The sequence below is a fragment of the Pleuronectes platessa genome, chromosome 2 (genome assembly GCF_947347685.1).
Source record: "Pleuronectes platessa chromosome 2, fPlePla1.1, whole genome shotgun sequence".
NCBI lineage: Eukaryota > Metazoa > Chordata > Actinopteri > Pleuronectiformes > Pleuronectidae > Pleuronectes > Pleuronectes platessa.
The window spans coordinates 4,612,201-4,875,344 of NC_070627.1; the positions used below are offsets into that span (position 1 = coordinate 4,612,201).

Below are 263,144 nucleotides of genomic sequence, written 5' to 3' on the forward strand. Positions count from 1 at the left end.
GATGCAACCTCACGTCCACAGCAGGAGCATCTACCCGATCCGCCTCAGCATCGGACCCTGGACCCTGAGCAGCATCATCTCCAGTATCCAGGACGACCGGATCTTGAATGAGCGTCTGTTCTGATCCCGGAGCAGCGCTGGTTATAATTATGCAGCGGCAGCACATCGCTAAGACAATGATAGTAACACAAAACATGAACCAGTTATTTTATTCTGTGCATCCCACCCACAGTCAGTTTTTCATAATTATGAGATACTAATTCATAACAATGAGATACGAAATTATAATAATTAGACAGTAAGTCATAATTATGAGATACAAGGTTTTTATTTTCTTCCTGAGAGTGGCAAAAATGGGATTCCAGGAATCAGTTTACAAATTAAATGATGATCGTTTTCTCCGTCGTATGGGCCAAGAAAAAGAAAAAGTCTCTCTGAGTCGGTGCATGCGTCATGATCAGAAAAGAAACAGCTGGAGTTTCATTTTTCCTCCACCACTCTGCTCTCACAAAACTTTAAAACACTTTCCGTCGAGCCTTCACCCAAAATGTGCTCTTCAGAAAGAACCACATTGTGGGTTGCGATATGCACCACACACCTCTGCGAGTCTGTTCTACATTGACGGTATTGAAAACAAAGCACAGAGTATGTATGCAAGTGGAGAATGACCTTCGTCTGGCACTGAGAGCCATACATCCTAGAATAGATAAGCCACCAGCCCGCCCCTCCCACTAGTGAGGGACCAGGTACACACACAGACAAACATACTTGAATGACAAGCACTGTTTATAACGGAGCAGAGACACTGAATGTCATGAATAAATAACAAAATAGAAAAACTAGAATATATATATATATGTATGTACGGTTAATTTTACAGTACAAAAAATGGGGTCACTTCTTAATAAAGTTTTATACTTTTAGCAGTGTCATTTTCTCCATTCTGGATGGGTTAATTGGCCTGACAGGACGGCAACTCCTATAGGCTGCGGAGGAGTTTATTTAGGGACACCTTAGCTCTCCTCTCTCTCTCTCTCTCTCTCTCTCTCGGAGTGCATGTTGGAGGAGGTCGGTCTGGCTGTGGGTGAGGTTGTGGGGTATGACAGTGTGAAGTCGGCCTCACATATGAACAGTGCTGTGGTTGTGTTTGTGGATAGCATTGAAAAAGCTAACCAGCTACTTGAGAGGGGAGTGGTGATTCAGGGCTCCTTCACACCTGTGTTGTCCCTGGCTAATCCGGTCAAGAAGGTCCTCATTTCTAATGTCCCCCCATTCCTGAAGAATGAGCTAATAGAGAAAGAACTGGCCAGACATGGACAATTAATGTCCCCCATAAAAATGATCCCCATTTACAGTAGATCTCCACACCTCAAACATGTCGTGTCTTTTAGGAGACACGTGTTTATGGTGCTCAAGAAAAGTGAGGAAGAGTTGAACCTGGTTTTTAGTTTTAAAGTTGAGGATTTCAACTACACGGTGCATGTAACATCAGGGAACATGAAATGTTTTGGCTGTGGGAAGGAGGGACACCTGATCCGCTTGTGCCCGGACAGAGCCGGTGGTGGCCAGTCGGCTGCCTCTGCATCGGGCCCCCCGCCTGCCATGGCGGGTGGTGACTCGGCTGCTCCTGCACCGGGGCCACCTCCTGCCTTGGCCGTTGATGGTTCCGCTGCTCCTGCACCGGGGCCCCCGCCTGCCCTTGCTGGTGGTGTTTCCGGTGCTCCTGCACCGGGGCCCCCTCCTGATTTGGCGGATGGTGGTTCGTCTGCTCCTGCATCGGGGCCCCCGCCGGCCTTGGGGGGTGCTGGGGCCTCTGTCCTGATGGAGCCGCGGGGCGACACACCAGGTTCACGGGGGGAGGACATTGAGGACGTCCATCAGGAGAACGAGGTCAGAAACACTCAAACAGACACTAGAGGAGCAGAGGCAGAGCTCTCTGATGAGGAGGATTTTTTGATGGAGGAAGAGTTTAAAAAACTGTCAGCCAAAAGAAAAAACCCAGAAAACAAGACAAATAGTGACCAAGCTACAAAAGTTTCAAAGAAAAACCCACCGTGTTCTTCCTCTCAGTCAGAGGAACGTTTAACAGAAACACAGGAGAACAAGCAGGTGGATGAAGAAGGTTTTCACCTTCACCAGCATCCGGACCTTTTTACAACAGACTAAGGGCTCAAGACTGGTTAACGTAGAGGACTACTTCCCTGATTTGAAACTTTTCCTCCACTCAGTGAGACACTCCGTGTTGAAGGATGAGGATGACCCGTGGTTCACAAAACAGGAGTTTTACCGCCTGAAAAAAATAATGGCAAAAATCCGAGCCCAATTGGCCACTTGATGTTTAAACCATGTCTGTTTTTCCTCGGTCTGTTTTGACCCTTTATGTTTTGGTCTAAAGACACTCTCATCCAACCTGGTCTGGAGACCAGTAGCCTGTGCCATACTAGAGCGTATGAAGTTTGTCCTTAGAGCCCAGCGTGAAGCTGTGTCTGTGTGTGTGCAACAGTGTCGGCGTCGCCGTGGATGCACGCTGTCCCTGCCTTATTTTAATGAATTAAACGTACGAGATAAGGAGGTGTTTTATGTTTGTAAGTGTTTTTAAATATTATAAATGTGTTTAAAATTGTGTGACCTAACTATAACATGGTTGTTTTATAGGGCTGCCTCCAGCAAAATAGTTACGGTCACTGTTTTTTCCCACTTTAAATTTCATTTAGATTATTTGGTTTGATTATTTGTTTCTTTGTTTTATTTTATTTTTGTTTTGTTTTATGGCAAGGTGCAATATATATGGTTGACTGGGACCGTGCAATTCAGTGGTAGTGACTTGAATGGTGGCGAATTATTGGCTCCATAAAGTAGAGGCCCTCTTTTGTCATTTTGTTGTTGTATATCGTTTGCAGTGATTTTCTATATGTGGTGTTTGGTTTTTAATGCAGGATATTTTAGCATTGTACAATTGGTCTGGAGCCTCTAATTTCTCTCTGTTTTAAGCTGTCATTTATATCAAGGCCAGGACAGCCTTTCCAACCTTTGCACGTGTCGCTTTGCTGTTTGAGCAGTCTGTTTTAAATTATTTGCATCTATTAAATAAATTGTATTTTACGTGTTGAACTAAATTGACATTAACTGTCATCTCTGAACCATTTTAAATCACTACATTAATAAAAATAAAGGACATATATTACAGTTTTTCTCAGTTGTTAACACACAAAAAGCGAAAATTCGGCACAATTTGCACAACCTTCACTTCATGTACCAATCGCTCGACCCAATTTGGCACTACTTCACACTCCCTTATCTGCATTAGACTCTGACTTTCCTTGTTTACACTCTGATGTCAATTACACATCACCTTGTTGTCAAAACACTACACACAATGTTCAGTTGTTGCACACACTTCTCAAGTAAAATCTCAAAGCATCAACCTACAACACACAAATACTCAAATCTCTAAACATTCAGGTCTGTTGAGCAATTTCACAGGAGACTGAAACTGTAGATATGGTTCGTGAGAACAACTCTATCACACTCAAACAAATAAAAACTAGGATCCTGGCTGACCATGCTACATTTAGAAACGTCCAGACCGTCATTGGACTGTATTCTTCATAGGACTGCCATGCTGATGAAACAAGTGTTCAGGGTCCCATTTGAACGGAACACAGCCATCAAGGAGTTATGGTGAGAGTTTGTGCTTGTAAGTACCAACATTCAGCACTGACACATGCATGTATTGTACCTGTAATCCAATATTGTTCCTTTTCTACAGTGTCTCACTGTAGCCCACTGTGTTGACCTCTCTGTGTCCATACTGTAACTTGCATTCTCATGCTGATCCAGGAGCATGACACAGCTCATGTGTTGTACCAGTACATCTTTATTGATGAGGTGGGATTCAACCTGGTGAAGAGGAGGTGACGGGGCAGAAACGTCATTGGCCAGCGGGCCATTGTTGAGGTCCCCGGCCAGCGTGGTGGGAACATCACAATGTGTGCTGCAATGAATCACCATGGGGTCTTGCACCGTCATGCCCACCTAGGGGCCTATAACGCTGCCCGTCTCCTCGTCTTCCTGGATGGCCTGCATGACCTGCTGGTACCACCTGACCAGACAGATTCATATACATTCCACCTTATTCTCCTTTCCTGAATCCCATTGAGGAATTATTTTCAGCTGGGCGGTGGAAGGTATATGAACGGAACCCACAGGACCGGGTCCCACTGCTCCAGGCCATGGAGGAGGCCTGTGGCGACGTGAGTGTCGAGGCCTGTCAGCATTGTGTGTGTGTGAGGTTTTGAGAAAGCCGTTATTGTTTTGAAAAACGTGTGTTAACGATTGTGAAAAACTGTAATTTTTGTGAAGGGGGGGTTGAGTAGGTCGGTGTACAGTACTGTACTGTTCTCTGTGTGTACCGAAATAAACCTTTTTATGCTGCATATCTGTGTGCTGTTTTATGTTTGACTATGAAAAAAGTAGGCCTAAACTGAGACATGTTACAAAAGGAGAAATGGCTCCTTCATTCATATGGTGTGTTCCATTTTGATGATTGTGTTTTCAATTTTTCACTTCAGTGCGCTGTAAATGCTTGGTAGTGTGCAAGCAAATGCTTAGTTGTGTGTTACCAATGAATGGTATGTGTGTCATTTGAAAATATGGCTGTGTGTACCAAATGAAAACATGAGTTCCATTTTGTGAACAGGTAAGAGATTTGATGGCCAAGAGTCATCTTGCAAAGGGAGTGTCAGGTTTAGCATTTTGTTGGCCAAGAGTCATCTTGCAAAGGGAGTGTCAGGTTTAGCATTTTGTGTGTGAGGTTTTCAGTTGTCTGTGTGCGAGAGAGAGAGAGAGAGAGAGAGAGAGAGAGAGAGAGAGAGAGAGAGAGAGAGAGAGAGAGAGAGAGAGAGAGAGAGAGAGAGAGAGAGAGAGAGAGAGAGAGAGATCCTTTAAATACAAACACTCATAAATCTCAGTCCTTTAAATACAAATACTCACAGATCTCAGTCCTTTAAATACAAATACTCACAGATCTCAGTCCTTTAAATACAAACACTCATAAATCTCAGTCCTTTAAATACAAACACTCATAAATCTCAGTCCTTTAAATACAAATACTCACAGATCTCAGTCCTTTAAATACAAATACTCACAGATCTCAGTCCTTTAAATACAAATACTCACAGATCTGATTCCTTCAACACAAACGCTTCATCACGTGTGTGAATCGACCTCAACACAAAAAGAATCCGAGCGTCCCTCACGAGGTTGTTCCTGTTAAACGTAGAGAAGAGACTGAACCTGGTTGGTTTCTATCTTTCTTTCCTTCCCTCTTTCTTTGGTTCTTCTTTGTAACTATATCTCTGTGTTCCCGTGTGGACCAATCTCATGAGTCAGAACATGGTACATGAGTTCCATTTTGTGAACAGGTAAGAGATTTGATGGCCAAGAGTCATCTTGCAAAGGGAGTGTCAGGTTTAGCATTTTGTGTGTGAGGTTTTCAGTTGTCTGTGTGAGAGAGAGAGAGAGAGAGAGAGAGAGAGAGAGAGAGAGAGAGAGAGAGAGAGAGAGAGAGAGAGAGAGAGAGAGAGAGAGAGAGAGAGAGAGAGAGAGAGAGAGAGTGCGTGCTTGAGTGCGATGGGTGTGCTTGAGTGAGGGGTAGGGGTGTGCAGCGTATAAATAGAGATATCGCAGCCGTCACTCCCGGCAATGTTCAGAGCAGAGGGAGAATACAAGGCTGTCAGAGTTTGGTGAGTGTTTGAACAACATTAATATTATTTTACTGTGATCAGCTGAGTCTCAGGTGACCGAGACGAAAGGAAAACAATGTTGTTATATTTGAAGAAACACTGAATTTAATCGCAGGCTTCATTTAGCCGCCGCTGCTTCAGGACAGACGAACCTGAACTGTCCGCTCGTCCTCCTCACTCCTCCTCTGACCTGCGCTCACTTTACACTTCAACAGTAAACACTGATTACAAGTTATTAGGACACGTACAGGACTGACGTTTACTTTGTATTTGTTTGATTCGCTTTAGAGAGAGAGGCGGAGAACGGGAGAAGCGAGCAGAGCAGAGAGAGATATGAGACACAGGTATAAAAGGGCGACAGAACGTTCGTTTGGGATCTAACTTTCTCTGCCGGCAGTGTTCAGAGCAGAGGGAGCGAACGTGAAGTCAGAGGCTGGTGAGTGTTTCAACAACATTAATATTATTTTACTGTGATCGGCTGAGTCTCAGGTTACTGTGACGTGCCGAAAGGGAATCAATGTTGTTATATTTGAAGAAACACTGAATTTACGTATAGCTGCCTTCATTGGTAAATAACTCAATCTATGTTATTGTTAATATTGTTGAAGTGTGTTTCTGTTATTTTTTCTGTGAAATATTTGTTCGTTTTAAGGTCAGACAATCTCATTTTAATCTCAGGGAAATTTCACATAAACTTTAGTTTGAGCGCACATAGTCATGAGATGTCCAGAGGATCCGCGTCCCAAAATTTGAAACACACATGCGCATGTCCTCCCTCTGTGATTGGCATACTGCCGCGCTTCTATTTCTCCATATCATGACATCTGTTTGTGGAGTAGAGAGCTGAGCAGCTGAGGTGATGTGAAACGAACCCAAACCTGAAAAACAAAAGACTCTCACAACAGCAGAAATTGAAGTCGTCGGAGGTGGAAGACACAAAATAAACTCGTTTCTGTAGCGTGTCCTCCGGAGTGACGATGTTTAAATCCGGCGTCTTTCCAAATCCACTTGGCGACTTTTTTTGTCAGAAGTCTGGTGTTAATGGAGACTTTTATGGTGTTTTGGAGACTCACACGTGAAAGCAAGTATCGTTCTGCAGTTACTGTCATCAGCGAGAAGCGGGTTCGGTCCAGAAGTGGACGCACAGGCGGTCCGTCTGACAGCGGCGTACTCACAGTTAATAAATGAGGTTGTGTATGTGTGTGTTTCACCTCACGCTCAGTGAGCTAAACATGAGTTCAGTCCAGGTTCAGTCCTCCCCCACCTTCACCACTAGCCCCACATTTACATTATATAAGTTACACACATCACACATCTCTTATTAAAAACAGACTGTCCAGCATAGATCTGTCTGTCACACAGTAACATTGATCTGGGTTGATCAGCTGTTCAATGTAGGTCTTCAGGCTGTTTGATAAAACTTTAGAGATTATCTTGTAGTCTGTGCATTAAAGGGCCACTGGTCTAAAGTTCTTTAAAATTACAAGTTCTCCCTTCTTAGGCAGCAGAGAGACAGATTACTGCGCGCCCACAGAAAGTAGGAAGTGCCTAAGTGAGATTCTGGTTCTGTGGTTGTTTCTCCGTCCGGGAGCCGCAAAGACAACTCAGATTTGTGAGCTGTTTTGCATCCTGCCTGTTTTGTGTGACTGTGCGACACAGCCGTGGTCAGTTCCTCTAAGTCAGTTCCTGACCACAGCCACGGCTGTCATAAGTCAAAGTTGTCTCTGCGGCTCCCGGACGGAGTCTACGGCTTAAGTAGTGATGGCGAGATGAAGCTTCATGAAGCATTGAAGCTTTCCATCCAATTGGTTCGCTCAAGGGCCGAAGCTTCATGATGCTTAATTTGGTCTACTGCGCCATCAAGTGGACATTAAATGTAAATGTAATTATAATGAAACCATGGCTTTGTTGTGTGAAGCTTTGACTTTAATACATGAATGAATGATGTTTGTGATGCCAATGAATGAATTATGAAGTTATTAATATGGTGTCTGTCTTTATGATACAATGGCGGGGTCAAAAGGGAAATTGGAAATAAATTGGTGACAGGGTTGTGATGTGAATGTGCTTGTGTTACTTGGTTTGTGACTGTGCTTATGTGTGTGGGGACAAAATGTAACACGCACAATAGTTAGTAGATTTTATTTGGACATGGACATGACAATGTCATTGGACGAACCAGATGCATTGTTTACAGTGTATTAGCATAAATGCTAGTTTACAACACCTGTCCACAGGAGGCTTTTTGAAAACAACAAAAGAAACTGAACAAGACAGAAACAAGATCAAATACTGATAAAAAACTGATAGTGATAATTAAAAAGAGTAAAAATGCAGTATACAGTAGAGTACAGAGCAGCAATATAATGAGTTGAATATATATATATAGGCTACGTAGAGAACAAAGGCAGCATGATCAAACAATAACCAGTTGTAAATTATTTGTGTGAGCACTGTTGATTTGATTTGAGCCGTTGTTTTAGTTCTCTGTTAAAAGTGTTGCTGTTAGTCTCTAGTTTTAGACTAGTGGGCAAGAGGTTCCATAGTTTTGCCCCCTTTGCAGAGAAGACAGACTGACCGAAAGATGTCCTGTGCATGGGAACAAGACAATCACCATTGATGGAGGCTCGTGTATTTGCCCGACGAGAGCTCTGACATCTGATGGCCAATTCAGAAAACAGTGGTGACACATGGTTATTTACACACTTGAAAAACAATTGAAGATGACTAAAATTAATAAAGTTATCAAAGGTGAAAAGGTTGAATAGGGGAAACAGTTTAGTTATTTTTACAGCTTTTCAACAGTGCTGTGTTTTTTAAATAATTTCGCCTGCTTTAGAAAAGATCGTTTCTCAGGACACAGATGAAGCTGGGGTACAAAGAAAAGATACCGCAAGTTTGTACAAGTTAGCTTCTCTTTTAATAAAAAAAATCCTGCTTTGGAGCATTTCTCAAACTTGCTCTCATGTATATGATTTTAAATCAACTTCATCTCCTGCACATCACAGGAAGCATCACAACTGTTTCACACCAGCACAACCTGGTTTTTGGAGGAAACTTCGTTTGTATTTTTCTTTAACATATCAGAGCTTAACACGTTGGATTTAACTCTCACCAGGGAGGGATTTTGTGTTTATTTATTTATTATAGGTCATATATTCTGAAATTCTTACTTTTGAAGTGACTCATTTGTTTTAAGTCTTCCTCTCTGTTACTCGTGTTGTTGTAAATATTTGAAGATTCACTGTGCACACATGTAAGAATGTCTTTAGTTGCCCACATTGAGTTAAATGTAAGTGAACCACTGAGGTCACCAGTTAACGATTATGTTCAGATTTTCTCACCTTTTTCAGTCATGAGATCAATACATGTTAAAGTTGTTGCTTTGAATCAGTGTTTCCTTCACTTTAGTTTCCGGCTCAACCCCAGCAAATAGCTGACATGCGTAGGTGTTTAGGCTTTTCGTAAAATGAGATCCACCTGCGGTGAAGACCTCAGTTTCAGTTCTTTGAGGACCAAAAACATAATTTTTGCGTGACATAGTGCAGAAAGTTGTTAAATGGAGACAGAACGCTCGTTTGGGACCTCACTTTCTCCGCCGGCAGTGTTCAGAGCAGAGGGAGCAAACGTGAATTCAGAGACTGGTGAGTGTTTCAACAACATTCATATTATTTTACTGTGATCGGCTGAGTCTCAGGTTACCGTGAGAAACCTGCGACACAACACGAGACGTGACGTGACACGCACGGTCAGGACATCAGGGTCAAAGTGACCGGAAAGATCCAGAGTCATGATCCGACATCATCGATTAATACCTGAATACATGAGCTCATCTGTATCTACCCTGGTTAAAAACGCTATACGCCTCGTACTGATGTCCACAATCACTTTATTCTTTGAAGATATGGAACACCGTGAAAACTGCAACAACATAAAACACATTTCACATACATTATTTTCACGGACATTTCTAATTCAATACACAATACATACATACAATATTATGAATAAGTACCGTTTCGCCTGCTTAGCCAGTAGTAGATAGTCCTATCTCAACTCTTTCTGTCTCTTTCTCTCTCGACGTACTTGGGTAAACAAAGTGCGTCACTTCCAGCCTCAGACTTCACTGACTATTTCCGGTGGCGTTTGACTTTGACCATTAATCATTTAGATTGACAGCAGAACCATGAACTAGACTCAATTTACTTTCCATCATTAACTTATTTAACGTAATAAAATAAACATAATAAATAACAAATCAAATGACAATTGTACTTGTACTTCCGGTGTTGTCACAATAACACATTGCCGTAGCCATAGCGACAGCTACATCATCCGTTCGTGTGAAGAGGGACAGAGACGAACAGGCGCTCAGGCTCCTGCAGAGACAGAAGAGTTCCTCCCGCAGATTACGACTTAACGCGCTGTTTTAACTTCATTGTTGCAGAAGAAGCGACGCCCCGTTAATTGAAATAAATAGTTTTAATATACTATGCATTTAGTCAAAAGAGTATGTTAACATTTTCTAGGGCATCCGGGACTTCATCATTTGTGCGAACGCATGGTCTGAGGAAGTTCTAATTTGTTCTCAGAGTACGAACAAATTTAGGAACATATTGAGGAATCCTATATTTGTGCGTCACTGTAAGTAAATGCGGCCCATTGTGTGTGTGTGTGTGTGTGTGTGTGTGTGTGTGTGTGTGTGTGTGTGTGTGTGTGTGTGTGTGTGTGTGTGTGTGTGTGTGTGTGTGTGTGTGTGTGTGTGTGTGTGTGTGTGTGTGTGTGTGTGTGTGTGTGTGTGTGTTTCTGTTTCAGATCCCAGTCTCTGTCAGTGTTTTTCCTCTCAGACTGAAGATGAGTAGTTATAAGGAGGAAGAGGAGGACAGAGCAGAGTCTCCAGTGTTCAGCTGTGAGTCTCTGAAGAGTGACTGGTCCATGGAACCTCCTCTACTCTTCAGTAATGAACCTGGACCCTCACACACAAAGTAAGAGACCTGCTACAAACATGTGAACCTCCAAACTGAATCCTCAGAGAATGAATCAGTGAATGATGTTTACTGAATAAAAACATGTTTGTGTTTGCAGAGGTCAGGACCACAGACTGAGAGCAGGGTCTCCAGTGTTCAGCTGTGTGTCTCTGAAGAGTGACTGGTCCAGAAGAGAGAATCCAAACTTCAGTAATGAACCTGGACCCTCACACACAGAGTAAGATACTGATTCTACTTTGACCTGCTCTGAAGAGGATTTAGTTTCATCTGTGGCCCCTGCATTAGGACACAGCTTCATTGAAGTTGGTGACTGATCTCTCAGAATCACTCAAAGAGCTCAGACCTCCACCAAATACCAACATGCTCCTTATGAAACCACTTTGAAATTTACTAGATACTTGTATTTACTGAAACATCAGTCCTCTGAACATGTCTTTGGAAGTAGATACAAACCCTCCCCTCTAGGGGTGTGCGATAAGTAATTGATATCTTAATTGGGGTTTTAATGATGTGTGAGCTCACATAATGATCCATGCTCCACACATTCATACTCTGCATGTCAAAATATTTAGCCACTTTAGTTGATAAATGAAAGACAATAAGATCATTGATGAGTTTTTCCTCATACTGTCATTGCCGGGTCGTTTATCCTAAATATGAGAAGATGAGCCGAACCCGGTTTGTTCAATCAAGTATTTATTTAGAAAGCAATGAAAGGTATCGATCAGCAAAGCAATGGGCATTCAACACACTGTCCGACACTCTAGCAGTCCCGGACAGTCTCGAGTCGCATCAGAACACATCAAACAGCCGGCGCCTGTCTATTTTATAACAGTAGGTCCCTCCTCGAAGTGCACAGGCATAATCCTCTCCCTGATCTGGTTCACAGACCACATCCTTCCATCAAATTGACTGGTTATCTGTAGTTTTCTATCATCACTAACGAACAAACCAATCAACACACAAACATACAGGGTGAAAACAAAACCTCCTTGACAGAAGTAATGACAACCTGTGACTGTGACATTTGAGTGACCAGAAAATGTCTTCACAGAGCGAGGAAGAGGAGTCAAGTTTCTGAGGAGGAGCAGTCGTTCTGCTGTGCTTCGTGTCAAGACGTCCTGAAGGATCCAGTCTCCACCAGCTGTGGACACTGGTTCTGCAGACAGTGCATCACCCCATACTGGGACCAGTCTGGTTCTTCAGGAGATTCCTCCTGTCCCCAGTGTGGACAAAGATCAATAACAGGTGCTAGAACTCAGACAGCCGGTCAGAGCAGCACTGTACATGTGTCTGCTGATGTCTTCACTTCTGACATCAGCATATGTTTTACTTTGTTCCTTCATACAGCATCAACATTTTTCTGTATCTGATGAAAACAATCAGCAGATTCTCAGATTCTCTGTCTCTGACATTGTTTCTTGTCTTTCAGCAGATCGTGGTCTACAGGAGGTTTCAGATGAACATAAGCTCAGTGTGAGGAGGACATGTGAACATGTGACTGAAGGAGCTGATGAAACAGGAAGTAGAACCCTCCTCAACAGGATCTACACTGAGCTCTACATCACAGTGGGACAGAGTGAAGAGGTTAATACTCAACATGAGGTGAGGCAGCTTGAGACGGCTTCCAAGAGGAAGATCCTCCACGACACTCCCATCAATGTCCACGACATCTTTAAAGCCTCCACTGACCAGCAGAGCAGCATCAGAGTCGTCCTGACCAACGGAGTCGCTGGCGTTGGAAAAACCTTCTCGGTGCAGAAGTTCACTCTGGACTGGGCAGAGGGTTTAGAAAACCAGGATGTGGGTCTGCTGGCTGTGCTTTCGTTCAGGGAGCTGAACCTGGTGAAGGACCAGCAGCACAGTCTTCTCACGCTGCTCCATGTTTTCCATCCAACGTTACAGAAGCTCACAGCAGAGACGCTCGCTGTCTGTAAACCTTTGTTCATCTTTGACGGCCTGGATGAAAGCAGACTTTCTCTGGACTTCAACCACAGGGAGCTTGTGTCTGATGTCACACAGAGGTCATCAGTCAACGTGCTGCTGACAAACCTCATCCAGGGGAATCTGCTTCCCTCGGCTCTCGTCTGGATAACCTCCAGACCTGCGGCAGCCAATCAGATCCCTCCTTCATGTGTTGACAGGGTCACAGAAGTACGAGGCTTCACTGAGGCCCAGAAGGAGGAGTACTTCAGGAGGAGATTCAGTGATGAAGAGCTGTGCAGCAGAATCATCTCACACATCAAGATGTCAAGGAGCCTCCACATCATGTGTCAAATCCCAGTCTTCTGCTGGATCAGTGCAACAGTTCTGGAGCACATGTTGACCACAGACCAGAGAGGAGAGCTGCCCAAGACCCTGACTGACCTGTACTCACACTTCCTGCTGGTTCAGACAAAGAGGAAGAACAAGAAGTACGGTGAGGGACATGAGACGACTCCACAGCAGCTGACTGAGGCTGACAGGGACGTTCTTCTGAAGCTGGGGAGGCTGGCGTTTAAACATCTGAGGAAAGGAAACATCATGTTCTACCAAGAAGACCTGGAGCAGTGTGGTCTTAATGTCACAGAGGCCTCGGTGTACTCAGGAGTTTGTACTGAGATCTTCAGAAGAGAGTGTGTGATCTTCCAGAAATCAGTCTACTGCTTTGTTCATCTGAGCGTTCAGGAGTTTCTGGCTGCAGTCTACATGTTCCACTGTAACACACACACAGAAGAAGTCAACAACTTCATGGGAACAAATGGGAACACAGACAGTACCTCCTCCTTGGATGACCTCCTGAAGAGAACCATGGAGAAATCCCTCACCTGTACAAATGGTCATCTGGACCTGTTTGTTCGCTTCCTTCACGGCCTCAGTCTGGAGTCCAACCAGAGAGTCTTAGGAGGCCTGCTGGGTCAGACAGAGAACAATCCAAAGATCATCCAGAGAGTCATCAACAACCTGAAGGAGATGGAGAGTGATGACATTTCTCCTGACAGAAGCATCAACATCTTCCACTGTCTGACTGAGATGAACGACCACTCAGTTCATCAGCAGATGCAACAGTTCCTGACGTCAGAGAACAAATCAATGAAGAAACTCTCTGAGATCCACTGCTCAGCTCTGGCCTACATGCTGCAGATGTCAGAGGAGGTTCTGGATGAGTTGGACCTGAAGAAGTTCAACACATCAGAACAAGGTCGACTGAGACTGATCCCAGCTGTGAGGAACTGCAGGAAGGCTCTGTGAGTCCAGACATGATCAATAACATCATCAACAATCAGTGTAGATGAGTCGTTCTTCAAAGACATTGTGTTAAATGATTCTCATTGTTTTGGGCAGCATGGTGTTGCAGTGGTCAACACTGTTAGTGCAGCCTTAGTTAGGGTGATAAGTGGCTGGCTTCTGTGTGTGCGTGTGTGCGTGCGGGCCTGTGCACGTGTTTGTGCATGTCTGTGCGTGCTCGTGTTCGCGTGTGTGTGTGTCCGTCCTTGACCACCCAGATCTAATGAGTTCATCTGTAAGTCTACATTTTTCTCTAATTACAGACTCATTGGTTGTGGACTCTCAGAGACTCACTGTGAAGTCGTGGCCTCAGCTCTGAAGTCAGACCCCTCTCATCTGAGAGAACTGGATCTGAGAGGAAACAAGCTGCAGGATTCAGGAGTGAAGCTGCTGTGTTCTGGACTGGAGAGTCCAAACTGTCGACTGGAGACTCTGAGGTTCTTAAATCCTTGAATGGTCACTTTTCCAATATGGTATATTCTATTCAGCCGAGATGTGTTGTTGTTGTTGAAGTTGATTAAGGAATCTCAGCGGACTTCGTTCTTGTTGGTATAATATGTTTATTACACAGAAGTTCACAGGTCAGGACGGGCACCATGGTATACCCGAGAAATCACACGCCAATAGTGAAAGTCTTACTTGCAAGGGTCGATCACACAATATTATTTAGAAAGATTGGTTCTGCCCATAACTTCCGTTAAAATTACGTCAAACATAGGGCGTTCTGCCTAAATAAGGGTATGTTTCGTACCCATCCATTAACAGGTCAGAGATTATTCCAAATAGGGAGAGAACAGATAAGAAACGTCCGGGATACTATTTTAAAAGTCTGAGAATTTAAGAATCAGGATGCCTAAGATGTTAACATATCATTCTGGTTTATAACCATGTTAAAAAGATCTATTAGCTAAATATTCGACATCAACCTTTTTCTTATTAATTCATTATTTATTTTAATTGATCTAAATTTCACAGTTCTGCTCTACTCTGCTCACTGTCCCTCAGTCTTCTGTCACTCACCCAGCCTGTCAGTCACATCCACCTCATAAACTCCATTCACCTGCACTCACCTGCTCCTGATCACAAACAAAGTGTCAGTAAATAACATGTGGACTGAAGCCGAGCACTCGTCCCCTTTTCAAAATAAGACACATTCTTATTGAAACACGTTGGACAGTTGATAAGTATAGAAACAAACAGGAAGTGACTGTCAAGAGCCATCTCTACTTTCAACAGTGTTTAATTACACAAACCTGCTCAGTGACCAAACACAGAGAAGAAGGTGATAAATTAAACAATGGTCCAACATGTCTGATCTGATATTTATCTTCAGGTCACAGACTGAACTGAGGTCAGCAGCATGTTGAGAGTCTGTGTTGACATGATGACGATCCACAAGAACAGGAGGACATATTCAAATATTCATGTTTCTTTCTTCAGGTTGTGGGACTGCAGTCTGTCAGAGATCAGCTGTTCTTCTCTGGCTTCAGCTCTGATGTCAAACCCCTCTCATCTGAGAGAACTGGTTCTGAGTGACAACGACCTGCTGGACTCAGGAGTGAAGGTGCTTCTTGATCTAAAGCAGAGTCCAACCTGTCGACTGGAGACTCTGAGGTCAGTAGATGGTTGGAGTCAGTCCACGCTGCTTCCATCAGTATTTTACCATACACAGTCAGTATCACAGATCCAGGGTCTGTGCTACCAAGCAGGATTTGTAGTTATCAGGTTAACTTCAGGTTTAGTTTTTCAGTCCTACGAAGCTCATCCACTTCTTATCAGGGTGAATCACCATGGTAACTGGTAATGATGAATGGCTAACTAGCGCCAGAGCAGCATAAATTGGAGATCAACCCGTATAAAAGCTCCGCCCACTGACCACAGTTACTCTACACTGTTGTGTGGTGCACACTCTCCTTAAAGGGAAGGATAAGGGAAGTTTATATCAACGTCTGGTTGGTTCAGTTGATCTCTAACTCAACCGGTACATCTCAATCTCTCCAGACTCATCCTGTCACCAAAACACCAGATGCACTCAGTCAGCTTCCTGAAAATAGGTCCATGTGTTTTTATTGAGTAGTGATGTCAGAGGTTTCCACCACAGTGTGTGTCCTCAGAGACAGTGGGACAGTGTGTGTCCTCAGAGACATTGAGACAAGGTGTGTGTCCTCAGTCAGTGTGTGTCCTCAGAGTCAGTTTGTTCTCCTCTGATTTTTATTATAGAACAGTTTGATCCTCGTGGTGAAATATTAGGCTCTGCTGTCAGTCAAACCATCCATGTCTGTGATTGGTCATCCGCAGTAAACCCCGCCCCTTCTTCTCTGAACATGCTCAGATCTTGATGAGGAAAACCTGAGTTAACTTAACCAGTTGATAACCAGCGTCATGTGACCACTTAGCCTGACTGTGTTTGTCAGGTTCAGTTGAGTTGATCTCACAAAGATCTCCTGGACATGTTGAAGTGGCTTCGTAGTTCAGTCCTCAGTGTTTCCTCAGTGAAGCTGTGAGAGGAGAATGATGACAGACATCAGGATTGGACAGAAACACATAGAGACAACAGTCGACCAATCATACGAGCCAGAAGCTGCTCGTGATCATTTGATTGAGTTGATGTGAAGACGACAGTTGTTGTTGTTTTCATGTGAACAGGAAATGAAGCTGGACCACAGCTGACAGCCTCACACGAGGAACAGAGATGGTGTCGTCTTAATCTGATCTGAGACAGTTTGTTCTCTCTCTTCATCAGTGAAGAACTGATCATTTGTATCTTTGTCACTGCTCTGAGATCAGTGTGACTGAAGCCTGCACATCATCCGCTCTTATTCCAGATCATCAGCATCATCACCCTGGTAACCTTGAGATCTTTATACAGACCAGACCCTCTGCTGAGGTCCATCTGTCTCATCTGTTTTTTGACATTCAATCCACCTCTCAGGTGTCCACTCTGCACTTTGACATGCAGAGGACACACACTGAGCTCTTAGCGTGTTCTTTCCAACACGTGAACATGAAGCAGAGAGGAAGCTGCTCCACCTCTGATCAGGACTGAAGTCCCTGCTGCTCTTTCTACTGGATTTGCTGAATCACTGACTCACAGCTGATGGAGTAAGTCTCTGTAAACACTGATGTCTTCTTCTCTCAACAGATGGAGGGAGTGGTCTTTGTCCAGAGACTGAAGCAGCAGCAGCTTGTGTGTAGAGCGGCTCTGACTGGGCCTTGTTGCTGGGAGGCAGAGTGGAGACAGAGCTCCAGAGGAATCAGAGGATGTGCACTGCTCTGAGATCAGCTCCACCGTCACACTGTGTCCAGTCCACCATCCTATAACCACATTCTGTGTATCTGATTGTTTATGAGTTTAAAGTTCCTGGATTCACATCACAAATTGATTTTAGTTCTACACATTTAAATCCCTTTGAGTGTAGGAGCCGTTAATGAGTAACATTAATAAGTTAAAGAAAGATATTATTATTATTTGTTTGTTATGATTTAAGATGTAATGGGTTTGTATTTTGGGGATATTATTTGGTTAATTTGTTGTTTAATGTTTACTTCCTATCCTATTAATTTGGAAATTGGTCATAAGGATAGGGGCGGGAGTAATACTTGACTTAAGCACCATTTCACCTGTTCAGGAAGAAAACAGTGTGAGCGGGGACGCTGTATTATTTGTTGATGTGCTATTTTCCATTTGATCGATTTAATCCTTGAGTTTGAAAATCAAGTGGATCTTCTTTTTTCTTCAATAAAAGTTTAAACACATTTTTTACGGATTGCAGTGATTTTTGGATCAGCGCATCATTCAATTTATTAGACCCTACATCAGCCTCTCAGCGATGTTTGTGTTCACGAAGTCGCTACATTGAGTTTAAATATCAAAACTGGACTTAAAAATCTGGCTTTTTCATTTCTGCATCAGGTGCAGAGCAGTGGTGGCTTTTCTTCTTCTTGACACACAGGTGGCGCTGTAGTATAACAGCAGATCATCCCAGTCAAAGCCTTTATTTTCAGTCTATGAGTCAAACACATGGATAATTTCCTCTGGAACAAACCAGATGTAACAAAAAGTAAAAGAAAAGTTATGTGTTCACTTTTTATCTCTGCTTCAATGCACAATAAACATCTTTCCACCAACTTTGCTGGAAATACTTACAGGTGAAAACATCTCATCCTTGATGAAGGTAAATTAACAATTTACACAAGTGGACATAGTGAAAACAACCAGTAGAAACTGAACTGTCATATTTACAGTATGAAAAAGAGCCGATAAAGAGCAGAGCATTTTTAAGTCTCAGAGGAAACTGTTCAATAAATATTTACCAATATTTAATAGAAAACTGATCCAAGAACGTTTTATACAAACGTAGATGAAGATTCTTCGTTTGTCCAGTTTGTGAATAAGTAAATCTCGACCACTAACTCAGAACAACCACAAGGGGGAGACTCTCGCATCATCAATAACTGATTATGGGTGGTTCACAGCAGAGAAAAGTAGCAGCAGTGAAGTGATTTCATTAGTTTGATGTTTGATTTTGGAGTTTGGGGAGAGAACAGGGAACAATAGAATGTACGGTGGCCGAGATACGCAAACAGATGCAACATCTTGATCAATATTACGACACACGCGCTGCCAAAAGTGACATATTTGCAAATGTGTGTTTCTGTATATCAGCATGTGTTGTGTCTTTAATATATCGATTTAATATTGATAAACTATATCATCTGATTCAGGATAATGTCAGAAGGCTTTAAAAAAAAACGTATGCAACGATATGCATGAACAATTAATGAAACGTTATCAAAATATATTCATTGATGTGTTGCTTTGCTCAAATCTTTATAGCTAACAGCAGACAAGGAATGACTTAAATGGCTAAATGGCAGCGCGCTTCTTTGTTTGCACGTATCATCAAATCGATGAAGTCGTTTTTTCTTAACTTGCTCTTGGACTTTTTCTATTCGCGTGTGTTTTCTTAATTCGCGACGCGTTGGGCTCTCCCGGCCACCGTAGATTTGCCTGTGAGTCCTAATCCAGGGCAGAAGATCCTCCGACCTCTTGTCACCCAGGACCCTAAATAACATCGAGTCTGTGAACTTGTTAAACTTCACGTGTCCGACTGGGAACTCTCAGCATCTGGACGGCGTCTAACTTTGACTCTCGCGGCTCCAGCTACTGGTTTAAAGTTCGGTGACTGGTGTCGTTACTGGAGAATCATGCTCGTTACTGGACTCGAGTAACGTGAGTTTCATTATGTTTGTGTCCACGTGACCGCTGCGTTTAAACCTTCTTCAGTCGAGCAGCAGATTTTGCGCTAACATTGCCCAGCTAGCATCTTTTGCTATTCCACAGTGTTTGCTAACCACTTAGCTTAATGCTACTGTGTATGTGTGTCAGACGTGTGTTCAGTGTTAGCCGATACGTGCGTCCTGTGGTGTTTGTTATCCTCTCAGCAAGTTAACGTGGTAATCTGTGATATATGTCGCTCAGATTCGGTCAAACGCGTTAAATTGACTTGAGTTTTAAATGGAGTTTGGTTTGTTGATCAGGGAGGACAGCTGTAACATTCACTTTCACTTCCGCACTGAGATCAAGGGAGGATCTGGGTCCTGTGATGTTAGTCTGTCACAGAAAATCAGTGTTGTCTCTCCAGGAAGTCACATGAACACACTCCAAATCAACACAATTTATATTTGTCAGATTCTAACTCTGAATACATCCAATAATTTATTTATTTAAATGTTTTATTCCCTAACCCTCATATTTATATATTCTCAAAATTGAGAATGCTGTAGCCAACATTGATTTTAATTATCTATACATCTCATGATTCTTCATACTTATCTGACTGATAAACTAAAATCTAAATCCAGGCTTTTGTTTTTCAGCATTTTGACTTTGTATAATTTGTATGTTCTATTTGATCACATAAATTCAAATTATAAAGAATAATAAATGAATGAGAATAATTGTCTTTTTCATTCATGTTCTGTAGGAGAGAATGAAGCTCAGATGTTTATCACAGCAGTGTAATGTATATGTGTGTGTCAGTGTATATATCACTCTTTGTGTGTTGTGTACAGGGCAGATTGAACCAGCAACACACACACACACACACTCACTCGGTGGAGAGACAATGTGGTGGTTCCAGCAGGGTCTGTGTTTCCTGCCCGCCGCTCTGGTCGTCTGGACGTCGGCATCCTTCGTCTTTGCGTACATCACATCGGTGGTGCTGAGACATGTGGATCCTCTTGTGCCGTACATCAGGTGTGAGTCTGGACACACACACGTCACCTCTGTTATATCTCTGAAAAGACTATCAAAATATTGTATTGGTTTCCCCCTAAAGGGCCTTAGAAGAAATTAAAGAGTCGGAAATTTAGTTTGGAAAAGTTTCAGATCTTTTGTTTTGGCTTCTCTTTTTTTCTCTGTTTAACTCAATGAGTCAAACGTCTTTTGTGCGTTTGTTGTGTGTTTCAGCGACACAGGAACGATGGCACCAGAGAGGTGTGTGTTCGGCATCATGCTGGATGTGTCTGCCTTTTTAGGTAACAAATATATTCCCTTGTCTTGTCCATATTATCTATCAGCACCGATCAATAAGTACATATATTTTTTGGAGATGTATTTAAAGTGATGTGTTTGCAGGTATTGCCACGGTCTACGTGCGTTACAAACAGGTGGAGGCTCTGACGGGTGGAGACAAGCTCACGCTCCACAGACTGAACCGCTTCGCCCTGCTGCTCGGCTGGATCAGCTCCCTCGGGATGTGCGTGGTCGCCAACTTCCAGGTGAGGGTCCCTGATCCCGGATCAGTTCACAGCTGTGCAGGGCCGGCAGTAAATGTGTAACTCTGTGTGTGTGTGTCGGAGCAGAAGACCACGCTGTTCGCCATGCACCTGCTGGGTGCGGTGCTCACCTTCGGGGTCGGGGCTCTCTACATCCTGGTTCAGGCGCTGCTCTCGCTCAAGATGCAACCTCACGTGCACAGCAGGAGCATCTACCTGATCCGCCTCGGCATCGGAGTCTGGACCCTGGGCAGCATCATCTCCAGTATCCTTTAACACAGTGAGTCAGTAGGAGCACAGTCCTAGTGATCACAATCCCTGAGGAACGGTTGTGGTGAAGGTGTAGAGAGACACAATCCTCTCAGATCTTCTCTGAACACGTTACAGCTGCGATGGGAACAAAGAGTCTTGATCTTTAACAGTTTGTCAGTGTTTGTATCGTCAGTCATCTTGTACAGCAGTTTACCAGGAGTGGACTTACCTCACAAACTGCACTGGACTCCTGGAGAGAAGGTCAGTAGTCCTATGTGTGTCTGTGTGCTTGTGTGTGTTGTTAATTTTCAACATTGTGGTGCCAATATGACCACATTAGACCAGATACATCAAAGTCTGCAACTCCACTCAGGTGTAACTGAATTAAACTGCAATTTCTATATCTGGGAAACGTCATTATCTTATACGTGCAATCACTAACACTGTTTGTATAATGTTTATATTAGATTTAAATATTTTTATATTTCCCTGTGTTTATGCTTGTATAGATATTTTACTATCTATTAAGTGGGATTTATCATAACATGTCTAAACTTATCTTAGTTTACCTTAACTTGTCCTGTCCAATCTCTGACTTTCAGTAATTGTACTTGAGTTCCACTTTTGCTTTTAGAAACATTAACTTTTAATTTAGGATCTAAATCAGGAGAAGCAAGTGCTTACATTTAGCTTTCAGTGCTTAAGAGGGATACACAACTTTTAAATTGATGGTTTTCATTTTTTCCAGGGTTACACGGCTCACATGATCAGCACCGTGTCAGAATGGTCTCTGGCTTTCTCCTTCATCAGCTTCTTCCTCACCTACATCAGAGATTTCCAGGTATTTAGTCTCAGGAAGTGACAACTGTTGTTCACCGAGAAATAGTTTTCAATTGGACATTTCTGTTATAGTACGGATTACATAAAGATGAATGTGTTGAAAGATGCTGGTGTCTGTCAATCTCTCGTCCAACTGTGTGACACCAAGAAAATGAGATTGATCAAGTATCGACCTTTTTGATTAAAGACCTGGTTTGAGAGACTACTGACGAACATTTTCTTCTTTTTGTGTTAATGTAGAAAATAAACTTGCGAGCGGAGGTAGACTTGCAGAGCAGCCACCTGTACGACTCTCCCCATGGAAGCTTCGCGGATTCACATCCTCACAAACGTGAAGCCTCCGAGTCTTCTCCGCTGCTGGCCGGAGCAACGTGACCCACCAGAGGGCGTCTGAAGAAAAACAGCTTGTTCTAATCACGTTTAACAGTTTGTTCTAGAGAGTTTCTAAGAGCTGTGCTGGCTCTTAAAGGGTCAGTCCGCCCAAACATACCCGCTTGTCCTCCCTCTGCCTGTATCTATCATAGAGATGCCAAGCGGTGGAATTTTGTATATCTCTTTTTATATTTTAAATGTGAGCCAATGGTTCTATAAACTGTCAGGGGTGGGAAAACACTATGTATGGTTTCCAGTCCATCATGTTCAGCTTATAGCAGCTTAATGGTTTTTTAAAGTCTGTGATTTTAATGCCTTGTTCTGAGGGTTTTAATATTTACAGCTCTTTTATTGAAGCCGGGGACGTATCACTGACAACAGCTTAACATTTTACCTGCTGGGGAATCAGAAGCTTAATTAACGTGCGTTAGTGCTAACCTGTCAAATAATTACACATTTCTATGCTAATGTAACTGTTTTTCATCAATCAATACATTTTTATGTAAGTATTTGTATTCAAGTTTCACTAATAATGCAATATTAAAACAAATATCCCCCAAAAAATACATGTAACGTTTGATAAGTGTATTTCTGTATTTCTTTCATTGTGCAATCAATTACAGAATTTTAATATGGAATTTATTATCTTTAAAAAATATATATATTTAACAACTTCACATTTTCTTTGACTAATAGACTAAAGGTGCCATGTGTAAAAATGTAACTTTACACGTATGAATTGTTCCTTATTGTTGACGTGTTTACAGATTAACGTGAAGTCCGCTCGCCGGAAGCAACAACTGTGACACGAGATGAACTTAGCAGCACATCTTATTTTTATAATGCTGAAAATGTTGCTGTGGAATCGACTTAGTCTTTCAGTCAGAAGCTGAACTGATTGAACTATAAATTTGATCTGTTTTAAATTGTTTTATCTTAAACACCTTGAACCTGATCTAATGTTAACGAGATCGTTTCTTATTATGTAAATTCACTCAAATACAGAAAGTGAGTTTATGGCTTGATTTTTTTTCACGGAGGTTATGTTGTCATTGCATTGTCTGTTCAGTAAAACCACATTTTCAAACACGCATGTATCACACTTCAAAAAATCTCACACAGATGGAAGCAAATACAGCGACTTTTAATTTTTTCATAAAACTGTGACATTTCTATGCAAAGCGAACAATTTTTCAAATCTGAACACAGAAGTTTAGATTTGACAGGCTTTTACTTTGGCAAACTGATTTTATAACAGACTTCCTGTCCACACCGTGAAAAACCCTGATCATGCACAAAATATTTCTTCTGCTCCCTCGTAGATTGTTTTCCTCAGAATCTGCTGGAGATGATCTGTTAACCTCAAGTCCTGATAAACACAAGTATAATAATATTACGACACATTATTAATTAAAGTTAATGGCTTCAACATATATACAATCATAACAATAAATAATTACAGTGAAATTAGATAAGCAGCTTTGTCCATAAAATCTCAAAATTAAAAACACGTTGAGCAGATAAACATGTGAGGGGGAAATAAACTATAGAAGATGTCTCGGTTTGTGATGTGTTGTGAGTTTGAGCTGTAAGTTGTTAAAGGTTCAGTTCACCCACATAACTCCTCCAGTGATATTATCTGAGTCGGAATGTTGTAGTTTTATTTCTTGTTAGGAGACAAATTACTCCTTTAACGGCTAATTAATAAATTGATTAATAATCAACCTAGAATAGCCTAATAACAGATTTCTCTGTAGAAATAAAAGTTTAAAGAAAACCTCAAGATCGTCAGGAAGCAGCTTTTTCATTGCAGCAGGACTGGATAGTTTTAAGATGTCATTAAGAAATTCCTGATGCCAAAATCAATCAATTCCCAGAACGTTCAGAGTGAATGAACATGATGCTCAGATTTATTTAATTTAACTAGATTATTAGAGGCCAGGGACAAAGTGAGCTGTGGGTTCTTACTGACCTCCATGTGGTTCTTAACTTCCTGAATAAAGGTAATTAGAAAATACACGATGGAAACTTAACACCAGCTGCATTGACCATCAAACTGAACATGTTTCTTAAGTCTGACATGGTGCTCGTGATATTCTCTGTTTGGGCGAAGTGATTATTTTTGCATCCATCCAGTCGTCATTGTTATTTCCAACTACCTGTTCAGGTGCAGAGATCAACAGACAGAAAGATGACATCCACTTTCTCAATCCCACAACACTGTGATTGATGATGATTTTTTTTATCTGGAAACGGTTGTAAATGGACACGACAGCAGATCAGACGGATCAGTGATGTGCGTGGGGATTTAAAAGGTGATCCACGACCTTCTGAAAAAGAGAAGCACCTATTTTCTTGAGTTCTGCTTGAAGCTATGGCAAAAGCACATGCAGGACATCAGAGCTGCTGATGCAGAGAGTTCACTAACGTGTCGTTCACATGGATGAAAGTCAGACCTCCACTCTTTAAACAAGTAGGAAATGCAGTTTTTCCTGAATTAAGTCATGTGTGTGGTGGTTTCCAGTTCACTGAGGAGATCCCCCAGGTTTAGTAGACGGGTAGAAGACAGGAGGGTTATAAGGCATCAGTGGACGGGGCCACACAGAGGCTGAGGCGCTCCGAAACGCCTCGGCAGGAAGTCTCAAACATTCAGGGCTGATCTGCGTGTTCCGGGTCCTCCACTCTGTCCTCCTTCGCTGCGCTCCGCCCGGATGTTAAAAGGTCGATCCGTCACAGATGATGTTCTGGCCTCGGCCGGGGAAAAGCTCCATCTGCCAGTACCGAGGGTCAGCGTACACTGCACAGGTCAAAAGGTCAAAGGGAACAACTGTCAGAGCAGGCAGCTTCAGCAGCCACATGAGACAGTTACTGCAGATAACACACAACTCAAACTCTACGAGGGAGAGATTTAGAAAAGCTGCTTTGTTTGCAGATCAGATGCTTCGCTTTAGTTCACCTCTGATCTTTTCCATCATTTCTCTCCTGTTTGTCATGTGGACATATTGACCTGTTGTGATTCTGTGGGAAATACTTTCTTGACTTTGAAGTGGTGCATTTGATAAGGTTTGTGGTTTGAGCTGAAAGTCTCATGACTTAATCTGGAGTTTTTTCATGAGCAGATGAATGATTGTAAATTTTTCATGCACTAATTCTAATATCAGTGTTGTACATTGTCGTTCCCAGACGATCACAGGGTGCTGATTTGGTTGCTATTTTGTGTTAATATTTTTTGTTGTTCTCATTATCGCATTATTATGGTTAGTTTGGTTGGATTTGAGTAGTTATTGATGCCTTTAGATAAACATGTGGACAGGGATGGGACAGATATCCGATATCTGGAAAGTCAATTTATGTGTGTATCTAATTATTTATTGCACGGTCTTGTAAGTGAGTCGATGAATTGTAAAACCTCTCATCAGTTTAGTGTCACAATCTACTATTAACTACCTACATAATAATGTGTGTGCACAAGATTAAAAACAATCATTTCTACATAGCAACTTTTGAAAAACACATTTTTAAATGTTACATTTTAAAAGTTCTTATCAGTTTTGTTGTTGTAACTGTAAAAAAAATCCTCATCGGGCTGAATTCGTAATTTACTTAATAATTTGTTCAATAATAACAATGCATAGAAGATGTAATAATTTGTGACAACAAGATAAAAACTATATTGTATAAATTGAGGGGTTCCGATTAAATAATTAATTTATTGTGATAGAGACTAAATGTTGTGGCAGCCTGATGTGATTTGTTGTATTAAGTAGTTATTTCTTTCCCATGTCCACATGTTTGATGTGTTTGTGGATAGAAACAGAAGCAGCAGACGTTACCCATGTCTCCAGGTGTGAGCCACAGGTTGAAGGAGCTGCAGTGTTTCTGACAGCGATGAACAGGCAGAACTCGAACTGTGGGCAGCCCCTCACCCACCACCAGCCAGCCCAGCACCCTGACGCCCTGTAACACACGCAGCAGATAACCCACAACAAACACTGAATGATGATAGAACGCTGTGGACCACCACTGACGTCCCACAGTCTGATACCTAACAACTGCACATAAGCCCACTACTGTAGAAATACATCAAATTAAATATTTGAAAGTGGACGTAAAGCAATCAACAGCTTTCATGGAAGAAAACAAACATTTGTGTGCACTAGTCAATTTATCAAAAGCATTATTTAATATTTCATGTCCACAAATTAACAGAAAGCAGCACTAATCAAACTAAAACCTCTCCACCCTGTAAACTCGTTTTAAGGAACAGTGTGAGGCTGTCACAGTCTGTTCTTAGATAGAAACCTGTGGAGAAACAGGAATGTGGTGGGCAGTGATGTGTGTCTGACATCCTGTTGTGTCTGTAATATCAAACATCATGACAATGCGTTTCATTTGTCTCAGAGACTGGTTGTTATTTTGTCATTTGATTTTGGAAGGACACATCAAATTTATTAGGGATAGTTATTATTGTTTTAGTTTTCCTGTGAGTAACAATGACATTGTATTTAGTTCTTGTGTGTTTCTCATTGTGTGGACATCTGGACTCAGCTGGACTCACCTTGCTCTGGGAGTTCGTGCTGTGGGTGACCAGGCAGCGCTGCAGGATGGTGCCCGCACTGTCCAGCAGGGGACAGAGCTCCGCCTTGGGGAAGAGCCACCTCAACACCTTCTCCCTGGTTCCAGAGCTGAACCTCCTGCAGAGACAACACAACACACACCGTGGCGTCAATCATTACATACCACTGTGGGCAGCAGATTTATCAAACACACCTAAATATTACACATGAATCCAAATTATGTGAAGTTTTCTTTTCAGGCAACGTTTCATAATTGAACACAATTGTGCACCAGAGCAGGGTGAAGTTGGCGGGTCCCTGAGGGAGGCCGAAGTTGTGGTTCTGCAGGCCGTCCTCCTCCTCCAGCAGAATGGACATGGACCCTGAATGGGCCAAGTAGAGCTCCTCCAGCTGCTGCCGCTGGACGCTGAGAGACTCCCCACCCTGCAGGGACCGGCACGAACAAGAGGGTTGGGTTAGACGGGGGACATTTCAAGAGGGCTAACTGCGGTTGTGTTGACCTCTGACCTTCAGCAGGACGAGCTGTGGCCCCCGTCGCAGATTCACTGTCCCTCTAAGGCTTTCTGGGACCTCCAGCACGGAGGAGATCTCTGCACAGCCCGAGCAGTTCACCAGACTGTGCCTGAGCGAGCCGGCACTCCACCATTCATGGAAACCTGCAAAAAACACACATTTACTACAATCACACTACTTAAGTCTTAAATTGCCCATATTTGGCCATTTACAGGTAATTTGGTAAGTTTTAGCCCTTGAGCCCAAAATCCCCAGTCTGCTGTGATTGGTCAGCTTTCACACTTTTTGTGGTTGTTCAACCGCTTAATGTCAGAAATCAACAATTTGTGTTTGACTAAAAATAGACATTCAACTTTTCATGCAATACAAGCGACATTCTCATTAGTGAAAAAAAATGGAAGTGTGGTTTTATTTGTGCGTTTGTGAGAAACAGGAATATTGGGTGATCGTGCTCGGACCTTGCAGGTTGTACTTCTTGGCGATGGGCAGAGACAACAGGCGCACGTGGCTGAGGGGCGACGACCAGTTGTAGCAGCCCAGGTTGACCAGACCGAGCTGGGGGGAAGTCTGAGGGTAGGTGAAGGCCAGCGCCGCCACCAGCAGGAGGCCCACTACCACCACAAACTGCAAAGACAGCAGGGACATTAGCAACAGAGAGACGTGTCCTTCCTCAGAGCACAGACAAGTGGGAGTAAACCTTAAATTATCTGTATATACCATGATAAATAAATGATTTGTTTCAGAACAAGTGTATAATTTGTACTTGAGAAATAAATTCATCTCTTGCTTTCTAGGAAAAACTTAGGCCGAATATAAAGCTTCAGTTTTCTGCTTTTGCCGAGAGAAGTAAAGCTTCAGACATTATAGTGTGAAACTTCTGTGGCGTTTTATTGCTGCCGTGTTGCCGACTGAGAGAAAAACTTTGTACCAAAGCCTCACTTGGGTCTTTCAGTCATAAAATGTTTCTCCTGTCTGACACACTGACACAACTAAAAGAGAAATCAATTCAAAACAATAACAAGCTGAGAATTCTGAGCATTGCTATAAGAGAGCCTGTGACCCAAGCATTTCATTGCCAGCGACTGCTTAATGTTATTGTTGTGCATTTGACAAATAAAATCTTGAATCTTGAAAACCTCACAGTTAAGAGGCATTGACATGATAAGTGCTTTAAGGCTCTCCAGTGACTAATTGAGTTTCTGTGCAGTGTAATATGTGCACTGCCTGACCTTGATGGTGGCTCTCAGGATGGGGAACTGCGGGGGCTCTCTCCTGGGCTCGTTGGTCTCCAGGACCTGCTTGATGAACCTCTCGATCTCCCTCTCCGACATGCCGTAGCGGTAGCCCGACTGCCGGAGGATGTCGATGCTCTCGGACAGTTTGTCGTAGATGCATGGCTCGCTCGTCGTCGTACCCATGGCGGCAGCTTCTTGGTCCAACGCATCAATCTTCAGCCGCTCTGGGATCTGGGAGCCTGCTGTGCCCTGTGAAGTGGTCTGACAGGTTAGCTGACGCGTCATAGCCTTTCAACACCAGTTGATCATTATGGCCAGGACATTCTACTGTACTGATAAACTGCTCTGTGGTAACTGCTCTGTGGTAACTGCTCTGTCAACTCGTTCTCCTTTTGCACTGAGGGAAAGTTGTGTTTACTCCTCAACCTGTGATGAACCTGTACAAGTTACGTAAGATAGTTTTGCGTATCCTTGGCTTCGAAATAGAACCAAAGATCGAGGTTTCCTGTGATGTCATACAGACAGAGAGCAGATTGCATTGATTCAATATAAACATAACACACAACATAAAGTGCTCGAGTAAAAAAGTTTTTCGGAACTGAAATAAACCGAAGCAAACTGATGTAAGGAACTAGGCTAGAAGTTTAGTTAACTACGTAGCATGAACTAGTTTATTCACAGACGCGGGATGTCGTTAAGTGCGAAACTGTTTTCAAACGTCACTCGATCATTTCATTAACGAAGGTTTCGCCGTAATAACGCAGGTGATTACCGGAGGCGCAGAGAAGCACCGAGCAGCTGCGACTGACGTACCGACAGCAGTCCACTGACAGGTTAGCTTGTGATGCTAGCCTCGGCTAACGCGCTCACTTTCCACGCAGAAACAAGCTCCAGACACAAAGTGCGGGTCTGACCTCAGCGTGAGATCCGCCGCTGCTGAGGAGACGCTCATGTCTCTCGTCCCGGACTCGAATCAATGTGTTATACAGGAAATAAACTAACTACGGAGCATGGCTGCCACAAACCGACGGGGCTCTTCTTCTCCTTTTGTTTTTTTTGGTAGTTGTGACGCCCCCGCGCATGTTACTGCCCTCTACTGGATTAAGATATGGCCACAACAATCACAAACCGTGTTCTTTAATTCAATCAAAAGATACAAACTGTGGATACTTCTTATAAATGATGAGGAAAATTAACACACACAAAAATATAACTTTAGGACATTTATATGAATAATATGCTTTTTCTTTGTCATTTTTTCCTAATACTTTTTAAGAAATTGCTTAAATAGAGCCTGACACGCATAAACCGAGGTGATTTAGTCTTTACTCCTAATACAAGTGTCCACGTTAAAGTGACCTCTACCAGATAATCAAATTCAGGCAGAATGGTGTTTTTTGGCACAAATAACAATATTTGATCTCCATTCTTTCTGCTGGTGTGGTTAGAAAACATCTAAAGGAGTAAAGAAAGGTAGAATGTGTTGATATAATGCTAAATGGATTTGTATTTATACAGCACTTTACTAGTCTTGATGACCGCTCTTTACAGTACAGTTTCACATTCACCCATTCACACACACATTCATACCGTGCATCTATTAGCAGCACTTTCTTGATGCTGGAATAAGTCGTGGAACTTCAAATTGCATTAACACTGTTTCAGATAATGTGAGAAAATTATCTTTGGAACTGACAATAACTCCAGAGGAGATGAGCCAACGTTTCGTAAGCTCCTATTTGAAGCCAATCAGAGGACAGATAACAATATAAGCCCCGCCTCCGGTAGTTACAAAACAACTCAGACTGACCAATGAGAGCGCAGGATGTCAGGGCACCTGTTTCCGGTACTTGTGCAACAAAAACTGCACCGACTCAGAGATGCTTCAAGCTACCGTATGGATCATGACATGTTCCGGGAAATCCACAAAAATAAAAGGTTTTAATGGGGTTTAAAAAAAATATATAGCAACAGAAAATACAAACTGAGAGTAATTACTATGGAAAACAGCGATACACTCAAAAAAAAAATCACAAACAAAACAACAAGCATCAGATATGCACTAATGACAAAACAAATGATCAATTAAATGACAAAAGGGATAAAATAAGTAAAAAGTGAACCGTGGACAACAAAGTCAATTAAAAAGCCAAATATCTCCAAGTATCCAGTCTCCATAACAATCATCCAGGATTGATTGTTTTAAAAATAGAAAATATGTATTTAACCATGTTTATTCTAGTGAAGAATCCTGTCGTTTTACTGTTTTTATTGACAGTGTTTTACTTTGAAGGTGCAGGTCGGAAGTGTGTGTTGTTCTCCACCTTCACTTTGACCTGGATGTGACTGAGCAGCTTCTCAAACTCAATACAACTTCACCCACGTTGTTCTCTCTTGTTTGACTCTTCAATCGTCTTCTCCGTGTTTTTCCTCCTCTGCTACCGGCCGCTTCGACTGCTTCACCCCGGTCTACTCTCGGCTGCGGTCCGCTTGTTGTTGTCTCCGGAGGGTCAGCGGGTTTTCCACGTGAAACCAACCCGCCTCTGAAGATGCTTTCCTCGGCCAGGACCGTCTCCTCCCGGCTGCTCAGGCCGGCCACCTGGTTCCCTCTGCGGCTGGGCTCAGAGGGCAGAGCCGCTAGCTCCCTGCAGCAAGGTAACATCAAACTAACCCGTGTACAAGACTCCGAGCAGCGGCGGGAGCGGTTAGCATGAAGCTAATCCCGAAGTGACGCAGTTTAGCGAGGACACAAGAAACCAAACAGTAAACAAACCGAGGAATGAAGCGTTAGATAACAATCACTTGAGATATAAGAAAATACTATGAACTAACTTTAAACAATGAAACCGAGAACGAGTCACTGACTGAAAATTAAGTTTGATAATTCATAGGTTAATTAGTTTATCAAGCAAACGTGTTTTATTATATTAAACGGTACCAGCTCTGTTCTGAATTTCCAATATCTACTGCCTCAATTTAATTTTTTATTTATTTAGTTATGTTATGTATTGTTTTAAGTGTTTTGCCTGAATATTTTAGCGATTATTTGGGTTTATGCAGGTTTAATGGACGGGGCCTGACCACCGTGGATTGTTTTGGGAATAAAAACAATACAAATATCTGTTGGTATCGATCAATATATTTCAGCTGCGTCACAGACTAGAGAGCCATGAGGAACAAAACACTTAAATCAACATGCGAGTCTTATATCACAGACGATATGTTCCCATAAATCAATGTTGATTGGGGTTTATTCTTTACTCCAACGTGGTGTAGTGGTTTGTGTCAGTACTTGAAAGGATTCTAGACTCAGCGCCACATCCTGGTTTGATGAGGGACACCAGGGACTGCCCCTCCCCCCTCTGTCACAGAAGTCTCATTTCATTGTTTCTGCTCAGATTCATGTTGACCTTCTGCCTGTTGTTGTGCTGCAGAGATCATAAAGAAACAGGAACTGGAGATAGATGAGCTCCGCCCCCTCTACATGGATTTTCAGGCCACCACACCAATGGTAACAATTATGTTGTCATAGATGTAGCAAATGTTAGATTCAGTGGAAGAGTTGTTGAGTCCTGAACTCACTATTGTGTGTGTGCAGGACCCCCGGGTGTTGGACGCCATGTTGCCCTACCAGGTGAATTACTACGGTAACCCTCATTCCAGGACACATGCCTACGGCTGGGAGAGTGAGAGCGCCATGGAGGTGGCCAGAAAGGTAAACAGACAATCATTTCTATTTTGTTGTAAAGAACATTTGATTTCAATCATGTGCTTGATTCCATGAAGACTAAGTTTGATAGAGTGACATTAACTGTTTTCTCTCTCTCGCTCTCTCTGAGTAGCAGGTAGCTGACCTGATCGGTGCTGATCCCAGAGAGATCATCTTCACCAGTGGAGCCACAGAATCCAACAACATGGCGATCAAGGTCTTACTTTGCTCCTCCTCACACTTCCTTGTTCTCTTCTTCGTCACCTTGTCCTTCCTCTCCTCCCACCACTATCCCCTCCCTTTGTTTTGATTATCAATGAGACCTCAAAATAAAATGCAATAAGAATCAAACAAGAACGCTATGAGAATGCATTAAGATCAGAAGAACACTGTAAGAACAGTTCTGGAACCGAGCTGGAACCAGTTTTACGAAGTAATTAATGACCACTCTTCTTTGTCTCATGCAGGGTGTGGCCAGGTTCTACCAGGCCAAGAAGCGTCACGTGATCACCACACAGACAGAACACAAATGTGTCCTGGACTCGTGTCGAGTTCTGGAATCGGAAGGATTCAGCATCTCTTACCTGCCAGTCATGCAGAACGGACTGCTGGACCTGGAGGTACACACACCGAATTTACACACAGAACCTACACAAGAATCAACATCTACACATGGATGCACAGGGCATTCTTTAAAACGTACTGAAGTAATTATGTGTATTTAAAAATAAGTGTGTGCATCTTTTCAGCTGCTGGAGGCCACCATCCGTCCTGACACATGTCTGGTGTCAGTGATGACTGTCAACAACGAGATTGGAGTCCAGCAGCCTATCAAGGAAATCGGTAACAATGAAAACACGTTCATGTTATTTACTCCCCTTTTCAATTTGTCTAAATCAACCATGTTCCTGTGACCATGTGGAGCCTTCACCATGTTTACGATATGTTACTGATCTAAACTGTGGACTCATTGAATTTCCCCCTTCCTGTTCTCAGGTCAGATTTGTCGCTCTAGAGGAGTCTTCCTTCACACCGATGCTGCTCAGGCTGTTGGAAAGATTCCCATGGATGTCACGGACTGGAAGATTGACTTGCTGTCCATCAGTGGTCACAAGATCTACGGACCCAAAGGTTGGTCCAAACGTTAGCAGTTATTGGCTGTGGGTTGGGCAGATCCACCCATACCAGTAAGTTAGATTGAGACAGTGTTTGTGTGTATATGTGTACAGGTGTGGGGGCTTTGTATGTGCGTCGGCGGCCTCGGGTGCGTATGGAGCCGCTGCAGAACGGAGGCGGGCAGGAGAGGGGGCTGCGCTCCGGTACTGTCCCCACCCCACTGGCTGTCGGGCTGGGAGCTGCCTGCAGCATCGCCCAGCAGGAGATGGAGGTAAAACAAACACAGTCAAACACACAAACACTTAGCAAATGTACCCAAATATCCTTAATAAGTGTGTATATGTGTGTTTAGTATGATCATCACAGAGTGTCCATGTTGGCTAATCGTCTAGTCCAGAAGATCCAGGCTGCTACACCTGACGTTACAATGAACGGAGATCCAGTCCATCGCTATCCTGGTACACACACACACGCCACAGTCTTGCTTGAATTTCAACTAAACCTTTGTTATGTCCCACTTAAGGTTAGAGGTTTCGGTTTTATAGATGACACATGAACTTATCTGTGTGTTCGTGTGTTTGTTTCAGGCTGTGTCAACCTGTCCTTTGCCTACGTGGAGGGAGAGAGTCTGTTGATGGCACTGAAGGATATTGCTCTATCATCTGGCAGGTGAGAGTCACTCTAAATGAACTGGAGCGAAGTTTATGAAAGTTTATGTTGAGTTTTTCAAGATGAATTAATATTTGTTTCAATGGACAGTGCATGTACGTCAGCGTCCCTGGAGCCCTCATACGTCCTCAGAGCAATCGGAGCAGATGAAGAGTTGGCTCATTCTTCCATCAGGTATAAACACTGGTCATCCACGCTAGAATCAGATCATAATAATGGATCATAATCCTGATAATAAGGATGATTCATTCCAGACTCTAATCCTGAAAAGAACTCAAAGAACTTTATTTGTCATCTCATTGAAATAAAATATCTTTAGACACAGGGTATAAATTATGATCCTGCTGATCCTCAAGATTCTGAAGAAGTTTAAGTTAATTTGTTGTAAGAAAAAAGCTGTTAAAACCAAAATACATTTGTTAAGATCGTTTGTCACATTAAGGACTCGCACACAAGAAGAAGTCATTTTATTATTAAACGCGTTTCATCCTTATCTCATGTAGATTAATGTGAACCTGTGCTTGTGTGTCAGGTTTGGTATTGGCCGGTTCACCACAGAGGAAGAAGTCGACTACACGGCAGAGAAATGTATCCAACAGGTCAGCAGACTCCGAGAGATGAGGTGAGGTCACCTGGATTCCAGTGTTTCTCTTATTTTAGTATTTCTTTTCTACAATTCTTATTGTAAGTGATGTGATCTTCTAATTAGTGAACATACTGTTATTATTAATGATAGAAATTATGAGCATTGTACTTTGGACTCATTAACCTATACATACAGTACAGGTCTGTAAACCTAATACTTTAAAGAGTATTTTTTTAAATTGTGATATTGTGTTAAACAGCCATTAACTTTGTGTTGGTCTGTGTCTTCATGTCAGTCCGCTGTGGGAGATGGTGCAGGAAGGCATCGACCTGAAGAGCATCAAGTGGACCCAGCATTAGACTCCTCCCACTACTAGTTCACTTCCTAGCTGCTGACAAAGATGATAGTGGCAATTATAATGGTTTCCAGGGAATTCTGGGAACGGACCAGCTTTTTTTCTTCCCGTATACAAACACGCACAATCTTCCTGTCTGACTTGAAGTCTGTTTGTACCTGTTGCTCTGTTGATGCTCCTGTAGTTGCTGTCGAGAGACGTTGCTCAGAGAGTTGAGCGACAACCTCTTGTTGTTGTTTTCACTCTGTTGTAAAACAGTCGACCTCTGTCGCTCAACAAGTTGCTTCTGTGTGTTGACTGAGAAATTGTCGGAGGCCTGGATCACAAACTCCCTTCGTCCTCATCTGATTTCTTTGGGGTCACCTGGTTTCACTGAGTTTCACTTCAGTGATGATTTTAATGATGCCGTCATGAAGGTGTTTTTTATTTGGCACCGTTAGCTCAGAGTTTACTAAACCAGCTTTGATTCACAAATATTTACGTGCAAGAGAAGGAGTTCTTGGTGATGATATGACATGAAACTGTGATGCACTAAATGTAACTTATTATTTCTCAACACAGGATTTACATCCAGAGATTTTAAGTTGAGGCGTTAAAGCTAGGTTACATTGGTGTGGGATGTATTGAAACGGCATTTTAAATATGTTGAGTATGTTCAGTTCATAATTATGTGATAACACCTTTATTCAGACTGTTTTTACAGATACAAAACCTAAAGAAAAGTATTAAATCACTTCAGACTTGAGTCATGTTCTTTTTCTTCCTATTCCCACATCACATTTCTGTTTTGATCCGGATCAATTTACAACACTGAGGCAGTGATTTGGCCACAGCAGCTCGTCACATGCGAGTGTCTGACATGGATCCTGAAACTCTGAACATGAAAACAAACTGATGGAATCGCTTGATAAATGTGAAGCAGGATTTCAATTCTTGTGTTTGTGTGTTCCTGGATGTGTCAGCTGAGCCTCTCGCTTATATTCATAGACTCAAGTATTTACTGTTACTCTCATCATATATATTGTTATTCAATAAACTGCTGCTTCTTGGTTATGCAATAAACTGCTGTCTTATTTTTATTATCATACAAACAAGTACATTTAATGGAAAATGCTGCAAACAGTAGATCGTATAGTACAACCTGTGGTATTAGTTCAGCACTAATGTTAGGTGAGAATCTGAATAAAGGCTTCAATCAGATTTCCTGTGATATTGAAAATTAGTTTGACTTCATTTAATTACACTGGGCAGCTCCTTCAGTATCAGACTGACTGAAGTGTCGCAGGTCTTTGCTTCCCGCAGCAGTAAGGGATCTATTAGAAACTGAACACAAAATAATCCTTGTGATCTTTTCACCAGTAGTTAATCGTCTAAATTGCAAGAATTGTTTTCTTTACCCTAGAATGGGCCATTTATATTTAAACAGTAGTATTGCCAGTATTAGTATTATTCAAGAAAGACAACAACGATGATGTCAGTGCAATGCCCACGGACAGTTAAAAGTCACGGCAGTACACAAAAATTATAAAGTGAAGAGTTTTGTACATGGCGGTAATAGGAGATAAATACTGAATGTAATACAGACATAAATGATGTACAGTTAAGGTGAATGAAGAATATATGTACAGGACCAGGTAGCAGCAGATGAAGAAATATATATATATGCAGCAGATAAATATATAAGCAGTTACAGTTAAGTAGTGCATTTTACTTATTACTTACTGATGCCTGATTTTGACTCTCGCTGCTGTAATATTGAACATTTTATCTTAATTTAAGGATTATCTTACTTAAAGGATTATCGTATTTGAAGGATTATCTTATTTGATCTAATTTGATCTAATCTTAATTTAAGGACTATTTTATTTTATGAATTATTTAATTTTTTTCTTCTGGCCCATACCAGCCCTATATGTGCCTCTGACGTCACGGGGCCGCAGCTCGCCCACTCTCGCGTCACCACGTGAGTTCTCGCGGTGTTAGCTCCGACATTAGCATCGGTCGCAGGCTGCAGACAGAGGAGCAGCAGCCGCAGCAGCAGATACTGAGGCCTCAGGTTCCCCCGATTCACGAGCTCAACCTCAGGGTGTGTGTGCACAAAACTCTCGGTAAGAATCCGGTGCTCAGTCACGCACTCGCCCCGGGAGCTGAGCGTGAGAGGAGCCGTCAGCAGTGCGCACCCTGGCCGCCGCTCCGCTCCCACACACATACACACAAAGCGAGGCTCCGCAGCAGCAGCTAGGTGGCTAACAGGGAGCTAGCCCCGCTCAGGCAGCTAAGATGCGCTAAACGGGCGTCGTTCATCTAGCTAGCTACGAGTGCTAGGCTCCCACAGCCTGACGTGTGTTTTATAGAATAACTGCTTGGTGAGAAGAATCGGGCAGGTTCTGTTTAACGTGGTGTTTTTCTAAAAAAAGATGCTAGCTCCGGTTAGCTAGTCGACTCAGAGGTTTCATGTGATTTAAAAAAAATTCAGCGCAGATCAGTTTTCTCGATCTCACGTCACCGGAAATGGGCAGGAGGTGTTTGGCTTTGATCTCAGATCAAAGGGGTTTAGGTTTTTGTAGTTTTTAGCAGCACAACAGGAGACCAAAGGCCACGCCCCTGGGTCCTGACATCACACGTAGCTGAGCATATGGACTGTTGACAAATGTGAGTGACAGTTTTCATCGAGACAGTCTAGCTTGCTGCGAGTTGGTGGTTGAAGGTGATGTTGACATGAAGTCTGCAAAAACAATCTAAGCTAAGTTACCTCGAAGAAGAATGAACAGTTCATTCAAGTTTTCTATTTCACTGTAAAATGTTATTTTCTTAAATTATATATTGTGTAAACTGCTGCCAACTTCTTTGGACTAACCTAACTGATCTTTGTGTTTTACTTTTGTCTGAGTCTCATAGTTTGTTACAGGCTCTGACACTGTCACTGCCTACAATTTATAAAGTTATTTAATATGCAGTCACATAATAATTGCTATAATAATAATAACCGTTTAAGCTCAGATATTAGCTTGTTGCAGACGGCTACATTGTGCTGCGTGAAGGTGTTAGGCGCCATAAATTGAGCCGGAATGCCTTAAAAAAAAAAAAAATACCTTGACATTTTTTTATTAATTAATCTTATATTAAGAGAAGTTAAAAAAAAAAAAAAATGCATGTTAGCTGTGACCACGCAGGTGTCTTGTTTCACTGTTCTTTGGCGCATTTAGTTTTCTCATTGTCTTTGGTCTCTTCATTCATCCCAGACTGACTCCATGAAGATCAGGGCTCCATGGAGTCTGACCATCTGCTGCAGGACTTGTCTCTGAAGATTATTCTTAAGAACTTGCTATTTGATTGGGTTGCGCTGCAGAATACATACAGCCCCTAAACATTTAAAGTGTCTATAGCCTTGGTACAGTTCCGTATTTCACCTGGTAATTGACTAAGAATATAAATCAAAATGGACACTTTTGAAACACTCTCACCATTCTATAGTTGTGATCAACTTTGTAGATCTGTAAATGCATTTTAATATAAGATAATTAATTGATTGGACAGAACATACAATACACTTTCAGTCTGCTTATTGCTCGGCTATTATTTATTTAATATTTGCATTCGAACTATAAAGATTGAACAGGAATGAAAGCTGAAACTGATGGTTTGATTTTCTATATTATGTTTAAGCCTTGGGGGAAGTCATTTTAAAAGGAAAACACTTTTTACTTAAAAAATGTACAAACTCTTAAAAACATTCTCTCTGTTCAAACTCTCTTAATTCTTCTGATGTCTTTTTATTTATTTTTGAAGGTCCGACCACATCTAATTGTTGTGACGTTTGCATAAAAGCATCTGGAGGTTTTTAAGAAAATTGCAAATCTGAAAGGGGCTGTATTTGAGTCAGTGAATGATTCCTCGTATATTGAGTTGAAACTGTTCTGTGTCTGTTGTTTTTGTTCTCTTTTGGTCCTCAGTGCAGGTCAGTGGATCTCTGACATGTGTCGGGCTGTTTGCTCCAGGCCTCATCACTCCAGATTGTGTACCATTGTTCTGTTGGTTTGGCTCATCCTTGTTCTAAAAGCAGTTTTCTCTTTTTGTTTGAGTTGCAGGCCGTTGATGGCGTCCCACTTTTTCCTTCTGTTACACGTTTTGCTGTGTTTTTGAGGTTGAAGACAACATTTGGGAAATCAAGGTGGTCTTTTGCTTTATATATCTGGATTTTTTTTTGCACTGGATTTCTCTCTGGCTGTCAAGGAGGTTTCTCTGTCTCCTTTGTGAATCTTTGTTAATGTGAATGCAAGCTGCAGCTTCAGTGGAACCCTTGTCCCTCACTTTGGATACTCTGGCTCTCTCTGACATTTGCTGTTGCCGTTTCCTCTCTTGAGTTTTAACCTCTTGCTGCTGTTGATGCTTCACCCAGACTTGATGCAGGCTGACATTCAAAAGAGAGGAGTTGATGTCCCTTGAAAAATGATTTTTGAAGGAGCATTGGATTGTTTGCCAATCATATCTCCGCTTTGGGGGATTTGTCTGTGTTGTTGTTGACCTGACGATGATGACAATGTTGATCTTGTCTTTCTTTTTGTTTAAAGCATATACTGTAGGTAAAGATGGATGACACATCTCTAATTAAAACTGAACAAAACAGGAAAAAAAAATCTGCACTTGGACATACTTCGGTGTGATAAGCACAACCTAAATACACAACTATTTTTTTGTTTGGTCTATGTTCCACCCGCTTACATGCAGGAGGCAAGGTTTTATTTACCTATACCGCAGCCATACCCCTGGTGGCAGTAGAGTTCTTTTGGGGATCTGTCATGTTGACCGTCTTTATACAGTCTATGGTTGAAAGTTGTGAGCTCCAGGGAGCTGTCTGAAATAACCAGTTTTGTGTTTTAATTAACAAATTTCATGAGTTGAAGATTGGCTGAAATGTCAATGTTTGATATTCATCCAGTACTATAATCTATAGAGTGGCAGATGAGACAGAGGATTGTTCAGTGTTTTTCTCTTCTGTTGCTTTCTCTTCTGATCTGCTACTCACTTTGGTGCCGGGCATTAGTTGCTGATGTTGCTCTGGTTTACTTAATGCTAATGTTTCTATGGTTTATTACTGCTCATGTTGCTGTGGTTGATATTATGCTAACTTTGCTCTGGTTGACATTATGCTAATGTTGCTTTGGTTTACATGTACCCGACATTGCTTTTGTTAAAATGTTGGATGATGTTGCTTCTCCTTCTCTTGTTGACAAGTTCCTGCTGTTGCTCCTGTTGACATGTTGCTAATGTTGGTTGACAATGCATTGCAGATTTTGTGGTTTGACACTTTGCTCGTGTAGTGGTGTGCTACAACCAGTTGCTGAAATGCTTTCCGCTAATTTGGTGCTGCTTAAGGATTCAAGAAGAAGGTTGCCTGGTTCTTGTCTGGTGTTTGCAGGAGGTTGCCGGCTGTTTGCCATGTGGTTGCTGGCTGGTTGTTCAGATCATTGGAAGCATTATAGTGCTGCATGTCTTGTCCTATTTTTACTTTGCTTATTTGTGGTCAATTCGAGTCTAGTGTCAGGTGTGCCTGCAGTCTACTTGGAAAGCTGCAGCAGTCTGATTCTGAGATGTGGTTTTTTGAAGTCTTCTGTAGTTGTTAGAATTCTTGGATTAGGCAGTTTACGTCACACAACACCTAAATATTCAACCCATTGAGTTTTAATGAAAGCCAGTTATTCACACTGGAAGTTAATGTAAAAATGTACTGTCGTTCTGTTCTGTAAAAGGTTAAATCCATTCAAGATGTCTTGAACAGGAATGTTTGTTCTGACTTTTTCACCAGGTTTCAGTGTCCTACAGAAATCATCAGTCTGGTATACAGTGACACTATTCACACAGCTTAGTTGCATTGGTGAGTTACAAGTTGCATGAGATTGTTGAAGGTTTACTGTTGCACGAAATATTTAGGACTCAGCCAAACATACAAGCAAAATCTTTGTACTGCATGATAGAAACAATAAAGGTTACTTTTAAAAAAAAAATCTACAAAAAGTCTAACTTTTGGGCCAATAAAGAGAGCAACTTTTCTGAGATTGAAGGTCACTGTAATCTTCAAAAAAACTAAATATATATTAAATAAAAAATTTGCTTGTCTGTTAAAAGTTTTAAAATCTGTAGATTCCATCTTTTGATATAGGGTTTCAGATGATATTAGATCATCTGACAAGCACCTAGGTCGAAGCATACTGTAGACTCAAATTTCCAAAATGCAAATCTGACATTAGGCTGTGTAGATTCATTGAAAACGAGAAGGTAAAACCACAAGGTACTTCAAAGTCTACAGGAACCTACCATGACGTGTTGGATATAGTTGGAACTGTGTTGGTTTTTGTATTTAACAAACCAATCAGAATTCACTGGGATGAGTCATAAAATGTGACTTGACCCTGGTGCATGCTTGCTTCAGAAAAAGGAAATTGGCCTAGTTAGCTAGCTGGAAAACGTTTTTCCGGCTCAACAATGAAAGCTACCAGCAGTTGAGAATTTGTCTGTTTTGCCAACCCATTACCTTGTTTCAGCTGCTCATAATCTGCAATGCATAACATCAGATAGTTGAAGAAAATGTACCATGTATTAGAGCAGCTTGGTGTGGTTATCTGAGGTGTTTTATTCCCTTTTATATATAACTATTTGACTGTTAAAATCAGTGCTATTTATTCTTTCTCATGTATTTATTTTATAACATAAACAATTACGAACAGTGATGGTATTTTAATGCTTAAAATAGCTTCTGTTGGGGTTTTAGCTTGATCTAATGATTTTCAAAGAGTTAGAAAAGGTTAATCAATTGTATGAAAAGCTATAGGTGACTGGAGACTGTTTCAATTTAGGGTTGTTCAATTTTGCTAAGATTTTTGCCACAAACTCTGTCCAAAAACCACTGGTTTCCAAATGTCAGGATCTAAAAATGGTTGCTCAAAGATTGCTCTGTGGTCATTCGTTAGAAACTTAAATGTAAGCAATGTTGGCTAAGCTATTGTTAGCTCTCAATTTGAGTCTCATGCTAGCTTCCCCAGAAAACATCTGGAAACCACTGGTCTCCCCCTTTCTGCTCTTCATCTGACAGTAATGTTGCTTTCTCCCCAGGTTGTAGGGCTGTGGTTTAGCAGTCAGTATGGCGGTAGTCATCAGACTGCAGGGTCTGCCCATAATGGCTGGGACCATGGACATCAGACACTTCTTCTCTGGCCTCACCATCCCTGACGGGGGAGTGCACATCGTAGGTGGTGAGCATGGCGAGGCCTTCATCGTTTTTGCCACTGATGAGGATGCTCGGCTGGGGATGATGCGTACGGGCGGGTCCATTAAAGCCTCCAAAGTGTCGCTGTTGCTGAGCAGTAAGACAGAAATGCAGAATATGATTGAACTCAGTCGCCGCAGGTTTGAGGCTGGAGCAGGTGCTGTTGAAACAGCTGCACCTACAGCAGGAAATGCCAATCGGCAAGGGGGCACTGCCCATATACCCACAGTGCAGTCAGGGGCAGGGGGGAGAAGTGGTAGCCATGGAAACCAGGGTTTCAGTAACACCTCTGCCTTAGTGACAGCTGCAAGCTCAATACAGGAGCCACCAAGCCACAAAGTAATAGCCAGCTTGGCTAGCATAGTGCACTGCTTCCCCAACAGCTACAGCTCCACACCTACAATCACCACAGCTCTTGCATCACTCAATGCAGGCCCCCCGCCCATCCCTCCACTTCCCAGCATGCCATCCATGCCCCCAATGCCTACACTGCCCAACATTCCAGTTCCCCCTCAAGTGTCCTCGCTACCCCCTGTCCCTACTGTCTCCCCCATGTCACAAGGCCCTCCAATGCCTCCTATGTCTCACCTCTCCCACATGTCTTCCATGCCTCCCTTTAACCCCTCCCTACCTCCCCCAGCAGGATTAGGCCCAGGTCTTCCTCTTGGAACCCCCAACCCAATGCTGTTTAATCCTCTCTCCCCCCTGGCCTCTCTTGGCCTTCAGGCCCACATGAAGGCTGCAGCAGCTGCAGCCTCTGGGGTAGGAATAGCTAATCCGGATGAGTTGTTTGTCCTACTGCAGAATCTCCCATTCTCCTGCTCAGAGTTGGAGGTCAGGGAATTCTTCCGGGGTCTGAGTGTGGATGGGGCTCGTCTGCTGAGAGATGGGCAAGGTCGGCCAAGTGGCAGGGCTATTGTCAAGTTCTTCTCACCTCAGGACAGCTTTGAAGCAGTGAAGCGGGGAGGTGGCATGATGGGTCAAAGGTTCATTGAAATCACTCCATCCTCTGAGCGGCAGTGGGCCAGCCTCGGTGACGGTATGATGGGTCATGCTCCACACAATAGCAGCAAATCAGATCACATCAACGAATTTCATGACCACCAGCACCGTCGTGGAAATGCTGGTTCCGGGGGTAGGGATCAGCGAGGAAGGTCAAGATCTCCCCATCGCCAGGAATTCTGTGTCTACCTGAAGGGCCTCCCCTATGAGGCAGACAAGAAACAGATTAAGGAGTTCTTTAATAATTTGTCTATTGTGGAGGACAGTGTCTACATCGCCTATGGACCTAATGGACGAGCCACAGGAGAAGGCTTCCTTGAGTTCAAAGCAGAACAGGACCACAAGACTGCTCTGGGTTCTCACATGCAGTACATGGGCACCCGCTTTATCCAGGTCCAGCCAATCAGCCGGAAAGGAATGCTTGAAAAGATTGATTCCATCCGCAAACGTGAAGCAACACAGGGTGATGGAAAGAACCAGGATGGCCTGAAAGCTCCCAGGAACTGCGCCCACATTACCAACATTCCTTACAACATCTCCAAGAAGGATGTTCGTGCCTTCCTCGACGGTGTAGGGATTTATGAAGACACCCTGAAGGTTCTGGCAGATAGCCATGGCAATGGTTTAGGACAATCCATCTTCCAGCTGCGAACTGAGGAAGATGCCCGCAAGGCTGAAAGACTGCACCGTCAAAAACTCAATGGCCGCGATGCCTTTATCCACCTAGTGACCTTTGAGCAAATGAAGGAAATAGAGAGAAATCCTCCCCCACAGAACAAGAGGGGCCAACGCAACCAAAATCAGCAGGGCCAAAGTCAGAATCCGCACCAGCAAACCCAGTCCAGTCCCCAGCAGCCCCAGATCAACCCATTTGCTGGGATCAGTGGGGAAGAGTTTAACTTTCTCAGAAACACTATGGGGAACCTTAATAATGCCCAATTTGTAACTCCATTCTCAGCCCCAGGGAATGGGCTGGCAGGCCCTCCTCCTCTGCCTCCCCTGGCAGCAGGGCTGGGCGATGTGAATCTGGGTTTGGCTCCACCACTAGTTGCCGGTCTTCCTGGAGTACCAATCATGGAACCACCAGGCTTTCGAACTGGAGGAGGACTTTCATTCAGTCAAGATGGGCTTAGAGGCTTGGTGTCCTTTGAAAGTGCCAACAGAAAATCAAGTGGAGGAGGACAGAATAGAGGAGGAGGTGCTAACAACAACCAAGGACGTCCAGGTGGTGGGGCCACAGGTGGGCAGCAGGTGTTCACTCAAGGAGCTGACAGTCTCCGTAACCAGCCAGCCCCCGGCGGATCCAGCAATCCCAATAGTCAACGTGGTGGTGCTGGCCCAACAATTGTAAAACTTCAGAACATGCCATTCACTGTAACCGTGGATGAGATCATGGACTTCTTCTATGGCTACCAGGTGTTGCAAGGCTCCATTTGCCTGCAGTTCAGTGAGAAAGGCCTACCAACTGGCGAGGCCATGGTGGCCTTTCAGAACCACGAGGAGGCTGCTGCTGCTGTCTTGGACCTCAATGACCGACCTATTGGCGCTCGTAAGGTCAAAATAAGCCTTGGGTAAAGCCCTACCCAAAACAGACTAACTGTAGATACAAGATGTTACACCTACCTGGATCAAAAATCTAGGTAAAAGCAATTATACCAGATTAGATTTAAAACTCAATGTTTTTTCAGTTTAGACCTTGCCCTGTCTGCTCACTGTCAGTTATTACTGAAGCGCCTCCTCTCCTTGTGTGTAGATAATAGCAGGTAGGCCCCAGCCCCTGCAGTCTGTCCAATAGGAAGACTCTGATCCAGACTTTGTTCTTTCCTGCAGCTCCTCCACTGACTATCGTAACACAAACTGATGATGGTGATTTTGGTCTTATCTTGTCTTGTTTCCATGACAGCTTTGCAGCATTTTGTCCAATAATGTCAAGAGTTGATGCATTGATCATACTCTACACCTGTTGTGCTGCTATGGTACCATGATGGTTTAATGAGCAATTCTTGCTTTTTGCGTTTCAATATGCTGTGCTGGTGCAATGGTAAGATGATATCATGCGCTGTTGCCACAAAAAAATATATGATGAAAAGTCACAGTACAAATGCCATGATAACATGTCAATGCTCTGTTGCTGTTGTAACATCTTAAAATGCTCTGTTGCTTTGATAAACTCTGAAAATGCATTTTTTGCTGTGGTCTAATCTTCAAATGCCATGTTGCAGTGACAAGTTTAAGATGCTGTGTTGCGATGGTAAAACCTGCTGTAGATTACGTGTTGGTGCTCTGTCGCTACGGTAATGTCTTCTTTGCATTTCCTGTTGCTACGATAAAATCATAACGTAAAGCTATGTTGCTGTTATCTAATGTTAATGCTCTGTTGCTCTGGTGAAATGTTGACATGCCTTGTTGCATCGTTGTCACATGACTATACATTTCTGTTTTGCAGTGCTCTGTGGATGTGGGATGGACAGATTCCTTACTCATGTTTAATTTTGTAAATAATGCACTGGGGCTGCTGAATCCTTTCCCTCTTGTCTTATTTTTCTGATGTTGCTGTGTTTTGACAATGCGACTACCCCCAACCCCCAAGCCTATCCTTTGCACATGCTCAGTAGTTTTTTGGGGGATTGTACAACGTTGAGATTAGGTCTAGCATTTTTAGTTTGGTAGCTGTTTGTTGTATGTAGATTTGACAATGTTTTGGATGTTTCCACCTTGAAGCTCATTTTTTTGTTCCTATTGTCAGTGTAAACAAATGTGTATGATCATATAACCATACATGATGTGGAGTCGTCTTTGCTTTGGTTAATAAAAGGACATTCCTGATGCACTAATGCTCACCTGCAATCAGCTCTCTCTAATTGCCTGCTCTTTCCTGTCTGCTGATGGATGGATGATGGAAACTCATTCATCGAGTTTCTGGGTCAATTTTCTTTCATCTTGAATTGTAATCCGAGTTGGTTTTATTTGGAACACGGATGACTTTCATTCTGACATTTTCAGTGCAGTATGAGGTACTTAAATCTTAAACTTTTTAAATGCAATCTTTGCCTTTTTTTATATTGGAAATATAGCTTTATTTAGCAGAATAAGAAATTGAAACTATCCCTTCTGCTTGCAGCTCGGCCAATAATAACCTTTCCTTTCTGACAAACAGTGGCTGATAGATGCTAACTGCTGAGCACTGCTACAGTAGCAGGGAAGCAAATTTCTGACAGGCCATCATGGAGACGAAGCTACCACCTTTTTATTGGATTAATTTGGCATGATTTAATGTTGTGTATAATTATATATTGCCTGAAGAACTTCAAAGCTTTCATGACTAATGGTCTAAATCTTGTTTGTCACATCATCTGCTCTTAGCTTGTGTGGTGTAAAAATAAAGCCACTGAACCATTTATAGTTGGTTGCACAATTGCAGCTGTACTCAACTTCACTAGCAGAAAGTATCAGTAGAGGTTGTTCTGACAAAAGGAAATATCTGCTCAGGAAGTGGTTTATCTCTAAATGGCTACCCTGATCGCAATGCTCTACTAGCTGTGCACACTGTGTGTTTGTGTGCATGAGGTCTTAATAAAGTGAAATAAAACACTGACTTGGCAAATGATTGTTGGTATAAATGACTGTTTGTGCTGTGGACCTTGTGTGTGTGTGTGGGTGGAGAAAACGGACTTGGATGCAGTTCTGAAAAGGTTGTAGAGAGGTCATTGATGAATTACTGACACCGGCCTGTTAATCACCAGCTGAGGCCCCCCTCTTCCTGATCAGTAGACAGAAAGCAGGACCTAAAGGTGAGTGACAGACATAAAGATGGTCCATTTAAAAGATGAGGGAAACGATGCAGTCTATTGACTGTGGACAATCAACAATCTTAGATCCACCTTAAAGGGATTCAAACCTTCACAGTTATGAGTCGCTTTATGATACCTTGTAGATCGATGGAAACAGTAAACTTTAAATGTTAATTGAATCATCACCTTTAGACGTGGTAGTGCTCAGTTGATTGTCACTTGTAATGTTAAATGTAGATGGTGGTGATAAGTTGGATGACAGCATGAAGCTATTATAACATTGGTTAATGGTTAGGTGTACATTTTAAATAATGGCCAGTTGGTGGTTGTGTTTTATCAGTAGGTGTAGCCTGTGAGTATAGATGGTACGGTACATATTAGTTTGGATGGTAGTCTGGAGATGATGGTGGAGGCATTCATTTTCCACCTAGTTTGTAACACTAGATTATAGATGGCGCCATGCAAATGGTACGTATTAGTTTATTAGCATAGTGGATAGTGTAATTTTATTTTTAATCATCGAGGTAGTGGCAGATGGTCTAGGAGGTTAGTCTGTAGTTAGCAGCCTGTAGGAGCTTCATAGATGTCAGTGGTCTGTAGATAATGCATTTATAATGTTATGCTAAAGTTAGTGGCCTGTACATGGTACATCGATGTAAGCCTGTAGCTTGCATCCTGTAAAGAGTTTGTAGATGTGAGTGGTCTGTAGATAGTATACAAACGTAAGCTTGTAGTTAGTGGTCAGTTGTGTACATAAATGTTAGCAGGATGGATGTTGGCATGTAGATGGTACATACATGTTATCCTCTATCTTGCAGATGGTTCATTAATATTAGCCTGTAGTTAGCAGTCAGTAGATGGTACATACATATTAACCTGTAGTTAGCAGCCTGTAGATAGTACATATGTGTTCGCCTGTAATAATGTTACCTTTATTGTTTATAAGGTTGTTCTGGTTCTTCATCGAAGCTATATGATGTTATTAAGACCAAAGGCTGCATCATTCCCCCAAAATGCAGTCACATAGATTTGGGATCTTTGGAGTGTGTGTGTGTGTGTGTGTGTGTGTGTGTGTGTGTGTGTGTGTGTGTGTGTGTGTGTGTGTGTGTGTGTGTGTGTGTGTGTACAGGATTCCACATTCAATTAAAATTAATGTTTTTTCTATTGGCTGGCACTCAGCAGCTTTTTCTGACTCTTCTGCTGCAAAGGATGAATCAAATTAAACTTCATGGTTCTTTGTGAGGATTCTGGCTCTTGCTGTGTTCATTTTATTCTGTTTCTCCTCTGCCTGAACTTTTTTCAATTGAACTTCTGACTTTTATGTTTTCTCCCAGTGGATAAAGTTTATCAGGAACAGTTCTGCTGCAGTTGCCTTTTTAGTTTCTGCTTTTCAACATCACAGAATTGCACAATTTAAACAGTCTTGAAGAGCATCTGAAAATGTATTCTTAACTTTGAGAACAGTAGTTTGACAAGATTAGTGGCTGAAAGTTCATATTTTCTGGAGATTTCAACCCCATGTCAAAAAGTTTTTATCCAGCTGTTTGGTCAAAGTTTTGAAGTGGCAGTATGTGGTAATAACGAATTCCTTTTACCAAGAAATATATTAAAATCAGTCATATCAAGTAAAATAGATAATAATATATTATATTTAGTGAATGTGAAGGATTTACAGACAAGGCTGGCAAACACATAGCAAGTAGTTTTGCTTTGTAATGCACCAATTAAAATGTCAGAACCCTGCTGCTGGTCTCTGGTATGGACTCATCTATGGTATAGGTACTACTGTACCTTCTATGGCTGCAGTGGATATTAATAATTTGTCTGAATACACCCAGTTCTGGACAAGACTAAATCATATTATTCCTTGTGGCATGTCATTGAGCTGGAAATTAATAAAACCTGAAGACCTTGACTAAGAACAATTGCTTTCAGCCTTTTAGATGTTTTTAGTGTGTTTTACAGGATCAATATGATAGACCAGAAGGACCAATGTTTTGAGACTGAGCAGTCTGGTACACAGTACTTTCTTTGGGCCCTTTCTCTTCCTCTCATCTTTGATTTTGTGATCTCCTCTTTTAGTAATGGCCTTTCAGGCTTTATAGCTCCTTTTGCTTCGTAGGCAGCATTCTTAATACAGCAGGTAATTAAATAATTTGCAGCCTTATTGGTGTTAAAGCGTAAGATACACCAGTGGCCTTTGTTTTTGCAAATGTTGTTGCAGCCGTCCTACCTCTTAATAGAAAATAAAAATTTCTAGTCTGGCTTTTGTGATGCTAAATTGCAGCTCAGACTTGAAACGCATATATTGAGATTATAATAAAATCCTATGATATTAGAAATACCAAAAATGGCGTACATTTATCCATACACCTAAGTATTGCATTTTACCTATTACTTATTTGATGCCTATTTTTGACTCTTGCTGCTGTAGTATTGCCAATCTCCCCCCCCCCCCCCCCTTGTGGATTAAATAAAGGATTATTTTGTGTTTTATATATTGTTTATTAATGATAATCGACTTTGATAAACTGCCGTGTCTTTTTCTCAAGGTAGCAAACCACCTGGTACAGGATGATTCATCGCATTCCATTCTGCTGTTAGTAAATGCTTTGCTTTGCTTGGGTCGGTTTATTGTGACGCTGCTTTTAATTTGAAAGAGTCTGGTCGGGAAGCGCTACAGACGTCATCCGGTGGCTCTGAACACTGATCGACAGTCGTGTGGTCCAATCAGAACGCGCTATTGCAACCGCTTGACCAATCAGCGTGTGAGTGCCGCTCCCTGTTCGCTGAAGCTGCTGTAGAGCGACAGACGTCCGTTTTGTTCGTCGGTTCCAGAGAAACGAGACGTTTCCGCTGCTGTTGTTCTGTGTCTGTAGTTGAGCGGAGAATCCGGGAGTCGGTTCCCTCCTCCGCTGTGTTTACTGAGTGAAGAGGGGTCGGTGACTGTCCCGGTCGGTGACTGTGCTTGTTCCCCGCCCTGCTGCGCGCTCCTGCGGGTTGAAGAGATAAAACACCGCGAATCAGAAGAGGTGATCATAAAGTTTATATAGAGAGAGAGTGAGTGAGTGTGTTGGGGTGTGTGTGTGTTTGAAAGAGAGGAAGAGAGCAGTGTGTGGGTGTGGTTGAGTGAGTGTTTGTGTATGCGTTTGTGTGAGAGTGTGTGTTTTTTAGAGTGTGTGTTTAAGAGCGAGTGTTTTTGAGAGCGAGTGTATGTGTGTTTTTAAAAGACAGTAGACCTACAAACCAGAGAGAGAGAGAGAGAGAGGTGGTGGTGTTTGTGTTAAACTGACTGACTGGTTTAACAACTTCTTAACAATGCTGGTGTTGCCTTCAGGTGCTTCTCACTCAGTTCACTTCATAAACCAGCTGTCAGGTGATTGGTTACCTGACAGCAACACAACTTTCAGTAGGAAGTGTGATTTCCGGTGACAACTCTTATATGAAGAGGTGCTCTGAAAGCTTGTTTCCACTCAAACTAGTTTATTGCTCATGGACACAGGAAGAATTAATCATTAAATTGTGTGTCTGTTGAGCAGGGTTGTGCAAACACTACTAGACAGATGACCATAAATCTTGGTGGAAAAATGTGGTGTGGGTCAGAGAGGAATTTTAATGTAGATCCAAATATATATTTCTGTTGACTCCTCAGAGAATAATTAATGGATCTCGATAGAAAAAAATCTGTTTTGCGGTTTCATGTGTTGAATGTGGTGCAGATCGAAAAGTGAATTAATGTTACTGTTGGGCCTTAGTGGAGGTTTGAGATCTTTAAGAGCCTTTCTAGTTTTTATTGAAACATAAACACCAGTGACTCTATCATGTCTTCTTATGCTAGTTTTATTCACCACAACTTCCTACAGACACAGACCAGTCCTGGTTTACAGCAGATCTTGGACCAGCTGTGTTTCTGTCAGTTTCTTAGTGTGTGTGTTTTGAATATCTGTATCTTCCTTTGCACGTGGAGAAGATAAATCTAGTCCAACATTTATCTCAACAGACAGAGAGCAGAGTGTGTGTGACACAATATAATGTAAATTCAGTGTAAATTAACATGATAGATATGTTAATAGTTAAAAGAGCCTCTCAGCAGAACTCCTTTTGTGTGGATATGGATATTTTTCCCCTCAGTACAACTTATTTGAGCTTTTATTGCTGTTGTGCGTCAGAGAAGTAACAATGATGCTTAAAAATGATGCTGATAAAGCGGGAAGTAGAAGCACATTGTTTTATAGTAACTGTAAATATGGTTTACAACTCGTACTGTTAATTTATTATGTGTGAGTCATTTTGGACGTAGCTGATGTTTATATGCCTGAAACTCTGCAGAGATCAAAGGAGATAAAGCAATAGCCGGGACAGTCATTGCATTTTGTGTTCCTTCCTGTTGATAAGATTTGAAATAGTCTCCTCTGCTATGAGGTTGTGTTTTCACCCGGTTTACACTGCAAGCTAAGGTGTTTTTCAACATATTCACTGATTTCTCATGTAATAACTCATGGGTCTTGATGACAATAACCAGGCACGTTTGGAGGGCTGATATTTGAGTGTGTGTGTATTTTGCTGTTGCTTGTTTGGATTTAAGGACTGTTGGGCCTTGGCTCTACTCGCAGAATCTACTCGGTGGATATTTCATTTCTGTATTTTGATCGGTTAATCAACCAATGAAACTGTTTGCTTCTCCATCACAGAATGTTTCAGTACGAGCGACTGTTCCGTCTGTAGTGCGACCGAAGTTTCTCTCCTCATTCCTGATCCAAACATTTCTCTCTTCCTTCTCAGATGGCGAAGGACTGTATCTCGAAGGTGGAGCTGAGCATCTCCTGCTCGAACCTGCTGGATAAAGATGTCGGGTCGAAGTCTGACCCTCTGTGTGTGCTGCTGCAGAGCACAGGAGGAGACAAATGGACTGAGGTAACTCCACACTCATACGTGGGTCTTAATATTTCTGATTTAATATAAGATTTAATAAAAACCTCATCGCTCTGTTTCAGCTGGGTCGAACTGAGAGGTTGAACAACACCTCCAGTCCGTCCTTCAGTCAGCGTCTCAGGCTGGACTATGCCTTTGAGACGGTTCAGAATCTGAAGTTGGGCGTGTACGACATCGACAACTCCTCCTCTGACCTCAGCGACGATGACTACCTGGGTGGTGTCGAGCTGACACTGGGACAGGTATGCACCAGATCAGAATGTGTGTACAGCTTCTTTACACATGTTTTTCTTTGAACTGTCTGGATCTGGTTTGATGGCCATGACGGAAATGTGGTAAAACCTGTGGTCGTCAATGGCAAATGGTCTGAGATCCCTCTGTGGGACTGGGACACATCCACCCATGGGTGATTGGTAGCTTGGGCTAAATTAACAACAGATGCAAAATAATACATTTGATAAACCTAACTTCATCAAGTCTGGTACATCTAGGTTTCTGTAATGCACATGACCAGCGTCTACAATGCAGCCAATTAAAAATACAACATGTAACTCTACTAAATACATTTGCAGCCGTAACATGATGTACTTGTAATGTTGAGTCAAGGTTTTTTGTGTGAAGATGTCATGATGGAGCAGTTTGTGTAACGGTCTCTGCAGAAAACGCTGACGCTGCAGGTTTTACATGAGCTGGTTTGGCAGGTTTCCTTTAAAATTGGGAGATAAGTAACTTACACAAGGTTGATTCTGCTGATCAGGTTCTCTAAGTGTTATAAAGTCCACACTCCCCTCTGCTGGACTAACAGTGTTATCACGAAACTGTCAGTGTATTTCATGGGTCATGTTAATAACGTGGTGGCCTGTGTGTGTGTGTGTGTGTGTTTCAGATTGTTTCCAGTAAAAGTGTGAGTAGACCTCTGCAGCTGAAGAAAGGCAAACCGGCAGGGAAAGGAACCATCACGGTGTGTACCAATTAATCAAAATGGGCATAAATACAAATTTCCTGTGTAAACTGTGATGATCTCCACAGTACACAGATTAATGTAAATGTCATGTAATTGTGTGTGTGTGTGTGTGTAGGTCACAGCGGAGGAGATTAAAGACAACAGAGCCATTACGTTGGAGTTTGAGGCTAGAAACCTGGACAAGAAGGTAATTCAGCTCCTCTTCCTCATACTCTTCACCTTCTCTAGTAACCGTCATCTCCGTCACCTCCACCTCTTCAGGACTGTGTTACACCAGCTGTTCCCCCCCCCCCCCCCTCACTTCTTCAGTGTTTTTTCTTTTGTCTGTTCAGGACACGTTTGGGAAGTCTGATCCATTCCTGGAGTTTTTCAAAAAAGGAGACGATGGAAAGTGGCAGTTGGTCCACAGAACAGAGGTACACACACACACAGACACACAGACACACACACAGGATGATGTCATTGCGATGAAGTTCATTGTGAAGTTGATGATTTGTGTGTGTTTGTTTTCAGGTGGTGAAGAACAATCTAAATCCCAGCTGGAAGAAGTTCTGCATTCCTCTGCAAACGTTCTGCTGCAGCGACCTCGAGAGGCCGCTAAAGGTTCCACCAATCAGATTCCTCCATTCAAAACAACCAAATCAGAATGCACCTTCAATCACAACAGCCAATCAAAATCTTCAACGACAAATCTGCTCCTCCTGCAGGTGGATTGCTCCGATCACGACAGCGATGGAACTCACGATCTGATCGGTTCTTTCACCACCAAAGTCTCGGAGCTGCAGAAAGCAGGGCAGGGTTCACCGGTGAGATCACTGATTGTAAGAATGGCTTCAGTCGCCAGCCGGCTGATCAGACGTCATCAAACTGTGTGATGTGCTCTCCAGGTGGAATTTGACTGCATCCACCCGGACAAACAGAAGAAGAAGAAGAGCTATAAGAACTCTGGAGTCGTCTCTCTGAAGAACTGCAAGGTAGAGACTGCATTACCCAGAGTTCCCTGCAGGTTGCTGCTTGGCCTGAAGCCATGAAGCTCAGATTTTGATGCTGAACTGTGCCTGTGTGTGTGTGTGTGTGTGTGTGTGTGTGTTTACAGCTGGTAACCCAGTACACCTTCCTGGACTACGTGATGGGCGGCTGCCAGATCAATTTCACCGTACGTCTGCACCAGTGAACACACGCACATATCAAATTGTGTATTTTAATCCATGAATCACAGTCACTATAACTCACAATACGTTGGTTTCTTTAGATAAGAGATGTAGTCTTGGAATCCTTGTGAACTGTTGTATAATTAACCAGTTTATAAGTTGTCTTTCTACCACATTAATTTATTTAATATTATGTCCACTATGTAGTTTTAATAATAACAGAATGATTGTTGTTAGGTGGGAGTCGACTTCACCGGCTCTAATGGGGATCCTCGCTCGCCCAACTCTCTCCACTACCTGAGCCCAGACGGGCTGAACCAGTACCTGTCGGCCCTGTGGTCTGTGGGTCTGGTAGTCCAGGACTACGACACGTGAGTACATGATCACACATAACACTACAACTACACAGACCCTACACTATATCCTACAACCCACATCCTTTTTTTGTGTTTGCAACCTCAACTCTGTGACCTAGATCTCAATTCTTAAACCCTAATTCCTGAGCTCTACACCTGAAACCAAACATCCAACACTTAAGTCTGTAACCATGTTAATACAGGTTCTGCACACTAAACCCCTCACCTTTAAATGTATACACAAATACACCTAGACCTCAGTTCCTACAATCAAAACCTAAACTCTGCACCTCACAGCCTGAACCCTCCACACTGCATCTCAACCTTAAACTCCACATCTTAAATTCCCACATCTGAAACTCTCTTCATCGTAATTCTGAATCGTTTAATTTTCCTGCCTCAACCATAAACTCTGAACTGTGAACTTTCAGAACCAGTAGAAAAAGTGCTTTGATTTTTGTGATGGTAAATAACGGTGGTTATTTTGTGTTTCCTGTCTTAGTGATAAACTCTTCCCAGCATTTGGTTTCGGAGCCAAACTTCCTCCAGACTTCACGGTCAGCTCTCTAACCAACCAATCACAACGTTGCTCTCTGTGACTTAAATGGTTTTATTTGTTTAATTGTGCAATTTGTTTGAACTGAGCTTTAAGAAAAGAAAAATTGGAATAACCTAATTTTTTCGAAGAGCCAATCAGAGTAGAGCGTATATTGTCATGTCTAATGAATTGTTGTGTTGTTTTTCTTGCAGGCGGCCCACCACGAGTTTGCGCTCAACTTCAACCCCACTAACCCGTACTGCCAAGGTACACGCATCCGCCATTCAAAATCTTACTCTAGCTAAAATAATAGTTCTTGTTCTGTAGAAAAAGTAACCTTATTGGTTTAGGTAGTTGTAAACAAATCTTTGTCTTATGATACAGCCACTTTAATAAAGGCCTTTCAGTCTTGACTGCCATGTGTAGTTGGTTGTTTGACCAGCAGGTGGCGTATAAAGCACTGTTAATGGCCTGTTTCTCTATTTTCACATTTATCAGGATTATTTCAATCTCCCAATCAAATCTAAATCTGATCGTCTCTGTGTCTCAGGTGTCGAGGGGATCATTGACGCCTACAGGAAAGTTTTACCTCAGCTCAAACTGTCTGGTCCCACAAACTTTTCTCCCCTCATCAACCACGTCGCCTCCATCGCCACCAGCGGCGCACAGGCCAACAATGCCTCTGTGAGGAGACGCACAAGAACACACAATGAAATAAACCAGAAACACACACTCAGCCTCTAACTTAAGTCTGTGTCTCTCTGCAGCAATACTTTGTCCTCCTCATCCTCACTGACGGGGAGATCACCGACCTCGACCAGACCCGGGACGCCATCGTACGGGCGTCACGTCTGCCGCTGTCAATCATCATTGTGGGGGTGGGGCCAGCGGACTTCAAGGCCATGGAGCTCCTGGATGGAGACGACGGTGTTCTGAAGTCAACGGTGGGGGAGGCAGTCGCCAGGGACATCGTTCAGTTTGTCCCGTACAGACAGTTCAAAGACGTAAGGCTCTGTGTTTGTTAACAGGATCAAAGCAACACAAGAATAAATCTGCTTCATTAAAAAGAGTTTGATGGTTGAGTGGGCGTGAACATGGAGAATGTTTCCTCTTTCATTCTCACATCTCACCCTAAACGTCTGCTCTATGTGACTTTGGTGAGTGGGTTCGATCTCCTGAGAGAAGAACTGGACAAAATCCACCTTGACACTAACGTCTCATCTCTCTGTCTCTCTCCGTCTCCTCAGGCTCCCAAGGAGGCTCTGGCTAAGTCCGTCCTTGCTGAGGTCCCCAACCAGCTCGTGTCTTATTTCAAGATGAGGGGCCTTGATCCACCCAAACCTAAAGCTGCAGACAAAGCTTAAAACCCCAACACGCCCCCCCCAACCTTCACCTGCCTGTAATCCCCACATCGCCCAAGAAGCAGATTTCATTCCCGGCTCGGACCGATACCAACCCTCTGCTCTGCCCCCCCCAACTCATAAAGTCCAGCACTCTTAAGTCTTTGGAGTCTTAGCCAATCACCAGGCAGGATACAGCTGTCAGCCAATCAGGGTGCCCGGGGGAAAAAAACACTCCAGTTTCCTGTCTTATTTTGTATCAGCTTGATAATCATTAGATTCTCTTAGATAATAGTAGAGATTATAGATTTATTCCTTCTGCTGCTTCCACGCCAACTATGCAGATCACGTGTGCACTTACGTGTCAAAGATATCATGGAGCCGCACACACACACACATGCACACAGTTTCACCGTGTCACCAGATTTAATTATTGTTGCCATATTAACAGTAGAAAGACACTGATCTGCTTAGAGCTGAACAAGTCAAAACCATAAAGGAGAACTTGACTTCATACAATAATTGTTTTAATAACCACTCGTTGCATTGGTGACACTCTGCACTAACAGTGTGTGCGGCTCTGATTAGCCTTATTAATTAGGTATCAATACTTTGCACTTTGGGTGTTGAACTGAATTCTTGAAACTATCTTTATGAATGATATTCACTTTAACATAGCTTTACCAGCGTAGCCTTATTATAGACTTTACTAAAGACTCATAGACTAAGATGTCTATTTGCCGCTCAGCTGCTTCAGCCTGAACATATCTTTACTTCTGTATCTATTCTACTATCGACCAGTAACCTGTGTTTCCTAAAGCAGGAGTCTCCCTCGTTTGACCAGGAAAGAAAACTCATGTTTTGTATGTTACAAATTCATTTAGAAAATAGCAAAATTCTAACAATCTAACAAAAAGGCTTTGAATTAATGTTGTAGACCGTGCGTGTTCATTTTGACAATCGAAATGGAAATTTGAACAGCAAAAAAGAAATCAGAGGACGCACAAGAAGGGATTTGGATAATCCAAGAGGACCACTTTGTTGACCACATGTTGTTTTGATGCCAAATAGCAGCAGATTTCAAAGGTGAAAGTTTCTCTGCCCATGATGAACTTTGTTATTTGTTTATAGGTGCCAAAACCTTGTTTTACCTTCTGTTTTCATGTGTTTTTTATTTGTCAAAACAAAGTTTCACATCTGGCCCAAAAATTTGTACTTTTAATTTTACCAATGTTTCCAGAGTTTCCGCGCAATATTACAGAGCTAACGACCTCCCTTGCTTACAACTATCTGCTATTAACCAACCAGTATAATAAACCAGCATGAGCAGTGATATAATGTCTGTATGGCCGCTGACTGTGGGAATGCAACAATAAAACAACTTTGGTATAGAAAAACGTGTCTTTATTATGTTACAGCGGAAATAACAGCAGATTAAATACAGTTCACAATTCAGTGTGATAAGTATTATCTAAAATTACCACATTTTATGTATGTACTTATTTTGATTATTTTGATTTATTATTGGTTTGGTCAATGTCCCATCCACTAACATTGAGGAGGTTGGGTGTTTCAGCCATTTGAAAAGCAAAACATGAAAAGTTAATGAACTTAACACAAATATTAATTTAGGCTCATGGTGTGTAAAGAGACTTCTGCCTTTTTTTTTTAAACATGAGGATCAAGCAACAGCGGCCTGGTGAAAAGAAAGCTGCACCTTTGAAGAAATAAGACATCGATATACACACACAGACACACACATGTGTATATAAACACTGGTGGAGACTGTTCTTGCTGTCAGGTTGACTCAGACCAGAGGATGTCTACAGAAAACTTGTCCTCGTATTAGAATTTGCTGCAATTGACCCAGAGGACATGAATTAGACTATGTATACACATGTTTCTATCCAAAAGTGACACATTGTATTTTGCCAAATATACTGATTATGTATCAGAACTGAAATAAAAAAAGTCTAATGTTGAACCCCCTCCTTCATAAATTTGATCTACGAACCTTTATATTGATTCATGGTTGCTACTTTTCTTAATAACAACAGTAATAACCGCGATGATGGTTCCTTTTGAATTTAGTTGTTACACCTGTATACTTGACGAATTGTTTGTCAGCAGAATTTTACTCAAAGTACAGAAAAGAGTATGGAAGGGACACTGGCCAAGGCAGACGCCATTAGAGATCAAGACAAAGAAGCAGATCCAGGAACAGGTTTTAAACTACAAGTAGCTCAAAGTTGAGGTTAATAGAGCTCTTGGGTTCTATCTATGTTTCTGACACAGATGTGATGTCTTTCCTGGTTCTTGTTTTCATAATATGTTAAAACATTACTGCCTTCCAGCTTCAACACAAATACCAGACCTCATTCAAAAAAGAAGTAGATTTACAACTAACTTAGCTGATTTGAATTTTCAGTGCTTTTCTTGTTATTCAGCTCTTGTACTTTGTTTTATTGAATCTTAAGGAGCTGAGAACTGTTAATGTGTGTGTGTGTGTGTGTGCCTGGTGTGTGTTTTAAGGTGGAAACTAGTTGAGCAACTCCATTTGCTTTCTCAAACATTAGAGAGGACCTGCCCTAACAGACGCACACACACACACACACACACACACGTGCACCTCCCATCACACTGTCGGACAGCAAACACACACACAGCAGTTGGTTTCAAACCGCTGAGGAGAGGAGGCAGAAGAGATGAGACGACTTTAGAGCCACGAAATGTCCAAAGACAGCTGAACGGATTAAATCAGCATCATGTCCATCAGTGTGAATCTGGGGAGGATCTCCAACCTGCCGGGACGTTCAGACAGAAAGGTCGAACTGTGTTTCAGAGGTCAGTAACACACACTCTGTCTTTTAGATACGACTAACTGTATGACGTCCTGTCCGTCTACTTTTGATCTGGTGTGTTGATACTGGTTTGGGCCCCTTTGTGTTTAAATAAAAGTCATAATGCTACAGTATCAAATTAATGTTCTAACAGAAGTGAGCTTTCAGTTTTGTGTGGCCGCAGTATAAAAAGTATTCAGACATTTTACTCAAGTAAAAGTAATAGAACGAGTAATTGATTAACAGTTAAGTCCAGCAACAGAAAGTTAATTGAATGATTTGATCATTTAATTTTTCCAGCTCCACTTCTGGTTTTGGGCAGAAGGTAAAAAAAAATTGAAAAACCTCCTCATGAACAGAAGGATATTATCCAGATTGGGCACTTTATCATTTAATCAAAATTTATTTTATAAACCATTAATGATGACGCTGATAAATGATAATAGATAAGATACGAGTCTATACAGTACAATACAAAACAATGCAATGTGGTCTCTACGACAAAAAAATGATTTGTTAATGCCTTAAACGGGGAAACTGAACATCACCTTACACATAGAACAGACAACAGTGGGCACAATAATCAATGTGACCGATTTCGTAAATACCAACATTATCACGATTCTCAATAATCAACAACAGCATCAGGTCATCATCAGTCATCAATAGTATTCATTAAAAAGTTCACTGCAGAAGATAGAAACGACTTCCTGAATCTCTCTCTATAACATGTAGTGACGCACAACTACACACGAGTATAGAGAGTCCATAACGTGGATGGGTGTACTTATTAAACTGTACCATGATTTAACTTGTCATTCTTTATCATGTGTACTATACTTTAATCCACAAGTACTGGTCAGTTTACTGCTTTCTGATTGGGTGTCTGTTGCCGCTCATCCAAGGCTGAAGCGTCAGTACTGCAGTCATGGTCACTCGTCTGTGGGTCTTTCTGTCCTCCAGGTTTCATCCAAAAATCCAGAGTTCTTCAGAGTGAGAGCGTGGCCATCTTTGATGAGGTGAGTCTGTCTGTCACATTGGAACCAATCAGAACGCGTGGTTTTTGACACTGAAGGAGGTTTGACGGTTGATTGGTTGAAGCATCTTTGACGGTTACCGATAGCCCAACATAAAAAAACAGCCTTCAGTGCCAGTCCTTTTTTCTGCCTGCAGTTCTGGATCATATATCCTGTGTCCTCCACGTTAGCAGATGGGACATGGACAAATCTTACATACAAGTGAAAACCCAACTCCTCTTTACAAATATAAAGTCAAAACCTGCTCCTACACAACATGTTCACTTCTCAGGCGGCTGGTGAACTTCTCCTGATGTCGGTGTGAGGTCTGTTCAGGTGGGAACAGGACGAGACACTGAGATTTCAGATCATGCGACCGTCATTGTATTTGTCCAGTGTGTGTTTGTGCGTTTGTGTGTGTGTGTGCGTGTGTGTGAGGGATAGCAGGTAGCTTATTTGTCTGCTTCAGATTGAAAGTATTTTAATGGGGCTGATAAAACACTGTACCACTCCCACGGTACACACACACACACAAACACACACACACACACACACATGTAATGTAAAAACTCCTCCTTAAAAACAAACACACACACCTACACTTTTTCACTCTGTAGAGACAAAAAATGTGTGAAACAACGATTATAACAGCGTTTGTGCAGAAACCACTAGTGGAACGTCTCCATAGATAGTTTCAGCACTTTGATCCTGACTGAAATATCTCAACTACACAACGTATTCAGATCTAATTTTGTACAAACATTCATGGTTCTCAGAGGATAAATCCTTTTCACTTTGACTGTCCATGATTTTTCCTCTATCCCACGAGGAGCGTGAAGGTTTTGTTCTTTAGTGAAATGACTCAACAGATATTGGAAGGAAATCTGTGCAGGCATTTATATGTTCCCCAGAAGATCCATCCATCCATTTTCTTTCACCTATCCACAAGATCATTCCTACCTTATAATCTTTAACTATTTTTTGATCTATATAAACTTTAGGTTGTGTCCAGTCCTATATTGTGAAAAATGCTATTGTTTATTTTTTGTTGACCATATGTTTGTTGACCTCGACCTTTAATATTTGACCAATCAGCTCCAAACGTGAATCATCTGGAGATTCTCTCCCCAGAACTACTCTGAGCGAGTTTGGTGTAAATCTGTCCACGTGTTTCTGAGTGATTCTGTACACAAACACTTACAGACAGGCAAAAACAACTATTCCCATGCCTCTGGCTTTGTCAGCACAAAGGCTAAAAATGACAATGCTATACAACTGAAATGAAAATACATGAGTAAATACAGTTTGTAGGAAAATAATCGCGTTGGATCACATGCTGCTGGATACTCTTCTACTAAAAGAGCTGGATCTGTACTAATTGATGCAAATATTCAGGAACAGAATCCAGATTCACCAGTTTCCATCTGCTGAACTTACAGGTGGTTGAGTTTTGCATAAGACGGTGGATTCATATTTTTCACACATCCGAATGCAGGCATCTCCAAAGCAATCACCGCTGAGACTCATGGGTAATGTAGCTTTTGAAGCCAGTTGGAAAAACGTGACACATTTCAACCCGACGGCAATAACCAACCAGTTCCTCCTGAAAACAAACAAACAAACAAACGTTGTGTGATTGATACGAAAGGAGAACGTATATGTAGAAGCGACGCCACCGGCGGTTTCTTTACATCACCACATGTTTGTTTACATGAACACAGCACACATGTGAGATAAGGTAATAACAGTAACCTCTGCCTGACGTGAACAGGGAGTTCTGAGTTTCTGAGTTTCTACGTGCAGCTTCTGAGTCAGGCTCTGTTTGTTCTTCAGGCGTTACCAGGTGTGTGTGTGTGTGTGTGCAGAACCAACCACACAACACAGTGATTAATCGTTGGAGGAGGAAATAGACAGAACCAGTGGAAATTCATTCGATTGAGTAGCAAATGCTGCTGTCGTTCATTCACTTGAGAGATTCCCTCCTGAGTTACAACATGACGTCATCTCACAAGGCGACAAACATGCAAACATGGACGTGGCTCTGAGGAGAACCTCAGACCCCCCCGGTTCCTCTCTGACCAATCACAGTGTGAAGTGGGTTTGAATGTTGGATTGTTTTGGCTGCTCAGACAAACAGATCCTGTCCTGATGGCTGCAGCGTATGATATATATCATATAGTGAGAAAATGTGATACATGCAAAAAACTCTTTGAGTTAAAAATAACAATGAATTTCCATGTTGAAAACGTATCTGCGTTAAATTGAAAATTAACATAACATCTCTCTCTGTGTGTGTGTGTGTGTGTGTGTGTGTGTGTGTGTGTGCGTGTATCTGTGTGTCTGTGTCTGTGTGTGTGTGTGCGTGCACAGTATTTTCGTTGGCCTCACTATGGCAAAGTGGTCAAAGAAGAAGTTTTGACCGTCAGTGTTTACAATTGCAGTAAAGTCTTCTCCAACAGGTAACACAGACACACAAAACACACACAGAAACACACACAGAAACACAGACACACCCACCCACACACACACACACACAAACACACATTATCATTCAGTTTGACTAAAATTAATTTACTAATTTAATGTGTGTGTATTTGTGTTTGGTTGTGTAAAGACTGCTCGGGAAACTTGTGGTCAGTCTCCAGCATGTTGTTACCTCAGGGAGGCTGCTGCTACGGGAACCACTCAATGATGCCAACTACAGCTTGACTGATGTAAGGACACACACACACACACATATACACACACACACACACACACACACACACACACACACACACACACACACACACACACACGCACACACACACACAGACACACACACAATGCAACAAGTCCTTCAGACTGTTATTGACACAAAATAAAGGACCAAGTTTAATGTGGAACTTGCTGCCTCCAGGAAATAGCCATATGTCAGAGTTACGTAAATGTAACTACTGAATAGTTTTAAAGATTCACTTCAGTACTGTGTGAGAAAGTGTAGTGTACACGCGGTAGGTAGTGATTTACTGCGGGTAAAAAATATTCTATTGTACACGTCCATAAATGTTCAAATTTGAATTCCATTTTTTATGGAAGAAATTCTCACACACACTCACACTCTTGTATTTGAGAAAACTGACCCTGGTCAATATCACGTCTATCTCTTCTCTCTCTCTAGATCTATATCGAGCTGGATATCAACTATCATCCAGTTGAGGGATCTGCCGGAGGATGGGTGGGAATTGACTTCCTGGACGCTGAAGAGAAAGATGAGTAAGTTCATGTCCAAATATGACTGTGAACCTAACTTACCTTTTCACTTTTGATATTAAATCAAAACAGACTCTGGTTGTGCTGTGATCAGGGACACAAACCTTCCAGTTCTTACTTAAATCAACAGCAGTGTTAAAGGAGCACTTGCTCTCTGTTGTCTCTGGAGTCAGATGAGAAGATCTGTGTTCCAGTACAGAACCGGACTGGCAAATCATTTTGTTTTCTTGTCTCTCTCTCTTCATCATCAGATCAGGTATGACCATCAGGAATGAAGGATTTGACGACCCAGAGAGGTGAGAGCTGACACCACTCACACATGCATTTTCTCAGCTACAGCAAGCCAATCGGTGTGGGAGGTGGTTGCCAACATGCACGTCTTGGGATTGCGGGAGGAGCGTGGAATACCTGGAGGAGGTTGGGTCAAAGTGGGGTTCAAAGTGAGGCGACAGTGCTAACCACTGCACCAAAATGCCACATACGACCACGGAAAATAACTAGAATCACGGCCCTGCAGTTCTATGCCTCTGCCAAGCTTTACATTTGACCTTTGAGCACCAGAATCTAATCAGTTCACCCGTGAGCTCAAGTGAATGTTTGTACTAAATCTGGAAGGATTTTATGGAGGTGTCTCTAGGATATCACGTTCACAAGGCAAAACATGTGTTTGTAAAGGTCACAGAGACTTGGACGTTTGACCCCCAACCACCAAAATTGAATCGGTTCATCTTTGAATCCTCATGAAGGCAGAAAGATAAATAGATAAATAAAAGCACACCAAACCTCTCTCTCTCCTGTCAGTCAGAGGACTTATGTTCGACCGGATCCGCTGGAGCGGGAGGCCCGACGTCTGGGCCAAAGCCTGGTCATGACTGGAGATGATGACGACGACGACGATAACGGTTATGATGATGAGCTGGCAGACCTGGACTCTTCCAACATCAGTATCACTCCACTGCTGAGGTCTGCTCACTGGGCTGGATCTTTACCTGTGTGTTATCAACTCATCACAAACTCACCCTGGGGGGAGTTAACAATGTGTTTGTCTGTGTGTGTCTGTGTAGTCGGTGCAGGCCGCTGTCCAGAAGTGTCGTCGCAGGAACACAGAGAGTACAGAGCTTCCAGGTGAGGCCGTCTATCGGTCCATCCATCCATCCATCCATCCATCCATCAATACATCTTCATTCCAACATGAAGCATATACAGTATATGTATCAGATGTTCACTGCTCATCACCAAACAGAGAATAGACACAGTTACAAACATGCTGGTAAACATTTAACTTCCCCCGCCTGAAACACGACAAGACTGCTGAATGTGTAAATAACCAACTCTTTGACAACAAGTTCATTCAAGGTTATGCAAACACACGAGGGGAGGATATGTCAAGGCTCACAACTTGTATCTGCTGCCCCCTAGTGACCAAAAACTCACTTATTGCACCTTTAAGCATCAGAAAATCATAGTTTGAAGACTCAACCCTAGTGTAGTCCTACTCCCACTAAGTGTATGTGTGTGTGTGTGTGTGTGTGTGTGTGTGTGTGTGTGTGTGTGTGTGTGTGTTTGTTTGTGTGTGCAGGTAAATGTAAACATCCTGGAGGCTCAGAAGCTGGTTGGAGTAAACATCAGCCCTGCAGTTTTCATCAGAGTGGAAGATCAGAAAAGACATACTGCGACGCAGAAATCGACCAACTGCCCGTTCTACAACGAGGTACCGCAGAGTGGAGAGTACACTCGAATACTCTACAAAGCGATCCCATACAGTAGATCAGAAAAAGTACAGTGTAGTGAAATGAATACAGCTGTTTCCCTCACATCCTCTTTCAGAACTTCCAGTTTGAGTTTCAGGAGGCTCCACAGATCCTCTTTGATAAAGTGATAGAGATAAAGGTCGGTTGTTTTGTCCTTACTCATGTTTCTACTGCTGTTATCCATGATGACAGATCTGAGCATGATCAGACTGAACACTTGTGATGTCACCTCCTCTCAGGTGTTCCACAGAAGGACTCTGGCCTTCCTGATGACCCACATTGGAACATTTAAAATTGACATCTCCACCGTTTACAACCAACCAGGTACAAGTACCGCTCACATCCTGAGTACTCTGATGATTCAAATACTGCAGAACTCATTGACCTATGACATCTCTGCGTTTCCAGATCACCGCTTCTACAAGAAGTGGGCACCTCTCACTGACCCGGCAGACACCAGGTCAGGGATCAAGGGTTACGTTAAGGCTAGCATCAGTGTGTTTATGAAGGGAGATGCTCTGAACATGCCCAGTCTGCTGCCAAGCTCTACGTCAGGAGCCAGTGAGGATATTGAGAAGTAAGTAGTATTTGCATTGTACAGTACTGCATGTACAGTATTCAAATATTATATTAATCATCATCTTCACTCTGATCACAAATAATTCACTAAAACACAACTACACCACAAAAATCTAAAAACAGATATTATGATAAAAGTCAAGAACATAGTTCGGCCCTGACTGCTGTTGTTGTTCTTGCAGGAACCTGCTCCTCCCTCGGGGTATGGCTTCTGAGCGTCCGTGGGCTCGATTCTGTGTTCGTATTTACAGGGCCGAGGGGCTGCCCACCATGGATTCGGGTCTAATGGCCAAGATGTCGAAGGTCACTGACCGGACAGTCTTCATTGACCCTTATGTACAAGTAACCTTTTCAGGACAACAGGTACTGGGATATTTTTATACAAATGTTACATACGTTTTACTCCAAGAGGCCAAAATATGTATAACTCAAACAAACGATAACTCTGATTTGCATACATTTGTAACTTTCCCATTATGCATTGCTGGTCAATCTTGCCTTGGTTGGAATCCCACAAGGTCTTGTGAAGCCATTTGCTCATGCCCCATAGAACGTGAAAAGGACTAGTGCTTCCGCCCTCAGTGGGAGGAAGCACTAGTTGAGTGGTTGAGAAAGAACCTAAATGTTCAAATGGGACTGTTTGCTCTGAGGAAAGTTCCTGAGTTTAGCTTCTTTAGTTCCATAGTTCCTGAAATGTTAAAAAGGAGCTCTTTGTCTTTCCATGTGTATTCATGAATCCAGGGGGAGACATCAGTCGGCAGCGCCACCAGTAGTCCAGTTTGGAACGAGGAGATCAACTTTATCGAACAGTTTCCTCCTCTGGCGCAACGAATCAGAATCCAAGTCCTTGATGACGTCAAAATGGGAGACATCGCCCTGGCAACACACTTCCTGGATCTGCAGCAGATTTCTGACCCCACCAGGAACGGTATTATCAGCATTTTACATGGAGAGAGCAACCTTTACATGCGTATAGCCTGTCCTAACAGGGGAATGTCTGTCTTTCTTTTGTCTGCAGGGTTTAACCCCACGTTCGGGCCCAGTTGGATCAACTTGTATGGTTCTCCGCAGAACTCCACCCTTGGAGACGTCCACCAGGTAAACCAAACTCAACATTTAAAGAAATACACATCTTCACTTTCTTGTAGGGTTGGGTAAAAAAGTCTTGGTATTTTATTGCCAGGAATCCAACAAAGACTCCACGAAGTCAGTGCATATACAGAGATAGTCTGGCACATTGCCCCAACAAACCATAATTTGGCTAATACTTGTTTTTCCTCCAGGCTTTGAACCAGGGTCTTGGTGAAGGAATCTTTTATCGTGGTCGAATCCTCCTTGCCCTCAGTGTGGAGGTCTACTCCTCACCGGCCGCTGCCATAGCAGATACAGGCTCAATCTCCCTGGGAAAGGTGGCCACTTACTCATTTTCTTCTATAACAGTAAAGCTCTGTGTACACTTATTACACCTCAGAGTCAGGATGTTATTACCTATGTACAATATGTACAATAATATGTCACAATATCTGATGAAGTCCTGTGTGACCTTATCAAGACTCACCTGAACTCTTCTGATGTCTAACTTCATGGGCTCATATTCCTGTTTTCAAAAGGTGAAAGGAAAACTGGGGAAGCTTGGACTGAGGAGGAAGAGGAGCAGCAAGAAGAAGGAGAAGAATGAAGGTCAGTGATTCAAAGAGAACCTCTTTTCCAACATTTTTTTGGAGAAAAATAATTGATGATGAGACACATTTTCACTTGGGCCCTGGTCAGTACACAGACGGGTCCAGGACACTGCAAATGCCATTATATTTTCATATATGCAGAACTATAGCATTAAACAATGCTGTGAGCAGGAATACCATTTGCTTGTTTTTGCCGTAGCATCCACAGTTGCCAGTGGATTTCTCAGTGAGTCAGGAGATGCAGGAGTTGAGGTACCAGAGTCTGTTACGGTGGAGACTGAGGAGGTCCACCCTCTCCCTGAGGTCAGTGCCCTCATCACCGGCACCATTTGTGTTTATGAACATTCACTATCAAATATTTCTTCTATATGGCGTTCTTCCAGACTTTCAATATCAATTTGCTTTTCCTGCTTGTCTTTCTTTCTTTCTTTTTGGCTCATCTTTTTGAGAGTGTGACGCCCTGCATCTCTCAGATTTGTCTTTGTTTTTCATCCTCAGGGTTTCCTGGGGGAAAGGGAGGATTTTCTGCTGTTTGCATCTCTGTTTGAAGTCACAATGATAGACCCGTCTGTAGGAACCAAACCACTGACGTTTGAACTCTCCATAGGTAAAAATGTTATTCTATTACCCTGGTTGTGAGAACCATTTAATCACTGGCACATGGATAATACATCCACAATTAAGATGTGGAATTTTCTTGCCAACATCAAACCCCTGAGCTTCACCAGCTTTTCTGTTTCTCACAGGAAATTATGGGAAAGCGGTGGGGGTCGGGAGATCCAAGAAGAGCGAGAGCAGGGAGGAGCTTAGAAGGAGTAGAGAGGAGCTGAGAAGTAGCAGGGAGGATCTGAGTGAGGAAGCACAGGGTCTACTGGAGTCAGAGGAGGAGCTCGACAAGGAGGAGATGCTGAATCTGGAACCTGAGAACAGATCATTGTCCACTCCTATGAGACCCCAGGCTACTGAGTATGACAGGTAAATAACCTCTGCACTTTCATGAGGGCAGGATCACGAGACCAACTAATGTTGCTTGAATAAGCTCCTCAGCCACCTCCTTCAACTGCTCCTGGGTGATACCTTAAGACTTCTTGGCCAAATGGGAAAGAGTCTCTCATGGCCAGGATCCATGATGTAGCTGCAGAATCCCTTATCTGTGTACTTTATCTTGTAAACTTATTATCAATTCAAATTTGCCTGTATGCCCCCCTGTGCCTCGGTAGGTAGAACTAACATCACAATCCACCTTCCAATTTTCTGCCACTTGTTCAACGTAAGCCCAGGGACAGCATGCCTAATAAAGAAGCCTATTTATTCTTCTTCCCAACCACCGTCTGGTTATTCCCAGACCAGATGGGATAGTCTCTCCAGTATTTACCTTGGTTTGTCTGAGTCCTCAAACCCTGCCTCGTCCACAGGTGGCATGTCAGTAAGGTTTAAGAGTTTCTCAAAGCTTTCTGTTCCCCTCACCAACAGTATCTTCAGGCTAGGTCAGCAGTCTGCTTCCCACGTGTTAAACCCTGCCTCTCCTTCCTGCATAGTAATACAGTTTGCCAGGACTTCTGTGAGGCCAATTGAAGGCCTTCAAATGGTTGTTTGTGTGTTTGATCCCAATGGTTTGACCACTTTGTTGCCAATGCCATTTACCATAATATGGTAGCAATTCTTGAAGTGATAAATACTGCACAACAATACTGTCCACTACTTCTCTGTCTGTCTCTCAGGTCATACCAGTGTATTCCCCTCCACCCTTCCTCCATGAAACAGAAGCCCTGTCTGTTTGTCTGGAGTCAGTTTGAAGATCACAGCTTTCGTCTCAATCAGGCAAACTGGCTTAGCAAGATGGCTGACAGGCTGGTAAGGCACAAATTATTAATTTCTTTGACAAATATACGGAATATACGAAAATATAAAACTGTGGTCATGTCTTCTCCACTGCCCCGTAGGAGTATGGTCTTGATGAGGTGGAACGACTCCTGAGGAGGCCGAAGAGTAATGCGAAGGAACGTTTGGTGGCGGTGATCCTGGAACTCTTGGCCTCCTGCAAGTCAGTTCCCTTTCCTACAGAATAGTTTGATTTGTCCTGACAACTACGTAACTGGCTGTACCCCTGTCTATCCTGATCGCTGTCTGTCTTCCTTCCTTAATTCCTTTATATCCTGTGGTCGGTTTGTCTCCCTGCAGGCAGTTTACTGTCTTCGCAGAAAGGAAGTCTCAGTGTCGTCCAAACAACCTTGACAGATGCAGGAAGGAGTTCATCAAGAAGAATTTAGTGAGTATGCTCTCTCTCTCTCTCTCTCTCTCTCTCTCTCTCTCTCTCTCTCTCTCTCTCTCTCTCTCTCTCTGTGACTCTCTTTCTGTACCTGTCACTATACTGTATAACTACCTACTAACTGAATGGCTGACTGGCTACAGGTCCTGCTGGCCAGACTGGCAGTACGGGCCAGACGTAGGATAACCAGGCGGTTGGCCAAACAGCGGTTGATGGATACCAGGAAACTCCTGAAGAAACTCCGTCTTCTGGCTAAAGAGGTGAGAGAGAGATCACCATAGGTCACCATAAAGATAGCAAAGGTTGCAATATATATCTATATGTTTGAGGTCTGACGTCCCAACCCCAAACTACAAACTATACTCTTTCCAGCCCCAGAATACCATCCCGGATGTGTTTCTGTGGTTACTGAGTGGAAGCAAGCGATTGGCTTACATCAGGATCCCGGCCCACTCCATCTTTTTCTCATTGGTGGAGGAGCAGAGGGGACGAGACTGTGGCCGAGTCACCACCCTGTACATGAAGGTATCTAAAATGATCAAGGACTGTTGTTGTTCTGTCTCTAAATCATCCATGACACATAAAGTTGTTAAAGGTCTACTGCCTATCATCTTTTTTTTTCTAAAATCATACATTATGTTCATTGTTCATCATTAGTCTGTATTGCTGTTCATTCTTTCAGTCTCCAGGAAGTTCAGCGAGGGAGATCTTTGCTAAGCTTGAGGTCTACCTGTGGCTTGGTCCATCCAAGTACAGTAAAGAGGCAACCAGCAGCTTACCGGACGAGTTCCTGCCGGTCTATGAGGAGGAGGCGGAGGAGCAGAGGAGCCTTGTCACTGCGGGGAGGAGGAAACTTCCTGTTAGTTTGTCCTGCCAGGGTGAGACCGCTGACTCCAGCAGGAGGATTGATGACAGCATTTCTTGTGTTGTCTGTTTTTTTTTTTAAATACCAAGACTTGCGTTACGTCTTAATTCGACTCATCATAGGTGAAAGTAGATCTTATTCTTTGCAGATAGCAGGTACTTCCAACTACGTTGTCACCTGTACCAGGGGCGTGGCCTAATTGCAGCTGATGACAACGGCCTGTCAGATCCCTTTGCCAAGGTCCTTTTCTCTACCCAGTGCCAGGTCACCAGGGTAAGCACAAGGGTACAATCGTCCCAATCATAGAAAGGTTATTTTCTTCATTCTATTCAATAACATCGTGTCACTGATTTAAGCTTCTGAGCCTGATATGTAGAATTGGTGGAGTGCCCCTTTAACACAAAGATATTTTATACTTATTCTCTGTGTTTCTGTTTACTTGTGTGTGTCGTCAGATGTTGTCTGACACGCTCTCTCCAGCCTGGTGTGAGTGTTTGTTGTTCGACAGAGTCCTGCTGGAAGGAACGAGGGAGGAGCTCCAACGAGATCCGCCCCTCATCATCATCAACGTCTTTGACTATGACTCAATGGTGACATTGACCTTCTTCCTCTTCTTCTTAGTATTGTTACGAAACATTCATTTACGAAATACTGTTAAAACAGCCTCTGTGTTATTGTGTTTGTGTAGGGTGGTCCGAAGCCGCTGGGTCGGGCGTTTGCGGAGCCAGAGTTCAAACCTGCGGAGCAGTTCTACAAGAGGCCCAACCTCCGTTTCTTTGACATCAACTTGGGAAGGGCCCCTGCCGGCGAGCTGTTGGCTGCCTTCGAGCTCATCGAGCTGGACTACTCTGGGTTTGGAGAGGTGACACCTGTTAATCAATAAATCAATTGCTTATTGTCTCTCTCTTCCATAGGCTGTATATAAAAATTGAATAAGAAAAAGTGTCACGTTATTAACAAAAACCCAATATACTTGAATTAATTCCAGACAGTGAACTAAACTCTCATCTTGCCCCTGCAGCCCTGCCTCCCCAGCAGTACAGACCCTCAGGAATTGACCTACATTGAGGAGGAGAAATATTACATCATCCCAGAAGGAGTCCGACCTGTTCTGAAGACCTTCAGGATAGAGGTCTCACACATGCAAACTCACACTATTGTGTATTAGTGTTATGGGACAGCAGGCTTATGTGTGTGCATTTGTGCTCAGGTGTTGTTCTGGGGTCTGCGGGAGCTGAAGAGGGTGCAGCTCTTTGAGGTGGAGCGCCCCCTGGTGAGGGTGGAGTGTGCAGGACGACAGCTGGAGTCTGAAGAGGTCGAGAACTACAAGACTCACCCCAACTTTAAAGAGCTGGTCCGCTACATTGACGTGGTCAGTTTATGTCAATTCTGATGGTTATTGACATAATTTAGGTTGAAGACATACAGCTTCTTTCACTGAATACTTTGGGGGCACACTCTGTGTATCCATTGCAGGCATACAGCTCACGTCCTCCCTCTTGTTTGTCTGTCTGTCTGTTCCAATCAGGACCTGCCGGAACAGGCCTACCTCCATCCTCCTCTGACATTGTTTGTGGTTGAGCATCGAGCCTTCGGTCGACTTGCTCTAGTTGGTACCCACGTGGTCCAGAGTCTCATGTATTATGCCCCACCTGAGCTGGGAGGGAGGGAAGAAGAGGAAGATGATGAGCTTCAACCAAAGGGTAAGAACTATCCATTGACAGACTTAGATAAAAATGGACGTAGACTCTGGGTCCAGAAACTGAAGCATTATGTTCATTGTGGTTGACTTCTCTTCTGAAGTTTAAATGGACACTGTTTTCTTTACCAGTGGTGAGGCGGAACACAGGGACCGTCAACACTCTGTCCACAGTGAAGAAGATGGGACTCAGCACCCTGACAATCAAACAGTCGAAGATTCCCTTCAACCCCATGAGGCTGGTTCCCGTATGTTGATAAATCTCCTTCACATTCTCCTCTGGTTATAAAAATAAACCTGAACTGAAATTGAAACCAGATTTGAACCATGTGAGATGAAAGATTGTGTTGATGTTAATGTTTTTCCCGCTGTCTCAGTCTCCTCTGAAGAAATTTAGGAAAAATGAGGAGGTGCTGGAAGAGGAGCTACCAGAGAAGGAGGAGTTGGACTGGTGGTCAAAATATTATACTTCAGTGGACGAGCTAGAGAGACAGGTGAGACTCCATTTGGTCAATGTTTTTAATATGTAAATATAAAAAAAATATATATAATAAGAGCACAAAAAAGAAAACATGAAAAAAAATATATAAGAAGAACTAATAGGGAAATAAACAAAAAACAATGTATTCATTATTTATCTGGTTCATGTAGTGTAACGTATGAACATATTGTAGATTTTTGGTGATGTTGTGTATTTATTTTACTGTCGGGTAATATGTATTATATGTATTATTGTGACTTGATTACCAGATAATTCATTTTAGTAAAATCAGCAACAGGCTACATGTTAAGATGGAGTTCCTTTACAAAGAACAAATGTAAAAATACACATCACAATTTGAAGGAAGAGAAAAATTACACTAATCAATCAGATTTTTACTCAGAATGTCTATTGATTGTCTGCAGGCTGTTGAGGAACAGGAGATGGAGGATCAAGCAGATGGAGGTACAGTTCATCTGTGTTATTTCAGATAAAGAAATATGTATCTATTTTCAATATTTCGTGATGTTGCTTCCTTATAGGCTATAATCTTAACTTACAGATTTCTTTCAGATGGAGCGAATCTGACCATGGCGAACATCGAAGAGGAAGAGGAGGAAGTTGTAGTGATTGAGATCGAACCTCCCAAACGCAAGCCAATCGCCACACTGCAGGTGTGTGACATCACTGTGATTGACAGTTTACGGTTCAGGCTGCGATAATGTCAGCGGCAGAAAAACGCTAGATGTGAAATTTTGATTTAATACCAGTCTAATTCTCGTCCCAGGTCAGGTGAATGCATAAAGACAGAAATGTAATCTTTCAGTGTGTTTGTGTGTGTGTTTTTTTGTTTGTGTGTGTGTGTGTATGTGGGCTCAGCTGTATGGAGGTGATCTGGAGTCAGAGTTCAGTCAGTTCCAGGACTGGCTGCAGATCTTCCCGCTGTACAAAGGCAAAGCAAGCGCTGACGACGAGGCTGAGGACGAAGAAGAGCGGTTGATGGGAAAATACAAGGTACCGTGGACGGAGAGGTTCTAGTCTTTCTGTCTGTCCCTCTGATACCAGGTGGTCATTATTTGGTCCTCTCTGTCCTCAGGGCTCCTTCTTGGTTTATCCGATTGATTTGGAAGACAGAGACAACACCAAGTGTCAGATCACAGATGGAATCCCCAAAAATTCACCCATCAAAGTTTTAGTCCGAGTCTACATCGTCAAGGTATTTGTCCTTCTGCTTACCACCGCTTTTCTTTGCCTTGGTTAATTGTGCTTTCCACATGTTGCAGAGCACCCGCTCTATCCCCTAGGCCACGCTCTATCCACTATTGTTTCATTCAAGAAATTAAATGTGCAGAAATAGGAGATATGAGAGTTGCCTTCTACAAAGGAGCCCTTTACCCCTTTAACCCTGCTGGTGCTGTGTTTTTCACTGGGAGCTTTACTTTGTGTTCTACCGTCTCTGTTTGTTTCCAGGCCACCAGTCTGGCTCCCACAGACCCGAACGGTAAAGCTGACCCGTACGTGCTGATTCGAGTCGGACAGCAGAGTCTCGACACCAAAGATCGATACATTCCCAAACAGCTAAACCCCACGTTCGGAGAGTGAGTACCTGTTTGTACCACCTGTACCTGTCCAACCGCCTGTCACTGTCCAACTGTCTGTCTGACTTTGTCTTTCAGGGTGTTTGAACTCACCGTATCTTTCCCACTGGAGACCGAGCTGAGTATCATGGTGATGGACCACGACATCATTGGCTCCGATGACGTAATTGGCGAGACACGGCTGGACCTGGAGAACCGGTTCTACAGCCGCCACAGAGCCCTCTGTGGGCTGGCTCTTTACTATGACACGTCAGTACGACCACATCACATTAGTCTGTGACACGTTACAAAAATGGCCAAAGTAGAAAAGGCCACACACGAGGACTGTGACACCTGTGACACCTCAGTACTAGTAGTAAGACATGTTAATACCAATACTATGACAAATTAGTACTAGTAGTGCAACATAAAACTCTCAAAGCTACATGTTTCTCACAAAACTGTGACACATTAGTTCCAGAACTATGAATCTTAAAGTCCCAAACTAGGAAAACAATACAGAACTTTAATGTTGTTAGTATCAAACATGTGAAATAATAGTAGTCTTAATATAGAGGAAATTTAAAATCCAGATTACAAAATACTCCACATTTAAAAGACAATAGCTATAATAGAGGAGTGCCACTCTGATACATGTTTTTCTTAAGAGGAGACAGTCGACATGATTTCCTCAGGCAGATGGCTCCACAGCCTCAGGGCCCTGACTGCAGATGCTCTGTCCTCTTTAGTTCTCAGCCGGTTTCTGGGACAGATCTCAGGCCTCTGATCACGTCTCTTGTTTGTGATTAAAAGCCCGACAACTGAGTTTTGTACAGCTTGGAGTCGATCAATCGATTTTTGGTTTAGTTGGGAAAAAGGTTTCTAGATGAGATGAAGACATGAAGGATGGTCTCTGTGAGGTTTAAATATAAAATAGAACATATGTTTGGGATATTTCAAAGACTGACAACTATGGACTATTCATTCTGGTAATAGTTGTTGAAAAATGTATTACAACACTTTATTATCAGTATTTATCTACGTGTCTGTCTCCCGCTCTCTCTCTAGGGATGGCTACAATATTTGGCGGGATGCAAAGAAGCCATCCGCCATCTTGGCCGAGCTCTGCAGAGAGAACGGCATCCCGTCTCCGGAGTACAGAACCTCTCAGGTCAAAGTCCTCAACAAGATCTTCAAAATCCCACCAGACGCAGTACCTGAAGGTAGGACGGAAAGACAGAAAGACACACAGACAGACCTCTGTGGACCCACATTCAGAATATATCATGTACTGGTATTGCTACTACAACCGTGCTCTACTGCTGCTGCTAACACAACATCTGTATAAATGGCTCTAGCTCTTGACTGGTGTTTCTTTCAGCTCTGCTGAAGAAGAACGAGCTCTCTCCAGAGGAGCAGGCAGAGATGGAGGAGCACTCGGCCCTGAGTGTGCTGCAGCGCTGGGGGGAGATGAGCGAGTTCCTCCCTGGTGCCATCCGTCTGGTCCCAGAGCACGTGGAGGTCCGGTCCCTGCTGAACCCGGACAAACCAGGACTCCCACAGGTGATCCCAGCACAAACAAGCCCAGTCACGCTCAACCACAGTAATGACACCGTTGTGTTACTCAAGTGGTTTGTGTATATGCGTGTTGCAGGGTTACCTTCATATGTGGGTGGACATGTTCCCTACTGATGTCCCAGCCCCGCCCCCTGTTGACATCAAGCCACGCCTACCTGAACAGTGAGTCGGTCGTGTACAGTAGAATAGAACTGAAGGAGTGATAATATGAGACCTTTCGTTGATCCTGTTACAACAGGTACGAGCTGCGCGTCATCATCTGGAACACGGACGATGTGTTTCTGGAGGATGTCAACCCGTTCACTGGTGACCCGTCATCCGACATCTACGTTAAAGGGTCAGGCTCACAGACACACAACACTACCTAACCCTAACCCTAACCCACTTAGACACGCACACACGTAATTCAAGCTAACCTAGCTATGGTAACAAAGGTATCTATCTGGCGACTCAGGTAAATCTGTGACTGGCTCCGTGTTGTGGTGTCTTCTCTGTGCAGATGGATAAAGGGACTGGAGGGAGAGAAACAGGAAACTGACGTCCACTTCAACTCTCTGACCGGAGAAGGAAACTTCAACTGGAGATTCGTGTTCCGCTTCGACTACCTTCCAACTGAGGTGAACTCAGTTCAATTCAAGTGTTCCTGAGTTTTTCCTATCGTCATCTTTCCTGTAAACATTAATGTCCTTTTCATCCCCACCACTGTTGTACTTCTCAGAAAAGCTAAATCTTTATAATGGTGTTTGTTCATATTGTTGTTGTAGTTAACACTGCAGCCCCTAGGAGGCGTAAGAGGAACCGAAATACTGTGATTTACCGTCTGGTTGTGTGTTAGTGTAAATGCAGTAAATCTCTGGTCCCATAGAAAGAGGTGGTTTTTAAGAAGAAGGAGTCCTTCTTCTCTCTGGAGGAGTCGGAGTTTCGACAGCCGGCGGTTCTGACGCTGCAGGTGTGGGACTATGATCGCATCGGAGCCAACGACTTCCTGGGTGAGACACAAAATTCACTGAAACTGAATTGATGTACATGCTTTTGCTTTTTACTTACTTTATTTCCACTGGGTTTTTGGGTACGAGTCTTTGGATCATTTTTCACGTGACCTGCACAGGCTCAGAAGATGAAACAGAAAGTACAGTGACGCAAGTAATAATTACAGGTTTCGTTATTTAAACGTTTTTGTACTTTACTTACAGTTCAGTGCAGCGTAAGTGTTTGCCGTGATAATAAATGACCATTTCAAGTCATCCAAACTGTCATGATACATTATTTTAATGCAGGAATTTCATGCAGGAATTTCTTCCACATATTTTAGTAAAAAAAAAAAAATCTTTCATGATGATGTTCTCCTGATTTCTAGTCTCAAACAGAAATACTGTTTTCATTTTGTAACTCATTGTGAACTGTTCTTTGCTTTCAGTGAACGGAACAACTTCTAGAGACTCTGATATTTCCAATCTTGAACCAAAGAAATCAAAATTAGTTTTTTTAAACAAAGTAAAGTCTAACATAGAATATTGAGTTGCCTTAAAATGGCCCTGATTTGCTTTGAAGCAACTTTTTTTTATTCAAGGTTCAGGGGTGAAAACAGTTTGACCAAAATCTTCTTCCTCTCGCTCCTCATCCTCCTCATCGTCTTTGTTCGTCCCCCCCCCCCCCCCCCAGGCTCCATCGAGCTTCGTCTCAGCGACATGGTGCGAGCAGCCAAGTCGTCCGGTCAGTGCTCGGTCGATATGGCGAAGGATCGGGCCAGCCCCCGATTCTCCATCTTCCGTGCCAAGAAGATGAAGGGCTGGTGGCCACTGACCCGCCTGAAGACGGCCGAGGACTTCGAGAGGGAGGAGAAGGAGAAGGAGGAGGCCAAGAAGAAGGGAAAGAAGAAGAAGAGCAAGGACAGGAGGAACAAATTGAAACGGGATCATCTCCAGTACACCGACAGCAGCGGCAACACCTTCCTGCTAATGGTACCAAACATTTATTAATAATTTTTGCTCTGTGCATTTGAATTTGAGTGAGATGAGGAAGCGGATTTGGAGCCATTGCAGATTTTTAGATAACTTACTTTCCATGGTGTAGTTTTACTGTGTGAAACTTGGGCACAAAAAGCGTAAGGTCGAAGTAAAAGGACATTACATGGGATTGATGTTAGTCTTACATAGAAAAAGTGTTTTAAGCAGAGTGGAGTGTACAGTGGAAATGTGCATTATACAGAATTTACCATGTGAGACATTACAGCTCTGGTTATTCCACCCACCTCAGTGTTTTCTATGAGGAAAAGGCATTTATTTGAAAAACCTCTCTTTATTTAACAGTGTGCAGCGCTGAAGTAAATGTAGATGTAAAAAGTAAGTCTAATCCAAACTGCATTTTTATTACTCGTGTGAAGGGGAAGGTGGAGGCCGAGCTTCAGCTGGTGGCATTGGAGCAGGCGGAGGCCAATCCTGTGGGGCGGGCCCGCAAAGAACCGGAGCCTCTGGACAAACCAAAGTACGACACACACACACACACACATAACACACACACACATGTAGGCACCCATTTTTTACATGAATAGTTTCCTTTGCTGAAATTGATCAGTTTTAAATGCTAGTGTGACATGAAGCCTGCTTTAGTGTGACCAGTCTCCTTTCATCCCCCCCAGTCGTCCAACCACCAGCTTCAACTGGTTCGTCAACCCCATGAAGACCTTCATCTTCCTCATCTGGAAGAAGTTCAAGAAGTTCATCATCGCTCTCATTATCCTCGCCATCCTCGCGCTCTTCCTCGGCCTCATCTTCTACACGCTGCCACAGCAGATCTCCGCACTCATCATCAACGGATGAAGAAACGTGCAGAGTCTTCATCACCTCCAGCTCCAGCACAGGTTTCCCAGTTTACGACTAACTGGCGTCATATTCTCTCCTCCAGCTGATCACTGTGGAACTCAATCATGATTTAATACATTCAGCCTGGACTCCACTACATTACCCAGCGTCCCCACTGATCTGATGGTGATTGAAGTATTTAGGATTCTGTTTGACTGTCATTCACAACCAGAGAAAATTACTGGACACCCTTTACTTCATGCTTAGCTTATATACATATTATTATAATGCCATTTAAATATTATTACTGTGTAGCATCACTGGACAAACTTACATCCAACAAATAAGCACTTTTCCAAGACAAAAAGATTCACACTATTGTGTACAAGTTCAATTTTGTTGATTAAATGGTTGTTGTTGCGAGTTTCTTTTTAATGTTAAACGCAAATAAATAAGTGAAATAAAGATGCACTGACAGAGAGCTGAAGTTGATATTTTCATTCAGAAAGATCAATGTGAATGTTTGCTGCTATTTCTGAGTGAATAAATAAATAAATATGAATATCGGTAAGAATGATTCTGTCTGTTTGAAGGCAGTGAACAGAAAACCCCCAAATATTCAGTTATTATCTAAAGAAATTAGAACTCAGAACTGAGGTTTATCAATTCCCCAAATGCATTATGACAAATGAATGTAAAATTATTATAATTTCAAATTCATTTAAGATTAAATTATCTTTCATTGTAGTAACCAGGGGATGAACTGGATCCGTATCAGAACAGAATGGGATTAATGGGAAGGGGACAGGCTCACGTGTGTTTCATCCTTTGGAGTCCAAACCTTTGTACTCGGTAGATAATTCAGTGTAATAATGAGAAACACACAGTTTGACAGATGAAGCTGTGTTAAAGTCAGGACTCCAGACTCCAAACCTCCTCATCCTCGACTCCACTCTGAACCACAGGAAGTCTGAAGGGTTTGTTTACAGACGCCGGCTGTGATTGTTTCCTCTGAGACTCTGATGATGATGACGGATCATGTGGAGACGTATGCTGACTCGTGTCAGAGACCAGAAGGGAAGTTACATGTGAAAACCAGTTAACAGTTTGGGTCGTGCTGCTGGCAGAGGAGTACCTCTCTGTTTTCTGCCACGTTAGCTTCACAGATGGTTACGTCACTCTGTCAGTCAGAGATTTTCTGTCTCTGAGTTTTGTTTCTGTTTGTAGACAAACCAGTCTGAATAAAACCATATACACCAAAGTGATATTCACATTATGTTTAACAAGTTTCATTCTTTCTGTCTCTAAAACAAAACAACATTTTGTTATGTGCTCTAAATAAAAAAAAGGTGATATGTTTTTTTCTGTGTAAAGTGTTTTTTCTTTCTTTTCTCTCTCTTTCTTTCTGTTTCTCTTAAACCAAACAAAATGTCCTCACTGTGCTCTAAATTAAAGTAAACCCTGAGAGCAGGTTTGCCAATAATAAACCAGTCCTGTTTTAGATGGTAGTTTATTATAAGGATATTCATTCCTCTTCCCAGTTTACCCCTGTGCTCTAAATAAAACAATAGCATTAAAACAGTGATGGTATTATGGTATAACAATGTATAATAATATAATATATAATAATATATAATAATATTCTTTATTATAAGGACCTTAATGCCTCTTCCCAGTGCACCTCTGAGCTCGGTCAGCAGGGCGCGCCGCCGCGGCAGAGGGCTCCGCCGCCGTGCACCGTGAACGCGCCTGTCCATGCGGTGAGAATAAAGGAGGAAACGCGGAGAAAGCAGGTTGATGGAGGAGAAGAGATGAATCTGAGGAGGAGACACCGGACGCATCCTCTCATCTTTACCCGGCCCCGGCGCCCCGAGCTCCGGTTCCCCGCTCGGCTGCTCCGCTCTTTGTCAGCCGGCTCTCACGCGCAGACCCGGGCGGGTTAGTGAGGCTGCTCCTCCGGATGAAGACTCAATAACCGGAAAACCTTCATGAATTCTATTTTAAATACTTCATATTTGAGATACTCTGTTGTTTTTTTTTTACCGTGGAGGCTGCGCCCGTTCAGATTATTTCTCCTCCGGGGCTTTCTCACCTTTTGTTCGGAGGAAGACGCGACTGATGCTGCGGTGAAGTGACCGAGGAGGAGGCACCGGATCCGGTCATTAATCATCAGGTTAAGAACAAGAACTCAGAGCTGATGGGATTATTTCTCCTTCACACTGTGGATCTTTAAATCATTTTATTGATTAGCATCGTCACTGGCTGTGGTTCTTTTGTTCTGCTCTGTGAGACTTCCCCGGTTGGTCCCGGTTGGTCCCGGTTGGTCCCGGTTGGTCCCGGTTGGTCCCGGTGATTTGCAGCACCATGCCGGAGTGTGTGTCGGTGCCGGAGTTCGTGCATGAGGTGCAGGAGGACTGGAGCTCCCCCACCACCTCCTCCTTCACCTCCAGGATGATGAGCTGCAGGAACACGGTCTACCTGCTGGAGGAGGTCAGTACTAGAGGAGGAGGAGGAGGAGGAGGTGTGAGGAGGTGGTGTCACTCAGTCAGGAGCTTTCATGTTTCCTCATGAATGAAACACACAGGAAGTCACATGATTACTTTGTCTTCTATCTCATATTCAGGGCCGAACCAAACAGCTCGAGGGCCCTCAGGGCAAAAACGAGCTGCTGGGGCCCCCCGTGTTCTCGACATAGAAACTCTACGCCCACTAGCATTTTGCTGTACCAAACTTAATCATGTAATGTCCAGCAACACAGTTATGACCTTTAACCCGAGCATAGGTCTAATAACCCGGAATGTATGAAAGTACCTGGAGATTCACAATAAATACATTTCAATGTTTCCCACAGAATTCGATCAATCTGTGGTGGGAGCTGCTGGGAGGCATCGCTCTCATGCACAACAGAGCCAAACACACGAGGGACCTCTGGGATCTTAAATCTTATATGAGTGTGTAAAAATGTGGTTCATTATGAAACAGTGGTGGGACACATTAGACACGGCTGGCTGCCACTGTCTAAATAATGAATGGCAAACAAGATATCTCCGAATACAAGATCTGGGCGGCACGGTGGTGCAGTGGTTGGTACAGTCGCTCCGTACACTGATTCTGTGTCAGCCTTGTGACCAGTCCAGGGTTTACACTGAGTTAATACAATGTCTCGTGAAGTTTACCGATCAGCTGCTTTGGTAGCAGACGCCGAACGTTAGCAAACAACTCACAAGGCTTTAAGATGAAATATGTGAATATGTTTTATCTTTTCTTTAACTCTCCCGGTGGAGTTAATAAAACCCGGAGCTGTCCAAACCCAATGTCAGCAACTCTCCTAGTTAACATGCTGTTATGTGCATTGTTATTATTATTATATTCAATTTCTGCTGATAGATCCAGTTAAATCCTACTCGTTGCTTCTTTAAACCAGTAGGCCCCCAGCCCCCCAAAACACACACACACCCACACCAACACACACACCAACACACACACCAACACACACACACACTTGGAGTCATTGACCTGCAGACCCTCAGATCTCTGACTAACCTCAAAAACATGCTGTCAAGCCGTGCCCCCCTGACCCCCCCCCCCTGCTGCCGCCCCAGTTTTACCCCCAACAGAGTTGGCATATGTTACCAAGGGAGCAGATTACATCTCATTAGTATTCATTGTTATCGTGAATCTTAATGAGGAGGAGCCAGAGAGATTATTGGTAATGAGGATATGAGGTGAACTGCAGCTTGGACTCAGAAAGATGAAGATTACAACTTTCATTAGAATCTTAATTTTGTTAACATGAAAAGAAACCAGTGATCTGAGGCTCCGGTTTTCTTTTGAGGACTTTTTCTAAACCAACCAGCTTCATTTATCAGACGATGTGAAAAACCAGTTCAGAGAAAGAACTGGTTTATATATTTATATAAATAGGAAGTAAATAATAGGACATTGGAGGAGATATAGATAAACTCTTATCCCAGACATCGTGCTGTTGGTAGAAGAGGTTTGTCAGAGAAAGAAGAATGAATGAAGGTGGTGGTAGTAGAATACAGTGTCATCCTGACCAATGCAAACAATGATGTCACTGTGCAAACTCCTCCCCCTGATAGAGGCCACCAAAACAAATAGTAAAATCAAAGCACATATTCAAATTGTCAACATTTGATTAAACATATTAGTGCCTGTTTTGATGTATTATTATTATTTTTTATAATAACTAAATTAATGTATCAACTGTTTTGTGTGTGTGTGTGTGTGTCTGTGTTTGTGTGTGTGTGTGTGTGTGTGTGTGTTTGTGTGTGCGTGTATGTGTGTGTTTGTGTGTGTGTGTGTGTGTTTATTTAGGCTCTGGACAGTGACCGTCTGGTGTTGCAGAAAATGAAGAAAGCTTCTAAAGCCAAATATACTTCAGGACAAGGTACACACACACACAGACACACACACACACACACACACACACACACACACAGACACACACACACACACATGCACACAAAAAAACACACATGCACACAGATCTCTGCACTGACACTGTCTCTCTCTCTCTCAGAACACGTCTCTCACCTGGAGCAGTACATTCATTCGATGGAGAAGCTGTCGGTCAACTGTCACTCAAACGGAGAGTCCGAGGTTGGCTCCGCCTTCTATCGTCTGGCGGACTTTTCCAAAGAGCTCGTGTCTCCGATGAAGAACCTGGTGAGTGACACATTCACATGAAGCTCGGTAGAAGGATGTTGTTTCAGTCAGAGAGGAACCTTCTAAAATGTGGTGCAGATCCAGGAATTATTTTATAACTGAATATGGGGTTGAATGTGTGTGATTTTGTGTTAACGTTTGTGTGTGTGTGTGTGTGTGTGCAGCTAAAGAGCATGCTCCACAACATCCACTTCTTCCTGGACTCCCTGGTTAAAGGCGACCTGAGGGAGGTGAAGGGGGTGAGGAGCATCTTTTCCTTTACTGCGTTCTATTACTGCATCCTATTAGCTCCACGTGGCCTCCGGGTGGCGCTGTCTCTCACCCGTCTTTGTCCTCGTCTCCACAGGATCTGAAGAAACCTTTCGACAAAGCGTGGAGGGACTACGAGAGCAGATTGTAAGTGATCATAAAACATTCAAGGTTTTTTTTCTCGGCTTCGCTCTTGAGGATTTGACGAATGTGACGTTAATAATACGTTATAATCCAGCACTACAGTTCTTTGTTCACGCACCTGAAAGAACTCTGTCTGTAAAGATGGGTTCAGCTAAACACACACGAGGTCTCACACGTCGTGTTTTGCAGTAAGCAGGTGGAGAAGGAGAAGAGGGAGTTGGCTCGTCAGTACGGGATGGTGAGGAACGAGGTGAGCGGGGGGGAGATCGCCGAGGAGCTGGAGAAGGAGAGACGCTCGTTCCAACTGAGCATGTGTGAGGTCAGACTCACACACACACAAAAACACTCACACACACACACACACACAAACCTTGCTCTCCTCCTAACTCCGTCACATTCACCTGAGGGAACAATCCCAATTCTCTCCTTTGATTATTCCTCGATCCTTTCCCAGGAAGTGCTTCCAGCTCCGGATGAAATGGAAGGATGTAAATGAAGGAATTGGAATGCTGCCCACTCATTTTTTTCCTTCTCTCTCTTCCTCTCCTTTTTTTGTCTTCTTATGTCTCCAGTGACAGTCAGTTGCTGGAGGCATTGTGTTTTGGGGTTGTCCGTCTGTCCGCCCCATTCTTGTGGGCATGATATCTAAAGAACGCCTTCAGGGAATTTGATCAAATTTGGTACAAATGTTTAGTCCGGCTCATGCACTTTGATTCTGGAGGTCAAAGGTCACAGTGACCGTTCTCTCTCTATTGCTCCTCTTGATCATCGTCCCCCACACTTCACCTTAAACTCATCCATCACTTCCAAAACACGTAAACACACATCGTCTCTCTCTTCTCTCTCAGTATCTGATTAAGGTCAATGAGATAAAGACAAAGAGAGGAGTTGACCTGCTGCAGAACCTCATCAAACACTACCACAGCCACAACAAGTAAGGACACGCAAACACGCTATCAGGCATACGTGTTGTAAAAATACATGATTTACTGTATCTGTATCTGTGTGTGTGTGTGTGTGTGTTTGTGTGTGTAGTTTCCTGCTGGAGTGTGTTTCCACCACTGAGCGGTTGAAGCAGTACATTGAGGAGCTGAACGGAGTCCTGACCACGGTACGACCAACAGAGAGAAATAAAACCCAGAACCAAGCTAGAGTCACCCGGTCTGTGAGCTGTCGCTTTTGAGTTTGACATTTTGTTCAGCGCCATCTTGTTTTATTTTATTTAAAGGAGCGGGGGGAGGAGCCTGACACCCACCTACACCTGCACCCATTTGACGGTACTAGCTGTCAATCACAATTCCTGGACCCAAAGCATACAGTGCTTATTTTCTAATTGACTCAAAGTGGAGCATAATTTCCTAAATGACGATGACTTGAAAGTAGAGATTGAGACATAAACTCCTTAGGAAAATGTCAAATAGTTTTTCTTCTATCTTAATTTTTTTTGCAACCAGTAGAGTCGCCCTCTGCTGGTCATCTGAGAGAAGGTTTCAGACATGGTGCAGGTCGCAGGTGGAGGTGGGCGTGTGTTATCCTCAAGCTCTCAGTCAGGCTCCACCCCCTGATCCTCCTGAAACCAGGATGGCTCAGGACAAAATGTAAAAAATGTTGGCCCTTGGTTTCAATAATAGAAAATAAAAAAAACTCTCACTGCACTTGATAAACAAAGTTATTCAGATGCTTTTAGTTTGATAACATCGCGTCAGCTTGGATCAGTGAAACCACTCGTGAGCAGCAGGGCTCAGGTGAACTGTTGTGTGTCTGCAGGTGAAGCAGCGTCATGAAGACGAGAAGAAACAACTGTGTTCTCTCAGAGATCAGCTGAGGCCGGTCGTCCACACGGAGCAGGTCAGACACACAAACACGGATATGATAACACTGTCCAACAGGATATTAAACTTTGTGTGTCTGTGTGTGTGTGTGTGTGTGTGTGTGTAGGACTCGCTGCCTAAGCAGGTGTACAGTATGCATCAGCTGCTGGGAGACAAACATTACGGAACAGAACGATCAGGATTCCTCTACAAGAAGAGTGACGGGTAAAAACACAACACAATAAACTGCTGAAGATCAACACTAGTCGCAAAACAACTAAAACTGACTCTGTTTGTGTTTCAGGTTGAGGAAAATGTGGCAGAAAAGGAAATGTTCCGTTCATAACTGTTACCTGACGATCGCACATGCTACTGTGAGCTCACCTTGTGTGTGTGTGTGTGTGTGTGTGTGTGTGTGTGTGTGTGTTAGCTGTTACCTTTGACCTTCAATTATAATTCCAAGGAAATGACGCAGCAGGAAGTTTCAGATAAACCCAAGTGTACCTGTTGAATTTGATCTCATTGATAATCGTTGGACTAACGTGTTCATGTGATTTTTATACAAAGTAAACATTCTTTACTGCTGCTGCTTCACATTAAAAGCACGTGACTGATGAAACCTCGGGAGGCTCTTATTGTGAAGCAGCCACAGAAAAGCATTGTACATTTCTCACATATACAAAATAAGACAGTGGCTGATTTTAACATTTGACACTGATGGAATATGGAACAAGAATGAGCAGCAGTGTATACTTTGATAATCGATCAATCATTTTTTTATGTTCTGTAGTGATTGATTATGAAAATATATGAAAACATAATCAGATGCTTAATCACTATTGACAGTTGCAGCCGTATATATATATAAATATATATATGTGTGTTTGTGTATATACACCTCAAACTCTCTTCTGTCTGTCTCAGCCGAATAAACCTCCGACCAGACTCAACCTACTCACCTGTCAGGTTAAACCCAGCGTGGAGGACAAGAAATGCTTTGACCTGATCTCTCGTAAGAAACACACACACACACACATGCGCACACACACACACACACACACACACACAACGAACACACCGAACACACGTGCGCACACAATTACAAATTGGTGTTATATATAACAAAACCTTTGTCCTCCAGATAATCGGACGTATCACTTCCTGGCTGAAGATGAAGCTGAGTGTGTGGCGTGAGTAACAACTAAATAAACTTTATTGACAGAGTCTGAAAGTGGAATCATCCTGTAGGTTGATAATCATAAGATGTGTGTGTGTGTGTGTGTGTGTTTGTGTGTGTTTGTGTGTGTTCAGCTGGATCTCGGTGCTCAGTAACAGTAAGCAGGAGGCTCTGAGCGTGGCCCTGGACGGGGGGAGGCTGGATGGAGGAGGAGAGGAGAGCAGCGTGGAGGATCTGACCCGCGCCATCACCGACGACGTCAGGCGGATGCCAGGGAACAACAGCTGCTGCGACTGTGGAGCTCCGGGTAATCCCTGTCAATCAATCAATCAATCAATCAATCAATCTATCAATCAATCAATCAATCAATCAATAAATGTATTTTTATTAGTGAAACTAAATCATTTAATCTGTGACAGCTGTAACAGGTGAAAACTCTTTGTTCTAATTTCTCAGAATGTGAGTAATTTACAACCTTTTGTAAAAAAGTAAAATGCAGCTTATTAAATATCAAAGGTCAAATCAAAGTTTACACTCTACCTAGAACAATCAACAAATGTTTAATGTTGAATATAATATATGTTTCTCTCTCTCTCTGTAGATCCTGGATGGCTCTCGACCAACCTGGGGATCCTGACCTGTATCGAGTGTTCAGGGATCCACAGGGAGATGGGGGTCCACGTGTCCAGGATCCAGTCTCTGAGTCTGGACAGCCTGGGGACCTCAGACCTGCTGGTATATGAACTTACAGTAGACAAAGGTCAAAGGTCACGGTGTCCTCATGTGAGTCACACAGTGATCCTCTCTCTCTTTCTTTCAGTTGGCCAGGAATGTTGGTAACTCTGGTTTTAACGAAATCCTGGAGGCGAACCTGCTGAGTCCGTCTCTGAAGCCGTCTCAACACAGTCACATGTAAGACAAACACACACAGTTGTGTGTCTTTCTGCTGTTGTCATACTGTCGTTCATTGTGGTGAATTTGATGCTGTGTGTTGGTGCCGTGCAGGACGGAGCGTAAAGACTTCATCATGCTCAAGTACCAGGACGTGCATTTTGTGAGGCGGAGTCCCAGCTCCACTGCAACGCTGCGACTCGGCCTGCAGGAGGCGACCAAGAGCTGCGACATCTACAGTTTGATTCAGCTGCACGCTCAGAGGATGGAGCTGAGCCAGCCGCTGCACACACACATTCAGGTACACACACAGTTGTATACACATACAGTATACACACACACAAAGGGTATATACACATATACACACAAGCAAAGTTTAACCCACGATAAACACACAGTCTGTTTCCATGCTGACAGGAAAAAGGGGAGACTGCGCTCCATCTCGCCGTCCTATTGGCCGACAGGACGTCACTGCACATCCTGGACTTCCTTGCTCAGAACTGGTCAGTCGATGTTCAGCAGTTATTACAACTCATTTTTTTGTTAGTGTGTGTTTAACCATGTGTGTGTCTTTTGTGTTGTTTTTTTTACAGCTCCAACGTTGACATGCCGACGTCATCAGGGAACACAGCGCTGCACTACAGCTGTCTGCACAACAAGAGCGACTGTGTGAAGCTGCTGCTGAGAGCCCGTGCCAACTCACACATCAGTAATACAAACACACACATGTCATACATGCTAACACACTTCATTAGGAATAGACTGTGTACGATGCAGGGCCACTTTTACAAACGTACTCATAATGACAAATCTATTTTCCTGAAAGTTATGTTGATGACCGAAGACACATAGTAAGTTTCATATTTTAACTGTGTGTGTGTGTGTGTGTGTGTGTGTGTGTGTGTGTGTGTGTGTGTGTGTGAACAGAGAATGAGTTGGGAGAGACAGCCCTGGACATGAGCCGCAGGTTGAAGCACAGCCACTGTGAGGCGCTGGTGAGTTCATCAAAGTCATATTACACTGCTTCAATGTTACTGTTTATGTCGACTTACCGTGTGTGTGTGTGTGTGTGCAGCTGCAGCAGGCCCAGTCCAACCAGTTTGACCATCACATCCATGTGGAGTACGAGTGGCGGCTTCGTCATGACGACCTCTACGACAGTGATGACGACTTCGATGACAGGGTAACCATGGGAACTGAAGGGCTGCTGTTTTATATGATTTATTTTTATCTCCTCATAAATATTTTGGCAGAATTTCTTCAGGTTTTGTTTTTCACATCACGTCTCTGCTCTCACTCTGAACATTGATAGATTATTGATGAAAACAGGGATAACAGCAGTAATACATCCAATAATTGTGTTAATCTGTTCCCTTCCCGTTTCAGAATGGGCCAGTGAAGAAGGAGCGCACCTCCTCCTCCTCCTTCACCTCCTCCTTCTCCTTCACCTCCCGTCCGTTCAGCTTCAGTCAGTCCCTGTCCTCCGCTGGGGCTCCGCCCTCCTCAGCTGGAGCAGGAGCGCCGGGCGGAGGAGGTCTGCTCAGCGTGGGGAGGAGGCTCGCCATGGCCATGGACCTCCACAGCCGGGCCACTGGCACCGCTCCGAGCCCCCCCCCACCTCCGCCATCTTCTCCGGCTCCCCCGCTGCCCCCCCGGGTCAAAGGTGAGACCAGATATTGATAATTATATTGCTATTCCCATTGAATGTCTCCACTTTCCACTGCTGACACGTTGTGGCCTAGGAGATGTTGACTCTTGGTTCTGGACTAAAATAATAAGAAGCCATTTTGTTTTAAAACCCCACAGGATGAATCTTTATGTCTTTATTGAGCCTCTTACTTTTTTCCATTTCCTTAGAGATCTGCTGAATGAATTGGCAGAACATTTTGCCCAATTGTGCAATTGTACATTTTTCTTCAATTGTTGTTAAAATGTCCCTGAAACTATTGATGGTTCTTCATAAAAGATCAATTATATTTGGGAGCCGATACAGATATGAGGGAGCAGAGGGTTTCTGATAATGATATATCATCAAATATATCTCTGCTCTGTCACTCAGCTCCCACTGTTCCTCCTCCTCCGCCTCCCGCTGGGGGGGAGGGATTTTGCGAGGACGATGAGGAAGGATTCTTCATCACGTCAGGAAGCAGGAAGTCCAACCCTGCCCCTCCCATCGCCGTCAGACACAAGAGGAGCTGCTCTGAGTCCAGCACGCACGGTAACATCTGAGAGACACACTGCAATTAATCTGTCAGAGGGATGCTGTGCAATTAACTGTGTGTGTGTGTGTGTGTGTGTGTGTGTGTGTGTAGATTACGGGTTGCCAACCAGTCCCAGGATCTACAGCGGTCCAGACTCCTCCTCCTTTAAGCAGTGTGTGTGAGTATCTGAGCCACAAACACACATTGTGTGTCACATTAAACACCTTAAACACATGATAGAGAACAAGGCCTCTGATTGGACCAGTAAAGGAATGATGATGTCATACTGGTCCAGATACCAAAAGGAAAGGTTTTAAAAGAGAACAAGCTATGAAAAGAATCAGACCATAATAATAATAATCTTAATTTAATGAACCCTTTTCAGGTCCAACAGTCTCCTTATGAAACCATACTTAAATTCACTAGATACACATTTTTCACACACACACTCACGCACACACAGACACACACACACAGACACCAGGCGTCTGGCCGAGGAGCTGAAGTTATGAGCAGATCTATAAATGAATTTATCATATCGAGCCATAGAAATCACCAGTTAGGTCTTAAAATCCCTTCTGGTCAGTGTGAAGAGGCTGGAGCAGGAGCGAGGGATCAGCTCATCTCTGGATTTTTGTTTCAGGTTGAATAAAAAGGCTTTTTCCAAGATGAGATAAAGAAACAAGATGGTGGTGATTCACTCTGGAAACATTCAAACTGAGGAGCACTGATGAAAACTACAGCTAATTTATTTATAGTTAAATCTCCAGCGATGAGCTGCAACAACATTATACATTTAACGTTTTTCCGTTAAATTTAGATTCAGTGAAGCTGAAGTTAGTTGTGTGGAACTGGAGAAACTCAGACTGTACTGACCTCTGGTGGAAAGAAGATGAATTAAAGATGTGATTTATTGAAAATCTCAGATAATAAACCTCTCTCCCTTGTCTCTCTCCCTCCCTCCCTCTCTCTCTCGTCTCTCCCTTCCTCTACTGCTCTATCTCCCTCTCACTCTCTCTCTCTGTGTCTCTCTCGCTCTCTGTCTCCCTATCTCTCTCGCTCTGTCTCCCTCTCTCTCTATCTATCTATCTCTCTCTCTCTCTATCTCCCTCTCACTCTCTCTCTCTCTGTCTTTCTCTCTCTCTATCTGTCTATCTCTCTCTCTCTTTGTCTCTCTCTCGCTCTCTGTCTCCCCCCCTCTCTCTCTCTGTGTCTGTCTCACTCTCTTCCCCCCCCCCCTCTCTCTCTCTCTCTCTGTGTCTCTCTCGCTCTCTGTCTCCCTATCTCTCTCCCTCTCTCTCTCTCGCTCTGTCTCCCTCTCTCTCTCTCTATCTATCTCTCTCTCTCTATCTCCCTCTCACTCTCTCTCTCTCTGTCTTTCTCTCTCTCTATCTGTCTATCTCTCTCTCTCTTTGTCTCTCTCTCGCTCTCTGTCTCCCCCCCTCTCTCTCTCTGTGTCTGTCTCACTCTCTTTCCCCCCCCCCTCTCTCTCTCTCTCTCTGTGCCTGTCTCCCTCTCTCTCTCTCTGCAGTCCATCTTCTCCTCTCAGCTCGCTGACTGAACGTCCTCACAGATCAGGTACTTCCTGTCCTGTAACATCCGTCTGTTTTATCCGTCCATCAGTCTGTTGAATCCATCCTGTGTAAATGAAGCTCCAGGGATCAGTGGAGCAACAAGAGATAAAATGAGTTCCTGTTGTTAATCCACTTACTTTCTCAAAACAGATTAGTTTATGTCTACTTTAATTGATTTACCATTTAATTGTGTAACTGTATGAATGATTAAACTTTTAGTTTTCAGCCAGAAAAACAAACAAAAATATCAAATTGAGTTACAATTGCTTTTTAAATAAGATATTTATAGATAATTAACTTTCTGTCCTGTTAACATCGCGACCCTGAAAATAACTTGATGTTTTCATGGTAACATTCTAATCTTATATTCCCTGTCTGAGGTTTTCGGAGGGCGGACAGTGACGGTAGCTCCTCCCACTTTCTGCACCCTGCCAGTAAAGCTCCGCCCAACGGATCTCCCACCAACCACCGTTCTCAAAGCTTTGAGAGTGACAGCCGAGGCCCCGCCCCCCTGCCGCTCCCTCGCAGATCAGTGGTAAGTTTATAAAAATCAAAACAACAAAAAAAACATGTTAAGGGTTCATTTCCAGAACATTACAGATTATGCTCTGTCCGATTGTTTCGTGTTAATTTGACCAATCACGTATCAGTTCACGTTCACCATGACAGTGACAACTGTTTCTCTAGGAACACAAATATCTATTTTCAATATAGATTTCAGTAGTTGGGACATTGTGAGTGTTACTCTCTGTCGTCCTTCAGCCTCGTGGTGCAGCGAGTCGACGTGTCCAGGCTCTGTACGACTGTCAGGCCGACCACCATGACGAGCTGAGCTTCATTGAGGGTCAGGTGCTGGTGCTCCTGGGACAGGAGGACCCCGATTGGTGGGTACGTATCGTCATCCTACGCTCTGATTGGTTCTGCCACTGGCGGGAGAGAGGAGCTCTTGTAATGAAGCCTCAGCTGATGTTGAGTTTTCTTATCTGATAAAAGAAGGGACGTGTCGAGAATAAAGTCGGAATGTGGAGATTTTATCATTTAGTTTGAATTTTTACTCTACATTTCAACTTCATTCGTAACTTCATTCCTTTAAACAGATGAGAAAAAATATTAAATATTTAGAAAAAGTGGAAATGTTGATAATTATGATTTAGTTTGACCTTAATCTCGACATTTCCACTTCATTCTTGACAATCCTGTTTTTAATTGTTCTTGATTCATATAATGTCCTTCATTCACTTTTCTGTAAATGTATCATAAATAAATTAATGTGTGTTTGTGTGTGTGTGTGTGTGTGTGTGTGTGTGTGTGTGTATGAAGCATGGTTACATCGAGGATGAGCCAGACCAGAGAGGATTGTTTCCGTCTTCCTTCGTCCAGCCGTTCTCAGAATGACATGAGGAAGCTGGACCAGGACTGGACCCCATCAGTCCCTGGACCAGCACAGATCTGAACCACGTCAGAGCCTGGAAAACCAAACCAGAACCAAACCGGAGCCACACCAGAGCCAAACCCGAGCCAAACCGGATCCGTAACGAGGTACAGCCAAAACCTCTGATCTTCGATGGACCAGGTTGGTGATCTGGTTCCGAGAAGCTCCAGCAAACACACAATCACTTGGACACGGAAAAACACAGAAACTGGACTAAACAACGAGACGGCCTCGCACAGACTGATCAGCCACAACTCAAGGTTGTTGGTGACTTTTATTAATTTATTTAAACTGAAAAGTTAACTAATATTTTATCAAGCACATGGGCCCAACAATCCAACGGACTTTTATTGTGAAGTTCATCTGAGCGACAGTTCTACGTTACTTTGAAGTCTTTGATCCTGTAGCAACTTCCTCCTCCTCTCAGGCCTCTGCTCTCAGTGAGGCCACAACCTGAGAGGCTGCGAGTTCTTTACTGGACCACATCTGAGGAATGAACACTGAAGACCAAAGGATAAAACGCAGATGTTTGTTGTAAAATCAGGTGAAGTCAGTTTCTGGAGCCGGATTTCACCTCGCTGAGCCGTCAGTTTGTAAACCTGGCCTTTGATTCTTCCAGCTGCCTTTGATGTCTCGAGATATCACAACACCTCAGTGTGAAAGTAGCACAGCACTAAACCGCCACTATTACGAAAGTGAAAAAACAGTTTCTAGTTAAAAGATGGTAATTTCTCATAATAACATTGTTCACAGCGTTGGAGAGTTGAAGTCGCGATTAAGACTTTTTAGTTCTGCAGCCACCAGGGGGCGATCAAAGGTCTACGGTCACTCGTGTATTCATTTCTATGACATTTAACCCATGATTGTCCAGGGCTTATGGGAAATGTTCATAAAAGGCAGTTAAAGCCTAAATATTGAATGAACAATGACATTAGATTCTAAACATACGAAGCAAGAAACGTGAACTACTTTTGAGATAAAACCTGGTTTCTCAAGGCAGAATATTCACTTATTTTAAATAGTTTAAATCAATCTGGTTCACTTCAACTCTCTTTTAAATATTTTCTTTTCATTACAAACCAAATATTCACGAATCAACAAGGAACTGTTTCATTACAAGAAACTTGTAAGAAGATTAATTGATTTGTTTTTATATCATGAAACTTAGATGTAGCAGGAAACACTAACTTCCTTATAAATGAAAAGTTTGGTGAAAAAAAAGCACAGTTCAGTGTAATGTATTAATGTGGAATGAGGGACTAATCGGCTAATTGGGGGAAAGAGATTTTGAGAATAACGTTGTAATGTTATGTCACAAAGTCATAATATTAGAAGAATTAAGTCTTAGTTTAATGAGAAAAAAATCGTAATATGATGAATTTAACAGAAAAAAATTTGTATTATGAGAACAAAAATCATGTGAGAAAATGAAGGGAATAATCTATTTAAAAGAAAACAGACAAGTCTCTAAATATAAAGAAAAATAACTCGTTAAAAAAACAGGTCTAATTAAAAAAAAAAATCATAATTTTACTAGAATAAAGTTGTAGAAAGTCAGAATTTAATGGATGTCATTATATAACAATAATGTCTTAATTTAAGAAGAAAAAAAGAAAGAATATTACGATCGGACTTTTCTCGTAAAATAACAGTTTTGTTCTCGAAATCTCACAATGTCTCTTTCTCCAATCTGGCCTGAATAAAAACTACACCGACATATATATGTGAACCCTCTGGGTTTGAGCGTTTCAACGTTTACTTCCAGAGTTGTTTGGTTTTTGGATTGAAAGAACACAAACAATGTTTTTTTTTTTCTTTATTTCATTCAAAGTGACAGTGGTGGGTTCATGTTGTTTTCTGTATTAAGTTGACATTCCAGTGCTTCTGTCTGTTTGGCTTCTAGGAATGAACGAACGAACGAATGAATAAATGAAGTGACGATCAGTCGGTTGTTTTCTAAAACGAATTGGACTTTTCTTTCTTTAATCAAACAGTCACAGTTTAAACACGATGAGCTGAATTAAAGCTATGGTAGCTGCACATACATGACACATACATGTTGTTTGGTCAATGGACGTCACTCTGATCTACATCTACAGATCACGTTCGACTGATCATTAGGAAATCACAAGCAGCTGATTGGTTGATGTGCACGTCCCTGCGCAGGGATTCTAACGAGCACAACTTTGGATTTAAACTCACAACAAAGCGGAGGAAATAAATCTGTTTACAACTTCAACAACTGCAAATCCCCAAACTTTGCATCCACATGTTAAATCCAGCTCAGGAAGCCGGAGCTGCTCTGTCATCGAGTGGCTGAGCTCAGGTGAACCGCAGTGTCTGATGTGTCACAGGTCGGGTTATAGAGACTTAACGGGAAAAGGATTGAACTCAGACTGCCCTGCCCTGCCCCCCCCCCCCCCCACAGCAGCCGGGCCGATGACACAGCAGCAGCCTCCAGATGATGATTCAGCATTCATGATTATTTATAAGGCCTCAGTCGGCTTCAGACAAGGTGCCGGGTGAGTTTCTGACAGCTGGAAACAGCCACCTCCCCTTGATGCAGATGTGCGGGGATGTGAGTGTAAGCTGGGATGGAACTTCTCCATTTCTAACTCTGTTTGAAGCAGACTGATCTTTACTAAACGTCTCAGAGGCGATTTCACACTGGTGGTTTGTATGAATCAGAGAGAAGACGAATCTCAGTGAGGGTGAGAAAAAAATATAAACTCCACAATGAGATGATTCTGAAATCCAGAAACAGATTTGTCGTACAAACATTACCATTAGAAGGGTTGTTTGCAAGATAAGATAGTTTGATAGTTTAACTTGTTTTATCACCAGGACAAGTCCGGTGTTATATTTGTGCCTCTTTCCTGAGCCAGCAATTTGAGATTTAGAGCTCAGGAAAAATATAGTTTGCAAACCAAATAAATAATGTTCTATTTTTTACAAAAACGATCCTGTGCGCAATGAAACCAATTTGCATGTTTACCGTTATCCATATTAACGTGCAATGATAACTCCTCTCATGCAGTTTCACTAGAATAAACTTTTGCTCTCCCTCATGACACCAAACAGCCAATCAGAATTCTTTGATTTTGGTTGTGGCACAAACATAACACCAGAGACAAGCGACTGTGTTTCTTAAAAGCAAGAGCAGTAAAGTTAAATATCTCTGCATCTTTGAGAGCATCTGATTCTCCACAAAATAAAACACCATTGTTAACTGTGTAATGAAAACATTGGACATATAACATGTTTAAGTCTTAAGACCAAATTCAAACTTTGTCTTTGTCCTACATGCTAACTTCAATGTGAAACTCATAGATTGTAAATAAAGATGGACAAAGCTCAAATATCCTGGATACAGGCCCCGGCCATCTTGGATGAGCGAGGTCATTTGGAGCATGAATCAGCACATTAGTGATTGTGGCGTCAACATCAAATCATTAAAAACAAAATTTGAGATAAGTTTAAAACATTCCAGTTATGGGGTTTGCCCTCTTGTGACACGTCGTCCATCTCTATAAACAGATATGGGACTTATATACATATATTGTGGGTGAAAGTTGAACTCGATGGGATTTGTGATTCAGAATCAAACTCGGTGTGAAAACGCCCTGAAACTCTCCGTAGTGCAAACAAAGCCACAAACATTTAGACGACTGATAATATTTTTTGTACATTCACAGTAGAGGTGAGAGGCCGCCGCTCTGCATGCTGGGATCTCCTGTGAGGAGGAGGCGCAGCAGTCAGGTGACCCGACTCCTCTGCTACTCGCTGGACTGCTCAGTCCTTCTTCATTCATGTGTTGGTTGGTTTTTGGTTTGGACTTCAAATTTTACTTTTTTGAAAGTACATTGCACTGCATCCACACTCACTGGGAACTGATTGTTTGACTTTGTCCTCGTCACGTTTTATTCGATAAATCTTTAGTCGTCTCCTCATCTTTGTCACTTCAGCTGAACCGAGACTCCGGAGTCGCGTCCGTCTGTGAAATGTTCTGGAAGTCAAACGTCTTCAGCTCTCTACAGTTAGTCTTGTTATTTGGCTTTGCCACTTTGTTATCTACAGGAGGCAGAAAACTGTGGTTAGAAAATGATTATCACGTTGGACTGTTCCTTAAAAAACATTCCTGCCCGCGGAAATCCTGCAGACTATCGTTTGATAACCAGAACCACAGGCTGAGGACCATATACGGTAACGACAGGAAGTGATGTTGCTTTAGGATCCAGATGTTCCAGTCTGAAAGGATCCTTCACGTCAGGACGGCTTGTGAAAGAAGAAAAATAAAATGGATGGATTATAAATGATATATAAAAAAAGGTCTCTTCTCGTGGTCGGACAGAGGGCGACTCAACAAGCACTCCTCCTTTCATTACTCCTTCATGACAAAGTGCTTTGATTAAAAAAAGAGGTTCTCCCTATATAACGTCTATAAAATCCAATAAAAAAGGATAAAAGTCTGTGGTTGTTTCCCCACTCAGAGCAAAACATGTGTGAGCGATCCACGCAGTCGCATGGAGAGTGGAGGGTCCCGAAGAACTGTCTGTTCTGTTTGTTCAAGTGAGGCTGCAGGGTGGGGTCTCCGATCCCCCCCCCCCCCCCCCCCAAAGCAGGTTTAGCTCCGTCCACAGTTTATCTCCAGATCCAAAACATCTGGCGTCAGTCTGCAAAAGCTGGAGGACCCATGTAAGTCTGTCAGCCAGATGATAGGTCAGTCAGTAGGTCTGTTTGGAGAGACGTTTTTCAGATAGAGCTCTGGAAAAGATTCATTCAAATTGGGTCTGGACCCTTTTCTGGAGTTTGTCTTTCACATATGAAGAACGCAGGACATTTTCTGGGTCGGACTCGTTCATGACAACATTCAAGCGAGGGGTGGAGCCTGGGTAGAGCAGCAACGTCAACTGAGATATTTTTATTCTTTAGGGAATTTACCGTTTCGCGTCCCTCACATGGTAGAAATGTAACGGGGCCACTTGCCCACTGGGAATTGTCCTGCTGTTCTCTCATATGATCTCCACCTGACATTTTCCAGACGTTTGATTCGTGGGCTGCCAGGAAAGGTTCTTGAAAAGGTCCGAAGCAACTGACTTGGAGTCTTGGACACTCGCGTTCTCACATAGAGCCGCTCAGAGTTCAGAGCATGTCTGAGAGCAGCTTGTCTGCAGGTCAGGTCTGTTGTTCAGTCCACTGGTCTGCAGGTCTGTGGTCGGGAAGCACATCGCTCTGTGGGTTGATGGGTCCGTCAGTAAATCTCTGTAGTCAGGTCAGTCTGTCGGTCGGCGGGTCAGTCGTCGTCGTGTCACAGGTGCAGACTGATCTTTCCTTCCTTGGCGAGCTGTTGAATGACCTGGATCTCAAAGTCGGCGCTGTGGACGCCGGTCTTCCTGAAGGCCCCGGCATTACGGTTCTCTTCCCAGTAGTGATGCCAGTTCCCCTGTTTGTCGGCCCCATAACCAAACACTGACACCTGAACACAGAGAAGAGAAGAAGCCAGGACATGATGAACAGTCACTGAGCATCCTGCATCTGTGCAAGTGATGAAACTTTTTATAATGTTTATTATATCACTTTATAAACACAGGCGGAGATTCTAGCTTGTGTGCAAAACAAAGTTGATATTTGGACTCGTCCCTCCTACCTGGTCACAGGTGTGCAGAGCAAAGATGATGGCCAGCATCCCGGTGGAGGGGTAACGACCGTGGTGCTCGGTCCAGTGATCGTGGACGTATTTAAAGAACACCGGGTTCATCACCAGAACCTGTGCACACACACACACACAAACCCACACACACACACACCACGGTCAGCTTTCACGTGTCAGCTTTCATTGGCTCTCAGAACCGTTTTCATGGGTTTTTATAAACAACTGAAAAATCTGAACTAAAACTTTGTTTCAGAACGTGATTCAAATTTATCGACAGCATGTGGACAGATCTGTTTTGTTATGAAGCCGTAGAGACTTGTTGAGTCAAAGCAAACTTTAAACATTAAAACGAGACTGACGGAGTAAAAGCATCAACAGCAGAAGATAAACAGTCAGAGTATTTATTTTACCTTGTCTTTATCAGCCTCCACTCGGTCTTTAACCCTCATGTAGGTCCTGAACACACACACACACACACACACACAGTTTGTGTAAGTTCACATTTTGTTCTGTCTTATTTAAATATTAATACACTCTAGTCACTGTATATGACTGTAATAACTTAGCCGAAATATCTATAAATGAAAATGACAGTAAAAGAATGATTGAAAATACTTATTTACAAAAACAGAATTTTTTTTTACATAAAATGTGAAAATAAATACACCTTTTTTTCTCTGTTTATTCTGTCAAATAAATATTTGTATCGAACATAAGAGCTTGAATGTGAATTATATTCTATGCTAATTTCAGCCTATGAATAAATCTGTTGGGATCTAATATTAAGTAATTTGTATACATGTGGATGAGTATAAATATTATATATGGACAATACATTTTAACTGGAATGTTTCATACGTGTATATTTCATGTACTTCTGTTATTAACTGTGATAGATCTTGTGGGATTATGTGTTTTAATACAGTATAGAATGATATGATTATATTTATTTAGATGATAGACTGTTATATATTCATTACATTTGACATTGACATTGTTTATGTATGATGAATATATTTCTCTCTCTTCATATATTCGTGGAAGTTGGAGTAGATTTAGTGTTCGTACATTTTGACCTCGCCGGTGGACAAGGCGCTGGTCAGCCACTCCAGGTCTCTCAGTTTGAACGGCAGCAGGACGAGGCTCTCTCCCTGCCCCATGTCCACCGCGCTCTCCGGGTACAGGAGGTGATGCGTCGTCCGACTCCCGACATCTTTCTCAAACCCTCGAGTCACTGCCTTGTTCATCCTGAAAAAGGGGAAGACAAGGAGAGGAAGATGAGGAGATGAAGACGAGGAGATGGTAAATGTAGGCATGTGTTTGAACGCGTGTCCAAATGTACCGGATCACGGAGTTGTGGGAGTTGATCAGGTCGCCGTGTCCGGACTCTCGCAGGTTGCCAGAGTTGCCGACCACCGCACAACGACGGCAGAGCGAGGGGAGGGGCTTGAAGTCCACGGTGGGCGAAGAAATGACCTTGAACATCTCTGACATCACTTCCTCTAGAGTTGTGGAGTTACCTGACCGTTGAAGACCCTGTGAAGGAGCGAAGCATAAATCACATAATTTTTTCACTTTGGCTCGATTTGACTTTTTATATCTACAATGTGAAACCACCTCTATATAATATGAAAAATACACTTTTCATCAGCTGCAGAAGTTTTCAGAATTAATTTGTGTAATGCTCTCTGACGTGACTCTGGCACAGAAGCTCGTGTTTTCCCCTTCGTCAGTTTGCTTGATAACAGGATTACGTAGAAATTACTAAATTGGATTTCCATGAGCTTGGTTAAAAGACGGGTCCATGGCCAGGAAAATCTATTATAGTGTTTGATTATTTTAATATTATTCTGCGACTATTTTGATTTAATTAGCTAATTGAAGAGTTACTGGTGTTATATTGAAGGAAATAGTTTTTTTAAAGACAGTTAAAGAGATTTATTTATGTTCTGCAATATAATAAATGTGATGTGCAGCTCTACATGTTTACATCTACACTCTAGCTTAAGCAGCTGTGTTTTAAACTAATTATGTTCACACTCTCTGCATCTATATCTAATTTTATTTGGCCGACTATAGAACCACGTCTGCATCTCACACACACACACACCCCCCCCGACCCACCCACACACACCCAATATGCAGAATACTGCATACTGTGGCTCAGACTGATGTTAGCAGCATTACCGCCCCCACCTTTTAATCTACTAATGGTTTCTGCTGCAGGACTTAATCTATAAGTGCAGGAACCCGACTCAGACGTTCTTCTTCTCATCCAAACGGTCGACAGCTTCCACAGCCACTAATTTAAGAGCTCTTACATTTCAGCGTTCATTAAAACACAGCTCTGCATCGAAGACCCTGGTGACTGAACTGATGACTTAAACCCTATTACACTTCCTTCTATTGTTTCTGAATAAGAAATCTTCCAAGTGTTATTCGTTTAATTCATTGATTAGGACTCACACATTGTTTGTTATCACTTTACACAAAAACCCTGATTAGTTACTTAAGAAAGATAAAAGAGGGAAAATCTTATTCAGCATCATCTGGAGGAAATTTTGATTCACTAAACGCTTAATGAGAATTTTCAATATTGATATGAGAGTAATCTGAAGTTTATTGTGGTTTCAAATGAGGTTGATAAAAGGAATATCTGGATATAATGATTTAAATGAACAGTGATGAATTGATCTTGGATACTTGCAGTGCTGTGCATAATAAAATTCACACTAAGCCTTCAAACTGATTCACTTCCTGTAGATTCATTAAACATCTGCAGTTGTAGATTGTTTAATTACCCGAAGTGAAATTGGTGGGAGTCGCTGGGGCAAAGGACGACTTTTACTTTGAAGGCCTAACTTTATGGGAGGTAACCAAACAGACTGAGCATAAAGAAAGACGAGATTAACAATCTCTCTATAAATCTTCCACTATCCAGACATAAAGCCTAAATATCCCAGATACAAACGCGGCCATCTTGGGAGGTCTCAGCTGTCAATCAGAACGTTTCACTCTGTGTTCATATCATCAAATAACTAATTAAAAACAAACCTATCAGAGACACAAGCACTCGAGCAAACAGTGTGAGAAGAACTATTTAGCATGACAGAAACCATCTTTGAATAAAAATGTATTTGACATGGCCTTTGACTTTTCTGTTTTGTCAATGTCCCATTTGTCAACATGGAGGACGCATAATTTCTACCTTCTACTGAAGCCGGCCACCAGGGGGCGATTAAGACATTTTGGTTTCACTTTTGGGAGCCATCTTTATATATCTGTTTATATCTTAAAACAGGAACAGAAATCATAAACAGTTCCTCTGTTTTGTCCTCACCATCCACCACCTGAGCGCGTCAGGGTCAAGGTTGTTGTTGGCGTCTCGGAGGACAGGCTGTTGTTTCGCATCGTAGTGCTGGCTGAACCATATCGACTCCCCGGGGTCTGAAATACAGGAACCAGAACAACCACAAGACCTGCGGAAGAAAGATACAGCAGAGTCAGACGGAGCAGAGCAGGGAATACTGGGAAAAGTAGAGTCCAAGATCTCCTGTATCCACCTCAGGACTTTCTGGGAGTCGACTGCAGGCTCCTCCTTGTCCTTAGGCGGGGGGGCTCTGGGAGGAGGGGGTGTCACCGGTGGGTCCGGGTTGAGGTCAGCAAGAGGCGCTTTGTGGTCAACCACTGCAAACACAAACATACCGAGTCAGACAGTTAACATCTTCATGGTAGAAATTGCAACACTACTATTAATACTACTACTTCTACTACTACTACTAGTGCTACTAAGAAAAACAAATCCCAGTAGAGACCATGACGATATCAGCTCCTCACCTGTCTCCCGGCTGGCGTGCATGGCCTTGAAGGTGGGCCGGGACAAAGACTGAGGCAGGACGTTTCTCCTCTGGATGCTCTGACTGGCCAGCATGAGGAAGAGGATGGCGGCGATCAGCAAAGCAACGCACAGCTTCCTCCTCAGCAACATGGCTGCACGCGCGACAGGTGGGCAACGACGGGAGGAAGGACGAGAGGTCAGTCAGCCGTTCATCCTGCTATGTCAGCACAGTTAGACTGTGTCATCTGGACATCGACCACTCGTCTGTCCTCGCTCCACTCAGCTGCACCGCCATGGAGCCTGGGACCCGGGCGCAGCGCTGCTCTTCTATTGGTGGAGACAGGATCTATGTTCAAACCTGAGTCAGAGAGAAAGACACGACAACATCAGCATCAGTGAGAAGATTTGACCTTTCATTACGACTCATCATCTCTTAACTATTCATATTCAACAAACTACCAATTAGACGCCCAATAATAACTAACTATGTACTTATCAAAACAATTTAAAGTAGTTTACACAACAGTTAACAGAAGAATAAGACAAACCACAGCTTTTGTTCACTCTTGAGAAACAAACTTCAGAAACAACAGTGAAGTTCAACGCAGAGAATTTTGCTGTCGGTTGTTGTCTTTGACGCTGTTAACTGACATCTACAGAAATAACAACGCAAACATCCCTCTATCGTGAAAAACGAACAAAAAGAGAGAGAGAGAAGGGAGCAGTTTATGACTTTTGCCGATGGCTGGAGTTCCCACTCCTCTACCTCCCCCACTCCCACCTCATCCTCCCCCGTCCCACCTCTCCTCTCCTACTGCAGGAATGTCTCCATGCAGACAGACTCGGACTCTGCATACCAATCAGATCTGGAACCAGTTCAGCTTCTCCTGTTTCAGCCCTCCCTCTGCTCCGGTCCCTCTCTCAACCGCACTCTCTCTCTGACTGTGTGTGTGTGTGTGTGTGTGAACAGTTCAAATCATTCATTGTCGTGCTTTGTAACCGATAGCTGCAGCAGTTTGTTAAATAATCTTTGTTATAATTGGTTGAATAGTGTCCAAGTTACATGAATTTGATGCTGAAGAGTCATTACTGTTTTCACTGAACTTTTTTTTTTAAATTTGAAGCCATCCACCATCAAAGACTTCAAAACCCTCGAGATCTATTTAACCAAATCTTCTACTTTTCCAATTTCACAAAAAAAAGTTTACATTTTTCAATGTGCAAAGTTTAGAGAAAACTTAATAATACTAATCTGCCCCCTGAGGTAAAATATTACTGTATTTAAAGTAGTTGAATCAATTCGTTTCGTGTTTTCCTTCAACTAGCAACAATAAAGTTAATTTTAATCTTATTACGTTCATGGAATCGTGGAGAAACGTAACAGTCGACATTTACATAAAAATACGAAACTTACAGTTTGTCCACAAAAGACTTTGACAAATTTTGGACAAAAAAATGTAACTTCTCATATAAAACAACAAAATAAAAGCATCAAAGGCAATATCCCCCACAACCCGTGCCATAGATGTATTAAATGGACGACTTTTAGTTTGAAGGCCAAACTTTATAGACGGTAACATGTTCAAAACATTTACTCTACATACAGATGGACGACGTGTCTCCACTTCCTCCCACTATCCAGAAATGAGGCAAAAATATAATAGAAATGAAAATTAGGAACCAAATGATTCTGAAACATGGAAACCTGAACAAACGTCAGTGGGATGAGAACGAACTAAAATGACGTAAACCATCTTTGGGAGAAATGTATGTAACACTTGACTTTTTAGTTTGGTCCATGTCCCATCCACTTACATGAAGGAGGCAGGGTTTATGACCTATACTGCAGCTGGCCAGCAGAGGGAGTTAGAGACGATTTGGCTCCCCTTTTTGGGGGCCCTGTCACGTCGCCCATCTTTATTCACACTGTGCTCGACACCCAGAGGAAATGTTCACACCAAACAATTCTATTTTGAAAGAGAAACAGTAAAGGGGAAATTCCTCAAAATACAACCAGTCTCAGGTCCTCACTCTTTGCAGGACAAGGCCCAACAGTACAACTGTGGAAGGAGAAGAATGAAAGGGAAAAAAAATTACCTCTAAAAAAAAAACCTAAAATTGTCCATATACAAGTTTTTAAAGGATTGTTGAAATGTGTTTTCTCCTTTTCTACTTTCTCAAATAAATATGATTTTTATCAGTGCTGATTATTTTCTTAATTTGTCAAAACAACAGTCGAGAAATGTAAAAATTATTTAGTCTGATGCAAAACTGCAGGAAAAACTGAACGAGTCGATTTAAAGTTGATGAGTCTTCTCATCTCATCTGATTGTTTTTCCTTCGACTGGAACAGAAGAAGCCAAAAATAGATAAAAGAAAATAAATCGCACTTCCATAGCATCACAAACAAAACCTCTGTCTGGAAAACAACAGACAGAAGTACTTCTACTACTATTAACCTACTCACAGAGATCCGTTTCGTTTTTTCCCCAGTGTAAATATCACTGCAAACTTTTTAACTATACAACCACAAAGTTTGGGCGCATTTGTTCCTTTGGAAAACAGAACCAGAGGAAACAAGTCAGGACAGAGCACTGACATCTGAAGATCTGAACTCACACAGAGTTGTAAAGGTGTCTGTATCCTCCTCAGGCAGGAAAGAGCAGTGATCTCAGGGAAAAGGCTCAGGAGAAATTCCAGAGAAAAAAGAAAGCACTTTTCTAGGATTAGCATCTGCATTAGCTTGTTGGTGCAGAGTTTGACTTGTGTTGTGTTACACAAGTCAAACGTTCACTGTGCAAACTTGTCCTGGTACAAAGGGCTTTAACACAGAATCAGCTCAGCAGAGACCAGCTCGACATTTGGTCTGCATAGGTAAGTCCACACTGATCAATATCGGTTATAAATTAATTCTGGGAATGAAGAACATGGTGTCGGTTATTTCAGGTTTACAAAAACAGACACTGGATCTTCTCTTGAGCCCTTTTCAGTTTATAATGGAACAATAAAGCCGGTAGAGTGATTGTTTTTTGTCATTAACACAGATGGGACCTCTAAGCTGCTATCAGACATTTTACTGAAGTTTTCCACAGTAAAACTTTTACTGGAATTTTCCCCGTATGTCTGGAAGAAGCCAGAGTGAGCCCATGTGGGAAAACAGCACGAAGTTGTCTGGATGTTTTTTGTTGTTACTCGACGTTCCTGTTTTCTCGGATTGCAGCTGTCAAATTTTGATTTTGGTTTCAAGCCAGCCGATTTGCAAATCATATCTTTTTATCAAGATCCATGAATTATTTTACTTGAAAGTTGGTGGGGAGAAAACAGAAAAACTCCTCATCTCATAATTTGTAAGAATATACAAATAACTCCTAGATCTGCCCCTTTGTCCCGTCCAGTAGGTTTTGAGTAAACAGAGGTTTCTTCTTCTTCTTCTTCTTATTTTTTACCCACAAGCTCAGCCAAAATGTGGAAGAAGCTGATTAGAGAGCTGCCAACTGTCAGTGACACCTCAGTGTCTGAAAGAGATAAGAGCTGGAGAGGGTGTGGAGGGTTAACGGCCGGCAGCTCAGTCACACACTGTTCTGTATGTTATTTTAGGGCCCGGAGGGTGGGGGGGAGGTGGACTTGACAAGTTTAGGGGTCATGTGGTTCCCGGCTCTGAGAAAATCATGTGACTGAACGCCATCCTTTCCGTCCCTTATGAACTCTGACCTCAGCGTTGACACTAGGATGGAAACCAGCCGCTCTGCAGATGGAGAACAGTGACGAGCTGGAAAATAGAGACGCTGGAGAAGAAGAAGAAGACTAATGGGCTGCCTGGCAAACAAAGATCTAATGTGTCTGTTCTGTCTGTTTACATAGATCGCCCACAGAGGAAAGAGGAGACTCTGGCTCTGCTGGTTTTTAAGGAGACTTTTTATGCCTTCAGAGTACAGTGGAGAGGCGACAGGAAGTGAGAGGATGTGACATGAACGTTCACTGTTGTGGATGACACCTCAGCCTGTAACGACAAATCTTCTCACATGAGAAAATGTCTCCTGCAATGTAAAACACTACCATTTTTGCTATTTGAATTCTAAAAGTTTACCATTAACATCATTTAAAGCTTATTTCAGCCCAAAAAACATTGTTTATATTTTGTAATTGATGATTTTAGAGCCATTACTTTTTTTTTAAACAAACCAAAATGAGCATCTGAAAAAGTCCAGAACTGGTCAGTATTTCTGTTCAGATTCAGCATCTTGTTGACTCATCATTTGATCAAATAATTCCTGATTTGTTCTCTGGACATTGACACAGAGACACAGGTGTTGTACAAGAACTAGAAATCAGATAAAAGTCTGATGTTGCTCCTGCTCTTTATTTAAAACAGATGAAGTGAGAGCAGCAGGACTTGGATGTGGACACTTGAAGAAGTGTCACCTCTTATCTCGGAAGCGTCTTCAGTTCTGACTGATGAGAGGACTCAGGTATTTAACCTCTTGGGGGGGGGGGGGGGGGGGGCACATAGGGCAAAGTGAAAACAACTGTTGTTTTAAGAGTCACCTGTAATCCTGGCTTTCCTGGAACTCATTGGAATTTGCACATTAGTCCAGAATCCAGTCGTGACCGATAAATTCCAATCAGGAAACTGCGTCATTCTTTCCAAAAGCCTCTTCCCCTCCAGAATAAAACACAGAGCTTCTAAATAAGACCTTTTAAAAAAATCATTTTAGCTACGCAAGAGCTCAGAGTTTTAGGAGAATAATACAAACCCATTGATGTTCTGATACTGTTTGAATGCAAATATACAATATTATTCCACAAACACATAAGTTTACACATGAAACATGTTGTCTGAATCACTCCAACTGCCCAAAACTCAACGTGTCATCATAACTGAGCTGTGGGCGTCGTAAAAAACAACAACCCTGCAACGTCTTTCAGGAGTCAGAACATGATTTTATATTTATATAGCGCTTTTCTAGTCTTGATAACCACTCAAAGCTTTACATTCTATGGGGGGGGGGGGGGGGGGGGGGGGCATTCAGGGTTCAGCATCTTGCCCAAGGACACTTCGGCATGCAGATGGGTCAGACTGGGGATCGAACTGCCGACCTTCAGGCTGGAGGACGACCACTCTACCCCTCAGCCACAGCTGAGTAAATGACTTCTAGAATAAAATCAAAAGGATCCTGAAAAGCTTGAGAAATTTTTACCACGTTCACCATTTTAGTTTTGCATTCGAGCCTGTAAGTAGATTAGTTAACTAGCACCTTAGAGAAAGTACAGCTGACCTTTGAGTTCAGGGTTTTCCTTCATAACCAGTGTCCGTTAAATTTACTTAGATCCCAAAATATCAGCCTGCTGGTGGCGCTAGCAAAGTCAGGGGGTGACCACAGCCATCTAGCTTCTTCTCTGGGGAACATGAATGTCTGTGAAAGATTATGCAGCAGTTGTTGAGATATTTCTGTCCAGCGTCGAGTGTAGATACTCTGCAGCCTTTCCTTATGGCTCTGATTCAGTGATACCGACACATAGATGGAAATTAGATGACCAAGTGTCTTGTAGGCATAAATTATCACACTAACATTTTCACTCTAGACCCCTGATACAACAGAGAACCTCAGCTTATAACAGTCCTCTGCTCCTGTCGAGGTGGTGTTCAGGTTTAATGGCCAGTTTCCATGAGGACGGCAGAAACGTTTGGTCACACTGGTTATTTATTACAGTCCAGAGTCACTGACCAGAATCCAGCAGGACGGAAAATTAGCTGAGCGGAACCTTCCAAGTGCAGCTCAGAAAAGAGACGGGCCGACCCACTGAGAGAGAGAGAGAGGGGAGGAAGTTTTAAATAGGAAAAAAGACACTGCTCAGACTTCCTGACGTAGTGCTGAGTCACAGTTGGACAGACACTTGATGTTAAAAGCTACAGCATCAGCCAAAGAATAATAACTATAATAATATTCTTGACATGAGTTTGGAACGAGAAAGAGAGAGAGAGAAACGTAAGATGTGAGACATTGAGACAGCCGGACCCGACAGGACATGACAGACAAGCTTTGCAACATTGTCCCGATGTGAACATTCAGGGAAGCTAATCTACAACTTCCAACACAGAAACTACACGTCAGACTGAACCAGTCGGAGGCCAACCCTTAACACACGGGTTCCCAGACTCTTCAGCCTCTGAGCCACAACAAAATCGAAAGTAACAGAGACTTGTCTCCCTCGTCTCCAATGTGCAAATGTTGCATCGTTTCCTGTCGTTTTGCAAACTGTTCTTTCATAATCACTTGATGCAGGGACACAGAAAACCAGAAGGACGTTTTAATTCGATTTCAAACCACTGTGGGAGCAATCTTGCAGGCCTCAGTGTCTGCTGACTTTGAGAACCACTACGGTGAATGACAGATCCATGGCTGAGCTGAGGCAGGACTGTCAGAGGGAACGGTCCAAAGTCCATCCTGAACGTTGTGCAGATCTGATCTACATCATCTTTGAGGTTATTGATGCCAATGGATCTTTTGACTAGTAGTTAAACCCGGGGTTTTATTTGCTCTTTACATCAGCACTGTGAAGTTTAATTTGTACTTTGACCAGACAGATCAATTTACTGGCTCACAAAGATTGCTCAATATTGGATGAGTTCAATACAGACGCAACAAACTCAAGTTTTTATGTTACTGCGTTTGTACTGGACGTACAAGATGATCAGATGGTGTCTCTTGACCAATCAAAGACGACAACCAGGCCTTTCCAGAGGGTTTAGTCATAGTGTCTCTTCTCAGTATATTTGTTCTCTTCATATAATATGAGTCCTGCGACAGTCTGTTCTGTAGAGACGTCTCTTGTTTCTTGCTCGTCTGTTCCAGAAGCCCGATCCCTCCTCTGCCGCTCCGTTTGATATTTCTCCCTTTTGTCCCTTATTGTGAGGACGATTTCATTCAGGCTCGAAAAGATAAAAGCTGTCATATGCTGGACATATCTTGAAGACCTCTGAGAAATCTGTCATTCTGGGCTGTAGAAATGAATCTGCCCCTGAGACAGACACTCAGTCGGGTCTGTAACAATCTGTTTCTGTAGTTCAGATTTAGAATCAGGCCTCTATAATTACATCTGTCCAAATACAGAGGACGTTTGACTCACAATCTGTCTCTGGCTATAATTATGTGTATGTGTATTCTAGTTCAGTTCTACCAGCCTACATATCGTAAACACGCAGACCCACACACAGCCCATCGGGACGGGTACAAACACCTACACCAGAATATCACCGACACAATAGAGTCTCTATTTCAAAAGGACGACATAAAACAAAAGATTCCCTCTATGGCAATATCATATAAACATAAAGGTTTATAAAACAGAATAAAATACAAAAAACATAAATAAATGTTCCTAAGAATTGGAAGAACACCGTGAATAGGCAACTACAGGAAAAAGTAAGTAAACCAACTATTACAGGCCTGTTATGATACAGTAGAGTACAATCCGGTCAAACTAGACCACGCGAGTAGGAAAGAATCTGCGTTGATATACAAACAAGAGAATTCAGAAAAGTATGAATCATGTTTCTAAGTAGGAGAGCTTAAAGTAACATAAACAGCATAAACACATGAGACCATAATACGACAGAACACGGTCACATCTAAACAAACAAACTTTTAAAGTACTATAAATGGTTCTATGCAACACTGAAATAATATATTTGGAAATACTATTGGAGTCAATAATACACAGATGTACGTGAAAGGTCGACTCTTTCCAATGGTCCACAAACACGATTCAACTATTACAGAAGAATCTACGACCAGACCCACTAACATCATAGGAAATATTAAGAACTATAGAAGATTACGTACAGCCGCCCTGTTTCCTGTGCTGCTACAAGAGAACAAGTTAAAAAAAATTTAAAGATATATTATTGGGATAAACGAAAGGTGGATTTCCCGCCTACTTTTTTTCTTCCTCTGGGCCTTCAGACTTTTTTGTCTGAACCAAAGTTACAGGGGTGGAAGTCTGGTTGATTAATTTAAGTTCTGCGCCTGGTGTTAGTGATGCCGAGAGTAATACCACCATGATGATGATGGTGATGATGATGATATTGCAGTGGCAACAAACTTTATCTGTTCACTTACTTTCCACAATCAAAACAGAAAGACACTTTTTAATCCACTCAGTTCAAAAAGTTAGCGAATACAAAAGCTGAACTGACAACATTTTGATGTCAGACATACGCACGTCTACAAACCCACCAATGTGAAGCATATATAGAAGCAGCCCACATAGGTGATGGCGACAGAATATATATATATATATATATACGAATGTCATACAAAGTGTGCTTCCGAAAGCAGAACGTGAGAACAACATTTATGTGCCTTTAAAACTCTAGTTTCAGTTCTCTGTTGTGCGTCTTCCACCAGACATGTTGGCTCCACTTGTGGTGTTGCTGTTATGTTTGGCTCATCCTGCGCATGTTTCCTGGGTCACACCTCAGGGTTGCTGATCTGATTTCCTGTGTGGTGCATGTGAGTTGTGTGTAAGCCATAATGTGCCCTGTGGTGAGGGGCTCACAAAGTGCATTATAAGATATCTATGGTTTCTGACCAACTCACTAATTTGCATACACGCGTTGTGCGTACGCCAGTTCATCGGAAACAAAGTCACCAGAGCAGCTGGGGGCAGCAAACTAAGTTATAACAGGAAACGTTGTAATGAAAGAGGCCTGCAGGAAGATAACTACAGCCTATCATAGCTGCCATGCATTACAGGAGTTTAAAAATAAAAAACACAGGTGGTTCTTGATCAAGAGAACTGGATAAACTCTACATTACACTGAAATCAGCTGTTGAAATGTCCTAGGAATATTAAATAATTAACTGACACCAGTTGAAATCATGATGATCCTGCAGTGTAGTACAATACAAGACAAACTGAGGTTTACGTACAGGATTAGAATATTGAAAATAGCCGAGATCATAGTGACGGCAACTATTTCGATAATCGTTAAGTTCGAATAATTTTGAATTATGCTTTACAGATGTCAGGGTAATATTTGATTTTGCAGATTGATGCATTTCTGGTATAAAAAAAAGAAGAGCAAACGAACCTGTGGTAGAATTTTACAAGAAAAAAAAAGCGTGATAGTCTTTCTATTTTTTTGATGATATGGCAAAAAAAATGTCTACCGAGGTATCGGCAGTTATTGCGATAAATGTCACAACATCTCTATTTTAACTTTATCAACAGTTTTTTGGCTCCTGAGTGAAAGTTGTGGTTTTTAAACACACACAACACAACAGTAACTTCACAAATCTCAAGCACATCAAAGTTGTGTTAGACCTCCTCACTGTGTCATAAATCGATACACGTACATCGCGATAATTTACCGATATCGCGTTATCGACCAGCGTCAGGACGATCACAAGCATGAAGTCCGAAGCACCTCAACCATAGAAAAGATCCCCCCCTCCTCCTCCTCCTCCTCCTCCACCTCGTCCGTACCTCCTTCTTATCGTCTCACACTTTTTTCTCAGTTACACACAAAATAACAACAAACAAACAAACAAGAGCGAAAACAAGCAGCGGTAAAATTAAAAAAAATAACGGAAAACTGCACGAAGTTTGATGAAAGTCTCCGAAGTTTCTTGCTCAACTTTTCACTGCGCCGCCTTCCAACACACACACACAGACACACACACACACACACTGGGCTGTATTAACACAGACACGCGCACACAGACACACACGGTAAATCCTAACAAAGCTCCGCAGAGCAAACAGACTCACATGAGAGCGCCGCAGCGACCGGATGCTTCTTCTTCTTCTTCTCCCTCTTCTTCTTCTTCTCCCTCTTCTTCTTCTTCTTCTCCCTCTTGTCGTCTTTGTGTGGAGCCTCGGAGCACAGACACCGTGATGCAGAGCAGCGAGGCCCCGCCCGAGAGGGGGAGGACCCGGGGAGGACCGGAGGAGGGGGTCGGTGCTGGTGAGTGGAGGTGGTTGGGGGGGGTTTCTTTTCATGTGAATGTGTGGCTTTTTTCGGTGTGTTGCCTTTCCTGGGGTGTGATTGTGCCAGATGTGTTTCTCAACTGTGTTAGTGTGTCTGTGTGTGTCTGTGTGTGTGTGTGTGTGACACCAAACTTCTTTCAAATGTCTCTATGGGTTTGCACATAATCACCAAACCCACAAAATGGACCGATCTCGATCGTAAATTGAGATTTCTTGACGTAAGCAGCTGAGATTCATTCGCATGGAGAAATACATTTGAGCTCTTATCACATTAAACATCATGCTCTTAATTGCTGTGGTTTTCATATTTTGAATTCCTTTTTTTAGACACTTCGAAACAAGCAGCAAACACAACAGCCGACGCATTGTGAGCTATGAATTAGCTGTGTAGCTAACGTGTGTCAGATAACAGCGATTAACAGTATTTAAAGATGAAGCCAACATCTGACAGCTCCAGAATAGTGTTAGGAATTCAATATTTTAGCTCTTGTGTAGGTCTGACTGTACTATTTGCAATAAAGAAAGGAGGGGGGGCCTTGAGCAGGTTGGGCCAGATATAAGGCCTTTATACAAATGATTTATAAATAACCCTTGCTGCATAGTGTTAATAATGAATCTTATAATTGTTCTGAAATCTAACTTTTGGTATTAAACCATTATTCCCTTAGATTCATTCACATCACATATATTTCATGCAGCTGTCTGATAAGTTCTGGAGGTCGGACAGAGCGACCTTGTTGACATTGTTTTGTTTCGTTGTTTGGGTTTCGAGGATCCTAATGTTTACATCAACAGGACATTGTTTGGATATAGCAGGAACATCATATTCCTTTCTCCAATGGCCCACATGGCATCAGCTGTGTCAAGGCCTTTCATGAAGAGAACATTTTGCTTAGCAGCTATCAGAGTAGTAGTAGCGTCATGGAGAGCGGCTTCTTGTCACTTCCTGGATTCCTTGACAAGAGGCGGGGGACTACAGCTGTGGACCAATAAGGGAGAGACAAATTGATTTGCGGTGACTCCCCTTCAATCTTTCATAACCAATCATATTAAATCTACTGTTATAATTATATCAAACCCCTTTTGTTCGGGGCCATTATTAACTACCTATTGCTAACTGATTTAGCCTAGGCTGTGATAATTGTCCATAGCTATGTTGTTCAACTTTCATTGCATCTCAATAAATACTAAAATTGACAAGTCCGGCTCATCTCTTATTTAGGATAAACCAACACGCCTGACAATAGTGAAGCCATAACTTCTCAAAAGCCCCCCCTGGTGGTTGGCTCGAGTATGGCCATAAACCCTGGCCTCTACATACAAGAGATGGAACGATGTACGAGAGCTCAACGCACTGAAAATTAAGAAAAAACATGCAAATAGAACTTCAAACACAACAACTTCAGCAATTCGACAACACATGCAAATACAAAAATGTGCTACAATCACCACTGACGAGTAGCAGACTTGAGTAACTAACACAAGTATTGAACTACAGGTTCTTATCTTCTTCCCCTGGAAACATTTCTGTTGTTCATTAATCATTTTTGTACTAGAAAACAGTTATGCAGGTTTAATTATTGATTACTGCAGCTTTATACTGCAATTTAGAGTTATTTTTACACATTCATTAGCCTTCCTCTTTGTTTTTCCGTCCGTTTTGAGTCGACTAACCTTTCACACACAGTCTCATGAGACTCATCTTTATTCAGCTGGGATTCAAACTCTAACACCAACTATCGCTGGAAGATTTAATTCAGTTTATTGAGCTGAAAATGTAATGGATTCTAAATTTATTTTGGAAATACGAAAAAAAAATTCTAATATATACAACTGAAGTGTTTTAGACAGAAGCCTAAACCTGCAGGTCCCACAGGAAAAATTCAACATCCTCAAAATTGATACATGTAAAAAACACTGAAGTAGCGTAATTAACATTAATTTGTTTTATAACCTTTCACAGAATTTTGTCAGGTATAGCTCTATATGGTCTAAAGCTCTATGGTCCAAAGCTTTATACTATTGACGTGGTAAACAGATGTGACAGAGGCAGGGAAAGCTCAACAGTTTATTTTCTAGAGCAGCAGACAATTAATGATCTACTTCAGTAACAACATGACAGTATAGAGGTAGAAGTAGAGAGGATTGTTAGTAACAGTACTGAGTTAAGGCATGTAGATTGCAGTTAAAGGTGATAAAAGCCAAAGTCGCGTTAACATTATGTATATATTGTTTTTTACGAAAGCTACAACACTAAAGATTCGACTGATAACATGTGTTACACTGAGATAAAAAAAAAAAAGACCCAACACCTGAGCATAATACCAATTGATCGTTTGTCACAGATAACCCGGTTGTACAGATGGCAGCCAGATGGTGGCAGTAGAGTCTGTTTACATCTGATTGAGGCAAAGAGTGCCCTCTACAGGGGTTCTGTTGTACTGCAGGAGAGCAGCTTCAAAGGACAGGCAACTTGAAGTGAACTGTTTTCACCTAAAAGTCAGATGGAGACAAACTGAGCAGCTGTAGAGCCTAACCAGGACTCTAGTTACTGCTACATTAAGATATTAGGCATTTTTGGCAAACACCTGAATTATTTGCGTCAGCTGCTATGGAGATGGGTAGGTTGTGGACATGAGCCTGTCCACTTCGTTTACATAACCCAATGAGCCTTGGTAGTAAAAGAGTGGATAGAAGGATTATTGGATTCTTTGCTTTGCTGATGACTCAACTCAGTTCCTGAATAAAATGTAAAGAAGGGAGGAGGAGAAACGATGAAAAACTCACATAGTTGCTTCAAATTTAAAACGTCATTATAAAGTCCTGGAGTAATTGGTATAAAAACCTTAGCTCTGACAGAAGAAACAACACAACTTCCAGTGTTTCTTCCCTTGCAAAAAGTAAAAAACTAACAGAAGCACAAATATTCATCATTGGTTCCAGACATCGATCCGGTTTTATGCTGCGTTGTGGTTTTAGTGGATTCGATTAGCTGCGGTTCAGTTTTGTCCACTTGCTTCTAGACTCTCTGACATGCAGATGATCTGTTTCAGGCCCCGGATGGAATCATTGGATTTTGATTTATTAACTTTTACATTCTAGCTTTAGAAGCAACTCAAATTTTTTATAAAAAGCATTGAAACCCCTTTTAACTGCTCTACAGTCTGATTCATTCACTATGGCTCTCCCGACCACACCAGCCATTATTCCCTCTTCCTTCCTTCCTTCCTTCCTTTCTTTTACCCAGACTGCCAACTGCTTGGCTGAGAGGTAAAGTGAGAGAAAAGCAAACAGAGGGCATTGATGGAGCTTTTGCAAGAACTAAAGTTTAAAATGGAGGGTTATTGTATACACATCGACGCTGGGATTAAAAACTAACATTCTTCAATACAGTTTCAGCACTTTGGTAATTTTTGTTTGTCATCAACACGCAACTGAATACGATGAACACATGACAGAATTATATATATATATATATTTCTACACTAGAAGTAAAGGATAAAGTGGTGATAATGTCATTCAGTCTGTCCAGAAGAAAGGCAAAGCAGTTAGTTACTACACTGTAAACTGTAAACGTGAGAAAAGACTCACTCATCCAGGCAAGTTAATTCCCCCACTTTTCAGAAATGTCTGATTTGTTGGTGATGAATCCTCCACAGTTTAAACAGGATAGTGGTTTCTTCATTCATGAAACATTAACGGACAGAAGGAAAATACAAGTAGAAACCAATTGAACCAGATTCTGTCATAATTCAATTCACCTCCCCCAAGTAAAATACCAGGTAATATATTCACCTCCGTATGATTCAAACTACATATATCTTTTTTTTCTTTTGCTGCTTCCCCTCACCGCTCACTTTTTGTTCTTTTCCTTAGAACTCACATTCATTTTTTGCTTCCTTTAAATACCGAGGACATTAAATGGCACCTATTTGAAGTAAACTGTAAACAGAAAAATACCTGTTGACCTGTGTTTTCAAAATCTGGATTTTGGATAACAGAAGTTCAGACCTTGATGCAAAAGAATAATAAATGTACTCATGTCAAAACAGGAGTCAGAGACGGAGTAACAGCTGAGCAGAAAGTTCAGGAAACAAAAACATAAAAGAGATCCTTATGTAAGTGAGGACTGGTTTTAACAGATTCATTCTTTACAGGATGTCACAGTAAACAGTGTGTGTGTGTGTGTCAATGTGTGTGTTCTGTGTGAACCCAGGGTTGACATGTTTGACCTGAGCTCTGACAGCGACTCTGATGATCTGGAAACATCATGTTGTGTTGTGTCATGGAGGGAGAGGCTGATATGAAATAAAAAAACAATATTGGAGAATAAACAGCCAAGTTCAGCTCTTTATGTGTGTGTGTGTGTGTGTGTTTGTGTGTGTGTGTGTGTGCGTGTCTACATGATGACACAGCAGCAGGTCGCTGGGTAGTCGTCGGCGCTGACTTTGTGCTCGTTGCCGTAGACCAAGTACTTGTGAGAGTCGCCCTTCCACTTATATTTCACCTTGGTGATGGGGATCAGCTCGACCGTCTGCCTCTGAAAGAGAGCGAGAGAGTCAGGTTAAAGGAATAGTTCCAGCTTTTATTCTCTTTCATCCTCAGAGGAATTTCAATCTTACGAGTTAGGAAGTGGATAGCCTAGCCTAGCTTAAACACTGGAAGCAAAGGGAAACTGCTAGCCTGACTCTGTTCACACTTAATTGTTTTAACTTTATATATATTCATTAAATTATTTCCTTGGTCTTTTAACAAAGGCTCATAAGTTGATACACAGCATTTGATTGAATGAATATATTTACTTATTTTTACTAAACTAAAATTCATTAATACTTTTACTGTGCATTGCTTCCTCCTAAATATTCCAATGGTGACGACACATATCTTTTTCCGCTTTGGGGTTTTTCCTGCGTGATTTGCTGGGCTACCTGCTGCAGGATCCTGGAGTTCTGGGCGTACTTGCTCTGGTGATCTTTGATCAGGCGCTCGGAGGCCTCAGAGATGGCCGGGTTTGGGAACCCGAGCAGTGGGTAGAGCTGAGGGGAGACAGAGAGACAAACGCATAATACTGACATTAACAAAGTTAGTGTTTATCCTTTTCGATGCCCTTTAATTACACCATTAACGTTACTCAAGCGCCACCTGCAGGACAAACCTTAAATTACAGTGTGAGGTGTCTGAGGTTCACACCTAAAAAACATTTCAGTAAATGTACTAGAATTTTTTGCATTTATTGAAGAAACATAATTAAAAAGTGACACAGGTCTGTATATCCTGCTGTATTTAACCGTGTTTTAAGGGTTAAGGGTAGAATACGGTTCCGCTCAGGCATAGGGTAAGAGTAAAGTTAAGGTACTTAGTTGTGAGCCTTAAGAAGGGGCGAGGGAATCTAATACGATAGGAAAAGTCCTCACAACTATAAAAGCACTAGTGTGTGTATGTTGAGGGTTAAAACTTGGCTTTGGGCTCAGAATTAGGTTTAGAGGAAAGAATGTGTGCGTGATTGAGTGTGCATGTTTGTGTGTGTGTGTGTGTGTGTGTGTGTGCGTACCAGGTACTGGTTGTTCTTAAACAGCTCCTTCCCGTTAACTGAGCTCAGATCATCGGCCTTCAGACCAACCTTCTGCTCCACCAAATGGTCCTCTACATGATTAGTCCTAAACACAGATAAACAAATACTTTCACATATTAACACATGTTTGATAGAACACACACACACACACACACACACACACACACACACACACACACACACACACACACACACACACACACACACACACACACACACACACACACACACACACACACACACACACAGTACAGTACAGTACAGTACAGATTTGTATCAATTTTAAATCCACAACACGCTGTTTTATGTTCATGCCACCAGAGGGCGCCACAGTGTTGTTATCGTGGACACAAACGAAAACAACCTAATCCACTCCAGGTTCTGGATCTGTGTGAGCAGCTTTAAGCCCAGTACACCTGCGATCAGATGTAGTACCAGTTGCAGGAGGATCATCTTCAACAACTTCTGCGATGTCTTTAAAAAGGACCTTCTGATCCCTTTCAAGGAATTAAGAAGATTCTTAAGACACCATCAGAAGATGAAAAGTAAATTTCACTTCGCAGAAAGGAAACTGTGTCTTTACCAGTAGAAAAACCAACATCCACGGAACTAGCCCTCATTGTCATTCAGTTCCCCATGTTGCTGTTCCCTGTTTCTGTATCACAAAGGGCTGCAGCGATCAGCACTAATATTAGGCTTCGTAAGAGAAGTGATACAACCAGGGAATAAGACCAGCCGTCCTTCACAACTGGAATACGTGCCGGGACTACTGAGACAACTTCAATCGGAGCTACTTAAGGAAGCCCTTGAAATCACCAAATGGAATATCATTGAAGACAACTGGAACATCTTCAAGTACCTTTGAGATGCCTTAAGCAACTCCTTAAGGAACCCCCTTCTATAATCCTGTAGGACCGCCCCAATGACTTCTGGAACAGAAACTTCTCCATTACCATTTGAACCTTCTCATGGGTCACTATCATCAAAACCCCTTAAAAGGCATCACAGGACCTCTTCCAGGACTAATATATCTTTAAACAACCCAGGCACCTATTCATTGATTCGTGAAACCTCTTTAAAGACATTGGAAGCTTTACCAGACCCCATAGAACCTGTTCAATTACCATTTGAAATGGTTTAAGGACTCGCAGCTGAAGTACCAGTACTCACCACTCCACCTTGAGCTGGATGAAAGTCAGCAGTTGTCGTTTCCCGTTACAGGTTTTGCAGTTCTCTGTGCCACGCCCTTCACACTTTCTACAACTACACACACAAACACATAATAACGATTAATACTGATGCAATTGTTCAACAGTCATTCATGGCATTAAGGCACATCACCTCTTTTAAATAGTTTTCAGGGGATAACTGGACAAGAATGTGAAGAGTAATCACAAATTAACTGAGTCAACCAACACCATGGTAAAAATCTGTTTCTTATCTTTCTTATTAACTAGAATGTCAGTTTAGCAGCACAAGGTTTGGGGCATCTCGATCATCAAAGTGCTTTTACTAACATTATGAAATCTTGTCCATACATTCTTTAAATCCCAAAGTCAGGGATGTTGAGACACGTCTTAGACTATAAAAAAATGTGAGGTAACATGAAGCCGTGCCTGGTATGTCTGTGTTTTTTTCTGGTATAAGAAGGGATCTTCACTAGAGGGTGAGAGTAGACTTTGATTTAAGGTTCATCAGCCAAAATACCCCCCCACTCCCCGACCCCCCCTGACGTACTTCTCTTGGCCAGTACTGTTACAGGTGGAGCACGTCTGACCATTGCCATGACACGCCCAGCACTCTTTCTGCAGAGACACACAAATAATACATGTTAACTGATACAATACAGAATACAAAAACTAATTTAATTTGTTTTACATCTATTACAACCTCGGCTTCTAATTCTATATCCTGTCTTGGATATTACCATGTAGTTGATAAGTCAACTACAATTATTGTTAAGTCTATTGATACTGATTGAGTCATTGACTGATTGACAGTCTACATACATGTCCTTGTCCATTGCAGTCCTCACATGGCATGGTCCCCGCGCTATGGCAGATGTTGCAGTCCTAAAGATACAAACACATATGCACAAACACACATATTAACAATAACACTACAGGTTCCCGTCAAGAGTTCACTTCTAACTGATACCTTTTGGAATCAAACTCATTAAACCATTAGAACCTCCTCAAAAGACCCAGGAAACATCCTCAGGGACGGCATGGAAGCTCTTAAAGGATCCTGGAACCTTTTCACAGTGCATTCACTGCTCCACAGTTTCTGAAACACCTGGAGGACTTCTGGAACTTCCTCAAGGACCCCAAGGGACTATTTTGTTGCCCTACAGAACCTCCTCAAGCACAATCCAAACCTCTTCAAGAACTCTCAACCCTCCACATCGTCGGGAACCTCTTGCACATGTTCAGGGACTTCTAGACCCTTTTAGAGAATCTCTGGTGCCTCATTGAGGTGGCTGTTTTAACAGCTTTAAGTACTTTTGGAATTTGTTCAAAGGCCTTTTCTTCTTGTGGGACCTTCTAACAGAAACCTCTTCAAGGACAACTGAACATGTCCCATTTATATCCTCAAGGGGCATTTGAAATGGACCATGTACCAACTGAATATCCTTGGCCATCCTCAATGATCATTAGAACTTCCTCACAGACCAAGGACCTTTCTAACCTCCTCCATGAATAATTCAGACTTTATTGGATTTACCTTGATGACACAACATCCTGCTCCCTGATTGGCTTTCAACAGTAAACAGTTCAAGTTATTTTCTATATCATGAATGAATCAATGTTAATTTAAACTGCTGTTTACCACAGCAGCAAGTCTGTCGTCAACCAATCACCTTGATGGAAGAGGTGAAGGGCACCCGCATCTCCAGCTTGTGATCGGTGAAGAGGCTGGGGGCCGTGGCCGGCACCTCCCAGGGCTGGGGGGCGGTCTGAGTGTAGAAGTCAGCTGCCTCACCTGTCAGTCACACGAAACAGATGTCTCAACCCAACTGTCAATCAAAAACAATCTGAGAGAAAATGTCACAGGCTATCTTTTGAATTTTGAACTTTTAAATTAAAAAAAACAAGTAAACTGGATGAGGGTGGCCGCCTGGAGACAATAGTTGTGTCCCCAATAGGGTAAAAGCAGATTTTAATGTCAGTGTTTAGGGTTATGGTGTGTGTGTGTGTGTGTGTGTGTGTGTATGTGTGTGTGTGTACCTTCGTGAGGTTTCTGGGACCATTCAGTGGACCTGGACTCAGTATACGTCTCCAGCCGGTACTACAGAACAGATCATAGTCAAGTCATTATTCAAATAAAAAAAGAAATGAATCAATATACACGACTTGATGATGTAGCTGATCAGTAAGATGGACGTTGGCAGAGTTGCTGCTGTGAGCAACCAGAGACGTTCTTCTGTCAGAGACAACTGGATTCCTGTGAACAATCTCTGGAGGAGTCTGAGTTGTGTTTTTCTTCAGTGTAAAGTCAAAGTCTAATCATTTGGCAGAGCCCAGATCGCAAGCACTGTCGTTACTTAAGCAAAACGTAAGAAAATACACTTCAAGTATAAACACGTGCTTCAAGCTGCACATTTAGCTCTAGTGAAACCTGAGCTGTCAGGCAGCTGTTATTCGTTAAAATAGAATCCTGCCGTCAGTCAGATTGAACTGGATTTAGGCATCAAGATGCTTCACAGTTCTTCACATTTGTCATTTTATAGTTTGTTCACATGCTCGTGTCACTTGAACGTCTCTAATGTCACCTGCGAGTCATTTTAGTGTTTAGAAACTCATGGCAAACTGTCTGAAGTCAGCCAGACCAATTCCTCTCAGTCTGGGACACAAGCTGGCATTCACATAATGAGGAAGTGGATAGAAAAACCACAGATCATTTAAATGACAGTGCTGACTCCTACAGACCATCTCCACCTGGTGTGAACAGGTTGTCTGTGATCTGGATCAGGATCAGGTCAGGTGAACACAGGCAGCAGAATGTGCTCAGATCTCTGTATGTTATATTTGTGTGTTGTTGTGTACACCGCCTCTCGACCAATGTCAGCGAGGATTGGCCCAGAGCGTGCTATAGATAATGGATGGAAGCATGATGGATGTGTAGAAATGAGCATATGCTAAGTCCTGGGATCAATTGTCATTATCCAGATAACTCAGACACTGACAGGACACTGTGCAAAGATCACAGGTGGAGACTATGACGTCCAAGTCATGAACCAAACCGTTGGCTTTAAGGTTGAGTTTAAAGAGACGTTTTCTGTCAAATTAACCAAACTAATCAGCGATCTGTATTAACTCTGATTCTGACAGAAACTGACTGGAGCATCATTCAGGAACAGAAACTACAACAACATAAACGGTGTGAACATCAAATCACCCTGTAGGTGTCGTACGGCTCCATGCTGGTGATGACTCCATCCTTGGCTGGAGCGGCACTCCAGCAGCAATGAGACGACGCATAGCTCTTGAACGCCTCACGAGCCACATCCTCATCCAGAGACGGGATGCTGCACACACACACACACACACACACACACACACACACACACACACACACACACACACACACACACACACACACACACACACACACACACACACACACACACACACACACACACACACACACACACACACACACACACACACACACACACACACACACACACAGAAGCTATTTTCACATATGAAAGTTCTGGGTCAGACGTGTTCACAACATCAGGATCAAATCAGGTCTTACCACCAGTTGTCAGGTACAGGGCCGGGTTGAGGAGGGGCCACGGGCTCCAGGGGCATGGGAGGGGGAAGAAAACCACCTGCATAAGCAACAACAACATATCTCATACAAGCAACCACATGAATATTGAATGAAAACCTGTGGGTTGGTCGCCACTTACCTCCTCCTGCCATGGTGCCCTCATAACCGGGCACGTTGTTGAACATGTTGGCGGGGGGGCCGTTGACAGGGGGATACATAGCTGAAAACAAAACAGAAGGAAACAGTTGTTACACCTGATCATCACGTTGACCAGCTGAAGCCTGGTGCACACTAGAGGATTATAGCGGTTGGCAAACAACTTTCAGGTGCATCACCGCCACCTTCTGAGCTGGAGTGTGGAACTCTGGTGTAATGGAACCTGACTTCACAGGAAAAACAAACATGGAGGAGGCAGAATGTTGTGTGTTCTGTTTTGCAGTGAAAAACTAAATGTAAATAAAAAACCGATGGATGGAGTCATGGCTGAGAAGGCGAATACGTTCTGCAGCCCGAGCGAGAAATGGATTGTTGTTTGTTGTCGCAGCTGCACAAGTACGCAACATCAGGTTGGTGACGCTTCCTTGTCAGCTCGCTCTCATTGGCTTATTGCAGGTTTCTGTCGAAGCCGATTATCATAAATATCAAACATGTTTGACTCAATCGGTAGCATTACGTTTATTTCGTAAACCCCTCACACTAAAACGCCCAATTATTTGGGCAGATATTCAGCACCGACTCTCTGAAGAGGCAAATCAGCTATAAAATCTACATCATCCTCTCGTGTGCTGCATCCTTAAAGAGAGTGGGAAGACATCAGACATGTGGTTGAGCTCGTTGGACTGGTTTACACAAACACTGAGTTATAGCCAGACAGTTTGTGGTTATAGTAATGAGAAATAGTTTGAGATTTCCTTGAGAACATGATGATTCACTGTTTTCTCTCGTAGCTCTTTGTACACGAGGAAGATTTCTTCACACCACTCCATCATCTTGGCAAATTGTTGAAATTCTGAAGAAATGCGATCTCACGATTTTCATGAGAAAACAATCCATTGAAAGGATTTGAATTACTCAGTCATCTGCTGGCAATCCCAGTGTTGTGACACACCTCCCCCAGTCCCCCCTCCCTCCCCCAGCCCCCCCAGCCCTCCAATCCCACCCAGCCACTTCAGCTGTTCCAGTAACTCCAGTTTTAATGGTGGAGGGTTAACGTGAAACCAGAGACTCCACAGAAGAAAGAAAAGAAGCAAAGAATTTCAATTGTCAAGACAGATTTTTTTCATCTACCGCCTAACCCTAATGCTTTACATACAGTACGAGTTAAACATTACAAGCTGCTACTTGAATGTTTTGTACACTCTGCCAAAAAACAGACACAAGCTTCAATTAGAGAACAAAACCAGTTGAATAGGTTGCACAACAAACCACATAGTTTCGGTTGATTACTTCAAAACAAATCAGAGCAGATGTTTGTAATCTGGTTTAAGCCACCATCACAGACGACCTGGTTCACGCTGGAGTTCCACCTGAAGAAAGACTTTCCCCCTCCGGACACATTTGTCAGAGGAGATTAGGATTCATTTAAACAAGTTTAACCACTAAATGTAATGTTTTACCCTAATTAAAGTGGATTAAGTGGGATTCAAGGATTCTATGACTGTGTAAACTCACATTTCTGATGAATGAATGGAGACGTGATTATTAAACCTCAGATTTGTCCTGAAGCCTTTAAATTTACAACAGGAAGTCTGTTACAGACTGAAAGACACGGGAGGGTCTCATGACAGACTACACCCAGATGCATTGTGGGCTTCAGTTTGGTCAACACTACACTACAAACTGAAAATCATTTCAGTGTATCTCAGCATCTGCTGCACAGATTTTCATTACATGGAGGAGAAAAGGAAGGAGGTAGGAGAGGAGAGGAGGGGAGAAAGTGAGAGGAAGAGAAGCAGAGGAAGGGAAGAAGGAGAAGGGTTGAGGAGGAAGAGGTAAAGGTAAAGAGAATGTAGGGAAGAAGTCGAGGAGACAAGAAGGCAGTAAGGAAAAGAGGAAGAATAAAAAGGTAGGGGGAGGGCGAATAGAAGGAGCAGAGGAGGTCGTGAAGAAGAGGAGCAGGAAACACAGGTAGAGCTGGAGAAAGGAGGTAGAGAAGGAAACAATGATAGAAGGTGATGGCAGAGGAAGTAGCAATAAAGGTAAAGAGAAGACAAGAAGGCAAAAAAGGAAAGTGGGGAGCTTGAAAAAGGTCAGGGAGAGTGAAGAGCAAAAGGAAAAAGGAAGTAGGGAAAGAATTGAGAGGGTGGAGAAACGGAAGCAGAGATGGAGAAGTAGAGGAGGCGATCACGTTTCATATTATTAAAAGTTTAATATTCAAAGTTATTTCCCCTTTTGAGCTCAACACTTTCTTCCAAATTCACTTTTCAGTTTTTCTGTCTAAATCCTGGGTTAGAATTATTATTTTGCCAAACTTTTTACTCCACATATATATGTTTTTAAATGTCTATTTATTTTTGCTTGGTTTGGATCCTTCTCCCACTTGCAGGTTAGATTCAATGGGATCCACCTCAACTGAAGGGTTTGTGTGTGACAGTAGTTTGAAAGGTGTCCACACTGAGCGACTGGTGTCCACAGATTAATCCTTCACTGAGATCTGATGATAATGTGAATAAAACCACTGTGAGATGACCTACTAACAGATCTTTATGTATCGTTGTATTCACAGGTGCAGCTTCCTGCCTTTGACCTATAACTTCCGCTGCTTTTAGAGGTGGTGGTCACACTTTCAAAGACAAAGTTTAATAACTATCAAAGTGGAATTAGATGATGGTTCATAAGTCACGAGCTTCATTCTATGTGACAGTAAGAGTCTTCCTCAGTACAGACCTGGAACTGAAACCGGATTCAATGTGACTTCTCTAAACTCTGCTTATTAAGGATGTATGAGATGTAAACTCAACTTTCAGTTTTTACCTGAGCTCTGACACCTTCGTTTAGAATCCACAGTTTAAACAGTGTTCACCACACGAACCCAACATGACTAAACTGTGCTGAGGACATTTTGCATTGACTACAGAAGACCCGCCTGGTTTCTCATTGTCAATGACTGATGCAAAACCCAACACTGGTCAAATCAATGCTTAAAACGTGAGGTTAAGTTTCCTTAATATTAAAGAGACACTCAGTTCGGTTCCTACCTGTGCTGTCCATCATGCTGCTGTTGGATCAGACTCGGCTCGGCTCGCTTCAGCTCGCTTCGGTATGAATGAGTCCAGTAAACCTACAGTTAGCGTCACTGCTCTTTGTATGATGCTGTGACTGCAACTGTCCAGCCAGCGGCAGCGGAGACCCCACGTCCGATCCAACCTTCAAAATAAAAGTCCAGTTAACGAAGAACTTCAGCTTTCCAACTCAGTTATGCAGGAGAAAATGTTTGACCCCAAGATGATCAATATGCAGATTATAAGGTGATTGACAAAACCAGCCTACCTACCCAGACTAAGCTCCTCCTAATCATTAAGTGTAACGCTGACAAAGCACGAGTGAGAAATTTACAGCTGACCAAGACCAGCTGCTAAATTTATGTCAGTCGGTCTTGAGAGTCTTTGCAAGAGTCCATTTAGAAAAGAACTGCTCACAGCTGTGGGTCGTCCAGATGCATCCTTCAGTGCGAGTCTCCTCAGCAAGACGTAGTTTATAGAACCAGAGCCGAGGGAGTGGCTGCACCTGCTGCAGCTCTGAGCTTGTTGCCGTTTGACACCTTCATTATTTTGCGTATTTACTTTTCATGTCCTGAAACCTTTTCGCCTAACGCCTGAACGAGTCTGACACACTCTCGTGCATAATCAGGCGGTACAACAAACATTTGTTCTTGCAGGAGTGTTTCTTACACAGAACACAATTGGATGTGGTTGTGGCAGCTCTGCAGCAGCAACAAGTCTCCTCACAAATTCTCCTCCTGAATGAGGTTCATGGCCTGGGGCTAACTTTAACTTGTTCAATTTTGACAAAAAGACATTTGTTGTATAGTTGAATGAACTAATGGGAAGTCGGTTTGGATGAATTGTCATTTCTTCTCAATGTGCTTTGTATGTACTCTGAGTACTTATTTACAATGCACCCACTCATAAGAAATGTCAATATTGCTATGCTACTGGACAACCATTTACAAATACAGGTCGGTGGTCGACTGATAAGGAGGCTTTTATTTTGAAGGACACCGTCACAACCTGCAGTGGGAACGTGTCGTTTTTCAGTGTCTTGTTGCTGCTGAGCTGCAGGAATTTCGACCACGCCCCATCTGGAGTTGATATAGAGAAGTGGACACGATATGACAAAAACAAATACAATATAAACAGGTGGTTTATTGAGCAGATGCAGAAGCTAAAATGTCAACATTGATACGTTGTGGCCAAAATTCCCCTTTTTTATAGAAAATCCCAAATCAGAAAGTGTCATTTTTGAGCCAGTTTTAGATTCTAACTCCCACGTTTAAATCTATTGCTAAATCAACCTGCTGTGATCAACTGTTGCATCAATTTAAAGATTCGTGACTCAACAAGATCTAGAAAGACTCGTTCACGCATGGGTGAGATCTCTGTAATAGTCTTTTCTCAGGGTTTCTCTACAGATTATTCTGAATCCTGCTGTGGTTACAGTTCTAACAAAAAAACAATAAAGCTTAATATTACACCAGTACTCACTACTCTGTTTTAAATATCAGCTTCTCCATAAACTAACTCCAAGCTCGAATAAACTGCCAGAGAAATCCTGATGTTCTCTTAATCTGGATATTTTTAAAAACAGGCTAAATACTTTGATTTGTATTATATCGTTTTGATTCTTGTTAAGTATTTAGAGTATAAAGGACAAGATGGAGATTTTCCCTGGGCGCCCTCTGCTAAGGCAGGCCCCCCTCAGGCTGATCAGACCTGGGTGTGTGTCCCTCACAACGTGGGGCCCAGTTGAGGTCTTTCCTCCTGATCCAGAGCCATAAGCTGCAGGGTTCTGCAGTCAAAGATGTTTAGACTTCACATTCTTATTTTTCCATGCTCTAATCTGTTTGTTTATTTGTACTTCCTCTGTGCATGGATGAACTTGTGTTGCACCAGTGCTCTGTGGCCCTGTCCTCATGGTGTTACTGTCTTGTTTGCAGTGCCCCCAACGGAAAAGACAAGTGTTAACTAATGTGTCAGACTGTTCCTTTAATCTCAGTGAAACATGTCAGGAGCTGTTCTCCGCCTCGAACAGGCTCAGGCAGTTTGCGTGCCCTGAAGGTAAATATTTCTCAGGTCAATAGGAAGCAGCTTCCCCGAGGATCCTGAAAACAAATGTCAGCCAGAGTGAGTCAAGCCTCAGAAAAGACCATGTTTTTAATTAAGGGTTAAAAATGTTCATGTTCAGAGAATTTCACAGCAACATAGTCTTTGGCTGATCTCTGCTGGAAATGCACAGGGCTGGGTTAAGCCCTGTGGATCAAGCTGTTGTTGCAGTACTGCTGTGATGCAGGTTATGAATTATACAAAAAACTTATCGTGTCACTGTGATTGTGTAAATTAGATGATGTTTGAAAAAGTGGACTAAGAAGAGATTAAAGTACTGTACTTCTCCAACCAGCAGGGGGAACCAGGGTCTCACACACTCATACACATTCACACACGCACACACACACACACACACACACCCACACACACTGGCAGAGTGTCTTTAGTTTACATTCCTGTAGAAGTGTCAGTGTGTGTGTGTGTGTGTGAGTGTGTGTGAATAAAGAGGGAGGGTTACAGTTCTGGGATCAGAAACTTGGACCACAGACACAGAGGAAACTTTATAGTTTAAACAAACATTGGTGGGGGTTTGATTCTCTGTGTTCTCTCCTCTTTGTCTGGAAATCTACATGTATTGAAATGTGCTGTACAAATAAATGTATCATTAATAATAGTATTATCCTTCCAGATTTTTTGCACAATTTTGATACATATAATAAATTTAGTTGTGTTGCATATTAGTGGCGATCAATTAACAAGCTGCTACATCTGAATTTTAGGGTTAAAAGGTTTAGGTTTAAATCAAATTCATCAGCTGCACATCTCCATATCCAACCTATATTAACCATGAACCAATAACCCATATTACAACAGCTGCAGTTTCATGTCTACGGCTGGAAAACAACAGAAGAGAAAGAAAGTTCAGATTCTAATAAAGTGTGAACTCATAAAGTCATTGATTATTGCAAAAATCAGCCTTTATCAACGCTTCTCTATAACTTTTACACCTCAGAGAGGAAACCCCAGTGTTTCTGTTGGTAACAGCTCTGAGCCTCTGGTCCTCCTCCACTGAGAGGATGTTTACACATCTCTCTCTCTCTCTGTGTGAGTGTGTGTGTGTGTGTGTGTGTGTCGTCCGGGTTGAGCAGTCATGCATTCTTTCCATTACCCTCATCAAATCAATGTTCAACCCTCCTCCTCCATCCACTGACCCTGAGCAGCCGCGGCGAGTGTGAGTGTGAGTGTGTCGTCCAAACCACCCGATCAATAAACAGATAGTTGATCTGGAAGAACTGGGACAACCAGTCTGCCTGATGGGGTTTCCTGCAGAGTCCTGCTGAGCCACAGCAGTTTGTTGTTACTTCACAGCAGCTCGGCTTCGTTTCTGTTCATTACGTCTAAAAATACTATTAAAAAAAAAAAAAACGACTGGGTCAGTGACTTTCATGATCATGTGACTTTCCCCTCTGAAGCCACCAGCAGACTGACGGTTGTGGTTTTGAAGGACAGGTCTCAACCATAGATAAAACTTCCCAAAAGTGAAGCAAAATCTTGATCTTGATCGCCCCCTGGTGGCTGGCCGCATCGTGGTCATAAACCCCTGCCTTCACCGTGTTAGCAGATGGGACATGGACCAAACTGAGAAATCTGCCAGGACTCTTTATATATCTTCCTTCAGACTCTTTCTGTTTTTCCTCTGACTGATTTGTTGTTGCTGTTCTGATGTGATGCAGGTTATGAATTATACAAAAAAACACATCATGTCACCGTGATTGTGTCAATTAGATGATGTTTAAAAAAGTGGACTCAGAAGAGATTAGGAAGTGAAGATGCTTCGTCCGTCTTGTTCTCGACAAAAAAAACAAAAACAATTTGACATAGACAATCACAATCACAAGATGATTTTTATAGAAACATCTGGCTGCATTTTCAGTTCAACAGCAACAGTTTTCCATTACTTTAATCCATAACTGATATTATGTACTTTTTGTTCAGTCACAAGCATTTTAACACTAATTATCGCAGCTCGTCACGTTTGCCTGAGAGGCCAAACCCAGGGCAGCAAAGTTCCTCTGTGAGACACTGTCCCATCCATCAAGCACTCAGCCTGGTCCTCGTCACCCACTCAGAGGTATCACCATGCTGCCTTGACGACCGCTGTGTAAACCGTAGCAGCAGTAAACAACAGGAGGCCCCGGGTGGACGTGTGGAACTGGGAGTGTTTATGTTTATGTGAGGTGGATCACGGAGGTTCGATTCCCTGCGGCTCCTACCAATACATTACAACTCAATCAAAACAAATAAGATTTAATGAGCTGTTTAACATTAAATCTAATGATAAAAACAACACAAATCAAATGAAGCAAACTAAACTAAAATGATAGAAATTCTAAAGTCACCAATAGGAAATCTTAGGAGCTGCTGCCCCAACGAGGCCGGGCCTCAACCCACAGAACCCCGAATCCAGCATGTGGAGAAACAGAGAGTGAACTTCCTAGTCACAGTTTCGTGGCTGTGATTGGACAATCGCTGTTCCACGGAGGGGATTCGTGATTGGTCGGTTGTAAATGATGAAAACATACAAACCGATAAATTGTAATACAGTTAAGTATTGAAATAAATGAAAATGAAATCCATAAATACATCACAGTGTCGGTCATTAGACAAATGTAAAAACATGATTTTGTTGTGACTGCACCGCTAGGAATTTATTCTGCACAGTGTTGAACTGAAAACAGTAGAAACTTCAGGAGACCAGAACAGTGGGACACTACAGGACATCACACAAACACACACACAGACACACACACACAGACACACACACGATCTTTAACAGTGGTGATGCTGCACGGTTGTCTTCAGCATCTTTACACTTAGAAGGAAAATCACAGAAATGTTTAAACCAAAAGGTCAAAGGTCAAGGAAATGAGTTGGTTGTAATGATCACAGCGAGAACGTTAAGATCCAACGACTCCATTCGTCCAATTAGATTGTTTTTAATCACCATCGTCCATGATATCAGCCCCGGAGAGAACGTCAACAAGTCAAAAAACAAGAGACTCCGAGTGGACACGTGTCTTCAGAGGACGGCCAGGTCGTGGCAGCTCTTGGACCGCACTTTCACCGCCATGCGCTGGTTGTTGCGGGCCACCAGTCTGTCCAGGAACCGCCGGGCCTTCTGGGTAAGGCTCTCCTTGCGTTTGAAGGTGGAGCGGCGCCGCTGACCGGCCTCACCGGCGTCCTGACGGAGACGGATCTGTCGGACCACGCCCTCAAACAGCTCGGTCACGTTGTGCTGCAGAGAGGCCGACGTCTCTATGAACTTACAGTCAAATACCACCGCACACGCTCGGCCCTCTGGGAAAAAAAGACATGTGTAGATTTCAGATATTATACTGGCAGCAGTCTCCCACTCTTGTTGTGCTGTGTTTATGTACAGTGTCTTCAGAAAATATTAATGTCCCTTCACTTTGTGCACATTTTATTTGGAAAATGTCCTCAATAATCTAAAATCGCTCATTTACAAAAGTGAAACTTGCAAGCGAAGGGGTCTGAAATTCTCTCTGAAGCCACTGTGTGTGTGTGTGTCTCCCCTGTGACCTTTGACCCCCACCTTCTATAGTGACTTCTCTGGAGCGTACCAGGTCGCTCTTGTTGCCCACGAGGATGATGGGAAGGTTTTCTGCCTGACGGGTGCGTCGCAGTGTGATGCGGAGCTCGGCGGCGGCGTCGAAGGTGGAGCGGTCCGTGACGGAGTAGACGATGACGTAGGCGTTTCCCACTTTCAGGCAGTCGTCCTGAGAGGAGCCGCCCTCCCCCTCCTAACGGGTCGAGAGACACAGACACAGAGAGAGAGAGAGAGAGAGAGAGAGAGATTCTAACCATGTATATAAGGATGGATGACATGACGGCGTCCCACGAGTGGAGCATTAAGCATCTCAATCTCCCCCTGGTGGCTGGCTGAAGTAGATCATGAGTCCAGCCTCCTTCAGGTTAGTGGATGGGACATGGACCAAATGAAAAAGTCGGAATAAACCTCATTTTAGGTTTAGTTCTTATCACATGTTGCTCATGAAGCGGAGATGCAATTTACGTTTGTATTTACAGCTTCTACGGTTTCTGGATCTGGTCAGAGTCAAGGTGAAGAGCAGCCGGCTCAGCAGCCCAAACATACTTTAATCTGGAAACATCCTTCATGCTGCAAGACCTTGCAAACGGCATTCTGGGAGATGTAGTCCCAAAAAAGAACATAAAATATGTAACATCACAGTGCAATGACCCTTCAAAACATTTAATCCCCAGGAATCACTAAACTGAACTAAATAAAATAATTAGAGTCAACAAGGTGATTCATAATTTCCATCTCACCGTGGTCCAATAAAACCAGAAGGTCTGACCGTAAGTGTCAGTGAAGCGGACAGATTCCAGACAGTGGCTGCATCTTAGTGGAAACTCCACATTTTCCACACTGAACTGGGAAATAACCTCTTTTATCAGTGAACTTAAAACTCATCCAGATGAAAATTTAAACACTTTTATAGAACACCATAATTCTTTATCGAGAAACAACTCTCATACAGTAGAACAGAATCATTGCTTGTTTTAAAGCAGCAGAGCATTGTGGAAAACGTGCCCTTGTGTAAATATAAAGTTGATCCCAACACTCATTGTTTACAGTTTTGTGTTCACACCGTACCAGTTTGTCGTTCTCCCAGGTGTCCATGACAATGAGCGTGGTTTCCTCTCCGTCTACTGTCAGTGTTCGCTCATGTGTTTCCTCTGTAACAAACAATAAACACAAACAATAAACACAAACAATAAACACAGAGAAGGATAATCTGACACTGGCCTCGCAGCATTAACTTCAACACAGTGAAGCTTTGATACAAACGCTAATGTCAGCATACTGACAGACTCACAGGTATGAGCGCAGGTTTATCATCTTCATCATGGAAAGTGCAACATATGCATTTTAAACGTAAGAATGAAAATATTTCATAATTAGGGTGAAACAAAAAGAAGCAGCTAAGGCTAATGGGAAGGTCATTAGTTTTGCAGGTATATGGTCAAATACTAAAGAATTGGACGAAGGCTAAAATATATTATTGAAAATTTTCATGGCACTTTCTTATTGTTGACATATTTCTGTCTGTACTGAAGTGGTAGTCGGGCCCAGCGACCGAGCGACTGACCGACCAACCGACCGACCAACTGACCGACTCACTGATTAACCGACCGACCGATCATCCAACCAACGAACCAACACACCAAACACTTCAAAAGTTAAAAGCCACAAGCAACATGGAGGACCATCAACAACCACAGCCGCTCTTTCTGTCTGTGGTCAAAAAACAGACCAAGTGAATAAACAACCAACAATGACAACCCATCTAATAAGTGAAATGAGTGAACAACAACTTCAACAAACGTCAACAACAATAAAAACACACAGAAGTGAGGGAGAGTGTGACCAGTCGACCTGAAAACTGACAGCAGACAGGCTCTGCCCCCTCTCACCATGTCAGACTATTATCACTGGATCAATACAGGCTGTCAATCATGGCTTTGGGCCAATCAACACGTGACAAGGGAGCTGATCGATGATGTCGGGGTCAGTCAAGGTTGGGATGTGAAAACAAAGTCAGGGACAGAAGCTGAGCAGTGAACTGCAGAGGACTGAAGCAGAGAGTAAATCTTATGATATCAAACAATGACACATAATGTGGTGAAGAATTCCCCCGACAACTCAGTCAGACATTTACAAGTAAGTTGAACTTGTTAGAAACAGCAGACGTCACAGTCGGAGCAAACCAAACCAAACCATAACACGTAAAATTGTCTTAGGGTGGAAAATCCCTGTAGTGTTCGTTTAATTCATTCATATTTAATCTTAACCTGAAAGGTACAACATTTTGGAAACACTCTTATTGTCTTTCTTTCTTCTCTCTCTCTCTCTGTCCTTTTAATGTGAGAACATTCATTAGCACCTTAAAAACCCAATAATCAGTGTATATCTTATTCGTTTGGAAATAATCTGACATATATCAATCATAAAATGGCAATATGTCATTTCAGCTGGTTGCTTTTAACCTTTGCACAGAGACGGGTGAGACGTTTCCCTCTGGATCCAGCTTTGTGCTAAGCTAGGTTAGCAGGCTGCTGGAAATAGCTTATTATGAATATTATTGTGATCATTATGAATATTATGCTATACAGACATGAGAGAAGCATCAGTTTTCTTACGTATCGCTTCCCGAGAGTGAAAATAAGTTTTTCATAAACCAACTCTTCCCGTCAGGTTTGTCACCTGCCAGTTTCAGCCGCAGATCATCACTGTAAAAGAAACATAAAAGCAACTGACGGGAAAATAACTACATATTCTACTTATAGAACCAGAGCCTGTATATAAAGATGGACGGCATGTCTCCACTTCCTCCCACTATCCAGAAATGAAGCCATAATATCCAGGATACGAACGCAGTCATCTTGCATATTTGGAGTCTTAGCAGAAAAGATGGGGTCATGGAGCCACACTATCGAGGTCCTGTCAATACACATGCTCGACCAATCACGAGTCAGTCTCAGCTGTCAATCGTGAAGTTTCACCTGAGGAGGCAGGGTTTATAATTGATATCACAGCCAGCCACTAGGGGCCAAATGAGACACTTTGGCTTCACTTTTGAGGAGCTGTCATTTTGTCGATATTGTGTCGATGGTTAGAACAGTATCTATGTGCTAATGTTAGCCCCCCCATAAGCTAATCAACAACCAGGCATTAAGTCCCACCTCCAGCATGGTCGTCTTTGTCCGTGATCCCGGCAAATATTCCTGCCAGGCATGTCTTTCCGACACCGTGGTCCCCGAGCAGCACAACTCTATAAACGCAGTCCGAGTCGCTCTGCGAGTCGTCGTCTGAGTCTGAACTCCAGTGGGCGCGATAGTGGAGGGATTTGTCCCCAGGGTGATAGGAGGCTGACTGTCCCAGAGGAGGGTGGCTGCGCTGGGGACGGGGCTGCTCTGGGTCGGGCCGAGTCCAGGACGGGTGCTGGGAGAAATGGCCGGGAGGAATCGGTGTGCTGCATCGCCGTCGCAGGGGCTGTTTCTCTCTCTGGGTGTTGAGGGTCATGTTGCTACGGTAAAGACATCAGGACGGGACGGACCTGGGGGACGAGACAGGATCAGTGAGGTGTCAGAACAAAGTCCGGTCCACTACTTTCAAATGTTTCATCTTTCATTAAGAGTTTGATTGGCTATTTGAGTTCACTGACACATCATCACTCTCTGTAGATCTAGAGTGACTCTAACATTCATTTAAAGTCACATATTCACTCTCTTTTATCTCCTTTTTGGTCTCCACCAACTCATTAAATACATATCTGTCTATTTAGCTGTTAAATGCTCCACTGGGTTCTCCAGCCGTCTCTTTCTTTCCACTGAAAGGACAGTGGGTTTTAAAGCTTGTTCTCTGTCAGCTGTCTGCATGACGCTGTGAAAGCACTACAAGTGAAACAAAACAGCCCGGTCGTGGGTGGACAGTTAAACAATGAGCTCAAAGTCACTGTAAGGCTCCGTGAAGCCGAGGTTCGGGTTGTAACACTCTGCAATGGAGAGGTGATCATTTGTAAACGCTCAGGTTGGATCCTAGTTAAACTGAATGGATCTATGAAGACTTCCAGTGCTCCACTGAACATTAACACACAAACAAACCTCCTACAGCAAATAATTCAGGTAGTTAAAGGTGCTAAGTTTGATAATCAGCGATGGTGAGGGTGAATCACAGCAGGTCTGTCCTCCAGACTTTGGCAATAGTCAGTAAACTGCAGTGCCTCAACTTTGAAAGTTGTGTACAATCCTGCTGTTAGGGATAAATAGTATTTTAAGTGTTTGCTCAATCATCCACAGCAGAACTACAAGCAACCAGTGGTAAAAGGTCACAGTTTCCTCATGTTAAATGTCATGCGGTGAACAACAGCAGGTGCAATAAACCCATTCAAAATAAAGAAACACAAAATTATGTCTTTCACATCAAAATCACACTTCTACCTATTGAATGAATATGTTAATGTGAAATAACCCAAAACACATACTTGCTTAAATCCAGTGTGAAGTTCCCATGTGACTTAAATGTGTGAAATTAAAGCTTCTTACAGGCAAAATATCTGAAAATCACATGCGCTGATAATAATTTAGATTTTGTTTTGTGAAATAAAAAGTTTCACAGCTAGTTTTTGTAAACAAATGTTAATTTAAAGACAAAAAAGTTCAGCAGAATATAACATTTAGAGATAGATAGATAGATAGATAGACAGATGGATAGATAGATAGATAGATAGATAGACAGATAGATAGATAGATAGATGAGCTTACCGTACACCCCATGGACAGCGTGTGTCCGTGCAGCCTCAGTAAACAGCAGAGTTGAACTGAGCCTTGTGCCTCTCGCTGCCTCTGTGTCGGTGTAACAGTACCCTGGTGCTACAGTAACCCGCCTGGAAAAAAAAAAAAGTTCCACAACAGCGTTAAAAATTCAGCAGTGGAATCACAGAGTTATCTACCTCCCTCTGTTGTGTGAATGTGTGTGTATCAGAGCGACAGCAGAGGAGAAACAGATATCTGAGGAGGGAGTGTGTGTGTGAGTGTGTGTGTCTGTGTGTGTGTGTGTATGTGTGAGAAGGGGGGTGTTTTATCAGTGTGCAGGGTGAGTTGGCTGAGGGAAACATTATGGTCACTTCCTGTTCGACCCTACAGACACAGTTTTGGCTTCATGAAACATTCTAGTCGTGTTTAAAACATTTGGAGATGATTTGTTTGTAGCTTTACTGTCACTCACACAAACCCCTTAAACTTAAGAATAATGGATAAAAGGTTTAAATATTAAGTTTACTCACTAATGTCAGGACTAAATGATTATAGACATTCTCCATTTAATTATATAGAACATTTAAATATATTGATGAGTATCTCTGACCAAAAAAAAAAAAATGGATCTTGATGAAAAAAATGGAATAATGAATGTTTAGGGGACTGATATTTATGATTGTGTGAAATTTGGTGCAGAACCAAATAAAACTGCGCAGAGTTAAACATGAAGCTTCACCTCTGCTGCGCGGATTGGCAGATTTCTGCTTTTATCGTTTTTTGTGGTACTTTTATTGACAAAATATATAAATTGTTGTAATTTCCATTTGAAATCTGGAAGTTTGTTATAGGTGCCCTGATTATATCTGGACATTGTGTCCTAATGATGACAGAGTGAGTGAAACGTATGACCTAATATCTCTCTCTTAAGTCTGATTTAGAAGTTGGTCATGATATATGGTAAGTGTTAAAAGGTCACACTTACCATGTGTGTGTTTACATTCTCACATCATTCTGAACTCTTCATGCTTGTTTCTCGCAGGAATGAGTTTCCACCGTTTACTCATGAGCCGACATGGAAAATGAGATTACGCTGGAGAAGCACACATCACTTCCTCTGTGTCAGTGTGAGAGCTCTCACCGAAACTCAACTCAGCACAGATGTTTAGATTTCCTCCACCCCCTCAGTTTAAAAGTTTAACATGTGAGAGGAGGAGCTTTTCTTCCTGGATCACCGTCACCTAATCCAATCCAGTGAGGCTAAAACACTTTGACAGTAAAAACCTTCTGAAACTTGACATACAGACAGTGGGTGGGGGGGGTGGTGGGGTCACAATGAACAAGAGTGAGGTGAAACATCTGTCACCTCTCAAGGATTTTAAAAAACCAATAACATTTAATATGAGAAAGTTATTAATTCCATAATGAAAAAGTACCCTTCTCATTTTCAACACTGTCATAAGTCCCATCAGCTGCTTCATGAGCGACTGTGAGAATCAACTGTTATCAAATGAAGTTTTAATCAAATTAAATTCTCTCAATACAAGAGGTTTGCATCAGAACAACTGACTGTTGCTTTGTCCACAAATTAACAGCATGTCATCCACCCTTCCATCCATCCATCCATCCATCCATCCATCTATACCTCTTATGGGTCATGGGGGGAGCTGAAGCCCCTCCCAGCTGACATTAGGTGAGAGGCGTGGTGGACAGGTGACCACAGGGGATCACAGGGACGACACAGAGACAAACAAACGATCACACTCAGTTTATCAATGTCTGCTTTTTGTAATGGAGCTGGAAGAAGTCGTTATTAGATGGTGAACTGTGGTTGTTAAGGGATCCACATGGTCAGCAATATGACTCATATATAGTTTGATTGACAGGTATTAACTAACGCTGTCACAACACATTCACCAGTCCAGACTGTTGACACAGCACTTACACAATTTGTGGATTTTTGGCTGCTTGGTGCTCATCGACCTGTGCGGAGCTATTCCTCTTTTCTTGTTTGTTCAAAAGTTTATTTTGAATTAAAAAAAATGGACCATGTATTCCTTCTGAATTATTCTTTTCAACACAGGTCAAGTGTTGAAATAAATGAGGTACAGTAGAGCTACAGTACTGAGGGGTTGTAGTTTGTAGGAGGAGCAGCGTGTTAAATATTTCCTCCTGCTGCCCTCACTTGGTCACTGAAGGAAATGCAACACTTCAGTGCATTTCTTTTCTTTGAAGATGAAACATCTCATGTAATATTTAATGCGGCAACATATCCATTACACTCCTTTATGATTTATTAAGCTTTATTCACTAGCTTATATACTCTAGCTGCTGGAGTTGTACACTTTATTTTAAAAAGCATTTTCTATTTGCCCCTCTGAATCTCTCAAAGGACATGAAGTATTGCAAGAGTTTTCTCTTTTTCATAATAATTATATATATTTCATTCAAATTACCAATCTAATTAAAAACAAATCTCTGATACTTATTTATAGGACTCAGCTTTCAATTTATTTATAAAACATAAAATACAATTCAGAATGAATGAGTTCATGAACAGATTGGTTATGAAAATCAACTGAAAATAATAAAATCTTAAACACCACCTTGGATAAATAATATATATTTTTACACTGTTTTATATAACAAAAATAAAAGTAGTATTTTATAAACATGGTCAGTCTGTATGATTTTATATTGAAATAGAAGCCTTTTATTCTCACTTGAAGTAATCCATAAATTTCTTGTACATGTGTGGCTCTTGATTCTGCTGCTCTTCTGGATGAGGGCTGAGATCACTGGTGTCATCCTGGTCGGCAAGAGAAGCAGTAGCTGGAGAAGAGTAAAGCGATAAATACAAATTATTGACATGAATTCACTAATATCTTTAAAAGGGGATTTTTTAAAATACATTCATTTACATTGCTCTAAGTTGTTGTATTGAAGAATCAAAATTGTACATTAAATGCACCAAACTTCTGAAAGTGCAGAAATGCTAAAAGGTCAGAGAAGTTTTGGTCCAGGAACACGTACCACTGCGGTGACTGGAAGCTAACGATACAGAGTTTAGGTTTACAGGTTCCTCTACAGGTTCCTCTACAGGTTCCTCTCCAGGATCACCTCCAGGTTCCTCTCCAGGTTCTGCTGCAGGTTCTGGACTGGGATCAATCTGGATGAGGACCCGGTCCAGCAGGTGGTCCATCAGCTGATTGGCGTGGTCTGACCTTGTTCTGATGGTCAGGACATGAGCAGGATTTTTTGCTGAGACCTGAAACTCTGTGAGATCCCTGAGGAACAAAAAAACAGAGAGACACTTCAGATCTCTGAACCACAACATGCATTGTTCAGATTTCTATTAAAATTCAACCGATTTTAACAGAATTTACATTTCAAAATATTTCCTCTGGAGCTCAGAGATCTGCACTGTGCCATCTCCTTGAAAGGTGTTTTGTAAATCTATAATAGTCAAAGTCTTTTATACTCAACTTTTTTTTAAAGTGCAAATTGAAAAGGCACATGGATAAAATATTAGATTTATTTTAATATTGAATATATTTCCAGCAAAATAGCATCATAAACAGTAAAGTAGAAGAGTAAAGAAACAACCAAAGAGTAGAAGGTTGTGTCCTCTGGTCGACTGCAAACATCTGATCTTTACAAGCTGTTGCATTTATTATTTACAGCCTCTCCTTCAGACCGTGACCGAACATTCTAAACACTTGAGTTGTTTGCAGAAGCCGACAGACGTCATCTGTTTGTCATATTCTTGATTTGCCAATAATTAAGTGAATTCCTACCAAGCACAAGGTCAAGATCTAAAATATGAGCCATGACAGTGGTTTTATGCTCTCACTTGCTTCTGTTGCGTCTGACGAGAAAGCAGAGATATATCACAGCGACCACAACCAGCACCATGATGGCTGTGTACGCGATGAAGACCTCCAGGTCAAAGGTCAACTTCTGGGTCATCGTGAGCAACAGGGGGGCCCCGACGGTTCTCTGTTTTTCAACACAACACACGTTTCCAAAAAACAGAAGATTTACAGAATTAACAGAATATTTTACAGGGTGTTGGCTCAAGACCTAAAACACTTAGATGTCCCAAGCACTGTAACTCAGTACGTGGATGATATGTTAATCTGTAGTTCCTTAAAACAGCAATGTGGGAATGCCTCTCTGGCGGTTTGGACGTCACGTTCAAAGTGGGCTCATAAAGTTAACTGCAATTCTGTCAAACAGAAGTTGAGTATCTCGGAAAGGGTGAATATGTGCAGGTTAAAGGTCAATCTCAGCTTCACAAGTAGAGGCTATCACTAAAGCTCCAAGACAAAACCACTCACACACAGATGAAGAGATCACAGAAGAAAGTCAGAGGGAACAAGGATCAGATCCAGAGGAAGGGTGGCAGGGACAGGAGAAGGGAGGAGTTAGAAAGGGGACATTATGGGGAATAGGCATAATAATTGTCATTCTATTAATGTATGGGGTCATAATATGTTTTATTCATTTGTTATTTTTGGCTCAACAAATAAGCAAACAATCATATGTGACCTGTTACGTTTCGAAACCTATTTAGTGTCCTGGACACCACCTATAGTCCATGTCGCAAGAGGGACAATATTTCCTTTTTGTGTAGCGTGAGGACGAGACGTGTTTGGAGCCACGCGTCTGAATGAGACAGATCCTCGTGTACGATGTGATCATTCCCATACAGAATATAACTGTAACACAACAGAAAAAGCAGCAACACAATACGAACAAACAGCAGTAGACGGTGACTATCCCATCTCGGTGATACGCTGTCACTAACTAATAAAATAATGTGGCATACATCTACAAGAAATGATATGACGAGGACGCAACGTAAAAACAAAGACAAAGCAGTAAGACAATATAATGACAAATGTCAACTAATACTAGACCCTTATCGTATCGCCTTATATCACTTCAAAAGTTCAAACTGAGTTTCAATATAATATCTATAATCAGTAAAGTCCAAAGGATATCTGCTTTTGCCAACACCCTTGGAAATTCGTTTGCAAGAACATATGTTCTGCCACATTGTGTGACTCAAATACATCCATGACCTGGCACGACTGGCAGGTCTTTACATACCTTTGTACACTAGGCCACAGATTGAACTTATCACTATAAGACTAGGACTTATGGGTTTTTGTTCAGCACCCACATTACAACAGCCAGGCATGAAGAGCAGGATGAGGAAAATTGAGGAGGCAATTCTTTGTCCTGATTCTGACTCTGAAACCTCTGATGCTGAGCACCCAGGCTGAGTTCCACAGGAACAGGCCAGAGATGTGAGTGCGTCTTGGAATCCAGCTCTCATGAATGAGGAAGGCACCTTTGATAACCTAAAGGCTCATGCTCTACATCATCAAAGGAGAATATAGCAAAGAAACACCAAGCCAAGCCAAGGTCATTTTTGAACCATGTTGTGCATTACGAGGGGTTTGCATAGCTTGTGTATTTTGATACATCTGTTTTTGATTCAGTCCTCTGGAATAAAAGTTATCTGTGTTTCCGAACAATGCAAAAGAGATTACGTTTATGAACTTGAGTGACACATCTCTGCAACTATTGATTAGATTACGTTGACATTTAGTAGTCTAGACATGAATGGTACCTTTGTACTTTGCTGTAGCTCACTTCTCGTAAATCTTAAATTTATGTTGTACTTTGGTTTGGAAAGTTGGTTGCCATGCCATGGTTTACCCATGAACAATAAACTGTGTCTCAATCCAGGGGCTGCATCCTTTGGAGGAGCTGGTTTCTGTGGGACTGGGAGAACTGGGAAACCAAAGGCCAGAGGATTTCAGTGATCTGTGTTACCAGCTTGTTCTGCCCTTATTGCTGAGCAGGGTTGAAGTTAAAATAAGTACTCAATACGTAGTACACAGTATACGACGGTGGATATGTGAGTGCAAAAATACTTAATGGGAAGTAACTTAATGTAGTAAATAGCAGTTAAAGACAGCAGGAGTTGTAAGGGTTAGGGTTTCTGAAGATAGACATGAGAAAGTTTGAATAGCCCTTGTTGTTTTGTTTTTTTAAATGTACCTTTAGCTGATCAGTTGAGTTGAAGTGCAATACTCAAGCAGATATAAATACACAACATCAAGAATATGCCAATTGGTATACTTATAGTCTTTGGCTTGAACATGTGAACTGAGTGTTTTGTGTCCATTTCTAGTTAAAGTGTCACTTTTAATTTTCCATGTGGAAGTTTCATCTCAGCTGCAGATCAGCTGATCGACACAAACAGGAAACCGAGGTTGTGGCAGGAAATATTTTAATCAGATTAACATGGATCAATAAATTTGTGATTTTTACAAAATAAGGTTCCATAATTCAACAGGAACAATGACCAGAAGAACACAAAAACAATCTTTGTCTCATATATTATTTTTGAATTCAAGCACCATCGGACACAGTGATGATATTTATATTAATCTTTGGGTTAAAAATATCTTAAATTAATACTCACATTCAGATAAAGCATTATTAGGCAGTGTGTTGATATAAATACATTTTTTATGACAGAAAAGATACAAAATATGGATGACAAAAACAAACAGCAGGAAGCTCTAAAAAATATTGTAAATACAATAAATATATACACAATACATGTGTGTGTGTTTGTGTGTGTGAGTTCAGACAGCATTTTTGGAGTCGTCGTTGTTATTGATCTCGATCCTGCTGATCAGTTCAGTCACCAGCTGCTGGACGGTGAGGGAACGCAGCCGGCCGACCTCCAGGACGCCATCATGGTTCACGCTCTCAGAGTCCTCGTAGCTCTTCACCACCTGGCACAGATCAATCAGTCAATCAATCAATCAATCAATCAATCAATCAATCAATCAATCAATAATCCCACTGTCCTTTAATACAGATCAATCAGTAAATAAATAAACTGATAGATTGACCATCCCGTCAAAACCAAATAAAGAATCAATTAGTGAAACCAATGGATTGATCGACCTCTGCATATTCAGTTTATCAGCTGTACTGATCAGTTGTATCCTGCAGCTTGATCAGAATTCATCAATCCAATAAATCTATGTAACCGATCAATGCATTGATCCGTGTGAACTGTGCATTTACCTTGTTGGTGATCAGAGAAAGACCAAAGACTCTCAGACCGCAGTGAGTGGCCACCACGACCTCAGCAGCTGTACTCATACCTGTAACAGTGGAAAACCTCAGGTCAGCTCTCATGACAATATCAATTCTGATGAGGGCATATTTTTAAATCATCATGATAATGAACGTATTGTCTAAAAAGGGATTAACTTACAAGTTTGCAAGTGACAAAAATAACATTTGACAAGTTTACATAAGAAGCTTCTACTTAGAGCCAATGGCAAAATGATCAGTTGGATTATAAAATGATGATGTCAGCAGCTCTACAACTCCATCAGACACTCATGTGTTGCTTTTTTCAGCAGTTCTTTGAATGTCTTGATTTATTTTTTAATAGAAGCAGCTCTGGGCAGAAACTGCTGCAGGATAGTGCTTCAAAGAAAGATGAGAAACACTGATAAGAATTTCAACAAGTGGATTTAAGTTACCAGTGATTCTCAAAAAAACAGTGTTAATCAGAGGAAATGGTATCTGGGCCTCCAGGACCTCGAGAGTCATCTGACAGTTTGGTTAAATGCTGTTGTTACCAAACAGGTATGAGCTCAGCTGGATTCAACTGTGTGGGAAATGTCATATTGTGGCTGTAATGAACATTGCATCCTCTAGGGGGCACTAACAGGACCTCAGGCTGTGTTTTGTGTGTGTGTGTGTGTGTGTGTGTGTGTGTGTATGTGTGTGTGTGTGTGTCGTACCAACAGCATCCACCCCCAGCCGATGCAGTAGCCTGGCCTCGGCGATGCTCTCAAAGTTGGGCCCCCCCACCATGGCGTACACGCCCTCCTGCATGAAGCCGGACACGCCCTGCTGCTTGGCGATGTCCAGTGCCAGGCAACGCAGGTCTTTGTCATAGCAGCTTGACATGGCTGGGAACCGGGGGCCGAACCTGTCAACAACAACAAAACATGATCAGCGACGGACACAGAACTGTCAACAACAATAAAACATGATCAGCGACGGACACAGAGCTGTCAACAACAATAGAACATGGCAACTAATTTCAAACACAAAGACAATAGGGAACGATACATTTTAAAATGTGCAAAAGATGGAAAAACAAATAAACAAACACAAAACCAAGTGTAATTGTGTCTCACTTGTCGTCGTTGGGTCCAGAGAGCGGGTTCAGGCCGACCAATCCTGGGAAGTTAACGTGGTCTTTGATGATCATGATGTCACCAGGATGGAAACCATCAGCCAATGAGCCGGCTGCGTTCGTCACGATCAGAGTCTCCACCCCCAGCAGCTTGAAGACCCGGACGGGGAACGTTGTCTGACAGGGACAGAGCACACAGGCGTCATCACGGGACACTTCTCAAGTTTAAAGTTAGAGACACTTTTAAATTCAAAGTTTAGTTTTTCAAGTTTTACTTTAAGATCTCAACAAGTCAGTCAATCATTTGTTACTCAGTCATATTAGCAGCTGATAAAGAATCTGTTTCCTGTTCATCAGCACTGATTTACATTGTGTCCATTCAGCAGTTGTGTTGTGAGGAAGCATATGTACAGCGCCACTTCGTGTGTGTGTGTGTGTGTGTGTGTGTTATATAGAAGGAAACAATAGCAGCATTGTGTCTCAGTCTCATGCTGATCATTAAAGTCGTGTGTTGTGCTAAGGCTGCGTGACTGAGCTTCTTTATCAGCTGACTGTAAGTGTGTGTGTGTGTGTGTGTGTGTGTGTTTTCGAATAGAGGTATTTTTTTATTTGTGTGTGTCATTGTTTCGTAATAGTTGAACGCGGGAAAACCTGGAAATGTTGTACTCGTGTGCAGTTTCATTTTTATTTCCCCTCATTAGAAGTTGGTAAACAACATCGAAGGATGATGAAAACAATCACACAACTTTGAAACACTGAACTTTGAGCTCATTAATAGTCGGATCAAACTGAGTTGTGGTTTCTTAGAGTGAAAATTGCATAAAGTGAGGATTTTGTCCGGCTCTCACTGCTTCGAAGGCCTCTCGGATATTTCCAGGTTTAGGAGTTAAGTAATGTGGTTATGTGCTTCTCACAAGGAGCCTCTAGCATGGTTGTGTGTGTGTGTGTCTGTGTGTGTGTGTACCTTGGCGAGGGAGTGTCCCTCATACATGTGGAAGCGACCCTGCATGCACACACACGTCTTCCCCTTCAGCTCCCCGAACACCAGTCGACCTGCGTGACCCTGAACTGGACACAGTCAGAGTGAAAGTGAAATCACTGCACGAGGTTTACACATAAATCAAAAGTTAAATCAAACAGTTATAGAGTTGTTATAAACTGGATTTCTTTTTTTTTAAAAATAATTTGGAGCTAGGCTAGCAGTTTCCCTCCATTCCCTGTCTTTGTGCTAAGCTAGGCTAACACATCCTAACACTTTCTATACAAGCTTTAATCAGTTTGATCGTTTCATGACTTCAGTAACGATGAGCAGGCAGGTACATATTAAGATCAATTTTAACCCCATGTTGACGTCATCTTTTTAATTTAAAGTTTTTCCAATCCATCATTTATCGGCCGCTCAGATGATTTTCGGTGTTCTGGCGGGCTGCCTATGAGCAGAGCTGTGTGTGCCCAGATTTATAATTACATCATAAGAAAACGCATAATCTTATTTACAAAATTACTCTTAAGAAACAGAGTTATTAGGAGAAATTGGATAAAACCATACAGCACAAGGAAGTGTAATTAAATCAGGTCACTAAACAATAAAAAACCATTAATAAATCGATAGATAATCAAATAAACATCAGAAAGGGTGAAATTATCAATTCATAGTTAAAGATGTTGGAACAAACCCATTGATTATAGCTCTTTAAGGAAGGTTTTATTAAATACAACTCAATACAATACTGTTATAAAATCATCACATAAATTACATGTGCATGAATCTGTAAAAATCATCTTTGCGCTGCTTTGAATTACAGCAAACCACATTCTCATCATTAGTAACAACAGTCTCTAATAGGTGAAACTGTGTGTGCAGGGTACCTGTGCTCTGAGGGAAGCCTGGGATGTCAGAATAGGCGAAGGAGTCCTGACACTTGAGCGTGTCGGCGAGCATCCCCAGTCCAGACCCACAGATAATCGCCACCTGGGGGCGATGCTTGGTCTGAGACATCAACCAGTCAGCTGTCTTCTGGTATTCATCATGACTGCGCACAAGGATCCGAGAGGATGACTTATTATTATTATTTAAGAAATCATTTATTGGGATGCGTGTCACACAGGAAGCATCACGCTGCCGGTGATTCTGTCTCTGTTGTGTTTTGAGATGAAATTTGATTGATAATAATCAGATTCGGTTCAAAGACCTTTACAGTGACGCAGCATCCACAAAAAGCCCATTTTGGAAGGGACGGAATAATTTACCAATATTTCCATATTTGGAAAACAACTTTCAGTGAACACAGTGAAATGAAAAATACAAAAATGTGTGTCCAATGAATTCTTTTGGTACTTATATATCAACCTGTCCTTTTTTTGCATGATATAGCATTAGTCTTTTTTATTTCTGAGGCAGTTACAAAAACATAACAAATCAAATGTTTTATTCAAGAATAAATGTGTGTTTACATTTCTACAGAATGTGGTGGAGTTAAAATGAATGTCACCCTCTTCTTCTTCCTTGAGCGATCCAAACATTTTATTTAAATCAATCTTGAACAAAGCAAAACCCACGTATTATTTTACATAAGGAGATATATCGATATGGATGGTAAAGATGCTTTAATTGGATAGAAACATACATCTTTAGTCACCTTAGATTAGAAAACACACTCCTGAGGTTATATTGACACCGATTACATCATTAAAAGAACATTATGGATTGAGAAAGTTATAATACCTGAATAATAACATATTCTATCATAAATTCTATATTGATGTAGAAGTGAAATTGATTTGTCTTACCAGTTAGATTGTTAATTGTTACTCACTTGTTCCCCTTCATCTTATTTTTCTATCATTGTACCTTCTTATAAAAACTCTTTTGTATGTTCATAAAACTAGATTACACTGGAAGCTCCAGGTTGTTGTATAAGGAGTCAGAGATGGTCGGTGGAGTCACGAGACACAGCTGAACGGTCACAGGCTGGCAGGCAGCACGAGTCACAGCAAATTGATATTATTTATATAAATATATTATATAAATCATTTTTCTATTTGTGGTTTCCTGAATAATTTTTGCGGCCTCAGATAAAGGAAAACTTTTAACTTGAAACCTTCACAGATGTTTCAAAGAGTCACAAGCCACAGATTTAAGTTAAGTAACAAACAAGCATAAAAACATGAATTAGTTATAAAACAGAATTTTCATACCTGATCTGATCTTTGCTGTGCATGATGGACGACTGGCAGACGACTGATGAAGAGGATGATGATGAGGATGATGATGATGATGAGGAAGCTGCGGTGGATGAAAATAAAGCAGAACTAAAGTGTGAGTGTGTTTCAGAGACGAGCCTCGTTCACTGAGTGAGTGTGGGTGTGTGTGTGACGGAGGAGAAGTCAAAGTGCGGACAGCTGATGCTGCTCGGCACAGATATTTACTGGTCACATGCTTCTGATTGGTTAACAACTCGTCCATTCATCAGCTGCAGCCAATGGAGCTGCAGTGTAGTGGAAATGTGTGTCTGTCTGTGTGTGTGTGTGTGTTGGGATTCCTTTCTAAACCGAATTTCTTATGTGTGTTAGCAGAGTCTGGTGTGTGTCACGCCCACGCCACTGACAGTACCGTGACTTTACTTCACACACACACACACACGCACACACACACACACACACACACAAACACACACACTGATAAGTAAGATTTCACATTGATTGATAGGTATAGGAGGAAACATATACACATGCATACCTAGCCTGCAGTGTCGTGTACATGATGTGGAAAAAAGTGAACACAACACAGACAAACAGACTTTTGAGGTCACGGTTTGAGAAGCTGAGCTCAGATCAGTCTTTTTTACTCGCTTACAAAACAAGCTCACAGGTACATAACTATGATTATGTGTATTTACCCTGTAGGTTCATCATTATGACGGACTCCTCTCACCTTGACAGTTAGGTGAGACTTTTTTTAGAAGAATTAGTTGATGCATTTCTAAGCTGTTGTTGTGTGTGTGAGGTGGATAAGTTCACAGTTTGCAGACATCAATTCATTATTAACTGTATTATCTTTGTTTTTGTGTGACGTAAATAAGAGAAACTATTTGCTTGCTGTTTTACAAACGGTTTAAACTCTGGATTACTTCTTTACTATTACTCTGAGGTTCGTCGTTAGCTCGTAACAGCATTAGCACGTCACTGGTTCTAAATTTACTTATAATTCCAACCACCTGAATGAACGCGTCGCCGACTCTCGAGATTCAAACGAGCCTCTGACATCTTCTTTAATTTGTAGAAACCTCCCGCAAATTGAAATTGTTTCAAAATCAGTTTTGGGTAAATCCGTCCGTCTGAACTTTGTCGCGACCAATCAGAGCAGAGATGCGTCCGTTTAACAAGCAGCCATGTTGTGTCTCATGACCGGTAACACACCTCACATGCTGCCCTGCTCTAATCAGCTGCTGCTCTAATGAGACTCATGGGACTGATGGACGGGAACCAGAGTCGTCCCGGAGTCGGACGCATCAGGGACAGACCGGGCAGGAGGTGAAGCTCTCACTCTTTTCTCTTCACTCTCTGACGGTAGCTTGTTTCTGAAGAATCCATCAACACACACATTTCTGAGGCAGGAATAAAGTTTGTTTAGAAGTTTTGAACGAGTCAAATTTTGAAGACACAAGGTTTCATGTGAAAGTTATATTGTAACGACAGAAAATATGATGGATTAATGTCAGTTTCTTATCTTTTAGATCGACACGTGCAATGTGTGAGTTGTGTGTGTGTTGTGTGTGTGAGTGTGTGTGTGTGTGTGTGTGTGTTAACAGGAGCCATGTGGAAGCTGGTTAGCAGGTTGATGAGCAGAGCACAGCTGGTGGTTAGAGACACACACACAGATTTTGTTTGATTTATTGAAGAAACTTTCTCTTATTACACAGAATAAATATCTGTGTATACATTCTGCACTAATGTATATATTGTTGTGACTTTAATTCCTGCTCAGTGAGTTTGTGACAACATCACAGGATCTCTGTCTGAGTTCTTTATGCAGTTTCTTGTCTTTTAGATCGACACGTGCCATGTGTGTGTTGTGTGTTGTGTGTGTCTGTGCGTGTGTGTGTGATCTCAAACTGATGTGACAAAACCAAACTAGACACAGAAAAAAAGGGACAAATATAAATTGTAACCCTAACCCCAAACCCTTAAAAAACGTAACTTTAGCCTAATGAAATATAAAATGTCTTAACAAATACAGCATTATTGTCACTTCCTGTTTTTAACTTCCGCTTCCTGTTTCCCAACATTCAGCCAAATGACCCGAGTGCTGGTAAAAAGGCATAAACTTAGCCACGGTCTTGCCAAACTTCTGATTTGTCACTGCCGGTCCTGTTGCTGCATCTCACATTACATCTTCTTATGTTAAGATGGTTAACACACACTTGTCAATGATTTATATAAACAATAATGTAGCATGGTAGCATCCTTATATTAGCATTTAGCTTATATTAGCATTTAGCTTATTGGGTCCTAAGCATAACAAAATGCTCAATTAGGATTTATACGTTGAGCATTTAACTGCACATCTAATTGAGCCTGTTTACATCTGGGGGCCCCCTGCTGGTGTCTGTTGTCTATTCTATACAAAGTGGACATGTTTAAAGATCTATATCGGTTGCTTTGGATAACTAAACTGCAGTGAGTTTTGGACCCGGCCTTATTGGTTCTGCGTGGAGTCACTGAGTCGTGAATTTGGCAAAAGCTGAAATCTGATCAGTGTTAAATTATCTTTTCTTCCTGTCTTAGACAAATCTGTGTCATCTGACTGAAACTTTTCCCATAACATGTTGAATCCACCGACATATTCCAGGACTTCTCTGCTGCCCTCTGTTCTGGAAGCTGCTGCCTCTGTGTGTTTAACGCTCGGCTGAATGCTCAACATTCCTGCATTCCCTCACCTTTTGTCGAATAGTGAACAATCTGACTGCGTCCGTTAAAATGTCATTAGCGTCTTTGGCATTTTTTGGACCCGACTGACCTATTATAGGTGGATGCTGTTCATTCTTCACCTCTATGAATCCGGTCTGTGACCCGTCACACGCTGGTGGTGGCATGTGGAAGAAAACCGATTTACTTCAGCCATAAGAGCTGTGAGGTCCTGTGAACGGCCGCTAGGTCGTCCAACTCAGACTGAAATATCTCAACAACTGGAGGATGAACTGCCAACAAGCCACAATTCGTCCTCTGATCTGCGAGGTTCTGATCATAGAGCTGAGACATGGAATCAAGGTCCTGCTTTTACATGCACTTAACCAATCGTGAGACAGTCTCAGCTGTCAATCATGACATGTGACATCAAATAACTGATTAAAACCAAACTCAGTGGAAAAGCCAACACTTGAACCAACACCTAAAACGACAGAAACCATCTTTGAGATAATACCTATACTGCCGCCAGCCACCAGGGGGCAATCCACATAATTTGGCTTCACTTTTGGGTAGTTGCCATGTCTTAGTTTTATGTCTATGATTGCCACTATGATATTTGGGGTTTAGAAAGAAACTGAGACAATATAGAGATTTTTCATCTAGAGTTATGGGCTGATTGTTATTCTTTCTAGATTAACTGACTGTTAAGAAGTCCTCAACTAGAACCCCTTAATAAAAGAGTTGAATATTTTTTAATAAGGTCTATTCATGAGGGAACGGAATTCAATACTTACTTCTTTTTTCTTCTTCTCAAAGTTATGATTCACTCTGTGTGTTGCTCTGTAGTGATTATTATCTTTCGTATTAATTACAGATTTCATGCTTCGCCTTTTATTTCTCTTGATGATCGAATTTTCTCCGGAGTGGAACAAACAGTGAAACTCTCCCTCGGGCTGACGTGTGTAGAAACCTGAGCGCGTCAGAGAACATTTCACATTCCCTGTGCGCTGACTCACACTGTCTGCAAACCGCTGGAAGAACGGAGGTTTTATTTGTTGTCAGACTCCAAGTTTGTGTCTCTGCCCGAGCGTCATCACAGATTGAGGGTTTGTGTTGTTTCTGTCAGTGACACAGAGACAGAAGACATCTGGAAAACTGAAGCTTCACTCAGCAAAATGAAGCTCTCGAGATTTCACTATTAAGAAGAATATCAGTTACCTACAGCTCCTGTTAATCTAATAAAAGGTAGAGGCTGTAAAATGATCACCTCATTCTTCAAGTTTTAAGATGCTCGGCTCTAGAATTGGCAAACGTGTGTGTTGAGTAATTTTTTTTGTGTTCACGTGTCCTCGTGCGTATTTTCATTCCTCACATGTTTTCGGTTAATGAGCAGCAGTTCGCCACTGATATTGTTTGAAGGGTCAGAGAAATGTGACCAATCATTTCTGCCCCACGGAGAAAGAAAAAGATTATCAACTGCTGATCGCGTGCATGTGTTTGTGTGTGTGTGTGTGTGTTTGTGTGTTTGTTTGTTTGTGTGTATTTATGTGTGTGTCTTTACTTGTTGTTATATCTTTCTGAGGACTGGTTAAAACACAGACCTTATGGAATAAGTTAGAGGGAGGGTTAAGCATTTAGTTGTGATGGTTAAGGTCAGGGTAAAGGACCAGGGAATGAATTATGCCTACGAGGGTCCTCACTTAGTAGAAGAAGGTGTGTTAGTGTGTGTCTGTGTTCTCGTTTTGTTGCCTCTTTCTGAACTTTTCTCATATAAACACTGAGCTCGTCAGGACCAGTGGATTTCATGGGGACCAATACCTGGTCCTAATGAAGCAAAGCTTAATTTCTGAGGTCCTGGTTAAGGTCAGGGGTCAGATGTGAATTGTGCTAAGGGTAAGGTTGGGGTTAATGCAAAGGCCTAGTAAGCATATCTGTGCAGTTCTCTCACTATACGTGTGTGTGTGTGTGTGTATGTCTGTGTGTGTGTGTGTGTCATGTGGACAGCCAACTTTTAATCAGAGGGACAGTGCTGGGAACATGTGACGGAGGCTGGTCAGTGCACAGAGAGGTGGACAGAGACCTGTTACCTATAGGGGGGGGGGGGGGGGGGGGGGGGACACAACAAGCATCTTCTTGTGCAGCACAGTCTCAGACCTGTTCTCAGTCTATATGTCACCTTGACGACTTCACCTTAAATAATCACTTGAACACAGTGGCACGGTCAGAATGAGAAACCTGAAGAATGTTGTACAGACTTTCATTTCCTCTGGTTTCGACTGTAACTCTGTGTTTGATCCTTTTTTCTTCTTTGGTCTTTTAGCGTGTTGCTGTTATTGTATATTCAGAAATTACAGTTTGTCTGAGACACAGCAGCCAGGCCTCTTCTTCAAACACTTCTTTTTGGTAAATAAAATAGTGTGTTTATTAATCAATGCCTTTGTTTTTGCATCTTGCACCAAAACCCCAGGTCCTATTCAGAGAGTTTGTTAAAAATACTGTCACCAAATATTTAACGTGTACAATGATCCGAGACGAGTGCTGCTGGTGTTTGTCTCCCTCTGGTGGCAGGAAACTGCTCTGCTTCTTACATCAATTTCCTTAGACCGAAACACTGACTTTGATCAATAATCGATAATCACAGATCAATTTCCTCATCATATGCAGGAGATTTATGAGAAGTTTTATATGAAGCTGATGAAACTAAATGTAAAGTTTGAAAAACAGGTTTTAGATCAACTGCTTCTGACTTTCTGGCCCATGAACCTCCACTGATGAATCACCAGTGTGTGTTGTTGGTGATTGTGTGTGTGTTGCATCATGAAAGATCCGAATGGCATGCATGTATATTTTGAAATAATAATAATTTATATGTTTATTATAAAACTGCCCTCTGGACATATGTGCCCTAACAGCACTGAACCTGTTTGTTTGTTTATCATACCAGAGACTTTGATCTATGACTGGGATCTAGGGGCGGAGCTATATAGCGGAGTACTGCTGATACACAAGGGCGACCAATCACGAGTCAATCTCAGCTGTCAATCATGACATTACATCCTCTTTTTATATCATCAAAAACCAAACTTGTCTAGAATATGAACATTTGAGAAACAAGCAAATTTACAAAAAACCTATTTGAGTCATTTCTTTAACTTGTACTTTGGCCTTTTAGTTTGCTCCATGTCCCGTACATTAACATGGAGAAGGCCGGAACTTTAACCTATACTGCAACCAGCCACCAGGTGGTGATTGAGACGCTTTGGCTTCACTTCGGGGAAGTAGTCATGTAGTTTTTAGAAAGTCGGTGAACCACATTACTAAGAATAGGTTTCTGCAGCTGTCAATCAAAGCATCACATTGTCATGACCTCCATATGTTATTTAAAGAAATGTGACACATGTGTTTCTATGAAGAGAAATTCCAGCATATGAACTCGTCAGATAATTATAAAACATCAATGTTTTAAAGTGAATTTTTTTTTTAATTAGTTAATTAGGTAATAAAATATATTCTTGCTTTTAAAAAGAAAAAAACAGGTAATCACCATCACCCAGTGAGAATATGTTTGGTTTATTTTATAACAAGATTTATTCCTAACCTTCTGAATTCATATCATTAAGAAAACATTAAAAAAAAGAAGTGGAAATCAGAATTAATAGGGAAAAATGTCTGATTTCCTTTAAGTTATTCACAACTTAAGCCAAAACTTTGTGCATCTGACAGAAGTATGAGGTCAACACACAAACACACACACACACACACAGACACACACACACACACACACACACACACACACACAGACACACACACACACACACACACACACACACACACATACACACACACACACACACACATACACACACGTACACACTAAGAGGAACAAGTCAACATCCTGTAACTCTTCTGCAATCAGAGGCTGACTTCATCCTTCAACCAGCCTCAGTGTGTGTGTGTGTGTGTGTGTGTGTGTGTGTGTGTGTGTGTGAGTGGGTATGTGTGTGGGAGTGGGTGTGGGTGTGTGTGTTTGTGAGTGTGTGAGTGTGTGTTGGTCAGCGTTGCGTGTTGATTGCACCTCGTTACGGCAGAAAGCAACCGGATGGTGATAGAGCGAGCGTGTGTTTGTTTGTTTTGTTTGTTTCAGTCAGAGATAGGCGTGTGTGAGTGTGTGTGCGTGTGAATGTGTGTGTGCATGAGAGTGTGTAGGGTATTGCCTCAAGTTGCATTTGATGGTTGCACAGGAGAGCAACAAAACCATGGACACTCACCCCCCCCCCCCCCCCCCCCACCACCCACACACACACACATAACCTCGATACTTAAAATAAGAATTAAATGTTTAATATTTTTTCTAGTAGGGTTAGGTTTAGGGTTTATAAATAAATTATAAATCACTAGTTTGAATTTTAATAAATGTTCTAACCAAGAAAAAACTTAAACTGTAGTATTATTTGTAATAATCTCAACAGTTATAAGTCAGAATCTCTTCAACTCAGGACAAGTTTTAGGTACTTGTACTTTCCCCAACTTTATTTACAGCCTTAATGAGAAAAGACATTTTGTAACATAAAGGGAGAGATGAATCAATGTTTAAAGTATTTAGACAAAAGAAAATATCTAACAGGGATGATGAGATCAGCAGCGATAATTGCAATAATAGAGATTTGATCAGTAATCGTGGTTTCTGTTAATCGACATATTGTAAATCATAATTCAAGAGCACGATCCTGGATCAGCAACGATAGAGCACAAGGACTCAAGATCAAGTCAAGTCACTACCATGTATTAATAAGACATTAATGTGATGAAGAAGATGAAGAGGAAAGAGAACTGGGAACTGGAAGTTAAAGATCCTCAGTTGTTCTCAAAGACTCACTGGAGTTTGTCAGTCGTTAAAATCACAGACTTAACAACCGACGCTGCTCAGAACTGGTTATTTTATTATGATGTAAAAGGAGGTTTTCAGATTTAGAAATCAGTCACCAACTTTTACCTCTCTGAAACGGACTCTGTGAAAAGGTCAAAGTTCAGATATATACACATATACACACACACACACACACACAGGCAGACACACAAACACACACTTACACACAGTCATGTCACAGTGGATGGAGTCGTCATGCCGACAGCAGACATTACTGCTGGTTTCATCACAGAGACAATCCCAGGCTGGCCTCAATGTGTGTGTTTATAGAGATCTACCCCTTTCACTCTCTCTCACACACACGCACACACACACACACACACACACACACACACACACACACACACTCAGAGGTCACCAGGGATGATGCAAAACTGAGACAAGAAGATACTTAAATACTGTATGTATGAGTGTGTGTGTGTGTGTGTGTGTGTGTGTGTGTGTGTGTGTGTGTGTGTGTGTGTGTGTGTGTGTCTGTGTGTGTGGTGGGTGATTACAGTGGAGACTGAACTGAAGCGGCTGCGACAAGATCTGGTTTCATGAGATGCACGTGCAAGAACAGGGTAAAATTACGATGATTATAATAATTCATAATAAGATAATTTTCTTTATTGCAGCTGCATCATCCTCTAAGTTTATTTTTAGTACTGCAGCAATTAATAAGATAAGAAAAACTCGACCACCAGGAAAAACATTATCAACTAATTTGATAATGAATTCCCGGTCATGTTTTACACTAGAACCTCCTCCAAAGCACAACGTCCTCTAGATTCAATCAAGCTGCAACAAACTACACACACACACACACACACACACACACATTGACACACACTCATACACGTCTGATCCTTGAATTTACCAGAGCATCATGCATTTACTATTTATTTGTATAGATTCAATATCAAAATTAAATGATTTCTTTGACATCGATCAAGTGGTTTTTGCTTCATCCTGATGAAAAACATGGACCCAGAAAAAAACATAATCTCCTATGCAGGTGTACTTATATTTATTCATTTAAAAATCAAACTGTAATGGTTTCATACTGATTGATGGTAGGGGTGAAAACTTAACTTCCCTGTGGTTCCAGCTTTAAAATTCTTCATCTTCTATGAGAGTGAATTGAACATATTCAGGTTCAACAACCAGAAGCTTAAAGATCTCACTTTGGACTTTGGAAATGTATTAGAGCCATTTTCCATAATTTGGGGCCATTTTTCAATTTATTAATCAAGAAAACCATCAAGAATGAAAATAAGTCGCAGGTTTTGTTTGTCTGTTGATCTTATAAAAGACATTTTAATCTCTTAAATCTCCCAAGCGTGTAATTCTACAAACTAGGTGATCTGTGAGGCTGCACGTGGTTAGTTAGTTTTGTTCCTTCTGTATTTCTGTCTTTATTTGCAGAATATAAATTACAGTCTTGTTCATATTTACTGATTCTTGTGCTGGTTACATTCACTGGTGGAATTTGCCAGATAAACCACTTCACTTCTGTATCTGTCTGTTTGTTTGTTATTTGACAGGATTACATAAAGTATCCATGACATTTTGTGCAGGGGTGAAATTTGACCAAAGGTTCAATTTCAGTCCAGATCCAGGATTTGTTTTCTCCACTTTCCTTAACATAGAGAGCTATTTAACTTTTACATAACTTTTTTGACTATTTTCGTTGATTTCTCAGAGTATAACTAATGGATCTTGATTTTTTTATATCAAACAATTTTTATGAGTGAATGAAATCTGGTGCAGATCCAATAAAAAACGAGTGAAGAGATCTAAGTGAATTTAAATGTGTTTTCTTGAGGAGAAAGTCATTGGGTGAAGGTTTAGTTACAATCAGAAAACTTTTCTCTTATGCAAGTGAACACGCCTCAGACACATGGACGTGCATGAATGTACTTTACCTTTTTAATGAAACCAACATAAACTTCTTCTGTGGAAAAAAAGGAATCTGCTGTTGGCTGATTTAATCTGCACTTAGTAAAGATCACCGGGTTCCTCAGCTGAGGAGACGCTCCGGGATATTTTATCATCTTCTAATCCCCCCGGGACGTTAACTGGCATTAGGCACATTTTAATCAACTCAGCTTGAGACCCCTCAAGATGCCCTGAAGCACACAAACACACACACACACACATACACACACAATCACACACACACTCACTGGGATAAAGCGAGCAGACGGCAGGTCGACTCACAGAAAGTGGATTTAAAGCAGCAGCTCGGCTCAGATGCAGATCACAGCAGCACATGTGTCGGACAGGTGATAATCCAGAGAACAAGGACAGAGTGTGTTAGAGGAGGAGCGAGAACAAACGTGCATGTTATTAGTGTGTGTGTGTGTGTGTGTGTGTGTGCCTGTGTGTGTGTGTGTGTGTGTGCTATGAGTGCTGTTCTCGCTCAGTGTGTGTTCTTCTGGCAGGCCGTAATTGAGTCAGACACTTGGCCTCTGATTTCATCACGTCGGTTATGAAAGAGACAGTAAAGTTTCATACGCACAAACACACACACACATGCACATAGACACACACACACACACACACACATGCATGCAGAGAGCAGTGTTCCTGCTCCTCTGTTTCTTCAATATTTCATCATATGGCGTAAAAAACACGCCAACCGAGTGGAGATAACCTGCTCCCTGTGTGTGTGTGTGTGTGTGTGTGTGTAACCAGGTCAGTCAGGCTCTTTACCTGTTGCTTGTAATCTGTACAATCGGAAGCGGAGCTGGCTACACACACTCAGGAAATCTACATAATGAAGATTTACTGTAGAACAGCAGGTGTGTTGTTTGTTTCCTGCAGGGATTAGTCACAAGTCCACGTGTACATGGAAAGACCTGATGTGTGTGTGTGTGTGTGTGTGTGTGTGTGTGTGTGTGTAATCATTCCTCCTGGACATGGCTGCACAGTCAACGTGTTAATGAGTCCAACCACGACCCACGTTATGTTTGATTTTCTCCTGTGGCAGGTGAAGTAAAGTGTGACCTCCACAAACAGCTGTGGACCATGAGTCCCACTGATCTCCTGCTGTTTGCAGGTTCATGAGCACGAGCTTCAAACTGAGCCACAGTTTAGCTTCGACTTGTTCAGTGAACTCTGAGTCCAGAAATCGTAAAAATGCCCTGAACACGTGCTCTTATCTTTTTACGGCCTCAAGACAGAGATTATATATATATTGATGTCACCTGTAAGTGTTAGGGTTACATTAGTTTATAGTCTTTATACAAACTGATAAACGGACACTAATATCTCTTTATTGAATATACAGTAACTACAGTGACACAGACAAACAAACCCGTGGAGGAAAAGATACAGACAGTTAGGCAACGATCGGTCAAAGAGCTTCTCTGGTGTGGAGCTCCTCCACCTCCAGAGCTCGAGCTTGAAGAAAGACGAAGTTTGGAAACGTGAGTGAAAGACGGAGGAAGGAGTTTTCATTTGCTACGTGAGTAAACTTGAAATATTCCGCTGGGTTTATACATTTTTCATGGTTATTTTGCAGAACTTCATATTTACGTTTATGAGTGTTGTACCTGCAGCGGCCACCAGGTGGATTTCCATCTACCCCTTTGTTTTTAGGTGCGTCTTGAATACACTAAGGTTGAATAAGGCCTAGATGGTCACTACTCCTACATCACATAGAGAAATAGGAAAACACATCACCGCCACGCACTAAACAAAGACGTATAGGACCAGGTGGTGGCGCTATGGTGAGAATTGGGACAGGACCTCAATATGTCCACAGACTCAGATCGATGATGCTGGATTCTGACCAAAGACCCAGAATAACAGATACAGCATTTTATTGGTGAAAAAGAAAGAAAGTCTGCCGTCGTGTTGCAGCGATCGACTGAGCAGAGTCCAAAGGTTTGTAAAGTTCATATAAACATCAGGCCCTGGTTGAAAAATACCATAAATACTCTTTAAAGACGGTGAAAACAAATTCCCCAACCGGTTTCCTCTGCCTACATCTGAGCCTTGGAATGCACCTCTGTTTATTTACCTCCATGCACGACTCAGTGGGCGGGGCAATGAGAAACAATCCTGTTCATCTTCATCATCCTCATTCGACCCACGAGACTCCTCCAGGATGTTTTGGCTTCATTCCTCGATTAGTGGGAGGAAGTGGAGACGTCCATCTTTTTATATTCAGGCTCAGCTCTGACCTCAACAGGCGACAGATTCTCTAACAATATGTTTAATCACATTAAAGTTGAATCTCAACACTTTTTTTATCAGACACTGATCATTACTGAACTTTGTAGATGTTATTTTCTTTAATCTATGTTTGTTAAGGTTTGCTTTGTTTGTTTGTCTGCTAGTTTACAGGATTTCACACTATACTATATAACTATACTCACCCAATTACATTACATTTAGCAGAGGGGTCTGATGGGATCCAGGAGAGAACTGCATGGATCTGGTTAAGGGGGCGGATTGGGGATATATATATAGATTATATATAGAATGGCCGTTTTTAGACTTTTTTGCTGATATTGCAGAAAATAATTCATGGATCTGTTTAGGAAACTGAAAGCCGATCCAAATGAAACCAGGATCTAGAGAATTGAAATATCATGATTACTGTTGGGCCTTGTAGGAGCTATGTACTCAACCGAGAGCCATTCTGGGTCATTCATGTACATTTTTATTTTATTACATTTATGTTGTACATTTAATTCAATTTTACCTGTAACTTTTTAATCTTATTTTTATATTATATTTTCTTTTTTATTGTTATTATTGCCTTTTTAATCTATTTTTCCTGCATTGGATCTATATGAATTTGAGAGCTATTAGTTGGTATATTATTATAATTATTATATGTTTTATTCTTATATTTTGTACTTAAATATACTTTATTACTTCTTATAATTGGAGTTTAATATTTATTTTTAAAAAATCTGTTACTTTTAATCTATTTTATGGTATTTTACAGTCAGAATTGTTTGAATTTTGTTTTCAGTGGTGACTGATTTTAATCTGCACGAACCTGTATGAAACCTTCATGAAAACGTCATATATGTTGTATGACCCTCTGAGTGTGTGTTCCTAACCGACATGTATGTTGTATGACTGGTTGAACCCGTCATGTATGTTGTATGACTGGTTGAAACCGTCATGTATGTTGTATGACCCTCTGTGTGTGTGTTCCTAACCGTCATGTATGTTGTATGACCCTCTGTGTGTGTGTTCCTAACCGTCATGTATGTTGTAGGACCCTCTGTGTGTGGGTTCCTAATAAACTGCTCACTCTCTTGTTTTCTGACGAATGATCGGCTCGGGATTGCAACATCACAGCTCCGCCCCTCCGGATGACGACACCGCGGGAGGAAGCAACGTGAGAACCAAACAAACCCGAGCCACAGCCGAGTCCTCAGTCCCACTGGAGGCTGTGTTCGGTTCGTGGTCCGAGGACAAGCCGAGGTCCGGAGGCTCAGAGCGGATTAAAAGTGCACCGGGGACCGAACCTGGATCCACTTCACACCCGAAGAGACGGAGCTGGGGACTCGGCTTTGTTCGGCTGTGTTCGGCTTCTGCTCCGGATTCTATTTGAAGAAAAAAACAAAACTTCCCCTAGATAAGCTTATTTATAAGGACAAGTTCGATTGGTATTTATTAGTTTGAAAGTGAAGTAAACTTTGAGCTTTGTTTGTGAGTCAGAGGAGGAATCAGCTGGATGAGTGACTGACGACAGGTTGCGCAACAGACGCAATAATAAACTGAGACAAAGACTCCGAGCTGCAGCTTCCAGTTTGTTGGTTGTTGTTTGTGCACCTCACACGGACCCACACGGACCCACACGGACCAACAAGCCCGCACACACCTCACTGCTGCCGGGGCCACAGGCTGCTGCTGCTGCCCCCTCCACCCTCCACCAGCAACTCAAGGTAATACTGAAACTAAACTACTGTGTTCTCGTGCAAGTAACATATACTTCTCAAGTTATCAAGTTGTCAATATGTAAAGTTTCCTGATTTATTGATATTAATAATCCCATGATAAGAACTGCAGAACTAATCCAGTACATATCTTGATTGTTTTCATACTGTATCTAATAGTTTTTATTCTAGTTTCCTTGAACTTAAACATTGCATGTTACTTACGATTACTTGCTGATGTAATATTGCACATTCCTCACAATGTCTTAATACTGGATCTTCTCTTCTCTTATTATCTGAATTATGGTTCTATGGTTCTAAGTTAATATCAACAAAACAAAACCAACTACAATATCATTTTCATCGATATAACAAAATACGAAAAGCTTTTTTTCCTCAATTCAGTCCAGATCTACAGCACAGGTTTGATCAAACTGGTTGGAATGTTTTTAAAGTCACATAAACTGACATTTATCATCAGAATTATTGCTTTCTCTATTTTGATATGTTTTAAAACATATCATCCAGCTCCAGTTCATCACATTGTTTTGTTTGTGAAATCTGCAAAGTACTGCAGCTGTCACACAGAATGCAGTCATAGACAGTAATACAGAAAACATATCACTTCCTGAGTACAGTTTAAAAAAAACTCTCTAGTTTTCTCAGTTTAACTTGAGGAATGCAAAAGGTAATTTTTAACTTCAAAACAAGTTGTGTGACTCTTGTCTTGTTGAGTTGACGTTGAGCAGAAGATGTATTTAAAAAAGTTACAGGTATGATTACCCATCAAGTTAAAATTGTTTTAGTATCAGAGCCTGAGGGAGGACACGTATAATAAAAACAGTGAATCAGACATTAAGAATAAGATATTTAGGGAAATAAATAAAAAGCCTGATCAGAGCATCAATACTTCAGACTGAGGTTTGGGACTTTTTTTACAAATATAAGTTACACAAATACTTCATAACAAGGAATCACAATTTAGACTGGTATTCACAAACTTTACAATATTTACTGTCAAATACAGCAAAACTTATGAGAAGAAAATATCCAGAGTCAAGTGAAACTCTCAGATAAAACTTTTGTTATAGTTTTAGTTGAAGTCAGAATCAGAACCAGTGGAATCGCCCTCGTGAGCGTGAGACTAACACTGAGCAGTTCCTGTCTTTGTTTTCAAAAACCCAGCTCTGCTCACATCCGGCGGCTGACGAGTTAAACATGAACTTCACTGAAATCATTTTCGGTTTTGGTTTGGTTGACATTGAGCCATCTCATCCAGGAAGTGGCCATTAGAGGCTGTGACCATATAAGGATGAACAGGACTCAGACCGGCGGCGACATTTAAAAACCTGACTGGCTGTTATTATTCAACTTCCTCACAAGCAGAGCTGCGCGGTGGCATGTTGTGTTGTGTTGTATTGTGTTGTTGCCTCAAATCCTGTGTCAACCACGTTCCCTCTGAGCTTGCACGTTCTCCTCAAGCGGGTTTCTTCCTGCTTCCTCCCGCAGCCCAAACAGGTGCAGACCTGGGGTCAGATCTCTAAATAGTCTTGAACGTGAGCTTGAACGTTTGTCCCTGTGAGCCGCTGCTGACCTGTCGAGGGTGACCTCTTGACCCGTGAAGAATAAGCAGTGGAGACGATGGACGGATTAACTGAAGCTTTCTGACCTGGAGGAGTTCATACGATGCACATGCTGTCACGTGATTGGCCGACTGCTTCCCAGGAACTGCTCCACAAACTAAAAATATCTCGTCCAAAATCCAAACTGAGATTCGCTAATTTCTAAAACGTGATAATTGTGATAATTTGGCTCAGTCCAGATGTTTGGATAAAACAGTTGTTAGCTCCCTTTGCTTGACTTGAATTTCCCATCAGCCCCCTGGTGTTCAAAACAGCCAGGCAGAGCATCGACAGCAGAGACGACGACTCAGCAGGAAAAACAGAAAACAACTCCAGAGAGCTTAAATGTGGAATAAACCAAGTTACACCGGCAAATATCAATTTCATTTATAGGGGAGTTGTAGTTTTTTTTATTGGTCATTAAGTAGTCTTGGATTGTGGAGGCCAGTTTGTCTCTAGAATACCCAAAGTATATAAATAGCCCCAGGGTTAGGGTGGCTCTATCCCTGACCCTGACCAATGTTGTGGTTTTCATAGAGTGAACGCTGAGTTTCACAGAGCAGCAGCCGAGTTCCTGTAGAAAAGAGTTTAGTCTCTGTCTCGGTCTGACGCTCGGATCTCCGATTGCACAGTCACAGAGATGAGACATCAACCAGCATATTCCCTGTGTGTTTGTGTGTTTGTGTGTGTGTGTGTGTGTGTTGGAGAATGACGTTGCCACAGTGATGCTCTGACTCAGGTTGTGTCACCAGTGAAAGCAGCGTTGGGCAACTTCAGGTTTCCACACAGCGTTGCCATGGGCTCTGAAAAACTTTATTTAAGACACACTCTTTTTACTGGGTGTGTGTGCGTGTGTGTCTGCGTGTGTGTGTGAGGGGGTAGGAAGGGGTGGGGGGGTGGTGTTGACTGTATTTAAAGCCTGTTTAAACTATAAACTGTTGTCCTCTGATGCAACGATCTGAAAGCTGGAGCGTCTGTCAGCTTACAGGAAGTTGCATCATGAAGCCTATAGACACGTTAACGGTAACATGAGCCGCGGAGACAGAAACACACTGAGACGTGATACTGGTATTACTCTTATTAATGTATGGGTGTGTCTCTGTGTGTGTGTCTCTCTGTGTGTGTGTGTGTTTGTGCGTCCTGCTGAACTCACAAGCTGCTCACCTGACAGGCCAGAGAGTTTTAAATGTTTAACATGTCCCTCTAGGATCAAACAATCCTGCACATGATTGTCTTGTTCTTGTAGTGGAATTAAAAAAGGAAGTGGTCTGATGAGCTAAATTACTGCAATGGTACATTTATATATTTATGTTTATAAAGCAGCACGGAATATGTCAAGTAGAAAGGCTGCAGTTAAACAACAATAAAGAACAGTTGTGTGGGACAGAAGAAATCTCAAATTATAGATCACCCTTATAGATGTCAGGCCACTAAAGATATTAAAGATCTGTGCATTATTCTACTCCTGATGGTTTTTCATCAGGATTCATGAACTATTCTGTAGGAAAACAACAAAAATGTAAAGAAAATTGTTTTAAAGTGATTTAAAAAGTCCTGGATTTGCCGTTTTATCCACATCTGGACCGATATTGAACGAGTTGCTCCCTGATACAACTTCCTTTGTGTAAGTCTGAGAACTAACAAACCAACAGACTAACACACGGGGGTGAAAACATAACCTCCACGTAGGAGGTCCATATAAATAAGTCTGAGCTACACGGTGAATAAGAAGCAGAAGATTCAGATTAATCATCGTGACTCCGCGGACATTTCTTAGTTATTATTCAATGGTAATAATTAACCCGATGATGTCACTTGTCTCCTCCAATCACAGATGAGCATGAGCGTGGCCACAGCCCGATCCCAGATGTGTCTGAAGAGGTTATTGGACGAGCCTCAGGACAATTTTCTGAAATGCAAACGACAACGCCTGGCCCCGCCCCCTCCGACGCCCGGTCTGTCCCCCTGCGTGAGTCCCAGGATCCACGCCCCCAAGGCCGGCCTAAGCCAATCCCCGTCCAGGGTCGGCTCCTACTTCCTGTATGAACGCTGTGAGGGGGAGGAGACTTACAGGGCCGTGCACGAGCACACGCAACAGCAGTACACTTGCCAGGTAACACACACACACAAACACACGCAACACACACACAATGAAGTCTTTAGCATCAAAATCTGTTGTCCTAACTGTCCGGCCACCATGTTTTCAGGTACGTCCTCTGCGTGGCTACCAGGAGCAGTTGGCCGCTTACGCTCGCATTGGTCACCACGAGAACATCTGCGGCCTGCAGGACGTGGTGATTGGCCGGGACAGCGTGTACATCTTCCTGCCCGGGCATCATGGCGACATGCACGCGCACGTGCGCAGCAGGAAGCGCCTGGGCGAGGAGGAGGCGGGGCTTCTCTTCAGCCAGATGCTCAACGCGGTGATGCACTGCCATCACCACGGGGTCGTGCTCAGAGACCTGAAGCTGCGCAGGTTCGTCTTCACCGACAGATTCAGGTGAGGAGCAGATACTCAACAGAATACTACTGATACCACAGAGTACTCACATCTGTCGTACTGGTGAAAGAAACCAGTAGATTGAACTGGTCTGTCTCCTCCTGCAGGACTCGCCTCGCCCTGCTCGGCCTTGAGGACTGTGTCGTCCTTCACGGCAACGACAACGACGACTCTCTGACGGACAGACACGGCTGTCCTGCTTACGTCGGCCCCGAGCTGCTGACCAATGGGAAGGGCTCTTACTCTGGACGCGCCGCAGACGTCTGGAGCCTGGGCGTGTCTCTGTACACCATGCTGATTGGACGGTACCCGTTTCAGGACACGCAGCCCGCCGCGCTCTTCGCCAAGATCCGCCTCGGCACCTTCAGCGTGCCGGCCTGGCTGTCGCCTCGGGCCAAGTGTCTGATTGGCTGCATGTTGAGGAAGTCGCCCGAGGAGAGACTGGAGGCGTGGGAGCTGCTGATGCACCCGTGGCTGACCAATCCCTTCACGCCACATCACAGCGTCCACAAGACGCAGCACGCCTCACACACACAGAGCAAACCAGAGGACGATGACCAGGTGGTCCCAACATGGAGCCCAAAACACTAACACACACACACACACACGTTTGTACTTCTATACTTGTGAGGACCTTCACTGAAAACACCCCCCAACACTAAGTTTAACATCACAACAACTTTAACCGTGACAACGCTTTCACACCCAAACGGTTTGGTTCAGTTAACACGAGGTTACAGGACCATTCACTTTGCCTGTTTAGTAGCTGGGTAGAAGAGTCTGAGGGCGACTTGAAGGAGAAGAAAACACCGAAAATATGACGACAATTAGTTTGTGACATTACCAGAATAAAGTGGTTCCATTATCTGTGTGATCTTCAGAGAGGATTCATAGTTTCTCAGGAAGCAGTGAGAGTGAAGCTCATGTTTTGACATTTAAAAACAAAAACTGAAGATTAAATTCCTCTGCTGATTGTGAGCTATTTGAAAAGTGTTTATTAATTTGTAATCTTATAATAACAATGATGATGAGCTTCTTCTTTGAGATCATAGAAAAATGTAAATACACACATAAGACGCATTAAAGTGCCGCGGTCAATTACTGTACTGTGATTGGCTGCGGGTCCTGATGATGAAGCAACTGTCCAATCAAGTTAGAAGCTCTTTTCACAACTAAAAGGCAAAAACTAGTTCTTTATTTCCGCCCCTTTTTGGACCAAATGAACCAAACTACAGGTGTGAGAGCGACTGAAAGCTAAACCTGAACCGTCCACCAACCCAACAGAGAGTCCTGCATCTGTCCAGCACTCACCATGGTCCTCACAAAGATATAAATAGAAGAACACATGCAGACGGTCTGATCCTGGATTACTTGACCCTCACGTGCCTTCCTCTCTCTCTGTGGCTGCGTCTCACTTCCAGCTCTGAATTGACTCCTCCCCCAAATCGCACAGGGTTCTTAACCCGGTGCGTTCAGGTGCTCCTCGCCAACTCCTGAATTTGTTTAATCCGAGTGTTAACCAGGGAGAATCTGAGTTGTGTCAGGCAGTTTAACATCAAACATCCTTCTAACCTCCATCTGTGAGTGTGTTTACATGCACGGAACAACTGGTTATATTCTGGATTTTCCCCGTCTTCAGCAAATCCCATAAAAAGACCAAAACCTGACAATCAATTAACTCCTGTAGTCAAAGTCTGACATCTCATTGTGTATAAACTCTTAAAAACATATCAGTGAGTCAGTGGTATACAAATCCACAGCAGAATATTTACTAAAAACTACAGTTCTTTATGGGAGTTTCTGAGGCTTCTTAAAAGTGAAACTACATTTTTTAAAACCACTTTTTAAGTATTAATATCCTCAGTAGCAAACAGACCCGACCAGAAAGTAAGAAGAGAAGAACTGACACAAAGTTGATTTAGCTTCTTTTTTTTTTTTTTTTCATGGGATTAGCTGGAAATCTGGTTTCCCTAGTTTTTTAAACCTGGTCTGATGGATTCAGTTTCTGATGCACGGAGTTGGTGGCGACCGCCGGGACAAACCACTGTGAACCCTGAAGGAGCCGGAACCGTTTAATTCTGAGTATTTAACCCCCTCGCTACTTCCTCTCTCGGGGGTTATAAGAGAAGGAGATTCAGTATTAAAATAAATCGCTCTTTGATAAAACTGAAATGATTAATAATAGAAATTCACAGTCGCCAGCAAAGAGCCACAGTTAACAGTTAAGCAGAATAAAATGTATTAGTCCGCTCTGTTTTCTTAGGATAAAAGCTTCACTTGCTAATTTAGCTTCTGACCAGAATGATTATCCTGAAATAACAACCAGCTGGTTTTTAAGTTTTCAGAGACCAAATATCTTCATCACTGTTACAAATATCAATAACTGGCTTATTTCAGATGACAGAAATGACAGAAATGACAGAAGTGATTTTGTGTTTGACAATCAAAACGATTTCTGACCCAGGATCAGCATGACGGGACTGAATGTGTTGAATCGCGGTGAGAAAACTGTTTTGATCTTGAGAGAATTGAATTGATGTTCTGAAGTTTTTGTGTTTCCTTTGACTAAAGCTGGACATCACGATCCCACAGAGCTGCAGCCGCCAGTTTGTTGCCTTAAACTGATTAACTGTATGAAACACACCTCAGCTACAGCGTGAGAAAAATTAAAGATGTTTCACAAACTCCTCTGGTTCCGAACTGGTTTTTGTTTGGTTTTAATTAATTATATCCTGAAATTGACATGTAGTTTCAAGTTTGAGCTTTTGAATTTATTCTCTTACAATTATTTTTAAGATTCGAGTCCTGTGCTGATGTTTATCAGGCTGAGAAGGTGTCAAATTAAAATTTGTAAGAAAACATGTCTGTCGTATCTGAAACTTTCACAGGTTTGGGACATTTCTCCTTCAGTCACAGGACATATTTTAAGTTAATTCACAAGGTCTGAGTTTAACCAATCAACAATGGTCACCCTGCAAACCCCGCCCACAAAAGTCCCAGACGCAAGACACGATCAAAGAGGAAACTTGTCCCTGATTCCTCCATTTGAGGATGCAGGTTCCCCCCCCACAGCAGAACTTATCAGCCAGACACTCATTTATATTCAATCTGGTTTTAAATTCATCAACAGTAATTAAAAGGAAGAGAGTAGCCATAACAATAAAAGCCTAAAAACATGAATGCAAAGGCCAACTGCTTCATTCAAGCTTTATTTTGTAAAAATGTGTTATTATTATTTATTGAACAGTTGGGTTGATAACAAAAACCTGAGGTTTAGAGATTCTTCACAACTTCTGTTGCAGGTACAGACATTAATAATTGTGGAATTATAAACTATTCTAGCAGTGAGCTAAAAATTAAACAACTCTGACTGAGAGACAGAAGAATGAAATCACAGCAGGTCAAGCTGCTGCTGCTGCACACAAACACAAATCTTCTTTTATTGTGAAATCCCATCAGGCAGAAGATCCTGCCACTGTCCGTTGCTTCAGTTAAGAATCCTTCACTTCACCTCAGACATGTTTGACCAGAGTCTCTGTTGTGTCCTCGTGACTGAAACGTCACATCCACTGTCAGTTGTCAGTTTCCATGTCGTCAGTGTCATCTCCCTCCGAGCGGCAGATTTCCTCCAGTGCCAGCTCTGATGGAAATGAAACAGGAAGTGGAAAACATGAGTCTTCCTCCGGGACGTTAAATTACATCGAACAAACACTCCAGGTAAAACACCTTGTAACCAAACTGTGTGATGCAACAGGGGGCGGAGCCATAAAATAACATGTTTATTAGATTAAGCACTATATAACATGCATGGCAGTGTAAAGAAGATCTTTATAAATGTTAATACCTGAATAGGTTAAGGTAGCTTGTACTGTAGAGTTTTATGATAAGACTTGAAAAGTGCTGTGTGTCTGTGTGTGTCTGTGTGTGTGTGTGTGTGTCTGTGTGTGTGTACCCTCGCTCTCGCTCAGCCCGGGGATCTTCTTCAGCGTGTCTCGCACCGCAGGGATCACCTGGTCGTACATGTGCAGCAGCGGCCGGCAGCTCTCGGAGAAGCTCCTGTGATGCAGCAGCAGCCAGTGCAGCAGCAGCAGACACTCCCTGAGCAGAGACACCGCCGGGCTGTGCCACCAAGGCAGGGAGAGAGACCGAGCCGCTGAGTCTGTCTGCTCCTGAGAACCACGGAGATCCAGCCACTGACGGTGGAACACGATCACCACCGTCTGGACCACCTGAGAGAGAGAGGACACGCTCAGGTTGGAAGGAGCAACACTCGGGCTCGTGTCGCTAAATAAAGACGGAGAGGGTTTTACCTCAGTGTAGCATGGACAGCTGCTGTGCTGGTGTGTGTTCCAGCTCTCTGATCGCTGAGTCATGAGTCTGCTCAACAAACGAACAACCTGAGACACAACCACGACCAGGACCATTAGAAAAGTCTTTGAGTTAAAACTGTAGCTTCACTGTGAAAGATCTGACAAAATAGTTCATCCACGTCTCCTTTAGGGTTAAAATATGTCTCTGCAGTGTATGTGCATGTGTGTTTTTGTGTGTGTGTGTGTGTGTGTGTGAGGTGTGTGTGTGAGGTGTGTGTTTGAGTTACCTGCAGGTCCAGCAGAATCCAGTCTTTCTGTGTTGACTGGTTGTCTGGTCTGATTCTGATATACAGGAATAACTTCAGGAAAACACAGGGGTCTAAATGAAACAAGCAAACAAACACTGTTTACATTCAGCTGAAGATCATTTTCATTTTATTCAAATCACATGGAGCAGAAACTATTGGAGCTAAACACAACAATCAAATCACACAGATTCAGATTTTGTGGAGTCAGTTCAGTGAGAGTCAGAGCTCTAGTTGCACTCGTCAGTCTGAGTCAGTGGCAGGAAGTCAGTCAGCCTCACCGTGCTGAGAGCAGAGCTGTCGAGCCAGCGTCTCGTGGTCGGACATCGACACGAGGACGGACACACAGTGTGTAACTGTCCACAACCGGCTGTCTGCTGACAGACACGCACACATCACCGGTAACACACACTGCAACCTGAGAGACAGAGAGAGACAGAGAGGGACAAAGTGAGACAAAAAGGGACAGAGAGACAGAGACAAAGAGAGACAGAGAGGGACAGAGAGAGACAGAGAGAGACAGAGAGAGACAGACAGAGACAGAGAGGGAAAGAGAGGGACAAAGTGAGACAAAAAGGGACAGAGAGCTTCAGTCTGACCAGTGGTTAATCAATGAAAGGACCAGTTTGGGAGTTCAAAGGTTTCTACTGTGAAATGTAAGAAACGATCCAGACGTTAACACCAGGTATTATTTTGTGTCTCCGGTGTTCACATTGAGATCTGATGGCTCACGTATCCTCCTGTTGTTTGAGCAGGTCCAAAATACAATGCCAGAAATAGATAGAAGAATAATAAAAGGAGATATTAGTCATCTGTAACACTATGTCACTTTTTGATTCGTGTCATCCTCACTTCCTCTACACTAGAGTTTAGCTCGGGACACAGTTTCCTGTCTGGACTCGACTGAGAGAAAACTAACCAGAGTCCGAGGATTCCCCAAACTCCATAAAGCACAAGCAGCCTAATAAATCAAGTAGATTGTCCAACTGATGTGACCGAGCATCCACACACGTGTTTCTAATACCATGAGGACTAAGGAGGAAATTGCTTTGTATGCTGGCTGCTGATACCTCGCTGGTTTGGAACAGTCACATGTGAGAACTGACGAAGCATTTGCATTTATACTTGAGCTCAATTTGAATCACGATGCATCCCTCACCACCCCCCGATCGGATCAGAATCCATCGGCAATGCATCCTGTCTGAATCTACGCCTGTGTTTTCATGCAGCAAAGCACGAGCTGACCGCAAACATCCTGTAGAATCTTGTCTTTCAGGACTCTTGGTCAGTTTCTTCAGTCTGACGGATGAATCATTGTCAATACAGGAGAGAAGCCAAACCTTTGCAACACAGGTTTTTGAGGAGTTGGTTTCGCAAAGTTTAAAAAACTAATAACGATGCAACTAACAAGAAATTTGACCTGATTTATAAAAGGTGGCGTCGTTCTGGACTTGGATGGCATGTATTTTGTAAATTTGTGTTACTGTGTTACAAAATGACTCTCACACAAAGTAGGTGAATCGTGCAGTGAAATCTATTCTTACATTTTTTTAAATAAACTTTCAGGGAAGTCGACAAGTGGTTTCCTGCCTCTGATCTGTCGTCAGTGGTTTCTACAGAGAGTTTGTGAATGACTGTGAATTCCTGCGGGTAGTTTATGGTAAAATGTTACGTAACCCCTGACAGTTCGTGGAAATCACTCACACTCCCTGGTCAGGCACTCCTCCACCTCCGGCAGTGTTCCACCCAGTGTTGCGTCAGATGTGTGCATGTGTTTCACTGTTTCACTGTTTACTGTGCAACATTACCCTCTTTCTGATGAAGCCCTAACACGGAGCACGAGAGGCTCAAGTTACGTCTTGATTTCCACGAGTATCAACACTTTCCAATAAAGCATCACGTCACTTCACTGTGGATCATCGTGGCTCCACACTAGCAGCTGGTCATTGTACAGTTATTTGATCAAACCTATTGTAACCTTTGACCTCATTATGGCTGGTTGTTGTTCAAGCTGTAGATCAGACCTGAATGTCTGCTGTCAGTCTTCCTTTTATCCAATTTTAATACTTATTATCTTTAATTATATCATCATTTTTAATGATTACAAAAATAAAGTTTCCACAGGCTTCTGTTTTACCAGTGCACCTCTCATCATCTGGTTGTTATAACTTCTGTCCACTAGAGGGCATACCAACATTAGGTTACCCATAAACATTTGCTATTACAAACAGGTTGAGGTTATTAACTTCTAACTTTACTAATTTTCCACAATGAAAATTATTTGCTGATGCTCAATTAGAAAAATGTGTGTGTCTAGGTGTGTGTGTGTCTACCTGTCAGTTTGTGTCTTTGGCGTCCTCTCAATCAGGACACACAGTGTCTTCATGGCGCTGAGGACAAGCTCCTCCTTCAGTGAGCTGCTGCTGTCGCCACCAGCAGCAGCTCCTGTTTCACACAGACGCAACAGGGACGGAAGCAAGGCCTTCTGGGAGCACAGACCCACGCCTGCAGCAGAGGGCTCAGTCTACAACCAGAGGCAGAAAGAAAAGAAGATTTCATTAAAATGTTTTTCTTAAAAAAGGAATTGTCTTTTAAGACAAAGACAAACAAATGTGGAGCTTTGTTTCTTAAAGTTGGTGATTCGAGGGAGCAGGTGTGAGTGGTTCATCTGTGTGTTCACCTTGTCGTCTGTGACTCTGCTCTGACTCTCTTTTGACAACACAGTCTCCACCACCTGGGGAGCAGCACAAGGGTCAAAGGTCAACTATGCCACAGGAAAACCATCATGAAGTCTGTAAACTGTGAACAAACAACATCACCAAAGCCCTAAATACAAAGAAGGTAATCATCACCTCATCGCTGTGGGCCAGCAGGAGGTAGAGGAGCCGCAGGGAAGCCAAACCAGTGTCCTCCACACTGAAACCAGACAAACCAGCCTCTTCATGTCGTCCCAGTCCAGCAGTGGGAGCAGCACGGTCTGCTGGGAGGGAGCTGCTAGCTGCAGAGATGGAACCACGACCGCCAGTCAAGTTGGAATGAAGCGAGTCAAGAGTCTGACAGAGTCGAGACAGGTGGAGGTCGAGCAGAGGGAGGAGCAGGACGGCACCGGGACACGACCTGAAAACAAAGTTAGATTTTATTGAGCTCAGATAATTCTTAGTTGCTCAAATCAGATACAAATTTAAAATAGCAACACCTTTTCATAGAGATTAGGCAACAACCTTTATCAACCCACACATCTGTTCCATTCATCTTTCCATTAGTTGTTTCTGCAGTCGTTTACCCTCCACTCATTTGAATATATTGATCGGTATGAAACAGGAAAACTCACATTTTACATTGATGACGGCCGGCTACTTTGAAATATCTATTGCCACAAAACTGCTTATCAATACTTCTGCTGTATCGTGGTGATTTGTTTAGTTTTGATTTGTTTAAAATACAGCCAGAGGAAATGTTGCCTTATTTTTATATGCTAAAAAATTCTTGTCAGATAAAGCTTTTTTAGACAATTTTTGTTTTCTCAAACAATTCAGGCGTATTCAGGGGACTGATCTATGTGTGTATGTAAAATCTGGTGCTGTCACACGCTTGGCCAGCAGGGGGCTCTGCTGTCCACAGCTTTAAATGAGTCAGTACAACATCAGCAGTGAGCAGCAGATGTTGATGATGATCAAGTTGGTAGAGTTTGATCAGAGCAGCTGTGACTCTACCTGCTGTTCCTGCTGCTGCCGCCTGCAGCTGCTGTCGGGCTTTGACTGAGCAGGTTGAGTCCGGTTACAGCCAGACTCTGGACCGGACTCAGAGCAGCTCTGATGGGGCCGACTCCACTGACCCCTGCTGCTGCCGCTGCTGCTGCTGCATCCGAGTGGAGCAACAAACCTGCAGACAGCCCGCTGAACACAAGACATACAACACAACACACACCACAAGAACACATCAGAAAGAGTTTTATAACAGTCCAACTTCTCTGTGCTTCAGCAGGGATGTGCAGCAACCACTGCTACTACTGCCCAAACAATATCATTATATACATTCTATATATATTTACTATATAAAGTCAAAATTAGTCTTACAAAAGATTAGGAACATCTGTTTTGGTGGATTTGACGACCCCATGTGGTGAGTGCCGTTTGCATGATGTGATGAGAACCCACTTATGATACAGTAGAAGCTGAAGTGATCATAACACAAACACACTTCTTCTTTGAGGTTTAACCGCAGCTGGCAAACAAAGCTCTGCACTACTGCCTGAAAACACACATTAGATTAGAAGTGTCACACCTACTCCTGGTGTCATACATACATCACACACTATGCATATTATCAGTGTATCAGGCTTCAATTACGCTTGATGCCCAGGTGAATAATATCCTCAAAAGTATATTATGAAATTATATTTAAACTAATAATATTATATTATAAAAACTGTGACTAACTGGTGAACCCCTTTAGTACTGTTTGTTCTACGTGCAGTGTGTTTACCTGGATGTTGAGTGGAGGTCTGTCAGACTCATAGAAAGCAGGTGAGAGAGGCTGAGGCTGCTGGGAGAGAGAGGATGCTGTAGTAACAACCCCAGCAGGACGCCACCTGGTGGAGAACATGATACTGTTGGGTGTGTGGAGGAGGTTTTCTTCACTCATAAATGCGAAAGAACGTATCCAATGTCTATATTTGAATCTTGCATATCAGTAATGTAATTAATGGATAATTAACTTTAAATGTGTTTTATTTAGATGTGAACGTGTTGAGTCTATAGTTTGTGACTATTATGAAGCATATACATGTGTTATTATTTACATTTAAACCATTTTATGCGGTGCTGGCTGACCTTGGTGCAGCAGGTGAGTAGGTCTGACAGAGGAGAAGGGGTCTGGGCGAGAAGCTTCATGTCTGTTGTCACCAGATCTGCTGTTAGACGCCGTTCTCTCTCCTGAAACACACACAGCTGTCAATCAAAAATGTTTAGGTCTTTGAACATCTGCTCCACCTCCATGTGACTCACCGTCTCTCCTCGTTTTCAACGGCGTTTTCACTGGTGTACCTCTGGTCGGGAGCTGGGCTCCAAATGTCTCCTTGGTGATGAAACCATTTCCTGCTGGAGAGGAGGAGCTGCTGCCGCTGCCATGATGCAACTGGGCGAGGGAGCTCAGAACTTTAGGACTGAGAACAGGAGGAAAGGGAGAGAACGGCCAGTCAGGTGGGACATGGGCGGAGGACAACTGATCATTGTGATATGATGTGAGGACAAAAACGCACAAGTAAGTCCAGGTCACTACAGAGGTTACATTGGCAAACTCTTCCATCTACTACAATGTGACCTTTGACCTCCTGACTGTTACATGTAGGGTACGAAAGGATTAACACGCGTTTCCTCGGAAGTCTAAGAGGAGTCGATACAAGGATTCCCTGAAATGCTCTGACGTCACAATTAAGTTCTCAAGAACTTGTAAGATCTGTTTGTGTGGATTTGGTGACACCATGTGGTTACTGCTGGTTACGTCAAGTGATTTCAGAGAAGATTAACAATATATATATAAACAGAGAAAAACTGCCCATCATCAGTAACAGATTGAGTTTGTGTTGATAAATAAAATGTTAATACCTGTTTCTAGTCAGTGGAGACGCCGTCTTGTTTCTGTCTGAACTGAGCAGCTTGGTCTTCATCTCATTGATCTCAGCTTCTTTAAACTGCAGCTCACACCTCAGAGACTGAACCTGCTCACAGACACACATGTGACTATCATGTTATTCTGAGGAAGGTTCTGGAGTTAATGTGTGTGGGTGTTTCAGCTGCTCACCTTCTTGTTGAGCTCCTTCTCCTTGTCGCTCTGCTCTCTCTGTCTCTGAGTCTCCTGCAGCATGTGGTTCTCTCTCTGTTTCTCCTTCTCCTGATGAGCTGATTTCAGAGAATCCCGCAGGACACGGATCTCCCCGCTCTTCGAAACTATTTCATCCTCCACCTCCTTCAGCTGATGGTACAAAGACACACACACACAGTGTTTTTACAGCATCTTTTCTCAGCTGGTATAAGCCCCTGCTAAATTTTTTATTGAAACAAACTGACCTCACATTGCTTCCATCCTTGTTTATCGTTTCATCATCCTACAACACTTTTCTGGTGCAGACTGACATGTGTCCATAGCACCAACTATCAAAAACTGTTCAGTTATGGATATTAAATGAGAGGTCAGATTCTGATCAGACATTTTGAATATGTTGCAATAACTTTGTTTTATTACGACTTAGCTCAAGCTGTTCATATAAAAGTTATCTACCCCTTAATAAGCAGTGACATAACAGTGAGTCTGTTATTACTAATTTAATCTGATCAGCAGTATAAATCCAAACTACCAACTATGACTGAATCTTGGGGAAATGAAGCACAAGACAGGTAAAACTTTTCCAGAGTATGGATTTTAATATTTTACAGTGTATTTACTGTAACAACAATTTTATGTAAACATATATGAGTATGTTGTATTTATTTTAGCTGAGTCCTCTCTTTTATTATCTCCACAAAAATAGGATGTTCACGCTGGAATTTTATGGGCATGGAAATATCTATTTTTGTATATTTTGTATGTTGTCTCACAGCTGCTTTATTTACCTGCCCTACTCACCACGTGTTGAGATATTAAAAGTTAGTCTCACCTTTCTCTTCAGATCGGCATGCTGGGCCTCGAGCTGACTCTGGGTTTCCTGTCTGTCCGACCCAAACTTCTGCAGCTGCCTGTTAACTGAACACACAGAACAACAGAGCTTTGTCAACACGCTTCCACTTGACACACGACCACATGACGACTGCAGAAGATCTGCAGTATGTGAATTTACTGTGATAACCAGATACTTAATTTATTTTATGGTCCAATCTGTGTTACAACTACATTTATGGATCAATAAAACTCTTGCCCCGTTCAAGGTAGAACATTTTCCATCTCAACAGCGAATTGAAGATTGGCTCGGAACTCACCGAGAGGCTCTTTGCTTGGTATCCCAGCATTCCCTCTGTGGCTGCTGCTGCCGAACCCAAACGTGTTCTCTCTGCTCGGCTTCGATGTGGCTCTACTCAGAGGTTTGCTCTTCCCTGTGCACGACGGCCAGGCCGACTCCACCGGTTTGTTTTCTGCTTTAGACCCAAGCTCCGCTCCAGCAGAGGTCGAGCTAAAGGCCTGCGAGGCGAGGACGTCAATTTCATCCAAGTCGTCTTGGGTGAAGTCCTCGTCATCTCCAAACGGGTCATCGAAGGCCGTCGCCACTTCATGGTTTATGCCTCGGAGGCGCTTGGTGGGAGGACAATTCATGCTGTGAGGGAAGAAGAGGAGAAGGAGGAGCAAGCACGTTAACCATCTGACAGCTCCGACCTTTGACCTCCAAAACACGGCTGGTTTACAGTTTGTTGGTCAGAGTAGGACTTCAGTCATTAGTGGCAACTTATGTAATAATAACAAGGCAAGGAGTAAATGTCAAGTATCTTGGAAAACATTTATGGAAACAGAGATATTAAATCCTTATTTTGAGAACATAAATCCATATTTCTTAAATATATGATATGACTCAAAGATACAAGACTTGCCAATGTTTCCATGAATCATTACAAATATTATATGATCAGTTCAGCTCAGCTCGTCTCTGCATTAATAACTAATACAATAATTTGGTGATTTTAGAAGAAAATAAGAGACTAAAAGAAATGACAGACGCAGTTTGTTCCACATATACAAACCTGTCAGATATAGATATAGATGTTTAAATAAAGGATTCATTTTTAGGTTGACTCTTGATTTTAAGGGGTTGAATCGATTCATACACAACAGATGCTTCACTTGACTTCTTTGGAGTCGTTTAAAAGAGCACAAACAAAGTACTAAGAACTTCAATGATTCTTTCGAGACTTTGACAAACTGGGCTTCACTTTATTCAGCTGACTGGTGGATCCAGTTTTGACTGTGACGAGCAAACAAGAGGATGAACACCGGTTCTGTCGAGGCCACACTTGTATAAACAACCTTTCATTTGCTAACATGTGCAACGTTTACCTTGTTTCTCTCTCGGTGCTGCAGCTGGGACTCCTGCCGGCAGTAAGCTAACAGCTAACAAGCTAACTCTCTGTGATTCCAGACGGGAGTTAGCCTGCTATGCTAACACAGCTCTCTCCGCCCCGACAGGCTTTAAACATGAAGTAACGCTTCATTAATGGTTTATTGGAGGAGTCTCATCCTTCACGTTGTCCCCGGGCTCTCAGTTAAAGGAGTAAGTTATTTATTAAATCGGTAATAAGACGAAGAAACTCGCAGTTTAACTCTGACAGGAAACAAAGGTTCGGCCATTCACCCGCTTCGCTTCAGCAGACAACCTGACCAATCAGAGAGCTGCTCTGATGAGTCGACCAATCACCGGCGCCCATGCACTGACGTGGCTGCTCTACGGGTCGCTGTTCGAGACAAACTGTGCCAAAAGCACAAGGTGAGGGACACACTGTTATTATTTTATTATCCAACAACAGGACAAATATAGTTTTTCAAGCTTTTTGATATTTTCTCCGTGTTAACAGTGTTGATAGTTTAATCTAAGCTGCTTTTGATGTATTGTCTTGTGTTTTATGTATTTGTTGTTAATTCCTGTTGTATGTTCTGTATTCTCGTGTGTTTCTGCATTGGGTTGTTTTATATATTGGTTGTTTGTTCTTCACATAGTTTTGTTGTGCGTTTGTATCTGCATTATATTGTTTTGTGTATTTGATTGTCAGTGTCATTGTTGCTTTTTTGTATTACTTTGCAGCACCTTACATAATGCTGTACGTGTGATGTCAAATTGGTAAATATATATTTTCCGTGCTTCTCATTATTTAGACTTTAGTCCATACTATATATAATAGGCTGCTATACCTGCAGCTGGTGAACTTACCCGAGCACAAAGACCAGAAATAAGGGGAAGCACCTGTGAATTCATCTAACACATAGATTTAGTCTATGTGTTAGACAAAATCTAACACATAGACTGTTTACGGCCCATGATGAACATGTTATTTCTTATATCTAAATATTATTCCATCTAACATATTAAAGCAGATTAGTTAAAAAAGTGGAAACAGTGACACACAGGAATCCCTGTTCCGTACAAAGGTAATAACATTTCCCCACAAGCACCTCAAAGCTAATTTATGAACATATATGATGAGTTTGTCAAATTAATGAATCAACATTTTGTCGGCTCCTTTTCCTCGGAATTTTGGCAGATGGATTGTCAGATGGTGGTTTAGAGAGATTTTACTGAAATAATCTGTAACAATACACAAAGCAGCCTGAGATTTACAGGGATTTACAGGCATTGGCTGAGATATTGAAATATTGTTGGCTGTTCTCTTCTTTTTCCACTTTAATTATACAATGAGTTTTTTTATTTTTTAAACAATACATTTTAGTGTGACTTATTTTGCATATCTTCTAAAATGTTTCTCTCCTGCTCTTCATAATCTTTATCGTTTTTTTTCTAATGTCACCTGATCAATTCAACAAAATCACAGCTTAATTCAAAGTGTTATCAGGAAATCAAAGCAAAAGGTTGAAAATGGTGCTAAAATTGGAAAAACTGTGACGTGACCATGTCTCTGTGTTCCTAGTGGAAATGATTAAGAAAAGGGAAATTGAATGAATCAAATGTCGCCTCTGGTTAGTCCCTCCATGAGGAGAGTAATCAGCTGCCACAGTTTTTATTCACATCCTGTTTGAAAGGCTGGTGGGTGTTGATATGAATCCCTGCACGCACACGCTCCTCATATAGAAGCTTCTGCAGCTTCTCAGCAACAGCAAGAGTGCTTTCCATTTTTAGACACAGACAGGTCTGTGTGTCGCATCCGAGCATCTGCTGTGTGTGTGTGTGTGTGTGTGTGTGTGTAACTCTGACACACGCTCTCTCTCTCTCTCTCTCTCTCTCTCTCTCTCTCTCTCTCTCTCTCTCTCTCTCTCTCTCTCTCTCTTCCCACCTCCGTAGAGAAATGGCAGAGCTCAGGCTCCAGATTCATCCGTCATCATCATCATCATCAGGAAACACACACACTCACACACACACACACACACACACTTAATCTTTACCACAACCCACTATCAGATAATAATAATATACATACCTTTAATTACACATAAGTAGTATACATACACATAATATATGTTGAATGAAAAAACGAAAACAAAAACACATATATTTTATGTTATTTTATCTTTATCCCTTTTAATATCTTAATTATGTATTTTTACATGTTTCACTTTTCACACTTTGTGATTCTTTGATACAGGCAAAGGAATAATTGGCAGGCGAGCTGGTTACCATAACAACCCATCAGTCAAAGCAGGGTCAGTCAGAATGAATGGGAGGAAATGAAGCTTCACAGACGTCTGTGTGTTTTCACTGCAGAGCCGAGGCTGTGCACAGTCGCTTTCTGAATCTGTGTATCGGAAATGTTTCTGACGGACGTCTCAGGAGACACCATCATGGGAGCCTGACCGCTGTCCAATCAGAGCGTGAGCTGTGTTCATATTGGCTCCCTTTACACAACCTGTCTAAGGCAGGAACGTTGCACCTCCAGCGTCCAGTTCTATATTCGACCTTCATGGTGGGAGCATTCGTTTATCACCTGATCCAGCATCATCAGCATCCTGTTGTATGAATGTTGTGTTGCACATCACGCCTCTGAAGCCAGAACACATGTATTCTGTCAGTCAGCCTCTTTGAAACAGAGATCCTGGACCTGGCTGACCTCATTACGTCGTCTCTGCTTGTTTACACTGAACCAGACAAGTCGGCATATTTTACAACGAGGGCTCCTGTAGAAGAGCCTTCCCTTATAAATCAGGCCAGCTACCTCGGTGTCCTCATTTAAAACTGTTTTAAAATACATTTTAATGCAATGGCTGTCAATTAGATGTTTTATTTATTTATATGTAAGAGGTGTCTCATAGTAGAAGCTTCCTCTCACAGGGCAAAGCTGTAATTTAAACAGGAAAACAATTTGTTTTTCAATCACTTCAGACGATCAGACCAATCAGAGAGCTGCTCTGTCTGCCACATTACATTTTTTTAACTCTCGATGAGCTCTCTATCTTTTCAGTTTTTATCCCTTAAAATGCACTTTGTACATTTTTTGTTTTGAAAAGCGCTATATAACTAAAGTTATCATTATTATTATTAATAAAAAATGCTGGTGTCTGCCCCACCTAACTGTCATAAGACTCCCCTTTACGCTAAAGGGACTCTCGCACTTATTGAGATATAAGAATTCATGTATCTGGATGATATACATCTGACCCGTTTAGGAGACTGATATTTGTGAGTGTGTTCAATGTGGTGCAGAAATAAATATATATCCGGATCCACTCAATTTAAATGTGGCATTATTGGGGGCCAGTTGGACCCTGGTGGAGGTATTTGCTCTTTTTTAACAATAATAACTCAACGCACTGTATTTTAACGAATGCAAATCATAAGGAGAGAGGGGATGGGAAATAAATGATTGTAAAGATGGCAGCTCTTCAATCTGAAGTAATAAAAGTCATATTTTATTGAACGTAATGTTCTATTCACATTAAGTTGCTAATAGCAATTTAATGCTCCATGAATTAAATAAATATGCATGAGCACAACGATTTGATAACAGTATTTCACGTCTACCAATATTGTGGATATGTTTATTTGGACAACATGTCTGAAAGGATTTTTGCAGTTTTTACAGCACATATGAGGAAGATGGAGATTTTAATCTAAATAAGGAGAAATAAACACACAGTTTTATTAGATGTGAATTTTAGACTCATTGGACTGAAACTACGGAATCAGTGATGTGTTGTTGCACTTTGGCCACAGTCATTAACAGCTGCTGTAGATCCTGCAAACCATCTGGACTCACTGTGCTCGGTTGGTTCGATGCCCTGAAGTCGGATTTTGGCAAAAATGGAAAGAGCGCAATAGTTTCATAAGACTCTGTTTATCCATCAGGCCACTCGTGAATCAGAAAATAGATTGCGTTAGTCACGATGACGTGCAACGACTTGTGCATCGCATCCAGTGTGAGCTTCTCCGAATTAGTTTCTTTCAATTCAATGAAATTCAATTCAAATGACTGTAATCGTCACCTTTCAAGCAGGAGACCAATAAGCACACATACAATTCATCCACACACATAACAGACAACAGTGAAAACTGACTAACACAAACAAATATGTTATTTTAGAAAATGCCTACTGAGGTTTAAGTGCATTTATCAAGGTAATTGATAATTTATGTTATATACATGCAAACACATTCCTGATGGCGGCAGCTGGACGTCATCATAGAAGACTGTGTGTGTGTGTGTGTGTGTTTGTGTGTGTGTGTGTGTGTGGGGGGGGGGTCATTGATTATCTCATGTGTCTTCTTGAGGAATGAAGCTGCACAAGAGATTCTTGTGTTTGGAGCTTGACGCTGCTTCTCTCTGACAGAGGGATTTAAACAGCCGGTGTGAACACGCCTTCACATGGGATCCAGTCTCATTCTGTCTCTTTAGACCAGGTCTGATCTCCACCTGAGGTTCAGGTTAATTCTCTCATCCGTTGATGACATGTAATAGTTACAATTACGTAAATTTGAATTTTCTGCTTCAATAACTTCTGTTGCCTTGTATCCAGTGTAGACTTCATCAATTTGGGATTGGAAACAATGGAACTGGACTGAACTGCCCGTGTGAGCGCGCCTATTGGATCAGGTTTAGACGAGGTCTGTTTTCCAGATGTTGATTTTAACGATACTTCGTCCACTTGGAGTTCAGGTAGATTCTCCGAGAGCCAATGATTAGGAACACGAGGCCTCGGATGGACACACCGGAGGAAGTAATCCCCCGTCATGCCTCGAGCAGCATCTGGTGGGAGTTCCTCGACGAGCAGCTCGTAGATGGACGGCTGGATGGTGTGTTTCTCCTGTTACTGTGCATATCGCTGCAGTACAGGCAGGCTCCTGCACATGTCGAGGCTTCACTGAGGAGTTTTCCGTCAGAGAGGAAGACATCCAGAGGGAGACCACCGCGTCTGATTGGCCGATTACCCTGAGAAGGCCTCCAATCAGACGCCATCCTCGCCGTGTGACTGCGTGTGTTTCCCTCTCGCCTCTGAATGCACCGTGTCAGCCTGCGCATATTTTTATGTTTGCAGCAGTGCATGCATGCAAGCGTGTGAGAGTGTGTACATGTGTGTGCAGGATGCTAATATCTGGAGCTGTGAAGGGGGGGGAGGGGCGAGGAAGGAGACCCTGAAGAAATTGATAAAAATAGAAAGAAAGGAGGAAAAATAGAGGAAGGAGGGACGAGGGAGGAAAGCACAGATGTTGAGGAGAGGAGGATACAGAAAGGCACACTGAGCAGAGATTGACGGAGAGAGTGACAAGGAGGAGGAGGAGGAGGAGGAGGAGAGGAGGAGGAAGAGACGATCTGCTGTGGGAATCAGCAGCATCGTAGATTTTCACAGGAGCCAAGGCGACTCTCCTCTGTTGCCGTGACGATGGGCTGCTGGCTCTCCGGACCATGGATGGGCGATCAAACGGTGAGCGACCTGCCTCACTGCTGTTCAAAGCCAATGATGCTATGTGTGTTTAATGTTTTACGTCTCATTTGAAGAAGATGGAAAAAGCTCCATTAGGCCTGTTCACGTTTGTCTGTGTGAGTGTGTGTGTACATGCATGTGTGTGTGTGTGTGTGTGTGTGCCTGTGCGTGTGCGTGTGAGTGTAGATGCAGATGCGAAATGGCAGCGTTTAATTATTTCTGCACGATTCAGCTTTTGTGTGAATAATAAACCACACAAGGATTTTTAAATCTCCGGCAGTTTCAATGTTTTCTTCCAAACACGTTGAATTTGTAAGTTGCGTGAACGGACCTGGTTCATGCGTGTGAAGCGCTGGAGCCTCACAGTCGTTCTGCTGCTGTCCTCCACACACAGGTGCCATTTTGTGCTTCCCAGCTCATGCTGTGTGTGTGTGTGTGTGTGTGTCTGTGTGCGTGTGTGGTTGAATATAGCACTGGGTGACTCATGGTGGTGATGTGCTGGAGTTAACAATAGTGTTCATGCGTCTAATTCGGTGGCCGCTGAGCTGCATGTATGCTTGCGTGTGTGTGTGTGTGTGTGCGTGTGTGTGTGGGCGTGCACAAGTGTGTGAAGCAGGATGGGGTTTGTGTTGCCTTGTAGGTGTTAACCCTTTAGTGGAAGCACGGACACCGTGTACGCGTTCATCGTATTTGACTTTGGTCGGAAACATTTCGGTTCCACTGGGATGAATCCACCGTCTGTGTGCAGGCGGAGCTGAGTCTCGTGACCCAGTTGCATAATGTCGACAAATTCAGAGTTTTGGGTTTATTGTGATGTCGAAATTGTAAGAAAACGTACAAAACTGAAGTGCAGTTAAAATGGCAGCGTGGAGAATAAAATTGGATTGTGGTATCGATGGATGCTGCTACGTCAACATGCATGAATGAAATGAGGCATCATCCTGTGAAACTCTCATTTAAATAAAGTTATTTCAAGACACAGATCAATAAAAGAATAGCGCAGCAGAGTAATATGCACTACATGTTCATATCAGAAACTTCGTAAACACTTACACACCTCTAGTTTCTAATCCATTCAGGATCTCCCAGTTAATAATCCCGATGGTGATGATGATGATGTCACCAGGGGTCATTTTTTTTAACGCCCAGAGCCACAGGACAAAGTGTCTTCACAGGCAGGGACATGCAGATGGCACATGGACCACATTTACATTTCTAGTCCTGAAGAGCACTCGAAGCGTTTCACAGTCAGTTTCACATTCACCCAATCACACGTTGAATCTCACGCTGCGGCGGCGGCACGAGAACCGGACGAGCCGGGAATCAAACCACCGATCCTCTGACGAGTGAACAGCCCACTCTATCTCCTGAGCCACAGCTGCTCCTAGAACTGAGTCAAATTGATGGGAGTGTCCCTTTAATTTGTTGATGAGCCCCGGAACAAAAATGTGATGCTGTTTTCTTATTTGAATTTACAAAAATTTGCCTCATTCACACAATATAGGCTAAAATAATTAACGACTAATTTAAAAGTCTCTTTGCTTCTGTTTTGAATTCACTCTCTTCGGTACTTAATCGATACTTCAATTAAATACTCATCTAATTGTATCTTTAATTGATCTTGGTCTTTGAATGTGTGTGTGTCTACTTCGAGAGGACATCCAGTAACGTTTTCCTCTACACTAAAAATGTACGAAAAATATCTGCTGCTTTCAGGTGCACAAGCAAATATCATGCCTACTCTGATCCAGACATACACATGCAATAAGGGATGTAGAGAGTCTGGGTTTGTTCCTCCTATAGAAATATAATAATAGAAATAAAGAAGAATTGATACATACAGAGTACAGAAAATAACATTTAGATATCAGCATGAACAAATTGATTTGTGACGTTGACAGCAGAAGCTGGAGATTGACTGTACGTCATTATAATCATAAGATTTAACTTATATTTGACATTGATCACATTAATTGTTACTCTCTGATCACTGATATAATTGATTGGGTGAGTTGAGGTGCAACATGAATAAAAGTTTCAACCTCGTTTGCTTACTTTGTTTCCAGATGTAGAGTTTGAATGCTAAAATACATATGAATGTAAATCTATGAAGCTTTACTGTATACGATTATAAATGAAAACATCATCCTAGTGTGGACATTAACTTTTTAAATAATTAGCTACATGTTTGATTAAACATAATTATTGTCATTCGCCACAACTTTGTATGTAACTTGAGGAGGTAGAAAGAATTATAAATAGAACGTGGGGATTGGCCGGTTCTTGCTAATGTCTTATCGCTTTGATATCTGTTCTTATCTCAGATGAGTGGGCGGAGTCTTGCAAACCTGAGCCAGCGGGATGCTCTACGAATCCTGGCGGCCAGTCAGCATCCAATCACCATGCAGATCAAGGGTCAGAGGGGGTGTGGCACCGAGGCAGACAGGGGAGCGTGGGAGCCCCTCCCCCTCAATCTGCAGCACCTCAACCTGCCCCTCCCAGTGATGGGGGCGGGACTTAACGCATCAAGCCCCTCCTACCAGGACAGGTGAACACACCTTTCTACCATGATGTTGTCAGATTTCTAATTTTAACAAGTTTAGAAAAAGTCCAGAGTCTGGCAAATATTAATTCTGTATTTTTGTTTTCCATCACAGACATTACTACAGCCACCTGTCTCTGCCACAAGATCACTGCGATAGAGGACGGTACAGCTACCTGTCCACCTCCCCTGGGGACACTGTGGACATCGGCCACCAGGTGACACCTTTCTACTTTTATGAAATCAATCAATCAATCAACCACATTCTATTTGTATAGCCCATATTCACAAATCCCAATTCGTCTCACAGGGCTTTAAAAAGGTGTGACATCCTCTGTCCTTAACCCTCAGCAAGAGTCAGGAAAAACTACTAAAAAAACTTTTAACAGGGTAAAAATACGTAGAAACCTCAGAGAGACACATGTGAGGGATCCCTCTCCCAGGACAGACAGAAGTGCAATAGATGTCAGGTGTAGAAAAACTTCATCAAGATTAAAGTTTTTAGCAGCATTGATGAGGGTAAACATTTTGAAGGATAACTTCAATGCTATATGTCAAGCAGTCCAGCAAGATCATGATCCGTAAATGCAGCTCAGTAGCATCTGGTTTAATCTGAATGGGACTAACAGACTGCGCACTAATATTACCCCCATGGCAATTATAAAGTTGGTCTGATAAAGGCATAACAAGTAATCAAGCAGTTATGCAGAAAGGATTATAAAGGAAAAAGTTTGGCTGCATTTTGAGATGAACTGGGTGACTGTAGAATCCGTATCCATAGGAAAACTGTTCCAAAGTGTCACTTTGACTTCAACACTGAAGAACAGATTTAAGTCCTTCAGCTAGTAAATCAAAAGTTTCATGTTTTGTGTTGTTTCTCATTTTCTTTGTCTCACCTCATGAATCCTTCAGGATCCAGAACTGAGCGGCCGTCGACCGAAGGAGCAGAACTGTCTGATGAGATGTTGCAATACCAACCTGGAAGAACAGAATCGCTGCCACAGTCAGGTAATCCAAAATTATTCATGTCATCATTTCTAAGTGTCTAAATCAACAAAATAAAGTTGCAGAATTGATTCCAGAATAATGTATTTTTCTTTACAGTGTTTTATGTGTATTTGCGTAACTGTTTTTGCAGACTGATGATGAAGACTTCATGCTGGAGAAGCAAATGGGCTTCCTGCCTCTCCACCATGAGCTGGACAGTGGGCTGGGTTGGACTGATGGCTCCCTCCACCAGGGGGACCTCTCGGGGCTGGAGACTGAGGAGGGAGGCCTGGAGGACTTTCATTCACATGGGGTCCTTGCCCCAGGCAGCTGTGGGGGCTTCGGGGGCGGTGGCTCTCCCTCATCCGAGTCCTTTATCTCCTCAGAGCTCAGCGACTCTGGCTTCTACAGTGTTAGCACCGGTGAATTCAGGCACTTCCAGAGGCTCCTGGAGAAGCGTATGCGGCTGTACAATGCCAGGCTGCAGCATCAGGGCGAACCCTGTGAGAGGCGGGAGCGGCGTGACAGCTGCCCCAAGAGCCACCGTGAGCTGCTGGAGGCCATTCCTGAGGCGCTGACCATGCAGCCACAGGGTCAGCACCTGCAGGTCGGGATGGAGGAAGCTGGCTCCGTCATGGACGTCCCACCCCGCGGACTTTTCAGGTAGCAGCTCATAGAATAAATGTCCCTGCAAAATGATAAACTAGATGTAATCAGAAAATCAGGTTGCATAAGTCTCTGGGACTGGTTTCATAAAGTCCTGTCAGACTGGTGCGCAGAGACTGTACTTCACACATCTATGAGTTTTGACATATTCGGCTATTTTTACTTTAAAAACTCGTTAAAAATGTGATGTCTTTGAACAACAGCTGAACTTAGATATGTAAAGTAATCTTTATGAAACCATTCCCTGACTCGTTTGTTGACATCTGTGTTTGACCTTTCAGGGTTTCATCGGTCCAGTTCCATAAGGCTGATCGACCCTGTCTGAACCGGCACAGCTCCAGCAGTGGAGCCCTCTTCAATCCTTCTCACGCTCACGCTGCAGTCTCACGAATGACTGCTCCGATCCTCTCCACCTGCAGCACCCCCACCAGCCACAGGAGATCACTGGTACCCATACAGCAGCACCATCAAGGCTCCAGCTCAGTGGGGATGCTGAGGAGAAGCCGAACGCTGCACCATCGTCCTCCCCCACCCGAGTATCGACGCAGGGCCAGTCACCCGGCATCCCCTTCCTACTGCGCAGCCACCCTGCATCACTGCGGAGGTGTCACGCCACAACACGTCCTGCCACCAGGTCTGCCAGAGGAAGGTGAGCTAGAGGCCGGGGTAATGTCTTCCCACCCAGCGGCCCTGGCCATCTCACCCCAGCAGCATTCCACCGCTCTGGGGCACCTGAGGCCTGCTGAGGCCCACGAGCGATGCTACGACAACAGCAGCCAGATCTCTCACCATGACTGGTGGCACTCACAAGACAGAGCCATGATGCCTCAGACAATGCTGACAGAAAGGGACAGAGAGATCGAGAGGGAACTAGAACAACAAAGGCAACTGCAGAAGGAGTTGGAGCTACAGAGGGAGAGGGAGGCACAGATTCAGGAGGAGATGGACAGAGAGAGGCAGCAGGAGCTGGAGAGGAGCCGAGCCAGGGAGCAGCAGCACCTCCAGAACCTGGTTCACCCTCCTCAGGCTGGAGACGTCAACGACACCTGGCCAAAACCTGCCAGTCGACAGTCCCAAGGCTGCGGAGGAGGCAGAGGGCCTTACAGCACCCTGGAGGGCTACATCGGCCCTGGTGCTGGTGCTGGATGGGAGGCAAAGAAAGGAAACATTAATGCCACGTCAAGCCCTAATCCCAGTTGTGGTCCAAAATTTAACCCAAGCTCCAAACCCAACCTGAACTCTCGGATGGCCAGGAACCAGCTCCTGAGGGACCGGGCGTCTCAGCTGGCGGATGAACGTAGCGGGATGAGCACTGATGAGGAGACCAACACTGACATCCTGATGGGTCGGTACTGGAGTCGAACCGAGAGGAGGGAACACTTCCTGTTGGCTCGTGAGCAGAGGCAGCAGCAGCAGCTGCAGGCCCGAGGAATGGCTGTACGAGAAGCTGTCGGCAGAGGAGGAGCCATCACAGGTGGAGGAGGAGCCACTTTCAGTGATGCAGGAATGCTGGACAACAGGGGAGTTGGACCTTTTGCAGAAGGACGGTGCAACACCGTCCTGGAGCTGAGTCAGAAGAAACTGAGTCGCTTGAGGAACAGGAAGCTGCTGGATGACTGGACCACAGTAGAGGAGCTGCTGTCTCATGGGAACAGGTTGGACAGCCACGGGAACATGTTGTGTCCCAGCTCCCTGCTGACGGTCACCACTGTCTAACTGCATGGACGCCACGTCTAACTGTAACTCTGTGTGCGAGTGTGTGTGAGATAAGATATAAATCAGGCATTTTTTATAAATCTACTTGTTCTGTCTTTTCCTGAGTGAGAAGGGAAGACTGGTGTCAGCTTCATCTCAAGGACATTAGCCTCGCTTAGCACTAATTTAGGAAGCAGAGGGAAATTGCCAGCCTCATGCCATCTAAAAGAAAAGCTTACCCCTTCCCCAGCCACCAGGGGGAGCTAGACAATAAGAATTAATTATCTGTTGCTCTCATTTGATGAAGGATTTGCAATTACGTCCTTCACGTGGAAGAAGTCGGAAACATTGAATTTATCCAGGTTTGTTGGATCCTGAATTGTGATGATGTCCTTTCTGGTGAAGGGTTCATCGGTGAGCAGATCTCTAAAACTCTTGGTCTTAATGTTGAGTTGCTCCACAGCCTCGTTAGAGAAGACGTTGGTAACAAAATATAACATGTTAATCAATCAGTTACATGGAGTTATTGGAAGGTGTGGAGCTGGACTAGCACTGTCATTATGCTAAGCTATGCAGAATGTGCTGGATTGTGTTCTCCATCATGAACATCTGGATGAAATCCCAGAAAAAAATCTGTCAAGCTAACTTGGTTGTTTTCTCTCATTCGGACTAATTTGTTTATATTAGATCAAATATAAATCACTGCATTAGCAAAGCCACCAGGGTCTGGATGAAGTCAATTTGTTCATCAAGTTGACTCAAGCCAAAACACATGTCATATGAGCCTGCAGCACAGGGTGGACTGACCCGCTGTGTCCTTGTAATGTCGGGATTTCAGTCCCCTTCGGAAACAAGGTCCTCGTCATTCCTGAATCTCGAAGCTCAAAGATGAAGCTGAGACTCGTCTTCTCACGAAACTCAGTGGAAGACGGAGAACGAGGGGTTTTATGAAAATGCTGGACTGTTCCTTTAATGAATGTGTGCGTGGGAGAGGGAACCTCACTGTCATCGCTGTACATCACCTCGACCGATAGCTTTTTTTTTTGTGCGAGCGTGTGTCACCATTGTACAGCACTCCAGACAAAATGTGCGTGTCAGTGCATGACGCCTGTAATGACAAACAACAGAACAAGGTCAGCTGAGTGTGTTTGCATCACGTGTTTCATGCAACTTCTTACGCTCTGTTTGTTTCACAGTATCTTTGAGAAAAAAGACCAGAAATTGGGGTTTGGACTTAAATCCTCAAGCAGATTTTGACGTTTTGGGGAGCAATACTGTTCTGCGTGCTGAATACCTGGTTGTGCACTAACGATAGATCACATACAACTCTTTTTGCGTCAGGGCCACAGAACACATCAACTGTAGCGGTGCAGACAGTGACGGCTGAGAGTGGATACCAAATCCTGGATCGTTTTTTTTTTTTATAGAAACTCTGTTTACAAGTAAGAATAATAATCGGTGGGAGCTTTTGTAACTCGATGATCAAGACACAATCTGATTCACTTGCTTGTGCAGCACTAGTCAAACCTGTGACGATCACAGATGAGGGAACAATGCACCACAGAGGATTTCGATCACAGCTTCTCTCTGCTGCACAAGTTAAGGCTGCATTCACGTTTTTTTGTCCTGCACAAACAAGCAGCTGAGTCGAACAACATGTTTACGTCAAAGTGTAACTCTGAGGTGGAGGTTTGAGGAAATGTCTGACAGGTCACGTGTTCAGTAACGTCCGGCATGTTTAAAACAAGTACTGTCAAAATACAACAGTAGCAAAATGAAACAGAAAATACACAATTTCTTCTCCAGAAAATGTGAATTAATAACAAAAAAGGTAATATCATGTTATTTATGATATTACATCAACTAAACGTACAATTGTAAGCTAAGTGATCAGACTATAGTAGATGGATTGGAGTTGGCTATCAGGAGTTAGCACCAATCACTGCAACTCACTGTCTGGAAGCCCCCCCCCCCCCCCCCCCCACAGTTTCTGTTTGATAACGAGAAGTTTCTCCACATTCTTACTGTTCTGCGTGAATGCAGCAGAGACAGTGTGGCTGGTGTTCTCGGCTCACGGCTCCTCGCTCCTGCAGGTGTCTTTACTGTTGTCAGGATGTTTACAGATCTACCTACACCAGGTAACAGCTTATGCACATTCACTGAAATCTGCAGCGACTGCGTGCAGACCATTTAAAAGACGAGGACACACACCTCGAGTCGTTAGGTTGTCCGGACTATACAGCAGCGTGGGTGCAGTCAGGACACACAAAGCTCAAGTCAGCGTTGTTGACATTCCACTACACAAGAGGGAACAACGTAAATGTAAATCTGAAATCTACTGATTCCAGGTCTGCCGTTTGGGAAAATGTGCAATATTACCTCAAGCTAGTTTTAATATGACAATGATGATGTTGTGTGCGCTCTCTGACAGGTCTCCATTGAATGCAGTGACGGATGCACAAAAGGGGCGAATTACGACAAGTGCACAGTAATCCTATAATCTAAGAGCAAAGGTTGTGTTGATGTTCATATTATTTCTCTACATTTCTTTTCCATGAGAGGGACCTAAGAAAACAACTTTTGCACATAGTTTTTTATACTTAAAAGTTCTCCCTACCTTTCTCTACCAGGGACCTAGGCCAGTGGAACGACTGTAGATAGAATGACAGTGTGTGTTGATGTTTTCTTTATAAACTATCATAGTGATTTATGGAGGAAAAAATACAGTTTATTGTCATTGTGTTGGACATATTTCAATATTTTCCTTGTGATGGTTATAAAAACAACAAGAACCGTTTTTTTATGATCTTTAAAAACGAATTCATTTATTTAAAAAGCTGGTGAAACTTTGATTTGCCTTTTTTCAAAGAGTGAACACAAATTGTGAATATTATTGTCTCTTTAAATGGATAAATTGAATTTTACTGTTGTTTTGTGTCATTATGACATGTACATATTGATTTTGTGCAAAGGTGCGGATGAGGACCAGGTTAGTAACAGGACACGCTGACGTCATGAGACGTCTCCGGTGGTTTGATCGTGTGATTCTGTCGGTTTGTAGCTGTGTTATGGAGGCTGTACATACAGCACGGAGATTAACATTGTAGTATTAGTACATATTAGTTTAAAACTCACAATATTGTCAACATTCATAGAAAGTGGTTCAGTTTGTTCTGAATGTTACATGTGACATCCATAAATTATGAGTAGAATCACTGACACTAACTCTTAAGGAAACGTTACGATATTTTCTGAATAATCTTCTTTAATCGTCTTCTCCAGAGTCAAATGTATTTGATGGATGTGAGTTTTATTTCCCAGTGTCCAGTACAGAGACCATTCAAGGACATAAGCCTTGTAAAGCATAAATACTGGAAGCCAAAGAAAACACACACACGTGACAAGTGTGGCTCAAAACCCACTTTTCAACCACTACAATGTGTAAAGCACAGGTGAAAATCATACAGTTAGAAAGTAGCTGCTCAAAATGTCTGCTGTGATATGAAATAACAGAAAGTTAATGTTAAGCCAGGGGATCCGACCACTTCACAAGGAAGACAATGTGATACAATTTACTATGCTATGATACAATATGATAAAAAATGATAAAAAATGATACAATATGATACAAAATGATACAATATGATACAAAATGATACAATACGATACAATATGTTACAATATGATACAATATGGTACAAAATGATACAATACGATACAATACAATACATAATGGTGTGATACATCTCATTCATGCGCCCCGACTACATGTGAACATTTTTCCCACCATCTTCCCATCTGTAACCAGGGAAACAGCGCACACGCACAAACGAGTGATGTGGGTGTGATTCAGAACTGGGAGTAGGGACGTCCTGGTTACCAGGCGTGAGCAGTGGGTTTGTTTAAATCTGACAGAGCTGGAGTTTCTGAAAGGTGGATTCTTTCCCCAGAGGCTCGCGGGGTCTCTTTGTGCTTCCAAAATTCTGCTCAGCTAAGCACGTCCTGCACCCGTCACCGTGATGGACAGATGCAAGGGGGACGTCCATCTTGTCCTCTGACTCTGGAGAAGAAGGAGAGCTTAAAGAAATTACAGACATTTCACAGTGTTTTTTTTTTTTTATTTTAACACATTTTAAACCCTGAGAAAAAATAGAGAGGTGCTGTAGGTTTGATTCCACACCCCCCCCCCCCCCACTCCCTCTCTGTCTCAGCTGTGACTCAAACAGTCTGAATAATGGATGACGAAAAGAGAATATTTTTCTTCTCACCCCCCCGCCCCCGCCCCTTCACTCTCTCTCTCTCTCTGCTTACGTTACACAAGAGCACAGAGAGCTGGAAATAGCGCTGCTGTCCTCATGTGATGTGAAATTAAAAGCACACTGGAGCGGAGACGCCTGCTGCCGGAGAACGCAACACTTGTTTCCCTCCATCTGACAATCCCTCCATCCGGCCTGCAACCCCTCCTCCACCCGTCCGTGCGAGGGTACTTTTCACCACAGCAAGCTTTTTTGGAATATGATGATGTACATGTGATTGTAATAAAGAGATTTTAATTAGCTATGACACAGTGGTGCTGTGTTTTCACTGATTGCAACAGTTTCCTGAAATGTAGGAAATGCTTTTACAGTCACATATAAGAAGGGCGTATCGGGTTGATTTAGTTATTCATCTCTGGTTAGAACTAGATATGGAATATTCATTTTATAACATTAACATGGTAATTGTTTGTTGAGATCTATATTATACGTCATGTGAGGTCAACAGATGACTTCTTTAGGTATTAGCCATTAGCCCACATGACTTCATCTCATGCACACGTTAACATACACATGAATTTATGATGGGTCATTCCTTTTTAAATTATTGAATGAATATTTCAATGCATCTTTTTATAAAGCATTGCCAAGGCTTTGATAGATAAAAATGTCCCCACCCAAAAACTGCAATAATACACTTGATCACCTCTGATCCTTAATATATTTTATCCCACAATTTATTTTATAATATAAAACACAAAACCTAATTATTTTCCATTTACTAAATGATAATGAGATTTATTTTGGAGGGTCAACACAGTCTGGACTATGTCACGGCTTAGCAACAATATTTTTTTTTTTTTTTATTATTATTTTATTAAGTTTACCATTTAAAAAAAGCAAATTTGCCATTAAAATATATATGAAACCGATTGAGTTTGAGGAATTTAGCTCCACATCCACAAGGGTAAAGTTCACTTCAGACATTCCTCAGCCCAGCGTGGCAACACAATGCAGTTAATGGGATGCACACTGAGACACACTTGTATTGATTCCTCAGTGGCAGCGATGAAAGGTCTGAGTGTGGGAACCCGGAGGAGAGGGACTCACAGAGCCTCAGTGGTCCACAGACCCAGACCTCTGCCCTAATGTCACAGATGTTAAAGGCTATTGAAGCAACAAGACAAAAACATATACTGAGGTATTCTGGCGCAAATTAATAAAGGTTTTAACATTTGTTGGTAAAAAGTTTTAGATTTGTTTGGTTTTAAAATATCCTTAAATATTCTAAAAGGAAATGGCGCTAATGTAATTTCTTATATTGAACAATTACCCATAATCTCAAATTCAAAATGCCACTGCTTGATTTCACAAAATGTCGTACAATGGTCTCAATAGATTTACTCTTACTATTAAAAAAAAATTAACCACCAGATCACTTTCTATTACTTTCTTCAAATTATATTTTATAAAGTGTAGATTGCTGGTCTGAACTTATTTTTGAAATACAAAAAAGATCCCAATGTTAATCTTGAGAGTCTGCTTGTGTGGACTAATCCTCTTTTAACACAGCACACGTCTCAGTCTGAGTTAATGGGAGAAGTGTGGGAAAGCCCTGAAGAGCACAGCCACAGTTCAAGTTGATTAGCGTCTTAATCACACCATCAGCCCCCCCCCCACCCCCCCCCCCCCCCGCCCCGAGGGACCGGGCACACTTCAGGAAGCAGCTGCTCCGACCTCCCAGCTCCCGATGTGAACATGTGAAATATTGATCTGTTTGATTTAACAAAAAGTGACTTTCGACTGGAAGGTACAGTAATCTGCACGTGCAAACTGAAAAGTGGGAGGAAATTGAGGACGAATGCTTGTGTTTGTACTTTTTCAGATTTGTGTTGTTCCGCTCCAGATGGTTGGTGACGTCAGGCTCGGTCTCAGTTACAGCTCACATCCAGGATCCATTACAAAAGACTCTTTTGTTGTGAGTGGGCAAATGATCAGTGTGGGAAACTGAGGGAAACTTTCTACTCACACTCAGAGGAGTGAGGACACATCTGCTGCATCTGGACTTTGTCCAAATTTTATCTTTAATAAGAAAAAATAACGTGATTTCTAATGATGTGTTCCAGTGTCTTGCAGAGTAAGAAATAAAACTTTAACTTTACAATAAAATAATTTAAAGAATTAAATGATAATACCTCATATAAAATGTGTACATTTTGAAGCACAAAGTTTCTAGATCAGTGCGACTCTCCTCCTATGGAGCTTTCTACACACTTAAACATGTTTTATTAAGCTTTCATTTACTAAGATATATTTTATAGGCCATAGGGTGAATTTTACTCTAATATACAAACGTTAGTATCTGTATGTGCTGACAAGCGTGTGCTCAGTCAAAGTCATTGATCAGCATCAGGCGGGAGATCTGCTCTCTACAGGGTCACCACTTTCCCAGATTCTCCCTCCATCACTCCCCCAGTCCTCCACCTGTTCCCCTGAAATCCAACTATTGTCTCCGGCTCGTGTGACAACTGAGCATGTGGCAGCTCCACAGTCCCTTTCTCTTTTTCAGGCTCTCTGATTGGTTGAGACTGTGGGAACCTGCAGCCAGCCCCAGACCCACACATTGATATGGAGATGTGGGACTATAAATAGGAGGGATGAAGGCAGCAGAGATCAGATTGTCTCTACACAGACCTCTACAGCACAGAGATCCACACATGGCTCCTACAATCACTGCAGCAATGACCAACTCTCAAGAGCATCTGACTCGGAGCCACAAGGTAAATTGAAGATTCAAGGAGACGTGCTCTTCTTCCACCAGAGCTTGTGTTTGTTCATGCTGACTCTTGACTCCAGAATGACTTGATGACTGACTTTGTTCTTGTCCCTGCAGCTCAGAAAGCCTCTGGTGGAGAAGTTACGCAGAGAGCGAATCAACAGCAGCATCGAGCTGCTCAAGTCTCTCCTGGGTCCAGAGTTCCTCAACCAGCAGCCAGACTCCAAGCTGGAGAAAGCAGACATCCTGGAGATGACCGTTTGCTTCATGACACAGCTGCTGCAGCAGAACCAGCAGCAGAGAAGACTGATGAAGCACGTCAACAAGCTGCAGTCTTCCTCTGAGGAGAAGCTGAGAGAGGCTGACTTCTCTCCTCTGAGCTCCACAGTCCACAGCAGCATCACCAAGGACAAGAGTCCAGTCAGCAGCGCCCCCTGGAGGCCGTGGTAGACTCCTACAGACTGGAGTTACCAGCAGACAAACTGGGACGAGCTCAGTGGTCAGAGACGACTGGAAGTGAATTCCATGACATGTAAGGACTTGTTCTTCTGTATGAACAGAAACATGTATTTGTGTGTTGGACGTTTCCTGAGGAAAGAAGCAACAATATCTTTCAAGTGAAGAAAGAAAACATCTTGTCATGCATGTTGCATGAATCACATCTGATTGCATCAGCAATTATTATCACCCCTCACTGTGTCAGTGATGTATCATCATAAGGTTTGTTACCTGTTGGTTAACATTGATCTTTGCTGTGAAAACATCTCAATGTCCTTTTTGTGGACGTGTTTTCATCAGGATTTTAACTTTGAATTTCTCTGTTCAGTCAAAAATGATCTGTTTTAAGATCCAAACGTTTATTTCATTTTCTTTATGAACAAGAACATCTTGTCATGCATGTTGCATGAATCACATCTGACTGCATCAGCAGTTATTATTGTACCTCACTGTATCAGTGATTTATCATTACATGATAACATTTATTGATATTATACCTCACTGTACTTCAATGTTGAAGAGAAAACAGTGGAAACATTATAATATTTCATTAATGTTTCATTAATATTGATCATTTTGATCAAACACCTTAACTTTCTCTTTGTTTACATAGTTAATCATTGATTTTAATCTCTGTGATTAGTTGTATTTGTTGTGTTGTGCATCAAGAAATACTGAAACTGAATTCTATTGAATTTAAGGACTTGTTCTTCTGTATGAACAGAAGCACGTTTAAATACTAAATGTGTTCAAACTCTCCTTTGGAGAAAAATGTACTTTTCCTAAGGAAAAGGTAAATATGGAAACTTCATCTTTCACATTGAGTAAGAACATTATTAATTCATGTTTAATGAAAGTTTATATTTCTCTGCATTTGTATGAGATGACCTTGTACTAATTCTCTATCTTTGATCATTTTGATCAAACTGACCTAGTGTCATATTTGTTAATCACTTTGATTTGTTAATATTGATCTGTTATAGGATCTATATGCTTTTCTATCCTTTAATTCAAAAGGTTTGTGTGTAAATCTGCTGCTGTGGCAGTGAACTGTTTACTTTAATGAAAGTGACCGTTATACTCAACTGATCTGTTCTAGGGTCAGTTTGTTCCACCTCTGCTTTTATATAAAGCGTAAATGTTGATTTGAAATAATATTTTATATTAAGATGAACGTCAACTGTTTGTGTCTTTTGTAAAGACCCATGTTCCTCCACTCAGTTTGAGTGCAGCGTGACTTGGAGACGCTGCCAAGTTGTTGTTGTGATGCATCATCACATGTTTCTGCTCTGGATGAAAACTTCATCATTACGTTTTTCAATAAATCAAAACATAATCAAATCTACTGCATTCTGTTTTCTTGTGTTACTTATACTTACATAACTATGTCACAGTGATGAGGAACAGATTCCCAGAGAGATTTTTGTGGCATTTCTGTCACGGTAGAGGTCATGTGTCATCAAACCCTGGTTTAAGAAGGGTGGCACGGTGGTATAGTGGTACAGTGGCCCCTTCTCTTGTCCAATGTGAGACAGGATTGGCATCAGCCCCCTTGCTTTCCTTCAGCAACAGAAATCAGATGAATGGATGATGAACAAACATCAGTCGTCAAACCTTGGACATTATTCCTTCTCCACAATGCAAACAAACATATTTGTCATTTAGATTAATATCATTTTTCAGTGTGTTTGATCATCTGACATCTACACCCTGTCCATTAGTGTTGAGGCTCTCAACCTTTTCTCTTCACCATGGACCCTCCTACAAGATAGAACATATTCTGGGGACCCCCTCGTTTACATCCCTTGGAAAATGTTGTCATGAGCCTAATTTGTATACTTCTACTTTATGAAGGACCAACACATTAGAAATGAGTTTGAAAGATATTAGAAATGCATTTAAACTATTTTCACCATGTCAACACAGAATATACATATATCATGATGATTTTAATGGATGAATCTGGAAACTTTTCTCGAACCCCTGGCAGTTTGCTACAGACCCCATTTGAGAACCACTGACTGAGTGGGACCTCATGAGTCATCAGACCACATGGAGACATTCCCACTTTGTCTCTGACTATGTTTCAATGACCAAAAACTTCAGCTGAGTCAAGTTTATTTGGGAAACTTTTTGGAAAGTTGTGTTGACTTTATGATTACATTTTCTGTTGTTAGAGAAAGAGAGGGAAAATGTCTCTCCTGTAAGGGGCCGGACATCGGAGCTGGTTTGTGATGGGAAACTGTGACACACACTTTGTATTGATCCCTTTGGTTAAATGCATGAAAGGAGAGAGTGTGGGAAACCAGAGGGAAGTCACTCACAGGGTCCCAGTGGGACAGTGAGTGATGACCTCTGACCTGAGGAGACAGAGGTTAAAGTGAATTGTTGCTATTAAACCGGAAAACCCGCCTATTGTTTCAAATAGCAGTCATTAATTTAAAATCTCTTTTTAAAAACAAAAATAATTTTATTAACGTTTCAAAACGTATCGCAAGTTCATTGGGTGGAGACACGTGTTTTTTATAATTAAGTTTAATTACAGGTCACTTCTCTAAACTCAGTTATAAGTGAATTAGAAGGTTGAAACAGGATTAAACCATTTCAGGACAGAAGCAAATCAGATCAGGGAATAAAACATTACAACAAATAAATAATAATACTGACAACAGGTAATGAAAGTTGTGTAATGGAGGATTAATAAAAAATTAAATAAAAATTAAGACATGTTTTAAGAATATGTTACTGATTCTGGTTTAAAATAAACAAAATGGACACTTAAATAAAATGTTAAATTAAACTATAGCTCAAGTTTGTTCTGAATACAATCTCCCAATATGGAGTCTTGAGAATTGTTTTAAAAAGCAGCGGATCCTTCGGTGTAAATGTACACATGCACACATGTAAGAGAAAGTACACACTTACACAAGTGTACACTATGCTGAATACAACCCCCGGCTCTTATAATAAAGAATAATTTGAAAATATTAGTTTCTGCTTGAGCCCAAAAAACCTCTCTCCTGGTTTCAGGTGACAGATGAACACACTGAATGTAACAGAATGTGGGAAAGCACCGGACAACTCTGTCCCACTTCAGCCTGATTAGCATCTTCAACCAGACCAGCAGTCGCCTATTGTCCGGAGGGATTTGGCACACGTCAGGAAACAGCTGTCATCCACCCTTTACACTTTGAAAACATTCATCAGTACAAAGGATATGTTTCAAATACATATATTTGACTTGTTTACAGTTAAGATTGAAGCAGTTACGAATTAACTGCTTAGATTTGTTGTATTTTTTTTACGTTATAATTTTGGAAACTATCAGAGTTTGAGGATTCCCTCTGATCCAATGAGGTTGTTTCCCTCCAGATGGCCGGTGGGCTGACTTCAGGTCAGTGTCTCCATCGCAGCACACGCCCACGCTCTGTCACTAAAGCTGCTTTCAAAGTGCTTTTGTCGTTCACTGACCACATCATTCAAACACTGAGTGTGGGAAACTGAGAGAGACTTTCTACTCACACCAGCAGACACAAGACGACACAGCTGCTGCATCTGGACACAACTTTTTAACTAATCGACAAAAAACAACAAGACACATTTTGGTCTCAAATAAAAAATATTATAAATTGATTGGTTTCATGAATCACTGCAGTTAAAGTACTGGTAGTTAAATAAATAAATGATTAAATTTGTTATCTTTTGATTGATATTGATAATTGTGACAATATGTTGCGATGTCCTTTATAATGGAAACAGTTATTATCTGGACACCAGGGAAGGGATGAAATATGTTTTCTTCTTCCATAAAATGAAAAAAATGTATAAAGGTTATTCATGTATTAAAGTTTATACAGGAATTGTAAACTTGGACAGAGTTTAGAGTTTGTGTTAAACTTCACCTTCATCTTCCTCTACTGATGAAGAGTCTCTGGTTTGACACGTGTGCTGACGAGCGTGTGCTCAGTAGAAGTCATTGATCAGCATCAGGCAGCAGATCTGCTCTCTACAGGGTCACCACTTTCCCAGATCCACACAGAGCTCTGTGAGTCTCTCTCCATCACCCCCCCCCCCTCCCCCCCAGTCCTCCACCTGTTCCCCTGAAATCCAACTATTGTCCCTGAGGCATTAGCACCATTCAGCATTATTGTCTCCCCGAGCTCTCTGATTGGCTGACACTGTGGGAACCTGCAGCCAGCCCCAGACCCACACATTGATATGGAGATGTGGGACTATAAATAGGAGGGATGAAGGCAGCAGAGATCAGATTGTCTCTACACAGACCTCTACAGCACAGAGATCCACACATGGCTCCTACAATCACTGCAGCAATGACCAACTCTCAGGAGCATCTGACTCGGAGCCACAAGGTAAATTGAAGATTCAAGGAGACGTGCTCTTCTTCCACCAGAGCTTGTGTTTGTTCATGCTGACTCTTGACTCCAGAATGACTTGATGACTGACTTTGTTCTTGTCCCTGCAGCTCAGAAAGCCTCTGGTGGAGAAGTTACGCAGAGAGCGAATCAACAGCAGCATCGAGCTGCTCAAGTCTCTCCTGGGTCCAGAGTTCCTCAACCAGCAGCCAGACTCCAAGCTGGAGAAAGCAGACATCCTGGAGATGACCGTTTGCTTCATGACACAGCTGCTGCAGCAGAACCAGCAGCAGAGAAGACTGATGAAGCATGTCAACAAGCTGCAGTCTTCCTCTGAGGAGAAGCTGAGAGAGGCTGACTTCTCTCCTCTGAGCTCCACAGTCCACAGCAGCATCACCAAAGACAAGAGTCCAGTCAGCAGCGCCCCCTGGAGGCCGTGGTAGACTCCTACAGACTGGAGTTACCAGCAGACAAACTGGGACGAGCTCAGTGGTCAGAGACGACTGGAAGTGAATTCCATGAAATCTAAGGACTTGTTCTTCTGTATGAACAGAAACATGTATTTGTGTGTTGGACGTTTCCTGAGGAAAGAAGCAACAATATCTTTCAAGTGAAGAAAGAAAACATCTTGTCATGCATGTTGCATGAATCACATCTGATTGCATCAGCAATTATTATCACCCCTCACTGTGTCAGTGATGTATCATCATAAGGTTTGTTACCTGTTGATTAACATTGATCTTTGCTGTGAAAACATCTTAATGTTCTTTTTGTGGACGTGTTTTTATCAGGATTTTAACTTTGAATTTCTCTGTTCAGTTAAAAATGATCTGTTTTAAGATCCAAACGTTTATTTCATTTTCTTTATGAACGAGAACATCTTGTCATGCATGTTGCATGAATCACATCTGACTGCATCAGCAGTTATTATTTTACGTCATTGTTCTTTGTGTATTAGAGTTTTATCATTATATGATAACATTTGTTAACTATTGATCAGTATTGATTGTTGTCATTAACAATTATTTATATGTCCCTTTTTATGGACATGACTCAGAACGGATCTGTTTTAAAATCCAAAAATGTTTCTCTTTTGCAAAGAGTTTACTTAATATCACAATTTTCTAGTGATACTTTTGTTTTCCATTGTGTGTCATGTATTGTTAAAATACAACACAACTGTAATATTTTCCAACTATGGAAAAATATAATGATCAAATTGATCAAATATCTTAATTATCCTCTTTTGGATATTTTGTCATAATTGAAGCTCCATCACTTGTTGTGATGTTAAAAACTGATCTGTTAAGATCAAAATGTTTATTTCTTTTACAGTAAAAGTAAAAATTTAATATCACAAGTTTGATTATTAAGCATAATGTTTATAATTGTGAAAACTTCTTTTCCATGTTGAAAAATGCTGTGAAAGTCCAGTGAGCACTGTGTCCTCACATTGTGTCCACTGTTTGTCTTTTATAAAGACACTTGTTCCCTCACTCTCTCTGAGTTCACTGTGTCTTGTAGACTTCTACAAGTTGTTGTTGTGACGCATCGTCACCTCTAGTTGGCGCTGTCATACTCTCATTGTGACTTGTTGAATAAACAAACTGTCAGATGAAACATTTTTCTCTTGTCATTGTGTTTTGAAGTGACCCTGTTTATTATGATGAATTTTCAATTATAATCCTCATTGATATAGATCTGCACCATTGCTCCTGCATTTAATTACAAACAAATACAAATAATAATTAATACAATTGAGTTTTAGTTGAGATTGTTTTCCAATAAAATTAGGTCCATAAATGTTACATCACTCTGTCTATATGGAATAAATCAAGAAATTTAATTTAATGATAACACAATAACTTTAAAGACACTTCTCCTGGACCATTAGTTTATGATATTAGTGCGTTTCAGGTGTTTTAATTTAAGATATTTTAAGTCAGCCATCTTCAAAGAGGAGACACATTGTCTGTAACATGATGTGTAACAGGACACACTTGTATTGTTGTGTCAGTGAAAGCAGTGAAAGGACCGACTGTGGGAAACCAGAGGAAACTCCCTCACAGAGCCTGAGGGGCCATAGAGCCTGACCTCTGACCTGAGGCCACTAAATTATTTATAAGGGACATCAGCCCCAAAAAGTTCTTGATAAGTTTTAAATCATAAATACACTATATATTTTTTTCGTTGTAGTGAAACACTGTTCACCAGATGTAACGGTTATTCTAGCAAAAGTGACTTGACTGGGACTTAACCTGTTAATCTGTGACCTTTTACAAGAAGAGAACACACACTGATGTTCTTTGTGACAAAATATGATTTAAATGGACATTAAGATATTTTAGTGTTGTCACATATCACTGTTTGTGTCTATTTATAATGTTATTAGGTTTTACCAACACTTATGTAGTGAATTAAGGAAAATCTACTTTAGGGCAAAGACAATATAATCGCAGAAGGGACGACAAGAAGAACAAGTATCAGTGTGAAGTAATAAATCAGTAAACAGACAACATAAATGTAAGGAAATATACAAATAGTACCAAAATATACAAGTTAACCAGGACTGAATAAATTAAATAATGAATAAACTCAAACCTGAGTTAATGGGCGTTTAGTTGTTTTTCATGATCAGAAAAATATCATGACTATGTCCATTATTAATAACATGTAAGCATTATACCACAATTTTAAATATCAGTTTAAATATAGTTCATGTTATCGTATGCTATCAGTGCGTTAACTGGAGTGAGGTACAAATTAAATTGATGAGTTCATATGTAGAAAGTCAGCGTTTGTGATGTTTTTGTTAAACTGGGAGGAAGTTGTCGTTGTGTCCAGATGCAGCAGCTGTGTCGTCTTGTGTCTGCTGGTGTGAGTAGAAAGTCTCTCTCAGTTTCCCACACTCAGTGTCTGAATGATGTGGTCAGTGAACGACAAAAGCACTTTGAAAACAGCTTTAGTGACAGAACGTGGGCGTGTGCTGCGATGGAGACACTGACCTGAAGTCAGCCCACCGGCCATCTGGAGGGAAACAATCTCATTGGATCCCTGACAGGTTTTTAAAAGACTTTTTTTTTTTAAATACATAAAGTCACAAACTCTGCTCGAACTACATTGGAACCTGCATTTTTGAGCTTGTAGTGAAAAAATATATATTTTACTTAATCATTCATCAACTGGTTTAAGATTAAAGCTTTGTATATCTGGAGTGGGGGGGAGGGGGGAGGAGGGGGGGGGGGTAACGGCAGCTGTTTCCTGAAGTGTGCCAAATCCCTCAGGACAATAGACGACTGCTGGTGTGGATAAAGATGCTAATCAGACTGGACTGTGATTCAGTGGACTGCAGCTTTCCCACACTCTGACCACACACTGTTCACACTGAGACATGTTCAGACACAACCTCACAGGATTCAATCCTTTCAGTGATCATTCCCTAGGGGAGGGAAATAATCGAGAAATACATATCATGAGGGTGGCATGCTTAAACATGTGATTCTGGTTTCTATCTATGTGAAAGGGATCGATGAAAGTGGAGAAGTAATATAATAAACTCAAACATTTGCCATAGACGAGGATTGTAAATGGGTTATTGTTTTATTTTAATCTATTTCTAAATTAACTGCAGTCAAAACAAAAACATTGAGAGCTTCTCAAACACAGTATTCAGATTGACACTGACAATATCCTGTCATAAATTATATAAATGATATAAACAATATACATATATATGATAGATAGATAGATAGATAGATAGATAGATAGATAGATTACTTTATTCGTCCCTGAAGGGAAATTAAGTCGTCATAGCAGCAAGTATATTTGAATACAATAAAATACAATACAATAGAATAAAATAAAAAATATTGAGGTAGAAAGAATAAAAAAAAACAGGAACACAAGATAAATAGGTAGATAAGGTGCAGTGGCAAGATGATGGTAATAGTACTGATGATATGATGGTAATGTTATTGTTAGACAGTATATACAAATAGTACAGTATATATAGTATATAATATAACATAATATATATATTTATATAGGATAGCAATTCTACCAGTATAATAGCAGTATATAGTAATAATGGCAGCAACAGTATATATAATAATAGTAAATATAATAATAATAACATGTATACATGTATAAATATTATATACAAAGAATATACAAAGAGTATGATATAATATGATATGATATATAGTAGAGGTATAAATATAAGTATTCGACTATACAATAGATAATATAATATACTATGAGTGTAAATATGTAGTGTGCAAAAGACAATATTATTGCTTTCAGATTCAAGATTCAGAAAGTTTAATGTCACTTTTCTGTTCATCCGCTGTGCAGAGCAGGATGAGGTAGTGTTTAGTGGTGAATATAATCAAAATGAATAATGAATACACAGCTGGAAAGTGAATTGAACAAAACAACACAATCCCGCACGTCAGTTAAAGTCGAGTGAAAAGTGTTGAGTGCAGTTCTGAGTGTCAGTACGTTTAAGTTTATATAAAAACAACAAGTAGAGCTGCTGTGAATTTCATGTATAAATCTATGTTATATTAAAATTGTTAAATTTGTTATTCAGTAGATTAGAAAAATATGTCTTCGTTAGATTTGCACTATTTTCTGAACTTTGAAACTCTGGTCAGGTTTTCATTCTGATTCCTCCACATTCGCTCTTTAACCTCTTGGGGAGCAGAGGTCTCCATCCATTGTCCCTCCAGACTTTGTGAGAGTGTTTCCTCTGGTTTCCCACAATCTGTGGAGTCTCTGCTTTCACCAGACCAACAATAGATGTGAGTCTCATTAACCATCACAGTTCTGTTTGAGGTTTTCACATTCCAGCACCAGGAACCGAGGAATGCACCAAAACTATGAATAATTTATCTTCACCAGAGGAATGAAGGGAATCCTCCACCTCATCAGTCAATGTGAGTAAAGACTAAATAAGTTGTGTGTCTATGAAATAAACTCCAGATGTGATACTGATGTTTATCATTAAAGTGTGATGTCACAATACTCTGCTAGTTATGTATGACAAATGATAAAAGGAACATTAAAAAAAACAGCAGAACTTGACATGAGAAAAATGAGTTGAGGACAAAAAGGGTTTGTGTTAAATTGATTTATTTGTTGAACTCAGTCATACGTTTTATAAAAGCTTCCAGTCGGAGCAGACAGATGTGATGATGCATCACAACAACAGCTTGGTGACATTTCCAAGAAACACTGCACTCAAGATGAGTAGAGGAACTTCCGTCTTCACAAAAGACAAACAGGATTCATCATCAACCAGTTTTACACCATACTTTTCTAAATTACCTTAAAACTGATCTCAGATCAGATCAAGTAAAGATAACAAAGTTATCAATGCTGGCTGTAAATCAGGACATTTTTGTACAACAAAAATCACTGGGATGTATCACCTTGAAGAGCAAACCTTTTAAACAAAAGGATGAAAACACAAAGAGATCTGAAAACTGATCAAATGTTAGACATAAAAAATTAAGTCAATTCTGTAAAAGGTGTCCAAATAGAGGACAAATACATCTGTGAAGTTGTAGAAGTGTTTGCTTCACTAACGCCACAAAGTGATGTTACAGTGATACACATGTGAACAGTCAATCATGTTTGACTGGATTCATGCACCAGCACAAAGATTCTTTCTGAAGATTCTTTTTTCAATATTTTCCACAGAAAATTAAAAAAAATTCTCAAATGGAAAATTTGATGAACACAATAAAGTATTTAAGAAGCTTCTGTTTTGATATGAAGCAAAATCTTTTGACAAAGAGATAAAAGTTTGGATCTTACAACAGATCAGAGAGATTAAAGTGAAGTAAAGAATATTCAGACAATATGTCCACATCAGTGTTTCTAATAAAAACACAACAGTCACTGGAAAATTGTAACAAAGTGACATTAAAAAAATTCTTTAAGAAGAAAATAATCATTTGGATCTTACAATAGATCAAATTTGGTAAATAACAGAGATTACGAGATTTAACGTTTCTGATCAAAATGATCAATATTGATGAAACATATTAAGTGGGAGATCTGCTTTAAGTTATGTAAGTAAAAGTAACACAAGAAAACAGAATGCAGTAGATTCGATTATGTTTTGATTTATTGAAAAACGTAATGATGAAGTTTTCATCCAGAGCAGAAACATGTGATGATGCATCACAACAACAACTTGGCAGCGTCTCCAAGTCACGCTGCACTCAAACTGAGTGGAGGAACATGGGTCTTTACAAAAGACACAAACAGTTGAAATTCATCTTAATATAAAATATTATTTCAAATCAACATTTACGCTTTATATAAAAGCTGAGGTGGAACAAACTGACCCTAGAACAGATCAGTTGAGTATAAAGGTCACTTTCATTAAAGTAAACAGTTCACTGCCACAGCAGCAGATTTAAACACAAACCTTTTGAATTAAAGGATAGAAAAGCACATAGATCCTAAAACAGATCAATATTAACTAATCAAAGTGATTAACAAATATGACACTAGGTCAGTTTGATCAAAATGATCAAAGATAGAGAATTAGTACAAGGTCATCTCATACAAATGCAGAGAAATATAAACTTTCATTAAACATGAATTAATAATGTTCTTTCTCAATGTGAAAGATGAAGTTTCCATATTTACCTTTTCCTTAGGAAAAGTACATTTTTCTCCAAAGGAGAGTTTGAACACATTTAGTATTTAAACGTCCTTCTGTTCATACAGAAGAACAAGTCCTTAAATTCAATAGAATTCAGTTTCAGTATTTGTTGATGCACAACACAACAAATACAACTATCACAGAGATTAAAATCAATGATTAACTATGTAAACAAAGAGAAAGTTCAGGTTTCTGATCAAAATGATCAATATTGATGAAACACATTAAAATGTTTCCACTGTTTTCTCTTCAACCATGAAATACAGTGAGGTATAATATGAATAAATGTTATAATGTAATGATAAATCACTGATACAGTGAGGTACAATAATAACTGCTGATGCAGTCAGATGTGATTCATGCAACATGCATGACAAGATGTTCTCGTTCATAAAGAAAATGAAATAAACGTTTGGATCTTAAAACAGATCATTTTTGACTGAACAGAGAAATTCAAAGTTAAAATCCTGATGAAAACACGTCCACAAAAAGAACATTTAGATGTTTTCACAGCAAAGATCAATGTTAACCAACAGGTTACAAACCTTATGATGATACATCACTGACACAGTGAGGGGTGATAATAATTGCTGATGCAATCAGATGTGATTCATGCAACATGCATAACAAGATGTTTTCTTTCTTCACTTGAAAGATATTGTTGCTTCTTTCCTCAGGAAACGTCCAACACACAAATACATGTTTCTGTTCATACAGAAGAACAAGTCCTTACATGTCATGGAATTCACTTCCAGTCGTCTCTGACCACTGAGCTCGTCCCAGTTTGTCTGCTGGTAACTCCAGTCTGTAGGAGTCTACCACGGCCTCCAGGGGGCGCTGCTGACTGGACTCTTGTCTTTGGTGATGCTGCTGTGGACTGTGGAGCTCAGAGGAGAGAAGTCAGCCTCTCTCAGCTTCTACTCAGAGGAAGACTGCAGCTTGTTGACGTGCTTCATCAGTCTTCTCTGCTGCTGGTTCTGCTGCAGCAGCTGTGTCATGAAGCAAACGGTCATCTCCAGGATGTCTGCTTTCTCCAGCTTGGAGTCTGGCTGCTGGTTGAGGAACTCTGGACCCAGGAGAGACTTGAGCAGCTCGATGCTGCTGTTGATTCGCTCTCTGCGTAACTTCTCCACCAGAGGCTTTCTGAGCTGCAGGGACAAGAACAAAGTCAGTCATCAAGTCATTCTGGAGTCAAGAGTCAGCATGAACAAACACAAGCTCTGGTGGAAGAAGAGCACGTCTCCTTGAATCTTCAATTTACCTTGTGGCTCCGAGTCAGATGCTCCTGAGAGTTGGTCATTGCTGCAGTGATTGTAGGAGCCATGTGTGGATCTCTGTGCTGTAGAGGTCTGTGTAGAGACAATCTGATCTCTGCTGCCTTCATCCCTCCTATTTATAGTCCCACATCTCCATATCAATGTGTGGGTCTGGGGCTGGCTGCAGTTTCTCACAGTCTCGGCCAATCAGAGAGCTCGGGGAGACAATGGTGCTGAATGGTGCTAATGCCTCAGGGACAATAGTTAGATCTCAGGGGAACAGGTGGAGGAGGGGGGGGGGGGGGGGGGGTCGATGGAGAGAGACTCACAGAGCTCTGTGTGGATCTGGGAAAGTGGTGACCCTGTAGAGAGCAGATCTGCTGCCTGATGCTGATCAATGACTTTGACTGAGCACACGCTCGTCAGCACACGTGAAGAAGAAAACCTTCATGTTGTGTTGTATGAGTTACACATAAAGTGAAAATATATATATTAAACACAAGAAGAAATTGTTTATATGTAGTCTTTAACTTCTACGGAGCCAAATGTCCAAAATACTTATATTTTTAAATGATCATTTAATGTCATATTTAATATTATAGAACATGTTTATAGTGTTTTACAAGATTTTATTTCCTCAAAATGCAACATTCTTCAAAATGTCTATTTTTTGGAATTTGATAAAACAGTGGGATGTCCAGATGCAGCAGTCTTATGACACGTGCCTCGTTGTGTGCGTGTGTGTGAGAATGTGCATAAGTGTGTGTGTGTGTGTGTGTGTGTGAGTGTGTGAGTTACAAGCTCAGCTCACTTTCCCACACCGACTCCCTGAGCTGTGGTCAATGAACAACAAAGAGACGTGTGTGACAGATGCTGCTGTGTGTGGTCATGGACACACTGCCTGAGCCATCTGGAGGGAAACAATCCCATTGGCTGATTCTGATCATTTGAAAACTCTGAAATAACAGAAAAAACTAAACTTTGGTAAAGTTTCAACAAAGTGTCTTTAACGTCACATGTTTTTACTTCTAATTGTCATCATGTAAACTTCAGTCATAACCACGTCTGATTGTTGATCATGGAGCGAACTGAACCTTCAGCTCCATACATGTGTGTCTGTGTGTGTGTGAATGTGTGCGTGTGTGTGTGTGGGGGGGGAGGGGGGGGGGGCGTTCCTGAGGGGATGCTTGTTTGATGAAGTGTGCCAAACCCCTGTGGAGGATTCCTCTGCTGCAGCTGGAGTGGACGTCATTCCCACTCAGCTCTGAGCTCCACAGTTTTCCCGCTCTCTGTCCGTCAGCAGGAAACACACACGAGCCTCAACACAAGTGAAGTGTGTGAGGTTTGTGTCTCAGGCAGCGAGTGGACAGTGGTGTCCTGTCCACAGACTGTTACACAGGGAGACACGCTGCATGAGCAAAGTGTCTGCATCAACTTTTATTAACTCTTTCATTCATGTTGTAAAATGCAAAAGTTCGATTTTTATTTTGTTTTAATTTCATAAGATTATTATTTATCTGTATGGTCATTAATATGCTGAATGTATAATGATAAAAATTATAAATTCTATTTATGAAGGACCTTTCAAACAGTTACAAGATGCTTTATATGTTAAAAATTAAGAATTTAGGGCAACAACAGGAAACATTAAAAAAGTTGTTTGAAAATCACACAGAATTAGAGCATGAACAAAATAATAAAATGTTACAGATGAGAAAAGAGTCAAAACAAAACAGAAATTAAACCAATTCAAATATTTTATATAATATCAGAGCTTTATTGAAAGTGAAAAAAATACAAATAACAAGTTTTTAGAGGACAAACTTCTGAAATATGATTTTCACAGAGATTTAAAATAGGAGGAGTTTGACAGATGAATTTTCACAAATGAAGCCTCTAGTGAACTTTTTCCTTCTCACTGGACTTTGACTCATGTTTGTCTCATGACGTAATGATCCTGTGTTGTCTTGTGTTTTTGTCTCTTCATTTGTCTGGTATTTGGTTCTAATGTTGTGTTTCTGATGGTTTTATGTATTTTTTTAAACAACCCAGTTTCTGCTCTGATGATGAATTTGACTTGTCCTCTCAGCTCTGCTCCTCCGTTCATCAAACTCTGCTCTGTTCAGACTTAACTGCAAATAAACAGCTGATTTTAAATCTGTCTTGACAAAATTAGTCCATGTAAAACTTTTTTTCTGCCCATTTACACTCAAACTGGTTTCAAACCAGTTTAATATTCAGATCCAGAGTCTCTTTAATGTGTGTATGTGAGGTCAGAGGTCAAAGGTCAGGATCTATTGTCCCTCAGGCTCTGTGAGTGAGTTTCCTCTGGTTTCCCACACTCGGTCCTTTCACTGCTTTCACTGACACAACAATACAAGTGTGTCCTGTTGTACGTCAGGTTACAATGTGTGGCCTCTTCAAAGCCTCAATTCAAACCTTTCACATTAAAACACGGTTTTCACTGAATGATGCTGCAGTAAAAGTTTGATTTGAAATGTACATGTTCTCCTTTGGTTTGATGATTTCACTCAGTGCAGATAAAGAGTCTGAACCTCATCAAACATCTTAATGCAACAACACTGAGTTTGACTAAAGTCTCAATAAACTGTAGATTAATGACACAGTCTCTCCTCAGGCGACATGTGATCTGATCTGTGAGGATTTAAATTCACTGTAAAGACCTTTTTCATGGAGGTGAAATATGTTCTTCATCATAAACAAGAGTAATATAACAAGATGACGAGGAAACATCATTTTCATCTGACAGTTTGTTTATTCAACAAGTCACAATGAGAGTATGACAGCGCCAACTAGAGGTGACGATGCGTCACAACAACAACTTGTATTTCTACAAGACACAGTGAACTCAGAGAGAGTGAGGGAACAAGTGTCTTTGTAAAAGACAAACAGTGGACACAATGTGAGGACACAGTGCTCACTGGACTTTCACAGCATTTTTCCACATGGAAAAGAAGTTTGTTGTTAATCAACAAAGGTAAAAACAGTGAAAACACAAATGACTTTTCAACAAATCACATTGTTCTTACTGATCAGGAACTTCAATTAGTTTTCAAAAGTAAAATCAAATGGTCACAAGAAACTGTGACATTAAGTTTAAACTTTTACAGTAAAAGAATAAACATATTGATCTTTAAACAGATCAGTTTTCAACAATCACACAAAGTGATGGAGATTCAAATACGACAAAATATCCAAATCAGGACAATGAAGATTATGATCAACATGATCAAAACTATTCAACAGGAAACATTGTTACTATTGATTCAATGTTAGGAACACATGACGCACAACGGAGAACAAATGTATCACAAGGAAACTGTGATTAAACAAAACCTTCACAAAAGAAAGAATATTGATCTTACAACAGATCAGTTGTGACTAATCACACAGATTAAAGTAAAGTCCAATTAGAACATGTCCATAAAAAGGACAAATATCTTCTCAAGACAATGATCAATACTGATCAATAGTTAACAATGTTATCATATGATGATATAATACAAATACATGAAGTATAGTGAGGTACAATAATAACTGCTGATGCAGTCAGATGTGATTCATGCAACATGCATGACAAGATGTTCTCGTTCAGAAAGAAAATGAAATAAACGTTTGGATCTTAAAACAGATCATTTTTGACTGAACAGAGAAATTCAAAGTTAAAGTCCTGATGAAAACACGTCCACAAAAAGAACATTTAGATGTTTTCACAGCAAAGATCAATGTTAACCAACAGGTAACAAACCTTATGATGATACATCACTGACACAGTGAGGGGTGATAATAACTGCTGATGCAATCAGATGTGATTCATGCAACATGCATGACAAGATGTTTTCTTTCTTCACTTGAAAGATGTTGTTGCTTTTTTCCTCAGGAAACGTCCAACACACAAATACATGTTTCTGTTCATACAGAAGAACAAGTCCTTACATGTCATGGAATTCACTTCCAGTCGTCTCTGACCACTGAGCTCGTCCCAGTTTGTCTGCTGGTAACTCCAGTCTGTAGGAGTCTACCACGGCCTCCAGGGGGCGCTGCTGACTGGACTCTTGTCTTTGGTGATGCTGCTGTGGACTGTGGAGCTCAGAGGAGAGAAGTCAGCCTCTCTCAGCTTCTCCTCAGAGGAAGACTGCAGCTTGTTGACGTGCTTCATCAGTCTTCTCTGCTGCTGGTTCTGCTGCAGCAGCTGTGTCATGAAGCAAACGGTCATCTCCAGGATGTCTGCTTTCTCCAGCTTGGAGTCTGGCTGCTGGTTGAGGAACTCTGGACCCAGGAGAGACTTGAGCAGCTCGATGCTGCTGTTGATTCGCTCTCTGCGTAACTTCTCCACCAGAGGCTTTCTGAGCTACAGGGACAAGAACAAAGTCAGTCATCAAGTCATTCTGGAGTCAAGAGTCAGCATGAACAAACACAAGCTCTGGTGGAAGAAGAGCACGTCTCCTTGAATCTTCAATTTACCTTGTGGCTCCGAGTCAGATGCTCCTGAGAGTTGGTCATTGCTGCAGTGATTGTAGGAGCCATGTGTGGATCTCTGTGCTGTAGAGGTCTGTGTAGAGACAATCTGATCTCTGCTGCCTTCATCCCTCCTATTTATAGTCCCACATCTCCATATCAATGTGTGGGTCAGGGGCTGGCTGCAGGTTCCCACAGTCTCGGCCAATCAGAGAGCTTGGGGAGACAATGGTGATAAATGGTGCTAATGCCTCAGGGACAATAGTTAGATCTCAGGGGAACAGGTGGAGGGGGGGGGGGGGGGGGGTGATGGAGAGAGACTCACAGAGCTCTGTGTGGATCTGGGAAAGTGGTGACCCTGTAGAGAGCAGATCTGCTGCCTGATGCTGATCAATGACTTTGACTGAGCACACGCTCGTCAGCACACGTGAAGAAGAAAACCTTCATGTTGTGTTGTATGAGTTACACATAAAGTGAAAATATATATATTTAACACAAGAAGAAATTGTTTATATGTAGTCTTTAACTTCTACGGAGCAAAATGTCAAAAATACTTATATTTTTAAATGATCATTTAAGGTCATATTTAATATTATAGAACATGTTTATAGTGTTTTACAAATTGAATTTCTTCAAAATGCAACATTCTTCAAATTGTCTATTTTTTTGAATTTGATAAAACAGTGGGATGTCCAGATGCAGCAGTCTTATGACACGTGCCTCGTTGTGTGCGTGTGTGTGAGAATGTGCATACGTGTGTGTGTATGTGTGTGTGTGTGTGTGTATGTGTTTGTGTGTGTGAGTTACAAGCTCAGCTCACTTTCCCACACCGACTCCCTGAGCTGTGGTCAATGAACAACAAAGAGACGTGTGTGACAGATGCTGCTGTGTGTGGTCATGGACACACTGCCTGAGCCATCTGGAGGGAAACGATCCCATTGGCTGATTCTGATCATTTGTAAACTCTGAAATAACAGAAAAACAAAACTTTGGTAAAGTTTCAACAAAGTGTCTTTAACGTCAAATGTTTTAACTTCTAATTGTCATCATGTAAACTTCAGTCATAACCACGTCTGATTGACTTAACCTTCAGCTCAATACATGTGTGTCTGTATGTGTGTGAATGTGTGCGTGTGTGTGTGTGTGGGGGGGGGGGGGGCGTTCCTGGGGGGATGCTTGTTTGATGAAGTGTGCCAAACCCCTGTGGAGGATTCCTCTGCTGCAGCTGGAGTGGACGTCATTCCCACTCAGCTCTGAGCTCCACAGTTTTCCCGCTCTCTGTCCGTCAGCAGGAAACACACACGAGCCTCAACACAAGTGAAGTGTGTGAGGTTTGTGTCTCAGGCAGCGAGTGGACAGTGGTGTCCTGTCCACAGACTGTTACACAGGGAGACACGCTGCATGAGCAAAGTGTCTGATTCAACTTGTATTAACTACTTCATTCATGTTGTAAAATGAAAAAGTTAGATTTTTATTGTGTTTTAATTTCATAAGATTCTTATTTATCTGTTTGGTCAATAATATACTGAAAGTATTATGATAAAAATATTAAATTCTATTTATAATGCACGTTTCAAACTTAGTTACAAGATGCTTTAGATGTTAAAATGAAGAATTTATGGCAACAATGGGAAACATTTAAAAAGTTGTTTAAATAATAAATATAAAATGTCACAGATGAGAAAAGAGTCAAAACAAAACAGAAATAAAACATTTAAAATATTTTAAATATAATATCAGAGCTTTATTGAAAGTGAATAAATACAAATAACAAGTTTTTAGAGGACAAACTTCTGAAATATGATTTTGATAGAGATTTAAATTAGGAGGAGTTTGACAGATGAATTTTCACAAATGAAGCCTCTAGTGAACTTTTTCCTTCTCACTGGACTTTGACTCATGTTGGTCTCGTGACGTAATGATCCTGTGTTGTCTTGTGTTTGTGTCTCTTCATTTGTCTGGTATTTGTTTCTAATGTTGTGTTTCTGATGGTTTTATGTATTTTCTTAAACAACCCAGTTTCTGCTCTGATAATGAATTTGACTTGTCCTCTCAGCTCTGCTCCTCCGTTCATCAAACTCTGCTCTGTTCAGACTTAACTGCAAATAAACAGCTGATTTTAAATCTGTCTTAACAAAATTAGTCCATGTAAAACTTTTCTTCGCCCATTTACACTCAAACTGGTTTGGAACCAGTTTAATATTCAGATCCAGAGTCTCTTTAATGTGTGTATGTGAGGTCAGAGGTCAAAGGTCAGGATCTATGGTCCCTCAGGCTCTGTGAGTGAGTTTCCTCTGGTTTCCCACACTCGGTCCTTTCACTGCTTTCAATGACACAACAATACAAGTGTGTCCTGTTGTACGTCAGGTTACAATGTGTGGCCTCTTCAAAGCCTCAATTCAAACCTTTCACATTAAAACACGGTTTTCACTGAATGATGCTGCAGTAAAAGTTTGATTTGAAATGTACATGTTCTCCTTTGGTTTGATGATTTCACTCAGTGCAGATAAAGAGTCTGAACCTCATCAAACATCTTAATGCAACAACACTGAGTTTGACTAAAGTCTCAATAAACTGTAGATTAATGACACAGTCTCTCCTCAGGCGACATGTGATCTGATCTGAGAGGATTTAAATTCACTGTAAAGATCTTTTTCATGGAGGTGAAATGAATTCATAAAAACACATGTTCTTCATCATAAACAAGAGAAATATAACAAGATGACGAGGAAACATCATTTTCATCTGACAGTTTGTTTATTCAACAAGTCACAATGAGAGTATGACAGCGCCAACTAGAGGTGACGATGCGTCACAACAACAACTTGTAGAAGTCTACAAGACACAGTGAACTCAGAGAGAGTGAGGGAACAAGTGTCTTTATAAAAGACAAACAGTGGACACAATGTGAGGACACAGTGCTCACTGGACTTTCACAGCATTTTTCAACATGGAAAAGAAGTTTGTTGTTAATCAACAAAGGTAAAAACAGTAAAAACACAAATGACTTTACAACAAATCACATTGTTCTTACTGATCAGGAACTTCAATTAGTTTTCAAAAGTAAAAACAAATGGTCACAAGAAACTGTGACATTAAGTTTAAACTTTTACAGTAAAAGAATAAACATATTGATCTTTAAACAGATCAGTTTTCAACAATCACACAAAGTGATGGAGATTCAAATACGACAAAATATCCAAATCAGGACAATGAAGATTATGATCAACATGATCAAAACTATTCAACAGGAAACATTGTTACTATTGATTCAATGTTAGGAACACATGACGCACAACGGAGAACAAATGTATCACAAGGAAACTGTGATTAAACAAAACCTTCACAAAAGAAAGAATCTTGATCTTACAACAGATCAGTTGAGACTAATCACACAGATTAAAGTAAAGTCCAATTAGAACATGTCCATAAAAAGATAAATATCTTCTCAAGACAATGATCAATACTGATCAATAGTTAACAATGTTATCATATGATGATATAATACAAATACATGAAGTATAGTGAGGTAAAATAATAACTGCTGATGCAGTCAGATGTGATTCATGCAACATGCATGACAAGATGTTCTCGTTCATAAAGAAAATGAAATAAACGTTTGGATCTTAAAACAGATCATTTTTGACTGAACAGAGAAATTCAAAGTTAAAATCCTGATGAAAACACGTCCACAAAAAGAACATTTAGATGTTTTCACAGCAAAGATCAATGTTAACCAACAGGTAACAAACCTTATGATGATACATCACTGACACAGTGAGGGGTGATAATAACTGCTGATGCAATCAGATGTGATTCATGCAACATGCATGACAAGATGTTTTCTTTCTTCACTTGAAAGATATTGTTGCTTCTTTCCTCAGGAAACGTCCAACACACAAATACATGTTTCTGTTCATACAGAAGAACAAGTCCTTACATGTCATGGAATTCACTTCCAGTCGTCTCTGACCACTGAGCTCGTCCCAGGTTGTCTGCTGGTGACTCCAGTCTGTAGGAGTCTACCACGGCCTCCAGGGGGCGCTGCTGACTGGACTCTTGTCCTTGGTGATGCTGCTGTGGACTGTGGAGCTCAGAGGAGAGAAGTCAGCCTCTCTCAGCTTCTCCTCAGAGGAAGACTGCAGCTTGTTGACGTGCTTCATCAGTCTTCTCTGCTGCTGGTTCTGCTGCAGCAGCTGTGTCATGAAGCAAACGGTCATCTCCAGGATGTCTGCTTTCTCCAGCTTGGAGTCTGGCTGCTGGTTGAGGAACTCTGGACCCAGGAGAGACTTGAGCAGCTCGATGCTGCTGTTGATTCGCTCTCTGCGTAACTTCTCCACCAGAGGCTTTCTGAGCTGCAGGGACAAGAACAAAGTCAGTCATCAAGTCATTCTGGAGTCAAGAGTCAGCATGAACAAACACAAGCTCTGGTGGAAGAAGAGCACGTCTCCTTGAATCTTCAATTTACCTTGTGGCTCCGAGTCAGATGCTCCTGAGAGTTGGTCATTGCTGCAGTGATTGTAGGAGCCATGTGTGGATCTCTGTGCTGTAGAGGTCTGTGTAGAGACAATCTGATCTCTGCTGCCTTCATCCCTCCTATTTATAGTCCCACATCTCCATATCAATGTGTGGGTCTGGGGCTGGCTGCAGGTTCCCACAGTCTCGGCCAATCAGAGAGCTCGGGCAGACAATGGTGCTGAATGGTGCTAATGCCTCAGGGACAATAGTTAGGTCTCAGGGGAACAGGTGGAGGACGGGGGGGGGGGGGGGGGGGGGGGGGGCGGGTGATGGAGAGAGACTCACAGAGCTCTGTGTGGATCTGGGAAAGTGGTGACCCTGTAGAGAGCAGATCTGCTGCCTGATGCTGATCAATGACTTTGACTGAGCACACGCTCATCAGCACACGTGAAGAAGAAAACCTTCATGTTGTGTTGTGTGAGTTACACATAGAATGAAAATATATACATTTAACACAAGAAGAAATTGTTAATATGTAGTCTTTAACTTCTACCTAGCCAAATGTCCAAAATACTTATATTTTTAAATGATCATTTAAGGTCATATTTAATATTATAAAACATGTTTATATTGTTTTACAAGATTTAATTTCCTAAAAATGCAACATTCTTCAAAATGTCTATTTTTTTTAATTTGATAAAACAGTGGGATGTCCAGATGCAGCAGTCTTTTGACACGTTCCTCGTTGTGTGTGTGTGAGAATGTGCATACGTGTGTGTGTGTGTGTGTGTGTGTGTGTGTGTGTGTGTGTGTGTGTTTGTGTGTGTGAGTTACAAGCTCAGCTCACTTTCCCACACTGACTCCCTGAGCTGTGGTCAATGAGCAACAAAGAGACGTGTGTGACAGATGCTGCTGTGTGTGGTCATGGACACACTGCCTGAGCCATCTGGAGGGAAACGATCCCATTGGCTGATTCTGATCATTTGAAAACTCTGAAATAACAGAAAAACAAAACTTTGGTAAAGTTTCAACAAAGTGTTTTTAACGTCACATGTTTTTACTTCTAATTGTCATCATGTAAACTTCAGTCATAACCACGTCTGATTGTTGATCATGGATCGAACTGAACCTTCAGCTCCATACATGTGTGTCTGTGTGGGTGTGTGTGTGTGTGTGGGGGGGGGGGGGGGGGGGCTGGGGAGGCGTTCCTGGGGGGGTGCTTGTTTGATGAAGTGTGCCAAACCCCTGTGGAGGATTCCTCTGCTGCAGCTGGAGTGGACGTCATTCCCACTCAGCTCTGAGCTCCACAGTTTTCCCGCTCTCTGTCCGTCAGCAGGAAACACACACGAGCCTCAACACAAGTGAAGTGTGTGAGGTTTGTGTCTCAGGCAGCGAGTGGACAGTGGTGTCCTGTCCACAGACTGTTACACAGGGAGACACGCTGCTGGAGCAAAGTGTCTGCATCAACTTTTATTAACTCATTCAGTCATGTTGTTAAATGCAAAAGTTAGATTATTATTGTGTTTTAATCTCATAAGATTCTTATTTATCTGTTTGGTCATTAATATTCTGAAAGTATAATGATAAAAATTATAAATTCTATTTATGAAGCACCTTTCAAACTTAGTTACAAGATGCTTTATATGTTAAAAACTAAGAATTTAGGGCAACAACAGGAAACATTAAAAAAGTTGTTTGAAAATCATACAGAATTAGAGCATGAACAAAATAATAAAATGTCACAGATGAGAAAAGAGTCAAAACAAAACAGAAATTAAACCAATTAAAATATTTTATATAATATCAGAGCTTTATTGAAAGTGAATAAATACAAATAACAAGTTTTCAGTGGACAAACTTCTAAAATATGATTTTGATAGAGATTTAAATTAGGAGGAGTTTGACAGATGAATTTTCACAAATGAAGCCTCTAGTGAACTTTTTCCTTCTCACTGGACTTTGACTCATGTTGGTCTCATGACGTAATGATCCTGTGTTGTCTTGTGTTTGTGTCTCTTCATTTGTCTGGTATTTGGTTCTAATGTTGTGTTTCTGATGGTTTTATGTATTTTTTTAAACAACCCAGTTTCTGCTCTGATAATGAATTTGACTTGTCCTCTCAGCTCTGCTCCTCCGTTCATCAAACTCTGCTCTGTTCAGACTTAACTGCAAATAAACAGCTGATTTTAAATCTGTCTTAACAAAATTAGTCCATGTGAATCTTTTCTTTGCCCATTTACATTGAAAACTGGTTTCAAACCAGTTTAATATTCAGATCCAGAGTCTCTTTAATGTGTGTATGTGAGGTCACAGGTCAAAGGTCAGGATCTATGGTCCCTCAGGCTCTGTGAGTGAGTTTCCTCTGGTTTCCCACACTCGGTCCTTTCACTGCTTTCACTGACACAACAATACAAGTGTGTCCTGTTGTACGTCAGGTTACAATGTGTGGCCTCTTCAAAGCCTCAATTCAAACCTTTCACATTAAAACACGGTTTTCACTGAATGATGCTGCAGTAAAAGTTTGATTTGAAATGTACATGTTCTCCTTTGGTTTGATGATTTCACTCAGTGCAGATAAAGAGTCTGAACCTCATCAAACACCTTAATGCAACAACACTGAGTTTGACTTAAGTCTCAATAAACTGTAGATTAATGACACAGTCTCTCCTCAGGCGACATGTGATCTGATCTGTGAGGATTTAAATTCACTGTAAAGATCTTTTTCATGGAGGTGAAATGAATTCATAAAAACAGATGTTCTTCATCATAAACCAGAGAAATATAACAAGATGACGAGGAAACATCATTTTCATCTGACAGTTTGTTTATTCAACAAGTCACAATGAGAGTATGACAGCGCCAACTAGAGGTGACGATGCGTCACAACAACAACTTGTAGAAGTCTACAAGACACAGTGAACTCAGAGAGAGTGAGGGAACAAGTGTCTTTATAAAAGACAAACAGTGGACACAATGTGAGGACACAGTGCTCACTGGACTTTCACAGCTTTTTTCCACAAGGAAAAGAAATTTTTTGTTAATCAACAAAGGTAAAAACAGTAAAAACACAAATGACTTTACAACAAATCACATTGTTCTTACTGATCAGGAACTTCAATTAGTTTTCAGAAGTAAAAACAATTGGTCACAAGAAAATGTGACATTGAGTTTAAACTTTTACAGTAAAAGAATAAACATATTGATCTTTAAACAGATTTAGTTTTCAACAATCACACAAAGTGATGGAGATTCAAAAACGACAAAATATCCAAATCAGGACAATGAAGATTATGATCAACATGATCAAAACTATTCAACAGGAAACATTGTTACTATTGATTCAATGTTAGGAACACATGACGCACAACGGAGAACAAATGTATCACAAGGAAACTGTGATTAAACAAAACCTTCACAAAAGAAAGAATCTTGATCTTACAACAGATCAGTTGTGATTAATCACACAGATTAAAGTAAAGTCCAATTAAAACTTTAAAAAGGACAAATATCTTCTAATGACAATGATCAATACTGATCAATAGTTAACAATGTTATCATATGATGATATAATACAATTACATGAAGTATAGTGAGGTAAAATAATAACTGCTGATGCAGTCAGATGTGATTCATGCAACGTGCATGACAAGATGTTCTCGTTCATAAAGAAAATGAAATAAACGTTTGGATCTTAAAACAGATCATTTTTGACTGAACAGAGAAATTCAAAGTTAAAATCCTGATGAAAACACGTCCACAAAAAGAACATTTAGATGTTTTCACAGCAAAGATCAATGTTAATCAACAGGTAACAAACCTTATGATGATACATCACTGACACAGTGAGGGGTGATAATAATTGCTGATGCAATCAGATGTGATTCATGCAACATGCATGACAAGATGTTTTCTTTCTTCACTTGAAAGATATTGTTGCTTCTTTCCTCAGGAAACGTCCAACACACAAATACATGTCTCTGTTCATACAGAAGAACAAGTCCTTACATGTCATGGAATTCACTTCCAGTCGTCTCTGACCACTGAGCTCGTCCCAGTTTGTCTGCTGGTAACTCCAGTCTGTAGGAGTCTACCACGGCCTCCAGGGGGCGCTGCTGACTGGACTCTTGTCTTTGTTGATGCTGCTGTGGACTGTGGAGCTCAGAGGAGAGAAGTCAGCCTCTCTCAGCTTCTCCTCAGAGGAAGACTGCAGCTTGTTGACATGCTTCATCAGTCTTCTCTGCTGCTGGTTCTGCTGCAGCAGCTGTGTCATGAAGCAAACGGTCATCTCCAGGATGTCTGCTTTCTCCAGCTTGGAGTCTGGCTGCTGGTTGAGGAACTCTGGACCCAGGAGAGACTTGAGCAGCTCGATGCTGCTGTTGATTCGCTCTCTGCGTAACTTCTCCACCAGAGGCTTTCTGAGCTGCAGGGACAAGAACAAAGTCAGTCATCAAGTCATTCTGGAGTCAAGAGTCAGCATGAACAAACACAAGCTCTGGTGGAAGAAGAGCACGTCTCCTTGAATCTTCAATTTACCTTGTGGCTCCGAGTCAGATGCTCCTGAGAGTTGGTCATTGCTGCAGTGATTGTAGGAGCCATGTGTGGATCTCTGTGCTGTAGAGGTCTGTGTAGAGACAATCTGATCTCTGCTGCCTTCATCCCTCCTATTTATAGTCCCACATCTCCATATCAATGTGTGGGTCTGGGGCTGGCTGCAGGTTCCCACAGTCTCAGCCAATCAGAGAGCTCTGGGAGACAATGGTGCTGAATGGTGCTAATGCCTCAGGGACAATAGTTAGATCTCAGGGGAACAGGTGGAGGACTGGGGAGGGGGGGGTGATGGAGAGAGACTCACAGAGCTCTGTGTGGATCTGGGAAAGTGGTGACCCTGTAGAGAGCAGATCTGCTGCCTGATGCTGATCAATGACTTTGACTGAGCACACGCTCGTCAGCACACGTGTCAAACCAGAGACTCTTCATCAGTAGAAGAAGATGAAGGTGAAGTTTAACACTAACACTGAACTCTGTTTGTGCAAGTTTACAAATCCTCTACAAACTTTTAAAAATAAAAAAAACTGGATACAGAGTTGCAGTGAATTGCTTTCTTACATTTCATAGTGAAATTTCATATCTATCCTTGTTTTCTTTTGAAATATAAAACATTACTTATTTAACTCATTAGAGATCTACATCAGATATCATATCAAAAATCATTGTTTATTTTTTTCATTAATGATTGAATGCATGAAGTTGTCCTTGTGTCCAGATGCAGCAGCTGTGTCGTCTTGTGTCTGCTGGTGTGAGTAGAAAGTCTCTCTCAGTTTCCCACACTCAGTGTCTGAATGATGTGGTCAGTGAACGACAAAAGCTCTTTGAAAGCAGCTTTAGTGACAGAACGTGGGCGTGTGCTGCGATGGAGACACTGACCTGAAGTCAGCCCACCGGCCATCTGGAGGGAAACAACCTCATTGGATCCCTCTGAGCTCTGATGGTTTTTAAATATAAACTAAAATGACATGAAGTATCAGGAGCTAATGGGCAACCATTTCATCTGTAACTGTACAAATATATATTATAGTCAAAACAGAGTGTTTGTGTTGACGACTGGATTTAAGATTCAGAGCAGATCTGCTGCCTGAACCTTTTTGTTGATGGACGATGTAACTTAAAATATAGAAAGTTTAAATTATAACACTTTTATTCTGCCTAAATAAAGAATTTTATTATTCATTTTGAATAATCAAATTCCTGTATTGATCAGTTTATTTGTAAACGTGTGTAATGTCCACATTGTATTTACATGGTGTAACAACGAGGATCCTGCAGCTGTCCAGATGTGTCCTCTGACGTCAGGGTGAGTAGAACGTGTCTCTCAGGTTCCCACTGACTCAATGAACCACAAACACACTTTGAATGGAGCTTTGTGGCTGATCCTGGACCTGTGTTGTCGTAGAAGCAGAGCCCAGCGTCACCGACCATCTGGAGGGAAAGAGCCTCATTGGCTGTGTCTGACAGTTTGTACAGTTCAAACACACAAATGATCATAAAGATTCAACTCAATTAATCTGCCAGATTATTTAATTTTAATCTGTGTGAGACATGTTGATGGTCCACTCATAAGTGTGTGGTGGAGTCAGCAGCTGGTCTCTCTACAGAGGGAGGGAGGGCGAGGCCGCTGTTTCCTGAAGTGTGCCAACTCCCTCTGGAGAATAGTCGACTGCTGCTGGAGTCAAGGATGATCATCAGCTCTTCTCTCCAGAGCTTTCCCACACTCCTTTTCTTTACAGTGACAGTCTGCTTATACATTTAATCATAACATGATGTAATTGAATCAACAGTTTAATTTCTACATATTGTTATTTTATTGTGACAATGTCTTGTTTTCACTGAACATTTATCACAATGATGTGATCCTGAAATATTAGTGAAATAAAACAAATTAGATATTGTACATTTCAATTTCTAAATAAAGTATAATTATTTACTTGACATAAAAGACATAATTATAAGTAAAAGTACAGATTATAAAACTACTGACGGGGATTTGATCATGTTGGCAAAAAATACTAAGTTTAAAGGACGATCATACTGAGGAGGATTTTGTGAGCAAATCTCTGCCTCTCTTCGGAGGTTAAATGTCTGGAGCTATTTACCCTCAGGACTAATGTGACACACTTCTATTGTTGCTGCAGTGAAAGGACAGAGTGTGGGAAACCAGAGGAAACTCACTCACAGACGCAGAGGGACAATAGATCCTGACCTCCGCCCCGAGGACAGATTAAAGAGAAGAGATTAAAGGAAACACCGATGTTTCAAATGGGACCTTTTTGAGTTGTTTCAAATAATATATACATTTTTTCCAAGATAAAATCGCCTTCAGCAGTTTTATAGACAGTTTTTTATGGACATTACATAAAGCTATAATTGAGCAGAAAACATTGGAAGAATGGAATTTAAGCAACATGTAAAAGTGACTTTATTTAGAATTTAAATGATACAATACTTGGTTTGTTTGATTGATTTCTCTAACATGTCAGGATTATAAAAACCTTTCAACTGCATGAAGTTATTATGAGTTTAAAATATAGCCGACTGTATATGAATGATTTCAGGATCACATAGTATGATATTCTCCACGAAAACATAAAAGACAAAAACAAGAAAAAAGATAGATTGGTGTTGTAATGAAAGAATATGACTATAGGTATAATTCATTGAACTATATAAACCTACGTATTGGTGATAGATTTAGAAAACATCTGCACGACAAACTTTTACTTATTTATTTAATTATACTTCATATCATGATTAATTATATTACGAAATAAAGTCTTGAACGTTTTTTCTCTGTAAAAATAATAATATGTTTTCAACATGTTAGAATAGAAGCTTGAACATTCCTCTGGTGAATGAGGTGAAACCTTCATGTTTGTGAATGCAGAGTGTGGGAAAGCTCTGGAGAGAAGAGCTGCTGATCCTCCTTGACTCCAGCAACAGTCGACTATTCTCTAGAGGGAGTTGGCACACTTCAGGAAACAGCGGCCTCGCCCTCCCTCCCTCTGTAGAGAGACCAGCTGCTGACTCCACCACACACTTATGAGTGGACCATCAACATGTCTCACACAGATTAAAATTAAATAATCTGTCAGATTAATTGAGTTGAATCTTTATGATCATTTGTGTGTTTGAACTGTACAAACTGTCACACACAGCCAATGAGGTTCTTTCCCTCCAGATGGTCGGTGACGCTGGGCTCTGCTTCTACAACAACACAGGTCCAGGATCAGCCACAAAGCTCCATTCAAAGTGTGTTTGTGGTTCATTGAGTCAGTGGGAACCTGAGAGACACGTTCTACTCACCCTGACGTCAGAGGACACATCTGGACAGCTGCAGGATCCTCTTTGTTACACCATGTAAATACAATGTGGACATTACACACGTATACAAATAAACTGATTAATACGGGAATATGTTTAGAAACAAAGGAAAAAATTCTAAACGAATAATCAAATTCTTTATTTAGGCAGAATAAAAGTGTTATAAATTGAACTTTATAAGTTTAAAGTTACATCCTCCATCAATAAAAAGGTTCAGGCAGCAGATCTGCTCTGAATCTTGAATCCAGTCGTCAACATAAACACTCTGTTTTGACTATAATATATATATACAGTACATATTTTACAGTTACAGATGAAATAGTTGCCCCTTAGCTCCTGATGCTTCATGTCATTTTACTTTACATTTAAAAACCATCAGAGCTCAGAGGGATCCAATGAGATTGTTTCCCTCCAGATGGCCGGTGGGCTGACTTCAGGTCAGTGTCTCCATCGCAGCACACGCCCACGTTCTGTCACTAAAGCTGCTTTCAAAGTGCTTTTGTCGTTCACTGACCACATCATTCAGACACTGAGTGTGGGAAACTGAGAGAGACTTTCTACTCACACCAGCAGACACAAGACGACACAGCTGCTGCATCTGGACACAACGACAACTTCATACATTCAATCATTAATGAAAAAAATAAATAATGATATTTGATATGATATCTGATGTTGATCTCTAATGAGTTAAAGAAGTAATGTTTTATATTTCAAAAGAAAAAAAGGATAGATATCAAATTTTACTATGAAATTTAAGAAAGCAATTCACTGCAACTCTGTATCCAGTTTTTTTATTTTAAATAGTTTGTAGAGGATTTGTAAACTTGCACAAACAGAGTTCAGTTTTTGTGTTAAACTTCACCTTCATCTTCTTCTGATCAGCATCAGGCAGCAGATCTGCTCTCTACAGGGTCACCACTCTCCCAGATCCACACAGCTCTGTGAGTCTCTCTCCATCACCCCCCCCCCCACACACACACACACACACACACACACACAGTCATCCACCTGTTCCCCTGAGATCTAACTATTGTCCCTGAGGCATTAGCACCATTTATCACCATTGTCTCCACGAGCTCTCTGATTGGCCGAGACTGTGGGAACCTACAGCCAGCCCCAGACCCACACATTGATATGGAGATGTGGGACTATAAATAGGAGGGATGAAGGCAGCAGAGATCAGATTGTCTCTACACAGACCTCTACAGCACAGAGATCCACACATGGCTCCTACAATCACTGCAGCAATGACCAACTCTCAGGAGCATCTGACTCGGAGCCACAAGGTAAATTGAAGATTCAAGGAGACGTGCTCTTCTTCCACCAGAGCTTGTGTTTGTTCATGCTGACTCTTGACTCCAGAATGACTTGATGACTGACTTTGTTCTTGTCCCTGCAGCTCAGAAAGCCTCTGGTGGAGAAGTTACGCAGAGAGCGAATCAACAGCAGCATCGAGCTGCTCAAGTCTCTCCTGGGTCCAGAGTTCCTCAACCAGCAGCCAGACTCCAAGCTGGAGAAAGCAGACATCCTGGAGATGACCGTTTGCTTCATGACACAGCTGCTGCAGCAGAACCAGCAGCAGAGAAGACTGATGAAGCACGTCAACAAGCTGCAGTCTTCCTCTGAGGAGAAGCTGAGAGAGGCTGACTTCTCTCCTCTGAGCTCCACAGTCCACAGCAGCATCACCAAGGACAAGAGTCCAGTCAGCAGCGCCCCCTGGAGGCCGTGGTAGACTCCTACAGACTGGAGTTACCAGCAGACAAACTGGGACGAGCTCAGTGGTCAGAGACGACTGGAAGTGAATTCCATGACATGTAAGGACTTGTTCTTCTGTATGAACAGAAACATGTATTTGTGTGTTGGACGTTTCCTGAGGAAAGAAGCAACAATATCTTTCAAGTGAAGAAAGAAAACATCTTGTCATGCATGTTGCATGAATCACATCTGATTGCATCAGCAATTATTATCACCCCTCACTGTGTCAGTGATGTATCATCATAAGGTTTCTTACCTGTTGATTAACATTGATCTTTGCTGTGAAAACATCTAAATGTTCTTTTTGTGGACGTGTTTTCATCAGGATTTTAACTTTGAATTTCTCTGTTCAGTCAAAAATGATCTGTTTTAAGATCCAAACGTTTATTTCATTTTCTTTATGAACGAGAACATCTTGTCATGCATGTTGCATGAATCACATCTGACTGCATCAGCAGTTATTATTGTACCTCACTGTTCTTCATGTATTTGTATTATATCATCATATGATAACATTGTTAACTATTGATCAGTATTGATCATTGTCATGAGAAGATATTTGTCCTTTTTATGGACATGTTCTAATTGGACTTTACTTTAATCTGTGTGATGAGTCACAACTGATCTGTTGTAAGATCAATATTCTTTCTTTTGTGAAGGTTTTGTTTAATCACAGTTTCCTTGTGATACATTTGTTCTCCGTTGTGCGTCATGTGTTCCTAACATTGAATCAATAGTAACATTGTTTCCTGTTGAATAGTTTTGATCATGTTGATCATAATCTTCATTGTCCTGATTTGGATATTTTGTCGTTTTTGAATCTCCATCACTTTGTGTGAAGTTGAAAACTGATCTGTTTAAAGATCAATATGTTTATTCTTTTACTGTAAAAGTTTAAACTTAAAGTCACAGTTTCTTGTGACCAATTGTTTTTACTTCTGAAAACGAATTGAAGTTCCTGATCAGTAAGAACAATGTGATTTGTTGTAAAGTCATTTGTGTTTTTACTGTTTTTACCTTTGTTGATTAACAACAAACTTCTTTTCCATGTGGAAAAAAGCTGTGAAAGTCCAGTGAGCACTGTGTCCTCACATTGTGTCCACTGTTTGTCTTTTATAAAGACACTTGTTCCCTCACTCTCTCTGAGTTCACTGTGTCTTGTAGACTTCTACAAGTTGTTGTTGTGACGCATCGTCACCTCTAGTTGGCGCTGTCATACTCTCATTGTGACTTGTTGAATAAACAAACTGTCAGATGAAAATGATGTTTCCTCGTCATCTTGTTATATTTCTCTTGTTTATGATGAAGAACATGTGTTTTTATGAATTCATTTCACCTCCATGAAAAAGGACTTTACAGTGAATTTAAATCCTCACAGATCAGATCACATGTCGCCTGAGGAGAGACTGTGTCATTAATCTACAGTTTATTGAGACTTTTGTCAAACTCAGTGTTGTTGCATTAAGATGTTTGATGAGGTTCAGACTCTTTATCTGCACTGAGTGAAATCATCAAACCAAAGGAGAACATGTACATTTCAAATCAAACTTTTACTGCAGCATCATTCAGTGAAAACCGTGTTTTAATGTGAAAGGTTTGAATTGAGGCTTTGAAGAGGCCACACATTGTAACCTGACGTACAACAGGACACACTTGTATTGTTGTGTCAGTGAAAGCAGTGAAAGGACCGAGTGTGGGAAACCAGAGGAAACTCACTCACAGAGCCTGAGGGACCATAGATCCTGACCTTTGACCCCTGACCTCACATACACACATTAAAGAGACTCTGGATCTGAATATTAAACTGGTTTGACACCAGTTTGAGTGGAAATGGGCAGAAAAAAAGTTTTACATTTATTAATTTTGTTAAGACAGATTTAAAATCAGCTGTTTATTTGCAGTTAAGTCTGAACAGAGCAGAGTTTGATGAGCGGAGGAGCAGAGCTGAGAGGACAAGTCAAATTCATTATCAGAGCAGAAACTGGGTTGTTTAAAAAAATACATAAAACCATCAGAAACACAACATTAGAACCAAATACCAGACAAATGAAGAGACACAAACACAAGACAACACAGGATCATTACGTCATGAGACAAACATGAGTCAAAGTCCAGTGAGAAGGAAAAAGTTCACTAGAGGCTTCATTTGTGAAAATTCATCTGTCAAACTCCTCCTATTTTAAATCTCTGTGAAAATCATATTTCAGAAGTTTGTCGTCTAAATACTTGTTATTTGTAGTTATTCACTTTCAATAAAGCTCTGATATTATGTAAAATATTTTAATTGGTTTAATTTCTGTTTTGTTTTGACTCTTTTCTCATCTGTGACATTTTATTATTTTATTCATGCTCTAATTCTGTGTGATATTCAAACAACTTTTTAAATGTTTCCCATTGTTGCCCTAAATTCTTAAGTTTTAACATATAAAGCATCTTGTAACTGATTTTGAAACGTGCTTTATAAATAGAATTGATTATTTTTATGATTATACTTTCAGCATATTAATGACCATACAGATAAATAAGAATCTTATGAAATTAAAACAAAATAAAAATCGAACTTTTGCATTTAACAACATGAATGAAAGAGTTAATAAAAGTCGATTCAGACACTTTGCTCATGCAGCGTGTCTCCCTGTGTAACAGTCTGTGGACAGGACACCACTGTCCACTCGCTGCCTGAGACACAAACCTCACACACTTCACTTGTGTTGAGGCTCGTGTGTGTTTCCTGCTGACGGACAGAGAGCGGGAAAACTGTGGAGCTCAGAGCTGAGTGGGAATGACGTCCACTCCAGCTGCAGCAGAGGAATCCTCCACAGGGGTTTGGCACACTTCATCAAACAAGCACCCCCCCCAGGAACGCCCCCCCCCCCCCACACACACACACATTCACACACACACAGACACACATGTATGGAGCTGAAGGTTCAGTCCAATCCATGATCAACAATCAGACGTGGTTATGATTGAAGTTTACATGATGACAATAAGAAGTTAATAACATGTGACGTTAAAGACACTTTGTTGAAACTTTACCAAAGTTTTGTTTTTCTGTTATTTCAGAGTTTTCAAATGATCAGAATCAGCCAATGGGATCGTTTCCCTCCAGATGGCTCAGGCAGTGTGTCCATGTCCACACACAGCAGCATCTGTCACACACGTCTCTTTGTTGTTCATTGACCACAGCTCAGGGAGTCGGTGTGGGAAAGTGAGCTGAGCTTGTAACTCACACACACAAACACATACACACATACACACACTTATGCACATTCCCACACACACACAACGAGGCACGTGTCAAAAGACTGCTGCATCTGGACATCCCACTGTTTTATCAAATTCTAAACAACGGACATTTTGAAGAATGTTGCATTTTGAGGAAATAAAATCTTGTAATACACTATAAACATGCTTTATAATATTAAATACGACCTGAAATGATCATTTAAAAATATAAGTATTTTGGACATTTGGCTCCGTAGAAGTTAAAAACTACATATCAACAATTTCTTCTTGTGTTAAATATATATATTTTCACTTTATGTGTAACTCATACAACACAACATGAAGGTTTTCTTCTTCACGTGTGCTGATGAGCGTGTGCTCAGTCAAAGTCATTGATCAGCATCAGGCAGCAGATCTGCTCTCTACAGGGTCACCACTTTCCCAGATCCACACAGAGCTCTGTGAGTCTCTCTCCATCACCCCCCCCCCCCCCTCCTCCACCTGTTCCCCTGAGATCTATCTATTGTCCCTGAGGCATTAGCACCATTCAGCACCATTGTCTTCCCGAGCTCTCTGATTGGCCGAGACTGTGGGAACCTGCAGCCAGCCCCAGACCCACACATTGATATGGAGATGTGGGACTATAAATAGGAGGGATGAAGGCAGCAGAGATCAGATTGTCTCTACACAGACCTCTACAGCACAGAGATCCACACATGGCTCCTACAATCACTGCAGCAATGACCAACTCTCAGGAGCATCTGACTCGGAGCCACAAGGTAAATTGAAGATTCAAGGAGACGTGCTCTTCTTCCACCAGAGCTTGTGTTTGTTCATGCTGACTCTTGACTCCAGAATGACTTGATGACTGACTTTGTTCTTGTCCCTGCAGCTCAGAAAGCCTCTGGTGGAGAAGTTACGCAGAGAGCGAATCAACAGCAGCATCGAGCTGCTCAAGTCTCTCCTGGGTCCAGAGTTCCTCAACCAGCAGCCAGACTCCAAGCTGGAGAAAGCAGACATCCTGGAGATGACCGTTTGCTTCATGACACAGCTGCTGCAGCAGAACCAGCAGCAGAGAAGACTGATGAAGCACGTCAACAAGCTGCAGTCTTCCTCTGAGGAGAAGCTGAGAGAGGCTGACTTCTCTCCTCTGAGCTCCACAGTCCACAGCAGCATCACCAAAGACAAGAGTCCAGTCAGCAGCGCCCCCTGGAGGCCGTGGTAGACTCCTACAGACTGGAGTTACCAGCAGACAAACTGGGACGAGCTCAGTGGTCAGAGACGACTGGAAGTGAATTCCATGACATGTAAGGACTTGTTCTTCTGTATGAACAGAAACATGTATTTGTGTGTTGGACGTTTCCTGAGGAAAGAAGCAACAATATCTTTCAAGTGAAGAAAGAAAACATCTTGTCATGCATGTTGCATGAATCACATCTGATTGCATCAGCAATTATTATCACCCCTCACTGTGTCAGTGATGTATCATCATAAGGTTTGTTACCTGTTGGTTAACATTGATCTTTGCTGTGAAAACATCTAAATGTTCTTTTTGTGGACGTGTTTTCATCAGGATTTTAACTTTGAATTTCTCTGTTCAGTCAAAAATAATCTGTTTTAAGATCCAAACGTTTATTTCATTTTCTTTATGAACGAGAACATCTTGTCATGCATGTTGCATGAATCACATCTGACTGCATCAGCAGTTATTATTGTACCTCACTGTACTTCATGTATTTACATTAATGATCATCTTGATCAGAAACGTTAAATATTTAATCCTTGTGATTTGTCAAATTTGATCTGTTGTAAGATCAAAATGATTCTTTTATTCTAAAAGTTCTTTCTATTCCACCTCGTCACAATTTTCTAGTGACTGTTTATATTAATGAGTACTCATGTATGAGTGCTCACTAATCTGCTGTCATCACAATGTGATATACATATCTGGTCTGTTTTAAGGTCAGTTCTTAATGTTTTGCTTCTTTTTTGAAGTAGTTAAATTTGAAAACATCATTGATGAGAATTTTTTATTCTCCATGTCTTTTATAAAGACGCTTGTTTCTTTTACTCTTACTGAGCTCAGTGTCTTGCAGAAAACTGCTAATTGTTTTGTGATGTGTCATCATACTTTTATCACATGTGTTGAAACTCACTTTGTTTTTTTATAATAAACAAACGTTGCTCTCAAAACTTTTGGTTCTAATCTCATTTTGTCTTAAAGTTTCTATAAAATGTGTAGAAATGTATATATAATCCTCTCAATCCAGTTCACACTTGTTAAATCTAGATTAGAAGGGACCCTTCCTCTCACTGTTGGTGAAATGTTACTTTATGCAATGAAAAGACCCCCCCCCCCCTTCTTATATAAACCCATTAGAGTATAAACCCAGTTTAAAGAGAAGAAACACTTTAGACCAAACTAATGAAGTTTACTGTTTCTATTTGACACCAGGATATCTGAATACTTCTGTCTCGTTTACAGTAAAGAAAGAAAACTGAGAGAGACAGAGAGAGTTGAATAACGTCTGTGTTCTATAACAAAGTGACATAGTGGTACAGTGGTCGGCACCGTGGCCTCACAGTTAGAAGTTTCTGGGTTCAAACCCCAATGGCAGATCAGGGCTATTTCTATTCCCATGTGGGTTTTCTCTGCAACTTCCGTTAAAGTGAGATTAACTGGAGGATGGATGGAAACACTGACATTTCAAGAATCCATCTTTACTCCTGTTACACATTGGAATCTGAGAAACAATTTATTGTAAGCTAAAAGTAAAACATAATCAGAGTTGGATATTTGCATTAGTCATGAGGTGGAGTCCAGGATATTGGGGCAAATAAACTTCCTACACACACACACACTAAAGAATGTGTTTCCTGTTCACCCCTGGAGGCCACTTGGTTATACTTCACCTAACTAGGGATATAACTCAACTTGTACAATGTTAAGTGTTGATGGTGCCTCTGGTCATGTGACATTTCTCATAAAGTCAACGTATAAACCCGAAAACTGCATCTGACTCAAACAGAAACACAAGGTCTATAAGTTGGTCAGAGAAATATTAGTAGAAGTAATAATACCACAATGGAAAAATGCTTTATTATCAGTAAAAGTCCTATAAACAAAATCGTACTCATGTTAAAGTAGGCCTACGGAGGTATTATTATTACCAACTTCTACTTAAAGCCTAAATTATTATTGTAAAATTGCTTAAATATTATAATCTGATGCATGAATTTATGGGATTTTATTTTGTAGTTTAACTGGTTTCTGTACTGTCTTGTAGAGTTTTTTTAATGTTTTAATAATAGGATTTTATGACTAATTCTTGTTTTGTGAAGCAAATCATACATTTTTAAACATTATTAATAATTATTATTACTAGCAGTAGTATCACAATTAACTGTAAACTTTCAATTTCTATAGAAATTAATCTACTGAGCAACAAAAGCTGTTAGATTAAGGTAATGAAGTGAAAAGTTTGACATTAAAAGCAATGGAATATAAAAAATGAAGTAGAACAGACCAGGCTTATTGACAGAATACTTCAAATACTCAAAGTAAATCAATACTTGAGTAAATGTACTAAATTACTTTCCACCACCGTTTGTCAGATTATCGGTTTTCCCATTAGAATCATAATCTCCATGTTTTTCCTTTTAAAAAACCTCCGTTATTTAATCTCTTTAATAGACGTGAGCTTCATGTTTGCTTGTCCGTGAAAAATATCTCATCTTTTTTTTTGTTCATAATAATCTGTGAGCGCATTGAGACAACTGGAAGCTGATGTGTAACCAGGTTCATGTGGGATTACTCTTATCTCCTCTCCATCTGTCTCTGTGTCTATCTGCTTTCTGTGGGTGAGAGGCTCAGGTTTCCCACTCTTCCTCCTCCTCCTCCTCCTCCTCCTCCTCCTCCTCCAGGCCCCTGCACGGCTCCCTGCACCAGGCTGAGCGTGCCCCGGTCGCACGCCCTCCTCTCCCTCGTGGTGCTGGGAGCCACAGCGACACACGGCTTCCCACACTTCTGTATGCAGCCTGCTCAGCCGCACAGACAATAGAAGTGTGTCTGCTCTCATAAAGCCTCAGGACGGTTCTCAGGCCGGCGAAGGACAGAAGGCCACTGCTCACATGAACCATCTGGTTCGGCTGTATCTCACATAGTGGGGCAAATACAACTTTAAAACTGCATCACTTGATTTGAAAGACTATCTTCTGTCATAAGAGATATAAGGCTTTTATTTTGTATTCATAGAACAGATTGAAAGTTTTATAATATAGGGAATTCAATATTAACGGCGACATTTTTGAGACAGAGGCCAAAACATCATGTTTTATCTCCTGAATCATCATTTAATGGTTTGATTTGTAGATTCTCTGCATATTTGCTGGTGCAGTTCAAGTCTCTGTCTAATCCTCCAACTCCAAACGTGACATTAAGATACATATTTCCCCCCCGTGTCAACTCCAGGGGAAACACTTTCCCACTGACCTCTCAGATGTGTGGTGGCACCCACATAAAGCATCCCACCTGTTCTCTGTGACAGCCATTAAATTCACCCCATTGTCCGATGCTCGGAGGCTCCTGATTGGCTGAGCGGCGGAGAGCGAGCAGCTTAAATGCAGAGCAGGGAGGCAGAAGTCAACACAGACGTCCTCTGAACCTTCCCAGGCATCTTCTCAAACCTCCAGCAGCACCAGCACCAGGACAAGAAACTCAGACATGACTCTGTACGCAGACCTCGCTCTTCAGGACAGCATCAAGGAGCAGCTCTTCAGGTAAGAACCACAAGCTGCATCAATGTCCTTCAGCTGTCTTCGTTTCATTGTGTGGTTTCAAACAAAGCGATGGACATGTTATTAAAAGTCATGCTCTGTTTCCTTCAGGTGTAAACTGCACATGCTGGAGAGGAAGTGCTGCTCCGGAGTGGAGAAGCTGAAGGCTCTGATTGGAGAGCACCTGCACAGTGGGACCCCCGTTGCAGACATCCTGGAGAAAACCAAGTCGCTCCTGACCTTGAGGAAAGCGCTGCTGTCTCACAGCGGCTACTCCAAATACTCCAGGGACATTTTGCGTCTGTTTCCCGATGCAGAGGACGACTTGGCTCCTCTGTGCTTCTGAGGACGACGGCAGAAAGTCACCGAATCTGCAGGAGAAACACGGCAGATTCTCCTGTGAACTGTTTTCATTGATGCTACTTGCATCCCTGTATGTGTTCAATATCCGGTGATTGCAGAGAGAAAGGCATCATTTGCCGTATGACAAGTGGACGTGCACAGACTGAAATGGATCATTTGCCTCATTCAGGCATTTTACACAAGAAGTTTCCACCTGATGTGGATTTCTGTTAAAAAAAACGTATGCTGCTATTTAAGAGATTTGTAGAGTTTGAAGATAAATCCAATCTGTTGACTATGCAGGAAATAGTTGCAGGTGATTATATATTTTGTATGAAATCTGTTTTTAATAGATTTAATTTTTTACCTTCCAAGGTTTTACTGTTTATTTTCAGTAAAATCTGCTTAATGTTTGAAGCCAAACATCAATGTTAACCTATATATATATATATAAGCTATACATATTCTTCCTGTGTAAACAGTTTGGATATTGCCTTGTTTCAAGGTTCTATGTGTCTTATTCCTAAACGCCCTCCTTTCTTCTGAAAAGGGATTTGTTATAATAATTTTTTTGTATGCCATGTATGCATGTTTTGTTTGATTCATCAGTTATATTTATTTTTATATTCATCCAAAGTGGATTCAGAATTGTTTTGGTGTTTTTGCATTTTTGGAAAATAAATACTTAAAAGATGAAAACATGTTCTGCCTTCATTTAAATCTATTTTTGGGGAAATCGCATAATTAAAACAAAGCAAAATTCTAAAATAATAGAATTTCAGTCAGTTGAGCAAACTCTTGTGCAAATAATCTAATTAGCACAAGGAGCTTTTAGCTTGATCCAAGTTCTTAAATGAAGAAAATTTCATATTTTATATTTGTAAATCTGTTAGTGTTAGCTGTCAACACATAACACAATTACTCACACACTACTGCCTGCTCCATGACACACCCTCTGCTAACTGCTGCCACCTCACAACTCCAGACATGTGACAGGCTAGAGACAAACTGAATGTAAAGGGACGACTGTGAATGCTCTGAATAACCAGGGGACCCATGAATAATTTGATAAGAACTAATATTATTGGCATCACGTTGCATAACCTTTGATTTCACCACATCTCAACTCGACTGAACATCTTTGGGAGAATCATGTGTCAGCTCTCCATCATTAAATCACCATATGTAAGAGATAAGACCCCAAAATGAAATAAGTATGAATCAATAGCAATATAGCAAAAGTTCAATACATATCAATAAAATGCTTATTCCCAGTGAAGAGGTGTAAAACATTATTGATCTACTTCAGATTTATAAATCTGTTTATCTAGTGTTTATCATTGTGAGTTTATTTTATAAAACAGCCTTAATGAGAGAACATGTTTTAGGAGTTGTGTTTCAGTACAAATAAAGAGACGTGGTAAATCTTATTATAGATATTGAATGTTTGATCTAAGGTTGAGTCAGCAGCTTTGATTTATTGGCCATTTTAACATATTCCCTAGAAGTGACTGTGTCACAAATAGGGTTGCATAGGGCCGGAAAGTGTCCGGAAAGTTTCAATGGGAATATTGAGCTCGGGAATTTTGGGAATTTTGAAAAAAAAATAAACACACGGAAATTAAGCGCTGAGCAATAAAAACATCATTCAAAACTCAATTTTAAAGATGTATGGAATGCAGGACACGCTGCACGTTGAATTTCAACTATTTATATCTCTGGCATTGCTTTAGTTTTTTTTTTACAAGATTTTTTCTCATATTACTCTACAGAACAATTCCACGTACACTATCTCATGTGTGGAGACATTTCACCCCAGCCATACAGTCAAGTGCCCAAAGTTTCCTCAGGGCTCAAATCAGCCTATGACAAGACAAAATGTTTATATTTATGTCTGTATATGACAAGGTAAATACAGTTAGTATAAATTACCCACAGAATTTCCATTTAATTCCCGTTAATTCCCGTTAATTCAACTTTGAATATTCCCGGAATTTTGCAACCCTAGTCACAAATAATAAAACCCACAAATCACTAAGTCTGGGTTAAAATTACAACTGTGACATCATGGGATATCCTCCTCTGTTATCAAATGTATGTAAAATACACCATGGATCAAAAGGAATAAGACGAGTCAGGCAAATGTTTATCATTGTTTTTTCTGATTGCTTTATTGCGCATCACTTGGCTTGAAGAGATACATTCATTTTGACACATGTCCTTCATGGAAGGTAAGGGTGCTGTCACTCACAGAGTCATAAAGCAGCACATTGTTTGATTTCTGCTCATATACAAAAACTTCCTCTGCTAAAACGCAGAAAATAGATAAATTCAAAGATACATCACACAGGATGTTTCAACCAATGGGGTATGTGAATATCACACAAAAGTATTAAACATGTTAAACATTAATAACGTTGTCACATATATAGAAAAAATGACATCGATGTTAGCGACAATACACAAGCATTCCCAATGAGAATAATAACTTGTACTTCACAGAGTAAAATCTGAATAAGAAACAAGTGACTACTGCTAAAATAGTAGTCGACCTGTTGTCTGCAAATATCACAGAAATACACAATTTAACTTTTACAAAAGTAAAAAACAGCAGAAGAAATTGCAGTTTCGTGCAATGACTATTCAGGAAACGAGATGACCACAAGAACGAGCACAGTTGTTGGAGCTTCACTTTGACAAAAGTCCTTAGGTGTCTACCACGGCCTCCAGGGGGCGCTGCTGACTGGACTCTTGTCTTTGGTGATGCTGCTGTGGACTGTGGAGCTCAGAGGAGAGAAGTCAGCCTCTCTCAGCTTCTCCTCAGAGGAAGACTGCAGCTTGTTGACGTGCTTCATCAGTCTTCTCTGCGACTGTGCGTTCACCTCCTCACTGGACAGGAAGTGTGCCACCTCCTGGACACATCTGGAGTAGCCCCGTTTGACGGCTGCTGAGCCCACAGCTGGATTCTGCTGCTGCTGCTGCTGCTGCTGCTGCTGCTGCTGCTGCTGCTTCAGTCTTCTGAGGAAGTAAACGGTCATCTCCAGGATGTCTGCTTTCTCCAGCTTGGAGTCTGGCTGCTGGTTGAGGAACTCTGGACCCAGGAGAGACTTGAGCAGCTCGATGCTGCTGTTGATTCGCTCTCTGCGTAACTTCTCCACCAGAGGCTTTCTGAGCTGCAGGGACAAGAACAAAGTCAGTCATCAAGTCATTCTGGAGTCAAGAGTCAGCATGAACAAACACAAGCTCTGGTGGAAGAAGAGCACGTCTCCTTGAATCTTCAATTTACCTTGTGGCTCCGAGTCAGATGCTCCTGAGAGTTGGTCATTGCTGCAGTGATTGTAGGAGCCATGTGTGGATCTCTGTGCTGTAGAGGTCTGTGTAGAGACAATCTGATCTCTGCTGCCTTCATCCCTCCTATTTATAGTCCCACATCTCCATATCAATGTGTGGGTCTGGGGCTGGCTGCAGTTTCTCACAGTCTCAACCAATCAGAGCGCTCGGGGAGACAATAAAGGATGCCAGACACTGAATGGTGTTATTGCCTCAGGGATAATGGTTAGATCTCAGGGGAACAGGTGGAGGACTGGGAGGGGAGAGGGTGTGGGAGCGGGGGGGAGGACTCAGAGCTCTGTGTGAATCTGGGAAAGTGGTGACCCTGTAGAGAGCAGATCTGCTGCCTGGTGCTAATCAATGACTTTGACTGAGCACACGCTCGTCAGCGCAGCACAAGTGTGTGAGACTAATGATGAAAACACTTAACATTCTTATTTTTCTGAACCTGGATATATTTCAGATGTTTATTAAAATTAACATAGAGAGCGTTTATTATATATTGGCTCCTGCCCCTAATGGCCCTCGATGATAAGCTGGATAGGTTATAAATGGATGATGGATGGAAAGAGTATGCTTTACCCAATAAAAAGCATTTTAGTATCCATCACTGCTATTTCAACTGTTGAAACTGCATTTTAGTGATAGAAAAAAACACATTTAAATTGACTAGACCAAGATTTATATTTGGACCTGCTCCAAATTGTGCACAATCAGAATTATCAGAACCATACAAATTGTATTTTTTCATCAATATCCATGAATTATTCTTAGAGAAATCCAGAAAAATGCTGACAAATGTCAAATCTCACAAACTGATAATCAAATTCCTGGATGAACGAAATTTCCTGCATCCTATCACCAAGTTTCATGGAAATCTATCAAGTTGTTTTTGCATAATTCCTGCAAACTAACAGATGAAAAAATACCTTTAATATTAAAGCCTGGATAAAACAGAGCTGCATAAAAAATAGTTCTAAAGCACTTGATCAACATCTGGATGAAGATGGTTGGATTGTGTTTCGGATCAAATTTGATTCACACACATGCTTTCCATTCCAATTTCATCTTCCCCCACATGCACCATAACCAGCATCTGATCAATTCAGGAATGGAGTCTCCCCTTTTATCCGTCCTGTCAAAATAAAGCGTCTGGAATGCAGGGCAACAATCCGCATCCAAAGGACGGGAGGAGGAGAAAGATCTTTTGAATGTTCATTAATCCAGAGCATGACTGCATTCCTCATGGACGTTTTACAAAGGGCCTGGTAATGACGAGTCTTGATGACTGGAATGTCCATTGAGGGGCCGGTGAGACAAAACTCGTAAACTGACTCCATAATTAATGTGATGTGCAACCAGACACACTTCTTTTGTTCTCCGGAGCGGTGAATGGACCGAGTGTGGGAAACCAGAGAAAACTCACTCACAGAGCCCCTGAGGGACAATAGAGACGGTGAAGACAAAGACGTCTGAGAGCCGGAGGAGGAGGAATTCTTTACTGCTGAATTTTAAATGTTTACATTTTTTTACTCAACAAAGCAGGAAAACACATATATTTAGATTAAACCTTATTTAATGCATTTTCAGACGGTACAATAGACAACAGGGGCCAACGTTAGGGTTTGTTGAAAGAAGAAGAAGTTAAATTGACTGTTAAACTATTATTAATCGTACAGTATGTATACATTTATATATATGTACACATAAACTATATAAAGCTCACTATAAAGATACGTGTTTGTCAGAAATAAACAATTCTGTGGGAACATAATATCAAATAATTAATGACTGTATGTCGTACAGTTATGATAATAATAAGTCTTCAAAATTAAATGTATAATTGTAATGTACCTTATACTATTAATAATTACAGTTGTGAATAATTACCTAATAATAAATAACAATAATTCACCACTGTACAATAATAAAATCCCCAAAATGTCATTCATCTGCATTGTAGTTTGTTATAAACCATGAATTAAATGTTTCTATCTTTATTAAGTGTTGTGGTTAATAGAAAAATGTTGCCATCTACTTTATCTTGTTATAAAATCTGCCCCCAGATAAATTTGGTTGATTGCTTGTTAGGCTAAAATCCTCCGTCACAATATTTGTGTTTATCTCCAGCCCTCGTCTCCTTAATTGAGATTGTCCAAACAACAAACGCTGGCCTCGGGGGAGCGCCGGGAGCTGCTTGTGTGTTGGGGCTGAATTAACATTTAACAAGGCACATGTCCATTGTTGAGCCGCGGCTGAGTGTGGGAAAGCAGAGAGAGCAGAGTCACAGTTCAGTGTGATTAGCATCCTCGGCCCCGGCAGCACCTGACTGCTCTCCGGAGGGAGTTGGCACACTCCACTGGAAGATCTTCTCCCGCTCCTCTCACTCTCTCCTTTCTCTGTCTCCATCGCTCTGGTGCCAACTCACTCACTTTTTGCCAAATTAATTTCCCCTCTGTTTGACGGGTCAATGTTTGCAATCTGAGCCTGTTCTGGTTTTACGCGGCCCCCGTCTTTTTGTTTTGCCCGATGTTTGGACACACATGTGACTTTATTTAACTGCCGTGTGTTTTAAGAAAAAAAACGACAAATAAAGTGACTAAGCGACAAGATCTCGTGGTTAAAGGACGGTCTGGATTGAATAGACAAAAGCAAGGGAAGGAATCTTTTGTTGGACTTATCATCCACAATAAAATGGGAATTTGGTTTTCTTTTAATAGATTATAAATGACCTATAACATCCCTTTCCCTGTGAGACATTAGAAAAGGATGTCCAAATAATGTAATTAATAATAATTAAGTCTTTTAGAGCAATGAAACACCCTTAAAAATAGAAGAGCCCACAGTCTCATGAAACTACATTTAAATCCACTACATCTGGAGTTCAATGTTTGGATCTGCACTAAATTGAAGACACACATATCACTCCCTTAAAATTAACAGAGTGGGAGTTGGTCAACACATAACACCTTGTATCGTCAGGCAAAAGCACAAGATGGACTGTATGTATATATGTATCTATATATAGATACTTATATACAACTGCTTTAATAACAGGAGCAGTCCATATCTAGAGAAGAAAACAGGGCATGCTTCAACATACCAAGGGAAGTAATTGATAAAATATCTGCAGGTTAAATACAATATTGATTTGCTTTTAAGATACAATGTTTCATTTAAAATGATTTTAAATGACTGAGAGTATAATTACACATCTCAGATTTATAGGTGGTCTTAAGTTGTCACTGTTCTGTGCTGATGAGCGTGTGCTCAGTCAAAGTCATTGATCAGCATCAGACAGCAGATCAGCTCTCTACAGGGTCACCACTTTCCCAGATCCACACAGAGCTCTGTGAGTCTCTCTCCATCACCCCCCCCCCCCCCCCCCCCCCCCCCAGTCCTCCACCTGTTCCCCTGAGATTTGACTATTGTCCCCGAGGCATTAACACCATTCAGCATGTTGCTGCTCCACATGCACTATTGTCTCCCCGAGCTCTCTGATTGGCTGAGACTGTGGGAACCTGCAGCCAGCCCCAGACCCACACATTGATATGGAGATGTGGGACTATAAATAGGAGGGATGAAGGCAGCAGAGATCAGATTGTCTCTACACAGACCTCTACAGCACAGAGATCCACACATGGCTCCTACAATCACTGCAGCAATGACCAACTCTCAGGAGCATCTGACTCGGAGCCACAAGGTAAATTGAAGATTCAAGGAGACGTGCTCTTCTTCCACCAGAGCTTGTGTTTGTTCATGCTGACTCTTGACTCCAGAATGACTTGATGACTGACTTTGTTCTTGTCCCTGCAGCTCAGAAAGCCTCTGGTGGAGAAGTTACGCAGAGAGCGAATCAACAGCAGCATCGAGCTGCTCAAGTCTCTCCTGGGTCCAGAGTTCCTCAACCAGCAGCCAGACTCCAAGCTGGAGAAAGCAGACATCCTGGAGATGACCGTTTACTTCCTCAGAAGACTGAAGCAGCAGCAGCAGCAGCAGCAGCAGCAGAATCCAGCTGTGGGCTCAGCAGCCGTCAAACGGGGCTACTCCAGATGTGTCCAGGAGGTGGCACACTTCCTGTCCAGTGAGGAGGTGAACGCCCAGCAGCAGAGAAGACTGATGAAGCACGTCAACAAGCTGCAGTCTTCCTCTGAGGAGAAGCTGAGAGAGGCTGACTTCTCTCCTCTGAGCTCCACAGTCCACACCGGCATCAGCAAAGACAAGAGTCCAGTCAGCAGCGCCCCCCTGGCGGCCGTGGTAGACACCTAAGGACTTTTATCAAAGTGAAGCTCCAACAACTCTGCTGTTTGAAGAGTCATTGAATGCTACTGCAATTTCTATTAGTGTTTTTGACTTTTGTAAAAGTTAAATTGTGTGTTTCTGTGATATTTGCAGACAACAGGTCGACTACTATTTTAACAGTAGTCACTTATTTCTTATTCAGATGTTACTCTGTGAAGTACACGTTATTATTCTCACAATGCTTGTGTATTGTGGCTAACACAACACTGATAGCAGACAAATTGAGACGAGCTCGTTGATAAAAAGATATTTTCTATTCAGTTAAAGTAGAATTTCTTGAGCAAAATATTTCAGTCCTATTGGGCTGAGTGAAATTTGAAAGCATGATTTCCTTTTTGTTTATATTAGGACACAGCTTTGTGTTCTATGAATACAATAATCATGCTTAAGAACTGGCAACTTTTGAACTACATTCCTGTAGCGTTTTCCAGTGCACATCACCTACTTGTATGTATATTTGTACAATGTAAAAAGATTATTGACCCATGTTGGTTCTTGAAGTCGGGAATTGTTTTGACATATGTCAGCAGCATAAATGTGAATCTGAAAGTTTTTTCTTTCAGTATAAGATAGTTGGTTCACTTTGTTTGGACTAAATGACTCATGTCTCTTTTGAAGAAAAGAAAGTTCACGGTCACTTGTCTCTTATTGAGTTCATTGTCTTGGACGGCAAGTTTTTACTGTGATGTATCATCACGTTATTGCCTTTATGGAGGAACAGATATAAGATGTGATTCATGTTTTCTCTGGGAATAAAACATATCAACTGAAACTTAAACTCTGGCCTTTTGTTCTTTTCACCCGAAAAACTGTTTTAAAATGAAACTCATCTGGATCCAGATACAAAGCAGAAAGACTGAACTATTCAAAGTCCCTAATCACCACAAGTCTCCCATCACCTGCCAGAAGACAGCCACTCACCAGTTCACCATTTTTATTGGTGTAAAACAACAAATATAATTTCAACATGTCAGCATAAGCCCCGAAACAGAACCTTTCTCCAGCAGCAGCTCAGCTCTGTGTGTCTCTCTTCTTGTCTCATTCTCTTCCCACATGTGGCGGCTCTCTGTCTGCCTCCTTTAAACAGGACTGGGATGAGCCAACTGGTCTCAGCTCTGCCCATCACCCCCTGGTACAGCTGGAGCTGCTCTGATGAGCCACCTCCACAAGTTATTACAGAACGACTGAGTGAAGATAAAAGAACTCAGATAAAACTGAAACACTGTGAGCTTTTCATAAATCCAGGGCAAAGCCAGGGGAGGAGGGCTTTAATTTTTAAAAGTGTTTGAGGGACGCCCATGCAGAAGACCCATAAAACACATTATTATTCACCAGAGTTGATATGTGTGCAACGTCTCATGAGATTTCAAGCACATCTATGTCCTCAAAATGAATTGTTAGTCTTTGAACTGTTTCATAGTCCCGGTTAAAGACTGGAGATGCAGAATACAGAACACAGACGTTTCGATCAGCTGACTCTGTTTATATATCTCGTCTTAAAATGTCCTTTTACAGAAAGGCTTTTTAAACTGCTGGACTTTACATTTGTCTTGTAAACTGTTTGTTTTTTTGTGTTTGAGTGCTTTCACGTGCACACACATGCATACATGTTGATCTAGTTATGTTGGTTCTGAATGCATGCTTTTTATGAATTGCATGTAACATATGTTTTGTGGAGATCTTTATTGTAGAATGTTTTATTTTGTCCTTGGAAAGGAATTTCAGTTTATTTGCTTGAAAAGTGCTAAATAACTAAAATTAGAAAAACATTATTTAGATTTTTTATTGTTATCATTATAAATAATGTAATCTATAATCTCTCCTGCTGTAACTCTGTTTTAAAGTAAATACAAAAGTATAATTATTTATTATTATTATTATTATTATTATCAAAGAATTATCTTATTTCACTAGTTTGAGTGGAACTAATATATTGTTATTAAGATTACTATGATTATTATTACAGGATTCTCTTATCCTAGTAGTTTGGCTGTACCTAATATATAATTATGATTGTTATGATAATTATTATAGGATTATCTTATCCTATTATTTTGGGTGTTCCTAATATATTATTATTATAACTACTTATATGATTGTTGTTATTATGGTTATTATGATTATTTTGATTATTATGATTATGATTATAATAGGATTATCTTATCCTACTAGTTTGGGTGTACCTAATATATGATTATGATTATTATGATTTTTATAATGATTATTATAGGCTTATCTTACCCTACTATTCTGGATGTTCCTAATATATTATTATAATAATTACGAATATGATTATGATCATGATTATTATTTATTATGATTATGATTAAGATTATTATCATAATAGGATTATCTTATCCTACTAGTTTGGGTGTACCTAATATATGATTATGATTATTATGATTATGATTTTTATAATGATTATTATAGGCTTATCTTACCCTACTATTCTGGATGTTCCTAATATATTATTATAATAATCACTAATATGATTATGATTATTAATATTGTGATTATTATTATTTATTATGATTATGATTATTATCATAATAGGATTATCTTATCCTACTAGTTTGGGTGTTCCTAGCATATTATTATCATAATTATGATGATAACAATAGGATTGTCTTGTTTGACTAGTTGGGGTGTGTACCTAATAAAGTGACAGTTGAGTTAATGATTCTCTGACGTTGCCGAGGAAGACGCCCACTCCTCGGAGTTTACGTGGCCGCTGATTGGTCGACGTGCAGCGAGACGCAGGCCCGTCGCTGACGTCGCGTCAGATGATCGCAGATGGCGGAGCGTGAGTTCTCTGACAGCAGCAGCAGCAGCGGCAGCGGACACACGATGGATAAAAGCATCACTCTTCCTCCTGACGAGATATTCCGCAACCTGGAGAACGCCAAACGCTTCGCCATAGACATAGGTACCCGGAAGTGCTCGCGTGGTTTCTGCGTGTTTCTCCTCTGCGACTGTAAAAGCGCTAACGAGGCTAACGTCAGTGGAGCCCAAAACAAGCAGCTGCGAATACTATCACAACACTATGACTTTTAAAGTGGAAGTAAACAACGCGTGTGCAGGGGCAGGACGTGTGTTTGTGTTTGTGTTTGTGTTGAAAGTGTTTTGTGTTAACACAAGGTGCTCAAGCAGCAGCAGTGGTGGTGGTGTTAGCCGTTAGCTAGCATGTGTTGGTGTGAAGTGTAATCACACAGTCAGGGAAGTGTTAAAGTCTGCACGTGAGCTGTAATCCAGGTTATCTCTTGTTTTTCACTTTGTCATTATTGTTATTGTTATTATTATTACTATTAACACTGATTTCCTTTTTAACAGGTGGATCCCTCACGAAGCTAGCCTACTACTCTAATGTGCAACACAAAGTGGCCAAAGTGCGATCCTTCGAGCACGGTGCAGAGGTAAATATCATTATTATTGCTCATTTTATGTGTGTGTTTATGTATGTTCTTCCATTTCTGTGACATCCGTGGTGTCCCAGTACTCGTGTCAACCTTCTCTTCAGCCCCCTCAACTCCCCTGAGTCCAAAATGCATGAATGAGGGAAAAAGCCTCGATCTCTTGGTCTCTCTGCGTTTTTCTGTTTTTTAAAATAAATCAAATCGGACTTTATTTGTGTGGCACTGTTCTTTCAGTGTTGCAATAACCTGAATCACAACCGTGCAGCAATACAATGAGCATTAGACCAGGTATGATGAGATGAAGAATTTTACCCCACCTCACAAATTGCACCCTATAGAATGTCAGACAGCAGATAGGAATCTCTATCTATGATCTACTTCTGTACGTTATATATAAACAGGGACTGGACTTTATCAAAGAAATGCTTTACTCATTCACTTCCAGTATTCAGCAGCAAACACACAAAACAGAGATACCAAGATAACATTTATTAAACAAGGTTAAGAGCAGACAAATAATCACCAAGAGTGGGGGTCATTAAGTAAATCAATAGAAAGATAAATGAAATTATGTTTGTGTGGTGGTGGTGATTAGAATTTAATAGATTAAGATAATTAGGAGGGGTAAAGAGAATGCTTGGATAAAATGGTAGGTCTTAAGATTTCTTTTAAAAGTGTTTACCGGATTGCCCTCCACTCCTCTGGCAGACAGCTCCCGAGCCGAGGAACAACAGATAATCTAATATACGCTGAACAGCGAGACTTTTGTTAAAGTGAAATGTCAGTGTTCCCCTCTGGCAGAGGGCGATGTCTGTAGCTGGATGTATAAAGAAGCATTCACCCTCTCTCCCCTCTGTGTTCCTGCCTCCAGGCTTCCAGTGACAAGCTGTATGAGATATCGGTGCAGGAGGAGGTCACTCCTCGACTGCACTTCATCAAGTTTGAGAATGCGTACATCGAAACGTGCCTGGACTTCATCAGAGACCATCTGGTCAACACGGGAACCAAAGTTATCAAAGCCACTGGCGGAGGGGCGCACAAGTTCAAGGAGCTCATTGAGAGGAAACTTGGACTCAGGTGAGTACGTTGTCTTCCTCTACACTGTGTCACTCTTCTTCTGGTCTCATAGTGTATAGTGCAAAAGACTAGGCTTGAATAAACAATGCTGATTTGCCCTAATTGTAAGTGATCCACACACAGTGAATTATCCTACCCTCTTTCTGTGAAACATTAAATCAGAGAACTTTTAGAGACCATATGGAGACTCTTCTGGAAAAACCTCTGCTGTTCAATGGCCCAGCTTTAGCTGCCTCTTTGTTTGCTGAACCATTTGAAAACAAAGCGTTCACATGATGTTTAACTTGCTTTTTGTCTGAATCCATATTAGATCTTACATTGACTTTTTGAGTTTTTGTTTGGCATTAAAATCTGCCGGTATGGCTCTTAACACTGGACTGCAAACCGCTTCTGTCTAGTTAAATGTAAAGACTTGTAAAGACTAATGATTTACCTGCAGCAAATGGACAAAATGGCTTCTCTCTTGCTCTGGCTTTATAATATATATTTGTCTGATAATGATGATTCAAGCTCTCTCTTGTTGTGTTGCTGTGTGGCAGAGTGGACAAGGAGGATGAGATGACCTGCCTCATCAGGGGTTGTAACTTTGTGCTGAGGAACATCCCCCATGAGGCTTTTGTGTACGCCAAGCACGCCGACTCGGAGTTCCGCTTCCAGACGACTGATCCAGACATTTTCCCTTACCTGCTCGTAAACATCGGCTCTGGTGTCTCCATAGTCAAGGTGAAAACTGAAGTAGTAGTTTGCCGAGGAAGGGTTTACTGTTAATGCATTTTTCACATGCTAAATGCTTTTTAGAGGATGTTTCAGTGGAAAGAGTCCAGATAAACTGAGTCATAACCTAGATGTCTCTTATTAAAGAGGAAGTTTCAGCTGCAGTTTCATAATTCAAAGCGACATTGACTTCTTATAGAATAAAATGTGCCCGACACAGATGAAATTGCAAATATGCAGTAACCCTTTTTAAGTGTTAAGTCTGCATATCACAATTATCTGTATGTCTGTTGCAATTTTTTAAATAATCAAAGTTATCATTGGCTCAAACTAGAAAGACGCTCAGAAAACAAACCCATGACTCCACCGAGCTACTAACGACCTGTTTCACCACGAGAAAGTTTTTTAAAAAGTCCCTGGATATACCTGTTGATCCGGATCTGATTGACAGAGAAAGAAACCCTTCCCTAGCAGAGAGTAGAAGTCATGTGTCAGGATTAGACAGGGTTTGTTCCAGCCTGAAGAGACAAAGCACATGACTTTCTGACCTAAAATGGAGTATGTAAAAAAACTGGAGTCTTCGGCTCTTACTGTATTTGATCTCACATGGCATTCACTCTCTCTTCAACAGGTGGAATCCGAGGACAAATTTGAGCGAATAGGAGGAAGCTCGATAGGTGGAGGCACGTTCTGGGGCCTGGGAGCCTTGCTCACCAAGACAAAGGTATATCCTAAATATCAGGGTCTTTAACTGCAGCATTATTTGTTCCTCTGAGCAGTAATGAACTCTATCGTTTGCTCTCCCTGTAGAGATTTGACGAGCTGCTACAGTTGGCCTCCAAAGGGCAGCACGCCAGCGTTGATATGCTCGTCAAAGACATCTATGGAGGATCGTACGGCTCCTTGGGGATGACTGGGGATCTCATCGCGAGCAGCTTTGGGAAATCTGCCACTGCCGACAAAGGTGACGCACGTGGACTTTAACTGTGTGTCTTTACCATAGTGCTATGTTTGTTTATGTCGAGGTGACCGTTTTTTGAGAAACACATTAAATCCGTTCTTTTTCTTGCCTCGACGGGCAGCAGCTATAGTCGGCTCAGACTCATGGTGCGTAAAATGTATTTGGCTGGTGACCCAGTTTCCCAGTTAAAAAAGTATGAATGTTTCCAGTGAATCTCAAACCAACCCTGCAGTATTATCCCCCTGCTCTGCTGTCCGCCCATATGCTCCGAACACTGCAAACCGTCACACTGTCTCCAGCTAATGGCCAAATCCAGAGCTTCATTTAATCCTTAGACATCACTGGAGCGCAGAGGAACATCTGTGGATCGGAGCTCACTGCAGGCTGCACGTTAGACGGCTAGAAGAGGGAGTGTAAAAAAAGAAATAAAAAAAAAAGCATCTCACAAAGTCAGATCCATCTTTTCCTGTAGGTCTCGTTTGCGACGTCTTGTTTTTGGCAGGTCCGACTTAATGTTTTTCGATCTTAGTACAAAGCTTGTGTAAAAATTAGCTGATGCCCTTTGACCCTGTTCTGCTGCAGCTCTGCTCACTCACTGTAACTGTTGAGCTGCTGCTGTTGTGCAACTCTTGAGTAATCCGTATAACTTCATGATTTTAATGTCAGTTTCTGTGAACACTGAATTGTCCTAATGCTCATATGATCAGAAGAACAGCTAAAACACAGTGTTGTAATTTGTAGGGTTTTATTGCGACATTGTTGTGACATTTACATGAATTGGAATTTAGTTTTATGTGATAATGCCACTGAAGACAAGCATTGAGTTACTCAGATAATGAAAAGCTTTGATTCCATACATGAGTCTTTTTAATGCTTTTCAACATCTTTTTTTTAGATTCCTAATATGGATATTTTCCCTGTGTGCTTATATAACTCTGAATTGCAGCATTTTCTAAAGAAGACATGGCCAAGAGTTTACTCCATATGATCAGCAATGACATCGGGCAGCTGGCCTGTCTGTATGCCAAGCTCCACAACCTGACCAGAGTTTACTTCGGAGGCTTCTTCATCCGAGGACACCCGGTCACCATGCACACAATCACCTACAGCATCAACTTCTTCACAAAGGCAAGGTCACCTCTTCTTCTGCTGACACTAGAGTAGAGCGCAGTATCCCTCCAGGGCCCCATCTAAATGATTTAAGCTACACGGTGGTAGTTACAGGTTTGTAGCGAAAGTTCTTACTGTACAGAGACTGAAAAAACATTCTAATCTGCTGGATCTGGATTTTTATTTTGATCTGCACCACATTTCACCCACTCAAAGATATCAGCCCCACGAATATGTCTGATTTCTTCACTGCTTATTTTATTACTCCCTTGGACATTGGGGAAAGTTTTGAAATGTTCTCGGCCCCCGTCCTGTCCTTCTACCAAGTTCTGTGGAAATATGTTTGGTAGTTTTTGCGTAATCTTGCTGACAAATAAATACACAAACCAACATACAAAATTGACACAACCTCCTTAGGGGGTGAAACTCAACGAATAAACACAACTAATACATTAGTGTATGTAGAAGAAACAAAGTGTCTTGAAGAAATTCAAGATGTCCTCGTGAATCTTCCTTTCTCTTTTCTAGTCCCGAGCTTCGCTTGTTATCAGCTGAACTTTCTCCCACAGCCCAGATTTAGATTTGATTGCCCTTTTGGTTTTGTGGATGCAGGGTGAAGTTCAGGCCTTGTTCCTGAGACATGAAGGATATCTCGGAGCCATTGGAGCTTTTCTTAAAGGAGCAGAGGAAGATAGTAAGAAAAACAAATACTCCAAATACCTGCTTTGTGATTCTTAAATGAATATATTCACTGATGATTGACAGAAGGCAGTGATGCTGGATGACTTAACTCCAATAAAAGCTGTTGTAAAACATTAAAAAAGTTAATTACTCTGTGACACACAATGTTTGAACCTTAGCTAAAAAATAAAATGTACCATAATGAATATCTTGCAGCATAAATGTGTAATAATTGTGTCTTTTCACCTTTTTTTTTTTTTAGATCCAAACCAGTACAGCTGGGGTGAGAATTATGCTGGAAGCTCGGGCCTGATGAGTGTGTCTCCAGATATGAATCCGATGCAGCGCGCTCGCAGTGGAACGGTGAGTCCGCTGCACAGGAAGTGAAGAGTTGTCGGATTTGAAAAAAATTCACCACCTCAAACCTCATGACCTATTTTCACCACTCTCCTGGTTCATCGATTTTTATTCCTCCAGTCTTGTTTATTTTCCACATTCATTTCTATGGAGTCGCCGTCACCAGTGTCCTCAGTGAATCCACAGGCCACCAGATAAAAAAAAAAGAACATTCCTCACATCAGTCTCTGCAATCTCATAATCTTTCTTTCATTTCCTCCCCTCACATTCTCGTGGTCACCAAACCCTCTCCTTCAGTTTCCCGTAAGTACCTTTGACTGCTTAACTCGTGTGTGCTCTGGTTTGATGAAGACAGATCGCTCCTGCTCCCGGTTGCTTTCAGTAAACACTTGAGTCAGGCACTCGGCTGCTTGCTCATGAGGGCCGGGACACGAGAGACCCGAGAGGAGGAGGTTCAGTCGAGCTTTGCTGAGGATCCTGCAGCTGCTTTTTTTCCACTCATTGAATAGTTTTTGGATAGATCGTATGATATGAGGATGGAGAAGAACAGAGTTAGATTCCCTGAGAGCCCTTAACACTGTGCACTTGCTGTGTTTTTGACTCTTTTGTTGTGATACTTGCAGCATGCAGGTCTGTGTAGAACAACACATGCTGATAACAATTTACTCTGGAGTTTAGTTTTTGTTCCCAAGCTTTCCCTAGTTACTTTTCATTTGTGCAAATTAGAAAAGTGTGATTGGGAAGAGCCCGACCGGTTTGTCTGTTTGGCAGATGAGTCTTTCACAAACATCAAGGTATCATACAATTTTTTTTTTTGTAAACAATGCAAAAGAGATGGGCTTTACATTTATTCTCTTTCAATCAAATTCTCTGTATTTGGTTGTATTGTGTTTTCTTCTTATTTACAATATAATTTATACTTAAACTGAATAATACCAAGCATCGATCACATTTCTTAGAGGTTTGATAACAACACCTCCGGAATCATTGTAACACTTTATATATATGTATTTATTGGGTGATATATCCACATCTGAATTTCTTTACTTGGCATCGGCTTCCAAAAATCCATATCAGTCGGGCTCTGCACATTGACATTTCAGCTGAAGGTGAATTACCCCCTTAGAGACCCTCTGCAGATGGAGTGTTTGCTTTAAGAACCTCTGACCCTCTCTAATAGACCACTGCTTGTGTCCTCCTGCTAGAACCAATCGTTTCATCGTTAATGCATCTTCCTTTTGACAGCTACTGCAGTGTTGCTAAGAATCAGATAAAAACAGCTGAATGTCCTCGTATTAAAGTTTAAATAGTGAAAGCCGGAATCGCCTTTGAAATGTGAGCAGAAGCTGGCCGTGGTATTGATCTGCTGGAGGCTGACGGCATGTCTCCTCTCCGTCTCTTTGTTGTGTCCAGTTCGACATGCTGGAGATGGACCGTCTGGAGAGGCAGCTGGTGAATCTGCCTCTGCTGCAGGACCCGTCCTCTTACATCCCCGACACCATGGACCTCACGGAGGACGCCGTGGCTCGCGAGTACTGGCTCTCCTGCTTCGAGGAGGCTCTGGACGGGGTAGGGCAGCTGCTGTTGTTTCCCAATATGAAAGCAAAGTTTGGAATTAAGATGTGCCAACCAGAAGAAGGTCGGTGAACTTTAGCTTAGAGGGAGAAATCTGTTTGAGAAATACAAAAGAATGAAGTTCTGTTGGCATCTGAGATGGATTTGTGTCTCGAGAATCCCCCTCGCCCTGTTGAACAGGTATTAAGGGATTCATTGATGCGGGCGCCGCCATCTTGTACTTTGAACTCATTTGAGCCAGACCCTGTGCACTAGTGATCATGGAGTGGAGCCGGTGCTTCAAGGTCACACCAACACATCATGAGTCAGTTCCAGCTCTCAATACTGACGTCTCACCATGTTTTTAACACCATTATATAACTAATTAAAACCAAAATTACTGGAAAAAGGAAAACTTGAATTTAAAGAGATCTTTGAAAAAAGACAGATACTGCAGTCAGCCACAAGGGGGTGATTGAGACGCTTTGGCTTCACTTTTGGGAAGGTTTCATGTCACATAGCTTTAAATACAAACCGTGGTCTGTAGGATTGAAACAGATAAACAAAAATGGAAATGGAGCAAACGTTCTGTGTTTAAAGATCAGTTTGTGAACACAGCTGATAACTGTTGTTCTGTTTCCTGGGCAGGTGGTCAAGCGAGCCGTAGCGAGTCAGCCCGACATCCCGGAGGCGATCGAGCGAGCAGAGAAGTTCCGACAAAAATACCGACACAAGCTTCAGACCCTCCGCCACCAGCCATTGTAAGAGCGGCCTCTGCTTCTGCTTCTGCTTTCTGTTAGACTCAGACGTTGCTTCTAGTCGACTAAATCTCAACTCTCTTCATTGTCTGCTTTAGTTTCATGTCTTCATTTCTGCTGTAAGGGCCGACCTGCTTTGTCAGTGCAGAGGGAGGTTTTGATGATAACTCAGTGTGTAGGTGTATATCAGTTGTTCAAGGCTACATCCATGCGATTGCAATTTATATCAGAAGTTTTCTCCGTCCATATTAACACATATCACATGACCATTCACCTACACAGGTCATGCAATAACAACAGTGATTAGATGGCCGTGTATCTTCTGCCCTGAGCCGCTCTCTCTGTGTGTGTGTGTGTGTGTGTTTCTCTCTGGCTAATGTAGAGTGCTTCTTCTCTCACCTAGTGCTTATGGATCCCTCACTGTCAGAAGTCTTTTAGACACGAGGGAACACTGTTTAAACGAGTTCAACTTTCCTGATCCCTACTCGAAGGTCTGAGTGAAATCTATCAACCTACTTTGTTTGATTTCTGTGTTCAGGTGGTTTGTCCCGTCCCCCGGGCCCGTTTTTCTGAATTTGTTAAAGTTTCATGTTTCACAATTTGACTCCACAATTCAATACTTTAAAACAAAACATATTCTGAAGTTGTTTGTTATCTCGTGTGTTTTAAAACTGGAAAAACCAGCCTGTGATTTGTCAGCTGCATCGTGTCTCTGTCGTGTTGCAGATCAAACAGAGGGAGAACGACATGGCGACCAAGTATTACCAGAAGGCGGTGAGGTCTCTGGACCAGTTGAGCTGGGAGCAGAGACAGTTTGCCCTGGTGCGGGGCGTCCTGGCTGGGAATGTCTTCGACTGGGGAGCCAAGGCCGTGTCAGAGTAAGTAGAGTTATCGTACCCTTTGAGCGGCCCAGGGGATTGTGGGTAGTGGGGGAGGCTCCGGTTGCATATCTTGAGTTTTTATGTGGCCGCTTTGGTAACTGTTAAATTGTTTGGAGAGGTTTAAAGAGCCTGAACTTTCTAGCCTGCAAAACATCATGTGTAGGGACAAGATATAAAGTAGAACGGCCCAATAATCCCCTTAAATTCTGCACCGAAGTTCATTTGGACAATAATGTTAGGAAATCACCTTCTTGGCTGAAATCCATCGGTTCTGCTCAGCATCGATCCAAACAATCAGCAACAGCAGATTTTTCTATTTTAAATTTAGATTTTCTATTTTATTCTATTTTATACTATTTCTATTTTATTTTTTAGGTTGTAATTAGTTGAGCATTGCTAGAAGAGAGCCTGTGACCGAAGCATTTCACTGCCAGCGACTGCTTAATGTTGTTGTTGTGCATTTCATAATAAAAATCTTGATTCTTGAATTTCTTGAATTTCTTTGTGATGACTGTCTAAAGGTAGAACAGCCCAGTCAACTTAGAGAATGAAATGTGAATTTCATATTAGCTACTGTAACTTTAAGGGCAGACAACTGTTTTCTATCTACAGGAGAAGTTAAATCCTTTGTTTCCTCCAGAAACTCAGAGGACTGCGTTGCTTATGTTTTTATTGATCACACATTTGAATCTTTCCTGTGTCACAGTGTCCTGGAATCGGATCCTGAGTTTGGGTTTGAGCAGGCAAAGCAACAGCTGGAAGGTATGAGAGTGATTGTGGTTAACACCAGCACCAGAGCTCCTCTGTGCAGAGACTGATTTTGTGTTTCCTCCCTCAGAGCGGCCGTGGCTTATTGATTCCTATGACCAGTGGCTGGAAAGACTGAAGGTCAGACTCTCTCTCTCTGCTCTTTTATTTCAAACAACTTGACAGGAAACACTTTCTGTTTTTAGAAAAAAAGAAGAAACACAACACCCATTTAGAGCCGATAGTGTATCAGTGTTGTGTGTTTTTTGTTCCGATCAGTGCTTGAACACAATCCGTCCTGGTTTTCTCTTGCAGGGTCCTCCTCACAAGTGTGCCTTGTTTTTCGTAGATAATAGTGGAGTAGACATCATTCTAGGGGTGATACCCTTTGTTCGAGAGCTTCTCTCTCGGGGAACAGAGGTAAGAAGCCACAACGCCATCATTCAAAAAGATATTATGTGTTTTATAAAATGTTACTTCAACTGTAACGTCTGTTAAGGTCGTGTTGGCCAGCAACTCTGGTCCGGCCTTGAACGATGTGACGAACGGTGAACTGCAAATTCTGACGGAGAGAATCGCGGCCATGGATCCAGTGATTCAGTGAGTGTTGGAAGAACCCATCAGAAAAACCATTGAAAGTTGAAGTAACAACACAATAAAAATTAAAGATGGCAACATAACATACACTCCTCAGTAGCTTCTAAAAGTCTAATCCTGTACAATGTGTTGTGGTTGCAGATCTGCTCTGACGGAGGACAGGTTGACGTTGGTCCAGAGTGGATCCAGTTCTCCTTGTCTGGATCTGAGGTCGGTTATTTGGCATCTTCATATTTGACACTTTCACATTTTACATTTTTAAAGGAAGCACTATCTACCCTGTGAAAAATACTGTCTCGTGTACACTGATACAACCCTGATGGTCTCTACATAGACTAATCCTAGAGAACACAAGGATTTTTTTACATTTAAAACTAGGTCATGGAATAAGAGTTGGACTTTCACCAGGCAGGTGTAGTTTAAAATGTAGTATAAGTGTTTGTAGTTTTTTTAATTTACTTATGAGAAATAAAAGCTCTGGACTAAGTCATATCTCTGTCCCTACTTTTTGAATTTGACCTTTCATTTGTTAAACTGTTTCCTGCATCATTGGTCAATTGCAGTAATTTTTCCCTACAGTAACAAACTGACTGTTTGGGCAGGAGAGGTTATTATTGGTATCACTATTCCACAATAACGTCCCCCTTAAAAGGCTGTTTTATTAATGTTCCAACCACTTATATTTCCATAATCAGAAGCCAGAAGCTGCAACAAATGTTCCATTCAGTGGCCTGAAATTTAAATAACTTAAATTTGTACACAGAGCTGCTTTTAAATATAAACTTGACAGAAGCTTCTCACAACATGTGCAGCACAAAGCAAGTAAATCAGAATACAGATGAATGTAAAGAACAACATTAATGTTTTCTGACACAACAGAATTCATTGGATGATCTGTATTATGATCATTACAGCTAGAAACAAATGTTTTTAATCCTCCTCAGCCGTCTGGACAAAGTGCTGGCACAGGTTGTGCGCGAGCGGAAGACCGACCTGGTGATCATCGAGGGAATGGGCCGGGCCATTCACACCAACTACTACGCCCGGCTCAGCTGCGAGAGCCTCAAGATGGCCGTCATCAAGAACTCGTGGCTCGCCGACCGCCTGGGGGGGAAGCTGTTCAGCGTGGTCTTCAAGTACGAGGTACCGGCCGGGAAAGCAACCAGCCCGGACTCTGCGCCTCTGTCGCCATTGTGAGCGAGAGGGCGGTTCCCAAAGGACAGGGTGTGGAAGTGGAGCGGCCAGAGGCGATTGGCCGGAGCTCTGAATGTGAGGATGTGGATCACGTGCTGCCACCGGGTGAATGATTGTAAAGCTGATTGCGACGTGTGGGCAGATTTTTTTTTTTTTAACTGATCATTTACAAGGAGGTTTTACTTTTTTTTTTTATTTTAAGACATTATTGATTTTACTGCAGGTTTGATTTTGGAGAATTACTGTTGCTTCCACGCAGGCCTCTGTCCATTACCCTGCACATTACACTACAGCTGCTTTCAGACCGGATAGTTCCCAACACGTGATGTAACAAAGCAAACGTCCAAGCCACTTGCTTTGGACACTTTCTGGAGCTTTTTTCGAAAAAAATGTCAAACTGAGCCCAGGGTGAGAATACAGTCGAGAAAATGTCCAGATAAATTAAGGGGGGGGGGCTTGTCGGTGAGGTCTCTGATTCAAAACTGAGAACGACAGAAAGAATACAAATTTCTCTGGAGGTAAAAGAAGAGACCAGATTCAAGAGCTTTTAGTGACGAGGGCCAGTGCTGGTGTGAATGTGCTGTAAACAAAATGTCATGTCATGTCCCGCTCCAGACATTTTCCTGTTGTTGTGTCCAGACTTCCTGTTTGAAATGGAAAAAACACATTCATCACCACCAAGGTCCAGTTAACATGAACAAATGAGATCTGAAAAATGATTTAAGAAAGAAAACTTCTGCCAGCCCCTTTGGACGATTTTGATTCTTTGTGTGCGTTGTGTGTTAGAAAGAGAGAGCGAGTGAGAGAGAGACAGAGAACCGCTGGAGTAATGGCAGCTTTTAGCAGAATCCCATTTTACATAAAGTGTAATTAACGTGCCTTGAGTTTGACGTGATAAAAGCATCCTTTACTCAGACTGCCTTGTATCCCCGTCTGGCTGCACCCCCCCCCCCCCCCCCCACACACACACACACATCTGCTTCCCAGCATGTCTCAGTCTCACGACATAGACGAGGAAGAATCCACTAATTCCCTGTTTTTAGTTTTTTTTCCCCATGACTGCCAGTGAATGAATTGAGATGAAGAAGTGAATCATTGTCGCTCGTCGCTGTAGAAGTGGCATCAGGGAAAATGAATGCATCAGTGGGAGAAGCTGCACTTTATCACATGCCCGAGACCTGTGTTCCTCCACAAGGTGGCAGTGTTCTACTGTGTTTGTATTTTCAAAGATTCCTCGAGTCTTTCACCAGGTGCTTGGTATCAGTATTAACCCTGCGTATGTCAGGTGGAATACTCAGACGGTCTCAGATCAAAGCATCTCGTGGAACTGGAAGTCACTGTAATTAACATGTACAACTACACACTGGTATCCATCCCTAGGTCAGAATACACATCTGTTTGAAGCCAATAATACTGCAGCACGGAGAAGTAACAGGCTTTAAACTCTGCGTGGCTGTGAAGTGGAGGATTATATTATTGACTTCATCATAAATATCTGGAATCGAGGCAGGAACATTTCACGAGCTGGTATGAAAATATTCACCAAAGTCACAGTCGCCAGACGTTTGGATTCACATATTGCAATATTGTATGTTATTTGTACATATATGTGATATACAAGTGTGTGTGTATACATATATATATATATATATATATATAGAAATGTATGTATGTATATATAACCTGTTTGCATCACTTCACATAAGCGCACCATGCACAATGTTGTGTAATATTCTCCTGACAATCAGTTTTAATTAAACGGTTAAAAAGTGAGTGTTCTTCTCTGTGTGTGTATTTCTGGGTGTGTCGGGGGGGTTCTGCAGCCATGAGGAGAATTAGGGAGAGTTGAGCGTCGACCCATATATTTTTAAAAAGAGCAAAAGAACGAGTGTGCCCTTGGCGGTGCAGAAGCTCGACACCCCGGTACGTAGTGTTTGATGCCTGCTGGGGAGCTGCGAGCTTATAATGCACGGAGAGACCTAGCGGGGGGGCCTCCTGCTTTTCCTCGCTCGTCACTCCAGCTGCCAAAACACACTCACCAGTTCTCCAGGACGCCCGCCAGCCCAGGATCCAGTGACATCTACACAGAAGGGGCTGCCCTGTTGTGTGGAAGCCACAGGGTTTGGGTTTTGTGTGTTTTTTTTGTTTTGGTGCTTAACGAGGTCCAGTGTGGACAGCAGCAGTGTTTCCAGTTTCAGAACCATCATGGATGAGTTATGAGATGAGGAGTCTCTGGGTGGTTTCATGTCAGGAGCTGCTGCCTGTTCAACAACTGCACCTTCACTTCAGGATTTAGAAGAAGAGGAAGGAAGACACGACTCCTCACTAGAGCTTCCTCCCACAATAGAACCACACTGAGACACACACACACACACACACACACACAACACTGCAGCATCAAATACAGAAATGTTATACACCCTAAAAAATATTTCAGTACCTCTTGTACACATAGCAAAATAAGCTCTAAAGTACTAGGAGCAAATAAAGTCTCTGAAAATCGTTAGTTTGACTGTTTGGATTAGAAACACCCAAAATAAATGTATAATCCAACAGTTAATTCTGTCTTGAATGAGAAAGACTTAAAAACAATTATTGAAAACATTGAAAGAAAAGTAGAAAAACATTTCAAATAAGCAAATATATATAAATTCAAAAATCTAAAACATCAACACTCAAAAACATCTGAAAACATTAAAAGACATCAAACATAAACGATATATATAAACAATCAAAACAATTTTTATCATGTTTTTTTGGATGTTTGAAATGTTTTTAAGGTCCATTATACTTTATGTTTTTACAGTGTAGGAAACCATCAAAGCATAAATACAGGTTATATCTTCCTTGCATCAGAACTACTGATACCAGTTTGGCTTGAGATTTCTTCACTAGTTTTTCTGGCTGTTAGTGAACTGTTGATTTGAAATATTAATAATAATATTGCGTATCGGGCTAGAAAGACAAAGAACCAGGATCTGGAGCTCTGAGTCTTTTTTAGCAAACAGATGTGAACAGTCACATCAAACAGAATCTGTTGCTGATATGGTTACAGTCAGGCCTGCTGGATTACCCAGTACAACCACTATGTGAGATCTAGACCGATACTGGATGGGATTAAGCAACACATTTCCACAGAAGCAAAAAATATAAATTCGTGCACCATGGTCCATAATGAAATATGTATTCAATGGAGCCCTCAGACTGGGTTCATTCCTTGCTCCCAGACTTATGGATCATATTTACATCTTATCACCACCAGACAAATTCCAGATCTAGTCAATTTAACTGATTGATTTGTTTGTGAGAATCCACCTGACAGATTTCCTCGACACTCGGTGGAAGGATGGGTTCTGGGGCCAGGAGAGAATCCAATAAGAACTTTGGATTCTTCTTCATCTTTTGACATTTCCCCCAAATAACTTCTGGATCTGGATGTAAGAAAACAGTCATATTTAATAAAACCCATAGTCTCTGCAGACCCTGTTTCTCGAGCTGCTGTTGAACAGACCATTAACAGTGGGATCTTTTTTCCACACTATAAATTCCAAGGCCAATAACTCACTATAAGCAGCGGCCCTGAGAAAAGCCGTGCAGCGTGTTTGCATAACACTCATTACAGCAGTTACAGTAAACAACCATTTTTATTCTTTAGCTGTGAATTCACTCCACCTGAGCTCAGCCCTTTGTGGACTCTGAGCAACAATAACACCAATTTTGCGTGTCACCACTTTGTATAGCACATGTAAACACAGTAAGTCTGTCTTGTGTATCCTGTAATAGCTTTCTCCTCGCTGATCTGGGTTCTGTGGTGTTATTCGCAGGTGATTTGGTCTAATGTGGGACTGTACTGGCTGCACTGGGATTTACAAACAGTATAATGGTATCGGATTCTTAAAAACCTGTTATTATCTCGTAAAAAGGCAACACACTGGTTCTTAGTGTCACCTGTTGTCTGTGGCACTGGTTCCCGACCTTTCACCTTTAAAGCGTGGGCTCCCCCTACTGGTGGGATGTGAGTTGTTTGGTTGCTGGTGTGTGACGTTTAGCTTATAGATGCGTGACAGAAGCTGCATATTTCAACCACTTAGCCATTAAACATTTAGATTGATGTGACTGCTGCAGTTTTCATGCGCTCTTAACCACAGACCAGGGAAGTAACAGACGTCTGGAGTTACTGGGAAGTGGGTCTCGAACATTCAGCCTCTTGTATCCACATAGATACAGACAGATGTTTGTGGAATTATACTTCATATTTATTTATCCAAAACAATATTTCCACCTACAAGTGCAGAAGTATCCTCGGTATCCAAATCATCAATGGATCTACAGAAACTCTGCACCTCACGATGAGAAACCTGCAGAATTCAGACCTGTGGGAATAGATTTTTTGTAGAAAAAGGAGGAGGAGAAGAAGAAAGAAGTCTTGTGTCACACAGGAACTACAGGGGGTCCCATTCAAATGCCATCTTGAACTCTGCAGAGCTCTTGATATCTTGCTCCAGCGTGGCCGACACAGGCTGTAAACATGAAGCAATACGTGGAAATCTCCACTTGAAACAGAAGCGGAAGAAGTGAAACCAGCAACTGCACCCAGTAAACACATAACAGTTTCATGGACAAATGAAGAAAAACTCCTTGTATGTATTTAACGAACACACATAAACCCTCAGAGCGGCTGATTCACACACACACAGACTCACAACCAGCTCCACTCAGTGAGATGTTCGCGCTCTAAACACACATTTTCTAAAGGGGCATTTCAAATTCCCGCCTGTTATCTTCCTCCAGCAGACCCACGTCCCTGTGTGTTGCACTCACACTTCCTTAAGTGGCTTGTCAGCAGTTGTTAGCATTCAAACCAAATGAATATAAAGCTTGTTCATTGACTTCAAAGACGCCAACAAACATTTTTTTCCACAAAAACAGGCTGAAAACCTAAATGTCAGCCAATTCCCTTAAGTGATTTACTCACATCGCTCTGTGAGTGCTCGGCTTTAAATCTGTCGACTCACAGCAGGAGCGTGGTGGAGCAGATTTAAACTCTCTTACAGGGTTTCAACTGGTTCCACTGGTTCCACTGCGGAGGAGATCCACCACATCACATCCCGACTCACTGCAGATTATCACTGGACGTGTCACTGCACGTTTCTGTGGCTGTTTCACCTTGAGAATTTCTATTTGTTGCA

The 263,144-nt window shown here is 41.7% G+C and overlaps 23 protein-coding genes, 1 long non-coding RNA gene and 2 pseudogenes across 39 annotated transcripts; 14 read left to right on the forward strand and 12 right to left on the reverse strand.

Annotated features, from left to right (window-relative positions):
* Nucleotides 1-5,614: 5,614 nt before the first annotated feature.
* LOC128447976 (NLR family CARD domain-containing protein 3) lies at nucleotides 5,615-17,755 on the forward strand. Of its 5 annotated transcripts, none has more exons than XM_053430453.1 (9): nucleotides 5,615-5,744; nucleotides 6,033-6,180; nucleotides 10,560-10,729; nucleotides 10,830-10,949; nucleotides 11,787-12,001; nucleotides 12,168-13,959; nucleotides 14,263-14,436; nucleotides 15,440-15,613; nucleotides 17,142-17,755. In XM_053430453.1, the coding sequence occupies exons 3-9, from the start codon at nucleotides 10,599-10,601 to the stop codon at nucleotides 17,170-17,172; spliced, it is 2,637 nt and encodes an 878-aa protein (XP_053286428.1). In that variant the 5' UTR covers nucleotides 5,615-5,744; nucleotides 6,033-6,180; nucleotides 10,560-10,598; the 3' UTR covers nucleotides 17,173-17,755. The 5 variants fall into 5 exon arrangements, with proteins under 5 accessions (XP_053286428.1, XP_053286453.1, XP_053286461.1 ...); XM_053430478.1 differs by having other exon boundaries at nucleotides 11,787-11,980; nucleotides 12,165-13,959; XM_053430486.1 differs by having other exon boundaries at nucleotides 11,787-11,980.
* On the reverse strand, nucleotides 7,871-10,140 carry LOC128448032 (uncharacterized). Its single transcript, XR_008339696.1, has 2 exons — nucleotides 9,760-10,140; nucleotides 7,871-9,665 (listed from the first exon to the last, which is right to left on the reverse strand). It is a non-coding gene; the product is annotated as an uncharacterized LOC128448032 (long non-coding RNA).
* A 1,219-nt stretch (nucleotides 17,756-18,974) lies between the features above and the next one.
* LOC128453359 (DNA damage-regulated autophagy modulator protein 2) lies at nucleotides 18,975-22,809 on the forward strand. 2 transcript variants are annotated; one of them, XM_053436220.1, is made up of 8 exons: nucleotides 18,975-19,232; nucleotides 20,080-20,258; nucleotides 20,472-20,539; nucleotides 20,640-20,782; nucleotides 20,867-21,044; nucleotides 21,210-21,292; nucleotides 21,780-21,872; nucleotides 22,112-22,809. In XM_053436220.1, the coding sequence occupies exons 2-8, from the start codon at nucleotides 20,128-20,130 to the stop codon at nucleotides 22,244-22,246; spliced, it is 831 nt and encodes a 276-aa protein (XP_053292195.1). In that variant the 5' UTR covers nucleotides 18,975-19,232; nucleotides 20,080-20,127; the 3' UTR covers nucleotides 22,247-22,809. The 2 variants fall into 2 exon arrangements, with proteins under 2 accessions (XP_053292195.1, XP_053292185.1); XM_053436210.1 differs by having other exon boundaries at nucleotides 18,980-19,232; nucleotides 20,075-20,258.
* A 559-nt stretch (nucleotides 22,810-23,368) lies between these two features.
* c2h6orf89 (chromosome 2 C6orf89 homolog) lies at nucleotides 23,369-29,619 on the reverse strand. Of its 3 annotated transcripts, none has more exons than XM_053436192.1 (8): nucleotides 29,382-29,619; nucleotides 28,563-28,817; nucleotides 27,792-27,957; nucleotides 27,328-27,476; nucleotides 27,092-27,243; nucleotides 26,802-26,937; nucleotides 26,077-26,200; nucleotides 23,369-25,040 (listed from the first exon to the last, which is right to left on the reverse strand). In XM_053436192.1, exons 2-8 carry the CDS (start codon nucleotides 28,749-28,751, stop codon nucleotides 24,958-24,960), a joined length of 999 nt encoding a protein of 332 aa, XP_053292167.1. In that variant the 5' UTR covers nucleotides 28,752-28,817; nucleotides 29,382-29,619; the 3' UTR covers nucleotides 23,369-24,957. The 3 variants fall into 3 exon arrangements, with proteins under 3 accessions (XP_053292167.1, XP_053292172.1, XP_053292157.1); XM_053436197.1 differs by having other exon boundaries at nucleotides 29,341-29,619; XM_053436182.1 differs by having other exon boundaries at nucleotides 29,483-29,613.
* Nucleotides 29,620-30,876: 1,257 nt separating this feature from the next.
* Nucleotides 30,877-35,748, forward strand: nfs1 (NFS1 cysteine desulfurase). Its single transcript, XM_053433587.1, has 13 exons — nucleotides 30,877-31,223; nucleotides 32,003-32,079; nucleotides 32,167-32,283; nucleotides 32,411-32,494; nucleotides 32,745-32,897; nucleotides 33,027-33,120; nucleotides 33,274-33,408; nucleotides 33,507-33,664; nucleotides 33,746-33,851; nucleotides 33,981-34,062; nucleotides 34,153-34,236; nucleotides 34,595-34,684; nucleotides 34,944-35,748. Exons 1-13 carry the CDS (start codon nucleotides 31,118-31,120, stop codon nucleotides 35,005-35,007), a joined length of 1,350 nt encoding a protein of 449 aa, XP_053289562.1. The 5' UTR covers nucleotides 30,877-31,117; the 3' UTR covers nucleotides 35,008-35,748.
* Nucleotides 35,749-36,975: 1,227 nt separating this feature from the next.
* On the forward strand, nucleotides 36,976-46,861 carry rbm12 (RNA binding motif protein 12). Of its 3 annotated transcripts, none has more exons than XM_053436001.1 (3): nucleotides 36,976-37,111; nucleotides 40,810-40,878; nucleotides 42,114-46,861. In XM_053436001.1, the coding sequence occupies exon 3, from the start codon at nucleotides 42,142-42,144 to the stop codon at nucleotides 44,842-44,844; it is 2,703 nt and encodes a 900-aa protein (XP_053291976.1). In that variant the 5' UTR covers nucleotides 36,976-37,111; nucleotides 40,810-40,878; nucleotides 42,114-42,141; the 3' UTR covers nucleotides 44,845-46,861. The 3 variants fall into 3 exon arrangements, with proteins under 3 accessions (XP_053291976.1, XP_053291967.1, XP_053291985.1); XM_053436010.1 differs by lacking the exon at nucleotides 36,976-37,111 and adding an exon at nucleotides 38,145-39,174; XM_053435992.1 differs by lacking the exon at nucleotides 40,810-40,878.
* A 2,953-nt stretch (nucleotides 46,862-49,814) lies between these two features.
* On the forward strand, nucleotides 49,815-57,738 carry cpne1 (copine I). The gene is made up of 16 exons (XM_053436019.1): nucleotides 49,815-50,092; nucleotides 51,843-51,974; nucleotides 52,055-52,234; nucleotides 52,879-52,953; nucleotides 53,072-53,143; nucleotides 53,289-53,372; nucleotides 53,470-53,559; nucleotides 53,664-53,762; nucleotides 53,844-53,930; nucleotides 54,053-54,112; nucleotides 54,345-54,478; nucleotides 54,966-55,020; nucleotides 55,214-55,268; nucleotides 55,552-55,685; nucleotides 55,769-56,005; nucleotides 56,249-57,738. The coding sequence occupies exons 2-16, from the start codon at nucleotides 51,843-51,845 to the stop codon at nucleotides 56,363-56,365; spliced, it is 1,611 nt and encodes a 536-aa protein (XP_053291994.1). The 5' UTR covers nucleotides 49,815-50,092; the 3' UTR covers nucleotides 56,366-57,738.
* Nucleotides 57,739-58,936: 1,198 nt separating this feature from the next.
* fer1l4 (fer-1 like family member 4) lies at nucleotides 58,937-79,212 on the forward strand. Its single transcript, XM_053436031.1, has 49 exons — nucleotides 58,937-59,185; nucleotides 60,145-60,200; nucleotides 62,568-62,656; nucleotides 62,812-62,911; nucleotides 63,358-63,452; nucleotides 63,701-63,745; nucleotides 64,251-64,412; nucleotides 64,514-64,574; nucleotides 65,029-65,160; nucleotides 65,277-65,339; nucleotides 65,440-65,524; nucleotides 65,609-65,777; nucleotides 65,962-66,142; nucleotides 66,521-66,707; nucleotides 66,798-66,877; nucleotides 67,063-67,188; nucleotides 67,390-67,459; nucleotides 67,661-67,764; nucleotides 67,960-68,068; nucleotides 68,208-68,436; nucleotides 69,183-69,315; nucleotides 69,405-69,505; nucleotides 69,643-69,730; nucleotides 69,874-69,990; nucleotides 70,103-70,255; nucleotides 70,413-70,608; nucleotides 70,744-70,868; nucleotides 71,051-71,185; nucleotides 71,284-71,457; nucleotides 71,617-71,727; nucleotides 71,806-71,967; nucleotides 72,124-72,298; nucleotides 72,427-72,542; nucleotides 72,672-72,788; nucleotides 73,201-73,240; nucleotides 73,349-73,449; nucleotides 73,655-73,789; nucleotides 73,872-73,991; nucleotides 74,246-74,373; nucleotides 74,452-74,622; nucleotides 75,421-75,575; nucleotides 75,734-75,915; nucleotides 76,007-76,092; nucleotides 76,169-76,267; nucleotides 76,430-76,547; nucleotides 76,796-76,919; nucleotides 77,593-77,891; nucleotides 78,314-78,414; nucleotides 78,569-79,212. The coding sequence occupies exons 1-49, from the start codon at nucleotides 59,107-59,109 to the stop codon at nucleotides 78,747-78,749; spliced, it is 6,165 nt and encodes a 2,054-aa protein (XP_053292006.1). The 5' UTR covers nucleotides 58,937-59,106; the 3' UTR covers nucleotides 78,750-79,212.
* A 1,883-nt stretch (nucleotides 79,213-81,095) lies between these two features.
* On the forward strand, nucleotides 81,096-95,273 carry unm_sa1614 (un-named sa1614). Its single transcript, XM_053436044.1, has 28 exons — nucleotides 81,096-81,221; nucleotides 83,070-83,142; nucleotides 83,275-83,420; nucleotides 83,585-83,659; nucleotides 83,767-83,816; nucleotides 84,003-84,132; nucleotides 84,662-84,747; nucleotides 84,849-84,924; nucleotides 85,581-85,661; nucleotides 85,752-85,849; nucleotides 85,929-85,998; nucleotides 86,549-86,636; nucleotides 86,766-86,814; nucleotides 86,936-87,108; nucleotides 87,403-87,536; nucleotides 87,622-87,713; nucleotides 87,807-87,993; nucleotides 88,110-88,195; nucleotides 88,286-88,401; nucleotides 88,620-88,687; nucleotides 88,768-88,875; nucleotides 89,079-89,355; nucleotides 89,752-89,910; nucleotides 90,005-90,071; nucleotides 91,425-91,471; nucleotides 91,848-92,002; nucleotides 92,230-92,355; nucleotides 92,788-95,273. The coding sequence occupies exons 1-28, from the start codon at nucleotides 81,096-81,098 to the stop codon at nucleotides 92,860-92,862; spliced, it is 3,018 nt and encodes a 1,005-aa protein (XP_053292019.1). The 3' UTR covers nucleotides 92,863-95,273.
* st3gal8 (ST3 beta-galactoside alpha-2,3-sialyltransferase 8) lies at nucleotides 94,439-112,309 on the reverse strand. 6 transcript variants are annotated; one of them, XM_053436101.1, is made up of 10 exons: nucleotides 112,165-112,279; nucleotides 108,117-108,191; nucleotides 102,390-102,748; nucleotides 102,116-102,239; nucleotides 101,893-102,031; nucleotides 99,895-100,088; nucleotides 99,621-99,800; nucleotides 98,963-99,008; nucleotides 98,547-98,666; nucleotides 94,439-98,375 (listed from the first exon to the last, which is right to left on the reverse strand). In XM_053436101.1, the coding sequence occupies exons 3-10, from the start codon at nucleotides 102,538-102,540 to the stop codon at nucleotides 98,208-98,210; spliced, it is 1,122 nt and encodes a 373-aa protein (XP_053292076.1). In that variant the 5' UTR covers nucleotides 102,541-102,748; nucleotides 108,117-108,191; nucleotides 112,165-112,279; the 3' UTR covers nucleotides 94,439-98,207. The 6 variants fall into 6 exon arrangements, with proteins under 6 accessions (XP_053292076.1, XP_053292068.1, XP_053292058.1 ...); XM_053436093.1 differs by lacking the exon at nucleotides 108,117-108,191 and adding an exon at nucleotides 104,206-104,450 and having other exon boundaries at nucleotides 112,165-112,248; XM_053436083.1 differs by lacking the exons at nucleotides 108,117-108,191; nucleotides 112,165-112,279 and adding exons at nucleotides 104,206-104,357; nucleotides 105,010-106,743.
* A 2,129-nt stretch (nucleotides 112,310-114,438) lies between these two features.
* LOC128458318 (protein SSUH2 homolog) lies at nucleotides 114,439-126,394 on the reverse strand. Its single transcript, XM_053443106.1, has 13 exons — nucleotides 126,228-126,394; nucleotides 125,932-126,100; nucleotides 122,874-122,954; nucleotides 122,717-122,792; nucleotides 122,354-122,483; nucleotides 121,183-121,243; nucleotides 120,816-120,937; nucleotides 119,965-120,027; nucleotides 119,693-119,760; nucleotides 119,126-119,218; nucleotides 117,935-118,040; nucleotides 117,312-117,419; nucleotides 114,439-116,923 (listed from the first exon to the last, which is right to left on the reverse strand). Exons 2-13 carry the CDS (start codon nucleotides 125,945-125,947, stop codon nucleotides 116,783-116,785), a joined length of 1,065 nt encoding a protein of 354 aa, XP_053299081.1. The 5' UTR covers nucleotides 125,948-126,100; nucleotides 126,228-126,394; the 3' UTR covers nucleotides 114,439-116,782.
* A 3,530-nt stretch (nucleotides 126,395-129,924) lies between these two features.
* Nucleotides 129,925-137,463, reverse strand: rem1 (RAS (RAD and GEM)-like GTP-binding 1). Of its 2 annotated transcripts, XM_053440496.1 has the most exons (6): nucleotides 137,342-137,463; nucleotides 136,366-136,487; nucleotides 134,785-135,158; nucleotides 132,695-132,777; nucleotides 131,612-131,819; nucleotides 129,925-131,355 (listed from the first exon to the last, which is right to left on the reverse strand). In XM_053440496.1, exons 3-6 carry the CDS (start codon nucleotides 135,122-135,124, stop codon nucleotides 131,078-131,080), a joined length of 909 nt encoding a protein of 302 aa, XP_053296471.1. In that variant the 5' UTR covers nucleotides 135,125-135,158; nucleotides 136,366-136,487; nucleotides 137,342-137,463; the 3' UTR covers nucleotides 129,925-131,077. The 2 variants fall into 2 exon arrangements, with proteins under 2 accessions (XP_053296471.1, XP_053296463.1); XM_053440488.1 differs by lacking the exon at nucleotides 137,342-137,463 and having other exon boundaries at nucleotides 136,366-136,642.
* Nucleotides 137,464-142,657: 5,194 nt separating this feature from the next.
* Nucleotides 142,658-157,813, reverse strand: pnp4a (purine nucleoside phosphorylase 4a). The gene is made up of 8 exons (XM_053440948.1): nucleotides 157,647-157,813; nucleotides 147,806-147,893; nucleotides 146,477-146,640; nucleotides 145,572-145,675; nucleotides 144,609-144,784; nucleotides 144,207-144,397; nucleotides 143,476-143,555; nucleotides 142,658-143,177 (listed from the first exon to the last, which is right to left on the reverse strand). The coding sequence occupies exons 2-8, from the start codon at nucleotides 147,826-147,828 to the stop codon at nucleotides 143,025-143,027; spliced, it is 891 nt and encodes a 296-aa protein (XP_053296923.1). The 5' UTR covers nucleotides 147,829-147,893; nucleotides 157,647-157,813; the 3' UTR covers nucleotides 142,658-143,024.
* Nucleotides 157,814-160,775: 2,962 nt separating this feature from the next.
* trib3 (tribbles pseudokinase 3) lies at nucleotides 160,776-167,867 on the forward strand. The gene is made up of 4 exons (XM_053444208.1): nucleotides 160,776-161,341; nucleotides 164,789-165,067; nucleotides 165,162-165,454; nucleotides 165,562-167,867. The coding sequence occupies exons 2-4, from the start codon at nucleotides 164,789-164,791 to the stop codon at nucleotides 166,043-166,045; spliced, it is 1,056 nt and encodes a 351-aa protein (XP_053300183.1). The 5' UTR covers nucleotides 160,776-161,341; the 3' UTR covers nucleotides 166,046-167,867.
* Nucleotides 167,868-168,650: 783 nt separating this feature from the next.
* atrip (ATR interacting protein) lies at nucleotides 168,651-178,430 on the reverse strand. Its single transcript, XM_053410825.1, has 17 exons — nucleotides 178,110-178,430; nucleotides 177,044-177,375; nucleotides 176,725-176,810; nucleotides 175,872-176,042; nucleotides 175,676-175,788; nucleotides 175,076-175,233; nucleotides 174,902-175,003; nucleotides 174,555-174,660; nucleotides 173,783-173,965; nucleotides 172,922-173,186; nucleotides 172,750-172,803; nucleotides 172,403-172,593; nucleotides 170,351-170,487; nucleotides 170,052-170,143; nucleotides 169,765-169,851; nucleotides 169,407-169,683; nucleotides 168,651-169,094 (listed from the first exon to the last, which is right to left on the reverse strand). Exons 2-17 carry the CDS (start codon nucleotides 177,372-177,374, stop codon nucleotides 169,027-169,029), a joined length of 2,421 nt encoding a protein of 806 aa, XP_053266800.1. The 5' UTR covers nucleotide 177,375; nucleotides 178,110-178,430; the 3' UTR covers nucleotides 168,651-169,026.
* Nucleotides 178,431-196,438: 18,008 nt separating this feature from the next.
* On the forward strand, nucleotides 196,439-197,494 carry LOC128424584 (transcription factor HES-2-like). Its single transcript, XM_053410837.1, has 2 exons — nucleotides 196,439-196,561; nucleotides 196,675-197,494. Exons 1-2 carry the CDS (start codon nucleotides 196,439-196,441, stop codon nucleotides 197,005-197,007), a joined length of 456 nt encoding a protein of 151 aa, XP_053266812.1. The 3' UTR covers nucleotides 197,008-197,494.
* A 3,808-nt stretch (nucleotides 197,495-201,302) lies between these two features.
* Nucleotides 201,303-202,170, forward strand: LOC128424593 (transcription factor HES-2-like). Its single transcript, XM_053410850.1, has 2 exons — nucleotides 201,303-201,425; nucleotides 201,539-202,170. Exons 1-2 carry the CDS (start codon nucleotides 201,303-201,305, stop codon nucleotides 201,869-201,871), a joined length of 456 nt encoding a protein of 151 aa, XP_053266825.1. The 3' UTR covers nucleotides 201,872-202,170.
* Nucleotides 202,171-208,739: 6,569 nt separating this feature from the next.
* Nucleotides 208,740-209,491, reverse strand: LOC128457983 (transcription factor HES-2-like; annotated as a pseudogene).
* A 2,912-nt stretch (nucleotides 209,492-212,403) lies between these two features.
* On the reverse strand, nucleotides 212,404-213,971 carry LOC128455450 (transcription factor HES-2-like). Its single transcript, XM_053439109.1, has 2 exons — nucleotides 213,849-213,971; nucleotides 212,404-213,735 (listed from the first exon to the last, which is right to left on the reverse strand). The coding sequence occupies exons 1-2, from the start codon at nucleotides 213,969-213,971 to the stop codon at nucleotides 213,403-213,405; spliced, it is 456 nt and encodes a 151-aa protein (XP_053295084.1). The 3' UTR covers nucleotides 212,404-213,402.
* A 2,617-nt stretch (nucleotides 213,972-216,588) lies between these two features.
* Nucleotides 216,589-218,448, reverse strand: LOC128455458 (transcription factor HES-2-like). Its single transcript, XM_053439121.1, has 2 exons — nucleotides 218,311-218,448; nucleotides 216,589-218,197 (listed from the first exon to the last, which is right to left on the reverse strand). Exons 1-2 carry the CDS (start codon nucleotides 218,431-218,433, stop codon nucleotides 217,865-217,867), a joined length of 456 nt encoding a protein of 151 aa, XP_053295096.1. The 5' UTR covers nucleotides 218,434-218,448; the 3' UTR covers nucleotides 216,589-217,864.
* Nucleotides 218,449-221,563: 3,115 nt separating this feature from the next.
* On the reverse strand, nucleotides 221,564-222,956 carry LOC128455462 (transcription factor HES-2-like). Its single transcript, XM_053439136.1, has 2 exons — nucleotides 222,834-222,956; nucleotides 221,564-222,720 (listed from the first exon to the last, which is right to left on the reverse strand). The coding sequence occupies exons 1-2, from the start codon at nucleotides 222,954-222,956 to the stop codon at nucleotides 222,388-222,390; spliced, it is 456 nt and encodes a 151-aa protein (XP_053295111.1). The 3' UTR covers nucleotides 221,564-222,387.
* Nucleotides 222,957-227,341: 4,385 nt separating this feature from the next.
* LOC128457136 (transcription factor HES-2-like) lies at nucleotides 227,342-229,186 on the forward strand. Its single transcript, XM_053441690.1, has 2 exons — nucleotides 227,342-227,464; nucleotides 227,578-229,186. The coding sequence occupies exons 1-2, from the start codon at nucleotides 227,342-227,344 to the stop codon at nucleotides 227,908-227,910; spliced, it is 456 nt and encodes a 151-aa protein (XP_053297665.1). The 3' UTR covers nucleotides 227,911-229,186.
* A 2,616-nt stretch (nucleotides 229,187-231,802) lies between these two features.
* On the forward strand, nucleotides 231,803-233,354 carry LOC128457178 (transcription factor HES-2). Its single transcript, XM_053441750.1, has 2 exons — nucleotides 231,803-231,940; nucleotides 232,054-233,354. The coding sequence occupies exons 1-2, from the start codon at nucleotides 231,818-231,820 to the stop codon at nucleotides 232,384-232,386; spliced, it is 456 nt and encodes a 151-aa protein (XP_053297725.1). The 5' UTR covers nucleotides 231,803-231,817; the 3' UTR covers nucleotides 232,387-233,354.
* Nucleotides 233,355-238,993: 5,639 nt separating this feature from the next.
* On the reverse strand, nucleotides 238,994-239,703 carry LOC128458773 (transcription factor HES-5-like). The gene is made up of 2 exons (XM_053443747.1): nucleotides 239,566-239,703; nucleotides 238,994-239,452 (listed from the first exon to the last, which is right to left on the reverse strand). Exons 1-2 carry the CDS (start codon nucleotides 239,686-239,688, stop codon nucleotides 238,994-238,996), a joined length of 582 nt encoding a protein of 193 aa, XP_053299722.1. The 5' UTR covers nucleotides 239,689-239,703.
* Nucleotides 239,704-243,189: 3,486 nt separating this feature from the next.
* Nucleotides 243,190-243,870, forward strand: LOC128459235 (transcription factor HES-5-like; annotated as a pseudogene).
* Nucleotides 243,871-246,694: 2,824 nt separating this feature from the next.
* pank4 (pantothenate kinase 4 (inactive)) lies at nucleotides 246,695-259,728 on the forward strand. Its single transcript, XM_053442110.1, has 19 exons — nucleotides 246,695-246,837; nucleotides 247,242-247,324; nucleotides 248,196-248,401; nucleotides 248,941-249,124; nucleotides 249,747-249,839; nucleotides 249,926-250,079; nucleotides 251,023-251,204; nucleotides 251,799-251,880; nucleotides 252,130-252,230; nucleotides 253,638-253,793; nucleotides 254,427-254,539; nucleotides 254,940-255,027; nucleotides 255,263-255,414; nucleotides 256,124-256,179; nucleotides 256,256-256,305; nucleotides 256,480-256,584; nucleotides 256,664-256,764; nucleotides 256,903-256,971; nucleotides 257,706-259,728. Exons 1-19 carry the CDS (start codon nucleotides 246,705-246,707, stop codon nucleotides 257,956-257,958), a joined length of 2,361 nt encoding a protein of 786 aa, XP_053298085.1. The 5' UTR covers nucleotides 246,695-246,704; the 3' UTR covers nucleotides 257,959-259,728.
* The last annotated feature ends 3,416 nt before the right edge of the window (nucleotides 259,729-263,144 follow it).

Excerpts from the sequence above, each read along its gene's own strand:
- st3gal8 (XM_053436057.1), bottom strand. The coding sequence starts at position 102,540 with ATGTTGCTGAGGAGGAAGCTGTGCGTTGCTTTGCTGATCGCCGCCATC. Across the intron at positions 100,089-101,892 it reads ACGCGCTCAGGTGGTGGATG|GGTCTTCAACGGTCAGGTAA; the intron begins GTGAGGACAAAA and ends GCTCCTTCACAG. Across the intron at positions 98,376-98,546 it reads CTCTGCACACCTGTGACCAG|GTGTCAGTGTTTGGTTATGG; the intron begins GTAGGAGGGACG and ends CTCTGTGTTCAG.
- cpne1 (XM_053436019.1), top strand. The coding sequence starts at position 51,843 with ATGGCGAAGGACTGTATCTCGAAGGTGGAGCTGAGCATCTCCTGCTCG. Across the intron at positions 53,144-53,288 it reads CTAGAAACCTGGACAAGAAG|GACACGTTTGGGAAGTCTGA; the intron begins GTAATTCAGCTC and ends TTGTCTGTTCAG. Across the intron at positions 53,373-53,469 it reads AGTTGGTCCACAGAACAGAG|GTGGTGAAGAACAATCTAAA; the intron begins GTACACACACAC and ends GTTTGTTTTCAG.
- LOC128458773 (XM_053443747.1), bottom strand. The coding sequence starts at position 239,688 with ATGAAGGCAGCAGAGATCAGATTGTCTCTACACAGACCTCTACAGCAC. Across the intron at positions 239,453-239,565 it reads ATCTGACTCGGAGCCACAAG|CTCAGAAAGCCTCTGGTGGA; the intron begins GTAAATTGAAGA and ends TTGTCCCTGCAG.
- LOC128455462 (XM_053439136.1), bottom strand. The coding sequence starts at position 222,956 with ATGAAGGCAGCAGAGATCAGATTGTCTCTACACAGACCTCTACAGCAC. Across the intron at positions 222,721-222,833 it reads ATCTGACTCGGAGCCACAAG|CTCAGAAAGCCTCTGGTGGA; the intron begins GTAAATTGAAGA and ends TTGTCCCTGCAG.
- LOC128424584 (XM_053410837.1), top strand. The coding sequence starts at position 196,439 with ATGAAGGCAGCAGAGATCAGATTGTCTCTACACAGACCTCTACAGCAC. Across the intron at positions 196,562-196,674 it reads ATCTGACTCGGAGCCACAAG|CTCAGAAAGCCTCTGGTGGA; the intron begins GTAAATTGAAGA and ends TTGTCCCTGCAG.
- rem1 (XM_053440496.1), bottom strand. The coding sequence starts at position 135,124 with ATGACCCTCAACACCCAGAGAGAGAAACAGCCCCTGCGACGGCGATGC. Across the intron at positions 132,778-134,784 it reads CAAAGACGACCATGCTGGAG|AGGAAACACATGAGCGAACA; the intron begins GTGGGACTTAAT and ends TGTTTGTTACAG. Across the intron at positions 131,356-131,611 it reads CAGAGAAGTCACTATAGAAG|AGGGCCGAGCGTGTGCGGTG; the intron begins GTGGGGGTCAAA and ends TTTTTTTCCCAG.
- LOC128455450 (XM_053439109.1), bottom strand. The coding sequence starts at position 213,971 with ATGAAGGCAGCAGAGATCAGATTGTCTCTACACAGACCTCTACAGCAC. Across the intron at positions 213,736-213,848 it reads ATCTGACTCGGAGCCACAAG|CTCAGAAAGCCTCTGGTGGA; the intron begins GTAAATTGAAGA and ends TTGTCCCTGTAG.
- trib3 (XM_053444208.1), top strand. The coding sequence starts at position 164,789 with ATGAGCATGAGCGTGGCCACAGCCCGATCCCAGATGTGTCTGAAGAGG. Across the intron at positions 165,068-165,161 it reads AACAGCAGTACACTTGCCAG|GTACGTCCTCTGCGTGGCTA; the intron begins GTAACACACACA and ends CCATGTTTTCAG. Across the intron at positions 165,455-165,561 it reads GTCTTCACCGACAGATTCAG|GACTCGCCTCGCCCTGCTCG; the intron begins GTGAGGAGCAGA and ends CTCCTCCTGCAG.
- LOC128458318 (XM_053443106.1), bottom strand. Across the intron at positions 120,938-121,182 it reads GTCCCAGAAACCTCACGAAG|GTGAGGCAGCTGACTTCTAC; the intron begins GTACACACACAC and ends TGTGACTGACAG. Across the intron at positions 119,219-119,692 it reads AACAGTACTGGCCAAGAGAA|TTGTAGAAAGTGTGAAGGGC; the intron begins GTACGTCAGGGG and ends TTGTGTGTGTAG.
- pank4 (XM_053442110.1), top strand. The coding sequence starts at position 246,705 with ATGGCGGAGCGTGAGTTCTCTGACAGCAGCAGCAGCAGCGGCAGCGGA. Across the intron at positions 248,402-248,940 it reads GAGAGGAAACTTGGACTCAG|AGTGGACAAGGAGGATGAGA; the intron begins GTGAGTACGTTG and ends GCTGTGTGGCAG. Across the intron at positions 249,125-249,746 it reads CTGGTGTCTCCATAGTCAAG|GTGGAATCCGAGGACAAATT; the intron begins GTGAAAACTGAA and ends TCTCTTCAACAG.
- rbm12 (XM_053436001.1), top strand. The coding sequence starts at position 42,142 with ATGGCGGTAGTCATCAGACTGCAGGGTCTGCCCATAATGGCTGGGACC.
- LOC128453359 (XM_053436220.1), top strand. The coding sequence starts at position 20,128 with ATGTGGTGGTTCCAGCAGGGTCTGTGTTTCCTGCCCGCCGCTCTGGTC. Across the intron at positions 20,259-20,471 it reads CCTCTTGTGCCGTACATCAG|CGACACAGGAACGATGGCAC; the intron begins GTGTGAGTCTGG and ends TGTGTGTTTCAG. Across the intron at positions 20,783-20,866 it reads GCGTGGTCGCCAACTTCCAG|AAGACCACGCTGTTCGCCAT; the intron begins GTGAGGGTCCCT and ends GTGTCGGAGCAG.
- nfs1 (XM_053433587.1), top strand. The coding sequence starts at position 31,118 with ATGCTTTCCTCGGCCAGGACCGTCTCCTCCCGGCTGCTCAGGCCGGCC. Across the intron at positions 32,898-33,026 it reads ACGGACTGCTGGACCTGGAG|CTGCTGGAGGCCACCATCCG; the intron begins GTACACACACCG and ends GCATCTTTTCAG. Across the intron at positions 33,409-33,506 it reads CAAGATCTACGGACCCAAAG|GTGTGGGGGCTTTGTATGTG; the intron begins GTTGGTCCAAAC and ends ATATGTGTACAG.
- LOC128447976 (XM_053430453.1), top strand. The coding sequence starts at position 10,599 with ATGAGTAGTTATAAGGAGGAAGAGGAGGACAGAGCAGAGTCTCCAGTG. Across the intron at positions 10,730-10,829 it reads CCTGGACCCTCACACACAAA|AGGTCAGGACCACAGACTGA; the intron begins GTAAGAGACCTG and ends TTGTGTTTGCAG. Across the intron at positions 14,437-15,439 it reads TGTCGACTGGAGACTCTGAG|GTTGTGGGACTGCAGTCTGT; the intron begins GTTCTTAAATCC and ends TTCTTTCTTCAG.
- pnp4a (XM_053440948.1), bottom strand. The coding sequence starts at position 147,828 with ATGCACAGCAAAGATCAGATCAG. Across the intron at positions 146,641-147,805 it reads CACAGCAAAGATCAGATCAG|TCATGATGAATACCAGAAGA; the intron begins GTATGAAAATTC and ends CCTTGTGCGCAG. Across the intron at positions 144,785-145,571 it reads AGGGACACTCCCTCGCCAAG|ACAACGTTCCCCGTCCGGGT; the intron begins GTACACACACAC and ends TGTCCCTGTCAG.
- fer1l4 (XM_053436031.1), top strand. The coding sequence starts at position 59,107 with ATGTCCATCAGTGTGAATCTGGGGAGGATCTCCAACCTGCCGGGACGT. Across the intron at positions 62,657-62,811 it reads AGTAAAGTCTTCTCCAACAG|ACTGCTCGGGAAACTTGTGG; the intron begins GTAACACAGACA and ends GGTTGTGTAAAG. Across the intron at positions 76,093-76,168 it reads AAGCCACGCCTACCTGAACA|GTACGAGCTGCGCGTCATCA; the intron begins GTGAGTCGGTCG and ends CTGTTACAACAG.
- LOC128424593 (XM_053410850.1), top strand. The coding sequence starts at position 201,303 with ATGAAGGCAGCAGAGATCAGATTGTCTCTACACAGACCTCTACAGCAC. Across the intron at positions 201,426-201,538 it reads ATCTGACTCGGAGCCACAAG|CTCAGAAAGCCTCTGGTGGA; the intron begins GTAAATTGAAGA and ends TTGTCCCTGCAG.
- LOC128457178 (XM_053441750.1), top strand. The coding sequence starts at position 231,818 with ATGAAGGCAGCAGAGATCAGATTGTCTCTACACAGACCTCTACAGCAC. Across the intron at positions 231,941-232,053 it reads ATCTGACTCGGAGCCACAAG|CTCAGAAAGCCTCTGGTGGA; the intron begins GTAAATTGAAGA and ends TTGTCCCTGCAG.
- atrip (XM_053410825.1), bottom strand. The coding sequence starts at position 177,374 with ATGAATTGTCCTCCCACCAAGCGCCTCCGAGGCATAAACCATGAAGTG. Across the intron at positions 175,234-175,675 it reads TCTCCACTGACTAGAAACAG|TCCTAAAGTTCTGAGCTCCC; the intron begins GTATTAACATTT and ends TCCTGTTCTCAG. Across the intron at positions 174,661-174,901 it reads TACTCACCTGCTGCACCAAG|GTGGCGTCCTGCTGGGGTTG; the intron begins GTCAGCCAGCAC and ends GTTCTCCACCAG.
- LOC128457136 (XM_053441690.1), top strand. The coding sequence starts at position 227,342 with ATGAAGGCAGCAGAGATCAGATTGTCTCTACACAGACCTCTACAGCAC. Across the intron at positions 227,465-227,577 it reads ATCTGACTCGGAGCCACAAG|CTCAGAAAGCCTCTGGTGGA; the intron begins GTAAATTGAAGA and ends TTGTCCCTGCAG.
- c2h6orf89 (XM_053436192.1), bottom strand. The coding sequence starts at position 28,751 with ATGGGTACGACGACGAGCGAGCCATGCATCTACGACAAACTGTCCGAG. Across the intron at positions 26,201-26,801 it reads GCACGAACTCCCAGAGCAAG|GGCGTCAGGGTGCTGGGCTG; the intron begins GTGAGTCCAGCT and ends CGTGTGTTACAG. Across the intron at positions 25,041-26,076 it reads GCTCACACCTGGAGACATGG|TGTACGCTGACCCTCGGTAC; the intron begins GTAACGTCTGCT and ends TGACCTGTGCAG.
- LOC128455458 (XM_053439121.1), bottom strand. The coding sequence starts at position 218,433 with ATGAAGGCAGCAGAGATCAGATTGTCTCTACACAGACCTCTACAGCAC. Across the intron at positions 218,198-218,310 it reads ATCTGACTCGGAGCCACAAG|CTCAGAAAGCCTCTGGTGGA; the intron begins GTAAATTGAAGA and ends TTGTCCCTGCAG.
- unm_sa1614 (XM_053436044.1), top strand. The coding sequence starts at position 81,096 with ATGCCGGAGTGTGTGTCGGTGCCGGAGTTCGTGCATGAGGTGCAGGAG. Across the intron at positions 85,662-85,751 it reads CGGTCGTCCACACGGAGCAG|GACTCGCTGCCTAAGCAGGT; the intron begins GTCAGACACACA and ends GTGTGTGTGTAG. Across the intron at positions 89,911-90,004 it reads CTCTGAGTCCAGCACGCACG|ATTACGGGTTGCCAACCAGT; the intron begins GTAACATCTGAG and ends GTGTGTGTGTAG.